Source organism: Typha angustifolia, chromosome 13 (genome assembly GCF_048772165.1).
Source record: "Typha angustifolia cultivar Huaian chromosome 13, ASM4877216v1, whole genome shotgun sequence".
Taxonomy (NCBI): domain Eukaryota; kingdom Viridiplantae; phylum Streptophyta; class Magnoliopsida; order Poales; family Typhaceae; genus Typha; species Typha angustifolia.
Genome location: NC_133251.1, coordinates 4,710,053 through 4,953,452, shown reverse-complemented (window position 1 = coordinate 4,953,452; position 243,400 = coordinate 4,710,053). Strand labels below are relative to the sequence as shown.

Genomic DNA, 243,400 nt, shown 5'->3' with positions numbered 1-243,400 from the left:
CCTCCATCAAAGGCACAGAGCAAGGGAAAAGGACAACAGGGTTAATTAATTATATACAAAGTATAGATTCCAACTTTTATATATATATTTTTAACACTACAATACATAGAAGATATCACTTAGTCTAACCACATTTATGAGAGGTTCATGCACTGGAACACCTTTTGCTCATATATCTCTGATGATATTTAACTATTGGTTTTATTTTTCTACACAAGGACTTGCTTTGCTTATTATGCTTTGAGAGTATATATGATTAAGTGGATCTTGGCAGGCTTCTAGATGAAGGATGCAACCTGATAGAATAAATTAACCAAGAAAATATTTCAAGATCTCCAGGTCCAAGAGGGACCATGCATGGACAACTTGGAAAGAAGAGATTCAACCATCCATCTAGATGGCAGTGATGTTTCCCAGATGTTCTAATACTAGTGATGTGTGTGCTTACCTAGTTCTGGACCAATTTGGTCAGCTGGTCAATATCATGAGTCATCAAATGGCATCTTTAATCCTGAATTATTTTTCTTGAACTCATGGAATATAGAGATCTTTGACTCATTCAAGGTCTTGTCTTTCAAGTTGTTGTAGATCCTTGAATTATTGCCAATTTTAGATAAGCCTTCTCATTTACATTTCTCTCACTATACTAACTTTCTCGATTGTGTAAAACCACTAAATATCTTATCTTGTAGTTATTCGTGATCGTCACGCGATCAATGTTAGATGCTCTAAGAACTATTTTACTCTAATTTTTTTAAAAAAGATTAAGAATAAGATAGTCATTCGACGGAGGTATTTAAAAATTAGTATCAGTTCAAGGAGTTTAAATATAATCAATGCTTTAATTTATAAAAAAGCATAAGATTTAGAACTTATTTATTTGGCACTGTTTCTTAAAACAGTGGGAAGAAAGTGAGAGAATCTTACAGGTACAGTGTTTCATCATCTACCAGTGAAGCAAGAATTATTATCAAGAAGAAATCAATTAAGGAGAAGTGAAGAACACCTTCACACCTTCTTAGAAAGCATGAGTGTTACTACTCTCCAAGACAAATGTAAGAATTAAGCAAAAGAGAAAGGAGACAAGTAGACAGACACCAACTAGTGAATTGACCAAAAAAATATCCCCAGTTGAAGAGCATCTCATCTAGTCACCATATCTGAATCAAAAATATATCAACCTCTGAAAGAAATAGTACTAGTAAACATAAACTACATTCTGCATAATCCAACACATTCAGGCATATTATTCACAACTACTTTGTATTTAGGAGAGGTTTTGTTAATCCTTTTATCCATGGCCAAGACCAACAAACCAAGGTTTTAAGTGTTGATAGGAAGGCACCACCTAAGAGGAGTTCTTCCAGTTCCACCTTTCCCCTAGGTTTAATTATTAGTTCTAATTAGATATCTAATGATGTTCCTATGAACAATGTCTTATTCTTTTAGGTAGTATATCTCTTGGGAATCTGACAGTCCAACTTAAAACATATCAAGATATAGGTGTTTCTTTTTATTGATTCATAGATTTACATTCTAGGTTATGTGATAATCTGAAGCAACTAGTGAAAACCACCATAGTAATAAAATGCTAATCTTGAGAGTGATTTGCTCACTGATGGGAGAAGTATACACAGAACTCTTAAACTATTGCTAATCTAATCTCCTGAATGGATTATTGTGTTCTTTAGTTTTTAGTTTAATTTTTTCGCTAAGGAAATCTTAATTGGCTATCACATAATTAAATTTATATGTTCATATATTATTTTTTAATAAAATAATTCAATGAATAGCTTTGTTTTGTTTTACCCTTCTCGATTAGGCTTAAATTCACTTTATTTCATTATAATTATTTTCAAACTCAAACTATTAATTTTTTCATCGTATTTAATCGGCCTAAGTGTCGAATTTAAAAATACTCATAAGAAATAAAGTTGCGGATAATTGGATAAAATTTTTCAACACATTTAAAATAATATTAACTATATATTATACAATAAAATATATATATATATTTATCATATTTTTATTATTTTACCTCTAATGAGTCAAGTATAATAAGAATATAAAATAATTTCATTTTAAATATAACTACAAAGAGATAAAAGTAACGCAAATAAAATTATAGACGAGCAAAATAAATTTAAGCATAAAATATAGTTTCCAAAAATAAAAATGTTTGAGCAAGAATCCATGAGGCTAGATATAATTATTTCAAAAGATTATATGAAAATAGGTAAATTCCAGATTAAAGTGTAATAAACCCTTTCTTTTTCCCTATTTCTCATGGTATCCATTCTCTTGTTTAATGCCTAATGATATATTTACTATTAACAGATTAAGCTTTTATTTGACACATTATGAAATTATTGATGAACAGTTTAGTTGTTCTTCCAGTCAGTCAAAACGCACACTCTCTATCATTCCAAGTGGAAACTTGGAAAAGTTTCCAAACTATAAAGCAAAGTATTAATCTACAGAGAAAGATGTGCGAAACTTTCAGGCTTACACTCAGAAGCCACCATTATCGCCGTTTCCGGATTACACCTCAAGATAATTTTTAACAAAAAGCTGCTTCCTTTGTCGAGATCTTCACAAGAAAAGAGGCTCAAAGATTGGGTCTTTGGAGGATCACGCCGCCTCCAAAAGATGTCGGTTTTCCGGACATTTATGCTGAAATCCTTTTGACTTTTGGTGAAAGGCGAGCGACCCAATTCGAGCTTTCACCGTAATCTTCCCCTTTTTTCAATCAAGGGTCGGTGGTTCTGTTTTTTTACTTGGTTCGTTGTTAGCTTCCTGTTGGCCTTCTTTTGTTTGAGTTTTGTACGTAAGTTCTTGGTTCTTTGACTTCCTTTACGGTGGTGGGATTTGGGTTTCCTGGAGTTGCGGGAGTTGTGTTTCTTGGCTTCTGGGTGGTTGGAAGTTCTTCGCCTTTGAGCTTTGGCTCCTTGTCCGAGATGCCAAAATTGGATTTTGTTTTTCTTTCCTTCAGCGTTTTGGTGCTCTCAGGATTTTAAGAGCCTAGGGTTTGCTTGGCGTTGTTTGTTCTATCTTCTCGTACTAATCTTTATCCTCTCTCATCTTTTGGCATTCTTCTAGGTGTCTGAGCTTAGTTGTACTCCTCCGAGGTATCAAAACTGGATTTTTGCTTCAGGTTTACTGGATGTTTTGGCTTCTGAGAGTTGGATTTCAATCCAAGTTGTAGTGTTTGTTCTCCACTCATTCTAATCTCTACTTTTGAGCTAAATCTTCCATCTTTTTGGAATTATATAGGTCTTTTGCTCCTTGTCCGTTTCATGGAGTTCTCCAATTCCCAATCTTCCATGGCCGAGCCTGCAAAGCTTAGCAACAAAATCTCTGAAGGATTCATCGGCTATCTTGATGTGTTCATCCACCAAGCCCGCGGCATTTACAACATCTGCATCTATCACAAGCAAGATGTGTATGCGAAGCTCTGTCTCACCACTGACCCCGAAGCCGCCGTCTCGACCCAAATCATCAATTGTGCTGGGAGGAACCCGGTGTTCAACGAGAATATCCGCCTCAACGTTCGAACCCTCGACTCGTCCCTCAGATGCGAGATATGGATGCTCAGCAGGGTGAAGAACTACCTTGGGGACCAGCTGCTTGGACTTAGTCTCGTGCCACTGCCGGACGTTGTGGTCGCCAGTGGGAACAAGTTGGCGCTGGAATACTCCCTCTCGTCGACTGATCTTTTCCATTCTCCGGCCGGTTTCGTTCAGCTGTCCTTGTCCTATGTGGGTTCGTTGCCAGCCGTACCTATGGTCCCTGCGAAAGCTATGCCAGATTTGGAGAATGAGAATGAGGATTCAATTCCTACTGTGTATGAGAAGATTGAATTCCCTGATTTGAAAGTAGACAATGAGAATCAGCTCATGGTTTCTGAGTATTTCCGGATACCATGCGCCAGAATGGATACCCAGTGCTCACAGAGCCTGATCACTATGGAGAATGATAGCTGCCCTGATGATAATGATGATGCAGGAGTTCATGTCGTCGATTGCTTGTCGAAAGATAATGGAATTGATGCTGTTGAAGGTTTAGGAAATGAGACCCCTTTAAGTAGTGCTCCAATTACAGACACTCCAGTTGCAGCATCTCCAGGCCAAACAGATAAAAGCCCAGTAGTCACAGAGAGTGTGGTCATCAAACCTGTTGTCGGCGTCGACACCATCAAATCAGAGGAGATTGTTGATATGTACATGAAGAGCATGCAGCAGTTTACAGAGTCTCTCGCGAAAATGAAACTTCCTATGGATAGTGAGAATGGATACACAGCTACTGAGAATGTCAATTCGAGTTCTCAGAAGAAGCTGCGGCTGTCGAAGGAGAGTAGCCCTAGAATTTTCTATGGAAGCAGGGCATTCTTCTAAATATCAGCTCCAACTTTCCTCCCCCCCCCCCCCCCTGCTGGTGAGGTTTACTTGGTAGAGGATGGCTTGTGTTGATCCTGATCATGATCTTGCTCCTATCACTTCTTTTACTACATGGATCTAATACTGAGTTGTAAATATTATCCACATCAACTTATGAATCTTATCTCATGGAATTGCACTTCCAATTTCAATCTCTCTTTTGATTTTTTTTTGATGAGAGGGTATTTGAGTATTCCACATACCAGCTATTGTATGTCTGGCTGTTGCATCACTTTGCTTTAATGAACTCTCATGATATATACAATATCTTCTGTTTCTTTTTTAATGTTGTTGTCCTGCATTTCATTTTAGATATGCATTAGCTTTGTCATGTTGCTGACTGATCATGAAAAGCTTGTCAATTCTTTCAGGATATTTAGGATTATAAGAGTGTCAATATATAAGAGTTTGGAAAATTTTCATGGTCATCTTGCTTGATGATTTGGGTGAGTTTCTTCCAGTTGGAGAATTCAAATTCATTGTTAAGAGTTGCAGAGTGAAACAGTTTGTTATATATTGTTGTTTTATATCCATTGCAATTTCCTATATGTGTGTTTACATTATCCTCTTAACTCAGACTGTTTTATATGACAGAGTTCTTCAACTAGTATGTGAAGTGATAACAGGAAGCACATTTCCTCTAGAGTTTTTGACCAAAATAACCTCATTTTTTTAATTTCTTACCGAGATAGACTACCGTTAAATTTATTTATCAAATGGGGTCTAATTCACAGTAGCCATAATAAAAACGCTGAACTGATCAGCATTTTTAATCAGTTCAGTATTTTTATTGCAAGATATTTTTTAACCAAAATAGCCTCGTTTTTTAAATTTACCGAGATAGACTACCCGTAAATTTATTTATCAAATGGGGTCTAATTCACCTTAGCTATAATATAAACGCTGAATTAATCAGCGTTTTTAATCAGTTCAATATTTTTATCGTCAAATAAATTTGTTTCCTAAATTGATGAAAAACTAAGTTAAAGTGATTTATATACATAAAACACTGAACAAATTAGCGTTTAAAGACCAGATAAAAACGGTGAATTGGGGCTTCAGTAAATTAAATCTCATTTGATAAATAAGTTTGATAATAGTCTATTTTGGTAAAAAAAAAGTTTTGGAAGAGGGCTAGTTTGGTCAAAAACTCTTTCATCTACTGAACTAAAAGCTTGTGCATGTCATGCTTAGTAGCTGGACAGTGATCCAGGAGTTATTTTATTTTTTAATTATTTAAGTCTACACACAACATTTAATATTATACCTGGCTGCTAGATGAGTTATGAACTTATTTACATACCCCTCAAGGAATCGCTGCCGGAGATAGCAATTTTGTAATTTTTAGTACCATTAGTGAATTAAAACTTTAATAGAGAAATCACTGAGAAAGTGATTTATATTCAATAAAATTACTAACTAAGACGTTGATTATTATACGCATGTACAAATCATCTTACAAGCATTCCTCGCTCGCGAGCATAAATCAATCAAAATAAAATTATCTAATCTACAAGAACAAAATATTTGCTATATGCTTAACTTAGAATAGTGAAAAAAAACTCAGGATATTGTGGATGATGTTTGACTAAATTTGGCGAGATAAAGTTTCTTTTTTTTTTTCTGGATTTTTTTTTTTGTTGCATGTATTTATGTATACACTACTCTAAACTTGATATTTATATGTATATCTTAAAAATACTTCTTGGGTTTTATATGTTTTTCTTTTTTAATCCATTTCAGGGTGAAAATACAAAAATGCCCTTAAATTTTTGTTGTATACATTACTCTCAATTAGGAGCATCTTTGTAATTCCATCTACTAAATTAAAAAAGTAACTATTCTAGAGGACCCATGCAAAAGCAATGGTTTTTAAGGGTACGTGTGTAAATATGAAATTGAGAAGGGCATAAACACAAATATGGAGGAGCTTTTGAGGGGTATACCTGCAAAAAGAATCCTTAATATGAAAACAAAAAAGAATAATAAAATTGTATTAAAAATTGGTGAGATTTTAAACCTAAATAGAGAAGTACTGACATTAAAATAAATCTGAGTGGAATTCCTCAAGGGAAAATTAGTAATTCTTGCTTGATATTATAACAATTTAGAGGTATAAAATGAGAGGAGAGAGAGAGGAATAGATACTACTATTCTAGTATTGAGATAAATAATTATTTACTTACTATACTAGCATAAAGAGGCTTATCTCAGAATAAGCCTTATTCATATTCCATTCATTCTTATTCCACACAAGTGACTAAGAAGAGAGCAGCAAAAGAGAAGACATGGGATTTGCAGGAGTGGCCCTTTTGATAGGATTTCAATTCCCTTCCTCTGCTTTATGTAAGCAAAAGGCCATGGAGAGAGAATGTCACCACATGAAATCATGCATCATACAGCTAGACAAGTGAGTTAATTAACAAAAGGAAAGGATTAGGAAATATAATGGAATCAGAATGTACAGGTGTTAGTGACAGCATACAAAGTTAACCCCCTCTTTTTCTCTTTTCCTTTTATTTTTATTTATTTTTTTTCTCTTTCTTTCTTTTTTATTTTGCAGGGTGGGGAAGCCCTTATAAATATTCAATAAGAATATGAAATGGGAATGCAGAATGCAGCCATAATTTAGGCAATTTAGAGAAATAAACATAGTCTAGAAATGAATTAGAATTGATTGGTAAAATTGTTCTTGAGGACCAAAGAAGGCATCCCCTGGAAGTTTCACTAATAAATCATCATCTCTTGTACATAGCAGTAAAACAATAAAAAGAGAAACATGAACCTCCTGATAGTAGCGACTAGCGAGCATAATGCTAGATATCTAGCAGTTTTATGTATAAAAAGAGTCAGTCTATATGGCGTACTGCCGACATACATCGGAAGGACCTCTGAATATATCCCGCAATCTGATTTCACATCTCAATCAAAACCCAATAGACAAAACCCAAATTCAGTAAGAAAAGGTGAACCTAAAGATTCTCAAACGTTACACAAAATTGCATATGTAAGATTTTTTTTTTTTTTTAAATTTTATACCATCTGCCTGGTTAGCTCTAAACAATCAACTGAACTGTACTTATAATGCGGTATCTGACCTTTGCAATTATGCACCTCATTCACTGGATTCTTCGCATATCATGAACCCTGTAATGAAAGAACGATTTCGTTGGCAGCAAGACCTGAGCAAGCAAAGAAGAAGACTGAGTATAAGACATCTCATACCTTTTATAGACACTTTGAACAAAAGATAAAACACTAATCCGTAAATACAAGATGAGATCTCGAGTCTCGAGATACTTATATAAAATCTTCATTTCATCACCATACAATCAAATATAACGTACAAAATTTGCCAATGCAATCTTGATATATTTCTATAAATGCTTCCTGGACAAAACATTGCCAATGCAGTCGCAGAAGGGTCTTGCAGCAATCCATTGATACATATTCTCAAAGCCTAATAGTGTTCTTATAGGACAGCTAAAGGTCGGAAGCTACCAAAATTATGGGGTCCTCTAGCATCTAGATGGTTTCTTTCCAGTGGCCAATTGCTCTTAGTAACCTACAAGTGTTCTTGGGGCCCTTTCATCTATTATTGGTAAAAGGTTAGTCAATGGTGACAAATTGACAATGATGATGAAGATGGTCCATGGTACGCTGATCCATCATAATTTTCTTGCATCAGTAACTGCAACCTAACAGAATGTGTATGATACAGTAACACAGGGATATGCCTGCCTTAATGACAGTATTGAAGGATTACTTACAAACCATGTCATCTTAGCACGAAATAACATATTTGTGGCAGTATGATGCGTATCACTATGGTGTTGTCTGGACAAGAATAATTTGGTCTCAGGAGCACCTTTAAAGTTTCGGTGTTCCAAACGAAATTACAAAACAAAGGATTTAACTAGAAAAAAGTATAAATTGAGGACAAAACACAAGAATCATATGACAGAAATTAAGAAGTCAAGAACAATCTACTCCTGGAATGTGCTCCATAGAAGGGGTAGTCTTAATTCTATTTCATCATCATTTAAGCCTTTTCTAAGCAGATATAAGTTACATGGAAAATAAAGAACAACTGACCATTTCCCATCAGAATGGTGCTTGGGCTTCAATGTCTAGGACATATCTAAAGAACCAAAAAATGAAATCCAACAGAACAATTACTAGAAGGAGAAGTCGACTAAAGAAAGGAACCACTTGATCTGATAAACATTTTAAATTTGAGGTTAAACAATAAAAAGACGAATTAAGACATAATAAATTCAAATAAGTTCAGTTCATCGAGATGGTTCACATACAAACCTATAGTATCTCACAAGATTAGATAAGAGGAGAGATTGTTTTGAAACCTAAGGCAAAAAAAAAAATGGCTGGTACATGTAACATCAGCCACTATCTATTGATACATTTATAAGTCAAATGTATCTATCAACCATAGCATGCCCTATTAAAAGAATCAAAGCAGGATGTATTGGTTCAGTATAACTTCGTCGACTGTTTCTGGTTTTTGTGGCTGTCGCATGCAATTCAATATTTAACATCATGCCAAACTATTTTTGGTGTTGCTATTCACATAAGAAGCATAGAGCAGAAGTGATGGTGGATTTCATCAGGAAGAATTTTATTGGACATACTACAAGTCATTTGGCATAGGCTCTTCTTTTGATTATTTTTGGTAGTACTTCCAAATCATTCTTGCTAAACATTATCTTTCATTTTATTTCATAAATGTAGTCATTTATATATTATAAACGTGCTTGTATGAAAACTCCACCATGTAATGAAATGTGTGGTTCATTGCAGACTAAATTTGACGTGCCAATGTTTGCCACTACGCTCTGGATATAGTTTGAGGCTGGTTATTGGTCAGTAAGAGGCATGAGGAACACAATCCTTGGAATAGGGAGTCATAAATTAGGGACTGATTTCAAGAACATACTAATAGGACAAAATCTTCCAAATTTATTTTAGATAAAGAAAATTTAACTACAAAAAGGTAAAAGGGCAATGTTTGAATATGAATCTCCAAGGAAGTACATTGATGAGTCATCAGAACAAATCCATACTCAACAGGCTTGAAAGGACACTTGAATATTATTAGAATTTAAACTGCTAGTTCCAACTTTTAAGAATAATTAAAACCAGTTATACATTTATTTCTAAAGGCCAACCCCAAATAGTTGGGGTGTTTGTCTATAAAAGCTGACCCCAACTGGTTTGGACTAAAGGCCTTGTCATTGTTTTAATGTTTGTTTGTAAAGTTATCAACTGCAATGCCATTGAATCCAAGTCACCTATCAAAACTATAAAAACCAAATGATGATCTTATTAAGGTCCACTACATTAAGAGTAGAAATAAATTAGTCAAATGATCGACTACATTATGACAAGGCTAAAGATTACTAAAATCAGCTATTCACTGCATCATTTTTTTCAGATTCTTTTTCTGGAAGTGTATCTCTTAAATCCAATGAAAATTCTATCAACTGATTAATAATCAATCTTTTCAGCCATTTAAATTTTAAAATCCTGTTCTGGTAAATATAAATCAAAACAAGAAATAGACAGTACGATAGTTGTTCAAAAGCTATTTCTCTTTTAACATTTTAGGGGATTTTGTTTCTTATACCCTGACTTCATATAGCACATGTTTGAATGCCTCAGCTACCATTCAACATGTAATGGAGCCTTTTCAAACATCTAGTCCAACAACTAATTGACCAACAATCTGTTTAAAATACTAAGTGTCACTTGTAGATCAACTTCTACTCCTTCATTATGCTAGTTATAACAATAGTCCCTCACCAGAAAATGTCATGATTTATACGAAATAGCGTATATCCTAAAAATCTATGTTTTTTCCACAATCAATATCAGCTTTCTTTCAAGATTTAACTTTACCCATGAAAACTGGGCTGATCTGCAACATAAGTCAAAAGATATAACAAAAAAGAATAACCCCAATATCCACGGTGAAAGGTATACAAACAGGGAACCATATATAATGGAGGAAAAGAGACAAAAGGAAACAAGAACTTTAACCAAGAAGCAGTTGTACATAAATAGATACCTATATCTAAACTAAAGTAGTAAACATCCATCATTTGATTAACAAAAACAGTCTCATAAGAAATGAATTTCAAATCTTCTGTTACTATTCAGTTTAAAATGATACTGAGAATCTGAGACGTTCATTCAATAGAAGAAAGATATCGTATTGAGTAACTAAACTATGGAAAGAAGTCTGTCACCTGTATCATTATGCATAGTTGACAAGTTAACATCACAGGTTACAGATAGTCAGACATATTACAATGCTTTGCTTATGATGTAAATACTGGCTCATAACAAAAAGAACAATATAAAAAAAAAAAAGGCCATTCTTTAAAGTTGAAGGAACCTCTTACCCCCGTTTGCTTGGCTATTAGTAGCATTATAGCGCGCAAGATAACTTTCTGAACCATTTGGTATGAGATCTGAATCTGCATTGCCCAGCCCATAAGAAAATGGCCCATCAAGCTCAGAAGAGGCAGATTTCCACGCCGTGTGGCCATATATTGAGTTACTACCAAATGAATCTGCATAGTTTCCTTCATTTACATTTCTAGATACAGTAAAAGAAGTATTCACAGTACTAACCCCACTGTTCCTTCCATAACTATTGGCATGCAGACCAAAGTTTTTATTCTCAGGGTCATTACCCAGATACCTGCTAGCATAGCCTGAACCACTGCCCATGCCATGAGCAGAACTAGGAGAAGAAAGACCTCCCCAGTTCACAATTTCATTACCAAATACACCTAGGCTTCCACTTCCAGATGGCATGAAGGCATTAGAACTTGCAATGTTGGTAGCATAGTTAAGACTACCATTGCCCCATATATTACGAGCTAATGAACTAAATACGGAACCAGCATTGTCATTAACCCCACCATAGCCAGTATTAGTATTATATCTACTTGAACTCCCATTGTAATACGGGCTCTGTTGCCGTCCGTAAGAGAGGCTATTACTGAAAGTTGAAGTTCCGCCAAAGCTGTGGTTCACCCCAGGCTCAAAATTCGTACCATTTCCATAGTTTAGACCAACAGGAGGGTAACCATTACGTCCACCAGCTAGCAGCCCAAATCTGCCATCCACCCTTGTTCCATAGCCACCTATAGGGCTTGGAGTGTACCCTTGAGTGTATCCATTAAGAAAGCTATTGAACCTAGCATATGGACTGTTATGTTCCCCGATAGGTGACCGCATGTTGGGTCCAGGGGACATTTCCTTCGGAACAGCCCTCTTGACCTCAACCATCTTACCATTCAGCTCATGGAAAGTCTTAAGCAAAGCCTTATCTACAGCATCCTCTGAATCATACGTGATAAAACCAAAGCCCCTCGGTCTCTGTGTATTGTGATCATACATCACAACAACATCAATGATAGTACCAAACTGATCGAAGTACTTCTTGAAGTCGGCTTCTGTTACAGTAGATGCCAGGCCTCCCACAAATATCTTTCTGGTTCGGCCAGGACTAGGAGAACCATGGTTACTACTGGTGTTCTTGTTAAGGGTGTGTTGGCCATCCCTAGGAACAGCTTTCTTAGCCTCCACCTGAGAAATTAATCAACCAGTGAGTTGATTTTTTTCCCAAATAACCATTCAATATTCAGAATTCTTTTACAATTGCAACTTTTTGATGGATCATATGTTCAATAATGCTTAAGACAGATGGAAGCACAAATCTAGCAATATGTTATAACAGCCAGATATATCAGTAAGAAAAAGGCAAACCAATTACCAAGCGCCCGTCAATCATGTGCTTCTCGACAACTACTCTCTCTGCAACAGTTGGATCAGCAAATACAATGAAACCAAAACCACGGGCTCGCCCAGTGCTTCGATCTTTCATGATTACAGCTTCCATCACCTCCCCAAAGCTTCCAAAGTACTCCCGCAGTCGGTCTTCATTGGTTTCCCAGGAAATTCCCCCAATAAAGAGCTTGCCATTATCGGACTCCATTCTCTTTTCTGCAATGCCGAAATTAACTTCACCATCAACACAGCAATCCAGTAACAGAATTCAAATGATAACAAAGAAAGCAAACCAAATCCACTTATCCTTTTGAATAAATCAGCACAATTGGCACTGATATCCATCAGATCCAATCTAAAAGAACAAAATCACATTGAAGAACCAAGACCCACGAAACAAAATTCGATTTTTTTTATCATCGCATGCATCACAAGATCTATCAGAGGGAAAGAGCAAAAGAACCCGATAGAATCCGTTCGCAAACCACACAAATCAGCTACAATCCAGAGAAGGAAAAAAGAAAACCATATATACGAAATGGGCTCATCTGAAACCAATCAAAGAACCTCTTTCGATCCTTCTCAGATCGACCAGAGCAAAGCCCAATTCTCGAAGCGCCGATAAGATTGCCAAAGAACAAAATTTGGAATCCAACAGCTCGCGAATCGAGGTAAATAAAAGGAGGCGGGGCTTACCTTCCAATCTGAGACGCTTCGTCTAGAGATCGAAGGAATCCTCTTTCTCTATCTAAGATCTAAGAGTCGGCATCGGACGAAGAGAAGGACTCGTCATATGCCCTCCTCTCCTCTCTCCTCTTTCTCTCTCTCTCTCTCTCCTTTCTCTCTTTACCATATATATATGATATATATATATATATATATATATATATATATATATATATATGTGTATATTTATATACTAATATATATAAATATACCTCTTTCCCGGTTACCTTTTCCTTTCTATTTCTTTCTTTCCTCCAATTCCGTTCGATTAACAAAGAAACCATTGAGACTAACATATATATATATATATATATCTAACAAGAGGAGAGAGGAGATCCTTAATGGACATGAGAGGTGGTAGAGAAGGTTAGAACATGAAATATAATTATGTTCTAACGTAAATCCAAACATGTTTTAATTACAGTTCTTTTTTCACTGTGTATACGGGCATAGATCTTGAACAATGAGTTTTCGCTCAATTTTGATCAGCATTATTGTCAAACTAATTAAATATAAAAAAATTAAATATACTACTCATCTCTATTAAAAAGAAGAGGTATAAATTTGACCATTTAGTATATAATTAGTCTTATATCTGTTTCAAATAAATATGTTAGCAGCTTTAATCTACATTTAAGATCTATATCTAGAATTCTGCACCTTTTCTTAAATTAAAATAAAAAGAAATCTCTTTAGAGATGAATTAATTAGTTGAAGTAAGCAACCACCTAAGTGGTAGACCCATGGTGGTACCACCACTGCCATCCCTTGAGCTGAGAAGGTGTTTCTTTTCCAGGAATATAAAAGCTATTGGTGGTCCAATGTGTGCATAAGAGATGTGCCAATGGATTGACCTCAGTTGGATATAAAAGCTATCTGCTGTGTAATTTGCAAAAGATCTTAAGTTGAAGACAAATTACTAATCACTTATCAAATTGGAATAGACATATTTTAGTTTAAACCTTCTTGTACTAATGTAATAGATAAACAGTTACTTAATTTAATATTTTTATGTTTATATTTTTGTTTTCTTTCTCTCTTCTCTCTCTTTTTCCTCGCCCATTTATTATAATATAGTTTAGTCATTTATCAAAGTATCATTTCAGTTCTATGTCTAATCTAGTATAATTATTATGCACTATACTAGAATATAATTAGACGGTATAATCTCTTACGGATAATTAGAATATTTTTAAAAGATATTTGTACTAAATATTCTTAAGTTTGACTTTTGATTATTTCTTGGTATGTATGTTCTTGAAAATTCTTTCATTTTTGTGTATATAATTCTAAATTTTGTATTGATGGATAACTAGCAAAACAAGAACACCTTCTAGTTTTTAAAATGTGGTTCATTTATTTTTATTTTGAGAGGCATCCATAGGAAACTAAGTTTCTAAAGAAATACACACCAATATTTTTTTTTAAAAAAAAGAAGAAGGATTTATAACACACATGACCTTTTTTTTCTAAACTGATTTATTCTCATTGGTTATTCACCTTATTTGCTCTAATTTTTGGAAATAAAATTTAGAGTTGTGCTTGTACTTAATTCACTAAATCAAATGATCTATTCTTATTCTTACTGGACTGTTGAATGTCAAAGGATTTGTTGTAACTTTTTTATGGGCTTAATAATTTTGTTATCTTCCTTTTGGTTGGACTCGGTGAAGAATCTTTTGCAATCGGAGATATTGAATATCAATAAATCTCATCATCTTAGTATGTTAAAAGATAGCCGTTGGTATGCCTCGACGGTTTTACCCCTCCCTTCTCTAGGAGGTTGTCATCTTTTTTCTCTTTTCTCTCGTCATCTCTCTATTTTCACTATGCATTATTTTAGCGGTATCTTATCTTATTATCGTCTAATCTCAAAAATGTGACGTCGATTTCATCATCGTTGTCATTTGCACCTAGCTTGCTCTCGAGCTCGTCTTCTCCAACTTCACATCATGCTCCAACTTTTTCTCTTTTATCACCTATAATCTTCTCTCCTGGATCATTAATCTTATGTCTCGTCTGCCACAATCGTAAAGGCCTATCTATGCACCTCCTTCGTTGGCTCTCTTTGCTGCATTATCTCTCTACTACCATGGCTATGTTTTCATTTACACGCACATGTATGTGTATGTGCTATAAATGTGCTTATATATATGCTGTATATGTGGATGTAAATGTTGGGTCCACACCGCCACCCTTTCCATCCTCTTTGACTCCATTGAATCTTAACCTTAGTAAGTCTGCATTCATACCATGGCTAGTTTCGTTATAGAGCTTTCGGTCTTCAAAAGCTCTTGTTGTGCCCATTTGTAGTATAAGCTTCCAAAACCGTGCTACCTCCTCCATTTTCTTATTGTGCATAAGCTGATCTATTCTTTAGCCAAGTATATTTAATTTGTCACCATATCTCCTCTTTCTTCTCATATATCACATTATATTTGATGATGAATTAAAGCTAATAAAATGATCCGGTCTACTAGACTTGTAAATTGTAGCCATTTTTTATATGCTTTATTTTTCGCGGCACATTTTTATCAGTTCATCGTGGAAAACCTTCAAAATATTCCTTTTTTTTAATTATTCGTTAAACTTTTTATATTAAAAATAAATGCATCATGCAATCAAATTTAGGTCCTCCAGGTCTAATTTTTTATTTTTTATTTTTAAGTTTACACTTAGGTGCACTTAGAAATAAAAATAGTTAGGGAATTTTTTTTTTTAGTTTAATTATCCTACCATTTTTATTCTACGTCTACTATCCAACGGTCTCGTGTCCTGACCGTTCGATTATAAACCAACGGTAGTAACAACCCTCTCCATCTTAATATAAATACCGACGTCCTCGTCGCCGCCCTCCGTCATTTGCTTCGGCGGAGCCCGCGCTTCTGCCTCTAGGGTTAGGATTTCCTCCGTCGCTGGTCTCTTCTTCTCCCTTTTAGGGTTTAGTATCCCCTCTTGGGATTTCGTCTCTTCCTCGTCCTCCTTTAGGGTTAGGGTTTCCTTGCTCGTCCCACTGCAATGGCGACGGCAGAGATCGTGGCGGCCGTCGAATCCATCCACGCGAAGAAAGATGATCTGCGGAGGGCGTTCGATGCTGTCTCGTCCTTCTCCTCCTCCCTCGCTTCCTTCACCCTCAAGTGGAAAGACCTGGAGGACCACTTCGCCTCGATCGAGAAATCCATCGCGGACCGCCTCAAGGAGCTTGAATGCAAGTCCACGATGGCCGGTTTGGATCCGCCGGAAGAAAAAGTCGACGCCGTGGCCGGTTTGGATCCCCCGGCGGCCAAAGTTGACTCCTTGGCCGGGTCCGAGCTCAGATCCCTCTGCGCCGCGATGGATGCGAAGGGATTGAGATTGTATGTGGTTGAGAACCGTAAGGATCTCGCCGCGATCACAAACGAGCTCGATGTTGCTATTGGATCTGCTCCCGATCCGGCTAAGCTTGTGCTTGATGCCATGGATGGGTTCTACGATTCAAAATCCGAGGGGAAGAAGGATGGCGAGGTGCAGGTGATCAGGAGGACTTGCCTCACTCTTTTGGAAAGGCTACAATTTTTGTCTACTGAGATTGAACCATTGGTTCGGGATGAGGCGAAGAAGCTCGCACTGGAGTGGAAAGGGAAGGCTTCGAATCGTGGGGAAAACCAAGTTGAGGTTTTATCTTTCTTGCAGCTCTTGGTTTCTTTTAGGTTGGTGTCGGAATTTAAGGTGGACGAGGTGTTCAATCTCTTTGTTTCTGTGTGTCGAAAAAAGCAAGCGGTTAATATCTTTAGAGGCCTTGGCCTCGTGGAGAATATGCCCGGTAAGAATGGGAATTAATACCTTCCATATTATGCAGGTTATGGGGAAGTTATTATAACTCATTAAGTTTTCTCTGCTGATCTTAGTTTCTCTTTATACAATTTATTTTTTCTTGCAATGTGGTGAGCTTGCTTTAAGATGGTTACAAAGGAGCGTGTGGAATGTACAGATGTTCTGTCGGTGCAGGGCAGCCGATCAAACGGTTGTTTTAGGACTGAGGATGTAATTTTAGCTCTGTGTTTTGTTCTTTTTTGACGAGTTCCATATGATTTTATCCGTTGTCATAGAAGATCGCTTCCCTGGCACTTTTAGTTGAAATTACCCAAGCTTTCTTTGACGTATTATGAGATACTTAGGTATTGAATAGTTGTCCGTCATTTTGATTAAGTGTGGTAAGTGGTTTATATTCATGTCCATCCTTGGCCATTTTAGTCTCTTTTTTCCCCATTCTATTAACTTGTGAATTACAGCTGTGGCATTCCTTTCTTTACCGTTGGTTTTGCTTTATATGCGTTGAAACCTTGTGGGTATTTGGCTCTTGATTAGTTCTGCCAGCAGAACTAGTGATGCTGCATTGAGAACTTCCTTAGAAATCGTTTTTTATCTTTATAATTTTAAGTTCGTTTGGAAAGCAGAACTTCCCATGCTGGTTTATGTGGTTCCTTGGTGTACCAAAACCTTTCTGTTGAGCCTTCTCCCTTTTTCACATTGTACATTATGCTTGTCAACCTTTTCACTATCTGTATTTTGTACCATATTTTTTGTTGTGCTCACTAGCTATTTTGGTGGCATTACAATATCAAAATACACGCAAATTGTTACCTGGCCTCTTTTTCCCTGATCAATTGTTCCTGTTTTTCTTGGGCCATATCTTTGTTAAGCATGTTGAAGAAGCACAGTATTCACGTTGATATTCCTGGTATAAGATATGCTATCACACTATTTTTTGTACCATGTTTCTGTTTTCAATTTTCTGTCAAACCTGTAGTTTTTAAGTACCATTGAGTGTTCCAAAATGGTAGCTATCTTGATGTCCTCTTTTGGGTGCTTTAGGATGAGAAACAGTTAAATATCATACAAGGGATCCAAGAGGGTGTACTTCTTAAGTATGGATATCTCTTGTCATTTCCTCCTTCCTTTCTTCCCTCATTCCTTTTTAGCTGGGCCTGAGGTTGGTGAATGTAAGATTCAAATTCATGGATCCGTACCCACAAGCAGCTATTGTGATTTCTGTTGATAATAAAGCATCGTTTGGAACTGAAGTTCTTGTGTCCATGCTGTTGTTCTTCAATAATCCCTTATTTAGTGTATACACTCTTGCCTTTTGTTGCGTTGCTTGTCAACTGTTTCTATATATCCTTTTACTTGTTTATGGACATTTTTATGCCTCCTTTATGCTGATTTTTACATTTAGGTAGCATCATGACACCCATAAGAATTTGTTACTTGTGACAGATTTTGTTCAGAAAATGCAAAGTAAGGGTAAACAACTTGATGCAGTAAAATTTATCCATTCTCTTAATTTGCTGGATAAATATCCTCCAGTTCCTCTGCTGAAAAACTACTTGAAGGTGACTAGAAAGGCTGCTCAGGAAGTGCGTAAGAAAGGAATCAATTCTCGTCAGTCTCAGGTAATTTTAGTACTCTATGACCTCTTTTTAGGATCTGCAACTATGCTCTTGAAACCCCACTTTGTTTGTTATTTGCCACAGAATGAGGCAATTGCAAAAGAGATCACTGCTCTTAGAGCGGTGATTAACACTATCAAGGAGTACAAGCTTGAATCGCAGTATTCAAGTGAGAATCTTCAGAAGCGTATTACACAATTGGAGCAAGAGAAGACAAACAAGAGCCGAACTGCAACAGGAAATTCTGTTGCCTCTAACTCAAGTTCTCAGAATCTTCAGCAGCAGTCCAAGAAGCGACCTATGCGAACTGCAACAGTTGCTTCTGTTGCTTCGCATTTGAGTCCTCGGAATCTTCAGCAGCAGCAGGCCAACAAGCGTCTTAGGCCGTCAACAACTTTAACACCTACTGCTGCTTCTGACATTCCTCCCCCGATTGTTGGGAATAAGGCTCTATTTGGTCTGACTAATCAATCTCCATACATGGGTTTGATTGGATCTTATGGCCTTGCTTCTACTAGAACTATCTATGATCATGCTGCTTCAAGTCAATCTGGTCTCCCTCTTGGAGTTCATGGAAACCTCTCACCAAGGCATCATCTCTACACTTCAGAGCCCTTTGTGGACTCTCGTCTGTACAATAGTTCAGGAAGATATGTTAATTACTCCCTCCATGGCATGACAGCTCGTTTTCCCCCGTCTTATCCATAGAATTTTACACTGATATATTTTTCTAATCTATCACTGGTTAAGGTGAGACAAGATAACGATATGTGGTTTATTTTCACTGACTACAGTCACAGTACCAAGCTATTTAGATGTATATATGGAGCTTCCAGATGTTAAACTACTCATGTCATCATCAGTCTCTCTGTTATTTTATGCTTTTCATATGCAACTTCTTTTGCATCTTTTACCTGTAAGGAAAGCACTTGTAAGTAAATGATGTTCAATATACATTTCATAGACAGTTCTTAATTTATCAGTCAGCTATAACTTTGTTTCTTCTGTTAGATTATGTCAACCTGTATTTGTTGGTGGATATCTAATTGAGAAACTTAATATAGTGTTAATCATTCTTGTTCTCATAAATGATATCTAATAGAGAAACTTAATATAGTGTTAGTCATTCCTATTCTCATAAATGATGATTAAGCATACTTTCTGGCTGCCAAGTTTCTCTGTCTCTCAAAACGAAGGTATCTCAAACATTTGGATTGAATTAGATTCCCTTTTGCTGATCAAGTCAATGGGCTCGTCATTATTGCTCTAACTTGTAATTTCCAAAATTGTAAAGTTACACATATCTATAAAGAAGTCAATCATGTTGCTGATTGTCTTGCAAACTGTGATAGGTTCTTAGGTTATGAGTGTATTTGAGGTGGAGTTTTCCTTCCGAGCTGCTACAGTTTTTGGTCTATGATTTTAACAGAGCTTTTTGTAATTGTGGTAGTAATTTACTAATCTACAAAATCTTCTTAGCTTTCTTTTTTTCAGTTCTTTGTTATCCCCTTGTTATCATCTTTTGTATTAAGTTCGGCATGACATTACAGTTTCCTTGTCGCACCTGTGGTGTGCAATATGGGATAAGTCCCTTTATCATAGTTCTGTAATGGCAAGGAAAAAGTTGCCCCCTTGTTAACTTGTTTCTTGAGTTTGTCTTCCAACCAAACAGTAGAAATTTGGTAAGGATATGGTGTTCCCTTATTCACTGATAAAAAGATACACCCACCCATTTTAGATCCACTCTTTTCTTTCATTCAACCAAACAAGGCCTCAAGGTCTTATTGATAGGCCTTAAGGGGCCTTGGTACACAAATAGCAGGGGAAGACATTCTTTGGAAGCTCTATTTGCATTCCTCTATATCAAGGTCAAAGTTCAGTATCTTGCAGTTGTTATGTTCATACTTCAATAAAATTTTGTGCAGATTACTCAACTTCTCACAAAATTACTGACCCGATGTAGCAATTAATAAGTCACACAACCTCTTGTTAAGGCTATCAGATGATTCGTCTGCAAAACAGTCTAAAAAATGCAAGGTGCAGATAAAGGCATCTGTTTGTGGTGATATAGTTGTGCTTCTGAATTTATTACTCATATTTAGTAGGTAAGCTAGAAATATGAGGTACTAGTAGTATTTCTTTAGTGATTAGAAACTGCCAGATTATTGGACACAGCTGTGTCAGATTGGATTGTGTTTGATCAACTTCGCAAGGTTATATTGTTGCTTTTTCTCTTGCAAATCTGAAATACAAGGGACCACAGTAGTAAAGCACTGTGTACTCTACTGCTTATCAATGTTTTATTGTACTGATTTTGTGACCTGAAAGCATTATACTCCAACATTTGTTGGTTCCTTTCTGCTTTATTTTGGTAGATTTGTTGGCATCTCTTCTTAAGAAGAACAATATAGTAGATAGTAATTCCAGTTTTGTTGTCGAAATTGGCATTTATGGTACTGTCTGTTGGATTGCTATACTTTGTTGACTTGTGAAATGGCATATATGATTCTCAAAATTAATGTTGATGCAGCCAATCTGGCAAATTGCAAGTTACTGATTATGAGTGGAGGAGTACCAAAAGAATGACTCCATCAAATGCGCTATCTAAATTCTATTCTCATGTATTTGATGTGAGATCACTTGTAGCTTGACTGTAATATATGTCAACTCCCACAGGAAGTATGAGTAGCTAAGATTCTTTCTGTGTTAACCGATGCCATTACTGGGTGATGTATGTGTAAATGCTAATCATATTGTTTCTTATATGAAGTTAGAGATATCTTTGGCCTACTCCAATTCAGGAACTTTTGGGCAATCATCTGAGTGCTGTTTGAGTCAGGTAGGTCTATATATTCATAGAAAGAAGGGTAGTGCTTTGTTCTGGTGGATTCTTGTTTTGTTTTAATGTGAAAGATGAAGAGGTGTTGTGTATTACCCCATGCTTTTCTTCTTCTTTGTTCTTTTGTGTCAGAAGAGAGTAGTCTTAATTCACAACAGAAGAGAAGGTTCAAACAGAAGTGGCACCAATTACAACCAATTGAAACTAGAAAGACATAAGCTAAAATCTGGATGTTAAGTAGCTTTATAATAATTATCAGAAACAAAGAAAGTTTTAAAATAACTCATTTGTTGATCACCTAAATGCTAATGTCAATCAGATTATCAAATGGTTTTACTTTAAAAGATGATTCATTTTGTTGTAAAATGACACAAAACAATACAGAAAAGACAAAGCTACTTCTAGAGATATTATTCATCCAACATGCTGAGTCAAATATACTTTGTTAATTCTAAGCAGTGGATTTGTCACAATAGTAAACCCTTGTGTTTATTGTAAATTTCCACTTAATAGTTAGTTTCCTTTGAATTTTCTTTTTCCAACACACATTGTCTGTGTGAATAATGTTAGGAAAACTTGCTTCCATTTCGACAAACATGATAAGAAAGAAAGAAAGAAAGAAAGAAAGAAAGAAAGAAAGAAAGGTCCATATGTTAGGAAAGCAACATCATTATATTGATTTCTTATTTGCCCAATCTACAGGACAGAAACAAATGATGAACAGATAAAAATAGCAGAGTAACAGGGTTCAGATACAAAAGATCACTTAAAACAACTGAATCATAACATAACACCATGATAGAACTACAACCGCAAATTTCCTTTGATCCTAAGTTTGCCTTCTATTGTCCAGCTTGGACAAGTGCTTTATCACATTTCTTGCATGTCGATCCAACAAAAGAGTCTTAGGAAGATGTCTGATGCGCGAAGCCAATCGATCGTAGAGATGCTGGTGCTGTTTGTAGGAAAAGAAAACAAAGATTCGTTACATAAGTAAACTTGAATGCAAGAAGAAGAAGAAGAATTCAAGTTAGTAACCTGTAGGTTACAACGTTCCAGTGCTGTTTGAATTACATAATTTCCATATGCATCTCTTATAATCATGTTGAGTTCTTCATCTTCCAACTCTACCAGGTTCCAAAAGAGTATGACACCCGCCGACGATTGAAGGCATTTTTGCACAACATAGCTTGCAAATCTATGCGTCGATAGCGTTTCGAGATTTTTCGCGACTTGCTCACAGATCATTCTAGTAGCATTTGGCTCCTCAAGAGCAACAACACACTGAATGACATAATTCCTACAAACATGAGCAGAAACTATTAGCTATATCATCCTTGTATCTCAGAGCTACTAGCAAACCAGCATTACTAAATTTTGCCTGCTCAAATTTACCCGCATGTGTCCTGTGAAAATCTAGTTGTATGCTTCACTACTTCCTTCAGTATCTCCTCTCTCTGCAGACCTTTGGAGAAATTTATACACAGCTCCAGAGAAAAGCAACCTTTGTTCTCTGATGTTGCTAACTCACTGCAATACCTCACAGCAGCCTCAAACAGAAACTATTACCCAAAAGGAAAAAAATCATCACTAGTAGATATATATATATATATAAATATACTATCTTTTGTCTAGAAATCTATGGGATGAGGTGAAAATTTTACCATATTCTGCGCATAGGTGAGGCGATTGAGACAGTAATCCACCAGAGATGAGGCAGTTGCATGGATCATTAGATCCAAGATCCTGAAACTGAGAGCGGCGGTGAGATGATGGATTAACCCATTCTGTTTCTTGACCGCCTCAATCAGCTTCTTGATGGAGGCAACGCTGCAGAGAAAGGAAGAGATTAAACACGCAACATGATCAGGTTTCTAGCAAAGGTGAAGCAAATTGATTGAATGATTGTTTCAATCATCATTAAGCATTACCCACAACTCTTTCTAGCCACGTAATGCAGTCGCATAGGATTGAGGGCCAGCGTGAAGACGATGAGGCGGTGCTCGTCGTAGCCGCAGACGTGCAGTAGCTTGTCGAAGAGACGAGATCCAGATGTATCTTCCATGATCAGAATCAGTGAAGGGAGTATTCCAGCCAATATGCTCCTCCGAAAATCCTCATCTCCTTCATCCAAAAGGCTGCAGAGGTGTTTCGAGTCGTCTTCCGAGGTTGCTAACGCGAGGGTCATCCCCCCGCCAAGGACCGCCGCCCGTATCCTCTCCTTGGACACCGCATCGCGGGCCTCCGTCGTCGAATTCTCTGTGGATCTCATTTGACGTATGATAGCTCTCTGTGCTTCAATTGTTGCTCTTCGCATGATCTCGGGGCTATAATTACCATAGGAAATAGGATGGGTAGCGTGGAAGGCAAAGCCATTGTTGAAGCCACCACGACCGTGATCGCTACTGCTCGCTTCTAGACGGCAACTAGTGCTTTTAAGAGTCGGCGGTACCAGGGAAGTCGACATGCCGGGATCGCCACCGGCAATTCCGAAGTCGTTCAACAAGGCATTGAGGCACTCAAGGGCGCTCCTTTCGCCAACGGAACTGCTAGAGGCGGCAAGCGAGGCGCTTCCGAGCAGTCCCCCGGTGCTGGGAGAAGCCGAACTCGATTGCCGGATGGATTGCTGAATCGTAGGAGTAGTCGTGGGCGGGACCAGGGGAGTGGACGACGACGCATTGGGATGGTTGAAGCCAGGCGGAGGACCAGAAAGCCGGTTCCTTCCGTGAAGCAAACCGCTAGGTCTAGGAAGTAAGAAGCCATCGGTAGAGCCCGGGACGGCCGGACTCGATGGCTCGATGGGTTGCCGCGGCGCGGAGGGCGGAGTTGGGGCCACGGGAGTAGAGGGATTGGAATCGTCGTCGGAAGAGGAGAGAATGCGAACCCCGTCACTGCAGAAGGAAAGATCTTTGGGCGGTGCGGGAGTTGGGGTTCTGGAGGAGTCGTTCTCCATGGCTATCGAAAGCTCGATTGGGGAGAGAGAGAAGAGGAGAAGAGGAGAAGAGGAGAAGAGCGGGAGTAGAAGAGCGTCGATTTGTTTATATATAGAGGAAGGAAGGAGACTGTGTACGAGTAGGAATAGGACTCAGATTTTATATCTTTTAGCTTTTTAGGTTTTCTTTTTCGTTTTAGTTTAGTAGACCAGGATCGAGTAGCCGAGTAGGACTAGGATACGATTTTTATTTATTTATTTATTTATTTATTTATTTATTTATTTATATTACGGATCCGAGATAACGACCAGGTTTTGTCCGATTAAGAGTTCATGCGACCGTTTTCTTTTTTAAACTTTTATTCTTCTTTCTCTTCTCACAAATTTTAGTAAGATTAAGATTGGGAGTCCTTTTGTTTTTAATACTAAATAATAAGATTAAGGAGTTTATGTTTGTTTAATAATTCCCGCCAAATATTAGTGGGTTAGAAATTAGAATTAGGGGTGGTAATTTATGATCCGAATTTGGTATTTTATGTGTGAAATTAAAAAGAAATCTTTAAAAATAAGATAATTAAACTTTAATTATTGCATATTAAAACACCCAACTATATAAAACCTCTTAGATGTCTCTTTTCTTAACTATGTATGTATTTTTCATTAATGAGATATCACATGGTTGACGGTGATTAATTCTTAATTCAAAAGGAGAGAGAAGTTGAGGATGAAATTATTATTTAATGTTTTTTTCTTTTTGATTCTCTATGTTGTCAAATGGGTCGAAGATATTGTATAGTTAAAATGTCAATAATTATACTTACGAAGAAATTCAAAATTTCTTTCTCAATTTGACTATTTCGCCCTTTCAATTGTTACTTAATGTTTTTTTTTTCATAATATTCCTATAATACCTCCATGGTTTCAGAAGAGAAACAAATCTATTTTTAAGTCTCATCCTCATCTTCTCCAACAAATCAATTGTTGAACACTTTTTTTTCAACAAGCCAATGATAAGAAGAAACAATGAGATAGTTATGGGTGTAAACGAGGTGAGCTTTAGTGAGTCAGCTTAAGTTCAAGCTCGACTCAAAATTAATTTTAAGTCCTCCAAAAATGTTTAGGCTTGGCCCAATTCAACTCAAGCCAAGCTACACCAAGCTTGAGTTGAGCCCAAGCCGAGCCTAAGCTTGATTATAGGAGGAGGAGGAGGAGGAAGAAAAATATGACTAATGGAAGAGAAGGAGGTTGAAGGAAAAGGAGGAGGTGACAACTTGCTGAGATCAAAAAAGGAGGCGGTTGACAGAGAGGAAAAGCCGACTGTGGCTTGTTGATGGAGAACGAGGTTGACACTAACACTGATAGAAGAGGAGGGCGACACCAACAAGTATGTTGGGAGATTTTTATTAGATTTTAGGTTATGGTGAGATAGAGATAAGATAATAATAGTCATTGAATCAAAAATCTAATGATTATAAATATATTTATATAAGCCGAGCCTAAGTAAGCTAACTCTAATTTAGGCTCTACTTGAAATTCAAATCGAGTCTTAAAATAAAACTCAGACTTTATTTAGCTCAAGCTAAATTGAACTAAGCCTAAGCCGAGCTCATGCCGCTCACTTATTTTGACACCCCTTTGAGACAGCCATTGCTTCCGTCGGCGCCAAACCTCATCTGACAAGTCAAACATAACAAGCAACAAATTATCCAACGAGGTCGATCTATCAAACAAACTCATTCTACGACAACATTACTATTGAAAACTTTGTACCAATTCTACTAACATTACATACAACATTGCATTACGGCACGAGGTTATTATAGGAAACACACGATGAGATTTCATATGAATCAATCAAACGAGCAAAATATATTACCCTGAACCTATTAAGTGTTGTTGAATAATTTATCCTAATTAACAATTTTCTTTTTCTTTTTTTGACTTGCAATCCGTTTAGCTTTGTACTCCCATTTAAGATCTACTAGTACATGCCCAATCTGTACTCACATTCCATTTCCCTAAACATCGCCCCACTTGTAGCAAATGTACTATAAAGTCCCTAATCTTCTGAGTAACCTTTTAAGAAGCGAGAAATTAAATGATACGTCAACCAAGACGCTTTCTTATCCGCAGATGGCAATTGTATAGAAATCAGCATCCAACCGTACATTACGTTATTTTACTCCTCGTTCGGTGAGCTTTCGAACCAACTATATATATTTTTATAAAAATATAGATCTAATTCACTTACTGTAATCGTAACAAAAATATTAAATTAATTAATATTTTTAAAAATACTAATCAGTTTAGTATTTTTATCCATAGATAACTTTTTTTATAACTGTTGAAAAATTAAATAAAAAAAAAAAAATATATATATATATATATATATATATATATAAAATACTGACCTAATCATTAATCATGACATCTTCTTTAGTCCTCGCACATCCCAACTATCGGATGTCGGTGGATGGATACAAAGGGGATTATTTGACATAGAATAGTATACTATTAGATCTTCACTGTATAAAACCTCCAAAATACCTTTTTAATTTTTTTTTCATTAAAAAAAATAGTATGCGACTGCCACATGATTCAAATTTTGGCTTTCTAAAGAATATTTTACTTTTATTTTAGAAGAAAAAAAGAAAAAGAAAATTAGAAAGTATGATAACTATTTAATATTTTCTACTACTAATATCGTCAGTGGGCGCCAGATAATAGATAGGGTCATAAAAATAATAAATAAGTGGTCTATGTAAAAATAAGCTATAGTTAAGTCCAAGAGTAATTAACCCTAAATATAGAACAATACTAAACTCCCATGAATTCAACCAGTCCTGATATAAAGCAAGGAGATCAGCCAACTTGAAGGATAAAAGAAAACCACGCTGAAAACTAAAAGCACTTTAAACAAAAGAGAGCCTGTTACCGAAGGAAAGGCACCAAGAAAACAACAAAGTAAAGCTAGCAAGTTATACTCACTGCTAATGGCAGTCTTTTGATTCTAATACAACATGGTGTAGTTCCGAAGCTTTTGCATGTCAAGGATCAAATTCTCATCCATCTGACGGGATTTAAGCATCAAGTGAAGTTCCACTGGAGTAAAACATGGTAGCACGAGCAAAGTGCAGACAACTTATATGACCAGGAGTCAATTAAGAGTTAATAGTATATTTACTAGGTTGATCATGAATGCTGATCTGAAGATAGTAACCTAGTCAATGCCATTGTAAGATCTCATGTTTAATAACACAACAAATGTTTCTACCACTACACAGTATGCACACTTCCGGTTTTCATGTCTGGCAACCTTCGTGCTATTCACCAGCCTTCTTTCAACATCCTAGCTTTCTCTAAGATGTACATCCCTTCTTTGTACTTCTGGTCTTCTTCGTACGCTTTCTCCTGAGTGGAAAAAGATAAATCTAAGCTTTGAGAGAAGAAAGGAGATGCTTCTTATAGAAGTACATGGTGCAAGGTAAGGTTAAAAGGACTACCAAGATAGAGCAATCAATTTCCAGAGCATACAGTAGTAAAACAACAGGAACAACTTGAGAAGCTACATTTTAGACAGAACACAAAATAGAGAGAGAGAAGATGCAAAGACGAAAATGACAGGTTGAAGAAGCCTGTATATATCAAGAATCAATAGTCTTGCATCTTCCTTTCCTATTTCTTCAACTATTACATGAAAATCCTTCATATATTCAATTCATCCTCAATGAATCTGCTGAAGAAAAAAAAAAAACCATAAAAGAGCACGGATATTTGCCAGGAATTTTATTTTCAAGATTGAACTAAGTCGAGCTTGATTTAATCACACAAGTCGAATTAAGTTTGTAAATCAAGCATACAACTGCCACCTCCTTCAAACTTAATGGCGTATATATTATGAATTTCAAGCTAATTTAGAGCCAGCTTACTTGTTATTTGTCTCTTAGCCTCTTCAATTTGTTATTTGTCTATGAAGCAAAATCAAGGAAATGAAGGGTTTTTTTTTCTTTCCAAAATTAGATAGATAAAGAGCAACTTCTCAAGTTTTATCCAGTCAAACAATAGGAAAGGGCAGTTGTGGATCTAAATTAGCTTGAAAAAAAAACCCTTCATTTCCTTGATTTTGCTTCATAGACAAATAGCAAATTGAAGAGGCTAAGAGCATGGAAAAACAAGGGAGAATGGTAATAGAGAAGACAACCATAGGGGAGGAATTTGATCAACCAAAGAAGCTAGACGGACCCAAAAAAAACAAGGACTTGGGTTTCAGTGAGGGATGAAAAACCAGTTGTGGATCAAGTTTTTGGTTGTTAAGAATTAAGAACTAACAAATTCGGTAGTGGCCTAATACCCACTGACACATGAACAAAGTGCTAAACCAATCACATGAACAAAGTTCTAAGTTACAGCAGTAAAAATCAAATGAAGATGATGATTAGGTACATATCTCACTTAGTAGTGGCCTCATACCCACCGACACATCACGTGAAGTAGAGGAGATAGCTCCATCTTGGAGGAAAGCATCTTTTCATTAATTGATAATAACATAGAGTAACACTGATGGGAACTGACCGTTATTTAAACCTTGGAATAATACCTTTTGATCAAAATGCTTTCACATGAGAAATAACATTAAAATCATGGCCAAACCAGTTCAAACTCCAGTGATTTTGAACTCAGACAAGTCCTGATAAACTGACGAAACCTAATGCAATCATTCTAGACTCAATTAGAGTAAAATCCAAACAGAAATCAACCACAACTGACTCAATTTGTGAGATGGACTAAAAAATGCCTCTAGAACATAAGAATTGCTTGTTGGTTCTTTTGCTCGTGCATCAAAAAAGGCATGCTGCCTCAAGATTGGGAAAACAACATCATGATAATTACACATCAAAATCCTTAATTCATCCTTTGAAAAGGTAACATATCCAATTCTTGAAGATATAGATACATGAATTCTTCAATCTCATTATTTTCATTGAGCACTTTCACAAATATTATCTCATTAAAGGTATGGGAGATCCATCTTAGTAGATGATATTACAAACTGCTTACAAAGTGAACAACAACATAGAAGTACAATTCAGAAATGCTAACTACAGTTCAGCATACAATTATAACAAATACTCTGTCAACAAGAAACATAAAGATTAACTATAAGAGTGACGATGTAACATTTCATCTTATATTCAGTCTCAAGAGTTCAAAGGGTTTGTTCTATTTTAATGCTCTTTTCAAATTGCTTTCATAGAATATATTAATAAAGCATGAGTAATTTTCATAACTATTGCCACTGTATGAGCACACAAAGCATGAAAAAAGAAAAGCGCTGAAAATAGGACCATCAAAAAGAAGAATCAGAATTCTGACTTACGTATCTCCAGCCAAGAATTTGTTGGCAGTAGCTGCAGTATATGTCATTTACTGTGTGTAGCCCAGTCAAAAGATGGCGATCCTCATTAGGGCCCAAGGAAATATTCACCCTGTATGGATTGTAGAAAAAAGGAGTCAGAGAAAAAGTCAAAAGAGACCAAATGGAGAACTACTGCAGAACCAAGAGACATAAACAAACTTTTGCATCATAGAATGATATATGATATATAAGCTGTAAAACTGTATTGGAAGAGGAAATTAAAAAATCAGCTCATTCAGAAAGTCATGAACTTGACTAAAAGAAAGGAAGAAACATTATTTCCCAGAAAAAGAAGGGAATAAAACATTGTGCTGAAGATCATTCTCTTACATTTTCCCTGCAGGAAATAATTTGAGCTGCAATTCACTTTGGCTCTCTTTAGCTTATTTTTCCCAATTATACATCATAACTTTTAACTGATATGTGCAATATCACACCCAAACAGAAGATTAAAAATAGCCTAGCTAAAAAACAGATCAATATACACACTAAGGGACAGAACTAAGATAAATTAAAACTTCTATGTTAGCAGACAAGAAAATATGTAGATCTTATCAAAGACCAACTTTTTGACTACAATAATGTCACAAAAAGTATATCTAATATAACCAAGAGGTGAGGGACAGAATTATTTGTACATGACCCAAAATTTTGCATCCTAAGGCTGTCTATTGAAATGCCAATAGGGTAAATTTCCATAAATAATGTTTATATACTTCTGCAAACCTGGGTGGAATCCACATGCTTTAACTTGCAAGCACTCCTTTGAAACACAAAATAAATTTTGTGAATACTTAGACGAATGCCATAGTGCACATTAAAAGCCTAAGCTGAAGGGGATCTAGAAGGCTTGGTGAAAGAAGAATACTAATGAGAGTGTCAGGACAGACTGAGATAAATAGACATCAGTTTTTTTTCTGGACTAAATAATTTGCTGGCAAGGAATAGGAGGATTTGGGGATCACAAGCAGCTAGAGAATTGGATTACATTTTTCAGTCAATTAAACCATTTTTTTGTGCTGGACAGCATTTCAGGAGTGTGGCACCAAGAAGAAAATGAGGATGCCGATTTTGGACTGGGTTGGAAATGTCAAGAGCTAATGATTTTCACACATCATTAACTAATAAATCTGTATCATATTAGAAATAATAGATCTTCATTGGCATAGGAGAATAATAACAAGTTCTTAAAAATGTGAAGTACAACTAAAAATGTCAAGTAGCTTCAATCACGTCAATAAGAAATTAACGAGCAGACAAACAATATAAAGAAAAAGTAGAAGGAATTTGTAAATCACCAAATGAAAAACTTAAAGGTTGTCTTCATGGGATAGCCGCTGCTTTTGCCAGCAGCAGAAACAAATTGTAGGTGTAACAGAATAATATTAAGTGGCTTTCGTAATTATACTGCAAAACAGTAAAGCCAAAAATGAATCCCAAATTATCATCTAGCGTTTATTAGTAAGCATTTACCTCATTAAAGATCCATAAAAACCTATATGTACTAAGAACATCCGAAGGATCATCCATTAAATGTGTATCTAGGAAAAAAGAAACTGGTTATCTCAAGCATCACTTTCCTCGAATCCATCAGGCACCAATATAGAGTCAAACCGTTCTGCCAGCATGAACAAATGAATTCCCATCTTTACAAGACTAATCAATCATCTACCAGTTTATTCATCAACGATCATAAGATAAAAATCCGAAATATCCATAACTAAGTTCGGGTATCTAAACCAATAATTAACAGAAAAGGTAAAAAAACCTCATCAACAACACCAGTTACCAATCAACATAGAAACACGAAGACATCAATCATCCCAGCGCATTAACAAGAAAGAGAAGAGGGGACTCACGCGCTCTTGAAGAGATAAGCTCGTCCATACCGTCCGTGGAAGTCCTTCGACACAATGGCGTCGTGCGAGGCCGAATCCACCTTGCAGCGCCGGCACTTGAACACCTTCGGACCGGGAAGCGACTCCACAAAGAGCAACCCCATGGGAACACCACCACCGCCCCGAAAACCAAATCCTAACCCTCACCTAACCACGGATCCGTTCCCCCACCGTCCACGCTAAGATCGCCACCAATAGCACCAAAGGGACCTCGATCGGAACGGAAGAGGTGGAATTTCTCGACTAATTGAGGTCGGATGAGAGAGATCGGATCGAATTGGAAGCGAATTGGGATGGAGACGAGCGGTGAGGGAGAATCTTCAAGAGACTTCAACGCTATATCTCTAGTTTCTACTTCTTGGTTTATAAAAGAAAATGAGAAAGAAAGGGCGCGTATATATAGCAGGGCGGAGGGTTCTCTATAGTTACCGCCGGTGATTACAAGGCAGTTGCGTCTCGGGTAGTTATTGCTTTGGGTAAATACAAATACCATGGACAAAGTTTATATATATATATATATATATATTTATTTATAAGGAAGTGTTGTATTTGGATTATTTGTATAAAAAAGTTATAAGTTGGCTAACAGAGAGAGAAGAGAAATTAGGCTTTTTTAATGACATAGTTTGATACCTAGTTGAATGATTGTATGAGAATGCTTGTGTTATCTATTCAGATATTTAAAATCACTTTTAATTATTTTTGTGGTAATGAATATCTTCTTAAATAATTTTTAAATTTTTTTTTTAAGTAACAAATATGAGCTCTTGTGCATATTTATGCACATTTTTTTTTAATAAATTATGTATATTTTATTATAAAAATATATGTATTTAGAATATAATTTTAAAAGTCCAATCTTGCAATTACTAAAACCCAAAAACTTTTATCTGCAAATAGCCCAATTATAGTAAGCACAACTTACATTAGTGGCACAAAAAATATAGTAATTGGGTCAAAAAACAAAAGCCCATTCCAGAGCACTATCTTATACTTTTATTTTGGCTTCAAGCCATCCCTTATTCTTCTTTAAAAAAAATATCCTACATTTTATTTAAGGTGACATTTTTAAATTTTCTAAGTTACCCTAGTCAATGCTCATAATTTTAACTCATATATGATGCTTATAATTTTAATTTTTCATACTAACTTTCATATATATATATATATATAAATTTTAAATTATAAGTATCCCAATAAATATATTTTGATAATTTGAGAAGAATAATTATTTAATTTGTGACATAGTAACAATTGGGTGTGATGATAGTAAAAACCTTTAATCTAGAATCTACCTCTAAAGAAAGACATATTCCTTGCACAAGTAGAAAAAGAAGATGATCCAAGATCTCCATTTGAGTCCATACAAGACCTAACACTTTCACCTACCAATGTGTTCACAACTCACAAGAAATGGCTGTGAAAGGGTGTGGCATCAGTGCTCATTGGATCCACATACGTAGTAATGTATGGCACCTACCACTCTTGGGAGAAGAAACTGCATTATTATTATTATTATTAAGTGTTGTGCAAGTTGTGTTTGATTTATGATATATATTATTGGTTTATTATCTAAAATTCTATTGTTTCTTAATAAATTGGATATTTAATATGATATCAGAGCTAGTTTTTTTATAGATTTAAGAGAATTTTATAAATCACACATTGTATTTACATATTCTATGATTCAAACTATCTTGATTTTATAACTCGACCCTTTTTTTATATAATTTTTATTTAACATCCTAATGTTATTTTGACTGACTGATATTAACCAAATTATTGAAGTACCCTCACATATTTCTATCCGCTATCGTTTTCCCTCAACCACCTTCTTCCCTAGTCACAGTCACCACATTTTCCTCCTGCTTCCTCTTTTTTCTTCTTCTCTTCTTTTTCTTCCCCTCTTCCACAAGAATAATTTGAGTATTTCATAAAATATTTGGTATATTATAATATATTTTTTTGTTATCGTTCATGTTAATCTAGAGTGTTAAATAAAAATTATAGAAAAAAAGAGTCGAATTATAAAATTCTCAAAGATAGTGTTTAAATACAGTGTGTGAATCATAAAGTAGATAAAATATACGGTATGATTTATAAAAGTTTCCTGAATTTAAATTAAATAGATTGAGAGTTTTATTCATGTTTATAACATTCTGGCATGCTTACGACTCGATAAATTATTTATGATTCAAATAAATTAGTTTATAATCTAAATAAATTCACTTATAACTGAAATAAATATGATTAATAATCCATATAAACTCAAATAACATGTATAACCAGATAATCCAGTTATGATTTTTGTAACTCTTTCAATAGATATATCTTGTTTGTATCGACTTAACCTGATCTAACAAGATTGTAATCTCTGGTCATCGATATCACTTCGGTTAGCTTTCACTATTGCTCCAGGAGATTAGTCTTTTGATTTGAGACTAAGATGTCTTATCATAGCCTTTTTCTTTAAATGTTATTCGATTACTAAAGAGTGAAAAGATATCAATCACTTTCAAGAACTTATCAACTTTATTACCTATCAAAAATAGATTCACTATATTTTTCACTTTTGTTCTTAAGATGATCTCCATGAGAAGCTCTATATTTAAAGTTCATATAGGCTTTAAATATAGAGTTAAGAGCCGACGCACTTTAATATACTGGACTTTATATTTTATTATTTAATTAATATAATATATATATATTTATATATTATATTTTAAATTATTCAATAAGTCATCTTAATATTATTATTTTTTAATAAAAAATATATGGTTAAAAAACTCTCATCGATATCTTTATAATAAGACTAATATTCAATAGTTTTAGAAATAATTTTAAATTATTATTTTTTAATTAAAAACATCAAAATTATATTATACAAAATAAAAATAAAGTATTTAAAATAACTATAATAATTTAATATTAGATTTATTTTAAAGATCTCTATAAGAGCATTTTAATAGTACTATTTTTGTTAAAAATTAATTAACAAAACTAATTATATATTCAATTTAATTAATTAAATTATTTATTAAAAGATACTTACGGAATTTAAATTTTCAGTTTAAGCTTTTGTATGAATTTAAAAGATACTGACGGAATTTAAATATTATAGAGTTAGATTCTAAATTTTTAAATAGGACTTTAAATTTGAAGCTCTACTGTAGGTGGCTCTAAATTTGCAGCGCCATTTAAAGCCTGATTGGAGCTTCATCTGGCTTCAAATTTAGAGCCGTGAAGTCGAGATGCTCTAAAAACAATGTCACCAAAGATATTCTAGCAATCAATGGCATTTAAAAGCGATCCATATCATTCTCCACTTATAAAGTAATGGCTCATATCATTACGGTGTAGGGGTCCATCAACCTCTCTTTCAGTGAGTTAAGCTTTGTCAAGTCGAGTGTACTCTCTCTGTCTCTCCATTGAAGTAGAATCTCGTCTTCAGAGAGAGAGAGAGAGAGAGAGAGAGAGAGAGAGAGGCAGGGCTGCAAATTACGCCGTGAAGGAGCTTTGATGAGTTCGAATCGCTTTAATTTTTAAGGTTGAGGTTCTCTCTCTTGCGATCCGGAGACGGTGCTTTTTGTAATTTGTAAAATTGGATGGCGATCTCGTGGTTTTAAATTTGGGGTTTTGATGCGAAATGTATTGGAATTTGGGCAATTTGTAGGGTTTCTTCGCGCGGAGGAGGGAGATGACTAAGGGCCGGTCGCCGGAGCCATTGGATTTCTTCATCTGGACCGTCGAGGTATGCTTCTCTGTTCTTGCTCTTTTTCTCAGTTCGTTAGATCTTGTTCTCATGGATTCCCAGAGTTGGAATTAGGAAGAAAGGTTTCTCATTTCTTACATCTTATATTGATTTTGTGCATTATTAGTTGCCAAAGGTATTACCTTTTCTCTTTTTTTTCTCTCTCTCTAGTTTGTAATCGATTCTGGGTCATTGACGATCCATTTACAACAAAAGAAAGGGAAACGAAAACATAGATTTATAAACTTAGATATTCTATTTCTTCTTTGCTTGTTCGACATGGTAACTGTGTTGAGTTTTCCTTGATTTGGTGTCTTTTTATAGAATTACATAGAAATGGGGCACATAATGAGCTCTTAAAACTTTTTTATTCATTTTTGTGGCATGTGTACTTGGCTTTCTGGTCTTTCCTCTTTCTTTGACTTTTATTTGTTGTTGGTCAATTGGATATGACAATCAATAGGCGAGCTAAGTCAATATATAAGTGAAACCAGAACACTTGGAAGTTGTCCATGAAGTTTGCTTTGTACAAGAGATGAAATTAGATAGGAAAAAAAATTTACAAAGGAGAGAAGAAGATATATCAAAGGTTAAGACTCATTAACATATAACAATCTGTGGTCAAGATGTATATGTTGATCTTGTTATAGATAACTAGTTGACCCAAAAGATTGAGCTGTTAGATAAAGGATCCAATGCATATCATGTCTTTAACACACCACCTCACGTGCAGTATCTATTGCTGCACATGAGCATATGATAGATAATAGTGTTAGTTCTTTTTATTGGCAATTCGTGAGCAAAACAATTATGTATGTCTAGAGCAATAACGTAAAAGTCATTGGTACAAATCTTGAAGGAGATTTTAAATAGATGCATTAAGAAAAGGCTGGATCATTTATGGAAAACTTGGAAGGAATTTATTTGAAAAACTTCCACTGAGAGGTCTCTTGTAGATAAATCCTAGGAGTTTCATTGAGAAAGAGGAGAAATTAGTTTTGTCCAAGATATAATTTATTATCGGAGTCACAACGTAAAGATCTTGAAGGTTCTATAACTGCTTATATATTTGTATCAATATCTTGAGGGAGTACTAAGACGCGGGTGTGGGTTAAAGCGAAGTTAGTCACCTAATGCACTGGGAGTGGTTCATTGTGAGATATAGCGAGCGAGAATAACTTCAGTCATTAGCCGTGGATGTAGAGCGGTAGGATGAGTTGTAAGTATATTTTATAGTGCATTGGTTTTGATCCATGGATAGGATCCATGTGGTTTTTTACCCTCAGTTGAAAGGAGTTATTCTATGTAAAAAACTATTGTATGTGTTTGTGTGATGGTGTTTATATTTAGTTTATAATCGTCTTCCATTGAATTTGATTAGATTGGCTTGTGAAATCTCATGTCGTAGATTCCATCTCGTCCCTAATTTTTTTCAAATATGATATGCGGCCCACCATACCGCAATACTAGGAGTTAGGTAATAAAAGCAAGCTAACGATGTTTAAACTCATGACTTCTTAGAAAAACTTACTCTAATACTATATTAGATAACTAGTTGACCTAGAAATTTAAGTTGTGAGGGATCAACAATGTATATCTATGTCTTTAACAACTCCAAATTTTCCATGAAGAGAAATAGCTATTAGTTACATCTAACACACATATATGCTTTCAAACTTCTAACTAACTCTCAAAAGTAGCTGGGTGAGAGAGAAATAAAGGAGATATGTCATGCAAAAGATGCACAAGGCAACGATCGAAGATGATTGTTTGGGCATGATATTGTGCTTATAATTAGTGATACCTCATGACACTACACCTTTTTCATATATTGATAAGCATAGATTTATGTGTGACAACAATTCATAGTTCTCTTCACAATTTTAATCTATAAATTGATTGATAGTGTTGTACTCTATAGGGAGGCAGATGCTGAAAAATACTATGATTACTACACCATTGTCTCACAAACTAAGTTTTGCTTTGTTAAATTGATCAATGGAATGAACTATTTCAATCATGTACTAAACTAGTAAGTAGGTAACCTCCTTTTGCTTAAATATGTTTCGAACATTATCTTGTTTCATGCTGGTAATTTTAATAATCAAATGGATAATACATCAGTTTCAATCCAACTGGAGCGATTCGTTGAGATTATGTGACAGACTATTAATGGATAGATCAACTTGCAGCTCCTGCTTTAGAACTTAATGTTCACTATTTTGTCAGTCCTGAAATCTTGAGTTTTGGTCAATAATGCATGTTCCCTCATGTTCACTCCTAATTAGTGTGAAGATCTTATTGACTACCCTGAGGCACACTCATCTAGTGTCGCGCTACACTGTTTTCAGTTCATGATGCTTAGCTCATTGCCTTCAATATTTTCTCTTTTCAAAGTAGTTTCCTGACAATTATAAGCATTCATTGTGATGATGCAGTCATGTCATAAAATATTTGAAGAATTTAGAGATGCTGCGACTTGATGTCAGATTTAAAATAAGGTACACTGTTTTTTTTTCGACTTGTTTTGGCCAGATAAAATATCTCTTTTTCAGGATGTTGGGTTGTGGTTGGAAGAGATAAATCTTGGTAGCTACCGGCAAGTATTTGAAGAGAATGGTGTCAATGGGGAGTATCTAGAAAGTTTATCTATGTTTACCACGGAGCAGATTCTGCGGTTTATTAGGCGATGCCACATGAAGTGGGGGGATTTTATCACACTCTGCAAAGAGTTGCGGCGCATCAAAGGTTCTACTCTTTTCACTGCCTAACCTCTTGCAGTGACTGCATGACAGCATTTATATTTGAACATAAGTGTGTTCATTATGCTTTTGCATCTACGATCTTTTTATTCAACGTTTTATGGGTAGGCTGTACTAAGGAATTTAAATATCTTCTGTTATTTGACTTTTGAGTCATCCTTATATGTTTCTGCCATATGAACTTTCAGATAAGTCAACAGTACAACACGACCCTTTTCATCCAACAGATACTAGATTAATTCAACTTCTGATGATGCATGTGGTTACTATAGCTGGAGTACAGTTCCATGCACTTTTGCTATTTCCATTTTGCATTAAATTGCTAGGACTACACAATATATGCACCAAAGAAGTCCTCATGGAAGTACACCTGAATGTAAAAGAAATAAGGAAACAATGAGAGCAAGAGAGAGAGGAACCATGACAACTCAGGCATTTATACAAGCAGAGATGCTGGTCTAAGATTTGATATATTTCTTCGATCTCATTTTCAAACTAGAATATATGCAAATAACATGAACAATTTAGGATTTGGTTTTTCTTCAACCATAATTCAAGGGAGAACTAGACCAGGGTTCTACAGCTTCATCATAATTGGCAACTCCTCAACCCATTCTTATTGTATGGGAGAGTTAGAAAAAATGATTATTTCACTGATGAACTGTGGTTACATGTCTCCAACGCTCCCGTTTAATACAGAACACAAGTATGTCTGAAAGAGAGCAAATCCTTCAACTTTACAAGAATATTTGTTCAATTCATTGAAACATGCCTTCTATGTTTATGAATCATATGATTACTGTAAACTTCTTTTCTTTTTTGTATCTACATGCAGTTGCATGCCTGAAAGGAGAGCAAGAAGTTCGTATGCCATGGTGGGCGCCGTCGTGTCTCTCTGTGGTGTTTGCGAGGGTGGCTAAGCAGAACCGACATTCTCGCATCGTCTCTTTGAAGCTGGAACCCTGAGTTTCCATGTCAAATATGCGGTAGCAACCTCCGCAGAGTTGACCCACATCCTTCTGTTTCTTCTCTCTTCTTCTTTGTTTAAAAGCATTTTGCTTCTTGAAGTACCAGATGCTTATTTCTCTCTGTGTTTTGTTAATGTATGTTCTACTATATATATATATATATATATATATATGCCTTTCAAGTATTCACTTATCCACTATATTTGTTGGTTTATTTTTGCATACATAGGTCACAGAGTTGGTTTATTTCTTGTTTTATTTTTATTTATTTATTTTTTGAGAGAGAGGTGAAGAACACCTACTATAAGAAAATTTCGGAATATCAACAATATAACCCATCACTACTTTAGAATATATTTCTCGTGTAATATATAAACTTTTCTACTTTTACGGTGAAATATAGGAATTTTTGAACAAAATATTATTACAGTAAAAAAAAATATAATGCTGTTCAAACTAGTACTGTAGTCGTTGTCTCAGATAGCGATTTTTAGCTATTTTATTAAAATGATATATATAAAAATAATGATGAAATTTTTTTTATTGTCTAAGATAATAATTTTTAGTGTAATAAAAACAACTAAAAATCGCCTAAAAAAACTCGAAATATAGCACCATCTATTGGTTGGTGTAGAGTTGGCCAATAAGAGTTATTCTAAAATACTTCATTTTTTTTTTCATTAAAAAGAAAAATTATTAAAAATACCCACCATTTTCGTTTATTTATTATTAAACCGTGCATTTTGTTTCTAATGTCCTAGAAGACACTCACTTGTTACTTTTAAGTTTTAATACTAAGAAATTAAAATACTCAAAATAGATCTCATTTGAATTCAAAATCTAGCTCTTTATTTATTTTTTTGATCTTAATCTAAAATAATTTATCCAAGGATATTAATGTTAATTTACATTTGTAGTTATTCTAACTCAGCTATATGATAACTTTTAAAACAAAATTAAGGGCATAATGTTTTTTAGGCATTTAAATATCATAAGGTAGGGTGCGAATGATAATAAAAACAAATGATGGGGTATTTTTAATAATTTTCCAAACTTCTATTTTCTAGATTGCGACGATTATGAAATTAATATTAATATTATTGTTTTTAATTCAGCAATAATCATCTTGAAAAAAAAGATCTTTTGGTAATATATTTTTAGAGTAAGATGTAAATAAATTAAGAACTAGATTTTAAATTCTAATGAAGACTATTTAGATATTTTAAATATTTTATTTTATAAAATGATAGAATATTCTCTAATTCGTTAACTATTGGTAGGAAAAAATTAACTCAAAATATTTTTAAAATATTAAAAGTAATATACAGCGTTAAATAATAAATATCCATACATTAGAATGTGAAAAAAATAATAAAAAGAAACTTAATTATTTCATCCAAACCCTTTCAATCTTAGGGCTTATTCATAGTGAAATGGTCCTTTCAGTTTCGGATCGGATTTTATCGCGAGATCCGGATCCATACCCGCACGAATAACGAGGCCTCTGGTTTCCAGAAGCTTCATCTTAGCCCTCAACCCTCTCTCTATAAGCAGCAGCACAGTGGGCCAAATCTCCATTTTTATATAGCAGAACAAAACCTTCTCTAAAACCCTCGCGTCTCCTCCTCCTCCTCTCTCTCCTCCGCCTCCAACGTAGAGCTTTATAGGAGCGCAGTAAAGAAAAGAAAATGCTAGGGGCTTCGACGAGGCGATCGGTCTCCGCCGCCGCGAGACTTCGCGCCTTTGCTCCTCTCCTTTCCTCCAGCTCGTCTGTCTCCCCCAGCTCGGTATTGACGAGAACTACCTCGCCTCTTGATTCCTGAAATTTGTTGTTTTTCTTTCGATCTCTGTGGTGTTTATGTGGATTGGTTTTGTCCGTTTCGGTTTTCATTTGGTCGAAAGGCGACAGTTTTTTTGCTCCTTGAGTATTTTTCTTCTTCTTTGATCGGTTCGGTTGGAAAAGAGCTGCTGTTTTAGTCATAGGATGGGAGGATTTGTTCATGTTTTTGGTTGGGTTTTCGTAGTTTGGATTGTTTCCTACTGTTCTTTTATTTTCGCAAAGTGCGTGAGCAGTTATTGTATCTGGAATACTCGTGTTGGAAATACGATGGTGGATTAGTTTGGTGAAGCATAACTGTTTGTTGATGAGTTATGTTGTGAATTGTGATAGATACTATTATCTATTATTATTAATATGCTAATAGCTCATCCAATATTTAGGCATGTCACGAAGTTTCGTATGATAAGGTGTAATTTATATGTGCTGATCATCATATCATCTCAGGTACCTGATTTAGAGCACGGACTTCCTCAGTTTCAAAGAAGATCATTTTCCATGTTTTCAGTGCCTAAATGTCCTGAGCATGATCATAAGACACATATAAAGCTGAGAGACAGCACTTTTATTAGCAGGCGGCATGAGTCAACTGCAGCCGCAGTTGATACATCTGACCCACAAGGTCAGAAGTTTGAGTACCAGGCAGAGGTATATCTTCCACATGAAAACTCACGTTTTCTGCGCTGTTTCTGTGATGCATAAACCTCCACAAACTTAAGCGTTCTTAATCTTTGCATTATATTATGGTTATGTATCTTTTGACAGGTTAGTCGCCTCATGGACCTGATAGTTCATAGCTTATATAGCAATAAAGAAGTATTTCTCAGGGAGCTTGTTAGGTGAGTGACTTTTAACTTGGACTTAAATTTAATATTCCTTTTTGTGCTTCTTCATTTTCTTTCCTCTTTTATTATATAGATGCTTACACTTGTAGGCAATCTATAAGTTGCTAGCTTCTTGTAACAAATCATGTGAGAATACATGAACCTCTATAATAAGTGTCCTATTCTATTCGTGTTAACCCACTTATACTAAAGTCAAACTAAACAAAAAATAGAGCTGATAATGGGGTTTTTTTTTATATTTTGTTTTGTTTTGGTACCTTTGTTTATATATGATGTTTGTGCAAGGCGATTGTAGAGCCTTTGGGGTCTCTTTTAATAATCATAAACTTAAGATGAATTATTTCAGCATTTACTCTAGGAAATAATCATCTGTTAATCTTTTGTAGCAATGCAAGTGATGCACTTGACAAGCTGCGGTTTCTGAGTGTTACTGAACCTCAACTTCAGAAGGAAGCTGTTGATCTTGATATCCGCATCCAGGCTGATAAAGACAATGGCATAATTACAATTACGTAAGTGTTCTTGTTAGTTGGAATCATGTGGGAACTTTGTTTTCTCTTACCATGAGCTAGAAATGGTTATTCTATCAGCTCATGTTACTTGTATCTTTGTTTTCTCCAGTGATACTGGGATTGGTATGACCAGACAAGAACTTGTTGACTCACTTGGAACTATTGCACACAGTGGTACAGCCAAGTTTCTGAAGGCACTTAAGGTATGATACATCTGTGGTGTTGATCTATTCCTGCATTCATCTTGGCTTTTCCATAAAGTCTGTATCTGTAACAACAGGAAAGTCAGGAAGCTGGTACTGACAGCAATTTGATTGGGCAATTTGGTGTGGGATTTTATTCAGCATTCCTTGTTTCTGATAAGGTATGATCTTAATCCTCAGTTGTATTTTGTCATTTAAACTATGAGATTCCATCATTACCATAAGCCTGATTTTTTCGTAGCTTACCTTCTCTCAGAATGAATGCTTTTCTTCTTTTAATAAATGGTGCTCCTTGTGTCCGACAGGTTGTCGTATCCACAAAGAGCCCTAAATCTGAGAAGCAATATGTTTGGGAAGGAGAAGCTGGTTCTAGTTCTTTTACTATCAGAGAGGAGACAGACCCAGAGAAACTCCTTCCTAGAGGAACTCGACTTTCTTTGTATCTTAAGGTTCTTATCTACTTAACCTATTACTTCTAATTAGTTGAAAATATATTTGAATATTTTTTATACTCGCATATGTTTTTCTCCTTAGCGTGAGGACAAGGATTTTGCTCATCCTGAAAGGATACAAAAACTGGTGAAGAACTACTCACAGTTTATATCTTTCCCAATTTACACATGGCAAGAGAAAGGCTATACTAAAGAGGTAAATGTTGATTAGTAGGTGTTGTGCTAAATCTTAATGTTATATTTTCATTCTAATTCTTGCAAATATCATCCTGAAAGTCTCCTGATTACAGGATATAGGTTGAATTGTTTACTATATACAACCATACATATGCTCTCATGCTCTCTCCTTTTGGTTTTGTCTCTTTCTTCTCCTTATTAGGTGGAAGTTGATGAGGAGCCAACTCAAGCTAAGGAGGGAGATGATGACTCCAAAATTGAGGTAACTGAGAAAGAACTGGTCATGCTTCTCTTTGACCATCTTTATTTTCCCTGATAGATGGCTCTTTCTAACGGACATCTGATTTTGCTGCTTGAACTGACCTTACTACAGAAGAAAAAAAAGACTAAAACTGTTGTAGAGAGGTACTGGGACTGGGAGCTCACAAATGAAACACAACCTATATGGGTGAGTGCTGATTGTATGTCTGTCGGCAAGCATTTCCTTTTGCTAAAATCAGCAAGCATGTATTCTTAATGCTGTACTGTGCAGCTTCGGAATCCTAAAGATGTCAAAACTGAGGATTACAATGAGTTCTACAAGAAGACTTTTAATGAGTACTTGGATCCTCTGGCTTCATCACACTTCACAACAGAGGTAAATATGTTTCCTCATCTGTTGGTAGTCAGAACTCAGAAGCTTCCGATTAGTAAGCCACTTAAGCTTTTGCATACCATGTGGATGTTTTGTTCAAGTTACAATTACATAACAAACTGTTTTTGACTGTTGTTTTTGGTAACCTGCATGTGGTCTAACACAGATCTAGCAGGATTTCATTTTGTGCATACTTTAGCCGCTTATGATCTATGCTTGTTGGTTGATATCTATTCCTGTCACTTTGTATAGTCAAATAGTGACTGTCTTGAAATAGAGGGTAGCTTGGTATTTTCCATTATATGCTTGAAATATATGTATTACTGTTATGTTAAAGACTTAAATTATAGAACCCGGAGTTTGGGACAATATCTTAATGACCAGTACAGATGTAAATGTGTTAACAGTCTTGATAAAGAGAATGTAGTTTGGAATTCGCAGTTAAATAAATGATATTTGTATTTTCTGGCATATTGAAGTAATACTTCATTGGGAGTTTAGGACAACATACATAAACAACAAGATTTATTTTGTGAATCTTGTGTTTTCTTTCTGGAATTGCGTAAATTCTTGAAAGCATGACAAATTAGTACTCCATATGCATCACAATTTTACATAATACTCGGTAAGTTGGTAGGCTTGGATGTATGATTGTATGACAAGCGCTATGATATGTCACACGTGCCTGTCAGTTGGCATAGATCTAGTCAATAGTATATTTGCACCACATTCAGTTATTCTATGTTCACATTTGCAGCCACCAATATGCAACATCTGATAATTGACAGACTGATGGCGTTACATTGAAAATTGAGCCTTTTCAAATTGTATGCAGGGTGAGGTGGAGTTCAGGTCCATTCTTTTTGTCCCTGCGATGAAAAAGGATGATATAGTGGATAGAAAGACCAAGAATATTAGGCTTTATGTCAAACGCGTTTTTATATCTGATGACTTTGATGGGGAGCTGGTATGGTGATATTCAGCATTATGTGATGTATCACTTCTCTTGTTCATCGTAAAAAATTTGATCATATTTTTACTATGGTTATCTAGTTCCCGAGATACTTGAGCTTTGTGAAGGGTGTTGTGGATTCGAATGACCTTCCTTTGAATGTGTCTCGTGAGATCCTCCAAGAAAGTCGAATTGTAAGTATGTTTTAGTTTTGTTGAATAGATGTTTCTCTTTTATTGGTAAAATATGTTTCTTTTGTGCATGCGGTGAATTGCCTTATCTAGGTTCCTTGCATTACTTCTTGCAGGTGCGCATAATGAGGAAGAGGTTGGTTCGCAAAGCCTTTGATATGATATTGGGCATTTCTCTCAGTGAGAACAGAGATGTAAGCTGTTACTTTTCTTTCACTTCAAATAAGCTATAAGCTTTCCCCCCTTAAGGGCTGCAATCTCTGTGTTCCTTCTCTAGTTATTTGTATGTCTTGCACCATGAGATATATCTAACTGTGCCACCTAGCTTCTTATGCTTATTCTTGCAATATTTTGGTTTATTTGTAGGATTATGATAAGTTCTGGGAGAACTTCGGCAAATTTCTCAAACTAGGCTGCATGGAAGATCAGGCAAACCATAAGCGAATTGCACCTCTACTTCGTTTCTTTTCTTCTCAAAGTGAGGAAGAGTTAATAAGCTTAGATGAGTATGTTGAGAACATGAAACCGGAACAGAAGGATATCTACTACATTGCAGCAGACAGCCTGACTAGCGCAAAAAATGCTCCTTTCCTGGAGAGATGTCTCGAAAAGGATTTTGAGGTATAGATTCCACAAACTATTGATTTTAGTTCCAGTAACCAGCATTGTCAATTATTACTATATTTAGGAATATCCAGCATCTGTCTTAAATGAAGTGCTCTTGCACTTGCTTTTTATTTATTACAGGTGCTACTTTTAGTTGATCCAATGGATGAAGTGGCTATCCAAAATCTGAAGTCCTATAAGGAAAAGAACTTTGTTGATATTAGCAAAGAAGATTTAGACCTAGGTAAGTTACCATTTCTCTTCAGTCACTGCATCTTTTTGGGGCTGAATGTTGATACTTGCTGGCATTTAGTATATCTGCCATCTTCTATGTCATCTATGTTGGTAAAATTTATCACCATTTCTCTTCAGTCAGTATGTCTTTCTGGGGCTGGATGTTGATACTTGTTGACATTTAGTATTTCTGCCATCTTCTATGTCATCTATGTTTGTGGTAAAATTTCATGGTATTGCTTGTATTTGTGAAAAGAAGGGAATAAATTGATAAATCTGCTCAATCTACTTGAACTGTACTGGTGATTTTGACTATCTATGGGTGAAAATCTCTTCTTTTTCTTTCTGTTTGATTATTTGTTTGGCCTTGAAATAGGTTATACAATAGGCATTTTCTGTCTACTTTGTACATTTTTGTTCTTTATATCCGATATCAATGTTTTTTTCTCAGGTGATAAAAATGAGGAGAGGGAGAAGGAAGTAAAACAGGAATTTGCCCAGACTTGCGACTGGATCAAGAAGAGGTTGGGAGATAAAGTTGCTCGTGTGGAGATCTCTAGTCGCCTTAGTACCTCACCCTGTGTTCTTGTTTCGGGGAAGTTTGGATGGTCTGCCAATATGGAGAGGTTGGTCTCTTCTGATGAAGTTTTTACAACGACATATTTACCTTGATTCATGGTGTCATGCTATTCGTCTTCAGGCTGATGAAGGCACAAACTATGGGAGATGTTTCCAGCTTGGAGTTCATGCGGTCAAGGAGAGTATTTGAAATTAATCCAGATCATCAAATAATCAAGAACTTGAATGTGAGCCTTTTACTTAAAGATATCTGATGTGTTGATGTTCATGGCAATCTGTAGCCTTTTACTTAAAGATATCTGATGCGTTGATGTCATGGCAATCTGTACAGTGGAAAAGTCAATTCAGTTAGAGGGGTATAACAAGAAAAACTTGATATGATAATCTATCTAGGTTGTCTAAATTCTATACTTTTCAATTTCATAGTATAATAGTCACAAATTAGAATGGCAGAATTGCACTTGTGAGATATTTCTGAATCCTTTTGAGGAATTGTGTAGTTGTATATGCTTAGTTTCCCTTGCTTCCTTGCAATCCGGTGGTTTTGGGTAGGTGGAGTAAAGTTGTACTCTGAGCTCTGAAGTTGCTTGTGTTGTTCTCTTGCTAATGCAGGCCGCGTGCAGAACTTGCCCTGATGATTCAGAGGCCCTAAGGGCTGTTGATCTTCTATTTGAAACAGCTCTGATTTCCAGCGGCTTCACTGTGAGTACAAATTCATCTCTGTATTGCATATTTGCAGATTTGTATGTTTACTCATCTTAAAATGCATTTTGCATCTCTCTGTTTCTCAAAATTTCTTGCCCCATCTGATCTGCCAATGTATGCTACCGTGTTCCTTGCTTTTGAACTCTGTTGATTACATACTATTCTAGGTCGGTTATCTGGATGTGTTGTTTGACCTCATAATATTCTATCCCTTAGGTATAGTTAGTTCTTCTGGTTGGTATGCTAACTGGTAAAGCCTGACCTGGAATTAGTCGTATGAATATCAACTATATTGTAAAAACTTCATGCCTGGAAATCAAACAGTAAGAAGTGTTTCCTACTTTATTACTGGATCATATCATTTTAATCTTAAAAGTCATACTAGTAATCTTCGGTTTAAGTATGTGATGGAATTCCAGTTAAACCCGAATTTTTTTTATCATTTATATAAATCTTTTCACCTCTCAGTTACCTCCAATGTGTTAGACTTATTTTCTTGTGCTATTGCACAGCCTGATAATCCAAGAGAGCTCAGTGGGAAGATATATGAGATGATGGGAACAGCATTTTCTGGGAAATGGGCGGCTCCGGCTGCTGAGGTGCAACATGTTCAACAACCAAGCCAGACTGCTGAATCCCAAAGCTCCGAAGCATTCGAAGCCGAAGTTGTCGAACCAATTGAAGCTGGTCACCAGAAATGAGATCACTATTTCTCTGATTTCCTTCCAGAAGCTTTTGCCAGCTTTCTTGATTTCACTCTCTGGATGAGAGGAGTTTTTCCGAGTGGTATATAGTCAAATAGAATGGAGATTTAGGTAGGCAATAAACATTGAAGTGGTGGTCTCAAAGTTGATGTTGTAGTCTTATTACTGTCACATTTGAGACTTGTGATTAACACATACCCTTTTAATTGAACTAGGAGAGATAATGCAGTGATGACTTGCAGTATCAACAGAGTTAATTATGGAATTGCATTATTTACATTGCTATTACTATCTACTGAAGCAGGCATAATGGAGGTGCTCTCTCAAAAGAGATCCTACCTCAGAGAAAATCTACTTACAATGTAGAAGGCCTATGGGAGAACTCATCTGTTTCTATCACTAGACCAAGATATATGATCGCAGATTTTCGTCTTCAAAAGATATCACGAGTTCATAAATTTGATATTGTGCTAAGCTGCAAAGATGTTAACAGTTTATGGTTATACATAGCTTATATATAATATGATGAAAGATGACTTCTGCGTACGTAATGGAGAACAGAGCTTTGTTTTTCTTCTTACTTACTATTGACCTTTTTATAAAGGCTTAGTGGCATCAGAGGTCCAAGTTGCCAAGTGCCGTGTTTGACACTGTCTACCTAATTAAGACTAACAAACTTGATCTCTAACGTACTGAAAATTTAGTGGGAAGTTGCTACTTAGTTTTCAACTTAATTTGTTTTCGAGCTTGTTTAATTATTATTATTATTATATTATTATTATTTGGGCAAGTAAAATTTTTATGGGTCAAGTAGTTGACCTCTTGTAATTTGAACGAAAATTACTCTCTTTGAACTTTCTCTATATTTTTGACTGAGTCGTGGCTGTTAAGTTTATTTTTGAATTTAAAAATTATTGCTAATTTAAGTATAAATTATTAATTTTCTTTTTCTTAACTTTTATTTTGTGTCACTCAACCACTGGGAACTTCTTTCCGAAGATAAGCTTTGTTTAAATTTTAAATAAAAAATATATTTAACCGAATTTTTATAGTTTGAATTAGTCGGTCTCGAATAAAATTTAAATAATAAACGAAAGGTCTTCTCTCCATCATGTGACTGGTCAACGCGGTAATGCCACCGGGAAGCGCCGGTCGCCCACGCACTGCTCTCTCTTTTCCCACGCCTCGTGGTCTTTTCTCGTGTGGTCGTCAAAGGGGTGGACTTCGCCGTCTATTCTTCGAAAGGGGGAAGAGAGAGAGAGAGAGAGAGAGAGAGAGAGAGAGAGGAGAGAGAAGGGATAGGGCAAAAGGAAAGAACCCTAGTCCTCCTTTTCTTGCTCTTAGATCCACTTCTTCTCGATTAGCCTTCCTTCCTTCGCACCTCGCATTCGTCGCGGTCGATTTCTCTCAGGTGAGCGATCTAACCTCAGATACTCTTGAAATCTTTCCTCGATTCCATCTTGGATTGCTCCAAGTTTAGGGTTTTGTATCATGGGGCTTATGGGGTCTGAGCTGCGAATCGATTAATTGGAATACTAGTTTTTGAGAAGATCAGTTGACGAGTGTGGTCTTGTTATAATTTTCTCTGGATTAGGGTTCTAGAGTCTGAAGGTGGGGAAATCATGATTTACTTCTGTTGCAACATACAACATGCGAATTTGATTCCATAGGCTGGAGCAATCTATTCCTATTATGCAAAACAATAGTTTTTCTGTGATTTTGGCATGGTTCCTGTATCGTTGAATACTAGAAAAATAAAATATAATTTTCTTCTCAGAGTTGCTTCTGTGATGGTTTAACTCTTTGGTCTTTACAGATTAGGGCATCGAGATGGGTACTTCATCAGGTGCAAATTTCCACCAGCAAACACCTCAGGCAATGTTGCCGCCTCGCCAGCATCCTAGGCCTGTGGGGCTCCAGACCTCCCTTTCTCTTGCTTCATCAGATGCTGGTGGGGACCCTGATGTCCAAGAGCCCGGGTCTAATTCTGACCAAGGGAACGACTCCGCCACGGAGAGCGCCAGCTCTCGTGAGACCTGGCCCATTGAGACCAATAGGATCGATGCAAATGTGGCTAAGGTTGAGAAGGAAAAGGAAGTAGAAAATGGAGTTCCTGAACCACAAGTCATTCGCAGAGTATCTAGTGCAGATAAGTTATCCCTTCGTGAAGTTGCTCGAGAGCGGGTCGAGGTAATTGCTGACAGAATGAAGGTTATGCCGGATGAGCTCCTGGAAGATCTTAAGAATGAGCTTAGGGTGATTCTTGAGGGCACAGGAGGATCTCACCATATAGAGGAGTTCTTGTATCTTCAGAAGCTTGTGCAAGGCAGAGCTGAGTTGACAGCCAATGTTCTTGCCATGGCTCACCGAGTGCAGCTGGAGATCCTTGTTGCAATCAAAATGGGAATTCAAGCTTTCTTGCACCCAAGTGTCAGCATTCCACAGAGTCGCCTCATTGAGGTGTTCTTGTACAAGAGGTGTAGAAACATTGTTTGCCAAAATTCCCTGCCTGCTGATGAGTGTGGGTGTGATATTTGTACTAGTAGGAATGGTTTCTGTAACCTCTGCATGTGTGTGATATGTAGCAAATTTGATTTTGAGGTCAACACTTGTCGTTGGATTGGATGTGATTTGTGCTCCCACTGGACTCACACTGACTGTGCGATCCGTATTGGCCAAATTGGGACAGGACAGTCTGTTAAGAATGGTCTGGGCCACACTGAGATGCTTTTTAGGTGCCAAGCTTGCCAAAGGACGTCCGAGCTGCTTGGGTGGGTTAAGGATGTCTTTCAACAATGTGCTCCCGGATGGGACAGGGATACTCTGATAAGGGAACTCGAATTTGTAAGTAAGATCTTTCGTTTGAGTGAGGACCCTAAAGGAAGGCAATTATTTTGGAAATGTGGTGATCTGATTGATAAAATGAAGACTGGTGTTGCTGAGTCTATGGCATGCAGAATGCTCCTATTGTTTCTCCAAGGTATGACTACTCTCATGCAGTAGCTATGAACACTATGCAAGCCTAAATGTCAATAGCAAAGTATTTTCAGTAAAAACGTGATTAATTCTATTGTAAATTTCATGCATATGTTTTTGGCCGTTTTCTGTTTTTGAGCTTTGTTGTTATCTTTAGTCAAAGTAGGCATATAATGTTTATGAACTCTACTGCACTTCCTTTTTGTATGTGAAAGGCATTCAACAGTCTACATATACTCAGGTGAAATATGATAATTTAATCTTGAAACATCACCTACATAACTATGAATGCATTAATACCAATGACTACATATTTCTTGAGGGAAACCTTGATTTTTGAAATCTACTATAAATTTCATGCATTCATTTTGCATTACCCAGATTTCAAACAAGCTCCTTATGGTTCTTCATAGATTGCCTAGGTTCATATTTTCCAACCACCGATACTGATTCTTCCAAGCTTTAGAAGTGAAAAATGGGGAGGTCTCATAGGACAAGAAAGAAACATTTAATGAAGACCATCATAAAATCTTCCACCTTTTTTTTTGCTCGCTTTCATCAATGTCTTTTAGGAACAATCAATTCAGCTTACATGTTGAATGTACTGCAGTACCGGTTATAGAGGCAATATCAGTTAGATCTTATCTATAGATTGGTATCACACATGTAGCAAAAAGAACACTACAATGATTTGGTATTGAGGTAGTAAAGTAACTATAGCCAAAATAAATAGGTATGGACGTCGTGGCTAGAAGTTGCTTGCTCTCAACATGTTGAATTTGACTTTGCATTCCGTACTTCCTTTGTTACTGTATTTGTAAACTGGTACTACCTTTTTCTCTTCTTTTTTTCCTCTTGTTTACATTTATTATAAGTGGGTCTATAACTTTTTATTTGCTTCCATTATACTTTGTTTTCAGTATGTTGAAAGTAACCTGCACGTCCCTGTATGCTTATTTGGAAATACAATGCTTTTGTGGGTCTCTCATACACACTAAGCATGATGAATATATGAAGACATTGGAAGTAGAAATCATAGTTTTATTCTTATAGTTTTGGTTGTGAGGACAGTGTCGTAATTACCTTTCTTAAAAATGAAGAAGAGTATAGGAACTAGGAAGCTGCATACTCTTATAGTATAAGGAAACCTAATTTCATCCTTAATTCTATTCCATTTTCCGTTCAGTTTATTTTTTTACTCAGTAGTGAGTTTATTGTCGTTCTGGAGGTTCTTGGTGGATATGTGGGCATTCTTACACATAGTTGATAAGGTTGTTTCATTGTTTGCTTGACCGAAACCAGCACTATATGGTGCAAAATTGCAAGTTTTTTACAGGTCTAAGTTTGCACACCAAACAATGTACCCAAAATAAATGAGATACAAATTTATTTATCTCACTATTCGAGTTTTGGTCCATGTGAATGCCATGTAAGATAATATATGCATATCTATAAAAATCGTCGCCCAAGTTAGAGATTTATTTAATATAAATTGTTTTTTTTTATGTGAGTGATTTTGGGTACTCATAGATAGTAAAACATTTCGAGTTTAGAGACCGTCGAATGGTTAAGCAATTTCTATAGCAATCCTCTAATTTCTATATTGATTTTTTATTGAATAAAATCATTAATTGGAATTCTTCTTGGCATACCTACATGGCATCCACGTGGACTAGAAGTCACCTACTCTGGTAAATAAGGGTACAATGTTGTTTGCATGCAGACTTACAATGTTCAAAACCTAATTGCTGTATGTACCAAGGCTCTCTTAAAATTGAAGATGAAGACATACCCAAATTTGTTTGTTTGGAAGCTAGACCAATAATGGTGTCCATGGCGATATTTCACTTGGGTTATGGAGCGTCTCTTCTAAGATGCAACACTCTATACTAGTGAGATCAAGCAAATAAAATTTGTTATGACATTATCCTTGTAGGTCTCATCATTAGGTCAGTCAAAATATTGAAGCTTCTCCCTGCATAAAAAGCACACCCATTTTAAAGTAAATTAGTCACTGAACTAGGCAATTTACTTCTTTTTTTTTTTGAAATTAGCATCTAAAGATAAGCTTATGGAGGATCCAATACTCAAGTTGTTGGATGTGACTTGCGTCACTAATGTGTTACCAAATTTTGTGCTCATAAGGACGGTGGTTTGGGATTGTAATTGGACAATGATTAAGATATGAGACTTGAGCTTTAAGTGGCATCAAGTAAGTTTAGAAGAGTCAAAGAATATTGGTATTCTTATGTCTCCCTAAAAGGTATGAGAAGTCGAATGCCTATGCTGATGATTCTTTATATGTTTTATATGTTGTTTTCTTTTGAAAAAAATGGCCATAAGAAACCCGCTGTAAGTGATTGTGGAACTCCTTACGTCATGCATTCATGCCCATTTATTGATATTGATTTTTGAGTCATCTTAGATGTTGCTGAGTTCATGATTCCTGATAATTATTTTTACATTTTTTCTTGATGCTCAAGTTTAATGACTATAAACTAGATTCTTTCTTTTTATTACCTTTCTATTGTTTTTAATTACGATACTGGCTCTTGCCATTATATCCACCTGCTCTAGGCATTAGGTTTCCATCCACTTGTCTACAGCTTGTGCTTTTTCTGAATCTTTAGTTATACATATGATGTCCAGTTTTTGCATGTGGAGCAATTAACACTATGATATCTCAGCTTATAACACCAATATATAGGTCTCTATTTGTTCATACAAGTTAGGTCCTATCTCCTATGTAGTATAATTTGTTGAAAGAATTTTTGCAAGTTTTTAGGTTACAAATCGCCATTGTATGTCATTATTTAGAGTTATTATCTGCATTACATCTCTTTATGTCAAATAAATTATTCTTAGAGAATCTAGAGCAAATGGTTTGTTTATTCCTTTGCTGATGTGACTTTGCTATTAGGTATATTGTGATAATAATGTTAAAATAGAGAGAGGGGCCCAACTATTTTGCATTTCCATTTTGTTGTGTCTTTAGCATTAATCTTACTATTTTAAGAATATTTTAATATTTATGGCATTAGGAAATTTTGATTAGTGGTTATATTGAACTACATATGATGCTTAATATAGTGTGTGTATATATATATATTTTATAAACTTAGGGACGACTCAAACTTTTGATTTTTTTTTTTGCCAAGAGTGCCCATAAACAAAATCCTTTTCTTGGATGCTATATGCATTCTAAGGTGCATCCAATATTGCTCGATTCGAAAATCCGATTTAAACTAGAATTTCAAACTAATTGAATATCAGGAAGTTGAGGGTTTCGGCTGAATTGGATTAGTGTTGATGCATTCTTTTATGTAGTATTTGTAGTTAATAGGAGAACAGAGGAGCTGGTGCTTTTAGTAAGGCTGAATCGTAATAACTGGTTCTGGTGGTACTTTATTAAATGGTGAATCTAGTTTCTGCAGACTGCCATGCTTGTTTTGTAGCAAGATAGAACAAAATAAGTCATCTATGGGATTTATTGTCCAGATACTTTGTTAAACACTGAATCAAATTTCAACAGAGTTCCATACTTGTTCTGTGGCAAGATAAACAATGGTAGTCAACTATGGGATTTATTGGCCTGATTCTTCTTAGAATTTTAAAGTTCTGTGATATTAGAGGATGTGACAGCCATCGGACTAAACAAATCACCATATTGCAATGTAGGAGACAATTCAGGTGGATATGGTTACACACAGAGAAATTAAGGTAGAACAGTGACTGATTACTGGGGCAGCAGGAGTTTGATAACTTGTTTTATTGTACCTCTATAACTACAAATAAATGAGGAACAAACTCCTGAAGTATCATTTTACATAAAATGAGAAATCTTACCGAGTGTTTCTTTCATATATTTAAAGTGGGTTTCTCTTTTTCATACTAAGAAAGGCATTTGCATGACCATCCGTCAAAATAGGAATTCCGCAATATTTTCTTCACTGCACAATTTTGAAATGACTTGTAAATAAATCCCTAGATTAGAATAAGATCTCCTATACTGTTGTCAGATCAATAAAATGTTATAGAATTAATTGGGAGACACTTTCTTTTTTATCTGTAGAAATTGTGCACCCTTTCAAGTTTGGATAGCATCCTTGTTTGATGAATAAGAAATTCTAATTTTCAGTTATCTTAGATCATATTCTTCGGTTGTTTTTGTCAGCCCACTATTTTCAAATGGTTAATCTTGTGCAGGGGATACAAACTTTCAACCCTTGGTTGCAGCATGTAATATGCCTGATTATGTTCACTTGGATGCTACGTTCAAGTAGACAAAAACTGTACACCCTGAGTGTATTTTTCTAGCTGTATATTGTTCGGAACCAAAAAATGTTTTGAGCAGCTTAATTCTTTGCCAAATGATTCTTATCTTATACCATAGTTTATCCTTATTTGAGTTCACTGGTACATTGATTATAGGAGTAGCCTTAGGATTCAAAGGTTCACCTCTCTTCTTCCACAACTCTACCAATAGACATATCGATAATACTTTGTTCTCCTTCTACAGAACTTGAGATAGATTCTCCAAAGAACTCTGAAAATGAAGAGTCTGGGAGACTGATTGCCCCACAGGAGGCCTGCAACCGAATTGCTGAGGTGGTCCAAGAAGCTGTCAGAAAGATGGAGATGGTGGCTGAGGAGAAAATGCGTATGTTCAAACGAGCTCGCCTTGCTTTGGAGGCTTGCGACCGTGAGCTAGAGGAGAAAGCCAGAGAAGTAGCAGAGGTGAAGTTGGAGAGGCAAATGAAGAAACAACAGGTAGAGGAGTTGGAGAGCATCGTGCGGCTTAAGCAGGCTGAGGCCGAGATGTTCCAACTGAAGGCCAACGAGGCCAGGCAGGAGGCAGAGAGGCTTCAGAGTATTGCCCTTGCCAAATCCGAGAAGGCTGAGCAGGATTATGCTAGTATGTATCTCAAGCGTCGTCTGGAGGAAGCAGAAGCGGAGAAGCAGTATCTTTTCGAGAAGATAAAGCTTCAGGAAAGCCAACGGCCTCCTCAGGCAAGCAGCAGTGGAGGCAATGACCCCTCGCAAATGTTGAACAAAATCCAAGATTTGCTGAAGAATGTTCGTAACGCACCCCCTAAATCTGAAGGTCAGCTATTAAAATGAAGGCTTCTTCTAGGTCCTGTGATTAGAGGTATTAATGCTACTGTTTCTATGTTGTAAATTACTATTAAACTGTTCTGGCTATCTGCTGAGTGCTGGTTAAATGTTAGTTTGAGCAACTCTTTGAGCTGATCATGTTTGCTGTATTTAATACATCAACTATGAACTTCCTCATTCCTTCAAATGGGGCTCACTTTGTCCTATGCTGGTTCTTGTTATTTTGATTCTCCTGTCTTGTATGGTTAGGGTCTCTGATTTCTCTGATTTCCATGTTTAATATTTAGAATTTTCCAGTTGCGCATTTGGTTTCCAGAATCTATCTCTTCCCAATTTTTAGTTTGCCCAGTTTTTGGTTCCAACAATTTTGGGAACCGTCTATATGCGCTAAGCTAAGTTTTTCTTATGTATTAGTTCTTTCGACCTTGACCTTGAATATGAATAAAATTCATTTCTATGTATTGGTGTACGATGTCAAATATTTTCCCTATATTTTCCATTCCTTATTCTATATATTTGTAGTAAAACTGCTCATCACCTAGCAAAGAAACACATCCAATTGTGCATTTATGCTTACATTAAGTTGTTTATTATCTTGTATTCATCAAGAATTAGCATTTCAGTTTGTATCTTTTAGAAAAGAAGAGTGAAGGTAAATATTTCAAGCTCAGAGTCAAGCTAAGAATTATTATACAAGGTCTACCAAGGAGAGATTTGCACAAAACCTTACTCTCATATCTGAATAGAATGGTTTCATAAAATATAATATAAATTTAAGATTGATATTCCTTTTAGTTTTGGGTGAAGACCAGGAAGGGTTCCAGCCCAATATCAGAGAAGCTCAAGCAGGCATAACTGTGAACTATTTACATATATAATATTTGATGTTCTACTGCTTGATGCATTCTATATTGGAATAAGAACAGATCCAATCCTAAGATTTGTTTAACCACAGTGGCAATACTCTAAAAAGTCTTCACCTTGGAATCATCCCAATAACTTTAGTTTGATTCAATTGCATGGCATGATGAAGCATGTGATCAGCTGTGATCCGTTGACATCCTTTGCCCCTCCGCCCCCCTCTCTCTCTTTCTCTCTCTCTCTCTCTCTCTCTCAAGGTCTCCAATGATTGGCTTGTTGAGGAGCCCACAAAAGTAATTGGTGACTACTCCATCATATGCCTTCCCCCAACCCTATGATTAGTTCTATATCACTAGCTATGTTAGGCATTGGCTTTCTCTTTTTCATAATTGAAGGTGCTCACAAACTATATATGGTCCACCACATTGTACATTACTATATCTCATGCATTACAAACTCTTTTTAGTTCTTCTTCTCAATACATATATAGGTTGAATAACTAACCAACTCTTATAAGAAACAAACGACAATAGATTTAAATTATGCGCATATAACGCTCTAGAAAAATAATTCTCTACATATCAAATCCTAATGTCTACCGTAGGGGTTGATTCAAACTCAGTTACCTCTGTAACGGACTGATAATATTTAATATATTGTAATTAGACAAGGTTGGAGTGTAAATTTGGAAACCTAACATGTTGTTAGGAAACCTAACCTTTATCCATGCAATTCATGCTTGTAGATCAATTACATGTAGGGCCTTGGTGAAAATGATATCATTGTAGGGCCACCTATTTGACATGCATTTGTGGCCACACACCTAAACTCCACTTTTATTGTAGACTTGTTGACTTCATGGAGTGTGAAATAGAGCCCAAATGCTAAAGATGATAAGTATGCTCACCAAACATTGTATCTAAGTAAGTTGAGTTCTAAACTTATCTATAAGAATAGGTGATTTTAACTCTATATAGATGTCAATTGAGATAATTTGTGCACTTAATATAAAAAATGTTGTTTGAGTTAGTGAGTTTTTTTAAATATTAATCCTTTTTCTATGAGTGATTTTGGGTACATGTAAATACCAAAAGATAAATGTATATAAATCACTGAGTGAGGATTTTGTTAAATAAAATTGTTATCTAAAAAGAAAACAATATTAATGGGTGTGTTTATATGATATCCATCTGGAATAGAAGTTACTTAATCTTGTAAATAAATTTGGAACTCATTTACTTGGTACAATATTTGGTGAATTTTTTTTTATATAGACACTAGCATCTCTATTTTTGAATTCTCTAGGTGACTCTTGTGGTACAAAATAAAAGTTTAAATGATTAAAATATTTTAAAATCTAAATTAGTAATAATTTTGAATTAAAAAATATAATAATTATAACTTCAGTTAATAGTGCATAGAGACATAGTGATATATAAACTAAAGTACGAGAGATTAAATTATAGTTAATCCTTAAATTTTTAACGGCAATTTATGAAAAAATATCTGTTCTTTTGCTTTTATTATCATTCACATACCGTATCGGTATTTATCATTCTAATTTATATATTTTATTTTTATTGCTTCAAAAATATAGAATAATAGCCAGATAGATATACACAGGATTGGGTTTTAATGATAATAAAAATCCAAAGGTAGTTTTCCTAAAATTTTTAATTCATCCTAATAATATTGATGGCAGGAAATTCCTGCAGTCAGCTCTGTAGAAGATCCGCTTCTATATATTTCCATCGTGGCCTCCTGTTCATAGTTTTTTTTAAAAGAAATTATTATTTTATAACTTCGTCCCTATAATCCAAAATAATTTGCCATATAGATAAGTTCAAAGTAACTACACATGCTTAATGACTTTAATACCCTTAGATGAATTTTTAAATAAATGGAAAACTAAATTTGAAAGTTAAACATAGGATATTTTAGGTATTGTAATTTTTTTTAATTTCAAAATTAATAGAAAATTCTCCGTTCCGTAGCCGGTGTTAGAATAATATTAACCCAGGCATTGAAAGCAAAATGTAAGGGTTAAATAATAAATATTCGTATGCCGGCATATAAATAATAATAAAAGTAAAATACACGATACTTTTAATCAATTATATATAGAGACAGTCTCTTTTCAAAACTTTATTTAAAAGAATAGATTTGAATAAATTTGCCGTCTAAGAATCTATCTCTACTCATGAATAGCTACCATACTTCTTCTTTAGAATCTTTATTTTGGGTTCAGACTCCCGCCTTCTCAATCAGGTAGGTCTTGGCAAGCCATTGGATGCATGCAAAGCATCAATCACATACATCTAATAGCTTTGATTACACATGCTACCATACTTGTTTATACCTAACAACTTTAGTATTTATATTCAAGTGCGAATCAGAACTGTCAGATATGCATGATTAATGCGTTGATATGCATTTGAAGGCTGTCAGATTAACCCACGGACAAAAATTTGTGCTCCTTTATTTTATAAACATGTGTGTAGAAAAAATTTTATGATAAAGATTAAATCGCTTTGAGTACGGGGATTGATTGGGAGACAAAATGAGCCAAAATGTATGACTTCAACTAGTTGGATGTTAATCTATTCCTCCACTAGATTTAAAATAGGGTTAAATCACCATTGATGACTCTATGGGTGTTGCCTCTAGTAGTAATTTAATCATCGATTAGGCATTAAGTGGGTGGGTGAAATGATTAGCATTAATAAAAAAAATTAGCTCCTATGAGTTGTTCTATGACATCTAGGTTTCGTGGATCTAAAGAAAAAACATAAATTTGGAACCTTACGGCTTTTCTTTCTTCTTTTTTCATAAAATAAATTAGGCTAGTAGGTCACAAGGCCCACAACAAGCCAACCTCTCCTTTCATTGGATTAGGATTCAGTGCGGATAGATTTCATGCAACTCAATCTGGGTGTATTATCTAATAAAAATAACGCATCGATCATACACATTCAGTGGCTTCAGTAATACTCGCTCAAATCTTACAGCCTCTCTGTATTTATTTTTAGGCATAATCAAAGCCTTAATCACATGAAGCCTAATGTGTAACTAATCCTATTGGTGAAATCTTTTACGAGGCATTGCATTATTAACGGTTCTCTCTCTAATAAATAGAAAAAAGAAAAAGAAAAATAAAATTTTAAATATGAATAAAAGGCCAAAAAAGAAAGGAAAAGAAAAGAACAATACCTTTATTGGTGTTGCCGAAATTAAGTCACCATGATGCTCATTAGATTCAAACCGCCAGTCTTGCAATAAAATAGTGAGAAATCATCTGGAAAAATTTTAAATTAAAATTAGAGAAATCATATCATCTTAGAATCTATGAATAGCTCTTGAAAAATTATTAGAACAATTTCTCACCTAATTTGCTTAATCTCTACAATTATTGCTGGAATTCATCCTTTAATGATTATGGTATATGGGGAATTGATCTTATTTTGAGCTGAATCATAATTCTCTTATTACATTACATGGAGAATACATTTTCAAATCATAAATCTTGAGTTAGTCTATAATTAAATATCTTCGATACCTTAAATTTATATCACTCATGAATATATAGAAAATATTGTTTTTAATCTATTATAATTCCATTGTTTCATTTCTTATTTCTTGTCGTAGTTTTTGCCCTAGATGATTTGTATGCATGTCTTCAGAAGTCATTAGCGGATAGTATAACCCTAGAAAAGAGTTCGACTCTTTGGCCAGCCTATAAATAATCTGTCAAACTTAAAAATTTATCAAAAAGAGAAAAAAAAAATAATGTGTGAAGAGTTTATCCAAAGAAGCAATCATATCTTAAGTTAGATGCATTTTTTTGGCTAAAAGTTAAATGAATCAATAATCATCATCTTTTCTTTTAAAGAAAAAAAAAATCTAAGATGATGATCAATAATTACATGATCTAGCAACTAAGTTTTGACAGCCTACATGCAAAACAAAGAGGCGAGTGGTAGGATTAGCCAAAATTGTGGAAAATGATTGATGGTAAGAGATAGCGATGCTATCATTTAACACATCATGTACGTTAAATAAGAACTTAATTAACTTTGGAAATCCAATTAAATACTATTCGATAAAGGTGGGGTTAATCTACTTTTGAAAACCTCATACTATACTTTGTTCACTTCCTAACATGTTAATTTTGTATTTTTCACAAGAATCTCTCCTTCCTAAATTCGAGATTTAAAGCTGTCTCCTTGCATAATCATACTTAGGTCATTCGTACAACTATGTTTATGTTTGTTCATTTGTACTAAACATTAACAATGTTTGTATAATAATAATAATGATGATGATGATAATGGATGATTACACTTAGATAATTATTGCCGATTTTCACATTAATTCTAGTATTAATTTTTAGTGGTGGCATATAGGGGCATAATTGAGGCGAACTTGATTGAGCTAATTCATGATCATGTTACGGTTTGACCATAATTAAGTCTGAGCGAGGAGCGCGGGAACGACGAGTTCAAGGCTGCAGTTTACAATAAGGACCCTACATTTTCATTTATTTATATTTTTTATTAGTGTTTAGTAAATCAATTGTACCGATCAGATCTAAGGGTCTAACCCGTATTTTACATTTGATTGTTAGGAGCTGGTTGAACCTGAGCTTATCAAGCAAGAATCAATCGAGTCGACTCTAATAACAGTGTCAAGTCAAGTCAGTCAATTAAGTCGATAACTCGATTAGGATAGTCAACTATAAGAGATGTAGCATGCACTCTATTGGATTACAATTAGATGAATGGATTAATTTCTTATGTTAAGAGAAGTTGCTAATTAGCTTCCACCAACCCTAGCTCAACCCGACCACAGATCAACACCACTATCATCGAGCGCTACCACCACCCTTTCACCTCCATACATGGCCACTCTCTCAAGCTGATTGAAAGCCATCATTGTGCAAGTATACATAAAGGCTGCACCTCCAGGATCAAACTATTATATTTTGATATCAAAGCCAACATTCCTCAGCTAAATAGCCCATATGCAAAGCATGTTTGCACATGCCACATAGGGGAATACTTGGCCAGGAGGGAGCCTCCTACCAATGGCACATTGCCATCAGTGAATGCTCCATCGCAAGAGGAGACCACTTTGACATTGGAAACATACCAATTGTCAATGTGGATTGCTGCTATGGCGAAAGAAATGAGAAGGATGAGAGCTCCTAGAGCATACCATGCAATAGATGATGACCCTCGTTGTAGGGAGCTTGGGACAACAAACGGCAGCGTTTGCGCTATCCATTGCGCTGTCGTAAGGAGTTGTGGCTGCAAATGTGGCTGCGTCACAGGAGGAGCACACCCCCTACGGCGGGTCCCAATCCACCCCCTAGGGCACGATGCCCAAGGATCCACACCATTCGATCCTAGCTCATCCAATGGACCAAGGGTGGCTCCTAAAACTCTAGCACCTAGCATGGCTCACGTTCACACTGAACAAACTAAGCCATGGGTCCAACCAATGGTACCCCGGGTCATATGTGAGCTAATCATGCCTCAACCAGACTTGGAGGCTGAGATGGAAGAGATGTGGATTAGTGAGCTTTAAGCCACAACCTTGGATTGATCTAGCTAGGCCTAGGTTTGGGTTCATACCAGTAAAGGAGCAACCTCGAAAACCTAACCAGCGGGGACCTAACCCACCAATGGGATTATGGAGTCATCAAGGGTGTAGACCACATGAATCACACTGAAACTAGGCACTAGGGAATCGAGATAAGAGAATGGTCCAAGGGATTCAAACCCAAACCATGAGAGTCGAGTTCCTCAAGTACTCAGGAGGAGATCTATTGAATTGGTTGCATCAAGTGGAGCAGTTCTTCAACATATTCAGCTAGCCTCCGTCCACCTCAAATAGTCAGCAAGTTGCTAGTTTCGGACAGCAAATCGTGCTAGGCCATTCGCGGGATGGGCTGACTTCACTATAGCTATGTATTCGGTTCGGTTCACCAAATACGAGGACTTTTAGGAGACCATATCATAGGTCTATCAGCGGACCACGGTTGGATTGACTCGCAGCTTTGCAACATGTTCATCAGTGGACTCAAGTCCGATGCTTGAGCGGAGGTGAAGGCCATGAAATTGTTAACCCTTCTTGTGTGCTGCCATAATGGAGGAGAAGCTCAAGCATCTCTAAGGGTTGTATTGAAGCCTTGGCTCGGCTTTAGTAGGAAGAGCCACCCGTACAAGTGCCTTAGCTAGGGCAATGATACTCTTGGCAAGCCCTGAGCTAGGCTTCCTATCAAGACACAACATATTTCCCTTGCACCACTTTGGGCGCCCTTGACTAAGAGGAAAGATCTATGAGGAGTGAACTTTTGAGGCTCACCACGATGAAGGTGACCGATTGTAGGGCCGAGGACCTTTCTTTTTTATTGAGACGAGCGCTTTACGTTCGGTTACAAGTGTAAAAAGCAGCCTCGACTATCATGCTCCTTGAGGCAGATGAGGACAAGGAGGAGGAATCTTAGAATGGAGGAGGAGGAATCTTGGAATGAAGGAGGAGGAGACATGAAGCAAGCCATCAACCTTCCCCTTACATGCATGCTTGGGCTCGAGCACTTTACTTACCCTTTGGTTGGGAGGCCAGGTCGAGGAGGCTTGGGTTGAGATCCTGATTGACTCAGGCATCACTCACAATTTTATTAAGTTGAGATTAGTGTAACAGCTAGAACTAACCGCGAGATCAATGATTGGATTCAATGTGGTGATCGAAGATAGAAAGATTTTACGAGCAGACGAGAAATGTGAAACGATCATGATTCAGATCCAAGGCCATAAGTTTGAGCTTGACTTCTACCCAGTCACACTCTAGGAGGCAGACCTGGTACTTGGAGTCCAATGGATGCAAAAACTCGACCCAATCAATATAACTTTGGGGCACTATGGATGAAATTTGAGTCTGAAGGCAAAATGGTTTGACTTGAAGTCATGGACTAGTGAATCCAAGCCACCCCAAGACCTAAGCAGCCTACCTCGAGCTGGTTAATTAAGGACTTGGACGTATGTGGCCATGCACCTAAGAGAACTTGCTTAGGTCTGGACCGGATACATCAGATTGCATGTGGAGGAGGTTCAATTCAAGTGTGGGAGGGAGGAGCCGAATCGCTTAGCACCAAATAAGTGGATGTAGCCTAACCATCCCAAGGTCGACCTAGATGGGAATAGAACTACCACACTTAATCGAGCTAAAGGAGCCACAATTGGAACTCAAGTGGCACCACAAGCGCACGGGTTGAACCCAGACGCGAAGCACAAAGAGATGACCATGACAAGAATCCGAAAGTAAGGGTTCGAGTTTGACTTCGGCACGACCCAACCCAATTGAGATAGATGGAGAGACGGTGGTGATTTGGGAAGGGCAAGAGACTCTAGCTCGCAGGAGAAGAAATTCTCTTATAAAAGAGAATCCTCTCGCTCACAAATCGACGGAGGAAGAGAGAGATTGACGTCGGAGCACGACCTCTTTTCCTAGCTCAACTTACAAACTCATACCTTGGTAGTAGGTGAGTCAAGTTGGGCTAAGGATCCAATCTTCGGTGGGAAGGTGCCATGGCTGACAGCCTTCAATGGGATTCCATAACTAGAGAAAATCAGAAAGGGACAAGCATTGGGAACTAGCGACTTTTCCCAACTTGAGTTACTAACCACACCTATCAGAAAGTTGGTAGCTAAAGCTAGGAATCATTAGTCATTAGCACTAAGGGACCAAAAAGAACTATGCGTAAGGAACCAAGTGGCTATACCAATTTGAATTACCAACCACGCTTACGGGAAAGTTGATAATTCAAACCAAGATAGACAATCAGTTGGCGATGCTCAACCCGGCGATCGTCGAGGAAGATGAGACATAGACCAGAGACTTCTCTTCGGCAACACCTTGAGGACAAGGTGAAGGAAGTGTGGTAGATTGTTACGATCTGACTATGATCAAACTAAGCAAGGAGTGCAAAAAAATGGGTTTATGACTGCGGTTTACAATAAGGATTCTGCATTTCATTTATTTATATTTTTGCTTAGTGTTTAGTAAGTCAATTGTAACCAATCAGACCTAAAAGTCTAACTCGTATTTTTCATTTGATTGTTAAGAGCTAATTGGACCCGAGCTCATTGGGCAAGGGTCAACCAAGTCAAATTTAATAATTGAGTCGAGTCAAGTTAGTCAATGAAGTTTGTAATTTGATTATGATAGCTACGTATAAGAAATGTGGCATGCAATTTATTAGATCACAATTGGTGAATGTATAATGTTCTTGCATTAGGAGTAGTTGCTAATTAGCTTCTACAAACCCTAGCTCAACCCAACCACCAACTGCCACCACCGTCATTGAGCTCTACCACCACCCTTCCACCTCCATGAGTGGGCACCCTCTCGAGCCAACCGAGAGACATCACCATGGAAGTATTCGTAACGATTGCACCTTCGGGATCGGACTGTTATACATCAAGCTTGACTCAAAATTTTTTTCGAGCATATTTTAAAAATCAAGCTCAACTCACTTGAGCCGAGTGGTCCACTTGATTTTTCTAACTAGGTCGTCAGGAGGCAAGAGATAGTAGATAGCTGGAGTTAAATGTAGTAAAAAATAAACAACAGAGGATGAGGTAAGTATGAAGATTAAAAATAGTTATCAATGCTATTTGGTGGAACCAATCATATGTGAAGAGAGAGAGAGAGAGATAGAAATCCTACATTTTTCTTTCCTGAAGATTTTTTTTTTTTTTTGAAGGCTCCTGACCAACAGTGTGCGCTGCATATACATAGTGAACAAAGACCAGGAGAGAGTTTTTGGACCACTGGAAATAGTAAAACACCAATTACTCTTTCAGTCTTTGCCAGAGAAAAAATAGCAGCAGCTCTTACCACTGTTAATATGCTTTACATCCATGAGCTATAACCTCTAGCTCTAACTATTTAATGCGTCTCCTGTCCACTCTTTTTTTTTTTTTTGGTGGCTGTCCTCTGAAAAGAAACACATTGCAGAGAGAGAGAGAGAGAGAGAGAGAGAGAGAGTAGAACAGTGTATGTCCCTACTTGAGCTCTCTCTGCTTTCCATTTTGTTTTAATTCCAAATTATGTTTGCCATTAAACAATCCATTTATCCCTGAGAATGGCCAATTGTGAGGTCCCTTTCAACTCTAACAAAGCAAAAGGGGGGGACTGTGAGAGTAAAAAGAAAGGAGAAAAAAAAGACAACAATAGAAGCAAACAAATAACATTTTATCACTTGGGGACTCCTACTCTTCCCAATTTTCCACCACACTCTCTCTCTCTGTCTCTGTCTCTGTCTCTCTCTCTCTCTCTCTTCTCTCTCTCTCTCTCTCTCTCTCTCTCTCTCTCTCTCTCTCTCAAACACCCTGCAAACAGATGTGTTGTTGTGTTTTACTTTCTCACACTTGTTAGAAAGTGCTGGAAATGGTGGTGTTGTCAATACTTCCAACCTTTAACTCTTTTACTCAAAACTTTTTATCAGTAGCCTTCCTTACCAACACCCACCAGAGATGATGAGATAATGATATCTGCTGCACCCGATATCAAATGCTCCATACCAACCCACATCTTGGACGAGAGAGAGAAAGAGAGAGAGAAGCTTTGTTTTTTATTTTTATTTTTATTTTTATTTTATTTTTCTTTTCTTTTTTTGTTCCCTTTTGCCGGTCATCAGTGATTCCAGCTCAGATTGAGAAAGAAACCAAGCTGGGTCTCTCTGGGATTTCCTTATACTATTGAAGTTTTGTATTAGATTGGAGTTTAAAAGGCATAAGCTTGATTGTTTAGGGGCTGGGCACGGATACGGGGAGGAGTTAGTTGAAGTAGAGGAGGAGAAAGAGGAGGGGGGCTGTCCTCCCTGTGATGAAATCCCTGCGATCTCTGTGCTTCTCTCAAGTGGGTTCTCGAAAAAGGTACGGTTTTGATTAGTTCTTGGGCTGGTGACAGTGGAAAGAGGGGACGAAAGAGTAGGAGATATGGTGGGTAACCCAAAGAAGAGTGGAAGAACAAGTGCCTTCTGATATCCCATTTGATGATTTCTAATTTGGATTACGGAAACAGCCAATTGGGTCTCTCTCAAGATCTCTTCTTGCATCTTCTAGTGCCCTCAGGTTTTGGTCTCTTGGTGTCTTTGGTGTTTGATGAAATCTCTGGGCATTGCGGGCCTTCTCTGCAGACTTCGTCAAGCCTTTCTGAAACTATTAAGGTGGGTTTTGCTTAGGATGGCTCGAAATGGGATCTTGAGTTCTTCCAGTGATGGGTCAAGAGTTGCGCAATGCGATGGTTGTCGAAGGTGGAAGGGCAGGCTTATGCTTCTGTGTATCTTGGGTGGTGTTCTCGCATCCATTTGGTTATTCTCAGGTTTTAGGGAGTGCCAATCTTGGGTTAGGAAAGAGAAGGTTAGAGATTTGTGGGAAGAGAGAGCTCAAGTACTGCTAGAACAGTTCAATCTGAGCAAGGACCAACTTCAGGCTTTGGGGTGGCTTTTGTCATCATCAGAGGTGCTGCTCTCTTATGATATCTTTAGTATCTTTGCATTTAAGGATTTGATTTATGCTATTAAATCTATAATGGCTATTTCTCTGATTCGATCTGGTTTGGTGCTTTTCGTTTTGAATTAATATGCAATAGTTTGGTGCTAATGATCTTATTTTTGTTCTTTTCCTTCTTTTATGTTATGTTTGACACACGTAGTGCAGATCTACCAATAGGACTGTTTATATGCATGACCACTTGGTCTTTCCTTTAGCTCTTTATTGGTTTGTGGGTCAATGACTTCTAGAAAAGTTGAAACTTCAGATACTGCAATTTAGTTCTGCGTGAGAATGCAGATTTGCTTGACAAGAAGGAAGCTTTCAGTCTTGGACCTAAGGTCAAAGCATGAAGTGCAAATGGTGTAAATAAGGAATATTTATACCATGATATATTGCAAATTAACTTGCATTTGCATCTGAGTAGCACATTGTATGCAATAACAACTATTTAATGCTTGGAGCAGAGTCGTCGTACATTTACTTGCATTTGCATCTGAGTAGCACTGTTCTAAGGACTTGAGAAAAATAAATCGTAAAATAACCTTTTGAAGTTGAATTAGAAAATGTTATCAAGCACATGTGAAATTGATCCATTTCATATATATGGAAGGGAGCATCATAGATATATCCTTCAACAGGTGTGCGCTTAAATTAGATATAGAAAGATATATTGCTCATGGTAAGAATAACTTGAGTTGAGACAGCTTCTATTTATCATGATCTTTTATTATGATACGATAGTTAAGGCTTTGGCTAACTTATCTTATCCATTCAGACAGTATCTGCATATATATAGTTATTTCAGTACAATAACAACTATTTAATGCTTGGAGCAGAGTCGTTGTGCATTCCTTGGTTACACAATGTGCTTTACCAAGTGTTCAGAAGTACTGTTCATCTCAATCATTGGTGAGACTTGAACAGAGAACTCCTTTTATGCCATGTTAAATTACCTATTTGTCACTAATGTTATTTTGAATAAAAGTAGTAATAAACATTCATTGGTTCAGCCACTTTATACTCTTGAATATTGATGCGTGCAACTTGGAGTGTGAGCTGTAACAACTTCTAGCTTAATTTCTACTATAAGCATATAATTTAATTTGTTAAATCTTATAGAAGCTTCATTGTTTCTTAGAAAAATTGAGTGCCCCTTTCTAGTTGTCTATTCAAACATCAGTCTATTCTTCTACGATGCAGAGAGTACCTTCTGCATGTATCGAGACTTCTGTATCTGTGCGTGGCAGAGAAATTTGTGGTGGCCTCTCGAGTGTCCTCAAAGCAATATGTTCTGAGGGGAATCAATCCGGTGGTGAGCAGGATTGGGTGAGGAATAATGCAGTTCTTCAAGGTCATTGTCCAGTTCAAGATAAGTGCATTCAATTGAAGCCTATAGATGCATCTCCTCAGAATAAATATATGCCAGATACAATTCAGCAAGATATCAGATCTTCCTCCATGAAAAAAGATCTAATGCATGTAAAGGTCAGTATATCAGGCCTCTCAGATCTTTACATTTTTGCTTCTTACTTTTTCAATAATGTTTTAATAGTCCTTTGTTTCTACTTTCTTTCCAAAACATATGCACAGGAAGCAACATACTCTTTTCTGTCCATATTCACAGTGCATTGGCCTGTGAATATATCCTGGGGCCGTAGTCAAACCTTTGGGGATTATATTTGGTTAGAAATTGTGTTTCTTGACTGATGACATGCACATTTATCTTTCTTTTTATTGTGTAGGAATGTGAAAATATGTCACAAGCAGGAAAATCTGTAAACAGTTTGAAAAAGTATCAAGAACAAGTCTGGGAGATTCCATTAGGGATACTTTGGTGGATCTTGCTGGGAATGTTTGTATTTTTTAAAGGTTTCAGCATTGGTAGATTGTGGAAATCCTCAAACCAACAAACTCATCAAACAAAGCACTTGCCACCACCGAATTCGAAGAGTGGTGGAAAATGGAGGAAGAAAATCCTACTTTTGGGGGTTTTACTTGGGATCTTGGTGTCAATATGGATATTCTTGAGCATGAAAGCAGATATTATTGCAAGGAGAAAAGAGACAATTGCTAACATGTGCGATGAGAGAGCTAGGATGCTACAGGATCAGTTTAATGTCAGCATGAATCATGTACATGCTTTGGCTATCCTGGTCTCAACTTTTCACCATATGAAGAATCCTTCTGCCATTGATCAGGTAGTACTGCATGCATTTTTATCTCATATTTGTACATGTAATGTTATCAACACAGAGTCACAAATATTTGGATGCAGCATGATCAAAGCATGAGTATTATTCAAACATTTTTCACATATCTTACAGTTTTACTAGCTCTAAAGCGTTAATTATTTGAATCTAGGTAAGAATTAAAAATTTTCATATCACCCCATTTCAACTCAGCTATGTGTTATGCATGCTGTAGCATATTAGAGTGTGTGTGATCAGCAAAAGTTCTAATTATAGAATTAAGCTGGCCATGAAATTCATTGTCTTTACAGTTAGTTTAGAGTCTTCAGACAGCCTTCATTTTGCAACTTCTCAACAAATATATTCTTAATGCGATTAGAGTTTTGCTACTTTCCATACAAGATTGCTGTTGAAGACCAGTATAACATTTCCTTAAGATAAATTCAAGATTTTCTTGTATGTTATGGTAGAGAGCATGTTAATGTTATGATGACGGAACCATATCAAATGTCACATTTAGTTTTGGTGAATTGAAGGATATAAAGTTAGCATAACTTTCCTATACTGTTCTGGCAGAAAACATTTGCAGAATACACAGCAAGAACAGCATTTGAAAGGCCATTGACAAGTGGTGTTGCCTATGCTTTGAAAGTACTACACTCACAGAGAGAGCAATTTGAGCAGCAGCATGGATGGAAGATAAAAAAGATGGAGACTGAGGACCATTCACCCGTTCAAGACGATTACAATTCTGAAATGCTTGATCCATCACCTGTTCAAGATGAATACGCACCAGTTATATTCTCCCAGGAAACTGTATCTCACATTGTTTCCGTAGATATGATGTCTGGGAAGGTGAAATAATATATCTGAACCTTTCTCATTCAAGTGATAAGCTAGTTCCCTACTCAAAAACATCTTTAAAATTATGTGATTGTGATTTTGTTCGTTGAGACTAAACTATATCTTCATTGCGTATAGAACATGTATGCTCTTTTCGTGATGCTGCTTTACAGAACAAGGGTTATCTCATATAACTAGTCAGTCTAAATTAATTGCCACCAATTCTTCTGTCACAAATTGACTGAGTTCCCTAGTAATCTATGTTGAATATCGTCATTTTTTATTCTCGCCTCTTTCCTTATTAAGAACTGAGCTTGCATGGAACATTTTCAAATAAAGTTACTTTGTAAGAAAATAAGTTTATATGTTTGTGAATAAACTGCAAACTACTAGAACTTTGTTTTGTTAAGTTAAATGCTGGGTCAGAGAAAAATGTCTATTTCACAAGGAAATTTTTGTTACTATACAAGAAAAATGTCTTTCATTATTTGAAAGTTCTTTTCCATCTCTTAAGGAACTAAGCCTTCCAACATCCACAGAAAATAACTCTCACAAAAGTAAACAAATCATTCATAGAAGAGGCTTGAGATTCAAGCATAATCTGAAAATTGAAAACTATGACTTATATAATTATTCTTAAAAGCTAAGTCAAGTCCAGCCCATCTAAACTGTTATTCTATGACTGGTGGTCAGATGTATGTTGGCATCATTTTATAAACTCATAGCTGTTACAGTGTTACTTTTCCCAAGAGTTTACATTTTTAACACTTCTTCATCAACCTAACCTGTTTGACCCATCTTTCTTAGCTTTGCTAAAATATAAAATCCTTCTCAGCGACCTGGAATGAGCTCGACTTAGCATGAAATAGAAACACTTCTTTATTGGAGTTGGATATATGTTGATATGATCAGGATATAATGGGTGATTTGTTAAGGAAATGATTAAGGCGTGAATGATTGCCCATAGAGAGATTCTAGGAATAATCGAGGTGCTTCAGATATCAACTTGCAAAAGTGAGAAGTCCTTAGTGGAACAGACACATACTAGTTTGAAAAGATCACTACAATCTGGTGTTAGTGTGCCCTAGTGAGTTATATGCGCATTGTTAGTAGGTAATTTTTGTGTTGAAGTTGCTTAATTTGCTTTGCTTTGCTTATCTAATGATTCTAAACATGCATGAATGCCCAATTTTTATGCGTTGAGCAGAATCCAGATATTAACTACATGTTCTATTTATCCATACTCAGGAAGATCGCGATAACATATTACGAGCTCGATCAACAGGAAAAGGGGTTCTAACCTCCCCTTTTAATCTTTTGAAATCCAATCACCTTGGCGTGGTGCTGACATTTGCTGTATATAACTCTGACTTTCCAATTGCTACACCAGAAGAACGGATTGAAGCTACAATAGGGTAATTAACTTTCATTAATGCACTGCCAGGTGCATCTTCTTTTTCTATCCTTACGGAGTAATATTCTTCTCATCTTTAACTTTCAACTGTCGCTTGGACAGATATCTTGGTGCATCATTTGATGTCCCATCTTTGGTGGAGAAACTCCTGCAGCAGCTTGCTAGCAAACAAACAATAGTTGTCAATGTATATGACACCACTAATTCTTCCGCTCCTATTAGAATGTATGGCCCTGAGGCCACCAACTCCAGCTACCTGCATATTAGTAATGTGGATTTTGGGGATCCAATGCGTAAACATGAAATGCATTGCAGGTAAGCAGTTTCACCACAAGCCTATAAAGAACAGTAATTTGAGAGTGTTTTCCTAATCTGGAATTGTTCGCCACGATTCAGATTCAAACATGAACCCTCTCTACCATGGGCAGCAATTACAACATCACTAGGGGTTGCAGTGATTGTATTGCTTGTAAGCCACATATTTTATGCAGCTCTAAACCGCATTGAGAAGGTGGAAGATGATTACCATAAAATGAGAGAACTAAAAGTGCGAGCAGAAGCTGCTGATGTAGCAAAATCACAGGTTCTCTCTCTCATCCCATTGGGAATTATATACACATGTTCATGATTTTTTTAGGTCTAACTGTTATGGCAGTTCTTTTTCTCATTTCCTACTTCAAGATCTAAAATATACAATTCATGAAAAAACTATGCGGCATATGTTTCCCTCCTTTTTCTTCCTATCCTGATTTGGTTTGTATCTTTATTCTGTAAATATGCACTTGTGTTGTTTTAGTTAATGTTTCCCTAACTAATTTGTTGCTATTGTCAAATGTAGTTTCTGGCAACAGTATCCCATGAAATCAGAACTCCAATGAATGGTGTCTTAGGTTTGTGAAATGTTTGGATCATTTTATTGAGTCTGCATATTATCAGTTAAACAGAGTTACTTTTCCATATTTTTCTATAGAACCTGAATGTATGCTTTTGTTTTGCCAACCAGGTATGTTGCAGATGCTAATGGACACAGAGCTTGATGCAACTCAGCAAGATTTTGCAATGACCGCTCAAGCAAGTGGAAAGGCTCTGATAACTCTGATAAATGAGGTCCTTGATCAGGCTAAGATAGAATCAGGAAGGCTTGAGTTAGAGGCTGTACCTTTTGATGTTCGTGATGTTCTGGACAACGTGCTTTCTCTGTTCTCTGACAAGGCACAGGTCAAAGGCATAGAGGTGATAACCAATTTGAACATTCGAATTCCTTGATTTTCATTTTACACTGATAATTTTTCTGATACATTGTTTACTGTTTGCATCTATTCCTTTTCTGGGGATAGTTGGCTGTATATGTATCCGATCAAGTTCCAGATGTTCTAGTTGGGGATCCAGGGCGACTCCGGCAGATCATCACAAATCTTGTTGGAAATTCGGTGAAGGTCTGTTTGATTAGCATAATTGTGCTCATTTTTCAGACTGAGCAGTGCATGTAAAAATTACTTGTTTAGCACTACAATCCAAGAAAATATTCGTTCCTATTAGTATATAACTTCATAGTTCATTTTGCTTCACAAAATTGCAGTTCACAGAAGAAGGACATATTTATATCTCAGTCCATCTGGTTGAGGAAATGAAGAGATCATTTAATATCAACAACCGGGTATCAAATGAAACCTCGGAGGTACCTAAGAATAGCGCAGATACGTCATATAATACACTTAGCGGGTTTCAAGTCATAGATAGATGGAAAAGTTTGGAAAATTTCAGGATGTTCAAGTCTTCAACTGAAGACAGTAATGCAGTTAACTTACTGGTGACAGTTGAAGATACTGGTGTAGGTATTCCTGAAGATGCTCAAAGGCGTATTTTCACACCTTTTATGCAAGCTGATAGTTCTACTTCCAGGAAATATGGTGGAACTGGTATAGGCTTGAGTATAAGCAAATGCTTGGTGGACCTAATGAGAGGGGAAATTGGTTTTGTGAGCAGATCTGGAATTGGTAGTACATTTTCTTTCACTGCTACCTTCACAGCAGGAAGAAAGAACACAGGGGATATTAAAAGGTGTCATTCTGATCCACAAGTCTCAGATTTTCAAGGAATGAGAGCGCTAATTATTGATGGGAGAAGCATTCGTGCTGAGGTTACAAAGTATCATCTGCAAAGATTAGGAGTGCAAGCTGACATCGCCATTAACCCAGAAACGGCACTTACTGCTATACTGGAAGCATGCTCTCCAAGGTATTCTTTCTCAGAACCAATTTTACAGAACAATCAACAAACTAAAATTATGTTTGTTAATATATCATTTTTAAAGTCCAATTACCTGATTTATGCTGCTTGTTAATGGTTGTTGTATCTCTGATAAAAGTTGGTCATATGAAGTTTTATCCATTTTCCTTTGTCTTCTGATAAAAGTCAGTCATATGAAGTTTTATTCGTTTGCCTTTGTCTTCCTAAGATTGTATAAGGCTGCATTGCCACATAAATGGTAAAATGTTTTGTGCTTTCATCTTCCTCTAACTATTTAGCTGCCAAATGTTCCCCTGCTATAGAACTTTGCTTTTGAGGTAAAAGATAACATGACGTTGCAATTTGTATGAATCAGGACTTTCAAATAAAACAACACCAAAATCAACCTAAGCTAATCCATGAGAGCCCAATGGTTTGCAGATAATACCACGCTCTGAATCTGTATTGACTTCTGGGACCATTTTGTTAATCCTCATTTATTTTACTTTGCTATGCTCCTTGCCCAGTGGGACGAGAAAATTGGACATGGTGCTTGTTGACAAAGAAGCTTGGGGTGAGGGGTCAGGTCTTGCATTTCCCTGCCTGCTTGTAGATGTACGACAAAGTGGTACAATTAAACCTCACCAAAGCAACCCAAAGATGTTTCTATTGGCAACTTCTCTAGGCCCTTCTGAAGTAGATGATTCGAAATCAGTGGGATATACTGATAGCATAAGAAAACCCCTTCGTCTTAGTATGATGGCTGCTTGCTTTCGGAAAGCTCTTGGCATAGGAAGTACGAGGCAGCAGGTTAAGGGACAGCCTGTAGCACTTCGAACCCTTCTAAGAGGAAGACAGATTTTAGTTGTTGATGATAATGCTGTCAACCGTAAAGTTGCTGCTGGTGCTTTGAAGAAATTTGGAGCAATAGTTACTTGTGCGGATTGCGGAAAGGATGCAATTGCAATGCTCCAGCCTCCTCACAAGTTTGATGCATGCTTTATGGACGTTCAAATGCCCGAGATGGATGGGTACTCTTCTTTTCCTTCCACACTTTTCAGATAGTTTCAGTACCTGCATTCCGTTGCACAAATATTTTTACACTTTGAGTGAATGGTATGATTCAGTTATTTCTTTTGTGGACCTGAGTGACATGTCCTGTCAACTTCTGTGGACTTTTCTCTTTTTCTGCTCCTGCAATTTAAAGTTTATGGCTATTTGCTGAAAGAATCACTTCAGCCAGGCACCTTCTTGAAAAGAAGATTGACGGATAAGCCCCACATATCTTATTAGCTAAGCTTATCAGATCACAATTAGAGTAATCTACTATTGTCATAATTGTATGCTGCTCTGTATTATCTATCCAAAGTATATCCAATTAGTTTTTCTTAAATTCTCCTCATTCGTAAGTACAATTTTGCAGCTTTGAGGCCACAAGGCAAATCCGTTGTATAGAGAGTAAAATCAATGAGAGGATCAAGACAGGGGACGCAACAGCTGAAATGTATGGGCATGTGGCCCATTGGCACATACCAGTACTAGCTATGACAGCTGATGTAATTCAGGCAACGCATGAAGAATGTTTACGGTGCGGCATGGATGATTATGTGTCAAAGCCATTTGAAGAAGAGAAGCTCTATTCTGCGGTGGCACATTTCTTTGAGTCCGATATGGCTGATTCAGGGCTATAGGAGATTAGCTTGAGAGGAATGGTTTTGGTTCTCTGCTGGGGCATGTAGACAGCAATGCAGGTTCGGGGAATTGACAAGAGAATGCTGCACCGCTGGAGCAGTGGAGCTACACAGCAGCATGGCATCTGAAAATTGGTTAAATTCCTATTGGTTACGTGATAATCTGGTAAGTCAATCATGCATCTATTTTCTCTTGATAACTTAATACACTTGAGTTGCAACCTGCAAGGGCACATGCTCTCTTAGATAGTAAACTTGAGACTGCTTGAGCTTTTGTTTCAGTAGGGAGAGGGGAGATGAGATGACTTCTTTCCTATATAAGACTTGTTCTTCACACTTTTGGCTTCTGGTATAGATGCTATGTCTTTGTATCCTAGGTAGCTAAGGACCTAATCAGTCTTCTAGAAGTCATACCATCATTAAGCTATAGGTGGATTAGTCAATGAAGGTCCACAGAAAGATTTACACCGGTGCAATCTTTAACACAGGACCATATGATCATCCGCATTTAACCATCTAACTTGTCGATAGCACTATCATCTATATGTTTTCTTGACCCGCCCACTCATCCATGAAATAGATAGAAACACTAATAGAGTATATCTCATCCTTATGAGGTAAGTTTATTGGATAATGCTGTTTGCTAATTCCTTTCTGAACCTTAATAATAAAATCTAAGGCATCAAAGAATCAAAAGGAAGAATTCTTTGACCCAATCTAATATAGATATAGATGACCAGAAAAATACTTGAAATCAAAGAAATTGTGGTGGCAAGCGCTTATATCTTTGAACTTCGAATACAATACATTAAAAGCCATAGTGCAGTTACTGCAGTAATGCAGTATAAATTATACACTGGAGACTACTGCTTTCTTTAGAACTCCAATCAACCTTTGTTTCATAATGGCAGTGTACCATGCCAATAACAATAAAAGTTACTACATTAACCTTACTAACTATGCCCCATATTACATTTATATACAGGTACATATGGTCTACTTTGTATAGGAGATCCAGCTGAGATGAACGGTACCTCAAACGGGGCAGTCGCCATCATGTTGTATGATTAATGTGAAGAGGTAAGAAACTATGTTTATTCATTCATATGTTTGAAGTGTGCACTGGAGATAAGTGTAGGGTCTGCAACATACTTGATTTGTCTGAGAGTTGTATATAGACGTGCGAGTTGTAGTTTTCTCCTCGGTATGAAAATGGACTAGGACTTTTCAGATTGTACCCTAAGGTGGACTCTTTTTCAGTTCTATTTGTTGGTGTGCTATGATATTTCTATTCTTTATCTATTGATATTGTAATAGTCCATGAAAATTCTTCTATTGTGACAACTTATATGTACAAATAACTTTGAACATTTTGTCGAAAATATAATTACATTACAGGGCTCTCTATTTGAGCATTTTGATTATAAATACAAGTGTAGTCCCCTAATTACTACACTCTTTCATCATCCAATTTCTCTTTTTCTCAGTGACCTATTGCTGCTACCAATGCTGAAATATATGAGGTTGCATCAATGTAATTATGGCATGCATCTTTCATTTGGACATATGCTGCTATCAGCCACTCTCCAAGTTTGGTTGTGGCAGCTCTTGGGTAATGTCTCTTTCTGAATTGAAGCAAAATATAGGTGATTGATGTGATTTTTCTTTTCCCCTTTGGCTTTTAAGAAAAAAGAACCACTGTTACATGCAATTGTGAATTAATATTTTCTAGTATAAGTGGTAACACACCAACTAAAATAAACATCCATGGTACTAATCATTCACAGAGAGACATGAAGTGAAAGATAAATCATCTTATTTTCCATCTATAATTTTCGTATCACACCCTCGGTTACCTAAACAATAATATTTATTCATTTAACTTCTAAATACTCTTGCCTAAAGTACTGTTACAAAATCCAAACTCTTTTAACAATATTTTTCGTTATTTAGAATAGTCCAAGGTTGGAATATATATATATATATATATATATATATATATATATATATATATAAATCTTTATATCGGGAACATAAATTCTAAACTTTGGAATCTCTTTCTTATAAATGCCAAGATCATCATAACGAGTATTGAATGTGGAGTGTTGAGGCGTGTGAACTGGGATAAATAATACTTCGATTCCCTTCCAATATCCTCGTGTTCATCTCTCCACCTTACAAGGGGATGCAAAAATATAACTAGCCTTCTTTCCCTTTATATATACTTGGGTACCATCTCTGGACTCTAGGTGTGTTCTTATCTATTGGAAGTGATAATGGTGAGAGTCCCAAGGAGTGATCAACCATGGAGTCCATGGTGGTTGAACAAGTAACATACATGGCCAATTGGCCATGCATGGTAATCTTACACAACTCATGCTTATTTATTAGAATGGGCCACAACATATAGGTGAGTTTTTGACCACTTCTTAATATTTCTTTTACAATTTGATCATTATTGATTCACTTTTTTAAGAGTTTACTTACCTGTCCAACCTGAAGTTATTAAAAAGAAAAGCAGTGACAAACAAAGAGCTCAATCTATGCATGCTTCATGTTATAAAAGAGCATAGTTATGTAACTTGAGAGCCAGAATGAATAACTCTAATAAATAAACACCCAACTCTTGCACTAAAATAGAGATAAGGATCCATATATATAGCTTCTGATGCTCAGTTTGAGCACATGAAATGATTATTTTATTTTGTGAGAAAGAGAGGCATAGGTGTCATGAATCTTAAGATACCCAAAGTCAAAAAATATTAGCGTTAAACAACTTGATCTGGAGAGACATATTTTGATATATAAAAGTATAATTTTCTTTTTCTTCTTTCTCCTCTCTTGCTGCTGCTGTCTTTTGACCACCATATAAATTCCTATCTTTTGATCCAAGATCACTGCATCTCCATGGCATATGTCAATGAATCCAGACCACTGTGGCCATGTTGCCATATTACACCCACCCATGGGGACTCCCATCTGTAATAAATAACAAGGACATAAATGCTCCCCCACTCCTTCCTTGGTTCTAGCACAGACTGCACAGTCCCATAGACAAAGAAAAGTTCATAGTAACTCTCTCTTAGGACAAGGGTTCTTCAATGCCCCCCACCTAGCCTCACTCTTTAATGCCTAGTGTTTTTGGCAGAGAAAAAACCATGAGTTTTTGTCCAAATCACCACTCTTCCAAATTTAATAAACTGAAGTAGATTACATCCCCAAGCTTAATAGTAAAAAGGATCTATTTCGCTATACATATATAAAGTCTCTAATTAAATTACCATTTCATGTGTGACCCAAAAAAAAACAATATTAAGACAGACTTAACTGTTTCGTCTTAAAAATTCTAAATAAATCTCTGAATAAGATTAGTATTTTATGTCGTAAATTTAAGGATATACATATTGAACTTGTCGGTGTGGTCTATTTTTTTAGAAAATAAATTGTTGAGAGGAACCTCTGCATGTCACCTCCCCAGGCTTATATAAGAAGGGAGTTAGTTAATTGTCCATTGTGTGTTCTCTCTCTTTTTTTTCTTCTTCTTCTTCTTCTTTTTGTCTTTCTTTTTGGGTAGATTGAGATGAGGCCAGGAGTTGGGGTTAGCCCAGGGAATGTGGCTGTGTACTATGGGGTTGGGAATTTGGGGGCAGTGGAGAGGAAGGTGAAGGTGGTTGAAGTGGTGCTAAGATGCCTTATCTTTGGGCTTGGAGTGCTCTCTGCTGCTCTGGTGGCCTCTGATACCCAAGTCAGGACATTCTTCACCTTGGAGAAGAAGGCCAAGTTCACATCCATGAAGTCCCTGGTGTAAGCTAGCTTGATCTCCTTTTAACCTCTTTTTCTTTTTTTCTTCTTCTTCTTCTTCTTCTTCTCCCCCTTTTATCTTGAGAGAGTTTGGTGCTGCTTTTAATTGTTTTCTGTTTTGCTCTGAGTTTAAGAACTTTTATTAATGGACATAAAAGATTTGGTTAAACTTGCAGGTTTCTGGTGACTGCAAATGGGATAGTTGCAGGTTATAGTCTGGTGCAGGGGGTGAGGTGTGTGATGAGCTTGATGAGAGGGAGTGTGCTCTTCAACAAGCCCTTGGCTTGGGCCATCTTCTCTTGTGATCAGGTATCTCAACTTTTTGTAGGAATAATGGCATGCATGATGGCAACATGACTTCTCTATTCTCTACAACAATTAAAAAGTATAGGGTGTAAACACAACAAAATACTTGAAAAAAGGTAGAGTGTTAAATACAAATATCCCATAAATGAATGTTTGCAGCACTATGACAGCATAGAAAAATGCCAACTTCTTGCTTATGGCATGGTTGTAGACTTGCAAGTGTGTAGCTTTCCAGAGTTCTGTATAGCAGTATAGATAGAGACTGTCTAATGGGGCTATAGGATCTGGTATCAGGGACTAATAGCAGATAAATCCAAGCAAGTTGGACTTTTGAATCCAGGAATCAAACAAACTTAATAAAAAGATGGCTTAGCCAGATAATTCCAAAGTTAGGCAGGCTTTTATCATAGCATAACAACATTGGTCCACAACTATAAGTTTCCACTGGCCTATATTAGCAGTTGCACTGTCTTTTTGGATCTTTGCCTTTGGTGCTGCTAATGCTATGTCCAGCTGCAGCCTGCATTTGTAAACAGAAAGTAAAATTAATCCTCCGAGGCATCATAAGCTTCTGTGTTTGGAGATGTATGAAAAAGGTTTTGATAATTTATGTATACATAGCAAGGTGCTACAGTTTGTTGGAAAAATTAGTCAATCTCTACAAGCTTTTCTTTGGCTGGAAGCACATGGTCTTTGCCTAGTTATTGTCTAATGTCTTTATGGTGTAGGTAATGCACTCAATTGCTAGCTTTTACAAAAGACATAAGCATTTATTTCTTGCAGAGTTAACTTACAGCTATTATGGATAGGGTTAAAAATATATTTTACTATCTCTCTGGTCTGTCTGGCCACTAGGAAATTTTATCCATGCATAAATCCACATAAAAGCCAAATTCCTTCCTTCTATTAATTTTTAAGTACATCTGTGCAATTTTAGTCTGGGATAGTCACTATACTAGCTTATACTACTTAGTACTTACTCATCAAGAAGACCCCTGATTTGTCTACTATCCATGCTTTCTTTATCATGCCAACTTACCTGGGATTTTTGTTCACTTATGGTGCTTCTTTTAGGTAATGGCATATTTAACGCTCGCAGCAGTGGCAGCGGCGCTACAGTCAGCGATGATCGGAAAGTTTGGCCAGCCTGAGCTGCAATGGATGAAGATATGCAATCTCTATGGCAAGTATTGTACTCAAGTTGGCGAGGGCATTGCCAGTGCCATGGTGGCTAGCTTTTGCATGGTAACTCTCTCTTGTGTGTCTGCCTTCAACCTCTTTCGCTTGTATGGGAGTAACAAAGGTAAATGTAATGGAAGTTGGTAAATATAGCATGTCACCAAAACTTAGGCTGCTAAGGCCTTCTTGAGTAAATCTGGGCATTGTAAATGTTCATCATGTGAAAATAAATGTAGTGACATATTTGTGCTATTTTGTGGGGCCAAAGAAGGTACTGGAGCTGAAGTGTTTTAGTGGTAGGTTACGATTTGAGCTACAGTCTTAAATATTGTGATGTTGCCTGTTAACTAATAGAAATAAATATGATGACCCAAGTTATACTGGTGTGTATTTTGTATGAAGAATAAATACGAGATGCAGTATAGCTATATTGAGTCATCATATCTATATTAATGAACCCTAACTAGATATATACCCATACCAGTGCATCAAGCATCAATCTTAATTTCACACCTGCAAGCTTAAGCATTTTTGTCAACAATTATTGGAATATATACCAATGAATTTGGAATCAATATATTTTGCTTTTGAGTTAAGAACTTAATATATTTAGTTTTAACTGCTCCCAAATGTGTAGCTCAAGATCATTAATTTTAACCCCCACAATATTACTATGAACTGTAACATATTAAGCTTCTTTCTATTGTTCATTCCTGGAGCAACTAGTGAAAGATCTTCAAAGCAAATGATTTCAGTTGTTTCAGAAACTTGTAAGTCTGCTGATTAAAATTTATAAGGGTAAGTCGAACAGGGATGAAACTATATAGCATGCAAACAACCACAAATTATAGTTGTTTTATAATTGGTTTTTTGCCTGAGAAATGGTATGAGAAGATTTAATATGCAACTTTGATGATATTCCCATGGTGCTAATTATAACTAATTGTTCTCTTTGAGGCATAATTACCAAATTAAGGCTCATTCCTGCATGGATATGCAAATGATAGCACTATAATTTTCAATTAAGCTGTCAACTACTAATCCGAATCTTAATACATGTAAATAACCGACTCAATTAGCTTACTAGGATATATATTACAAGAAAATTCAGAACCATAAGCATCCATCATCAATCCAGGAAAACAATCTGAACCAGTAAAGATACGCTGACCATGTGTAGTTGACTTGCTTTTGCACTGCAAAACTGACAGTTTCTGCAGTCATTTTAAACCACCATCGCTTTCATGAACCTGATAGAGCAAGGTTTAAAGATTTTTACAGGAAAATTTTGAGAAAAGTTCGCCAAAGTATTAAAAGAAGTTCAATGGTCAATATGAGGATATATTAGCCTAGGATAGATTGGATGTATGCATTAATGAAATAAACAAGGACTGCGAAGGTGAAGAATACCGTAATTTTGGTGCTTCTTAGAGAAATCATAAATGGCCTTCACAACAGCACCATAGTTCACAGATTTCAGGGAGCCCATATGCCTGGCAAAAGAGGACATTCATGAACCAATAGTTTCCAAATATTAATGCCTTTAAGGATGATAAATAGAGCAAGGACCCAAAAACAGAATCCTATGATCTTTCCCATTTGAAATATGCATGTGCATGTGCTTTGTTTATATCATCATAAAAGCAAAATGAGCGGAAATTAGACCTCGAAGTTAAAAGCTTAAACTCATCGTTCCAATGATCAGAGGATTCAACTAATCAAAAGATCGGATGTTGAGCAATCCAGATTAGGTGTAAGCTGGCTAGAACTATCAACAGGGTTGTCCCAGCCTCACTGCTACACCATATTTTAACACAAATGACTAATCTCTCAGCTATGTACATATGCATCTTTGTCATAGTTTCCATTGTGTTATATTGCATTTTTAGGGTTACTACCTAAACACCAACATGCATCATCCAGCAATTGTCACCGGACACCATGATGCCTTACTATAAAAAAAATAAAGTAGAAGTACAAGATTCAAGTTGTGAATCCACGGGTATTAAGAGTTTTAAATATAGTTCCACCTTCCATATATCCACAATTCCACATCATGGAAGCAGAATAATCAAATAAAAGTTCATCAAATGGAGAAGTGATACTTAGATATGACGCACAGCCTCTTTTAGTTATAAAAGGCATTCTTTTAAAGCATATCACAAACATTGCATGATGTAAGAACCTCATCAGACATTATTAAAGGAACCTTATCAGACTTTAAATGTGACAGTAATGCAAAACCTTGTCAGACATTATATGTAATAGTAACACTCACTATTTACGTACAGAACTTATCAGACATTATATCAAAGTACTTTCTCTCGTTTAAATTTTCTGGGTAGTCGCCTCAATAGTTTACAACTGAAGTTAGTGCTTGATGTTATCTTCTCAAACCATGAATTGACATGTTAGCTGCCATTGCTGACACATGCAGAGTGCAGAATGGTGACTTGCCCACACATGCCAATAGATACCGATAAACAAGAGGTTTTGTAATGGACTATGTGACTTGCTGATATTACTGACATGTGCATTCTAATGATCTAAGTATCTAACAATGAAGAGATCAAGCAATGACTCTATGGATTTCTGATTTTACTATTTAGTATTTACAACATAAATAAAGAGCAAACTTTTCAGTACACAAAAGTAGAAGGAATCATTGTTGCGAGTTATGAGAAAAAATATTTCCTGCAAGGCTGCCAACAGTTCAAAACTCCAAATTCTCAAGTTTCTACTCTAGGTGGAACTATTTTCCGTTCATGCACCTTACAAAACCCTGATCTTCAAAAACTCAATCTACTCAATTTAATTTACAAAAGTACAACTACAACACCATGTTGAGAAAAAAAAAATCACCCAGCATTCCATCTGGTATTTTGCTTGCCACATCTAATATAGGTTATTTTTCAATAATGATTAACGATTCTAAGATATGCATCAAGAATGAAGTAACACGTGTGTGATAGAATACTTGGGGATCAAAACTCCAAATTTCTAATCATCCCTATATCTCATGATATCTTTTGAGGTCCTAAAGGTTCCTTGTAATTTCCATAAAAGAGATACCTACACAATCTCTGTATACCGTAATCTCCATGCTGGAAATCCTAAATGACATCTGGCAGGTCCATACACAAGAAGTAGATCAGGCTCTGGTCCGCCACAACCTGAACAGAAATAATGTTTAAGCACCTCACAAGCGAATAAATTTCTCTTCTGGCTAAGATCTAAGATGCATAAAGAAGAATCAGAATAGACAATCGACTACATATAACTTGCGTCAACAAAAAGAAAACGCACCTACAGCTTTTAGAGCATTAGCCATGTCGGCTTCTGTAAAAACTGGCTTTACTTTATTACAGCCTTCCAAACCATCTCTAATACAAGTTGAGCAAAGGAAGCTAGCTGCTTTAGCAATTCCTTCTTTACCATCAGATAAATCAAGCAACTCTAACGTCATTCCTTTGAAATGGCAAAGTGAAGTCCCGTTTGGATTAAAATCCTAAATTTTGCAACAAATGATATGCCAATTGATCAATATAACTACACATGTGGGTTGCATAGAGATTATCAGTCTTATTAATAGATTCATCATACAGTGAACGAAAATCCAGAAATCTCATTTTGTAACTTACAATGGATTTTCTTGTACCTGAATCTGCCAAGTTCTTCAGATCATTTTCAACTGAATCTTTCAGCACACCTACAACATTAATACAACAGTGATGGCAGCTCCGACATCTAAAAAGTCCTATTATGGCAAGACCTTCACTATAAAAGCCAAAATATATAACAACATTCATATCCATACATTATATTAAGTGCTGGAGTTTTTTGGAGTCTACAGTTTAGCTTGAGACTAATTGGGCATGTTTCATTCAAGACTTCAAGTTTTGCTGAATTGAAGAAATATCAAAAGACAAACATAGACAGTACCGTTCTGGCTATGCACATTAGAAAGGAAATATTGGTTAGTTACCTTCCACGTCGTAAAGGGCAACATATTTCACTCCAATAGCTGATAACCAGCACAGAAGCTGCTTGATCTTTTTAGCATTCTTAGCTTCTTCACTATCTACTACAACAGCCAAATGTCTGAGCCTATTAAACTGGAGATTTTGATACTTTTGCAGCAACCCAGATGAAATGAAGTAGCATTCTAGCTGTTGAATCACAAATGACCAAATATGGACAAAATTGACTACCAGATGGAGTAGAAACCATAACACTCCGAGGATAGACTTCAAAATTAAAGATGATTGGAACCACTGCACATTCCAGAGGAAACAAAAGGAACCAACTTCATAATCCTCTCAAAAAGGAAAAAAAAAAAACTTTTTTGGATGAAAAGAGTGACAAAGAAAATTATTTGCATATGAACAAGAATACAATAAGAAAAGAATTATATAAGTTCCATTAAAAGGAAAGAGATATGACTTACATGCAGGAGTTGGATGAAAATTTCATCGACCCAATTCATATTTCTGCGAAAAAAGAAAAAGACAAACAATTTAATTTCCCCAATCTAAAATTGGAGAAGTATAAATGGGTCTTGCACTTTAGAACATCGCACAAGGTCTGCATCAATTAGGTGGCCCAAAAATCACTTTTTTCCACAAAGAATATCTCAAACATAAAGATTGAAAACTAAAGAACAAGAAGATGGGTATGAGTAGATTACCGTCGTTCGTTGAGAGGTGTTCCGGGATATGGAACCACGCCGGCATGAGAGGAGGAACGCTCTCCTCGAACTCCTGGATGGCTGTGGGTTGTGGAGAACTAAGCGGGTCGGGTTCAAACTAGGCTGAGCCCGATAATATTGTAGCTACTATTGGGCTGAAGCGGTCACAAAGCCCAATTAGATATGGATTTTTTTATGCTATATATTTAAGTGTTTTTATGATTACTACCCCTATCTTCGAGCTATTTATAATTCGACCCCACTTTTCATATAACGCCCACACGAAATCACCTTCTAACGTAACATCATACTAACTTAAATGATTAAAATGCCATTAATTTGGATTTTTCCAATGGTTGGGTAGCATTCATTTGAAAACTAATAAGATTGCTAACATATATATATATTAAGATAAACATATAAATAATACTACTACTCACACAAATCTTAGCTATTAATAGAGACTGCCATGAGATAAGAGAAGATACTATCCATCATATCATCTCGTATAAGTGTTTAGGGGGGATGACATTACTCTAAACATATATTGCATGCTTATTTCCAAGTGCATGCAGCACGAATATTTCAGATGCCACGTCAACCTTACGTACGTATCATGCATGCACTCACTCTTCCATTCTAGCAAATAGTTACTTCTCCTGATATATGGCTAGAAATTAAAGTGTCCACCTTAATTTCTTGGCACATAACAAAAGACACGTACAAATGCATACCCATAACTTGCCCAGGGCTTATCTAAGAACCTCCGATTCCATTCTCATGGCCTGGGCTTTATCCCTATCAACATCAACAGTAAAACAAGAGAGCTTTGTTTTGATTTTGATCAGGAATCAGCATATATATATATATATATATAGAGTTGTAACTCAGATTGATAATGACTATAGTTCTACGAGTTACGAGACATGGAATATCCTTTGAGGTGAGTATTATCTTTGCACTTTTAGGATATATTTATACCATGCATGCATTTAGGGCAACTTGTGCTTCTTTAGCATGCAATGCCATGAAGTGGATTGATCCATTTTTCTTGTGTTGTCCTTGACACAACTAGCTAGCTAGTTGCATGATGTGTGTATATATATGCATGGTGATATGTCAAGAGGTTAATGGTGGACCAAAAGCATTAGTTGGAGTCCATGTCCATGAGTGTGACTTCCACTGACGGCCGCCCATCCTAGCTAGGCATAGATCAGGATCTTCTGTTCTTCTATCTTCTATAGTACTTGGCTTTTGATCAGTGGATATCGATCTTTTTCGCAGCTAGATTCCTTGTTTGACTTTATTCTAGAGCATGCTGGATTCCATGGATTTAATTTGGTTGTTGTCATTATTGGATTCTTTTCACGTACATGTAGTTGATATGTGATCTCAACAGTGGTAGTGATTGGTATGCAATGTGGCATTTGAATTAATGAACCAAGTGTGCATCTGGGTCCAATTCTTAGAAGATGACTTTAGAACTATGATATAGATGTTACGATATGTAATCAAAATTTATAGGAGCTAATGGCGTCTGAGTTATAGGTAAGGAAAGGTCCTGGAAAATTCTTTGATGGTCATAACCTATGAGTAAAGGAAATTAATTGTGATTATATATCATCTTGCTTGAAGCAAGCATACCAACATTTCTTGCTTCATTAAGTTATTATATTCTAAAATATTTAAATAAATTTTGCAAGGTTCGTATGCTCTAATATATATATATATATATATATATATATATATATATATATATATATATATATATATATTCTATATTTTTTTGGCCCTGATAGTCTAAAGTATTTTAATGAGTCTAGATTTAGTATAATCGAGCTTTTATTATTATGATCTGAATACCACTCAATAAATTCATTTATAACTCAAGTGATCTATATAAAGTCAAATAACTTATAAATCTCATCTAAATCTAATTTATTTAATTTATTTTAATAGATGGATCGTATTCATATTAACTAAGTTTGATATAAGTGAATCTAACCCAATTGCCCACCTCTATGTTAAAGTGACATCAACTTCAAAACTAATGCCCACGTTTGGGAATTAATTGTTACATAACTCATTATTTCAGATGCATTGGCAGGCAAAATTTAAGATTAAATAGAGGTTTAATTAATTAATTAATTAATTAATTAATAGCTCTCAGCATTCCAAAAATATAAAATGAATGAATAAATAAAACTGCCTTGCAAATTCCATATTGAAATCATCATCATACAATCCACAAAGCACACAAATGATCATTAATAACTGCTCATTAATTACTGTATAATACAAAGCATTACACTACCTAAAGAAAGAAACTAAAAGCTTATTACTATTAGGGTTAACTACGCTCAATATCCGAACGATCACTAATTTTTACATACACTTCTAAATTATTTTTTTCCTACCACATAGACCCTTGAATCAAAGGATTTATGTAGACATAAAAAAAAAAGTTCAGAATGTGTATGTAAAAATCGACGGTGATAATTTAAGAAGAGTGAGTGTAATTATCCCTTACTACTATATCAAGCTAATTCTAGATGTATAATATTATATCTAGAGCTCAGAAGGTAGATTCTTAGTCTTTGAACTCCATTGGCAGGAAATATCCTCTGCAATCTTGTGGGCATCCATTGAAGCCCCCATGAGTCCTCTTCTAGTGAAGCCAGTGGCATACAACCCATTCTTCCCTTTCCAGCCATTGGGGAATGGATTCTTGGGGAATCCATCACTCTCGTTGAACAAATCTCCATCCTTCCAAGAGAAAAATAAGAAGAATATTTAATTAGAGACAAAGTAGATTGAGTAGTGCATGGCAACTTCACATTCATATCCACTTTCGAATAGGAATATAGTTTTTGTGTACAGTTTTACTAAATAAGAAAGAAGATTAATACAAATATGTTAATAAAATATATATCATAACGCATTGCATTTGGAATTAAAGGTAAGTAAGAACTATGCAAAATAAGATACAAATACGGATCCGAGTTGGATTGCGGACTTAGTACCTATACATTGAAGCAATATAAATAGTATTTCATATACCCTAATTTACGTACCTAGGATACTATTAGGTTAGGTCCCAATCATGCAGTGGACCATCTACGTTATGGGCCAGCACGTACCTAAAACTGAGACCAATCAAAGTGACCTGATCCGTCTGGTTCATCCCTAACCACACAATCACTGCCATTTTGGGTAGTCAGAATTAGGTGTCTCCTTTCCCATTCGCATGCATGGGCCCCATCATCCCTATGCATGCACTGTGATTACTAACACTTATTTCATCTACTTAGTTCATTTTACAGTCTTGTATGAACGTTGGTAACTTATATATACAATATCACACTTGAAAATGAGAAGATATGCATGCATTTATTAGTATATGTATCCTTGTCACAACCCATGCTTAGGCTTTAATAATTTAAAATAGACATGTGTTGTTTTTATTTTATTTTATTCTACGAGCCGTCTGAAAGAAACGGAGCAAGGATGGATATCATATAATTAAGTTATATATGCAACATACCTTGAGCCATGAAGGTACGTTGCTTCTATATCCAGTTGCAAAGATGACAGAGTCGAACTCCTCCTGTTTACCATCCACAAACTCTACTCCTTCCTCAGTGAACTTATTCACACCAGGGACTACCTACAGATCCATATACATCACAAAAGTTAGCTTAGAGTTAGCTCAACATGAGTATAAATAAACATAGCATATAAGAGATCAGGATGGGAAAGGAAAGCAGCACTGATAGGGACCTTGATTTGGCCACTTTTGATCTTGGCAAGAGTTCCAATGTCCAGGACTGGGGTCTTCCCAGTCGTCATCTTAAGCTGCAGAGGTCCAATCTTGGGTCTTCTTAGCCCATACTTCGCAGTGTCTCCTAGCAGTAGCCTTGCACATAAGAGGAGGAAGCCATCAACTAGACTCAAAGGAAGCCATTTGAGCAAACACGTTGAGAGGCCAAACGTTGACCAGCCAAATATCTCCCTTGGCAAGATGTGCAACTGCATGCCACAATATATCAATGAGAAAGCCAAGTTTTTGGTTCAAGTTTACAAGAAGAATAACATTAAATTAAGGAGAATATTTTAGATTGCTTGATAGATGCCACTTACAAAAGGCTTAAGTTGATAAAGAACAATAGATTTAAAGTTATTTATCTTACTTCACCTCGTGCCTTGACTCGAGGTTTTATATTATAATTTCTAAGTCTTTGGAAGGTTCTTTCAAAGATACAACATCACCACATCACTAAGTAGCTAGGAAATAGCAACTTAGGAGGTCAAGAGAAGGTTACTTTGATAGCTAAGCAGTACTCGGTTCTCCCTTTTGAAAGTGACTAGTTGTAACCAGTGAAAAAGTAAGTTTGTTTCTTGATGGATTGAAATCCAATCCACTCGTAAGAAATTAATTAGTGCACAAACTTGTAGGAGAAGAATAAGACAATTGGAAAGCGAATTCTATTTTTCAAGTATATATGTTGGAATAAAGAGAAACGGAATCATAATAAAGAACGATGTATGTATAAGCACATGAGCATCAGCATCGATCTTACCTTATCTCTTACTACCAGAGAAGCTTGTGCATCATTGTTACAAAGATCCAAGCTGACCTCCATGCCTGAATTCCCACAGCCCACTACCAAAACCTTCTCCTCTTTGAAGTCATCTCCCCTCTTGTAACAACTAGTATGCAAGACTCTACCATGGAACTCCGGCATCCCTGCAAACTCCGGCAGTATGGCCTCCGCATTCTCCCCGGTTGCAACTATAAGCCATTGGCTTATGAACTCCAATTCGTTGGCCCTTACGCGCCAAAACCCGATGCTAGGATCGTAGGCCGCAGACTCGACATTCATGCCAAACAAAGGCTCAATTGCGAAGTAGTTTGCATAGGCCTCTAAGTAGCTGATGAACTGCTGCTTGGTCGGATACGTCGGGAAGTCTTGTGGGAAAGGCATGAGAGGAAGCTGGCAGAATTGCCTGGGGAGGTGAAGCTTTAGGCGCTCGTAAGTCCTGAGCTTCCATGATGAGGCTAAGCAGTAGTCCTTCTCAAGTATCAGAGAAGGAACTCCTCGCTCTTTCAGGCAGGCAGCGGTCGCGAGGCCGGAAGGCCCCGCTCCGACGATTAGAGGCCCTGGAATCCATACCTGCTTTTGTTTAGGATTCATGGACAATCCATCGAGCATAAGTTCCAGGATGGTAGGCGAGTCTTGCTCCTCAAACTGCAGCTGAGCTTTTCTTTGTGCAACAGTCATAAGACGCTCATGAGTTGGAAGACGACCAGCAAGTTTTAATGAGGTAGACGTCGGATGTTAATTCTTTTGTATGAATCTGAGATATAAGCAAAGCATACAAAAAATATGGAGATTAAAAATTTTCGATATTGAGCAGAGTTGAATTTGGACGGAATTGCATCATAAAAGCTAGAGAGATATGAGAGTATTTATCACCTTACTGTAGCTTCTCTTGCCAAAGCAATACAGATGATATGTGGTTGTTTAGTTAGCATGACAGTAGATCCCTGGCCATATAAATAGTAGAAATTTAAGCTTGAGGACTGTTCAAATGCCTTCTTTTAATGTGGTGAAGGAGACGTTATGGAAAGAGAATTTGACTTCTTTATTTATTTATTTATTTATTTTTCGTTGCTATTAAAGCTGGATAAAAACAAGGATGAGGAATATTAAAGCCAAGAGATTGAGATCGGATTGGGAGGGGCAGGCTTCTTCTGCAACACTGAGAGATAAGAGTAGCTGGATCACATTCAGATAAAGTTCACTGCTATTTGCTCATGAGTATATACTGGATACTAATGCATGGACAGCAATGTACCAGAAGCATACAAAAAGAATCAACTTGGTATGTCAAAGAGGGCTCCACTCTGGAAAAACTTTCAGCATGGTAATGCAATTGCTATCAGCTTTTCATGTGGATTTCTTTTTCCTTCTAAGCCTTTGCATTAGATACTCCTGCTTGATTAATGGAATATTTAGGGGCTCAATTCTCCTTGGATATTTCCCGTACTGGAATATGAGGTAAACCTATGAAGCGTAGAATCTCCAACATCTAATCAGTTGGGCTCCTTTTTGGGTTAGCTAGTTGTATTTTTTTCCTTCCCCAGGATATATCTCAATATGCCATGGTCCAAGTTTGATGACAAGGAGAATGGTGGGGCCTCACTTCCTCCCCTACATGAATTCCCATCCGTTCTTCTATAACCATTACTGGAAGTTGACATCTTTGTCACTTCCTTGAGAGAGATAGAGAGATAGAGAGAGAGAGATGGGGGTAATATCTTCCAAATTCTGTTGGTCAGAAAATTGAGAAGTACTATTAGACATTATCTTCTAAATTTTTTAGTTTTTTGAGCAAAATTAAGAGGTGGGCAAATTCCCTTTTCATAAATGATTACAGTAGTAGAAGATAGGAGATGTGATGTAAACTATGAGCAGCCAAGCTTTGGGCCCATGCTAGGGCTCTATTTTGCAAATGTAACCACAAGGGCTACACTAAAACTTAGTGTGGTGTCCTCTAGGATTAGCAAGATGAGTCTTCATCATAGGCTAAATTATGTGCATGTCCATGACCTTAGAAATGATCTCTGTGTGGTGTTATGTCTCCCTCTATGCGAGTATGTTTTACAAATATTCTACAAACAAAATGATGTGGCAACTTATTAATCATATGTATTGACGTATACGATGATGCCAGATCTATAGTGTAATATTTTGCAAACTATTTGTGGATAAGATTTTATTCGGGTAGAAGGAGAAGAATTTACCCTAATTTTCTTCACAAATGTGTGAACCGTCTAGTAAGTTAAAAAGGAATATGATTCTTGGTGGTCCAATTCCTAAGTGCCTTAGAGAGCATAGGTGGAGTGCAATAGATTTTGGATGGATGCAATTGAACTCTTTTGAATCTGACATGCAAGACTTAAGTCCACATGGAATAAAAATAAATATTTCGATAATAGAATCTCGAGATATTATGATTGGTTTAAGTAGATAATATGCGTGAAAAAGATGTGTCTAATTCAGCACTAATAAAAATATGATCAGATAGTTAAAGAGACTTATGTTGTATAAATATTTATAGGTTTGAATTTAGAAGTCATATCCAAGATATTTGTAACCATGTTGATGTGAAGTTGTCTATTTTGATTTATGAACTGTAACGTAGCAATGTTAGATCCTATCTTGACAGCAGAGATTTGCATTTCATGTGCATCATGCTTTGTGCATATAGACAGGATTCATATCAGTGCCTAAGCTGCATGTCACAAAAGCAAAGAAAAGGATATTGTACTTAATATATCTGAAAACATTCTTCTGATCCTGCATACTCTTCCTAGCTATCTATCTATTGGCAATAGAAAATACTTTAATACCCAATCCTAATCTAACAACAAGTGATAATCTATTTTCATACTCGGTACCGGTTCTAACACAATCTAATATAGAGTCTAAAGGCATATTAGTCTTTTTATTATGTGTTCAAATTTGTAATTATGTAAAAAAGAAGAAGTATGTTTTCTACTCGCGGGATGTGTAAGTTATATGGTTTCTCTACAAAATCTCTCTCTTTAAATTTATCTTATGCTCTTAATGTGACGGACTCTAATTATGATCAATCTAATTATTTGTAGTCATAGTTATGTTGTTTGACGATATAATTCAAAGTCATAAAATTTGAGCCAATAATAGTATTACACTAAATTAGAACTTATATATTATAGAATAGAATACGCGTGAATCGAATCGGGTAGAGTCGGCATGCACGAGTGAGTTGATCTAACAAAGTTTTCTTTACCCTAAATCATAAGTATTGCTTGGAGCCCAAAGACTAAGTTATATATCTTACATAGTATAATTCATAGAAACGGTGTATTTTAGATATTTGAGTACTATAACGATTGCCTTTAAGTAGTTTTTCACGAGATTACTTGTATATTTACTCAATTTACTTACAAATTATATAATATTCTAAAAGTGTAATTTATGATGTCTATTATCATCCACGTGTATATATATATAGATGCACATATATTCTTCATAAGATGGCGGCAATATTTAGATATGTATTCTTATAAGATTATGATTATTTTTACCAAATTTATTAAGTAATTTTCTCAATATAATACAATTAAGATATTAACATACTCTTTAGTTATTTCAGTGATCTTTACACCCAGTGTTACATTTACAACTTCCAAACTTTTCATATTGAACTTGCTAATCAACGTATTCTTGTTAGCTTTGAAAACATTAATATATATTACTATATATTATAATTAGATCATCGGCATAAAGGTATACAATAACATTATCCAAATCATCTTTTACATAAATACACTTATCACACTTATTAACGCAAAAAATCGTTTGACATTATTAAATTCTTTATATCATTGTTTATATGCATGTTTAAGTCTGCAGAAAGACTTAATTAGTTTGCACATCTTTCCTTCTTCTTGGGGCCTATAAACCTTTCTTATTTATTCCATATAGATTTCTCCATTTTTAACTCACCATTCAAATGAAAGAATGCCATTTTCAATTTTTTTTTCATATATTTTTTAAACTATATAAATAAGTTTATTTTTATTCCACCAGGGGATCGGAGATGAAAGTTGAACTCGATGTGTGGATATTCACACAAAGATTAAAACTTTAATAACTAATATAAAATCTATTATCCTATATTTATCTCATCTTCCTTCACGAGCTAATTAATCATCACCTGCGACAGAATCCGGACGAACGAACGAGAGACTCAAAAGCTACAGACCGCGATGGAGAATTCTGCCCAGAGAAGATTAGAATCCATCGCTCGCCATCTCCTTCTCCCTCACGTCCCCACCCGAAACCTTCGTCGAGTACGTAAAAGGCACATCATCCCCCCCAATTTGCTTCAAATATTTGATCCCCATCCTATCTTACCCCGTGTCCTCTCGCTTAATCTGTTCCCAGAATCCCCTCAGCGCCGCGGAGCCGTCTCCTGTCATCATTGGTGGGATGGTCTTGGACATCCACGCCATGCCTTACGCGCACCCGAGTCCCGGAACGACGACTCCTGGAAAAGTACTAGCTCAGGCTTTTGATTGAGTTGAAGGCTTCGCTTTTGATTGCATTTGGGTATCTGGGCTTGCGACTTTGTGGGGCTTAGTTGAGGATTAAATTTGGGATTGTGGTAAATAGTACAACTTTGTGATAGGATGTGAAGTAGAAAGATAGATGGAGTCGAAAAGGTGATTCCTTTTTTTTTTTTGCTTTAGGTCTGAATAAGGTTTTGAGAACCTGAAGCGGTAGATAGATGGAGTCGAAAAGGTGATTCCTTTTTTTTTGCTTTAGGTCTGAATAAGGTTTTGAGAACCTGAAGCGGTAGATAGATGGGTGGTCAAGGGGCCACTTGAGTTCTAGGTTAAAAAATAAACAAATAAAAATATAATTGTTGAAGAATAGTCAAAATTGATCAAATAACTTATTACATTCTATTAAGAACCATTAGAGGCCTTCAGAATCCAGATATGGGAAATTCATTATTGATGGTGAGCAGTTTTAAGTGTAAAGATATTTAAAATGTTTGTATGAAGACAAATTCTGAAATCACAAGAGATAGTTAACTGGGAAAATGATATGAATGCAATGGTGCGCTAGGTGCATTTCAACAAAAATCACATAGTTTAAGTTGGACTCTTCACTGCCAGGTTATGTTGATATGGCTTGTATTTTAATTGAGTTTCACTGCACTTTGCTAGTTATAGGAAGGAAGGTCCTGCAGTTACACATAATTATATTGAAAGTTTTCTGTTAAGATCTTCCATCTATCTCTCCATAGAGTACAATGTAGTTGCCATGATCTTGTGTTAAATCAACATTACTGTTTATAAGAAGGGAATTCCCTCATGCTCTTTGTCTAACCTTCCTGTATATAAAATTGAACCTACAATCATTTATTTTTACCCTAAGATAGTCAAAGTATCAGGACTTAAGAATACTAGCCATAAAGTTGTTTGTCTGTCTACTGGTTTAATGCAGGCATTTATTTATATGAGAGAGGAGAAGGAAATGACTAATTAAATCTGTGCTAAACAGGAAGTTGCTTGAAAGATTTTTCCTGCACTAGATTGTTATACTTTTATACTTTCTTGTTGCTTGGTATTCCCTTATATTTCATCAATCTTTGCTCATCGAATGCTATTTTTCATTATAGACTGATTCTATTTTTAATATTTCTAATGCTCACAATTTGCTTGCTTTGGCAAAAAATGATGTCTAGCATTCTCAAGAACAGGATCCAAAACTCTATTTTAAGATTTAATATGTTAAATCTTCAGGTTCAATATGTAAGTGGAGGAGTAGCAAGGAATGTCGCTGAGTGCATTTCAAAGCTTGGAAGTAAACCTTTTATGATTAGCATTGTTGGACAAGACATGGCAGGTGAATAATTTTACTGTTATGAATGCATTATCTAGTGACTTCATAGTGAAAAGTGAATTTTCTTTTCTTTGCAAATGAAGGAGATTTACTCTTGAGATATTGGAAATCTGCTGGACTTTCTACAGAAGGTAATTACAAGGTCACCTAGTCTTCGCTCTTTCTAGTCCTATTTTTCTCTAACTATTACAAAATGTATCATAGGTTTGCCAAAAGTAAAAAATGCAGAACATCATTTTCATTGTTATTTTCCTTTTACTGATAAATTTCAACTGTGGAAGTCTTTGGGCCACTTAGTCAGGTGATTGTATCAAGCCTTCTCTCTCATCATTAGAATATTCTGATCATGTACTATTTTCTTGCATCTCTGACTGCCCCTGCTTTCAGATTTCCATTTTTCAGAATGGTTGTTGGTTACGTTTCCATAAGCATTGTGACCCTTTTGGTGGATAAAAAATTACCTAATTTTAGAGCTACTGCCTATCTTCCTGAGCTTTTGAAGCTTCGATGAAATTGGTAGGGCTTTCTGCATGCAAAGTAGTGTTACAAGGTTTCGTTGCAAACCCTGCACTTGAACCTTTTGTTCACCGGTTACTAGACATACGGAGATTGTTGAAGTATAACTATTCCATTTTATAAAGTTCTCTAGTTCCTTCTCTGCTTCATAACCAAAAGCTGATTGTGCTCATTTGGCTGGTGAAGAGAACTAGCACAATCCTTGTATGACAGCCCATTACTTTTACTGGTCTATAGCTGTCCCTCAATTTGCAGGAAAAAAAAGCTATAAATGATGATTCTAGGTACGCAAGCTATGAAGCAAGAATACGGGATACAGGAATATGGAGATATGAATTCGGGGGATAGGACAAATTCTTAAAAGTAGGGTACGAATACAACATGGATATGCCAAATGAATAAATAAATAAATGATATATTTTTAATTTATTGTCAACTAACATAAAATATGGTAAAAAATGATTACATCCCAAAAAAGATAAATAAATGAAATAAAACTACATGTTTTGTATCTACATGCCTAAAACTTTAGAATAATATTATAACAGAAACTGATATTAAACTTAAAAATGTTAGTAAAATATTGAAACCTAATTCAACTATTCATCTATAACGAATTTGGATCTTTAAATGGCTTTGAAGTTATTTGCTTAATTCATTATCAAATAAACAAAGCTTTAAAGTATCATGAAGGATTGGATAATCATATATACATATAAAGTATATGTGTTATATAGCATTTGTTAGTACAAAAAAAAAAAAGATTGGATGATCAAGAAATGTATCGGAGCCATATCTTGCCATATCGAAAAATTAAAATTAATATTTTCTAAGTGTATCTGATATGTATTAGACGATATCGAGGTCCGACATATCACATACCGGTAGGGAGGAGTAAATGAAGTATCCGTGCTTCATAGTGTGCAAGATAAAAGATAGAGCTTCTCTTTATTTGGAATTACTAAATAATAATGGCTAGGCATTGTCTTTTCCACAATTCAAATTGCAGTAATTTCCAGACGAGACAAATATTAATTTGTTACAAGAATTTCAAAGGTGTATGTACTACAGTGATGGACAATTATACTACGCTTTATCTACCATTCTGGTAACCTACTGGAACAATAAGAGATGACTATAAGATATCAGAATGAACACATGCTGCAAACTAAAACTGGCTTTAGTCTTTACAGATGATCTCCTTACAACATTGTGAAAAACTGTTCAAGTGTAGCAAAACTAACTCAACAAGGTTTATGAAGCACATTGTTTTGTTTTGAGTCTTTTGGCATTCTTTCAATGAGTTAAATTTCATTCAACCTTCTGTCTTTATTTATTTCTGAGAAGATAAAATTATTACCTACAACAGATTTTGTCATTCACACCCATCTATAGACTCTATACTCATCCTAGATCTACAAAATTTTTAAGGGTTGCTCGTTTGTTAGTTAGTGTACTTGCTTATACTATGATATCAGATATAAAGGAGAAGACACTTCTATATGCTTTACCCTCTGTCTTTCATATACCTCCGAGTTGCAGTTTGGCTGACCTTTTCACACCCTTTCACAAACATTTTGAGTTTCACTTTAGCTGATCTATTTCACAACCTTTCATCGTCTATGTTGCAAATGAGTCATTTTCCTGTTCTTTACCATTTTATCCTCCTTTTGCATTGCATACGAGTTGCCTATGTTATTCTTTTCTTGGTCCATACTGTTCCTATCAATTTGACTTCTGAACTATTAGTGCATTTCTTTTTGGGTCATTTATATGTAGGAATCCTGCAGTTGCCTGGTGCCACAACACCTGTTGTATCGAATGTATTTGATTGCAGTGGAGAGTTGGCTGCAGCTGTTGCAAGTGTTGAGGCAGTTGTAAGATGCTTTTATTTTTCATTTGCAAGACCAAAGAACATATTAACGAGGGCAGAATTGTAATAAATTAGGATTTTGGAGTATGTACTCCATATTTTCAACTTTTAGTTTTTAATCTGAAAAAATAATTGCCTTTGTCCAGGAAACATATCTGAATCCTGAATGGATATGTCGATTTCAGCATAATATATGTACGGCACCAGTCTTGATGGTCGATGCAAATTTATCTCCTCAATCACTTCAAATTTCTTGTCAAGGTATGTTCTTTTGTCTTCATTTACTTTTGATTTTTGAGCTAAATATCATCTGATTGTTAGTCTTCTTTACTGTTTAGTTGAAATCATCTAAAATTCTAAGGAGCTGACGTCCTAAGATTTTTGTTTTGTTGTCATTCTTCATGCATCTCTTTCTGTAGCCAATTTCTAGGTACCAATCGGTGTGGCATGGTCATGTATATGTAAGTCTGCTGAACTCCTAATCCAAGGAGAAGCAGTATGGTAATTTTGGTGTTACTGTTGATGCAAGGATTAGTCCCTTTTTATTCCTTTTAATGAGTCATTGACATTAGTCCCTTCAGTCATGATAAAAAACTCATTTAAGAGTCGCATGACTTAATCGCAATAAAATAATCAATTATTATGCTAGAAAGGTTATTCCGTTGGCTGGTTATATATTTATATCCAGTCAGAATTTCTTGGATTTTGATGTCCCTTGTTTCTGACGTCTGCAATTGCAATTGATCTGATGGTTTGAATTGACGGAACATGAAATCAGTCCGAAAGCACCATGGAGAGCAGCAAAAGTCCGCAGACTGCCTAAACACCAATGAGTAAAATCCCTTGTGTTTCCGGGCCCCATAGTAGCAACCAATAATATGCTAAACTGTTCTCAGGAGTGGAAAACTGCAGCTTCATTATTATGATATTGAAGTCTCATCATCTGTTCTTTGATAGTTTTGTTCTTTCTATAAGAGAAGGCAACCAATTTATTATGACTTTCACTAACAAGGCCACTTTCTCATTTGATCCTAGCATATCTAACAGCCCAAATAGTAAATTTCTTATACATTTATAGAATTCTAATAATTTTTTGGATACATTTTCCAGTAGCTGCAGGGTCTGGAATCCCAGTGTGGTTTGAACCTGTCTCTGTGACGAAGTCTACAAGAATTGCCTCTGTCATAGATTATGTGAGTGCTGCATATCAATTATATGTGTTTACATACAATACTACATTTTTTGTTATTTACAGAGCAAAATGCACTATTGAAAGAGAATTTTACAAAACAATATAATCTCTTTGGAAAGAGTTGTTGGTTTGGGGGAATGTAAAGGGATATATCAACGTCTATTTGTCATGTTGTTGATGCTCTGGCAATTGTGCTTTTTTGCTTCATAAATATAATTTTTTATGAGTTAATCAAGTTATGACTGATTCCTTCTTACTCAGATAACTTGTGCTTCCCCAAATGAAAATGAACTAGTCGCTATGGCAAATGCTTTGTTACCACAGAAAGAATTTGAATTTATTCGGAGTGAAGCCACAAAAGGTGTCAGCCATTCTGTGGAATATTTATTCCAGATGCTTAAGCCGTCCATTTACTTTTTGCTCCAGAAAGGCATCAAATTGCTTCTTGTCACGCTTGGCTCAGATGGAGTATTTTTGTGTTGTAGAGAGGGGTTAAGTTTCATGAAAGATCATTTGAAGAGGACGACGACCGGTTTCACCGGGCAATTACATGAACTTTTGAAAGAAGCATGTCCAATAGAGCAGTGTATCAGTTCCATTGAGACTGGACAAAAATCCTTTAGATCTTGTGCTTTCCATTTTCCTGCACTTCCTGCATCAGTTGTGAGCCTTACAGGGGCAGGTGACTGCTTGGTTGGCGGAATCCTTGCTTCAGTTTCTTCTGGTTTGGATGTGATGCAGAGTGTAGCAGTGGGTATAGCTGTTGCTAAAGCAGCAGTTGAGGCTAAAACAAATGTACCAACCAAATTTTGCTCAACAAATGTTGCAGGTATGAATGTAAAATCCTAGTAGACTTCTTTTGGGCTTTTGCAAGATGTGGAGCATGAGTTTTCTTTGTGAAGCATGTATTCAAACTTGTCGATTGATACTAAAACAAGTCAGAGATTTGCTTCCTAGCCTTGTACTAATTAATCTCAGTTCCCTTTGAAATGTTTTTCTCATCCTAGCTTTCTTCATGACCATTTCATTTCCAAGGCTAACCATGTAAAAGAATATTCATATTCTGTTTGCAGATGATGCAAAGAGAATACTGTCAGCTGCCCGACCTCTTTGGCTTGAATGAAGAATGCGATCATGTGTGCACAATTATCATTGACCTTTCGCAGCACTTTGTTTTCATCAGCATGAAGATAATCTTAGTGGTGTGTCATAGATATCAGTTTGAACTCTTTATTCTTCATTACTTCCAGTTCATTTTTCATTCTCTACATATTTGGCTCTTGTTGTTCTTCCTGTTGACAGAGTTTCTTATCATTTCAGGGAAGGGATCCTCCATCATTGCACATTCCATACCCCTCACCAAATCAATGCCTTCAGCCAAGCCTTCTTCGAAATATGTTATGATGACTCCCCCTTTTTCACAAATGACAAAGGCAGACTAAGAAGGAGGTGGAAACTGACGGTGAAGCACAGCTCGAAGATCATTAACCAACGGAAAAAGCGCATCTACTTTATCCTTAACTTGTTGAAAATTGCTTTCAAAAAACTAGATTTCTGATCAATAGTCGCATCCCCATCTTCTAACTCCTCATCAACATCCAGTCTCATCTCACACTAACATCCTTCTGATGCTTTCTTGATGCATGAGTTTTATTGTGACTTGAAGTAGAATAATCTAAAGGTCTCAAGAACTCCTATGTCCTATGTAGGCTCAGAAGGCCACTGGCACACTTTTTATTGCAGAGAACTGTGATATTAAAATCCCAAGGAAAAGCCCTCTACAGTAGTTATAGTCAATGCAACAGACTCAATACATTGAAAAATGACTAATGGAAAATCAACAGGAACACTGAATGAGGTATGTCATTTTCGATGTATTAAATTTTCTTAGTACATTGAACAAGCATATTAGGTTTATATGCGGTACTTGCCAGACAATGAATCATATTCTTTTCCCACACTGCCTGTGGACTAACAATAGTATATATGTAACCTCAACAATTCCTGAATGGCTTATAGGGGGAGAATGTATATATACCCGGGTGCTGTGCTAGATGAAAGTGAGCAGCAATGATATCAACATTTATTTTCAGCTGGACCCTACGATCATTAAGGGTACAAGAAATATGTGCATTAGAATGAAACTCCCATATCATCTCAACATAGGTTGTCCCACATAAAACTTTCATACTATACTAGCTTTCCTAATATTGCTGAGGTTATTCATACTATGATTCGTTGTGGGATTTTGTCAAACAAGTATTGCATATTGACAAGAGTGTTCCTATTGATTTTCCATTAGTTACTTTCAGTGTATTAATTTGCTTTGTCTATGACTGTTATAAAGAGCTTCCCCTTTGGGGCTTTTGTATCACAATTCTGTGTAATGTAGGGTGTGCCAATGGATCCTTCTAAGCCTACTCAGTAGGATGTTGGTCCAAGTGTTAACAAGACTGCAAATATTGATAAGTTAGAGGAGAGGCTGCAATTACTGAGCATGAATCTAGTTCTTTGAAAGCGGATATTCAGCAAGTTGAGCATAAAGTAGATGTGTTTTCTCTAGTGGTACATGCTTTCTCTTGTACTTGACATCAAATGTATTTGATGCTTATCTTGTTTAGGTTCTATGATAGTGATTGCTTATGTTTCATTTCATGCCTTAATTATGATACATATATGAGATGCTCTCTTTGCAGTATTTATATGCCTACAATTATGATGATGATGGTGTGTTTAATTGTTTCCTTATTACTCTTGAGATGCCACATAGCTCATCACATTTTCTGGTTGTTTATATTTCTTTCCACATATGTGTTTCATGTGGTATGCAGTGTCTGTATCTTTTTCTTTTCAGAATGTAAAAAGAAAATGTTGAGTTCTATACCATGCTAGATAGCAGATACTGTATTTTAGATATTTGTAATAGGTTGTAGAATTTTGTCATAAAACTGCCAAATGTTAGATTATTAGATTTCTTTTTGTATTGGCAATTCATGTACAAATCCTTGGTAGGTGTATTTGGAATGTTTTATATGAAAATGACTATAGAAGGCTTGCATTAATACTTAAAACAAGGGCTGATATGATAGTGCATTCAAATGGCTTCACAGAATCTGAGGGGATTTAGAAAAGCCTCAATTGCATTGACTGATTTTACTTAAAAAGTATAATATGAGAAAAAAGAAAATTTGCAATGTGGAAAGGAGGGTCATTTGCATTTGCAGCAAAAAATCTTTTAATTTTCTAATTAATCCCTCTCTTATTATTAAATTATAATTTTAGATTTTTTTACTGATTTAGCCTTAATAAATTCTAAAAGGACTGTCGTATTATAAAAAATGTTAAGTATCGCTTATCTAATTTATACGTATTGTTTATACGAAATGTGTGCTCTAATTTTTAACAATACGTGTATTGAGAGTAAAAAAAAAGAGTTATATATCACTTATATAATTTATATGCATCAACATTACATATTATCTATGTAATATATACGTATCACTATATAAAATATACACTGTAATGCATTATTTATGTAATTTATATAATCACTAATACGCTCTAATTTTTAATAATATACGTATCGAGATTAAATAATGTGCGTATCGTTAGATTCGGTATTAATCTAAATCAATAAAAAAAATATCTGAATTTATAATTAAATAATAGAGAGATCTATTTGTCCACTAGAAAACAGAAAGATTTTTTTTTGCTGCAGATCGTCCATGGAACTTGTAAACAAAGAGACATTCGGATCCCCTCTAAAAACTGCCGCACCCGAATCCGCAACCCTGAGGCATCGCATAAACCCTCGTCTTCTACATCTTTCTTCGTCTTCCGAATTCCAATCGCCGTCTCCATCCTTTCCCCTTCCCTGCTCTTTCGATGCTTGACATCAACATCTTCCGCGCGGAGAAGGGCTTCGACCCCGAACTCATCCGCGAATCGCAGCGCCGCCGCTTCGCCTCCGTCGAAGTCGTTGACGACATCATCCGCCTCGACAAAGAATGGCGCCAACGTATTAGAAATCTAACCCCTATCGCCGTCTCTTTCCGATCTTTTATTCTAGTTCGAAATCTATAGGATTTGTCTCTTTCCAGGCCAATTCGAGCTCGAGTCGTTACGCAAGGAGTTCAATCGCATAAACAAGGAAGTCGCCCGCCTCAAGATGGTGAGATTTCACTTTCTCACGGCATCGTTGCTGACCATTAGGGCTAAAAATCTGTTTTTTTTTTTCCCATTTTGTGGTGTAGTTGAAGGAAGACGCCAGTGAATTGATACGGAGCACGGAGGAGAATAAGAAGAAGACGGCGGCTAAGGAGGCCGAGGTGCAGGAGGCGAAGGCAGCGGTAGATTTGCTGCTTGAAGGCATCGGGAATCTCGTGCATGATTCGGTTCCAGTTAGCAATGATGAGGTCTGTCTTGATTTGTGGAGTTTGTTATTTTCCTTCAGAATTTCTGTATTTTGTGGTGAAATTGGTTGTTGATTTTCGTTGTTTGCTTAGGTGAATAATGAGGTGATTCGGACATGGGGGGAGAGACGGATGGAGGGGAAACTCAGAAACCACGTGGATCTTGTTAAGCTCCTAGATATCGCAGATCTAGAGAAAGGTATGCTTGAATTGTTTGGTGAACTCTTTCAACTGAATTATAGTTGTAAATACATGTTATTTTCACTTACACTATCACTCGCAATCCCATTTAATGTTTTCTTACTATGAAATGCTCAAGGGCATTTATTAATTAGATCAATTAAGAATCTTAAATCTAGTTAATTTCTATTTATTAATTATTCTTTTATCAATGTTGTGAAAAGTGCCCATGGTATGCGAGCGGTCACTTAGCCACTTGGCGCTTATAAGGTATGCTGGTGCATATGCAAACGCATATGTGGTCTAGCAAAAAAATATTAAAAATAATTTATATATAATTTACCTATCAAGTACATTGAATATTTTAGCATAATAAGCTAATAAATAGATAAAAATGCGATGTAATGGAAAATCATCTTCATAATATTTTATTCACTAAGGATGCTAATTCTTAATCATAATATTTTCTCAATATGTGGGTGCATAAGCATTGCTCAGTCCTCATGCGGTTTGATTGCATGTGGATCGGGTAAATGCATATGTGGGGCAGTTAACCAACCGCCTATGCGGTCACTTTTCCAAATATGGAGCATTTCATAGATTTAGTTCTTTTACTTGTAATAATTAACTTCGGTTATGCTGTGTTGGATGTACATTTTTTAGTTGTTATATGAGCAACTGGTGCAGTGCTATGGCTTTGGAATATGTAGGTGCTGATGTAGCTGGTGGGAGAGGCTACTATTTGAAGGGTGAGGGTGTCCTCCTAAATATGGCGCTAATTAACTTCGGGCTGGCATTTCTGAGAAAAAGAAACTACAAACCAATTCAGACCCCATTCTTTATGAGAAAAGACATTATGGCCAAATGCGCTCAGTTGGCACAGTTTGATGAAGAACTTTACAAGGTAACTACAGAAGGCTTTTTTTTAATATTTCCTGCTGTGCAAGTGCTTTATTATTTTCTAGTTTTAACTTCTGTATGCAATTTTCCCTATATAAATTCATACGAGATAAATGTATTTCTCGCTGTGATATGCTAAAGTATGATTTATTTACTGGACAAGTACTTAGATCTTCTGCCCTGAAGGTTTAAATAAAGTTGCTTGATAAGTTCCGATTTAGGAATTGAATAACAAAGGAACTTTAGCAGCATTCTCCATGCCATTAGCAGTTTGACATTCAGTTTTGAGTTGAATTGGATTTCAATAAAGAATACAGAAAGTTACCTTTTCGTTTTTTTTTTTGGGTGCATTTTCTATGTATAGTGCTTGAATCTTGTTTAGTGTTATTTCTGAACCTTAAGTTTGAACAAAGAGCATGCAAATTATGCAGTTGGTATTTGAAATCCTTGCTTTTAGATATTTGTGCAATTGTGGTGACAAGAGGTATGATATATAACTTTAAACAGGGAATCAGCTAATGGACGGCAAATCAGTTTTCTTAAAGTTAGCAGTACTTATTATTTGTATTCTAATCTTGCCATTATGTGACTGTTTCTCACTATGATTTTGTAGATTGAAACAATAATCTTTATCTTTTTAGAGTCATAATTTTTTGAAACTAGTAAAATATTTTATCTCCTTTGTTTGGTTTCCTTCTTACCAAGACAAATAAACTATTTATACATGAAAACTTGTGGAGATGAGTTCTTTGGATGAAAATCCAAGTCTATTACTTAGTAATTCTGCCATTGTAGCTTTTCTCTCTTTGTTCCTCGTGCTCTCATTTGCCTACAACGTGGCAAAGATCTGAAGATACCACCTATTCATTCATCTTCCATCTCCCAAATGGATTTTCCTTATTAGTAATTTTCTGTCATTTCTTAACGTTTCTTGAATTGAGCTCCTTTTGCATTTGCTCGAGTGGAAGTCAGAATAACATTCTTGCTTGTTTGCTTACCAGGACTTTCAGCTTGATTCCTTTTTAAGCATCAATTTTTAACTCTAATTTACCAGCCTTTTCCTGAAAAGAAAATTACAGTTATCTCTAAAACTAGTTTAAGTTGCAAATCATGGCTTTTGACTATCCGCACGCGCCATTGTAAATTCTAACATTTCTAGTGGAATTAAAGCAAAAGTAAAAAAATAATTCTAAAATCTTGAAAGATGCTCTATTACATGGAAATGTTATCTATAAATTGTGCATTTGGTAGCTTTTAGTAATTTGTTAGCGCAACCATGGCAATCGCACTTCAAAAGCTTGTTTGTTGTTGAAGCACTATCAGATGATTAGGCCAATAGAATCTGTCAAAGACCCCGACCTTCACAAATTGCAAGCTGAAGAACTGGTTGCATATAAAACTGGTTACATGGATCCAGTAGGATTTTATTCTTGTTTTTCATAAGGAATACAAAAATTTGATATTTTCAAAGCCATGAAATGTTGTTTCAAATACTCAGAAGAGTCTGTTTACTAACAATATTTTGTTCCAAACTTGAAGTTACCATGAAATGTTGTTTCAAATACTCGGAAGAATCTGTTTACTAACAATATTTTGTTCCAAACTCGAAGTCAAGGTGTCCTTAAGCATATTACTGTGCTCGGATGCTGAGTTGTGTTTAGAGGAAAGGCCTCATAGCAAGAAGAGCCATCCAACTTTGTCTGATTCAACCTTCAGAACCTAGTTTGGGCCTAAAAGGATTATTTAATGTTTTTGAAAGCTTCATTTTGTTCTGCATTTAACAATTTATCACAGTGTTTTGAAAATCGGAAAAGGTGGCCGCCATGGTGGGGCGGTGCATCGGCCGCCCCGCCATTCGGTATAGTGCTCGCATAAGGCGGGCTGCCGCCTTGGCGAGTCGCCTGAGCGCCAAAAGGCACTAGGTGGGCCGTTCACCCGATAAGGCGGAATGGCGGTTCGGCCCACCAATCAGCCTTATCGGGTTACAAACGGGTATAGGGTTGGGTTATTATCCACTAAAATAACTAACGCATTAACCTTAATATAAAAACTCTCTTCTCTCTCTCTCTCTCTCTCTCTCTCTCTCTCTCTCTCTCTCTCTCTCTCTCTCTCTCTCGTTGCTCTCCTTTCTCGAGTCTCGGCAGAGAAATTAGAAACTCTAAAGGGCATAAACCTCCGATCCTCTTCAGCTCTCCCGTCCATGACCGCCAACAACGAGCTCCAAGGTAGCTAAAGCGGCGGCTAGTGGTATCGTGCAGCAACAGCAAGAAGCGGACGAGTTGGCAGAGAGCGAGAAGTGGACGGCGAGAAGCGAAAGAGGTACGATCCTCTTTCCCTCTCTCTTTCACTCTCTCCCTCTCTCACACTCTCTTTCTCTCTCTCTCTCTCTCACTCCCCCCTTCACAATCTCACTCTCAATCGAGCAGATCGAATATCTTTTTTTTAAAATCTGTTTTAATCAGTTAATCAGTTATGATAGGCAATTAGACAAAATGACAAGTCAAAAGTCGACTAAGTTAATTATCTGTTGAAGAATAAATGCTTATGAAGTTGTAAATTAGTAATTATCTATTAATCACTTAATCCGTTGAAATGTTTTAATTTGTTAAATGTTAATCACTTAGTAATTAGTCTATTAGTTTGTTTGTCAGTAATTACTGTATGTAATGTATATTATATATGTTTATTTATTATTATTATTTTTTTATATTAAAAATGCTAAACCGCTTTGTCACCCGCCTTCCGCCTAGGCGCTAGGCGGTGGGGTGACCGCCCACCACCCACGGCCGCCTTTCAAAACATTGATTTATCATGTAGATGTATTATAAACTTGTAATTAACTGCCTTTGAAAGATATGTCAATCAGTCTTTGGCTGATTAGAGGGGAGTACAATTCTATAATGGCTTTCCAGATTACAAAAATGATTATTATTTATTTTTATTTTCTGGGTTTTGTTTGTGGGGTGAGTGGGTGGGTGGGGTGGGAATGGGCTTAAATCAACAGGTGTTTGGCACAAGCTGCACAATTCTAGTTTTAAAAAAAAAGTGTTTATGATCATCTATAACTAGGTGGTCTGAGGGTTCCATAAAAAGTTATTGAATCACTATGTGGTGAAGCTATATCCTTATATGCCTTTCACATGTGTACTCCAACTGACAGGAGTATTGGTGAACCTATGTGGATTTTTTTTCTAAAATTCTTGCTTATTAACTGTCATAAGATCTTTTCCTACGTGCAGTGAGAATGAATAACATATAGTATATTTGATTGCGAGCTGTCATTGTGGAAATGTTGTTACAAACATTCTGCTCATATTTTTACAGGTAACAGGTGAGGGAGATGACAAATATCTCATTGCGACTGCTGAACAACCATTATGTGCTTATCATCTAAATGATCGAATATATCCATCAGACTTACCAATAAGGTATGGATAATTTTGACTAAACTTTGCATTTTACTATCCTGAAAGTAAAGAAACTGTAGAGTTTAGACTGATTAGTGTATGATGGTAAACATGTGATTTATTAGATATGCTGGATACTCAACCTGCTTCCGGAAAGAAGCTGGTTCACATGGTCGAGACACTCTGGGCATTTTCAGGGTACATCAATTTGAAAAGATAGAGCAGTTCTGCATTACCAGTCCAAATGATAATGACTCTTGGGAGATGCATGAAGAAATGATAAAAAATTCTGAAGATTTTTATAAGGAGGTGATCTTTCCTGAAAGCTTCTTTTTGTGTTATATTTTTCATGTATAGAATATGACTCCTGAAGCTTGGCCATTTTTATAGGGATATATTAAAAGCTTTACTGGTTTTTGATTTTGCAGCTCAATATTCCCTATCAAGTTGTAGCTATAGTATCAGGTGCTTTGAATGATGCAGCAGCCAAGAAATATGACTTAGAAGGATGGTTTCCTGCATCAAAGACCTACAGAGAACTGGTCTCCTGTTCAAATTGCACGGACTTCCAGTCAAGGAGTTTAGGGATTGGATTTGGCCAGAAGAAGGCAAGGAATTCAACCTTTTGTTTGATTCTTCTTCACAAAGATTATTTTTTTGGTCATACAATCTCTATTTCAGACATTCCGAATGCAGCTAGCATTTTGTCTTTACGATCAGATAATGCAATTGGAAATGCTAATTTGAAGTTTTCTTGTGTGATGACTTCTCACAGAATGATGAACAAGCAAAGCAGTTTGTGCATATGTTGAACTCAACCTTAACAGCTACAGAAAGGACCATCTGTTGTATTCTCGAAAACAATCAGAGGGAAGATGGAGTTGATATTCCCAAAGCATTGCAGCCCTACATGGGTGGGATAGAATTTATCCCTTTCAAGGCAATTCCCGAAGCCAAACCTAAGAAGTCCAAAGCAAAGGTTTGTTCCCTTACTACCTTTGCATTTAGGGTGGCCAGTATGATAAGAGTAAACTGATGACACTTCTTTGCTGAGCAGGGAAATACTGGTTCTTAAGCAGGAACATTGGTGTGCCCAATTGCAACCCTGATTTCTATCTGATCAATGGGAGGAATATTTTGCCATTTATCTATTTCTCTACCATTTGTAATGATAATTTAAGAATTTTGAGATTGAGAAGTTGAATGTCTTTTTCATAGAATGGAGATTTGAAGATCAAACTGAAATGTGTAACGAAAAACCATTTTGTCGATTATCATGGTACTTAACAAAAGGGTTTGGTTGAGATTGCAGCATTTAGCTATATTGTCAAGCTAGCTTCTATGTTCTACTGTTCTACAGCCTACTTTATTTTTGAATCCTTTATGAAATTCTTGTGTTTAGAGAAAAAGAAAAACACTACTTGGTAATATAGATGAGTTTTCAAAATATTGGGACAAAAGGTGCTTTCTATGTCGCCTTCTACCTCTTTCTCATCTACTTTGTAATAGAGTCAATTTCACCCTAAACTTAGAAGTTAAGGGTTTACTTGTAGAAGTTTCTGTGGAGGTAGTGTGTGCATGATTTAGGTAAGTTTTAATCCATTTTTCTTTTCTTTTTTTTGTTCCTTGGCAAGACTAGTTTGATCTATTTCTTAACAACTAGTTATTCAACCTATGATTAGTTAGGCTTATGATATATCAAAAAGAATCATGGGTAGGGGTGAAAACGGGTCGGATTAAGTCCGACCCGCTATCCGATCCGGATTCGGATACGGATACGGATAACTATTTCCAAAAATATCCGGATACGGATACGGATAGCCTTTTAGAAAAAAAATCCGGATACGGATACGGGTTTAGTTGATTTTATCGGATACGGATTCGGATAACGGATATCCGTTTACCCGCTAAATAAATACCCAACTAAAGTTACTAAACCCTACCTCTATCTCTCATCTACTCACCATGTCCCCCAAATCTCTATCGCCCTCACTACTAGCCCTCACGGCCTCACCGGTTCACCCATTTTCACCGCCTCCCTCCTCCGACCCTCCCTCGTCGACCTCGGCTCTCCTCCACCGGCCTCACTCCACGGGTCCTTGATCCATCGCCATCACCGCCCTCACCGCTCGTTGCTTCCATCTAAAATCAGCCCACCGCCCTCACCACCTCACCATCTTCCCCAAATCTCCATCGCCGACACCCATGGCAACGCACGCATCTCCGACTTCTCCCTCCTCTCTCTCCTCTCTCTCCTCTCACCTCCTTCCCTAAAACAGGACAACCAAATGCACGATATCTATAACTTCGGAATCATCCTGCTAGAAATCCTGACTGGGGAATCCTCGGAGGATGGCAAAGAATATTTGCCCAAGTGGGTGCAGACTTTAAGGGTCAGAGAAGACTGGACGTCAGAGGTGTTTGACATGGAGATGCTGGGCGGTGGTAAAGAGGTAGAGGATGAGATGGTGGCTTTGTTGCAGGTGTCCTTGCTCTGTGTTGCTCATGAGCCTAAGGATAGGCCAAGAATGGCTATTGTGCATAAGATGGTTGAGGATATCAGGGAAAGGGGGATTAGAAGTGGTGGATCTCAGTCTTTTGAGTCCTCCTCCTCTTTATCCGAAGATGCCATTGCTTGCGAGATTAAGTTCATCAAGAGATGCTGAGATTAAATTCTAAAGCCCAGAGTTTTTGTGGGCTGAAACTTGGGGCTCGATCTGAACTTTGCTAGCCAAGTATTAACTTTCTCTTTGATTTGGCAAATGTCAGCTGGGCCAGGACCTTACTTAGGTTCGTCGTGGATTAGGTTATATTTCCCTAGATTTACATAATCTTTTGAATCAATCTATAACTTTTCAAAATTAGTTTCCCAAGTCCCCATCTTAACTCTTAGTAGTAAATTACCACAAAGGAGATCAAACGTTACATTCAACCCCGATCTGGCCATACGTTATTGCTTTTATGGTTGACAAAGTTAGAATCTCATTATTGTTGTTGTAATTTTTTTATCAAGGTTTAGATCATTAGTTTATGCACATTATGTTTGTTTAAAGTCTATAATTTCTTTTGTTTTTCCTTTTTGCACTGTTACTATCTTTTTGCCAAATACTTTAAGTTTTGTTCAAATTGTATTTGAATGATTTTAGACTTGATTGATATTCGTAGTAAGTTCATATTAATTGTTTAAAATTTGATACGTATCTGTTTAAGATCCGAAAATTTATCCGAACACTATCCGATCCGTATCCGAAAACTATCCGATACGTATCTTAGGATATGGTTTTAATTTTTGCTATCCGTCAAATATCCGTATCCGAATCCGTATCCGGATAAAAAATATGGATCCGGATATGGATTGAGCACTATCCGATCCGTTTTCACCCCTATTCATGGGTCAGCTAAAGGATTAAGCTCAATCAATCAATGACAAATTTAAGATGTTAAAAAATTTAGTAATAATTGTGATATTTAAAAGCGTTAAATATATTTTATAAGTTTTAAGTTAGTTTCTATACTTATTGCTAAATTAAGATGATTAGTTTTTCAGTTAAATATAACTAAGTATCATGACTATTTTTATAATTCTGTTATATTATATTAAAATCTGTAAATTTTTTTAACAAACACAAGAGGGATATTTTAATTATCTTAATAATATTTAGTTAAGTTTAATAAAAATACTAATAATTTTATTTTAGTGAGAAGTGTGAGTATTGGATTGAGATATTTTAAAGTACAGAAGATAAAAGTAATTTTTGACATAAAGGAGAGTAAAATATATTTATATAACCGAAAACTCCAAATATGCTATGATTTGGGAACCGGTTAGATATGACTGTCGCGGGCCCGGCCATTATCACATCAAGCATCCGCCGCTGTTTCTCGTTACGATAACCCCGCGGAGATAAATAATATTGCTCCGCTCATCGTACCTTGAACTGGAGCGCTCTCCTTCCTCTTGGTTTCTCGATTTCCCTTCCTCTTGTTCTCCGATCGCCAAATCGAGACGCGAAGGAGAAGAACGCACGCGATGGCGGATCCGCTCGATGCTCTCCGATCTCTGATGGCGGCTCACTCCCCTCCCCTCGACGCCCTCGTCGTCCCCTCCGAAGACAACCACCAGGTCGGCTCTTTGGTCTTTTTCTGTTGGAACCTCGATTCTTTTCCCCGTCTGCTTCCGCTCGAATTTGCTCTGATCGATTCGGACATTTGGATGTGTGATGGAACCTTTTATTATAAAAATGGAGCCCCTAGGGTTCACCGATTCAGAGTTGGATGGTTTTGTTTTGGATATTGGATTCTTTGATCCCTTCCGTTTCTAAATTGTTTGAAATGATGTTTCCTGCTTTCATCAATGCCATTGTTTCGATGCTTCTCTAGAGGAATTCGTTATGGTCATTCAGAATTCGATCCCGTTTGAATGCTATTTTTGGGTTTCGAATGAGCCTTCGATTCTTGACTGCTAATGTTGATTGGCAGAGCGAATATGTCTCCGATAGGGACAAAAGGCGGCAGTTTGTTTCGGGGTTCACTGGAAGTGCTGGTGAGGTTATTTACTTTTTTCTTTCCTTTTTCATTTAGGAGATTGTTTGTTTTGAATACGAAGCACCCTAGTATCAATCAGATTTGTTCCTTCTCGTTTTCCTTTGGGTTTTGATTCTTTTAAGGTATTGGAAATATTAGAAAAAGTAAATTTGATTGTAAATAATAATTAAATAAAAGCGATAAGTGACCCTAGATAAGAATAAATAGGAATTTAAAAGTAATCAAGATATAAGAAAATGTAGTGGGAGATGCCTGCCCTGGAGAGGTGCAAATGTGCTCCCTTAACAAGATGTTCTTGTGTAGTGAATAATTAAATAATTTTCTCTTGCATGCTACCCCTATATAGCCAATTTCTTTTTGTTCAATTGGAGATTTGATACCATATTACCACTTGAGTTTTAGCATCAATGGTTAGTTGGTCTTGTTGCATTCTCAAATTAGAAGAAGGATACCTGATGAAAGAATATCTGGAAATGTTTCAAGATGCTCAGGGATTGTCTTTTATAACTCTGTAATGATTTCTCTCATCAAACCATCTCCTAGCAAGAAGTAGTCATGGTATATGTTGACTGACATGGATGAATTGCACACTGTATGTTTGTTGAACTCCATGATTAACCACACAAAACCAGCATAGGATAACATACAACAAATGAACAAAAGATTGAGATAGCTTTTCTTATCAGTATACATTATGCATTAGCATATTAATTGTTCACTGACAAAGGTTGGCATGATTTGCATGCTTTATTAAGAAACTGTAGTCCTCTGCAAAATTTTATAAAAGTTTGCTATCAGTTATTAGTGCACTCAGGGAACCTTTTCTCTGGATTTATTGGGAATCTGATTAAGGTTTTTCACTGTAGTAAGATTTTTTTTTATCCACTCGAAAACTGGGTCAAATATGGTATGGCAACTTGACAACAGAATTACCCAGTTTTCTAGTTTTTCAAAAGAATACCCATGGGAATAATTCCATGCCCTCTTCCACAATGTTCACACAACCTTTCACCAAAAATAGGTTTAGAGATTAGTACAATATTCTAAAAGATCTCGGGTCAAAAGATAAAATTGTCCCACCAATAATCACCCTAAAATTATAGGTGTAGCATGTATATTCAAGACAGGCTTTCAGTTGTTGATCATGACATGTAGAATGTCTAAAAATAAGATATTAGTACTAATGCCAATTATAATAATCCATCACATGATAATTCACTCTTTTCATTTAGAATACTATTTGTACAACTTATACATAAATCTATATATTAGGTAAGACATACATGCTAAATCATGCATGAGATGCTTTTAGAAAGAAGCTCTACCACTCATCTCCAGTCCATGTCAAGTTAACTCCTTCCAGAAAAAGGGAAAGAAGATACCTCCTATGTCATGGGCGACATTCCCAGTGCCCTATACAAAATATCTACGAGATATGGTGGCCAGAGTTATCCGAGAAATTTTACAAGACTGGGATTTAAACTACTCTATTGCATGGTTAGTTTTTAAAGATATTAGTTACTGAAAATCAAATTTCATTGCAAAAATAGAGAATATATTCAGAATGTCCTAACGGATGTTTATACTTTTTTTAAGTTGTTGGAATTAAGGATTAGTTCATGAGAATTGGTGCAACATTTTTTCTTGTTTCATTATCATTGCACACTATGTTTTCTTTCATGTTTAATATTTAGTGTTTTAGGCTAACATGTAACCTTGGATACCTATAACTTTGCACGATACATTAGGTTTGGCTCTTATAACTCTGAGCGAGGCATTATTGTGGACGGATGGGCGATATTTCCTGCAGGCAGCAAAACAACTTAGCGATCGGTGGAAACTCATGCGAATAGGAGAAGACCCCGCAGTTGAAAAATGGGTAGATGATGTGAGCAATCATTATATTTTATGAATCAATTATTTGTTTCTCCTAGAGTATGCATTGTAAGGTGTTGCTAATTTTGTACTTCTCAATGACTGCCTTTTACTTCTCATTTCTCAAATTGCTGAAAGAGAACTGCAACCTATTTTGTCCTCTTAGAAATGGATTCCCAGGCCTCTTCCTTTGCTAGTAAAATGCATTCATACTGCTTAAAATTTGATCAAAGAAAGGGAAGTGCTAAAGATATTGATAATATATTCTAAATTGCTGAATGTGATTCAACTCCTGTTTACCCTTCTTTCTGAAATTTAAGGTTTGTATGAAGGGAAGAAATGTTTTATACATATCTTTCCAAGGAGTTCCTTTGTTCCTCTCCTTTTTTCCTTATTGTTGATTGAGAACCAACCTTAATTGCTCTAGGTAGATGTGAAAATTCTAACTGAATAAAATTAATTTACTTTATCCCTTTTTTTTTTTGGAAGAAATTTAGCAGAAACAAGCTGAAAGAGAACATAATACTGACCTTTCCGCGGGGCCTCACCTGTGTCTCTTGTTATTGATAAAATGATAAGGTAATGCTCCATGGTAGAACAACAGTTCACCTGGGCTCTGATGTTATTTGTAGTTTTTTGTTATGATGTTATTTATAGTTGGTATGAGCCACATGTTACAACATGTAAGTTGGATGGGTCCCTCTATTTGGCATTTTCACTATTCGTCTTTGTCGAGAAAGGATTCATTCTTATTAGTTATTTAAATGTAATTTATAGTAGAAATATTAATTTTGAGAGTTCTAAGTGAATGCATGGTATTTGATGATTATGCCGTCAGAATCTCCCAAGTGATGCTATTGTTGGAATCGATCCTTGGTGTGTATCTGTAAATACTGCTCAGAGATGGGAGCAGGCTTTTTCAAAGAAAAACCAGAAACTATTTCAGCTGACTGCTAATTTGGTTGATGAAGTATGGAAAGACCGTCCTTTAGAAGATATACATCCTGTAAATGTGCATCCATTGGAGTTTGCAGGACGTAGTGTTGCCGAGAAATTAAAGGATCTGAGAGAAGCCTTACTACATGAAAATGCTTCTGGTATTGTCATTGCTGCTCTTGATGAGGTATCCTCTCTTTCTCCCCCCATTGTACTTGTTGTATGTTGTCCATGTCTTGTTAGTTTCTTTGACTGCATTTACCTCTTTTGTGAAACTTTTTTATTTGCAGAATACTGGTACTTTAATATTTCATTCTTGTGTGTCATTATTAGGTTGCTTGGTTGTACAATGTGCGAGGGAGTGATGTATCTTACAATCCAGTAATTCATGCTTATGCTATAGTAACAACAAACTCAGCTTTCTTCTATGTGGATAAGAGAAAGGTTTCTTCTGAGGTAAGTGTGCAACTGAGTTAATTGTTATAGTTATTTCTAGCTTAATAACTTAGTCCCTCAAAAGTTTTGCTAAAAATCATGACCATCTAGTTATTTTCACAAAATTAATTATGTCTGTTTACTTTTAACAGTGTCTATGAGAATCTGGGTTCTAATTTTGTCATTTGCCTTTTCCTTTTTTATGAATTTTTACTAATGTAGGTGGAATACTACATGGCTGAGAATGGAATTGAAATCCGGGACTACAGCATTGTTGACTCAGATGTAAGCTTGCTTGCATCTGGGCAACTAAGATGTTTATCGTCTTGTAGCAAAACTCACACGGAAGCCCCTGTAGCTGAAATTAGTGGTAAAGATGTGTCTGAATCCGTTGAGAATCCGACTGAACAAACAAACCTTAACCGAATATGGATAGACCCAAGCTCTTGCTGCCTTGCCTTGTACTCAAAGCTATCTGTTGATCAGGTTTTTATGCAGCAATCACCTTTGGCCCTTGCAAAAGCTCTTAAGGTAAATGCTGGTTTTTGTGCTGCTTTATACTTTTCTTTCCTAAAAAATGTATTATCAGCATAAATAAGTATGAACCCCACACGTGCGCGCGTGCACACACACACACACACATACACACACACACACACACACACACACACACACATATATATATATATATATATATATATATATATATATATCCAATTCATATTTTGCAATTCATGTTCCCAACCAGGTAGTTGTAAAACTTGATTTGGATTTATCCGAAAATGATTACCTAGGTCTAATCGTTTTGTCTGTTGAGATTGGATTTTCAGAAAGTTGTTTCTAAGTTGGAGAACTTTACGGGTTTTAGTTTCTCTCAAAGCCCATAAGTGAGAATTGCTGTGCACTTTTCTTGTCAGTTCCTGTGTTACATTAGAAAACCCAGATTCTTCTTTTCTTACCGTTCTAACTGCCATCAAAGCTGCCCCATTGGCTACTTTACGTTGGGAATTATCTATCTCTGAGTTCGATAAGGAACCTTTGTTTCTATGTTTGATGTGAAGAGTATGACTTGGTTCTTCTCTCTGTTTTACTCAAATGATAGCTAATAGCAATTCAATAGGGGTTGAGGGTTCTGATGTCAGGCATATCATATGAGTGTTTAGATAGCTCTTTATTGTTCTCATTCACATAGAAATCTTTTCTGGTGGGATTTTAGGTGAGGAAGGAAAATTGTGCCACCTTCCTATTTGTTAAATGGCTACAGTGTATGCCTACATTGCCAGATGTAAATTATTTACAGGTAAATTCTATTGTTTGTAATGGCTTATGGTCCACTTTCATCTTTCATGACTTAGTGTCAACTGATCTGCTAGTGGCATATTAAGTTATCAAATATCTTAATGTACACTTATTTTTGGTATTTATAGTGTTTTCATTTCATGATCTACACTTATTTTTTATATCAAGTTAAAACTAACACTTCATAGGTAATTTGGGTTTATTCCAATATTTTAACCTGATCTTCACTAATATGGAATTTTGATCTCTTAACTGGCTGATATTAGAAATTCATTTATGTTATTGATATAGAATCCCTGTGAGCTGGATGGCTTAAGGAAGGCACATATTCGAGATGGTGCTGCTGTTGTGCAATATCTTGTTTGGCTGGATAATCAGGTTAGCTGGATTTACCTGCCTTGTTGTTTTTTCTTTTTGTTCATTATTGGAACAATTTCAGCCAGCATTTCCCTTTAGTGAGCCCTGATTTGTTTTAAGAGGCCATAGTGAGCATATTGTTCATTTGTAGATATGAGAATATCATGCAATTGAGTGGTTTTAAGTTTTAAATAAAGATTTTTATGTTGCTTGATATTACCACTTATCAGGAGTTCGTCCCTTTTTTCAATTTGTTTATTATTTAGGTTTGCTTTTAAAATCAATTTAGGTTTAATATTCTGCCTTCTACCTTAGGAGTTAGGCCTGTGGTTCTTCCTTCTATTTTGATTTCATCTAGCCCAAATTCTTCCATCCTTCTTTCTGGCCTTTCCTTTCTACTTCGCTCCCATTTTTCCTCTTCTTCCTCTAATCCCTGTTTTCTTTCCTTTTGTTCTGGACTGCCACTGTGATTAAACAGCTTTATCACTGTCCATTGGCTCTTAAATGCAAAAAGTATGCTAGGTCTATCAGTTGTGTAATGCAAATATTTTCACATCATAAAGCTTTAATTCCTGAATGGAGATGTGGTCTTTCTTTAAATCATTATTGTCTTCATCTTTTCTGTCAAGAAAAAATTATTTGCAGGGCACTAGAGTGGTGCCTATCCTACCACACAGGGGTGGCACTCTTCAACATTAAGTTCTTTCCCCATGGTTGATTATATCTGCTTTAAAATGATTCATTTGACACTGTAATCTAAATATTGACTACAAATGAAATATTGTCTTTTCATATATAAAAGCAAATAAATCGTAACAAGTTACAATTCAATTTAAGGTAAAAAAGATGTTCCCCATTGGCATGTAATTACGTTTTGGTTTCAAGTATAATAAGTTACAGATGGAACGAGAAGCTATAGTAGTACTTCTTGTATCTCATTTCATGTTTGGTCTTAATCATATTGCCGTGAATACAATGTTTGTTGTTCACATATTTGATAAGAACACATGCAAAGGATAACATAGTTATATGACTGCAAAGGTACTGGGGCTCCAAGCTATCTGTATCATACTCACCTTGAATATTTGAATGTAGTAGCTTTGTGTTAAAGAAGTCATCAAGAATTGTGCCAGGATCAAGGTGTCATGATTTGTGACACTTACTCATGACAGCAGGTCACCAGCATGAGAATTGCTGAGTGGTATAGGTTTTGCCACTCCCCATAGGGTGTTATTCATGCTAGGAAGGGTAGGGCATGTGTATATATATAATGAGGACGCAATGGATAGGGGGAAGGAGATTGGCTGTTAGTATGCTTATTCTATATGAGGGAGGAAGAATGTATACTTACCACTTGGTGGTTTTGAATGACTCAGCCCAAAATGTTTTTCTTATCCTTTCAACTCAATGGATTTAAGTGATGAGTTTTGGATTGAGTTTCCATTTAACCTGATTGGAATTGGAATCCTATAAATTAAATAGGTTATAATCAAAGGAAAATTACACTAAGACCTCTTGAATTATTTGTCATTTTCATATGCATCCTCTTATCTTTTTTTAGTACATATTGGCCCCATTAACTATAGAAAATCTCTCATCTCCCTGATAATATTAATGGAAAATGTCAAATGATTATTTTACTCTTGACTTTACTCTTTTTCTTTCCTCTATAGTAAGGGTAAAAAGGTCCCTAGAGAGCCTAACATTAATCATGAGACACTCACATGTTATTTTTTTAACCAAAAAAAAAAATCTAATGGATAACTAATGGAAAGGGCATTTTAGAGGATTTTCATAACTTAAGAGGTCGATGTGTCACAAAAAGTAAATAAGGGAGTCTATGTTGAAATGAGCAAAAGTTCAAGGGGTCTAAGGTGTAATTGTCCCTGTATTTAATTTGCTAAATAAGAATCACAAAACCTCATTTAAAAAACCCTATTAATCATTGTCCTTCTCTCATCACTCATGAGGATGGCAGTAACATGGCAGCAACATCCTTCAAACAGGTGGATGCCAGATCCTGGAGTTTGCATGTTGATGGTTGTGTGATAATTGGAGGAATTGGAGGTGAATAGAACTTAGCAAAAGTAGATGAGCCTACAAGCTATGTAGAATGTACTGTGGGGAAGTCATCGGCATGAGATATGCTGCCATGCATGTCTAATGTTGGGCAGCATGTAAAAATCTTGCCATTTATTGAGCATAATATGGTTGTAGGCTTCTAGGGTTGTTGGACTGGAGTGGTTCAGAACTGGGATCAGCTATGGCCTCTTACGAAATGTGCATCATAGCTGTCATATTGATATGATGGTAGAGATCATGCTGAGTTTTTCTGATATGCCTATTATCTATCACCTAATATTATCTATGTTTTCTTGCTAGCTCCCAGTCCAAGAAAACCATAAGGAAGTGATCTACTTCAGTACTATTGAGTATATATTACAATAGATAGTGTACTAGTGCTTGAATTCTTGCTGATTTTAATTGAACATGAGTTAACTTTTGATAGTATACTAGTGCTTGAACTCTTGCTGATTCTAATTGAATATGGCTTAATTAATTCAATTTTTCTTTTCATTTCCCTTTGTTGCTTTTGCAGATGCAAAATCTGTATGGAGCTTCCGGTTATTTTAATGAGCCAGAGGTTTCTCACAAGAGAAAATTTTCGTAAGATAACATCCGTGAATTATGTTTTTTTTTTCTAAGAATATCATGAGTTTGGATATCATCTTATAAGTATAACCTGTGCTTTTTTTGTCATCTTATTAGTTTCCTTTTAGTTCATCATATTGATCATTCAATATGGTGACATAATTATGAAAGCAATGCAGAACACATAAGATCTACTGTTGTGTTTTATTTGATGATGCCTTCTGACAAGAGCTTCATGATATATATGATTAAGGTACTAGATGGCTTGCAATAGAATCTTAATCTAATTCAAGATTCTGCAACATATCAGATAACTGGTGTGCTTAGGGAGCAGTCAAAATTTTGTTAGATTTTAGTTAGAGTATTATTGGAGTATAGAGGAAGCGGAAGAATGTGATAGTTAGGTTCTCAATTTGTTAGATCTGAATCCACGGTTATGAGGTTACTGTTGATATATTCTCTTTTTAAATGTGGCATTCTTCTTTTCTCCACAACTATTTTATAGCAAGCTTCGGGTATGCCTATTGCAGATAATGACATATTCATTGTCCTAAAAGAGTTTAATTTGTTGTACATGCATATGTAACTTTTCAAAATTTGACATCAAGGATTGTTGCGCCTATGGCACATCTTATTCCGAATTGATGATGAGTAGACTGTGGTGGGCTGACAGAGACACCCTGTGCCAAATATTTATGCCTCATGAACATGATTTGCGCCTGTAGGCACACCCCTTGTAGGTGTGGTAATCAGATCGGATTAGAGGGATTAGTGTCGGATCAAGAACATAGTAATACACTTGGCAAAACAACTCGGGCACCTTTTTAATAAAAGAGTTGGATTCTTGATCATGAATATGACCCTGTGATTACACGGTTACACAACTTGTTTGACCTGTATAACATGCATATTACCTTGTAATAATTTTGTATTCAGATATATTAAGTCAGATACAATCCAAACATGACACAAGTATGATTACATATGACATAAAGATGATCCGTCTAACTCATATGGGATGAACCAGATTGATAATAAAAAATTTAAGCATCACTTGTTTAATGTTCATGTTAGACAGGTCAACCTGTCATTACAAACATGTGTATGTTAAACAGTAAACTTCAACCTGTGTAAAGGCTTCGTACAAGTTGGGTCTGCCAAGGTGTAAGGCAATCCATGCTTGTGATAGTTGTTTAAAAGACATACATACATACACTATACATTAATTGGAGATAATTTAGTTTTAGAATGCTGATCGAGGGCATGCCGAGCTGTAAGACAATTAGGGCTGTCAAAATAATCGAGCAGGCTCGAGCTCGGCTCGATAATGCTCGATCAAGCTCGGCTTGAAAATAGGCTGAGTTGAGCTTGATCATTAAAACTAGGCTCGAAATTAAATTCAAGCCAAGCTTGATCCCAAGCCAACTCGATCGAGTCGACTCGATAAGGCTCAAATATATATATATAAAATATGAGTAATATCAAACTAATATGAACCATCAAATCAAAACCCTTTTACCCATTCAGAATTTCAGCTATTATTTTTTTTACTTGTAATTTATATTTTGATTGCTTGTAGTTTTCTAACCCATTTATCTTTATTGCTTGTAATTTATATTTTTGATAATATTTATATCTTTATAGCTGAATTAGGTTTTATTTTAAGCTTGATTTAAGCCTAAATTAATTCAAGCTTGCTCAGGCTCGAAAATAGCTTGAAATTGCTAATTGAGCAGCTCGTTTAAGCTCGAAATTGGCTCGAGTTCAAAATTGGTTCAAATTGAAATTATTTCAATTCAAGCTTGATTACAAAGATAGGCATGAAATTAATTTCAATCCAAGCTTGATTAGAGCCAGGCTCGATCAAGCTCGGCTCGGTTACACTCCTAAAGACAATCCATGCTTGTCATAGTTGTTTAAAATCCAAATGATTATTACATATACTATAGAATAATTGGAAATAATTACTCTTAGACTTTCCATCACTTTTCAGAATTTCCAAGATGGAGATAATATCATGTGTCAGACTATGCCCTCACATATTCATCCAATTTCCTAGAATTATGATGAATTTGAAGTTCTATTTAGACTCTTAATTTCATTGTTCAATTGTGCTCATAGGCAAACAAATTTATATCAATAAGAACTTGATAATAAGGCACACACTATCTAATATGTAGATTCTAGACATGGCCAGCCAAGCCGAGAATAGGCCAGACTGGGCAATCCCTTTGTTATCCATATCGTGCAAGGTTTTGAGTCAGCATAGGTTTTGGTTAGGTGCATTTTGCTAGCCTGTTACCATCTACTGGCCCGATCAGAATTTGCACTCAGTCGAGCTCTTTTTGAACAGGTCGTTTGGGCTAGGTTTGTAGTGTAGCTTAGCAAGCTGGTTTACCAATGCAAACTGGCAAGCTGGGTCTGCGGTGAAGGGATGCCAAGCGGTTTGGCACACCCATCTCTTCTTGCCTTAATGTTGATAGTGGTGTTTGCCAATGGCAGAAGTGGTGCCTTGGGTAAGTAATAAATTTGACTTCCACAAGGAGGAGGCTCTTTATAGATGGGATGGGAAGGAAGGGTAATTGGGGGAGGGTTTTTTGTGGGAGCAGTAGATGTAGATAGGAGGTGAGGTGCATGATCATAAAAGGTAAGAGAACAAAATTACGTACGTGGGAAAGGAAGATAATGGGAGGTCGCCTTTTGGAGTAGAAAGAAAGGCTTTGTGGGTCGGGTAAATATGTAGGAGGTGGGTTTTTGAAGGCATGGAGGAGGTGCGTTTGTGATGGAGGAAGAAGATAGAAGGTGACTTCAAAGATTCCTATGGTGTAGGCTAGTTGGCGGACTTGACGGGCTAGGAAGCAACTGTGTGTAAGGTTCATGTTCACAGGCTAGGCTGTGTGAGCAAGAGACTAGACCATGTCACTTATTATGCTCTCAAGCTTGGGCCATGCTTAGCCTTGTCTAAGTCGGGTGGGCACATGCTGGACTTCGGCAGGGTGGGCTTTTGGATCACCTCTAGTAGTTTCAGACCAAGGATAGGCAAGCTTATTAATGTAAATAGAAACTATAATAGAACATGAATATAATTTTACATAGCAACGTGGCGGTGCCGATCGGCACTTTATGTGGTGGCGGCATATCGACACATGGCACAAGGGGTGCCGCACAATACCCCTCCAAATAACTTTACCGCTCGTCGTAGACCAGCCATCACCGCTCCTCGCCGACGCCATCGTCGTTGTTCGCCGTCGTCTTACCACCGTCTCGTCGCCCTCGAGTTGCCAATTACACGTGGTGGAATGCCCTAGACTGAGGAGGAAGGAGAAGCGGATTGGGTGAAATAAAAACTTAAGTTGCGGATCCAGTGATTGGTGATTCGGGGGCGACGAGACGGCGGTGAACGACGACGACGAGGTCGGTGAGGAGCGGCGACGACTTGTCTATGGCAAGCGGCGAAGGGTGAAGGTGAGTAGTCTTCCTCATCTTTTTCTCTCTTTTACGGCACGGCTAACAAGTGCCTCGCCCGGTGCCATGCTATGCGGCTGTGTTGTGCCGGTCGGTGGTCGGCACGACAGATGCCTATGGCACGGCCATCCATGTTATATAGTAATGCAATTCAAAATTTTGAACAAATGTTAGAGAAATTGTGTCAAAATGTAGGCCAAATGGATTCAGCAGTATAGATAACAAAAGCAGTAAATAATCATAAAATTTTCTATTAAGATATAAGCAAGATTAGATCTTATTCAGTTTAAAATTAATAAACCAGCAAGTTTGAAATTTATAACAGAAGATATGGCCAAAGAGAACTGTATATTGATCACCAAACTTAGGTTAATCAAACGTTGGCTAAAGATAGGTTGGCTCTCACCTGATGTGAAGGATAGTGTATTAAGCCACCAATAGTCCTCATTATATTGTTGAAAATAGCTCAAGACAATAACAAATATATGGAAAGGAAGCAAAGTGATAAGGTAGGGTGGATCATGGGGTGTTTTGTAGAGAAGAGGTAAATTTGGAAACCCATGAATATTGTTAAAGGAAGTCACAAGTAAAATGAAGAGTAGATGAGAGTTTTATATGAAGAAGACAAGTTTCTGATGCCTTCTAAAGATGATCCTCCATTAGGGGTAGCATGGGGTTTATAAAGAGGAGGGGTGACCAAATGTCTGTTTTTTGGAGGTTCAAAGGTTGAGAAGTTAAGGAGTTAAAGGAGCTATGTTGGAAAGTCCAAAAGTTGAGAAGTTAAGAAGCTAATTTGGAAAGTCTAAAATTGAGAAAAAGGTGTAGTTTTCTAGAGGACTCTTATCGATCCAGTGGCCAAACAAAATGGTGCGAACATCCCTCGCACATTAAGCTAATATTAAGATTGTTCGAATAGAGCAAGTAGTCTAATTGGAAGTCAATGTCACATCACATAGAGACTCAAATACACTTGAAAAAAAAAAGATCATATATAAATGGGCATATTATAAGTCAGGTAATCAAAGCAAGTCAATGTGAATTAGACTTTTCAAGAATGCACATTATTTGGTTCAGTTATCACCTTAAACCCGGTTCCAGTGTATATTAGCCCCACTAGAGTACCTTGATGCGGTTAAAGCTTTCCAATTCTCTATGCAAGATTCATCTTCTTTAGTCATACACGTCATCTCACTTTTACCACATGTCTTCTTACTAGAGGCAACCTATTCTTTATGATTGTCGGCAATTCATATAGCAAAATGATGTCAAAGCTGGTACAATAATTCTGTTCAGATGAATATGCACTAATCAGATTTCTCTTCACCCTCTTTCTGCCTTTTTATCTTTCCGTATTCTTTTTCCTTCTTTCTTCCCATATAATGGTATACAGCATCGATGCTTTTTTCTGCATGTGACCTTTTCTATTTAGATCTTTTATCTCTTTCTGTCTGCATGCTGAAGGTAAATGTATTCCTGCATATCTAATTTTCTTCTCATACTTAAACTGTACTCATTTTTGCTTTGACTATATAAAAGTGCTTTGATTAAAGAGTGCTAATATTTTGACCTTGTTAAATCTTTTGAGCTATTTTTTAAGAAATATAGGTATCTTAGTAGGGAAATACAGTCCTTTTCTATCTCTTATGCTTAAGCATAAATTCTGAAATTTGACTTATTCTCTTCCTTTTTCTTTTGTGTCCATTTACTGTACATATTGTTTAAAGTTTTGAGCTAATCATGTTGATTTGTAATGGTAAATCTGCAGGACTTCTATGAAGCTTACAGAGGTATCTGTGAGTGATAAATTGGAGGGTTTTCGTGCAAAGCAAGAGGTATTTTGATTCTTAGGTGGATTTGTTAGATTTTAACATGTATAATCTTTATATCTTGATTATAAATCTTTCAATCTTAACAATGTACTGCACCTAGTAGTTTCACAGTAACAATGTACTGCACCCCCTGCATGCTATTGCCATGCATTGGCACATTTTGCCGTCTTTGACACGACAATTCTCAATTTGTCGTAAATGACAAATTGATATATACTAAAGTCTACATTAGAGTCTTCTTTCCTTAGATAATGTTGTAAATGACCTATTTTCTTAAAAAACATAATAATCAACTAACATGATTCAACACCTATGATGATTGAATGCAATCATTAATTGACAATAATTCAATATTTGAAAGTTAAAACTAATACCTAGTTGAACGTAGTTAGTTAAAACCAAAACCTAATTGAAGGTAGTTAATTTGATATGTTCCTATATCAATTTTGACCCAATATGAGTGAATTTAACATATTAATTTTAAAAATTTAATGGAAAAAATTTTGGGTGAAATCTAATTATGCTGAAAATTTATCTAAGAATTATAAAATTTAGATTCAAATCAACTTACGTTGAGTTAATCTAACATGTTATACTTATTTTGACTCAATTTGAATAAATTTAACATATTAACTTTAGATTTTTTTTTTTAATTTTGAGGGAAATCAAATTTTATCTTTGATTTCTACATTTTAAAGATTATTTTTCATAAATCTAGGTAGATCTTTACAAATAATAGGTCTAGCAAAAATGCCAAAACTAAGCTAGATCTTTCATTTGTACTCTCCAATTTTTTAAAAAATAAAATAAGTCTCATGCTGTCCGGCACGGGTCTGCACATGGCTGTGCCGGTTTGGCATGCACCCGTGCCAAAGCTTGGCATGACCATCCTTGGTTCTTACCTCTCTCTCTCTCATGTTGTTTGTTTGATCTTCTATTGTTGCCTTTTCACAGAAATTGTCTTTGATTAATATAAGTTAGCTAGTAGCTAGTAGTTCATTATTTCATATATGAATATGGTTTTGGGAACCATGCTTATGTTTTCATTTTTTTTCCTATTGAGTTTTTGATATCCCCCAAATTCGAACAAAATGAAATAAACTGTCTCCCTAAGATGATGTGCATGTTAGGCAAGCTGAGAATGGAACTTCTTGAATTGCAAACTGTTTTGTTGTTGTGGCTTGCTATTATGCTACTACTTACTTAATAATCAGAAACAGAGTACTCTTCTAGTTAAGTATATCATTAATGAAAATGTGTTTCCCGAAATTCCATTTCCGTTCTGATGTATGCTAGTTGTTGGTAATCCATATGGATGTCTTGTTTGCAGCATTTCAAAGGCTTGAGTTTCCCTACCATTTCATCAGTTGGTCCAAATGCAGCAATAATTCACTATTCACCAGATGCAAGCTCATGCGCTGAACTTGATGCCGATAAAATCTACTTATTTGATTCAGGGGCACAGGTTAGTTTAGTACTCATTTTCTTACCTTGCTGTATCTGTTTCTTTTCATGTTCTTGATATTCCGCTCATTAGCTAACATTGCATTCTTCAAAAGTATTTAGATGGCACGACAGATATAACTAGGACTGTGCATTTTGGCAGACCGTCAGCACATGAGAAATCATGCTATACTGCTGTAAGTTCTCTCTCTATTGTCCTCATCTATGAGTCGAACAGTTTACGAGTTTAAGTTTGATAAATTTAGGAATCTATATGCATTGCATAATGAAAGGTCAGGTTATACATCATCATTAGATATCTAGATTCACTTCAATTTGTTAAGAATTTAATGACTTAATTATAAGGGGAAGGGGGTATGCACGTAGTGAACCTTTTGTGTCCAAGTTCTTTTTATTAAATACTCAGGAGACTCAAGGCAGCATTTAGAATAGGATGCAGTTTCTGATGTCTGCGGATCTGGTTCTCATATATGTCTATGTATTAGTTCTGCTTGTTGTTTAAAGTTTAAACAATGTTAATCTATGTGCTGTCTTTAGGAATTTTTGGTTACAATGATATTGGAAAACAAGATGTAAGTATGGAATGGTAGGAAAAATGCATTACAATTCCAGTGATTGTCCTTGTACAATTCTAGCAAAGAAATTTTTTTTTAACCTCCCTTTAGTGAGTATCTGGAATTTATAAAGCTCAATTACCTTAAGTCAATTTAATTGTACGGCAAGAAATGCTTAAGTTACCATCTATATTATCGTCATGGATTGCCATATCGATCGACATGTGTCAATATGTATCGTGACCACGGATGGCCCTGTCACTTGTAGTGGCACGCACTTGGCATGGGGTGTGCCACTGGCACACCCCCATTGCCGAGTCGTGTCAATCCAGCATGGCTATGTGTCGTTCGGCACGGCCCTTTTTTTAATTTTTTTTTCTATTTTTGTTGATCATCATCAAATCAATTTTAGTTCCTGTGCATGTTCAATAATAATATCATATCATAGGAGAATTGTAAAATTCTTATTTGTATGAATATTATGTGAGATATTAAAAGTAATAATATTAGTCGATGAGTTTTGAAGATTATCGACAGTATTTAGTGTAACATTCTCATATTATTTTTATGCCGGCAAGTGAAGTATTTGATTCTTCTAGTATGCTACGTTTAATTAGATATTAGTTTAATTATTGAACTATTATCAATTAATATTATCTGTTGAATGTTATGATGTATTCAATTATGTTATAGAATATTCAATTTTAAAGTGTTCAGTCATTAGTATTAGATTTAATGAATATATTCAATCATTTAATATGTTGAATAATATTTAATTTAACTGTTGTTTTATCTTTAATAACATAGGTCATTTACAAAAATAATCTAAAGATAAAATACTATATTGTAAATTTTAATACATATATTTAAATAAAAATCCAAGGATTGACATGCCAAAGACCTAAAAATATTTAAATAATTTAAATGAATTATTAAAAATATTATAAATACGTGCTAGTGGTATACAGAATCGCTCTACTAGCATGTAGTGGCGTGCCACTAGCATGGCGGAGCGTGCCACTCGACGCATGCCATAGATAGTGGCACGGCATGGCACGTGCCACTAGCATGATAATAGTTGATTGTGGTAGTAAATTATAGGCACCGATATGAGGGGAGTATTTCAATGCTTCTTCATGATGTGTGCCATTGGAACTAAGCATATCATAGTTTAAGGAAATCTAATTTGAGTTTCTTTTTTATTGGTATCTTTGTAAGTTTGTGTTTGATGTATATAAATTTCACTTTAATTTTTAAAAATCGAAGGAAAAATGTGGTTTTCCCCAAGTTATTTGCCTCAACAAAGAGGATCCTGAAAAAGTATGGAAAATCATAGTAATTGCATATGTTACACTAATATATAGTGTTGAAAGAGTTTAATTTAGACTCAAACTTATTTAAGGGCCTAGAAAGGTTTAGAGATTATTTTTTGACATATCAAGAGTATTCAGTGTACCACCAGCTCACCAGTTTGGCACAAATGTGCCAATGGTACATACTTTGCTGAGCAACGTCGGAAAGCCCCATGCCATTGCCACGACAATCCTTGGTTATCGTATTTATTATTTTGTTTTTTCTTTCATCAATTACAGCTCTTTGAAACAACCTCTCTGGCAATAGGATTGAGGTCATGTATGTCCTACCGTCCTGAGAGCTTGCATTGTCAAGAGCCTTGTGCACTAGGATGACTCTTTAACTTAACTTTCATTAATCTAATTTCTAGCGATTTATTGTTGATTAAAATAGGTCCTGAAAGGCCATATTGCATTGGATAGTGCCAGATTTCCTAATGGGACAACAGGTAAGGCAGTTTGAAGGCCTTTTACTAGCGTATTTACTTAACTCAAGTTACTAAGAATATCTCTTATTCCAGGGCATGCTCTTGATATTCTTGCTCGGACTCCACTATGGAAGGATGGTCTTGATTATCGTCATGGTACGGGCCATGGAGTTGGATCTTACCTAAATGTACATGAAGGTCAGATCTTAGTCATACACATATAACTCTTGCAGCTCTACATCAATACATGCAATCTCTGCAATCTCTAACTCGGAAATTTATGTTTATCAGGCCCTCATCTTATTAGTTTTAGACCTCATGCTCGAAATGTGGCATTACAGGCATCAATGACTGTGACAAATGGTGAGTATCATCAATGTCACCATGGCATTTTGGTTAGAGTTTATAATTAAGAAGTATAGTTTTTGTTTGATCTTGAGCTTTCATAGAATCAATATATTACTTTTTTTTCACTGAGAGAAATGATCACATGTATGTACTCTCTCCAAGATGTTACACCATATGACCTTTGGCTTTCCTTCATTTTCTTTTTATTGCTTTTCTTTGGTAAAACATACATTCAGAAGGAATTGATTGCTTATATTTGTACATATTTCAGTTTCTTAATCAGGTTTCTTGTTCAATTTTCAAATCCTTTTTTTGCAGCATAAATTCCATTAGTTTCTCTATGATTGTCTTTAACAGAAAATTAAGGACTGTAATGTATTAACTTTGAACCGTATGTTATTAGCTGTTTTCTCGATTTATAGTTTGATCAACCTTGACTTCTAGATGGCTTCTTAGACACCTCCTTATTAGTGCCTTGGCACTTGGAGTTTCTTGTCCATGATTCAAATTAGGCTCTAGGATCCTACAGTATTAGACCTAGATGAAAACTAATTGTTGAAGTATCTTTAACAACTTAAGATGCTAATGACAAAAGAAATTAGGATTAGACGCCATCATGCCAATGGAAGAATCTATCAGTTGAGGCTTTTCTTTGCTGATCTATACTTTGTATGACGTAAAAGCTGCTGATCTCTATGCTATAGTTGAGGGTCTATGGTTAGAGCAGAGAGTGTAAAAGATTGAGTTGAGTAGAGTGTTTAGTGTAAGCCCACCTTGTCAGTACTTTCAACTGAGGTCATAATTAGTTCTTAGCCTTGTCTGATTTTATTTTATTTTTGGGTAAAAAGGAAAATATGTTACCTCAAAAAAAGGGTGAAAATCCATCAGGTATCCTGCAGAAGTGCAGATACCCAGTGTGTCACTATACAAAATATCTAACAACACAGAGTGGGCAGCCTTATCTGATCTTTGAGTTGTGACATTGATGCTGTACATTAATGTACCATTGTTACAATTAGCTGAAGTTCGAATTTGGTGCTTTTTGAGACATTGGGCATTAGTGATTCTCAGTTTATAATGAAGGAGGGATGTTAGACACTACATTTTTGCTGCTGGTGTAAATTATCATGTATCTATAATTTGAAGGACTAAATTCCATAAATGCCGTACTAAAATTCCTTCCAGATTACTAGTGTATGTTGAGGATGTCTAATCTTTGTTTTTCATTTCTCTGCAGAACCTGGTTACTATGAAGATGGGAGCTTTGGTATAAGGTTGGAGAATGTCCTTATAGTAAATGAAGCTAATACTAAATTCAATTTTGGTGAAAAGGGCTATTTAGCGTTTGAGCACATAACATGGGTATGTTGGAATGATGTTTATATAGTTTCTTGTTTCTACTGCCATGATTACAACCTGTGAAATTTTGGTCTTGAGATGCTAGCTTGTTTGATAGGAAACAACGATGAGCAGTTTAGCCTCAAAATGTTTAACTCAGATCTCAAGCTTTCAGCATAGTTGGGCCTTCTTAACTTTGTTTTTCCAAGGTCTAGGAAGATATGAGGGCAAGAAAATCCAGCTAGATGATCTCTTTTACCAGTTGTAGATTAGTTAAATGAGCACCAGCGAAGGCTACATATGAACAAATATTTCTCTAATTAGAGGTAGCTTTTGAAACTTATGAAGTTTTTATGTCGCCACCAGATTCAACCTTGTGCATTAAGCAAACACGAGCAGTATAGAGCGTGAAGTTGTGATTGAGTCTATTTTTGCTCTCTTAAAAGCTGCAGAGTATAAGAAGATTTTGCCTCTTATTTTTTGTTTCATCTCTTACCAACCTCTTCTCTCTCCTGCTGGTATTTTATGATATGCAGGCCCCATACCAAAAGAAACTGATGGATTTGGTCTTGTTGAACCCGGAAGAGATTGAATGGATAAATGCTTATCATTCGGACTGCAGAAAAATCTTAGCACCATTCTTAGATGAGCAGGAGATGGAATGGCTGAATAAAGCCACTGAACCCATTAGTATAAGCGCTTAAGCTGCTTGGAACTCTCGGTGGCTTCCTAACTTGCCGAGGTATATTGCAAGTCGTAATGTAGCCCCTTATTTCATAAATTTCCTTTGATGTGTAACGTTCTTAGAAATAGTTATTAATGTATTATTCTACGACATTTTAGACACGGATAAAATTAAGCACTTGCTGTTTTATCTTCTTTCAAGAAAAGATATTCTAACGTTTATTAAGTTTCTCATTCATTAGCTGCCACAACGGCGATACGTTGTATAGAGAATTGACTCTTGAATTCTGGCAAGTTGCCAAGTAGGAAATCTTGATTGAATAATTGTCAAGCTCCACAAATGTTCCAACTTTATCTTTGTCCATTTTTCATAAAATTCTTGCTCCTTTTGTCCAATAGCTCAGATAAGAGGGGGTTGGTTCCTCTATTTCATTTTTTATCCATGGATTGTTAATCTCTCAGGCTGTATTTCTGCTACTGCTCGAGACCTTGACTAGCCAAATTGCTTAAGAACATCTGGGATGTAGTTTGGACCATAATTATCATAATCGAATCGGACATTGACCCGATTAGAGGTCAAGTTATTGGGTTACTGTTTAACCAGCTGATCACCTGATCGGAATACTAGTTTATTTAGCATTTTTTTAAGTAATTAAATAACATATCTATAGTTCTAAAGGATTCCATTTTTAGTGGAAATGTATGTAGACTAGTTCAAAATAATTCTAAAAACTAAAAGATATCTATAGAAGCAATGCAATTGTATTTCTTCCATTATGTAGCTATTTTTAATTAATAATTATGTTTTAAGTACATCCAATCAGATGATTTGTGTGAAATCATATCGTAATTACACTTTTAATATTTAAAAATATAATAATTTAGTTTAGGATTAAATTACTCTTAGGGTAAATAATAGAATAATTGAACATTAATGACAACTAGGTAATTTTTTTTTACTGAATTGGCTTGGTCGTCGGTTCACACAAGTCTGCTCATCTAGTCTGATTTGATTCTGATAACTATAAACTAAATATTATTGGCGGGATATAACACTGTCGGATTTGCCTCCTCTTACGACGACCATCTATTTATCTTATGCTTTATAATCTGAATAATCTTACTCAGTTCTTAATCTTAGAAAAAAGAATAATTTAGAAATGAGTGTTATCTCAAAATAGAAAGAAGAATATTGTGTGCTAAATATAATGAAGATGAAAGCAAGAACTGCAATCATGTTGCAATTCCTAAAATTCATAAGTAGTTTTGCTTTATGTGTTGGAAAAGCATTCACATAGCCTGTGATCAACCTTCTGTACCACAGATCAGCTCAGGGTTGTTTAGTTTCATAATGTTTGAAAAACTATATTTACACATATATAGAGTGCAATATCAAAATCAACTTCTTAATTTATGAATCTCGATCAAGATGTATCCTTTTCAAGTGCCATGTTACGATTCTATATATATATTTCTCTCTCTGTGTGTGTATATATATATATGCAGCATGTTGATATTGAAACACATATACCCTTGACCTTTGATGAGAAGGAAAAAGGAGAGAAGATTCACAGTTTCTTTTGCTTACAATAATATCTAATTTAACACTATAGACACAACATCTTGAGATGCAGGACTATCACTGGTTTGTTGAAGTTTGGTATAATTTTCTGAAACAATGGCATAAGTGTGTTTCTCATTGAATGCATTTTGCAAGCATCATCAAAGTTGCAGTGGTCTTTGTCTCAGATGCAGTGTGATCTAAATGAAGCATCTCAATCTTTTCTTCTTTTATGGAGGAACTACACAGCTGAGAGTGAGTGGAAACCCATGTTCCTTGTGACAGATTGATGACAATGTGTGAGAGCTGTGGGGGGCCCTCAAACGCTTCCAAACGTTTCCAAGCATATTAGATTTGAATCAGAGGATGATAGAATAGACACAGGAGCAGGCTTGGAGGACTCATCAGACATGACATGAGCTGATATGAAACTGCCCTCCTAAATTTGGATCTTTTTTTTTTTTAAAAATGATTTGATATAAAGATCTAGATATCCTCCTATATACTCTTTTATTGTCATTAAAAAATACTCTATTATTGAAAACTAAACCACTAATAGGAAATTCAAAATTTATTAGTTAAGTTACATGTTTCCTCTTGCAAGTGCTTTGAAAAGCCGCAGTTTGAATTGAATCTCTCAATAAATATTGAGATTGATATTTGATAAATCTTCTATCCGAGTATTATATATGTATAGCTAAACTCGGTATGACCTATTTCTTCAAAGATTCATCAACCTAGTATATATAGAAGATGCTTAAGTCCTTTGTCTAACATATAGTCTAAAAACTCGTGATCAATAAGGAAAAGCCTCGATTATATATAGAAGAAAGAAAGAAAGAAAATAAAGATGAACTCTCATGTTTGAGTATTATTAGGTGTGAAAGGAGTAGAACATGGAATAGAGAATTAAAGTGGAAAGAATTCATGTTAAGCTGATACCTAATGCCTTATTAAATTTTGGGTTAGGTATGAGTTTCCAAATGAATGTAAAAACTCCTGGTTTCATTTTGAGTTGCACTCTCTTACACTTAATTTGAGAACCTTAGATTTGATATTTAGTAGATATTCTTTTCACCCAGCATTATATTACCATCTTTATTTAACCAAATAAATAAACAAATTATTCTAGCGATTAGAAAACCTTCTTCTATGGCGTGTGCCAAATCTTTGAGTGGATGTTAGGTATAAATTTCCATAACCTAAGATTATAAACTTTGAGTGCATGCATTGAAAGCTATCAGATAGATGAGCTGGTGTAGCATTGAAGTGTGTTTGACCCTGGCTGAACAGTGACACATGCAAGAGTTGTGAAGAATTAAAATCACTCATCAACCCTATGCCGAACCTATTTATTATGTCTCTCCGCCGCATTACATTACAGTAGTAGTAGGAGCATATCCATTCATAGTAAGAGATCACGGTTCGAGCGTTTATAAGTATAAATGTCTTTACGAAAGAAATTAAACTATATTGTATTCGCTACGGTTCGCAATTTATCTCATTTATGATCCATTTTAGGAGTGCTATCTTATATTCTAATTTACGACGGTATTCAATTTATTTGAATTTTTCTTTTCCTCTTAAGCATGAATATGATCGATCTTGTGTAACCTTTTGATTGCAGATTATTAGTTCCTTAGCAAATGATGCCAATCTAAATTTTATTGCAATTTTTAGTTACTCATCTGTGTAATTAGAATTATGTAAATTTATAATTTACACTCTATATTTTATATTTTATTGTTATTAGCACTCTATTATGGAGGTATTTATCATTGGGCATGCCTGTATTTTAAACTTTTATTGCCTATAAAAACCTAATTTAAGTAGAATTAATATTAACTTATGCAGAAGTTATTAGGCACATATATAATGTTTGTGAGACAATAAAAGTTAATAGGAGGTGATGAATAATAAAATACTCATCATTGTTATAAAAAAGATTAGATAAAAATAGAATCAGGCTTCCCTTAGTCTTTGCTTAGCATATCATATTATATTTTAGTTGGTAGATTGACTATGGAAATCAAAATTAGTATATATGTTGATGAATTAGTGGATTCTAATAGCTAACTATATTTCCTAAGAATAATGTATTAGTATATTGTATAGATTGTAGGTATTAATTTTTACTTCCTTCTCTAATTATTGTTCTTTTTATTTGTTTATTTTTTTAACATCTTGAATTCTAGGTGTGGCCTAGCACTTGGTCACAATATGACCCCTTGTAAGCCCATCTAACTAATAATAATAATAATAATAATAAATTATAGTGTTTTTATAAATTTCTCTTAAAATTAATCAAATAATTTGCTACAATATTATTGTCTTAGATTATTATTTTTATCATTAAGAACTCATGGAAATAGATTAGACCAAAGACTAGCCCTCTCTTAATATAGAAATACTGGAGCTCTATAATAGATTAGGTAATGGGTTAACTGACTAAATCGAGTCATAAATAGACCCTCTAAGCTTAGCCAAAGCATCAAGTTGTCGCCGAGCCATTGCTCTAGATTAAATGATGGTAAATTATTGCTCCAAGCTAACGTGCTGCTGAGCCGCTTTTTCAAGTCAATGCATGGTTGTCTTCGGATCGAATCTAAATGCAAAATATTTCTTTTTATTTTCTTATCCCCAACATTTTGTACATAGGTGATCACATTAATTATTTATTTCTTCAATCTATCATGTTATGTGTGATCAAGGGGCTTTTGCAATAACAAATATTACTGTATATCGTGTATATAAATTAGAGTGCATTTTATTATAATATAATATATATTTAATTGTAGAAAATATATACACTTAATTTTATACACTAAATTAAAAAATTAAATATAATTAATTTGTAAAAGCTTGTGTGACTCACCCATGTCATTGAGTTTTTTTACCAAAGCATTAGAAATTTTTTTTCTTTGCCATAGTTCAATATTATTTGAAATGATATTAAAATTTATATATTAGTATTTATTTGGGAAGTAGATACTGAATTAGATTAGAAAAAAAATAATAATTTTATATTCAGTTACTGAACAAGGTTAGAAGTTTTCAAACCAGTTCAGATATCTCTCTCAAAACAAACAGGGGCTTAGAAATTTTGGCGCGTAAAATATTACTGTCTTTGATACCAATTCTTAATAAATTTATTAATTTTATAATATAAAAAAAAAGAAAACTCATCTTTTGTAAATAACTCAACTCTCATAAAAAGAGTCAAATTGATGGCTCTCTTAGAAAAGAGATGAATACTATATTTCTTTACAATATAAATCACTTTCCATCAAAGAGAATTATTCATTAAATAATTTAGTTTTCATTATATTGAAAGACTGATAAATTTATTAGGAATTATTATCCCAGATAATAATTTTTCATATGGTTCAATAAAAATGTTAAACTAATTAGTATTTTAATAATTCTAACCAGTTCAACATTTTTATCACTAGACTAAAAAATTAAGTTAAATAATCTATATACATAAGATACTGAACTGTTTAACGTTTTAAGACTAGACAAAAACGCTAGACTGATCGATAATTTTTCTTAGGGATAAGACGCTGATTAATTTAGCATTTTTGTTAGGGCTACCGCAAAATAAACCTTGAGGAATAATTTATTCTTATTATAAAAAAAAATTAGATCATGACTACTAGTTTGGTCAAAAACTCCATGAGATGCTCTCATTTTCTTGTATCCTTTTTATCTCAGCTTAGGTCGCATGTGACTTTCTTAGGGTTCCTCCTATCCAACGGCCAAAATGCTTTCCCGCGTCATCCGACGGACTACGATCTCCCCATCCAGCGATGGACGGCTAGGATTCTCTTCCAGTGGCGGGAAAACTGCAATTGGGAATCCGGCCGTAGATATTTTTTTCTTTCGGTACACGGGAACCGACGACGTGGCCTCCGCTAACGGCGTTCTATTGTAAACGGGGCTCCTTCCGTGTTTTCTTTCCTTTTTTGCCCTCTTCTTAAACAACAAAGAAAGAACATTCCCTTTTTAAGTTACGTCACAATATTAATTATAATCCTTTTGGATAAATAATTATAGTATTAATTTTTAACGATGGTAAATTAGTTTAATTCCCCCCAATTAGAAGAGAGGGGGTGGGGAATGCAAAAGGGTGACCTACAGGGGCATTTCCGTCATTTAAGCCATAACGCCTCCGCCCTTCCCGTAACCGCTATCCTGTGCTAGGAATCAAGGACACGCGTCCTCATCTCATTCGCGCTTCACGGCTCTCCGGGATTCGCAGCAGCACAGCGAAACACGAAATAAAGAAAACGATAATAAATTGAGTAGAGATAGAGATAGGGAGAGAGAAAATACACTCCAGTCTCGTTTCTTCTCTCTCTCTCTCTCTCTCTCTCTCTCTCTCTCTCTCTCTCTCAAAATAATTCAAGTCTCTTCCCATTTCCCCCAATTTTCCAACCTGAATTCGCCCAAATTCTGCGAAATTTCTCTTCCCCAATGCACAATCTCCGAGCTTTACGCGTCGTACGTTCACCATAGCCCCCAAAATTTCCCAAATTTTCCTGATAAAATTCGGATTACTTTGGTGGTAGAGTGGAATAGCAATGCTGGAAGACGTGGATAGGGGAATGAATGGCGGATTCGTGCAGGTGCATCAGAGCTGCTGGGAGAGCAGCGAGGAGGAGCTCTCGGTTCTCCCCCGGCATACCAAAGTGGTAGTCACTGGCAACAATCGCACTAAATCAGTACTTGTTGGCCTGCAAGGAGTCGTCAAGAAAGCCGTTGGGCTCGGTGGATGGCATTGGCTGGTAATTGGTTTAGTTTGATTGCTGAAATGAGGCTCCTTTAGATGCTTTTGGGGGTTGGCTGAGTGTAATTTGAATTGGGTTTGTACTTTTCGTTGAATGATTGTGGCAACGTTTGAGTTTTAAGTCGTTTAGATTCTTTTCTATGGTTAATTGGACATCGGTAAGTTAGGCTTTGGAGTGTATGGTTTCTTAGTTGGGTTTCTTGTTCCTTTAACGGTAATTTGTTTGACAGATTGGATCTTAATAAATGTGCTCATTTCTTGCTTTAGTTTCTGAATTTTGTCGCTGCACTTTGATGAATTTTGAATTGGGTAGCTGAAATTTTAGGCGTTTCTAGTTCTTTTGACGTTTTAGGGTTTTCTGCATTTATGAACTTCATAGATCAAATTGCATTTTTTATTGCATTTTTGGGTTTCTGCATGTGAGATTATTTTCGAAATTCGTGTGATCCAAGTGAATTTCAGGGTTGATAGTGATCGAAGTGATTTCTGGTCGAAAATTTTATGATGTGTTTTTATCAATATAGTCTAGCTTCGGTTTTGTTGCATTTCTGGCTTAATTTTCTTTACATAAATGCAATTAAAATTTTCGTTCAACTTCTGTAAATTGTACATTAGTTCTTCATGCATTTTTGTTTCTTATGTGCATTACTCTAAATTGCCTTCTGATGATTGTTCAACAAATAAAGCTATTATCTGGCTGCACCATTTAATTTTATTTTTTATATCTAGGGTGTTAGTGCATGTCCTGGTAGTTTAATGTTTTTGGCCAATTAGTGTTTTGATTTTCCTTTTGATGGCTTTATGTATATCCTTTGTCTTCTCATTCTGCAAAGATAGTTGACAACAGTGATCATTGCACTTCAGAATGCTGTGCAGAATTTTTTTCAAAATACTGTCTTATATAATTATTGCTAATTGTTAGGTGTCTTTCCCTTGTACGGAATCTTTGCTTCTGATGGGCTTGGTCTGTACGCAATTTGCGCTCCCTTTCCATGATTTTTGTGGATCTATTTTGCTTTTGAACAGTGCTTACAAGCATTCTATATTTAGTGATGATGTGGCATCATCCTGTGCAGTGATTATTCTTTCTTCACCTGGTAATCAATGCACAGAATGATGTCACACTATCATTTTTTCTAGAATATTTGTGAGCAAGGCATTTTTATTTACTTTAATAAGCTTAGTTCTTTCTGAATCCGCGAGCTGTTTTATTTGAATAATTATTTATTGATACTCAAAAGCATTCATTAGGTGCAATGAACATGTATGATTTTTCATATTAGGGTGGATCATCTGAATGTAATTCATTTGCAAGATCTGTCATTTATGCTTGTGCATTTAATGGTACTTGGCAACCCACTGAAATAAATTTATTACACTACAGCTTGTTTGAATATGTAGTTTGTCGCATGCAAATGGTATAAGATGGTCGTTCTGTGAGAGGAAGGACCTTTGTTGTCCTGTGCATAATGGACTGCTGGAAATATTATTTTGGTTAAGCTGATAGTGTCACTTGCTTACAATAGCTTCAGGTGGGACAGCCACTTCTGTGAGTTTAACTAATTGAATCTGAAGCTTATCCAATCTAACATTGTGATAATGTAGGCCAATTAGTTGCAATAATTGAGGTGCTCAAATGTAATGAACTTTAACCAAATATGAGATCTGAAAAATTATGCGAGTCTTGTGTTAGATAAAATAGGTTTAGATTAGAAGTATGAAGTTTTAAAATCTTCCTTAATATTGCATAAAAACTTAAGCCTAATTTTTATTTGGTATGATATCTTTAAACTTGATCTAATTTATTCTTGTCAATTATAATGTTCAGTTGTATATCTTTTGAAGTATCATCACTTCATGTTTGATTTTTATTGGATCTATTATCTATCAATTGTAATGATGTTTCCTATTATTTCTGTTGATTTAATTACCTTTTCACAATGGTTATTGGTTGGCTAGGTTTTCTTTTGGATGTTGTATATTTTGTCCTTTATTCCACTATATCTAATTTATCTGGTTTTCTGCGTAAATCTTTTTCCTCACTGAAATGTGATCATATCTGTAGGAGGTAGTGTGATGGTCTTGTCATTAGTAAACCAATTTTTCTCTTATTGTATTTGTGAATTTTCAGGTTCTTACGAATGGCATAGAAGTGAAGCTGCAAAGGAATGCTCTTAGCGTAATCGAAGCCCCTACTGGTAATGAGGATGATGAAGAGCTTGAATGTGAAAATATGCATTGGAATGGATCAAATCTGGGCGAGTATTCAACTTGGGCATCTGTATTCATTACCATATCATCGTTTCAAAGTTGTTCCATTGTTGTTTCACATCATTATCCATTGTTTCACATCATTAAGAAACAGATCGACATACATGTTAGAGCTAATCATGAAAAGAAGAATAAGTTAAATAATTATTTGGTAAAAGTCCATGCTTTATTTGGTAAAACTCCATGATTTATATCTGGTAATTTGTTGTTATGCATACATATAGAGAAATCAGAGCTTTTCATATTCTGGGAATGAAAGCTTAAGAAAAGTCATATCTTGTGAGGATTAGGATCTGGATGTTTGGTTCTTTTAGATAATTCGCTAGTGTAATTTTAATTATCCGGGACAAGTGCACATGCATGATCATTACAATTTACGAGTTCAATTTTTCTCATAGTAGATCTCTGCTAGTTTCAGATATCAGTTCATCTTTCATCATTTTGCGTCTTTATTGACCCTTTGCTTTATTGAATTCTTCCAGCATCAGAGGACATACAATCAGACAGGCCATACAAGTCCAGGAGCAGGCAGCATAAAGGATCTGCCCACAAATCTTTGAGTCGGTCCCAATCTTGTGATTCGCACTCTAAGGGCTTAGTTTCCTCACCAAGTAGTACAATGGTATGTCCCTCGATAACAGCCTTTCATTGCACACAGTCCCAAGTAACAGTTCGCAGTTTGGTTCCTTCTACCTGACAGAACATGTGCCAGGTGCTGGAAGGAGACTCTCTAGATAGTTGTCCTGTTCCTTCTTCTGTTCTTGTTCTGATTCAACTTGTGTTCTTTTCAAGCCCTTTACTCTTGGCTCATCTCATTGAAGCATTTGCAGTTTTTTCATGATTATTTTCTTGGTGCAGAAAGTTGACCTTAGCAAGCTAGAAACTACAGCATTATGGAGATATTGGCATCATTTCAACCTTGTAAGTTCTAAATTTACACCCTTATATGCCAAACACTGTAAAATAAAAAAGATCATAGTCCTTCCATGTATATTGATTGGCTGACATATTTCCTTAAGTTTACCTCATTCTCATTCTTTTCTTTCCTCTGGAGCAGAATGGTAGTCCAAACCCATCTAAGGAGCAGCTCATTGATGCTGTTCAGAGGCACTTCATGTCTCAGGTTGCTTGTTTGTTTGCGGTTAGTTGATTTGTCATAATTTCTTTTCCTTGTAGAGAAATTTGACTTGGATTCTACTATGCCCAATTGCTTGTCTGTTCATTCTGAAGCAATTGGATGAGTTGCAGGTCATTGTGGGGTTTGTGCAGGCTGCCAAGAGACTCAAGACAATTTGCAATTGACTTAAGAAGGCGATCGCATTTCTAAACTAACTATATCTAGTTATTCTATGTAACATATGTAACACCAGAATTTGGTTGCTGCAACCAACTTGAGTAACGAGGATTTTCACATTCAGAGTAATGTAGATATATGTACTAGTTAAGACCAATGCCATTATGGCCTCTATAAATTGCCATTTATGTATTGCTGTCTAACTATCAGAACTTTGCAGAGTAGCAGCTCATAAGCATTACAACCTATGTTTGTTGATTTGCCTGGTTGTGTAGTTAGGGGTTTGGAAATTACTTGCTCTAGGCTGCTATCTGGTGACTATTGTGCAACTAAAAGCAGCCAGTTTTGCATTGTTATTTTTCAACCATATAGCCATAGGAGGTAATTTCAATTTGCAAATGCGTCAAATAAGCTGAAATAAGAAGCTCCTAAAATATAGGTAGTGAGAGGGAAAAAAATAACCCAGAAGTTGTGATGCTTAGCAGAACTTATGCAGAAATAATGTAGTGCTTCAATATCCAAATGTATTCATCTAACACTTATCTATGTCTCTCCATTTGAGATACACAAGTCCTGCAAGATAGTGAGTATATGCCCCTGCAATCACCAGCAGATGGAAGAGCTGATGGCTGTGGCCGACTACATCGAACCTCCCCGGCACCCACCGCTCTGGTATCCTTGCGGCGTAAACCACCACGCCAAGCCCATAAAAGGTACCCATCAGAAACTCGTACCTATCAAGGTATAATATACATTATGAGTCTGTTTTTTAATAGCTTAAGCTTTTAGGTAAGATAATTATTTAAATAATACCCGGTCGACATGATCACCTCCGGTCGATGGTTGAACGAAACTAACTTGTGCATCACCGGTACTAAACCTGAAACTCCCATGCAGAAAAAGAGTGTAGCCCTAACCAGGCGAAAATTAGCAGTCTGGAGAGCAGGCACAAGCAACACTGACACAGTAGCCACGCCAAATGTGGTGATGAAGGTCATGTAGAGGTGACAGTAGAAGGGTTGGCACAGGAAGGAGTAGTAGACTAAGGGATAGAAGGATGTGACGATGAGTGCCGAGATGCCGGCGTAGTCGAGCCGGAGCATGACGTAGGCCGTTTGCTTAGAATGGCAAAGTATAAGGTGGCAGATGCTGCTGGTGAGGAGGCAAAACATTGCTCCAAACAAGAAGGCAAAGAATGGCCAGCGAGTTATTGGATTCATTAGATGTGGAGTCTGTGGGATGGTAGTCTGTGGGATGATAGAGTTGGCAATGTCATCCTTGATGGTAGTCTGTGGGATGAGTAGTGTGTAAGATTTCATAGCAACCAACACGGCAAAGAGTTCATGATATATATATATATATATATATATACATAGTACATAATATTCTTGTTTGTCTACTTTAATTGGCTCTTATATATCATGAGTTTATATAAGTTGGAGCTAGTTTATGCTTAATTTGTTCTTGCACTTCTTGCTCATTTGAAAAAGTTTTTGCTACCCAATTGAAAGGAGTTACTTTTTTTTTGTGATTTACTCATTAGATCTACTGTTAATGTTACTAATCTTGCATCTCAACAATTTATGTATACTTTATTTACAGATCAAAATTCACTTTAAGCACAGGATATTCTGGTAAATCTCTATATATCAGTAAAAGTAGGGTACAAAAATTAGTATTTTTGTCTCACAAGTAATTTGGAACACATCAATATATCATCCAAACTAGCATCATGAACAAAAAAAAAAGAATAAAAGAGTGTTGAAACTACCAGGATGCATGGATTACTGAGGTTATTGGCATGAAAGTATCTCTTAGGATGACCTAATTCATCAGGTGAAGATGTTGTTAAAAGACATGCAAAGAGCCCTTCTGTCAAGTTGGTTCCAACCACTTGACCCAAGTAGTACTTTTGCATTGAAGAAGAAGTACTCATCTCTCTTTGTACCACCATGGCAGTGATTATAGCAAGTGATAAAAAGATCAAGAATCCAATCAAATGCCTGAAACAAATTAAACCAATTGTATTTTTTTCAAGGATAACCAAATTAATGAGAGAAAAACTAAAACTAAAAATCTTACGTCCAAATATTAAGAGTCTCATTGTGGATGGAGAAGATGCTAAGGATAGTCTCCTTCAAAGGCCACTCACATCTATAGTAGCCTAAGATGAACTCATTATCCTTCAAATAGTCTGGTAATGAATCATATCCAACAAGCTCACACTTAGTCTTTTTGCATGCTCTGTTCTTCATCTCCTCCTCCTCCTTGAGGAATCCCTTGCTCACAACTGAGCTCCTAATGATGGCACTCGTCTTCTCTTCCATGGATCTCTCTCTCTCTCTTCCAAAAACTATAACTTGCTCCAAAGAGACTCACAATATTACTCCTACTAAAGGCACCCAACAATAGAAGAACAATGAATGGTGGAGAAGATATATAAAGCAATCACGTCTGTTGATGACGGGAAGATATCAAGAGAAGAAAGAAAGGAATTGGAACCTTTGAGGTAATATTCGTATTTGGTAGCTATAGGTTGCTCAAATGCTGACAGAGAAAAGTTATTTATTGGTAGCTTTCATCTTGAATGGAAGGGGGCCCATTGAGATTTCCATCTTCCACACTGTGTTGCTCTCTTGTATACAATCCAAAGTCTTTTGACTTGAAAGGGAGAGTATGGCATAGACTTTGGCACTGCTGTTGCTACCTAATTAGAACACAAAATTGAATCAACTTACTAAGGAGTTGGAACATAACAACTAAATTAATCATCTTAATTAGGATATGTTTCTTGTTGGAGATCACTAAAACGAGAGATTAGACACGTGCGGGACAAGTTAATTATAAAGCATTCAGAAATTAACTTATGTTTTAAGTTATAGGGAGTAGGTGTCAAGAGAGACAAAGTGTCCAAATTATATTAGAAGAAGAGTAAGCATAATGAAGTCAAAAGGGTATTCAAAGGGTTTTACGCCAAAGTTGGCCATTGTTACTTGGCATTGCTCTAGTTTCTTCTATGCTCCTGATTCCTGAAGGTAAAAATTCCAGTAGGCTTTGGTTCACTCTCTTTGTGACGGCATACATTAGCAAAGACTGACTTGTTCACTTGTTGAATAAGATTATTATTGATATACTTTATGTATATCGATATAATTTATTCTAGAGTTTAATTATATACTAATATAGCGGGTAATAATTACACTTAATAGGATATAAAGTTGAAATGATAATTTAACCAATAACTGAAATACCTTTTATAACGAACGAATGAACAAGAGAAAGAGAGAAGAGGAAGAAGAGACGATAGTTGATTAAACAATATTTTTTTAATGGTAGCAAAAATACTCAAAGCTTGGCAAGGGAGGCAGAGTAATCGGTAAAAGATAAAATTATTAAATGGAAGCGGAGAGGAGAGAGAAATATGTATTACTATATTAATATAGACATAAATAGTTGTTTATTTGTTATACGAGAATAAGTTTATTCTCATTCTATAAGTGAATGAGAATTGAGTATGTTTAAAGCTTGAGGTGTAGTTTCAAGTCTCAACAATAGAGGATATAAACTTGACTCACCACAAGAAGACAATAATAACGGCCATTTGTATATAATCACTGAAACATCATCTTAGGGATCATTTACATATAATACAAAATCATTTCAATTAATACGAGAAATTAGATTAATCCTTTTCCTAACTCCCCTTTTGTCTTCGGATGTGAAAAACTGAACCAACAATGTATATCATACTTTAACAATCACCTGCATTTATCCATCTTAGCTCATTGATAACCTTTATAATTTTCTCAGTGGTGGTTATATTTCCATGTCACTCAAGTTCATAGATAGTCTGCAAAACTGTGATGTTGGTGGGCATTGCTATGCTAGGTTCTTTGTGTAGGTGGTATGATGCCATGATGGTGTATTTATGCATGGATGTGTCATGACCTAATCTGAATGATCATTTGTAGGGAGTGAATAGGGTTGGTTTGGTTGGGTGTCTATTCTCATGTTGAAGAGGTGGTAATGTAGAAGAGATGAGTCTCAGACAATATATGAGTATGACTTGATCCCAATCATAATTGTTGTTGTTGTTGATGATGATTTTTATTCATAATTTACTTATATTTAATATTATTTTTCCCTTTTTTTCTTCTTTTTTCTTACGTGAAAAGATGCAATTAAGGTAGATAGTTAATACAACAACGATACTAACAACTTGTGCTAAATGCATTGCACCTGATTAATCCTATCTAAATGTACTTATCCAAAATGATGAGAGACACTATTTATTAATCTATTTATCTATCTATCCATCTCAGCCAACCAACTACAACAACAACAACAAAAATATGTTCATAAAAGACATTTTTTAATCATTAAGTAGAATTTCTTTGTGTGACAAAGATTACATTCTTATTTTAAAAAAAAAATTAGGAGAAAAAAAAAAAAAGAAATCCCACTGTATGCATTGTTAAGAGATGTCTCTTTTATAATCCAACAGAATTAACTAATGGGACGTATCATATAAAAAGGAAAGAAAGAGAGAAGAGAGTAAAGAGTAAATATATTACTAACCAGGATGATGCCAATGGCTAACCGTATGATGGATTGTCCGATTTGATTAATACCTGTAATGAAATCTTTTTTGGTGATTGATAGTGGCACAAAAGTTTCATGCATACCATTCAAAAGTTTCTTAATCTATACTTGAAAATTTAGTATTCACATGCTTACCTACACCTACACTACACCAACACCAGTACACCACTCATGTCCCATTATGTCAAACATTTTATGATATTTGAAAGCAGATGAATCATTGAAGCTTGTACACTTCCTACATTTCCAATATATAGAAATAGTCTTATAGAGAAGAATTCATAACAAAAATAATAATACACATCCTACGTTTCCAATATAGATAGTATAATAGAGAAGAAGTAGTCACAAAAACAATAACCATCATCGGTAGTTCCTTCACTTGCGGAGTATAGATGTGGGCATTTCTCTTCAGCACGATAGATAAAGCTTGGGCAATCCGTGAGGCTTTGAAGGAACAAGGGCATCCAATACTTATGAATGGATCCAATCTTAGCTGCTGGTCAACATTTTGAATGGAATCAACAGTGTACCATGGGATATAGATACCATTGTAGATGACATCCAAACTCTTACTAAACACTTCTAAATATGTAAAGTTACACATGTTTAAAGAGAAGCTAATTAAGCTATTGATTGACTGGCTAACTCGAATAGACAAATAGAATTCGGTTATACCTGGGAGGGATCCTTTTTTAAGGAGCTTATGCGTCTTGATCTTTGATGCAACTAGAGCCTTCTATAACTGAACTGGTTAATCTATAAAATATTTTCCTTTCCAAAACAAACAAACAAAAAATGTATTTCACATTGGCATTCAAATTAGTAGCAAGCATCTTCTTTAACAAAAATAATAACTAATCATTTACCCGACTTTGAATAGCTTGTAATAATTGATATTATTTCATTCAAAGTTCAGAAAGAAGAACAAATCAGTTCAAACTACAATCTATCAGCAACAAACAAGTAAGAGCAGATCCTTATGACCATATGGTTGGAGAAAACTTTCTTCAGAATTACTCTTGCTGGAAGAGATGTCCTCAGTGACCCCTGTTGCGCAGACAAAGAAATATAACAATTAGTCAAGAACCTGAATTGTACTGTTCAAATTAGAAAGAAGCATTGATCCAATTAGGAAGAGAATTGTAAAGCATAACATGTATTCATCAATGTCCGAGATTCAGTTTGCGACCGTATCATGAATATAATTTATACACCACTTCCATAAGTAATAGCATCATGGCATTTTACGAAGTCTTTAAGTTGGACAGACAATCAGAAATTATTGGGTCATTATTTCAGAAAGTATCCCATGAGGCCAATTTTATGAGCTAAAACCATTATCTATAATCTAAACTTGCATGTATCAAAGATAACTTTTACCCTGCTTGCACCTACAAAGATTGAAAATTTATTGCTTCCCAGTAAAATTGATGCCATCAATCTTGTAAAGATAACTTTGGTTTCTGACCACAATTATCAGCCCTATACAGTAAAACTTAAATCAATCATCAATTTCTGATCTTTTCTTTTATACAATTATTAAAGTTTCAAATTGCTGACTCAGAGATGTCACTCTGACAGCAAGGCTTGCCCCTTGCATTTAAAAGGTAGTGTGTTTACGTCTTAAGAATAACCTCTTCAAAAAATGAGTGTAAGGTTGTGTATATCCTCCCTATGTACTCTTCTATTACTATTGACTTAAACTCCATTCAATTACTCCTAACATCCTCATCATAACGTATGTCAAAATAAACAAATCTTGCAAAACTGAATTGGAAACCTTGCATTCCCCAAAGGCCAAAACATGATGATGAATATAAAGCTACTGACACTTAATATATTAAGAACTCATACTATTTTGCTTTCTAAATTTTGGGCTATTTGGACTACTATTGAGATAGAAAGGCTAAACACACAAAATATCCACCTTAAAATCACAAAGAGAACGACCTTGAAGGTCTTCATTTCCTACAACATTCTTGGTTGCAAGATTAGACATCAACATTCAAGCCATCTAACAAGTCACTGAAGGGGGAACCTGAAGCTTATGGCTACCTCCTCTATATGGATCTGAGAATCAAAGCCAAGTAGAAGATTACAAGCTAATGAAGAGTCAAGAACTGGAATGTGAGAGATGAGCAGAGGAAAGGGGATATTTCTAATATGGTGTTGTCCCACATAGAGGTAGCACAAGATGGAAACTGGAAAGGAACGGTGTAGGTTGATAACTACTTCTTCTCATGTATACTTGGGTGCTCACAATTAGAATTTCATGGTTTTGAAAACAGTCAAGTTAAAATTTTAGAAATCACAATTACAAGGATAGTATCAAAGGTGAAGACAATAAGCACAGAGAGAGGAATGCCCATTCAAATAGTACGGTAAGTGCTCCAAAGAAATACTCCTTTCGTAGGAGTAGTAATCTACGGCACCTAGTAATGACGTCTCAAAGGTAATTAAACTAATAGGGAAAATCTCCAGAAAAAGTATAAACACATTACAATCCCAAGTTCTGGAATTTTATATATAATATCTAAGTTGCCATAGGTGGATTATACTCAGAATAACTCCTCCAATAAAGGTTATCTTTATCTTTCCTAAGTTTCCTTAGCTGATAATGGTTTATTCAAATCAAAGAAGCTGATTTGACTCAAACTTAGGTTGGTTATTGCACAAAGCAATTCAACTCCAAGTAACTAACCCTAGTAGGGTACCCATTCGTAAAAAAATTAGTAAACAACAGCAGGATCACCTCCCATTGCAGAAATTTCCTAAACCCAAGATAAGAAAATTATTGCCATTCTCTTCTGTGTACAAGAAAGTTTAACAGGTTTGTCTCAGGCTGCAGAAGCAAAAACTACAATGCTTAAGGTAGATAGCTCACTCTACCAACTGACGTCAGAGGATTCCACAATGATGTTTGTCTCAGCTCAAATCTAAATTAGAAAGACTTAATCTATAAATTAGCAAATTACATGCAGAAAATAAACCCAAAACCTAGGGAGTGATATGCACACACACAAAAAATAAAAACTTTTTTCTTTCCCTTTTCTTCCCTTCTCCTCGATCACGATTAGGATTTAAGCGTATGTAAGGGAGGGGAGAGAGGACCTGATCTTTTTGACGAGGATGGTGCGGAGCTTGCGGGCGAGCTCCTGGGAGCGGATGCGGAGCTGGAGGTTCTTGCGGGCGAGGACCCGCTTCTCGGAGTTCTTCACGTGGTGCTCCACCTGCCGTCGGATCAGCCGCTCCATGCCGCTCGAGGTGATCTTGCGCTCCATGATCCCCAGCGCCTGCTCCAGGTTCCCGTTCCTAACCCGAACCCGTATCCACCGCTCCCACCGCATCTGCTGCGGCGGCGCCGGCGACCTTTCCGCCGCCGCTGCGGGGATCCACGGCTCCGATCGCCGGAGCAAGGACGAGAGCCGCGTCGCCACCCGATTCATCGCAGCCTTTTCGAACAGCGGAAGACGGGCAGGGCAAAGGCGAACTTATCAGTATATTTGATTGAGGTCTCGGGCATCTTATCGGGCTATAAGACCCGACCCGATAATGTCGAATCCGATAAGTCTTATATGACTAAATATGGAATTTCCGGTAATAGATAATTCAAATTAATTAGTTCTATACTGTGAGATTCCAAGATTCCTTTTATTCATCGAAGCACAATCCCCTTTTAACTATTTTGATTTATTCTTTTTATAATGGAATGCTTTTATAAAATTAAATCTCACTGAGATCCTAGTGAGTTTAGATTAATGAATAATATTTTATTATTTCTTGATCATTAGTAGAGGTAAAATGTTCTTCTTCTTTTTTCTTGAGAAAAGTGGGATAGCATGTAAAACTTTGATATAAACCAACTTGTATAGTACTTTGTATAGATGGCCGTACCGATCAACATGCAACGTGCAGGTCGACACTTGCCATGTCAACGGCATACTGGCATGTGGCACGAGGAGTGCCAGAGAGGTTTCCTCCTAATAGTTTCGTCATCAACCTCGTCGTCGAGCTTACCGTCGCCAATGGCCTTCGCCATTGTCGCTCACCGCAACTTAAGTTTTAATTGATAAATCCCCCCTCTCTCTCTCACACTCTCTCAATCTCGATCTCTTTCTTCCCCTCTCTCGGGCCAGGGCACCCGACGCAAGCTTAGGCGATGACGAAGACAAGCGGCAACGGCGACGGCCAAGGTGTGTTATATTTTTCTCTCCTTTTCTTACGGCATGGCTTTTGCCGGGAGAAAGAAATAAATGAATTTAGCTGATTGCACTTCATATCCATTCAAAGCACACAAATCTCATTGAAGAACATTCATCACAACTTTTTTTTTCCTTTTTTCTTTTTCTTTTCTAGTCCACACATCAAACTTGAACAACCATTATTGTTCTTGAGGAAATAACAAGAAGGCATACATTTAGATATCTAGAAAATTAATCAATCAAGACTCTGACACTACTTCTGCAGTTGCTGCTCTCTCCCTTATATTCTTCTCTTGATCATTCTCAAGCTTGCTCAAGTTTCCTTTCTCCTTAATCAACTGGATGTGGTGGTGCTTGCAGTAGAGCTTTCCCTCATGTGCAATGTAGTTTGAAGGGCTTATAACACATCCTCCATAGGTGCATTTGAAGCAGCTCTTATGATATGCAGTTCCATTGACAGTAACCTTTCAAGATAGACATACAAATTATCAAACAGAGATGAATGGATTGAAAACTGGTAGGTAAAAAAAAGAAAAAGATTCAAATATCGAATTCTACCCTTTCGATTGGATACACTGTCTTATTGCAACCAAAGCATTTCTCTCTGGTGCCACCGAATGCGACTGAAACTTTGTTCGCATTCTGTTGATTAAACATTTACTGTCAGTAATTAGATACTAGAATCACAAATAATATCAGAATGAAAAATTGCATGGTTTCTTTATCTGCTGCATACCTCATTATCAACATGCTTTTCTGGTTTGACAACCTTAGGAGTTCCTGAAATAATACAGGAGAAGAGATTGCTAAAGAACACCCAGAAATATGTAGTTCATGTTGGTAGATTTAAGTATGAAACTACTCATAATACCTTCAAAGCTCTTGTCCAAGCTTCCAGTCCTCTTGAAAATTTGATCATAGTGAGGCCTGCAGTATAATACTCCCTCAAAGGAATTGTAGTTTCCAAGCTGCAGTAGAAAATAGTCAAGTAATGGTGCATGTCAATGTACTTTTTATAATGTCTTATGAAGATTTTGCCTATCTTTTTCCAGTTAGTTTTCTTGAAGGACTACGTTAATAAGATTTAAAGACTTAGTACCTGATTATTGCACAATTCGATTCGACATTCTCTAAAAATTTGCGGTACTTTTGTAGACACAAACATGAATTTGAATCAAACAAGTGAAGGTTTTATATTTTATTTGACTGATAGTAATGGTAATATTCAAACTCAATACAAAATCAAGTCTCTATACTTGTATTGCAAATTTGATATCAATCATGCAAACACTTGTACTTCATTTTTCACTATGTATCAATCATATTCAGAAACCTTAGCCAAAGGACTAACACAAGACATACATATGTCACTTGCTTCAGAGATAGGAAAAAGGATAACAGAGAAGGCTAGTTACATACCTTCAGAGTCCCTCTGCAATGGTGGCATCTGAAGCAGGCCTTATGATACACTCTGTTATCGGCCGTCAGCTTGTCGACGAGATACACCGTCTTCTCGCACGCCATGCACTTCGTCAACGTCCCCTGGAATGCCATTCTCCTCTTCTCCTTCTTCTCTATCTATGTTTACACTATGTGGGTCTCTATATAATACACATTAGGAGAGCACAAAGGCAGAGAGAAAGCTCTGTTCTTTTGTTTTGCTTTATTCTTACAGCTCCTCTGCATGATGTGTTTGTCCCCACTGCTTTCTTTGCTTGGGACTTTGCAAAGGCCCCAAAGGACACAAGACAGCTAAATTTTTTTTAGAAGACAGCAAATGAGGGGAGGACAGGAAGGTAGAGAGAGGATGAAAGGAGGTAGCACGCATTAAAGATATGATATATATTGTTGGTCCGTTACCTAATTGTTCGAACTTTTATTGGGGTTAAATTTCTGGAGCTCACACTTCAATAACCCAATTTTAGTTGAGAACTCTCAATGTTGTTAATCGGTTATCTGATGTATGGGGTGTAGAAAAAGTGTTAGTTGTAGGATGTTGCTGAGGGATGAAGCAAATGTCCTGCAGCAAGTGGAAGAGAGTGAGGAGAGGGAGAGAGAGAGAGAGAGAGAGAGAGGGAAAGAGGGAATGATGGTTGGTAGGGAGAGAAATAAATAATATGTATGAGAAAGAGAAAGAAAAACTATAATGGAATGAGTTGTTAAGCTTAAGCTTAAGCTAAATTAACAAAGGTTGCTTTCTAATCTGGTGGGAATAATCATCTCCAGCTAAAGCTGCAGTGAGTTCTGGAGTGATTGGTAGCCAAAAACAGAGAGAAGTAGCTGGCTTCAGGATCTCATCATAGTCAGATTTAATTAGATCGGGTTGGGAGTGAACATCTATTGGAGCTCAGATGAACATAAAATTTAAGTAGTTAAATTATGTAAATAGAAGTGATGGATTATTGAATTTGAATTCGATTTAAGTTTGACATAATTTAATAATAAATAAACCTAAATCCAACAAATTAAATAGATATTTGATCCAATCTTTACACATATCAGAGTGAATTCGATTCAATTATTGTCCTAAGGAAGAAGTTGTCTCAAATTATGAGTGTGAACTAATTACTTTATTTAAATAATAATTATCACCTTCTCATATATTATATTTATATACTCTATAAATACCCATAACATTTATATATTATAATTCTAGGATCTATTGGTAGTGGCACTATTATTATATTCTGGTTGGATGAAGAGAATAGAAGAGAAAAAAAAAGAGAAATAAAGTAAGAGAAAAGAAATACTTGCCATTAAAATATTTTAAAATATTATAATTGTCACTAAAATCATTGTCTTCTTTGGTTAAACTAACTAATTATAATTAAAACTAAATTTAGATTCAAAGAGATAATATTATAGTACAATTGATTCTTTTTTATGCTAGACAAAAATCATTTATAAATATATTATAATATTTTTATTAAAAATGATACTTTAGTTATTTATATATTTTTATTAATTTTAATGATAATCTATTAGAAATATTTATTAAAAACTAACTATAGTAGCAAATAATAATTTCAAAAGAGTCAAAAAATTTTATGACTTGATATTATAATAAAAATTATGATATTTTGAAAGTTTTCAGCTATAATTTGTGTAAAAAAATCTTTAAAATATCTAATTACATGGCATATCACGTACGATTGTCTCGAATTTTGATCGTGTATTTACGAGCAACTTTTGAATTAAGTTTTTCAGATTACAGGGATTCGATTAAACTTCAGTTCGACCTACCATCCACAGACGGACGACAAAACCGATGTGGTTAATCAAGGCATTGAGCTGTCTTAATTTATCTCTTAAATATAAATTAAGTGCATCTATAATTTAATTATATTTTATGTTTTAATTATATAACATAATTATTTTTTAAAATAATTTTATGTCAAAATTTATATTTAATTACTAAGCTATGAACAAATATATTTATTAAAATATAAATTTTGCTTAAAAAATGTGTATAATTTTATCGCACATTTTTACTTATTTAAGAGCTTGTGTATAACTTTTTATGTGATTTATTTAATATAAAGTTTGACTAAAATATAGATAGTTTAAAACTCTAAGAGGGCAGTCATTTCACGTGCCCAACACGTGAACGGTTCAAGCAACAATCGGATCTTCCAATCCTTATCGGATCGGATTGTCTCAATAATAAGAAAAATCCGAACTATAAAGACGCTGCGTAGGGTTAAAGACTCGTGCCCTTCTCCTTCCCTGCTTACCTTACCCCTCTCCAAAACCCTAAACAGGCGGAGCGCAGCCATGGCAGTCGGGTGAGATTTCGCATCTCCTTCTTCTTCCCTCTCTCTAAAATTCTTCTTCTGATATCTCTGTCTTCCTTTGCGCTCCGTTTCAGGAAGAACAAGAGGATCTCGAAGGGCAAGAAAGGAGGAAAGAAGAAGACGTGAGTTGAACAAAAAGAACACAAAAGATCCTCCCTTTTTTTTTTCTCTCTCTCTCTTTCTTTTAAATCTTTTTTCTTGATTACTTCTCGTTTTGATCTGGTTTGGTTTCTTCTATAGGGTCGATCCGTTCTCGAAGAAGGACTGGTATGACATCAAGGCCCCGTCTCTATTCAACGTTAGGAACGTGGGGAAAACCCTAGTGTCGAGGACTCAAGGCACAAAGGTTAGAGCTTTTATTCTTTTTGTTTTCGTCCTTCATGAAGAAAAACGAATTTACTGAATTTAGTTTAAATCAACGGTTCATAGATGATAGCTGTACTGCTTCATACAGTTTTAGATCAAGATTTTTGTTCCAGTAGAGTTGATTTGTTCCAAAAGTGGGTAGAAGTGTTACTCTGATTTGTTATCTTCACACGGGATTGTGGTAGCGAAATGAGGTATATAACTGCTTGTGTTTTATATATAATAATTATGCAGAATGCATGAAATTTTCACCTTGTTGTAACTTGTGGATCTTATATTAAGAAATGGGATGAAGAACTGGAGATGCTACCTTATCGATTGGTTGGTCTTATCATTTTTTCATTTTTCGTTTTATTCATTTTTTGTCTTAACCCAAAAGGTAAATATAAACCAATTGGTAAATTATTGTACTTGAGGCTGAGAGTTGGATGGTTTAGAATTGATTTATATATTTCACTAAGATATGGCTCTTTTACTTCCCCGTACACCTGGTTCAGGGTAATATAGGGAAGGAATAGGATTAGTGATGGAACTTTAATTATTATCTTTTTAATCATGATCTTAACTGTGGACAATTTCAACTTTGTTTATCCTTTAAAGTACTGCTATTCGGTGATATAATTTCCTTTGCCTTTTGGAATAGTATTAATGAAAACGTGAGCTTATACATCACACCTACCATGTGGGTCTATATGCTTACTTTCTCCTGGAAGTTTCAGAATTTTAGTCCCTTTTCATGTTTAAACTGCAACCACTGATGCTTTCCCATTGCTGCTTAAATCTTTCATATGCTTGCTGAAAATTTGTTTTACTCTAGAAATTTAAAATTTAGATTATTGATGCCTTGGTGTTATTGGTGAGGAAGTGGCAGATTGTTATGCTTATCATATAAGTGTCAATTACACTAGCCGGTAGTAGATTGTTATGCTTCTCTCTCGCTACTTCCTAATCTCTCCTGATTTTGCTATTGGAAGTTAGCAGCATATCTCATCTTTGGACCTGACTTGCTGCTAATTTTAAACTGTTCCATTTCAGATTGCATCTGAGGGTCTCAAACATAGGGTTTTTGAGGCTTCCTTAGCTGATCTCCAGAATGATGAAGACCAGGCTTATAGAAAGATCCGGCTTCGTGCAGAAGATGTGCAAGGAAAGAATGTTCTGACAAACTTCTGGGTATGCCATATCTTTGACAGGCCATTACTTAATTGGTTTCATCTATCCCCTTTTAACCCTTTTCCCTTTCAGGGCATGGATTTTACAACTGACAAGCTTAGGTCCTTGGTGAGGAAGTGGCAGACTCTAATTGAGGCACATGTTGATGTGAAAACTACTGACAGTTATACTCTGCGAATGTTCTGTATTGCCTTTACTAAGAGACGGCCTAATCAGGTTAAGCGTACTTGCTATGCACAGTCTAGCCAGATTAGACAGGTAAGTCAGTTTCATTTTGTATTGAATTAATCTTTATGCATTATTATTTATTAAATTTTTTTTTTATTTCTATACAGATTCGCCGTAAGATGAGAGAGATTATGATAAACCAAGCCACATCCTGTGATCTGAAGGACTTGGTACAGAAGTTCATTCCTGAGGTCATAGGAAAGGAGATTGAGAAAGCAACATCTAGCATTTACCCTCTTCAAAATGTGTTTATCCGCAAAGTCAAAATCCTGAAGGCCCCTAAATTTGATTTGGGAAAGCTCATGGAGGTGTGTACTCCGTCAATCCCCAGCATTCATGATCAACTACAAAATATTCTATTCTAACTCTGTATTATTCTTCTTGAGTGAAATACGGTGCATTTTGACCTGCAATTAGGTAAGCATAACGAGATAAAAGAGCATCAGCAATTTTCTTATTTCTTTATGGTGTTTGCATTTCAGGTCCATGGTGACTACAAGGAGGATGTGGGTGTTAAAGTGGATAGACCTGAAGATGTTCCAATGGAAGGTGAACAAGAAGTTGTTGGAGCCTAGAAGATGGCCATTGTCAAAATTTTCAAGAAATCTCTGTTTGTTTGAGAACACACTTGCTTTCCGGTTTATTTTTTATCACATGAACTTCCATCAGTTTTGGTAGCTTATTACTTGTTGCTCTTTAAATCTCTGTGGAGTTGAGATTGTCATTGTTCTTAACTTATATTTGAATACAAGAATAGATGTGGGTTCCTAAGAGCAGTCCCTGCTATCAACTATTTTTGATTGATTTGTTATGCTATTTATGTTTTGGATCTTTGGCCAACTAATTGGCACTAGTACGCACTTTCTGGGTGGACTGATGGAAAGTGGTTAAGCTCTTTCTTGTAAAGATGGCATGAAGCTAAAAGGAAAGGTGGTTGCCATTTTCCATGGTAAGCAAATAAATGGGGAGGTGAGTGTTGTTTTATTATTGTATCAAATTACTCGTCCATTCATGCCTCTAATATTATAAACCTAATTCCAAACATATCCAGACTTTGGGATTTGGCATGCGTGACTGGCCGGAATATTTCTCCATTGAAAAGCTAATATTACTTGGTTAATTTAGCTCCCATGGTTGTCTCACTGAGTCATGGGTCTGATTCCTTCTACAAGCATTATAATTGATATTTAATATATGTGCATAATTTAAACTCGTTGCAATCAGTCCTATATATAAAGAATGGCAAATACAAGAGGCTTGATAGTGAGAAATACATTGAATTTGTTCTTCTCCCAGTCAAACATAAGAAATCACTAGTAATTTAGGAATGCATTCCAGAAGAGACTCAAACAAATCATATGAATGCTTGATCGTAGTAAGGTAATACAGTGAATCTTTTCTCGTCTTAATCAAGCATATGATATCAGTGACAATTTAAGAGTGCATTCCAGCAGAGGTTTAAAACAAATCATATGAATTAGTTATAAGATAAGCGAAGATCTGATACCATCTACATTTATGTACCTAAGAAGGTGAAGTGGAAGTACAACTCATTAGATGAGAGATCACCCCATAGTGAGGCATTACAATAATATGTGCTAGGGTATAAAATCTAGAAGAATAATTTTGTAGTTCTTGACCAAAGTATGTACATCCAACTCTGAACAAGATACTTAGTAGCCACCCAAAAGATGCAACTGTATATCTTACCTTCAAATACTTTGCTATCTTGCCTATTTATGAGCAAAACAGTCGGCAGCTTTCACGCTTTCTTACATGATTGCAAAATTCTCAAACAATGTTCTGCAAAGGGGATGACTGCCTGAGCTCATGAGCTGCCTGAAAACAATCTGCAGCTTGACGAATTGATCCTTCCATTTTTGAGATGATTCCAAGATTTAACCAAGCATCATGATTTGTGGGCTCCAATCGGAGGGCATTCATCAATAAACTTCTAGCAATGGACAATGATTTTCCACCTAGAATTCTTAGAACTGCTGCCATGGAAACCATGCTTGGCACATAGTCAGGTTCGATTGACAATGAGAATGAGAAGGCTATTAGTGCCTCTTGATGCAATGATTGAGCTTCCAATATCAAACCTGCAGATATCAGTTATGTAAGAGGGTTTTCAAGAATTATATAATATTAAGCAAGAGGAGATGCGCTAATTCGCAAAATTAATAGTAGAAAAGAGTATCGAGACCACTCTAATCTTCAACAACCTGCTATTAGGATCTTTATGATGAGACTTAATCATTGAATGAACACAGTGTATCATTCTAATTCCGCTTAATACCTTGATAGAGGTTCATGATGCAGTTTTACACGATTTTTATAGTTGCACCAGCATTACATATTGAAAATTTCTCCTCTAACACCAAATATTAATCTCAATGTCTCATATAATAACTCATCCTACATGCTATCATCAAGAACAAATGTTTGCATACAAATGGAGAAAGGAGATAAATTAAAAAGAGAAATAAAAAGAGTTCATCAATCAATAATATTTCTCCAAAATAGTGTAATCTAAAAAGCTTCATCAATGTCAAACTCTCCATAGATATTTACCTGTCACATGCCAACTCTTTTGCGAGAAAAAATTAATAGACTTGGCCTTCTCCAAGCAGATATTTGAATCAGCCCATGATCTATGCTTCATGTAAATAGTTGCCAACTCCAACCATACTTCCATCTCTAGATTTCTGCCTTCTTTAACCTGCTATAAACAACTATGTTCAAGCTACAGAGATCAAGAAGCACAGAAACATTAACTCATTTTGTCATTATAACTACAAGAAGGGCAACCACACCTCATGAGGAGTCCATGTGTGAAGTTCCTTCTGAGCGTGAACCATGGCAAGCAAAATTCTGTAGGTATCTATCGCACTCTTGGATTGTCCCTGAGAAAAAATAAGTTGTGCTTTTAACCGTAGAAAGTCCAACTGTTCTGCATTTGCAGTCTCATCCATTGCAAGATCCACTATTGATTCAGCCTCTTTAAAGTTCTGCTCGGCAGATACAACAAGAGCTAATAGCTTCCATGCATTTACTGAACTTCCAGCTACCATGCCCAGATAAGTGGTTACATTCTCTACAGCTGCAATAAGATTTCTTTGAATTGCATTCTCCCTCCCAAGGCTATATATCACCTCAGGATTATATTTTTCAATTGTAGCAGCATATTGCAGCGACCTCAACGCATCATTTTGTAATCTTTGCCTTTCCAAATCAGAGATGCAAGATCTGGCACAATATCCATAACAGACACCAAGCAAGTGGCTGGCTATACCAACAACATGATTTTCTTTATTATCAACAGATTCTATTACTTTCAATGCAAATTTTGTCCCTTCAAATGCATTCCTTGGATTTCGGCAACATAACTTGGCTCCCAACAAGAGTGATGGAAGATGGGGTTTGTGCTTCTGCTCTGATTGACCCACAGCTTTCCGCAAAATGTTAATTGCATCATCATCCATACCTGCAGCACTATAACAAAGTGACAGAATATACCATCTCTCAACTCTGCTATAGATACCTGGCAAAATCTGTTCAACATGACTTGCCAAGACTTTACCTTGACCAGATAATGAGAGTGCAAACATTAGATGGTTCATAATATCAGGATCCCAATTTATCTCCTCAAGTGCTACCTTTCTCATGAGAATAAGAAATAGTAGAATTGCTTCCTCTATGTTACTTGCAGGAATAGAGAAGCCCAGTTGCCGATATTGAGGAGGCAGAGCAACTTCAATGCCACTATACAATAAATTCACTGCTAAGTCCTTCTGTAAGGTGGCACATCTTTTAGAATCTAAGTTCCATGGTTTTACAAGAGCTCTGCGATATGCAGCAATAGCCTCCTCAAGAAAACCAGCCTGCATCCAAATCCTTGGAAGCAATTCTAGAGCTTTATGGAACATCTCCATCAGCTTACACTCATTTCCAATACCCTCAGGTACACCAAGAGGCCATGCAGATTCAACAATATCTACAATAGTCTGACACTCCATCGCGGCATCTATCATGTAGAAATACCAGTCAATGATGTACCAAGATAAGTATGTAAGCAAGCTCTTCAAGTGGCAGCATCACTTCAGAATGTGTTAAATTGCACAGGAAGGAAGCAAAAAAACAAAAGAATAGTAAAGCATCGAGTATGTAAAAACTTGACTTTCACCTTCCTAAAGGCTGTTAGTTGGGTTTGTTTGTTCCAAAACATAAATAAGTGCATATAAGTCATTACATAACAAAGTTAGAACATAAGATTGCTGTTGGATCTCAGTTAAGATTACGAAAACTCATTTTCTTGTTTATGTACCAGTGATGTCATAGAACAATCTCAATAATACAATAGGGTTAGATTTGTTCAATATATATGTATGTATTTTATATATGTGGCAGGGGTTTTATCTGGAAGATGGTGTAGAATATTAAAAACTTGAGGAGTTGTTAGATTTAGGTGATATAAAGGTTAATGCCATTAGTAAAAATGTCAAAATGGAATATTATATTGAAGGACTGTAGAATAGTGTAGTCTGCAGTTGAATTACTATCTTGCAGATTCAACCAAGTAATTTTATGTTAAACAGAATTTTGCAGTTAGATCAATGGTCTTGACTGGAATGAAATAGTTTAAATGGTTTGAGATGGTTCTGTAGATTACAGAAGTTCTAACATATGAACAAAGAAATTGTAAAGTCTGGAGTTAGTAACAGATCAAGTGTGGGATATTAGAAAGTATTCAGGGCCAACTATATCAATAATAGAATCAGAATGTGTGATGTCAACAAATTAACTACAAGAATTGGTCTAGGATGGATTAAGCATAGATAGCTTGCAGTGGAAATGATACATGAGTGGTTGTTGATTTTTAGTGATTCTTATATACCTAGGAAATCAAAAGATACAGATTAAAGATGCAGGAAAACTCAGAGAAGCAGAAGAAGACAGTATTAAGAACAGTATAACCACCAAAATCACCAAAAATATTTTTCTAAGTTCTGACAGGTTGTATTCTAGTTGGCTAAAAGAATCCTTCTCCATGTTCCCTACGCAATGTCAAGTCTTTTATTAAATTAATATTGTGCCATTTCTCACTAATTCAGTTCAAATCGTTCTTTAGTCTTCTCCCTAGTGTAACACCTCGCATTTTGCTCCAGTCACTCCTCGTTATTTCCCTCTTAGGTGTCTTGTTGACAAATCTAGATTATCTTGAAAAATCAATTCCAATTGATTCCATTCATCTCCATATTGTTGCAAAACTTGGACACTGGTAGTTGCTAAATTTGAATATCTTGGTTGTTAAATGAGCTGTTCTGCTGGTCTGAGCAGTACCTAAGGTTAGAGTTATGAGTTTCACTGAATTAAGAAGCCCAGAAAGGTAACACATAATCAGCATTCAAGTAAAATATGATTTCACTGCTCACATATATCCAAGTCTAAAAGAACAAAAGTGCAAAATGCAAGTGGAATCATTCTTATTAATGTAAAATCAATGTTTAATTACCTTTAGCTCGACCAAGTCCCTCCAAGGACTTTGATTTTAGCAATATTGCTTCTAGAAGCAGGCTAACTGAATGCATCGACATAGCATTTATCGGCAAGTTTTCTCCTTTTGAACGAGTCTTTCTAGACCTAGATCTTTCAGCAATAGCTCTTATCATCCTAGGCCTCAATACTCGTACATCAATAGCCTGAAACACTTGCAATGCTGCATCAAAATTTCCTCTCTGATACTCCAGTCGACCTAGCAATGCCCGGGCCTCCTGCCAATAAATAATACACAACCAAATCAAAGCTAGCAAAAGCACATAGAAATAGAATGAATTCCCAAAGGTAGAAGATAATAAAAGAAAATAACCTCATAATTCAATGAAAGAGTCTCCTTTAAAGCTGATTCAACATCATCCACTTGACTATCATCAAATTTTGAATCCCAATCCCCTGTTCTTGAAGACAGGCCATTTAAAGAGAAATCCCTCGTAGCAAGTGATTCCGGTGATGGGGGCATCTCTTCAAATTGGAACTGTTCTCCACTGCAAGTGCACAACATTCTTACAAGGATATTTACCACAACGTAGATTAGCTCATTCAGTGATCATCTGGAGTGATCCCTCTCATCCTTGATAAACTTATCTGCCGACATTGCCGCTGAGACATACTAAAGAACATCAGCTCTATCTTATCCTTTTCCAGAGTTTCAGAAATCCGTTTGAATATCCCTGTAATTGATCACAGGACTGGAGCCATTACCAACTCAGAGCAACCTGATCAGAAAAGGTGGACTTCAATAACTGCAAATAGATACATCGAAATTAACGAGCAAAGCATCTGAATGCAAACAATCATATGCCCACAAAGTCTCAACAGTTCGAAAATGAAGACTTCGTCCCAAAGGATTAAAATTTTGATAGCAAAAATGATCACTAAAACCCGAGATCCAGAATAGGAAAACATCCTAAAATTAAATCCACGAGGAACAAACCAAGCACAGTAGCAACACTCTGTTCTTTCCCCTTTTACCAATAATTGAACTCCACTTGTCAATAACCATCAAACAGCCAATAAAACGAAAAAGAACCTATACAAACCCCTTCTAATACCAATTTCTTATCAAAACCATCTACAGCAAAAGAGTAGCTAAAAAAAAAACCTCAACTCGACGAAAACTAGAGCAGAAAAGATCGAATATCCCGAAGCACCCACTTACAGAACCTGCAGGAAATTTCCAACAAACGAGCGAGCGGTCGTATCACGAAAGGCCACAGACGCAATACATCAAACAGTTGAGCGGCACCAGAGTACACCCAAGCGCCAGACCGAACCAGGCTGGAAGGGTCACCAATGCCAATGACTTCGTACACACTCGAAAGCAATCAAACAAAGCAATTCCCCAGACAATGCGGGAGCAAAGAGAGCAAAAAAAGGACAAGATAATGACACGAGGAACACATAGCACCAAAACATCCGAGACCACCCGACCTCGCCCCCACCCCCAAAAAAAGAACACTTTAGCAGAGAGGGATCTCTAGATTTCCTCTACTCCAAGTAGGAATCATCGTCCATGCAAAGTGCCATCTGGGTAGTTCTTCAAATGCAATAATAAATTCCTCTCTCCCCGTATCATCTTTCAAAGAAGTAATTTTTTCTTCTTCTTCTTCTTCTTCTTCTTCTTCTTTTTTACATTTTAATCCCTGTGTAGTATGATTATTACGACTTTGGATTCCCGGAGTAATTAAAAAACTGGTGGCATGTGATGCTTCGGTTTTGCTTTTGACCGGAGTTATAGGCCCTTTGGCGCCTAATGTACTAGAGGGGGAGCGGATCACGTGCAGCATGGATCGGAGGAATCTGATACGGTTGGTAGGAATTCTGTGAGCCAACTGTAGGACTGCCAAGTGGTGTGCAGGCGTAGCAGGTTCCTGCATTTGAGGGGTGTAAAGGATCAGATTAAGGACCTAACCCCCGTGATTCCGAATTCAAATGGCAATAGATGCTAGATTTGACGTTGTTGGGTGACTACACGGAGTGTGTGATTCTGTGTACAGTTGACTAAAATTACTCCCCTCCTTATTTTTAGGATTTTTTTTTTTAAATACTAAAATGGGTCTGCATAAAATATTACTTATTTAAAATAGTCTATTAGCAAATGGGTGTTTATATAAATCCAACAGTTTAACGATTTACATATAAAAAATACTCAATGTTTAACGGATATAATAAGTACACTACTTAGGAACCGCTAAAATTATTCATCGAGTTTTGTCGATGATATATACCTTTGTTAATAAATTTGATTGGACATGTTTTGTTGCTAAATAGTTATGATGATTTATGTGTTCGTATCAGCTGAACATTATAATGGTTTATATATGAAGAGTACTCAATATTTAACGGATAGAGTAAATACACTACGTAGGAATCACTAAAATTGTTCATCGGGTTTTATTGTTGATATGTATCTTTTGTAACGGGACATGTTTTATTGTTAAACAGTTGTGACGATTTTTATGTTCGTATAAGCCGAACAGTTTAATGGTTTACATATGAAGACACACTATATAAGAACCGCTAAAATTGTTCATCGGATTTTGCCGCTGAATTGTACATTTTGTAATAAATTTGATGGAACATATTTTATTACTAAACAGTTATCACAATTCTGTGTTCGTATAAACTGAACGATTTATATATAAAAAGTATACTTCGTAGAAAGATAGAATCTTCTTGTTCTTCGGGTTTCACTATACACCATTTGTAATAAGTTTGATGAATAGATTGAAACACCTTCTTATTTTTGTGAGATGATATATTAGTTCAAGTTAAGAGATTGGAAGTTTAAAATCTATACGAGAATGAATTAAGCTAAATACACTGAAGTTGGCTCAGACTGATCCAATTATCTAAACCTAATTATCAAAGGAGAAGAAGGGTAGACTGTGTTGTTCAGTCTATACTACAAACTACAAAGAAACAGATTATAGATAAATCAAATCTAAAATTCAAAAAGTAAATAAGCTTTGGCAATCAAAGTTTAAACTTATTATTATCTAACTAAATATCGATAGTGAGTTGGTGGCATGTGTAATTCAAACTTTGGTGGGTCCAATCCACGAGGATGATGTGAGTGAATGTCAGACACTCCAGTGGGAGATCCAAAGCCACATCCTCCTTTATATTCTGCTCAGGACTTCCTTACGGTAAGAGTACTGGCAGCCCTTCATTGGTTTCAAAATAGCACAGCCTTTATTAGTGTAAAGAGGAAAAAAAAAACTTTAATTAATACCGTGCGAAAGGTTATAAGATCGACTCCAATCCTAAATAAAGGAGCTTGACAGTGTGACAACTTAAAACAGGTCTCGATGACATTATAGTTCAGAGCAATTGTTCGATAACTTATATAACTTAAAACTTAGACTATGTAATTTACTATATTAATTAAAATTTAATATATGAAGAGAGTTGATTATTTATCCAATCTATATCTACCATTCAAGCTCATGTATGACTAAAAAAATCAAAAAAAATCTGTCATATATTTTTTAGTTCGAAGCAATTGTTTAATAATGTGCATAATTTAAAATCTAGACTATGCAATTTACTACGTTAGCTAAAACTTAATATATAGAGAGAGATATCATTTATCCGATCTATGTCTACCATTCAAGCTCGTGAATGATTAAAAAAAATCTAGAAAAGTTCTTAAAAAAATAAATAAATCTGCCATATATTCTTACCATTTTATCTACCAAGTTCTCTTTTCACCAGCCTAACCTCCACATTATTATTATTGGCCTAGAGAATTGATGAATTATTTAGCTATTTCACTTTTAAATTAAAAAAGAAAACGCTAAACAATTTAACGTTTTACTAAAATAGAAAAGTACTTTATATTGTTCAGCTAAATACTCTGTACGTGAACCACTTAGCTATTCAGTATCTTTATTTTTGGCGAGTTGTAACATAAGAGCCGGTCAAAACAGATCTATGTTGATAATAACTTTGATGAGTAGATCAAAATAATAAATAGTTTTCTTTATAGAGCTCCAGTTTGGTCATCAACTCACCAAAAGAAAGGACCATATATTTCAAATAGGTATGCAAATTTCCACAACAAGCTTTATGCAATTTCAGACCACAATTTGCACAAATTCGAATTATATTTTATCTAATATGTGTATGTGTGTGTGTGTGTGTATATATATAATGGTAAACCAGAGTATCAGTAATAACATTACATAGAGCTCCACAGTAGCAATTAAATATTTCAAAACTCCCTTCATATACTTGTATGTCATAGCAGACTCTGCAAAGCTATCTATTTAGCTGAGCTAACTCAATGAAGGCATTCACAACATCTCTTCTTCTGATTGCACTACTACACTTTCAGACTGACTTGAGAAAAATGAAGCAAGTAAATTTACACACATGAATAGTGCATTTGATATTTACAATTTATCTTTAGATAGATTACACAACCAAATTTAACAGAGTAATTTGCACATTTTTTAAAGGACATTTTCACACCTTTGGCAAGCACAATTGACAAACATATATACCTCCACAATTTGCACACTATTTCCACAAGTTGAACTACACAATATCAGAGTATTCAGGATATTTGCTTTTGCATTCAACAAGTGTACATAGAACACACAAACTTCTTGTGGTTTGCACAACTTCAGATATGCACAAAACATGTCACTTCTCAGACTATATAACAAATTGCAAATATAAATAGGGATCAGTTTGCTACTTTGGTTCATTGCCAACTGCAGCAGATAGATGTTTATGGAAGTGAATATATGACTAATGGATGATCAAGTACTTCTATTAACTACATCAAATTGAAGTCTTCAGTATCATTTGATTAAAGAAGTGTTGATGTAAAACATTCTGTAGGATATAACCCTCAGCAACATCTAGATAAGAAGTTGAAATCAAGGACCAAGTGGCACAAGAATACTTAGGTTAAGATGTACTTGGATAAGCTCTTACATCCTTTTATCATCGACCAGTTATCATGTACATGCAGATAAACTTGCACTGTAAGTAGAACAATCATCAAGATCATTGATCACCAACAAATAGAAGTGCTGGGAGAGGTCAAGTCAGTAAAATCCACATGCCAACTCTGCAAGATAGAGTCTACTGTGACTGCTACTAACAGTCAACAAGCAAGCATCTTAATGAAAAATGGAATTACATATCTATGAGATGTCAGAATCTTCAAAAAATTCCAGCAGACAGTAAAATGGCCAAAATTTCCACCAAAATCGAGCAGTCTTCCACAGTATTTTTTTTAAAAAAATCAACAGATATTTGTATATGGAACAACTTTATTGCCGATTAACTTCTCAACCAAACTGAAATATTCAAGTTCAACCTCTATTGGTGTGTGGTCAAGGCTTGAGAGCAAGGGCCAAACCAAACTTCGGAGACCTATCCAAGGCCTTGGTGTCAAATTCACCAGAGATGGTGAGAATAGATTTGGGCTTAATCTCATGTTGAAGAAGAGCTGCAAGCTTCCCAGAGTCATTAAGCCTCGTCTTCACAGTTGTTTGCGGATCAACTGCGTATAAACCACCAACTGTAAAGGTGTTCTCCTTAGTTGAGAACTTTCTAATTATCTCTGCCACTGCAGACGTCTTCTGCTTCTCATCAAAATGATACACATATGAGGCTCTGAGAGTGTCTCCTTTATCCGCCCTATTGGAAATCATTATATAGGTAAGACTCTCTTAAGGTTTCTTTTTTTCCTGCTAAGTATAGGATAACAGACAACTTACAGAATGATAGAAGCATTATAATCTGGATTGGTCAGCCCAATTCCAGCACTATACTTAGTAAAACTTCCCAAGGCTGTGTCAAAACCTGCTTCTGCACCAAAAACAATGCCATGGGCACCGAGAGTCGCAGAAAGATCAACAACAGGGGATGGCTTCAGGCCCACTAGTGAGGCAAAACTTCCATGGTCATGAAAATATTGCACCTCTATCTGGCAAAAGGAAACATGTTTATATATCTCACGATCAGAAGTTTCATGATTACAAATTGAGACACAAAAGTGTTGATACCTTTCCAGAGTTGTAATCAGGCAGCTTGAGAGAAGCAATAGTTTTCGTAGATGGCAGAATCTCTGTTATGGTGAGAGTAGTGGAGATCTGACATATCGTAACACAATAACCTGTTAAGACTATCTAGAAGCCTACTTCAAAAGAAGTAGGACAGAACCAACGATCAAAAAACATACATTTGAATCCGTATCAACTTTGACATCAACAAGGGTGTTCTTGTACTTGTATTGTGAACAAATGTCAAGAGAATAAAGTCCCCCTTTCTTCAAGGCAGCAGAAGTGAGGCCCTGAAATAAATCAAGCATATATTCTTGTCACTTCCCCTTTGATATCCATGTGATGAAAACATGCTGAATCTGCTAGCTTAAAAATTGTAGCAAAAAAACTCCTAAACAAGTATATCTACTAAAACCAAATGTAGAGCCTCAGCTAATAAGGTAAATATTGCACCTTTTTCTTTATTAGTGATACTCATGGGCTATTTCCAAAAAATTGGCACTCAGTCAATCCCTAATATCTGGTTAAATGTATGAATTGTCGTGCCTATTAGCATGGTTGGCACTGGTCAATAAGTATTGTGCCAATAATTCAGCACCCATATGGAGATAGCATCTCGATACTCTCTCATGGCCAAATTGGCTACCCATGCTGATGCGTGTTGCTAGAACCTAGTCATATATCACTTTAAACAAATCTAATTTGAGATCTTTTTCAATCTCTTCTGATACCTCTTTTCACTGTGGTGCTTGATTTATATAGGTTACACTTCAAATTTTAGAAATCAAAGGAAAATTTTTATTTTCCAAAAGTTATTAGCCCCAACTTAGAAGATTCAAGAAAATTTGAGAAAAATAATGAGATTAGAATCTAATTACATATGTACACTAATTTTTAGAGTTGAAGGACTTTATATTAGCCCTAAAACCTATTTTAAGGCCCTAGAATGATTTAAAGATTATTCTTTTGATATGTCAAGCCTATTCGGTGTGTCAAAAGCGCACTAGCTCGCCATGACATATGCCAAGGATACGTACCATGCCGAGCCAAGGTCGACAGACCTTGTGCCTTTAGCACAACAGTCCTTTGTTAAATGTATTGGAACGAGTAGGCAAGACTCCAGATAAAAAGCATGAATAATGTGATGCTATTGTCATTATCTTATAGTGCACACAAGTGGTTAAGTTGAACAAAAGAGTAAGTTCAGAGTTTAACTTCACTATATCCATAGTAATTCCATAAGCACAAATTGCATAATCATTAAATTGAATACTTCTCGTTTTGCACCAAAAGACGAATTTCTCCAATTAATTCAATTTACTTATATTTACTAAACTTATACAAATATGAAGCATCAAATAACTGCCACTTTACACTACCCTAATCGTTTTGACATTAGCAAGAAATTATAAATCAGTATGTCATGCAATATAAATAATCAAATATAACTGCCATGCATATTTAGGAGACAGACATCCTAATATCAGTAACGAGTTTGCACAGATAATCACACTCTGTAAACTCAGATAATTTAGGTACGTGTTTACAATCAAATAAAGCTAAAGAAAAGTTGAATGAGATTTTAGGGCCAAAGAAAGATGAGAGAAAAAAGTTTTATACTGGCAGAATATCCATGAGAAGTTTATCAAGAAAAATGATGAATATACAACTCACAAGAATTGTGGTTTTCAGATATGCTATTACATTTTCAAATCAACATGTGGAAGGTGGAATGTTTTAATTAAGCAGGAAAAGAAACTCCAAAGGGACTAACTAACTTACATGGTATATCTAGACAATTGTACAACTGTCATTACGGTTTCTGGAAGGATATACTAACATGGTGTCGAGGGGAATGCATGACATGGATTTCAGTAGCAAAATATTACATAAGTCAAATATTTGTCATTAGATTCCATTGAAACATCTAATACAAAACTAAAGAATAGAAAAAATTATGGAAATGTATTGGATACATATTTCTTATTGGATTTCATATTTCACGAAAGAATCAAGGGAATGTACAATTCCAGAGGTTATGGCAGAATCAGTGTCTCATTAAACTTTCAGTTATAACACTTAACCCCCTTGCATACTGACATAACTGCAACTGGGTGACAGATGTTACTTTTAAATTTTTACAAAAAGGCAAAGTTACCATTCCTATTAGCTTGGTTTTTTTTTTGTTTGTAGAAGTACACAACCGTAAAACTTCTTTCACCCTTAGTCACCCTCATTTGTAAATATCGTCATTGCTAGCATATCAAATTACATAGAACAAAGACAACAATTAAAACTTTGACAAGTTTTGGCGGGACTTATTATCATGGTTATCTTTCGGATGGAAATGAGTTCAGGGCGTATCACAAAGTGCACGGAAAGACAGTCAACAACCTCCACCAAGGTCAGAAAACAAGAAATATAGGAAAGAAGATTGTACATCAGGCTATCAAAACAATCCAAATTAAGCTTTGTTTGAGCTCAATTCCATAGTAAGCTACATCAAGCTCAGTTAGAATTAAACACACTAAAGCTTTAGTTTGCACTAATATGATTGAAATTTATCTAAAGCAAACCATGACAAAACCTTGAGACTCGGCTCAAAGGCTCACAACATACACTGATACACATATGCACACACAACTCACCACACAGACTAATAACCCTACATGATGATCAAGAAAGAGAGAAAGATAAAATTAAACTACATTTTCACATTGATACACATATGCACACACAACTCACCACACAGACTAATAACCCTACATGATGATCAAGAAAGAGAGAAAGATAAAATTAAACTACATTTTCACATTCTCAATCCTTCATAAATTTTAAGGCTACTTTCTGCACACTTCAATAAATCAAAGCGATGGTTCAAGCTTCATTGCTACTTTAATTCAAACTTGAACTGGTACTTAAGCCCATTAAAGAAAAATAAAATGAAGAAACATACATATATTCAATCTTGAGATCAAGATTAAGGCAAGTGTTTCAAAACCAATTTGACTTGGATTGAATGACCAAACTTGAATATAGAACCTAGCCTCAGAGCAAGTTTGATCAGACCGAAGCTTGGTGAAGCTGAATCCAGCTGCACCTCCGTTACTTTGCCATAGAAAGTAAATGAATAAACAGCCATATAGGAACACAACGCTCAAGATCAAACAGCAACATACATACTTTCAAAGAAAGAGCATGTATTACCAAATTCAAGTATATTTCATTTGCAAAAACATAACGTGCTGAACCAAACTTCATGATTGGGACAAAATGTTGACTACAAAAAAAAAAAAATGTTCCAATAAAGTTGCTACAAACCAAAAATAGAACCAATAGCGACAGTATTGCAGAGGGCTTCACAAGTTGAAGAAAGCACCCATACATACTATATAATCAAAGCCAAAACCCAGTAAAATGAGATCTGATCACTCATCCAACCGCACTCCCGCCCCACCCCAAACATCTGTCGATCTAAAAACAGAACCATCCCACTCAATTACAAGAAGTACATCAATCAAAATCTCTACAACACAGCAGAAGTAAACAAAAGATCCAGGCTTACCAATCCGGAGGCACTCGAGGTCGAGACGGTTAATTTCTGGTCATAGCTATAGTCCTTTGTGAGCAGATCTAGATCACAAACAACAACAAAACGAAAAAAATCAGAAAAAAGAAGAAGAAGAAGAAGAAGAGAGGATAAAAATCACAAAAAAGAGGGGGAAACGAGCTAAGACTAGGGTAATCGAACCTACCTTTGGCCTTCTTCCCAATGTCGGAGAAGAGCCCCGGTCCCTTCATGCTTGTAGAGAGAGCGCGAGAGCGAGAGAGAGAGGAGATGGAATTAGGGATTTGAAACGAGGGACGAGAGAGAGAGAGAGAGGAACGAATGCCTCGTGAAAGGGGTGGTAGGATTCCAGGGGAGGGGGGAAGAATCCAATTTTTCTACAAAATATTTGCGACCGTTGGATTGGAATCAGGGTGTAATGTGCCACCGTGGACGGCTAGATCTGCGATGCGACCACCTTAGAATTTAATTACAGGGTTATGTTTGGTAATCAAGATTAGAAGGAAGCTATTAAGCAGAGGCTATTGGTCACATTTTGACATAGAGAAGAATAAGATAATTTTAAAGACAAGGATTGTATTTGTAGCCCTTGCAATGGGACATGCGAGTTGAATTTAAGAAATCCTATATATATAAAATATAAAATTGGGCATTTAATTTTATTATGGTTGATGAATTTTAAGTAACTATAGATGAAAATGATCTTAATACCATTAAATGTTTTCTAATTTAAAGATGAAAATAAATCGATACCTAAATTTTTTAAGTCTAATGAATATAAGGATTAAATTATTAACATCGATGGATGATAGTAGATGATAAAGGTAGAGTTTTTGGATCAATTTCTTTAAATTTAAAATATTACCTACCCCTGAGGACAAATATCCCTCTCTAAGAGTAGTCTTTCTCTCACAACATATTTAAAAGTTCATTAAGAGATTCACATAATAAAAATAATTTCTACATTTTGCACATATGGTATGTACAAGCAATCACACACTCCAACATCATTTCTTTTTTTATTAATGCTTGAACAAGTGAAACAATTTGGCTTTTTAAAAGGCAGAGAGAGAAGATCAAAGGCTGGTGAGGGCTGCAGGGTTCAATGAGGGAGATCAAAGGCCAAGTAAAACTTCCAGCCATCAATCCAACAGTAAGAACACTAATAAAATCTCTTCAATAATTAGCTTTTACAATGCCAAAAGGGATCCAATTTTTACAATATGATCATCTTCATTCTTGAGAGTTGGACTCGTATTGGCTTCATTAAATATATCATGCTTTCATTTCTTTACCTGAACACCACCATTTTATTTTTGATACCAGATAATAACTTTCATTCATTCCAAGTCAAAGCTACAGTTCAGACCGAAAGGTGAATCAGCCCATTCTTCACTAATACATTCTTTGTTTAGCAAGACTGGCTAGAGTATGGGCCTTTATGCTATTTAGCCCTACTCGTAAAGCACACCCGACACAAAGGGTGATAGGAAATCCACCTAGTGAACAATTGGCCATATAGACCAATGTAAATTATCCAAGTTGATCTTCTTCCACTGTACCGGTTAGCAAACCGATCCCTTCCTCTCATGCCTCTACTACCCAAATGCTCCGAACGAACTCTACTTCTTTGAACAAACCCTTCATTTCACCTACCATTCCTTTCATCTTCTTTTTTTACAGTCTCTCAGGTCTATCTCATCCACGAGAATAGTAGGCATCCCTTTCATCCCTTCTTGCAGCACTTGGTATAGTTGCTCATGTTTGGACAATTCAATCATGATTTAGTCTCAACAAAATAATCACAGGTAAAAATAATAACTCATGCATTGAACAAGAAGTGAAACCTGAAAGTAAAATCTAAGTCCATTATCGTTTATATTAGTACCTCCTTTTGCAAGATCAATCTCCACCTCTTGAGTAGCAAGAGATTTCTCAGCTGGAACATCTTGTAGCTACATATTATGCTTCTGAAACTGACCATATGTGTTATTAATTTCTAGATAATGATTGCTGAAGAATTTTCTCTCCATTTCAGGTTTTTCATCTCTACTTTCTCCCCTGGAACTACAGATAAGAGAATCAATAAAAGGTAATCAATGTTACATGTTATATAGCCCAGCCAATAAGGTAATCGATTTGAAACTTTACATGCTGGTGTTCTGCTACACATGTAATGAAGCTTTATATGACAGACATGCCTTCAAATCCATATGCCAGTCAGGAAAAAAAATTGTGCTAAACACTAAAAGTTCATAATATTACATGGTAGGGTTTGAATTGTTATCTGGAGATTTGATATCATTACATGTGACATGAACTTACCATTGTCATAGAACATGAACTTACATCTAGGCTAGTATATTGTATTAAATAAATAGTTATTTTCTTCTCTATAATAATCAGTAAACAATCATTCTAATATATCCATGATTAGTTTCAACAAAATGTTTGACCATATATAATAAAAGAGAAAATTCTAAGATAATAAAAGAGGCATCAACAATCATTTGGTTGTTAGAAACTTTGGCATCCTTCAAATTGATAGATAGCAATTCATCATCAGGGACTCAAAAGTGTTATTGGTAAGTGATCATATCACTAACCTAAAATTAATTCAACATTCATCAGAAAAGGAAAAAATTGACCTCACTTGAAGCAACAAATTGAAGTCTCTCTCTATCCGTGGGCATATTTTTCTAATATCTCAACAATGAGACATTTTAATAGCATACCTAATTGTCAATCAAACTACCAAAAACTTCATGAGAATATAAATCTGAGACAAGGCTACAACTTTTATTACTTAGAGAATTGATTGAAAGTCCATATGCGATTATAGATAAAAGAGAGAGACGAAGAGTTAGAGATTAGTACCTCGACTGCTACTTGGATCTCGAATGGAGGCATTTGCCATGAGAATTGTGGCTCACTCTTCGAGACGTCGCTTCCTATTCCCTCTCCTTCGTAAGCACAAGGAGGAACTCGTTAGGGTTCTGTCATAAGATAATGCTCATGTTAATTTCTTCCAACCTCAACGCACGTGTACATATGTGTGGCACGTGCGTTAGGAATTGAATCACATAATATTTTTTGGGAAATTTATCAATTATATTTTTCTATTGATAAAAATAAATGTATTTATATTTGATCCTAGCATTTTGAATTTAATCATCAATTCTGAGCTAAATTTAACCTGCCAATAATTTACAGAGTATATAATATTCTATTAATTTAAAATTATAAGATATAAATATCTAAATTATTTCTCATTTCTCTCTCATTCTTTTTCCCTTGTAAGGCTTTATTTGTGTCCCTCTGATGTGAAGCGGGTCGGATTGGATAACATTATGAAGACATTGGGCTTAATTGATTGAGTCTTTATATCTTATCTACTTATATAATTTAATTAGACTCCTAATATGTTAGAATTTGTTTAGGTAGCTAAATTCAATTTTATATAGTTTTAAAAAAATAGTTAGCAGATATTTATCTAATATCCAATGTTATAAAACTAGTTGGATAAACTCATAGACGTCGTGGCCTAGAATTTTCATATTCAATTCTAAGCTAAATTTTCACAAATGTCGCACCCTACATGGAACGGTCTCATCTTACTTTTAATCTCCCCCATCCATCGATCCTTTTAGTCCCGTAAGGCTAGCCAACTTCTCTCTCTTTATCAATCTACGTCATCTTAGTTATTCTCCAATTCACAATACTACGCAAAATATATTCTAACCTTGAGCTACTATTTGATCGATATTTTAAGATATAATCGGCCACACCTTGAGATTTTAGATTCGTTAGAAATCGCTCTTAAAGAGTGACAACATATCTAAATTTTAAGAGAATTTGACGAGCAAATTTAACTACATCACCCTCGAAAGTTCTGGTTTTAATATTTATCTAAAAATTATCATAAATCGGATCAAGCTGATTCATATCACTCTCTCCTTCATCTCAGTCTTTCTTCATCAGCACCGCACGTTTACTCTTCGTTCCTCTTTCCTTTCTTCTTCCTATAGCTTCCTCTTCTTTCCTCAGCCAAAGAAAGAGAGAGAGAGAGACTCTCTCTTAATTTCCACGGTGGTGCAGCACTATTTTTTTTAGAGTATATGCTCAAAAATTCCAATAACTAATGCTTGGAGTTGGGGCACCTTAAAATGTGCCACGAAAATGATTTTGATGAATATACCAACATAGGAGAAGAATGGAGGGAATTAAATATATACAGATGACATTCCATTCCAAAGTATGTAAAGAGAGCTTCTTCATTCATGAATTTGGCCATGGCTTATTTAAATATATCTAATATCTGAATAGAAGAAAATACGAATAAGAGAATGCATACCACTCCTATCAATATCAACCTCTGATCCTAGTTATTAATAACATTTTTATGAATTTCTTTTTGGAATCATAGTCTATAAGTAATTCAAATTAGTTCTCACAGTAGAAGCATCCCATTGAGTGCACCCTCGAGAGTTTGTTCATTGTAGTGTCACTGTCGCTAAAGGAAGTGATGGGTTCTCTCAAATGCCACCACTCAATGATTTGAATTGCTCTTTTATGGCATCTTACTAGGTGAGGTTAAAATGTGAGAAAGTAATAGAAGATAGTCCCTTAATTGAGCTGGAGAAATCATTAATTATGTATCTCTTTTCAAGCCAACAAATGGCAGGACTACCTGTTAATGAAAAAGAGAAAAAAAATCCAAAAACTTTTTCAACAAAGGTCAGAGGTGCAGCCAGGAAAATGATGAACTCATACTAGTTTCTTCACTTGTATACAATCTAAAGGGCAGCAGCATCAGACACACCAGAAACTCATTGTCCCAGTTGGCCATTCAGCAGAGTTTATAGATATATATAATCTTCTGACCTGTCAAAATCTTGTTATGGCATTGTTTTTCTTGGATTTAGTAGTAGATTTGTTTTGTTTATGTTCTGCATCTGTTCTTGTTGGCCAATGTTTTATTTTACAACCATCTAGATTCCATGTATTAGTTTCAAGTCTACCACTGTTTGTTCTTTCCTTCTCTTTTGCTGTTCTGCCAGTTTAGCCAGCCCAGGAAGATAGGTACCACTCACTACTAAAGATGATAGTACACCATGAAGAAGCAGTAGTTTACTTGTCTTTTCTTACCAAACTATGTCTCAACTATGTCTCAGGCCTGTCATTGGTACAGCAGTAAGAATCTCTTCAGGGGATCATACAAGAACATTATCCAGAGCCCACAGCTGATTAGAGATCAGAATATGGTGGCAGATAAAGATAGGTTACCAGATTCCTGCTCATTGATTATTTACTTACAAGTGACCCTTCCTTACTGAAGCAAGTTAAAAGTAAAATTTGAAAGGAAAAATAAAAATAAAATAGATGTTCCTTGCCATGCTGCACTAGTCAATAGATCTCATCAAGAAAATCAGCAAGTAGTAGGAGGAGCAAGGGAGAGAGATTATCTTTTACCTGCTCTTTTATATACTTTTCAATTTGGTGCAGTGAAATGAGCTACTTGGCCTACTGGTTTTAGCTTTTCATTTTACAAGTTAAAAGCACCAGTTGACTGGGGTGATTTTAAGTGACCATTGGCTTACTACTGCATCTCTTCAATTGTTGGTGAGAATCCAAGTCTATTCTGGAAACATCACAGTGTAAGTCAATGCAATTCAAGTTGACAGTAAACAATGTTTATTGCCACTAAAACAACTATTGTTATTCCAAACAGAAGAGTTTGCTTCTGGTTTGTTACACAATATATATCAACAATGAGAGACAACTGCCATCTATTTCAAAAGATTCAAGCAAATTTGGTTACAAGTCAACAAACCTTACACACTTTCAGCTAGACTACAATGCAGCAGAATTGCATTTGAACACAAGCAGCACATACACTTCAATTGGTTACAATGGGCCCAGGAAAGCAACAAGCCTATCCACACCACACATTAGGAAGAACAAATAGAAAAGGAAGAATTAAAAATAGATACTAGGTAAGTATCCATGAATAAATCACAAGGGTTATGGACTAATTAATACCTTCTAGTTCTATTCACAAGAATCACTCTCTTCTCTTACCTCTGGGTAGTGATCTTCTTCTAGCTTTATTACCTCAACCAGCATTCGAATTTTCACCTAAGAGCTGTATCTAATTAGAGAATCAAAACCATGTGCCACAGACAACTAAAAGAACAAGTGCTGGGGCCCACTGATTTCCATCTAAAAGTTCATGCAAGTTCTACTAAGCCTCCGGCCATTGCGACCTTCTCCTCTACTTCCAGTCCTTGCGTAAGAGGTTCATTGTTAGCAGCAGAAGAGCTATTGATAGTCGCATAACCAGCCGCTGATAGACTAGGGGAAGCCAAATACATTGAAGGTTTAAACTTCTTCTTGTTTGCTTCCTGGATCATCAAAGTGTAGCAGGACAACACATGCTCCTGGCACAATAAAGTAACACAGAATTTACTCATCACCTACCCAAATGTTAGAATAATAACAACTAAAATGCCAGAAGCTTAAGACTTACAGTGTCTAATGGTTCACATAATGAGATTACACTGATCTTAGACTCCACCAAATTCTGCATTAATTTTTCACTGGAGGCAGCTAGAATTGCCGCCACTGCAATGATTGAAGGCCGGAAATCGACTAGATTCATCACTGCATACATTAAACAACAAAAAAAAGCAACATTAAATGATCCTTTTTTTTCCCTCGCAACCAATTCGAAAAACTAACTGAATCATATGAAAGTTCAACCGCCAACCTCCAATAGCTACAGAAATGAATTCCATAGCTTTCCTGATCAACTCCTTTGAACCGTGCTCCTGAAACTTGGATGCAAGATAGCCCAGATATGCGAATGGAGTGACCAAGCTCATCCTCCAGTCCAACGTGTTCAAAACAAGGAGCTCCATCCGCTGTATGGCCTCATTGGTGAACTCATACTCTTCTAACGGGAACTCTGAGAGCGCCGGAGCCTTCCATTCTTCCATCTTCGCCGCCAATGAAAGGCAAGCAATGGATAGCAGTTGAATTGCCCAAGCATTTTTTCTCTAACCCATCACAATCAAATATATCAATAAGAGAATCCAAAACCCAACTTTAAGCAAGTAACCAAAAGAAATTAGTCGGCATTACATCGATCACCCTATGTGCAAGGAACCGATCGAGGTAAGCGGCCGCCATGTACGCCGTCTTCAACCCGAAGCCAAAATAGCCCTTTGCCTGCACCAAGATGCAAACTTGAACACATTAAAATGCATGAATTAGAGAATGGAAGAAACCCAATCGAGTCAAATACCCACTTGGAGAATCCATCGAACAGCATCTTTCCGAGAGGAAACGAGCCAGCTATCGAGGGATAGGTGGTGGGTTTTGCTCTCAAAGCTGCTCTCTTTCGAGACGAGCAGCTCGACGAACTCATCATCCGAGTTGCAAACCTCGATCATACCGATGTCATCTACTTCCTCCTCATAGAGATGGCCTTCGTCTTCTTCGCAGATGAGATTGGGGAGGGGAAACGAGTAATGGGTATCCGTCATTGCAGTACAAAGATGTTATCTTTCGGTCTTGTTCTAGAGATCGGTACGAGTGGAATAGAGGAAGGATGAGTCCATCTCCCGGGGGATTTGTAACCGCCGGATTTGAACCCAAAATGAAAAGGTTAAGTGAGGGGAGAAGAAATCCAGGGAGTGGATTCTGGCGATGTTTGCTCGATCCAGCGGTTAGAGAGAGAGAGAGAGAGAGAGAGAGAGAGAGAGAGAGATCTAGTGAAGGCTCGTCATGTGGAGAATGAGCTGTTCTGCTCCAATAAAGAGGGAGAGTTAAAAAGAAAAAAAAAAAAAAGGGTTTATTTACATCTTTCACCCCTAAAATATAAGTCAGTATCACTTTAACCCTTAAGAGAACATAAAAAAAGTGTGCAAATATACCCCTAAATTATTAAATATATAACTAAGTTCCCTTCGGCAATATTTTATTAACAATTCTCTTTAATATTTTTTAAGAGTTAAATATATTTTACCTCTTAATATACTTACGCTTAAAATTATTTTACATATATGCTTTAAAAAATTTGAAATTGTTAGTTTTTCTATCTAAAACAAAATAGAGCGAATTCAGTCTGTCATTCAATTTTTGAAATTCTTTAAGACCATTTTATTAATTTGGATAGAAAAACTAACTAACCGTCACATTTTAGTCATAAATAAAGAGACTGGTTTTGAAATACTGTGAGGTAAAATAATTTTAGGCGTAAGTATAAAAATTAAAATATATTTAATCTTTTCTTTTCTAAATATTAGAGTCTAAATCGATGATATCTAATTCCTTCGTAACTCACTTCTAACTTATAGAAAAGGAAAATATAAACACATTTTTATACGTCTAATTAGTTACTCAATTTTTACTATTCCTTACTAATGCAGTCTTCCTAGTAGCAGAGAATGGAATATTGAACCTTTCACCCTAACTTTATATCTTCTTTATATCTTCTTTTTATAATTGTACTAAATATATAGAAAGTCACGTGAAAGCAAGACTTGCATAAAATGATAGTCACTTTGTGTCAATAATTGCAGAAAATTATAGCCGCTAAATTATTAAAATATATCGCTAAGTTTTATTTTATTCGGCCCAACTATTATGTCATAAGTTAACAATGAAATTATTCAAAGTGTCTATCGATTTATATAGAAGATAAACTGTTGAATAGTTCAGTGATTTCACTATTTATATAATGCTAAACAGTTTAACGATTTACATATAAAGTACTTAATGTTTAAAGATATAGTATACATTTTTTTAGTAAAATATAAATTGTTCAGCGATTTTACTGTTTATTAGATATTGAATAATTTAGTGATTCATATATAGATTACTTAATGATTAATAGATAGAATACTCGGCGTACTACATGAAAAAGATAGAGTGTTTTTTTTTCCTTTTAATAAAACACTAAATTATTTAACATTTTATGAATAGTAAAATTATTGAATAATTTAGCGATTAATCTACTATATAAATTGTTGAATAATTTAGTGGTTTCATTAATGACTTATATATGACAATTGAGTTGACCAAAATGAGCCAAATTTGGTAATAAATTAAGTGCAAATGGTAAAAAAAAATTCTACCAAGTTAGGCACATTTTAGTCGAAAACTCAAGATTAGTGATACTAAATAAGTCAGTAAGCCAATAGGATTGACCTCGATAACTACCACTTAAGTCAATTGATAGGTTGAATTAAGAATTAACTCCAAAGGAGAAATGGGAATGAGATCCTCCCATTAGCCAATAAGGTTCAAAATCATACACATGTGATTTATTGAATTATATTTGGATTGAGAAGTAGATCCAGAATGACTAATAAATTTAGCTCAAATTAATATCTCACATTCACTTATTTACTTTATGCACAACTTGATGGATGATAATTATCACTGAGTACAAGAAGAGATTTTTCAAAACCACAAAATGAGATGTGCCCACATTCTGACCCACAAACCTTCTGTTTATTATAAGCCTCCATTTGATCCACAATCCAAAATTACAGTAACTCATGATATATAATTAAAGTAGGATTATTTAAATTATTTTTGCTATATAGCTTTAACATTTATGGTTTCAATTTAGGGTTACTAACTTACTATTGTGATTCTGTTTCACTCTTTTAACCATTTCCTACAGTCACTTAGTGATTGGGAAATTGAATGCATATAATTCTATAGTCAATGCACATATTACTATTCATTGGAGCACACACTGGAGCCTATTACTGTTAATTGAAAAATAAAATATAATTAAATTGCAAAAGGCCCAATAGTCATTTGCTCCAAAAGAAAAAAGAAAAGGAACCCAGATCTCTTAACCCTAGATGAAATCTAAAATGAGTGTATGATTAAACTCATTGGCAGGGTTCTTCCAGTTTGATAAATGAAATCTACTAGCCCAAGATGAGATTCCTGAACAGGCAGTGGTTTGACCATAAAAAGAAACACTTTCAGTTCAATCTAGCAGAGATATTAAACTCAATGCACGAGATACTTTCCCATTATTATCAATTAATAATGCAAATGTTGCAGATGTAATAATTTATCACCAAGAGTTCCATTCCCATATTCTGATGGGAATTTAAAAAGGTCATATCAAGAGCTAATAAATTAATACATGATCTAATCATTGGAAATCCAAAATCATACGGGAAATTCTTCTCTATTTTTTAACCACACAACTTGTGGATGACTATGAGATACATTTGTTCCTTCTGCACATAAAATGGATCAGCTGCTTTCCAAACTAGCAGCAGCATGATGTTATGTATATTTTCTCACAGGTGGTAATTTACAGTTCTCGCTATGCAATTCCCTCTATCAAACTACAAGCTTTTAATAGCCACTTAATCCTGAAAAATGCTTCTTCATCGCTCTATCTTTTCTAAAATGATTTCCACCAGGACCACCACCTCTTCTTCCTCCCCTGCCCCGAGAGTTTGAGTTTCCCCTGCCAAAAGTTTCTGCAGCATTGGGGACCTGGTTATCCTGCTCCTCTGCATCAACAAGCTTCTTAACAGCACCGAGAGGGAGATTTCCACCACGACCAAGACCGTGAATTAAATCTTTCTGAGCTTGATTTACCACAGCTGCTTCTTGAGCATTAGATACACCAACTGAACCAGAAACCTTGTAGCTGTAGTTCTTCCCATCCTTGACATAAAACTGTGGCCTTTTCTGTGAACTCCATCTAGAATTAGAAGCGCCGGATGCGCTATCAAACGCTGACCCTGAAGACTTTTCTGCAGAAGAGCTTGTCTTATCATTAAAGTTCTCTGCCTCTTCGTAGCCTGATTCCACGACGCTCAAACCCAGATCATCAAATGAATCATCATATTCGTCTTCATATTCATACTCCACTGCGAGGACGGTAGACCTTACTGCATCCTTAGCTGTTCTTGAGTCCAGAACTGCTGAGTTGGGCAACTCTTCGTTCGACTTCCTTGTGTATCGTCCATATGATGATGATACAGAAGAAGATGGAGGATTTTCATATCTTTCCTGCACCTTCAAATCTGCTTTAGCAGGTACATCAAGGCTTGAAGATGCATAGTCAGGTAAAACTCCTTTGCCTTTGTCATTCCTATTATTTGGTGCTGTCTTTGGCAGTGGAATCTGCTCTAAAGAAGTATCTAAAGACAAGAGATCTTCATGGAGGGTTCCATCCAATATCCTTTGTATCACTTCTTCAGGATTCTGGTTATAGACTTCAAGACAAGCTGAAAGGAATCCTTTTCCATAATCAGGGAAGAGATCCTTTATTTGACTAATTTTAGACTCAACAATTGCAGCTTCCTCATCTGTCTGGACTTCATTATTATGTGCAGAGATATGCACAGGTTCCTTATTCCAGGACTTCAAAGGAGCAGGTGCTGCAATCTGAGACAAGTATTGAAACTGCTCCTCATCCATACAAATCCATCCTGTAAAAGAGCAGGAAAACTCATGAATTTTACATTTAAAGTACCTTAGTAGAGTTAAAGATAATTCAATATCATTCATTTACAATATATAGCAGTTTGATGGAATTGAAACCACACGAGCAGATCCTACAAGAGAAGGAAAAGCACAAATATCCATGAATCATTATGTTATGATAAAGGTCATAGAAAAACTTCTGACCAATTACTAAAAAAAATGTAATCGGCTGAGAAATATTCTTGGAGATCATGCTGAATGAATTCCATAATTCCATGAAGAATTTTCTCTAGTTAAAGTATTAGGGATATTTCAATGTATTAAATTGAGCAAGTTATGATTTATGAGAACTTATATTTGTCCTACTATACAATAAAAAGTTGAGGTCCTTGAGGACACTTAATGAAACAGAAAACAAATGCTTGTGTGTAAGTGTGCAACTATTTTATGAGGTACATGAAGTTCAATGCTCCCAAAATTCTATTTTATGAGGTGGTATTTCAGTAGAATTCATTTCCACTACCAACCTTACATCACAATGTAAATTCCCACTACTATCATAGGCAAGTCCTGTTACTGATCTAAACTTGAGTAAAAAGGCACTTACCATTACTACGAAGACTGACAATTCGCCTCATTATTCCAAACTCCTTTTCAAGATTCTGAAGAAATGTCCCATTATCAAGGTTCTCCTGAAAAGTGTAAGTAGCTTCTTTATTCATATCTTTGAACGTCTGAACTAAGATGTCTCCCCTTATAACAGGATCATCAACTTTAGCCGGAAACATCTTTGTAGTAGCAAGGAGGAGACTGTCTTCAGTGAGTTGGTCATTTAAATAGCAATAATCCAGTAATTGCCAACCAAAGCTAAGTACTCTTCTTGACAACAATTTTATACTGAGAACTATATCTGGAAGCATTTCACCAGATAAATTCTGAGATTCACTATCCGATACATGGGAAATAACTGCAAATCCTCGATGCAATGATGGCAATAACGAGTCATGCAATCTTGCCAGGGTGTTCAGTAGCTCCTCAATTCCATAACTGCAATGAAGCAGAATGTGGCAACAATAAGGACCACCAGAGATGAAACATTAAGAAAGATGTCTAATTTTCTGATAGACAGTTTACCTCATTACAAATGAATCAGAGAACAATAAAGCTGCAGATTTATATGCAGCAACAAAGGCATCTAATGTAACAACTGCATCATTTATGAAGTCCATCACCTGAAAGGAAAATCGAACTAGATTCAGAACTTAGCAAACTAGAAAGATCGATAACTATATATCTGATTCATCGTCCTGGATAAGAATGACTTGCCTCTAAAAAATCACGGTGAAGTTGACCATATCCATGATGGTCATGTTCAACTGAAGAAGTTATTACCTGTAAGAAATTTGTACGCAATAGTTTTGATGTATGTCATAAATGTGGTAATAATATAAACACCAAATACATTTTCATGCTTTAAGGGTGATATTCAAGGGTCAAATATGCAACTACATGCTCTTGCAATATACTCAAGTTTCAGATTTGCACACTTTGCAACCTTCAGATGTTAAATATATTACACATGCATACATGTACATGGACAAACACATATATGCATGCAAGCACGGAACATGATCGAGCACACCTTCAAAAGGGCATGTTCAAACAAGCAAGAGGATGCAGTGCACATGAATGCACCCACAGAAATCTAAGAAGACTAAAGTTAAAACATTCACATTGGGGAAGAAAGAAACCCTAAAAATAGAAAAGAACCACCACCACCAACAACAAAAAAAGATAGCTCCAAGCCTATTGGTATAGAAATTGAAATTCACTTGCATCTCCCTCAATTAACCTAAGGACCTCAACTTCTCGTGCACACTCTTAATAACATCACACATTTTCTCGGTACTCATTTCTTCTAGAAAATCCATCATATTAGTGCCCTAGAGAATGTATCGTAGGATTCATTATAGGGCACTGTAAATTAATAAATATCATAACCTATTCTCTTGAAGGTACAAAATAAGTATCCTAGAAGCATCAAAGGATTCAAAGCTGCAAACTTACATCTTTTATTTTTAAATGTCAGATATTTATTAGAATATCTCAGGCATACGATAAAAATCTAACTAGCAACATATCCAATAGTTGATACAATAGCCAATGAAAAATATTCTTCTAGACTTTGACATAATGTCTCCACATGGAATGTCGAAACCACCATACACTGTTTTCCATTATGTAATGCACAATATTAGCTACCACAGACTTGCTTAAATGTGAACAAATTCTTATTTGATCCTCCTGGGTAATTGTAGTCATTCATCTCAACCCCTTTCATTTTCTAACTCCTATCTGTGCATGACATTCTAGCAAGTAAATGATGGCTAGTCCTACTAATATCATATATAACTTCTTCCAATTGTGCCTATATTTTAGCCATCACATAATCAAGAGCTCTAAATTCACAATACCATTCCGACTTTCAAGCTTCAAAAGAATTAGTTTTTGACAATACGAGTATAAACACATTTTCAATGTGACTTCAGCTGTTACAATTATAAGATAATGTGCCATATGTGCAGCGAAGTTTTCAATGCTCAATGAGCAACAAGACAAAAGCAAACATACAGACTAGCTTGTGAGCCAAACAAATGAAAGGGTAGCAGGATTAGCATGCTCAGCTCAGCCATCAATGAGAAAAAAAAAAGCCACATAATTTAGGTCTTTCTCTATCAGCTATCAACTCCCTTCTACTAATTGTGAATATTAATTTCTTCTTTAAGGACCAGGTTATAATTCGACAACCATATATGGTTGTTGAATTCTATACTAATTACTAAATGTTATCTAGACTTAAGCTATCATAATCCATGCTACGACCATAAATTATATGGCATAGTTAAATTTCTACTAGTCATCTTTTGTTCCTTGAATTGAGAGTTACAGCAATATGAGGAGTTTAGATGAAAGGCTTTACTTTTTGGTTGATTATGGTCAGTTCTACATTTCTAACAGGCAATATGATCTGAGGCTATTTTCCTTTTCAATTTTTCCAAGATGATATAAGAGTCCACAAGGTGAAGAATTGTCTTCCTTTTCAGTTTGTCAAGATAAGGTAATAGCAAGCCCATATTCTAGTACAATTGACTATGTGGAACAAGGATTGCCATGCCGACTGGCATGGGGTGTGCCTAGGGGTGAAAACGAATCTTATTAACTCCGACCCGACCCGCTATCCGACCCGACTCGGATCGGATTCGGATAAAAAAATTTCTATCCGACTCGGATTCGGATTCGGATACGGATAGAATTTTTGAAAAAAATTCGGATACGGATTCGGATACGGGTCGGATAAATTTTTCGGATTCGGATACGGATATCGGATATCCGTTTACCCGCATATTTTTTTAAATGATTTACAGTTTTTATAGTTTGCTTATTTAAATAGTAAGTATTAATATTATTAATAATAATACATTATATATTATTTATAGAGATTAATTTCTCTAATTTTATATATTTGACATAAAAAAATTATTTATTGTAAAACTCTTATTAATTTTATGTTAATTATATTTAAATAAAATATTATAATTATTTTAAATTTAATCAATATCCGTTTAAGATCCGATCCTTTATCCGAAAATTATCCGTATCCGTTTAGTTAGGATATGGTTTTAAATTTTGCTATCCGTCCAATATCCGTATCCGAATCCGTATTCGAACTAAAAATACGGATCCGGATATGGGTTGAGCACTATCCGATCCGTATCCGATCCGTTTTCACCCCTAGGTGTGCCAGTCAGCACATGTCATACTGGCATAGTACCCGCACATGACAAAAGAGGTGTCGCATGGCACCCAGCAAAAAGGACCAATAGGAGACGAGGAAGACGATCCGCAAGTAAGGTTATTTACCGTGTCGTGGAAGCCTCCACTGCCAACAACACTTTCCTCATCATCGTCGCGCTCCCCATCTTCTGTCTCTTTTCCTCACTTGTGCTCTAGATCCACTTTGAGGATCCTTTTATCTCTCCACCCATTTTGATCGTCTTCTCGGATCTCCACCTACTAAGGCACAGATGAGGAGAGAGGATGGAGACCGCGAGGGAAATGATGATTGCCTTCTCCCTCTCTCTCTCTCATGGGTCCAATGGTAGAGCATCTTTTCTTGTGGCATGATAGGGAAGTGCCACGACACGTGCCGTCCCATGCTTGTAATTCTATAAAGATTTTAAAACTAATCTTTGAAACTTTGATGATCGGCAAGTGTTGTTGTCTAATCTTTGATGTGGAATAAGCAAAAATATGTGCATACTACATAGCATGCAACCTTTGAAACTAAAATGATCTCCTTGAAAATTTCCTAAAGTTTTAAGAGACAACCTCTAAAGATGAGCGGCAGCGATCATGCATTGTGTGGACAATGTTTAGAAAATGGGAAACCACTGAGCTAGCATCATTGACAAGCTTTGGCTGTGCTTTTACAGCATTCAAAACCTAGAGAAAACAACAAAATAAAGTGATGAGTTGAAGATACTACCAAATTCATGTAGCATATAAATCATAACAGGTGAAAAACCTAAAGTAAACAAAATCAGTTTCCAAATAAAACAATTGTCATAGTTGTAAAAAAAATAACCTAGAAGTGTATCACTAACTACGATCTGAAATCAATCATCAATTACAGCTCAATGATAAGAGTATAATATTATCAGTAACTTGTTAAATAATGATGTAATTAGACTGCCTAATGGACCTAGAAATTGCTCTTTCGAGCTACTTACAAAATCATTTCGAAATAATTTTTCAGGAGAGCTTTAAAAGAGAAATATATATTTGTTTACTGTCATTTTTATGTTACCTTACATACTAGTTTTCAAGAAAATAATAGCACTTAGTAGCTTCATTTCATTTACCTTGTACTTAGACCAATTCAATAACTACAATTTTGTTAGTAAATTGTGAGTTCCTAGTATAATTAAAGTATCATACAGAAGTACAGGACCGGTGTAGGTCTTTGAAAACGGATCACAAATTGTAGGCCTAGAGCTTCAGATGACCTATGAAGCAAAACAAATTTCATCGAAGAGAGTTCTTAATAGGGGAAATGCAATTTACACCCCTATGGTTAGACCAAAAATTAGAGTTTTCTCTCAACTTTTGTTTGTCACTTAACTCTTTTACAGTTCTAATTTATTTGCAGCTGCTTGACAAACATTAATTTTTAATATAAAATGCAAAAGTGCCCTTTTTGTTTTACAACTTATTAGAAAAATAATTTTCTTGTAAAAATCTTGTCTTATGCTTCTTTCATCTCAATTTTTCTAACACTGCAAATATTTAAAAAAGAGATAACATAAAGGGAAAATTGGTCGAAAGATAAATAATTTTAACAAAAAATTACCTTCCCAGTTAGTTTTGATAGAAAAACTAATGGTTTCACATATATTAGAACTACAAGAGGGCTTAATGACACAACTAAAAGTTAGGGAGGCACTTTAAAATTTACCCACCTACAAGGAAGTAAAATACATTTTTCCTATCTCTAATAACACGCAAGTGTATGTCAATCAGACCATGCTAGACGACTATATTTGACGTAATAGTATGACTTGCTTCTTTTATATGTCAATTAGACCATGCTAGACAACTATATTTGACGTAATAGTATGACTTGCTTCTTTTATCCAAGAGGTCAGGGGACAGGGATTCAAATATTGGAAAGAGCCTCTTCAAAAATAAGGATAAGCTGCAAAAATCTACCCTGCCTAGACCCTAGCCTTGTTCACTGGGTTCATGCATCCTTTTAGGTGCATCAATCCATGTTCTTGGGTATACCTAACCGATTGCAATTCTTTTCTTTCCTTCACTATTTTCTAAAAGTGCGACCAAATCAGGGCAATTTAATTAATTAGATGGAGCAGTGTTCAATGAAAAAATTGAAACATCAAAACGATTCATATATCATAGTGATTCTAAAAGCTATAAGTTAACTGTGAATTTCAAATCTAAAGTTGGAACAAAAAATGTGATTCTTTCTCTTTAATTTATCTCTCTTTTTGTTGAAGTGGCATTCAAGAATTTCCTTGTTATGCAAGAATAAGATAGAATCTATTCTCTTTCCCTTTCTTTCCTTTTCTCTAAGAAGAATTTAAATGGCCTTTTAATTCTTATAATCCTATCCATTTAATACTTTTATCTTGTCTATAACACAAGAAGATATAATAAAGAACTAATGTGGCACTTCTAATTGGCTTATCTGTCTTCTTCAATTGCTGATGTCCTTTGGTCTAGCTGCTAAATAATGTTAAACCAAGCAAACAGGTAGCTGAAACTAGAACTTCAAAAGTAATTTTATCCTTTCCATGTGCATGCATTACTTTGAAGTATCATTGAATAGAAATGTGAAAGTAACCAAAGAATAAAGTAAAGATTGGTAATCCTTACCAATGACCTAATCAGCTCTCCATTGTCGTTCTCATAGATGGCACAAATATCCAACAACTTTGGCAAGTCAAGCAACTTCTTCTCCTGCAACAGGGCTACAAAACGACCGAGTGAAAAACTACATATCTACAACCACTTTCAGCAGATACTACAGCGGAAACTCTAAATTACACCTGTATGCTCTTTTACACTAAGTGAATCAGCCGAAGCCGCACCAGGATCCTTATTGGAAGATCTACACAACAACAAAAAGAACATGTGATAACTTTACCATGCAAGTCTAGTTAACAACACTAAGGCACCTAAGTCCATCTCACATGCGATAGAGGACCATAAAAACACGCCGGCAGAGCTCGAGTTCCCCAACCACAACACCAGCAACGATACCCCTTGCCCCACGGTGGGGGAAGTCATACCATCTGTGCCGAAACTGCAAGTAACTATCCAAGAACTCATTGAGTGAATGGTTCCTTGCCACTGGAAAAAGAAAAATATTAGTCGTCATTTCTTCTCCAGAATAACTAAGAGTAGTAATGCGTCTTCTCATATCACGACCTACATTTTGGTTTACTGGGATTTTTTATACATGTGAAAATCGGCTCCTCCTTTCTCATTATACCAGCATAAAAAAAACCACAACGATAATTCTTCAAGATTCAATCTATATCATCTTCTTGAGTAAATGCCCTCTATGTGGTTTAATAGAATATATAGTAAATATTCCTTCTTAGCTGGAAGTGATTGTGTTGCAAATATATCTAACAAGAAGTCAATGTGCAATTACATTAAAGATATGAGGTTTTCAGTAGGAAAAATAGTTCAGGTAATTCGGAACGTCATTCAAATTGACACTGATAAGTAGAATTCCCTATCTGGCAGGGAATAGAACTATAAACATCGCATTGTGAAGCACGTCTTAGAGTACCTAAGACTACACTTCAGGAGTTGACGTGCAAAAACCCCATAGGGTAGTAAAGAAAAGAACAGAGATTGGGGTTTCCTATGGTTTCAGATCGAACCTTCTCTCCAGAAATCTCTCGGCCGCAGGCTGAGGAGGTTGGAAAGCTCGTCATTGAGCAAATCGACGACGGCTTGGGACTCGACAGCGTCCAAGCCGCCGGATTCGGCGCCGAGGCCGGAGGCGACGGCCTCGTCCTGGGGGAGGTAGCTGACGAAGAATCTAAATCTGGCGCCGACTTGAGATGGCTTGGATCGAGAGGAGGAGGTGGACGATGCCCTAAGAGAGGTCGTCAGAGAAGGAGAAGGAGAAGGCTTGGACTCGATTCTTGGGTTGGAGATAGAGGGATTGGATTTGGGGATGTAACGTTGCCTCTGGCTGCGATTGGACGAGGAGGGTTTTGGAGCGTGAGATCGCTGGGTTGGAGTAGACGACGACATGGGAGAGATTGGGAGAGGAGAGAGGAGAGAGGAGAGAGGAGGTCTCAGGTTTTGGGAAGTTTTATTTGATGGCTTATTGGATCTGAACGGAACCCGATAAAAGAGTTGGATATGGATCTTAAAAAATCGGATCCATAATGGGTTTTTTTTTTGCATGTATACCTTTCTAAAATCTCTTATTTATTTATTTATTTATAAAACATATATCTCTTTGGAACCTTTGTTTTTCCATAAATACCAAAGAAAATAAACCAACAGTTAAATTTTTGGTCAATCTTAATGTAGTAGAAGAACAAAACTATCCTTATTCTTTCTTGCATACACTGCTCTCAAATAAGAGCATCTTTGTTATTTCATCTATTATTATACATAGCACAAAAGTGGAGAGTTCCTCAATGATTGGGTAAATAAGCATTCATGAGATATATTTATTTATCTGGTTCATAATGGATAAATCTCAACTCAGACATGATCCAAATCAACAAAGCTTAAAAACTCTTTACAATGATATACTTACAAAACTCTCTCTCAGAAATCCTCCAAGTTGGTCACTTCCTCCTATTAGAATTCCAACTAATTCGATTAGTAGCATACACCTACAATGGTCGTGCCATTAGCACGGCACGTGTTGCAGCACTTGCCGATTATATCGTAAGAGAAAGAGAAAAAAATGTAAGGGATACTCATCTTCACCCTCACCTTCATTTTTACCGTCGCTAAAGCTTGCCTCGGGTGCCCTAGCTCGAGGAAGAAGGAAGAGAGAGAGAGAAAAAAAAAAGGTTATCAGTTAAAAACTTAAATTGTGAATCCGGAGGAGTGTCGTACGGTACCCCTCGTGCCACGTGCCAGTATGCCGCCGGCACACCTCGTGCCGATCGACATAGCCATCATAACAGAGACCTTAATCAATTCACATTTTATAAGACATGACCAAAAATAGATAATCTCAAACATAACATAAACCGAATTTTTGCTGATGGTTAAAAGAGGCTCATATTATATGATCTTCTTTTCGAATTCAAATCACAGTGGCATGTAATGATGCCATAAAGTTCCACTCCACTCTTTCTCTCTCAAAAAACTAAAAGTCACAAGCATCAAGCCCCTCTGTCAAGTATCAATGATCATGGTCATTTGATCTATCAAGATTCCTGTGATGATTGACTTGCATCTGCTTCAGACTTCTGCTCTCTTTTATTTTCCTGCAAGAAAGATTCAGGATTATTGGACTAACAGCATGAACAATAAGAAATTGACAAGAAGGATTTGGCAAAAATTTCATTAATGAATTAGTTCTTGTAAGAACTATAACAGGTTTAGAACCTTGAGAATTGACAAGATGCTTCACTTTATATTTTGAAATTTAAATAGGCTTTCAGTCTGCATTATTAATATAAATTAGGTCTCATTTTAGTCAGGATTATGTTAGTGGCAGTAATATTCAGCACAGAGTAACAAGATATTGCCCTAAAGTAATGCTTGAAGAACATCACTTAAATTTTAATGAGAATTGAAAAGGAAATGGAAAAGAAGCATCTTCTTCTTCTTTTTTTGCATAAAGAACAATTTAGCATCTCTTACTTCCACCTTCATATGAAAAGAGTAACTCCAATAATTATACCCAATTACCAAATGATTATGTTGGGTAAAGTTACAGTACTAGGAAAGGAGCTTCCAAATTGCAAAGCTTTAAGTTTTAACCTGAAATTTGTGTGGCTCATGGGTCATTGCACTATATGCTTCCTCATGGACATTTGCATCAAGAAATAGTATTTGAACATTTCAGCTGAATGTCTTGCTTCCATTTTCACAGAGAACCTGATCCAAATAATAATAATAATAAAAGAGTGCATGTCATCAATCCAAAATTTCTGAACAGTTTAGCTTCAGGGTTTAATGCAATAGTCATATAGATTGTAAAGACTGTTCTTGTTCTTTAAGGTCAAAACAAGGAACCAAATATGTTGGAGATTTATCTATGGATTTTGAAAGGTCTTTGTTAAAATTACAGTGTCAGGAAGTCTAGTCATGCATTACCTCTCCCAGACTCCAGTAGCTGCTCCATTTGCTGCTGGTAGCTAGAGTGTAAAGCAAAACAGAACATAAGTGGCTTGAGAGCATAGCACCTGACATGAGTTCTTGAATTTATGGATGACAGTCTTGAGGAACTAGATGTGTCTGTCAACAAGAATGAACTAAGTAAGAATATTCAAAATTCACAACAAAAGCACTTGGTTCATAAGATCTCACTTCATAATCCAATTCCTTCCACAATTACGAGTAAAACTTCTCTTCGCTGGTTAGCAACTGAACGAGACACCGCGTTGACATAATTTCCTTACAAAGAGCTTGCATGCGGATCGAGAGCATGCGCAATTGGTAAAACTGTACTCCAACAAGTCAACAAGGACAAGGTAACAAGGTTTCTTCTGATCTTAGTTTCTAGTAAAGCAGCACAAAACACCATTTATCCTATAAATTTCTAGGTGAATTCAGCAAGTCTTTCTGCACACCCACCTTCAAATAAATGACTATTCTTTTACTTCAAACGTAGAGAGATAGATAATTAGACAGTTAGATCCATCATGATCAAAAACAGGTTAGGTTCTCCTATCACCAATATGAGTAAATAACCCAGAACAAGCTGGACCAAACTTTGTAAGCATATTGACAAACACCTTGAGGGCATACACATGGCTCCGCATTCCCCTTGGATTCAAACAAGATAAATAGAAACTTTAAACGCTTTGCATCGGATATTCGGACGATTTCAGGAAAAGAATAAGAATCAGGTGATAAAATTTCACGCAAAGAAACAAAGCAATAATAGAGATTAACGAACCTGTAAGGCTTTGAATCAGGCAAAGAAAATTTGAACACAGAGCAAGTCTGGGGTTCTAACATTTGTATCTATTGAGGGAATTTTCAGTTCACACCTTATATTAGACTGCAAGATGGATTCTGGGTAGATTGCGTAAAATCATCAACTATATATAAATAAATAGTATATGGACAAGAAGATTGAAAGAAAAATGAGGAAGAGTCTCTTAGTTTTAGTAATTGGTTAAATAAAATAAATCCAATGTGAAGTTGGTGATGTCTTTTTATAATTAGAATCCTAATCCTTTTCCGTGATGTTTCTTGTATGAACTCAAGAAGATTAAGCTTTACTTTTGGATTCCTTATTATAGGGTGTGAAAGTGAAATGGATTTCTTTTTATGAACTGAAGGAAAAGCTCATACTTTTCATCTTGGATAAAAAGATGATAGGATTTTCTTTCTTCTTCTATTTTTTTGTATCAAATATCAAAACTATTGTTGCTAATCTTGTATTAGGTTCCAAAATTGTACATAAATTTGAGTAAACTTTGCAGCAGTGGATAGTATTTCCAAGGTAATAGTTACAACTTACAACAACAGAGGAAATATAAAAGTCTATATCTCCTTGTATCAACTTTGGCATTCAACTCTACAACCTTGAGAATAGCTTAGTGCTGGAGAGATCTTGCAAGCAATATGTGTATGAATCTGATCAAAATTGTCCTTGTGCTCACTATATATATATGTATCTCATAGTTGCCTTATTAAGAAGAAGAATTGAATGAACTAAACAAAAAAGAGTATGAAACTGTGAACAGATATAATTCCAAAACCATCCTTTTGCATCGAATGTGACCGTAGAATTCCATTTCAATCTTCGTTATTATGGTGGAGAAATCTTTAGATCAAGTCCGACGTTAAACCCGTTGTAAGCGATAGGAGCATACATCCACAGGTCATCTGAGCTCAAGAGCTGCACAATATCATTGTTTTGCAGGCAAAGTTATTACTTGTGAAGTATTTTCAGTGATTGAAAATAAGAAGGCCAATGTAATTTAAATTATAATTCTATCATAGCATTAGCATGGAGCAAACTTTAGTATATGCTTACCTTTATTTGGACCTGCAAGAATTTAACATACTGAACAGCTTCTTCAAGCATTGTGCTTATGTCTACCTGCAATAAATATATCCATTAGACTCTTTATCTATCCTTATTTTTATCGGCGAAAAGTCTATATAGGACAACATAATAGATCATTTCAGCAGCAAATTGGAGATATGGTCCTCTTGAAACTCACTTTTGTTCCGTTAGGAACCAGGTTCTGAAGTACTTTTAATCTCTCATTGATTCTTTCTCTTCTCTTCTGGTAGAAGCATTGCAAGTAGCAATAGAATCAGAACTCTGAAATTATGAGCAATAAAAGAAATTTGGTTGTTGCAAATTTAAATACTTGCCCTTGCATAAAGGCTTTGTGGATCAGTTGCCGAACCGCGATCAGCTCTTGTTTTCCCTTTCAGATCAGCAGATCTTTTGGATGTAGACCTTGCATTGCTTCCCTCATTAAGATCTTGTGATGCACTTGAATCATCTTCTGAGCTATAGTGACTGGAGCTCAGTCCATTAACATCTGCATTGCTGTCTTCTTCATTTCCTGCACTAATACTCCTCTTCTGCTGCGCCTTCTTAGATTTTGAATTCTTAGCTCTCTTTGGTGCCTAATATTAATCACATTGATTGGAATTGTAAGACAATGAGGTATAGAATTCTAGCAGTAGAATGTAGCTAAATGGAAGTTCATACATACCGAAAGCAAAGCCCGCGTCTTCTTTCTAGGAATTGCTAGGGAAATATCATCCTTGGCTTTCATCATTTGCTTATCATCATCTTCATCATCTGTATGAAACATTCTCTTGGTTCGTAAATTAGCAGGACTTTCGTCTTGAATTGATGAAATAGTAATTTGCTCCTCCGAAGCGCAATAATCAGATGGTGTAAGATTGATGTCATCCAAATAATGGCCTTCATAGTTTGGAGTTGAGACGAGAAAATTACTAGTACTATTGCTACTAGTAGCACCAGAATTAGCCTGATGCCAATAAATTGAGCTATTGTTAGCATCAGTAGATCGAAAACTAGAAGCAGCATCATGATTAGGCCAAAACATCGATCGCATTGCAGCACTCGGTTCGTGTTCTTGCTCGTTCGAGAAGTATTGCGATCCAAGCAACTGTGCCATCATCTCAGATTCTTCATCGGGCACTGCTATGTCGAAAGAACTCCAACTCCCTTCAGAGGCAGCTCCTTTGTGCTCCATTAGACCTTCTGATGGAAAATAAAACAGGCAATGCCAGAAATACAAGAAGACTGTCGCATAGTATAGGATTAAATATGCAGCTGTACCGAAGAATTTAACGCGTATAAATTCGGATACTTCACCTTTCAAACAAACTTGCAAATTGTCAATTGCCTGATACAGCTCAGCATAAGTGCTGAACTTGGTGACCCTGGAATTAAAAATCAGAGTTCTTCACGTCACGAATACGAGATCAGTTATATGAAAATTTCTGGTCATTGAATTTAGAAGTACAATTGAATGATTAGAAGTTATGAGCTGATGATTAAGATAGGAGAGGAAAAGGATTAATGGAGGGAAGGGAGAGTGTGTGTGAGTGAGAGGTGCAACTGGCAATTGGTAGAACGTGGGGAGTGGTGTTTGCTGATGTATTTAATGATCAAAGTAGAGAATTTTTTGTTGAAGGGAATAAAGAATGGAAGAGGAAGAATATTAGATAGTGATCGTGGGGAGGTGTTCTTAAACGTAATAGAATTCTCTTTCTCTTTGTTTAATCCTTGTATCCCATGGAGACTGCACACATAAACTAATGTTCCTCAAATTCTTGGCCTAGAACTTACTCAGTTCTCTGACAAAGGGGACTTTATATATGTGTGAATTGATCTTGGAAAAGTATTTTAAGAGATTTGGTGGTAGTTCACAGATAATGAAGGTTTATTCCATATATTTTTTTTCGAAAAGAAAAACATAGTAACAGGTGAAAATATTTATATAACTTGTGAGCCCTCATCAAATGGTTTAAGTTTTTGTGCTGAATTGGATTCTAAGATTTGCGTTAAGTTATCTTTCACTAACATTTAGAAGTTTCGATTGCGACCGGTAGAACTAAGCTCTGAGATTGGCGTGCAAGCTCGATTACACTGGACGGAGAAATTAACTCAAATTTTCAGATTTTTCTTTTTGTTCTCTGCAATTACACACATTTAACTAAGAAGGGAATAATAGATACTCTAAAATTCTTATTCAAGAGCAGTGAGAAATGGTTGGAATATATGAAGAAGAAGAAGAAGAAGAAGAATAGCCAAATTGCAAATATTTTCCAGGAATAAAGACAATAAGACAACAAGAATGATGGTGATATACTATAATCCACCTCCAAGAAAGAAAAAGATTATTCATGATTTTGCACTCTCCAACTATTAAATTAGTTGTTGGATGTGACAAATTAGGGAATCAATAGTTGTTGAAGAACTCAAGTAGAGTAATTGCTAAACTGAAGAGTACTGCAGCAGACATGTATAGTTCATGAAATGCTTCAAAAATGTTAACAATAACAATAGATTAAGAGAAATTATAATTTACTCCTTTGTGGTTTGGCCCAATTTTAATTTATCCCTTTGTATTTCAAACTTGCAATTGTTAGTCTACCGATTCTTTGAGACGTAAAAAAATTGAATTACTCTAAAAAAAATACAGTCTTATTTGAAGATGCTAGAAGAGTTTGATCGTTTTATAATTTATTCATGGCGAAGAATACTGAGGCTAATAAAACAACATTTTTTTAGATGAAAATCTAACGGTTGTAATTTGGTATGGACTATTGAGAGAGAAAACGAGGGTTATTCCTAATTAAAAGATTAATTATACTCCGATCTCTTGAACTATCATTCTTTTTCACATGCCTCTCAACCTTATTTTGGGGGCACATACTCCCCTAAATTAAAAATTATCTCAAATATACAAGCAATTATATAATATGTTTACCTTTATATTTTAGAAGAAAGAGAAGAGAGAAATCTCAGTCTACTAAAACATTCGTTACCTTCTCAAGAGCAAGAGGGGGTAATATGTCTTTTATCTTTTCAACTTTTCCATCTACGACATCAAGAGAGTTGAGATATCTTCAATAATTCGAGGGGTCTATATATTACAAAAGAAAGAAGAAGTTTATGAATAATACATAGAAAATGACGATAGTTTAGTAGGGATCAACGTAGATTACATAGGGTTATGTGCTTATAATTGAAATACAAGACGGTAGGTTAAAATCAAGCTAAACTATAAGATGTAAAGTATAATTTTGTTGAAGAATGAAGTATTTCCTCAAGTTGTTCTTGGGGGAACAAAAGAGCACTAAAAAAACTCCATTGTTTGCTAAGTTGGTAGAACAAAAAAGAATGCAGTGAGACATCAAACATGGCTTTGGAGAATGAAAGATATATAAACAAAAATTGCTTCTTAATTCAAAGCAATTGTATTAAAAGATTTGTCTCTAATCTCCTGACCGTTGTGTTTATACGTGCCTATATGAAAGATAAGATTCTCTTTTTTATTTTATTTTTTTCATTCATTTTTATTTTCTTAGGGCTGATTACAAAAATGAGAGCACCAACGGGTGGTGGAGAAGGATTCTTTGCAGCCATGGACGTAGAGTATTCTTTACAGCTCATTATTTGTCAACTCACTCTTGGCCGCCAGAAAAATTACAACGTTGTTCCACTTGCCAAGTATTATGGTTGCAGGAAACTCCTGAAACCAGGGCTACAGAGGAGCAAAATTAATGTGACTGCTTGCACTGTGGAGGATATATATATATATATATATATATATTGGTTTCTATTTATTTGATTAATAAATTAGAGTTTATAGACTAAGTGAATCGAATAATAAGAGCCAATTATTTGTGTTATATTAGAATCATATTATGATATTATTATAGACTCATTTGGGCATTTGTTGCATCTCATTTTTTTTTTTAATGAGCTTAAATGTTAGATATTGACCGGACAAATGACCAATTTTCCCTAGATACAGAGGTACTTAGGCCACACCAAACTTTTAGCTGCATAATCTAGGTTTTAAGCTATATGCGTCGCCGAATAATTGCTCCAAATCAAACACTGTCGAGGCTTGCTCCAAACCATCGTGCTGCCGAATTGCTCTTTCAACTAACCACACAGCCGAGTTATCAACTAAATCAAGCCAAATCACTAAATTACCAAATAATTTCTCTACAAAATTATTTGGAGTTGAAGACAAACCCATGACCTCTTTGGTCATGAGAAAGATACATAAGCTAGAGTTTGATAGAATATTAGGTAGATTAGATTGAGACCAAAATATATTGATTTATTCTATCCTCAGAAATACCAAAACAAGAGACATAAAAAATGAAAAATAGATTTAAGTTGGAGACACCCTAATTAGACCCTTCTCAAGACCTATTTAGACTAATATGAATATACTATGCATTAAGAAAACCTAGATTATAAGCTCGTTTAGATTGGCTGGTAAGATAGTCATCTTAATGCTGGTAACTTTGTTTACTCGAAACATCAAATGATATAATAAGATATTAAAAATTTGCTATTGGGATTCTTTAAAGTTTAAATAGAGGTTCCACTACTTATCATGACCAGATTTCTTTTTTCTTAATTCCACTCCGTTTGGGTGAATACAATAAAATTTCAGGGCATGAAATGATAGACAAGTCCACATAGGGTGTAAAATATGATAAAAATAAAATGTGAAGTAAAGTAATATTTCCCTAAAATTAATCATGGGAAGGAAGATATAAATAATTGTAAGTATACAAATTACCACTTTGAAGGTTATTTATAATGGATTGGATATTTGCATTCTGTATTCCTCCTGAATTCAAAGGAAAATAGATATAATTTCAAGTTTTCCTTTTACCTTTTTGTATGAATCAGAGGTTACAAAGATGGCATTTATTTAACTGGGACTTAAAAATGTGTTTCATTATTGGTATTCCTGTGGTTGGTTTTAGAGTTCCATGATCTTATTCCAGAAACTATTTAACCTGGCTCATGAATGAGAGTTTCTAAAAAGCTTTCATGTTTCGGATCATACTCAGAGTAAAAGATGTTCCAGTTTCATTTGCTAATCTCTTTATGCAAGACATCAGATTTCTCACACATTGACCTGGGGATCTATGATACATCCACAAATATAGATCTTTGTGTATATGTAATTAAAACAGTCTGACCATGGCAAATGAACAGGGTGTAACAAAAAAGAAAAAGAAAAAGAAAAGAACAAAAGCATTGTGGCAACTAATTATACATAGCTATCTTTTACAAATCTAAGACCCTGGGGTGACAAAATAACCCTCTGTAAATTATGGGGTTACTCAATCTATTTTTTGAACAAAAGCACTTGATGAAATATTGGAGAAGTCGCCACAACCAACATTTGGAACCACTTATTGCAATTTTGTGAGATTTGATCTTGGAGACCTGGATCCATCTATTTCCTTCCACTGTTCATCAAAGCAGTCTCCCAGTTTGTGTTTCTTACCTGCAGATATAGGATAACAAGGGTAAGATAGCAAATTGGGAACACACCCAAATTATACTGACAAGGAGGCATATGTGTTATTCAAACAAGCTACATAAGATTGGTCGGTCTCTTAGCATATGCTAATTGAAAAATAAATTCAGAACACTACAGAAATATTGACAAATCATGAGAGAGTCAACAGTTACATATGAAGTAGAGGTAGCTTATACCATAGAAATGCCTCTCAAATCAATGAGGGTCTTTTTTAGTTGTTGCTGTCGAAGTGTAACATTTTCAGGTTGAATCTGGTGATCTTTTTTCCTATTTGGAATCGGAAAGGATAGATATAGAACAGAATTTCCAAACTCATCTAGATTGGCAAAATCCATATCCCACTATAAATAATCATGTTTGCCCTTGAGATGATGAACATTCATTACGTAGTAAATGTAATCTCAAATAGGAGTTGCTAAAAGAAATATTGGAAGGAATACCATCTACAGGATGCTCCACTACCAGATAACGCATTGACTTTCTTAAAAGAACATTATCAACTCTGCTGGTCATTTAAGATTGCGCAGTCCAGCTGTGAAGACATGGAAGTAGTGGTTGACCATATATCTTCCAAAGGCATCTGATGAATTATGCAATTGGTAGGGTTGATATGATCTTGCTACCTCTTCCCAAGGATTATTATTGACCAAATCGAGCAATATGCATCAAAATGAGCACATACTTCGAATAAAGTGAGGATATATCATATATGGTGTTTTAGACATTCAACTACTAAATAAAACATACTATTCACGCACAATCTAGCTTGACAATTTTCTCAATTAAAGGCCTACAGTCCTACACAAAAGTAAATTAATATGAAACAGAAAACTAATGATCCCACCTCCACCACAAATAGAGCACAAAACATGCTACAAAAGAAAAAGTGAGTCAAAAACAGTTATATTATAGTTGGCCGTTTTTATTCAACTCTATCACAAGCAAAATTACTTAGCAAGGCTCCAATACAATACAATCATTTATGTCAAGGTAAGAGCACTATGTAACATATCCATTTTTCAGTAAACAAGCAATTCTCAGTCTCACTTTGTTAGGAACCAAGAGTCCCCAAACGGAGATCTACAAAACAGGCCAAAGACAATGGTTGACAGAAAAATGGGCATAAATCGATCACTAATTTATAAAGTTAAGTCTATTTTAGCTTATTCAACCACTGAGATCATCTGACGAGGCCTACAAGAAAAGCAGCACTTATGAAACAAAAAGCGTGGTTCATATATAATTTATGCAACAAAAGAGACCAGCGTTCTTTGATTAAGCAGACTCAATCCCTCCAACAACGGTAAAGCACATTAGAGGATGCACGATGACAGACCAAAAACTATCAAGATCACAACACCAGGGTACATAATGTCTAAGATGAAGCAAGGAAATGGAGGCTAGCTACCAGTTAATATGGTTCATTACTTCATTAGTGCTACCAACCAAATGAACTAGCAAAGAATTAAAAAAAATCCTCTGTATTGAACCAAGAACATCCCATGAGCCAGAATCAATGATTTCCTAACAGTAAGAATATTGCCAGGACAAAAGTTTAAGGGCTAAAATAGTCACATAAGCATCTCCTGCGATCAACATTTAGCAAGACCTCTCCGAAAATGAATGATTAGTCCATGTACCAAAGCCTCAAGAAATTCTTGAAATGAAGGAAAAGATAAAAGTACAATTATGAAGCTACATCACATGGAACCAATAATGTAACTAAGAACAGACAGTACCTACTGAGGCTCATCTTCTAAAACATTTTCGCCAAGACTGCGTTGTGCCAAACGATAATACAGGATTCCCATTGTTGCCATACATGCCCTGGACTCACACACATATTTCCACAATGAGATAGTTTGAACGAACTTCCTCATTACCATAAGAAACGAAGATAAGTATAGAGTAAACAGAATTATAATTAAGCAAGACCCCCAATAGAGCATTGTGATTACAAACTGCATCTAGTTCAACCCAATCAGAACAAGAATACGGTGCCAGTTAAATTAATAGTTCCAATTGTTCGATAATAATATGTAGTCATAATACCACAGAACGCACTTAGGACCTTTGTCCTAGATCTTAAAATTAATAAGAGAGCATAATCATGAAGCTCTTTTTGGTTACATATTTACCATATCTGCAAGTATCCTATGCATATTTTAACCTTTAGAATCAAGCGAAACTTAAAATATTAGATAAAGAGAATATGACTGGATATCTCCATGAAATTGTTTGTGTCTGACCATCTAAATAGTTGGTAACTTAGTACCAAATACGAAAACTAAGATTCCTCCTTTCAGTGTGTTATTGGAATCACTAGAGTAGCCCAATTGAAGTGGCTAAAAAATAGATCTCCTAGTGGTCAAAGCAGTCAGGAAAAGAACAGGAACGAATGAGAAAAGTATCTAGAAATATTACATGATCGCCATAGTGAGTAAGATTTTCCTCGGGTCCATCCTTGTTGATCTTTGATGTCGCAAACGGCCTTCCGAAACATCATTTGTAGTGTCTTTGCGAGGTGGTGCTGTCACTGGTAGAGTAGGCAATGCGCTAGACCAGAAAGGCAGCAACATCCTCAGAAATTTGTGACGAAGGGAACCTGATATTGGATTTAAACTTTCAGGACAAGATTTCATGAAGCCTAAATGAAACTGATTGTTTGCAGTAAAATAAAGAATGCAACCAACATGCTTGCCACTATGAAGTACAGTTATCAATGCAATTAATATCAATCATTCTCCTAATTTTGTAATAAAGTTGAACAAAATCATTGACTGTCACTATTTTATAAGAACCACTGAACTGCCTAATCTACAATATCAAGTGAATAACAACTTCTTAACTGCACATGTTTGATTTCTTTTCACCAGTTCACAGAAATATTGTGTGCAAGTATTTCTGAACTACAACATGGATCCCTTGAAAGAAATCCAGCAGGGGCTTGCATAAAACTACCATCACAGCAACACATGCATGCAACTATCACGTTAAGAGACTGTTAAGGTCATACTCATACATTAAAGGATATTACACAAGTTCTCTTTCACCATAGAAGATAGGCTAACTTTATCCTCTTAGAACAACCCCTATTGCATAGAAGTAGCAATGGTATGACACTATAACCCACAAACCAAGATACAACAAATTCAGGAACTCGTAAGTTCTAACAAACCCTACTGACTAACCTTACATGGAAATATTCAAAAGAAAAAAAAAAACACTAAAGGATCACCTTCAGAAATGAAACTCCTGGGAAAGTTATTAATCACCATTCAGCATTTCTTCTATATTACAAGTGTACTAACTTTTTACAAAATAAAATAAAAAACATGAAAAAGTAGAAGTCATTATAGCATGTAGGTGACTTTTTTCCTTTACATGAAACAACACTATTTGGTTCGTCACCCTCGTACATACAAGATAAACAATCAGTTTGGATTTCCACAACTCTCTGAAGCTCTATGAACTAACTGCCGAAGAATACAGCATTTTTTCTTTTTAAAATTATAAATCATTATCATGAACCTATCCTAGGCAAATTATTATAATCTTGCTCCTCCATTCTAAGAATAAAAATATGGTCACTCAACACAACTCAGTGTTGGCTTTGCGTGTCATGACATGACAAGGCACCCATTTAATGGACATCAAAATGACAGATATACCTTAAAGAAATGAAACTCCACACATTCTGTGGCCAATGAATCAGAGACCTCTCTATATATCCAGAGTGGAAGGAATTTGAGAGTTTATACTCAAGTAAACTAATGAAGACTATGATGAACTTATTTATTATTGGGTTCCTAACAGTATGTCCATACTAAAAATCACCTTTAAATTGATAGTGATGAGAACAAAAGAAAAAGATAAAAGATCCAGCACAAAAGATATACAGGAAATAACTTTAACCTCTGCTGTGATGTCCTGAGGTTTTGCAAAAGCCATACTGAGCCTAGAAGAGAAAGTATAAAATGGTGCAAAGAGGGAACAGTAAAAATTTATTATTTCTACTCACCCCTTTTCGTATACTTTTTAGTGTTCCCATCTTCATCATCAGCATAATATGAAGTTTCAGAATTCTGTCTCTCAACAGAGTAAATACCCTTTCGTGTTGTAGCACCAGGCTGCATGATGTTACATCCATAATCCGTGGACATAAGAAAGATGAGTATTCTCATTTAAAAGAATATCTTAAAGAGGGTAGGTTACTTGCTCAGATATCACTTACGCCAACAGGACTGGAGCTTTTGATGAAGTTGGGTTCTTGATCTGGCATGAATTGGCTTCCTATGGGATTGGAACCAGCTATTTCAATAATCTCTGGTTCAGAAGAACCAGGACCAATAGTAGACGAGTATACACCATCCAAATATCTATCCTTGGCAAGAGAAGATGGTGGTGAGCTTGAATCTTTGATAGAGTCAAATGAATTTGCACCATTTAGTTCTCTATCTTCAACACCAGGTACACGCATAAGTGGGTCTGAAGCAAAAGCAGGGGGAGGTTTACGGCTATCAACTGTAGGAATTGTAACAAGATGATTTCCAAACACATTTTTCTCCAAGCCAGTCTGCAATACATCAGAAAGCACTAAGCATATGCTAACTTCAAGCTTTCTTGACTAAAGTAAAATTAAAGATGCACTGCAACTTTAAGCACCAAATTTCAAGAGGTCCGTTTCTTGTATTTATCATTATTAAGCCATTTGCATAATTTGCAGGATTTTATCAGAGGCAGGCTCGAAAATAGCTAGAGATATGTTACATGGAAAACAAATAAATATACTATCATGAAGATAAGAGATCAAAGAGGCACCTAAAAGGGACATTAGCAAGAACTAAAAAACTATAAGATCATATCATACAACTTGACCTAACAATATGGTATAGAACTCTCAGACATGAGAAAAACAAAAAAGAACAGACCAACATATGCCCTAACAATTGAGAGCAGACCTACACTTACTAATTAAACTATCAAAGAATGTCAGGAAGCTGACATATAGCTCAACAAGTTGCCCTCAGCTGAGTAGCCAGTCATGACTTAAAATAAACAAAAAGCACCAATGGTAAACATAACTCTAGAAAAATAAATAAACACTATCTTTGCAACTGCTAAAGCTAGAATTATGAACCCTAAACTGAGAAGATAATGATAGAACAAATATTTGAATAAAGTTGTCAACAAGAAATCTAAATGAAGTATATCAAGATGTAAACTAAAAGATAAATATAGTCATCCATATGTGAGGATTAGAGGTAGCAAAATTTGACCTAACCGGATAACTCGACACAATAACCCGGCTCTTAATCGGGTTCGGGTCATAAACGGGTTAACCTACCTAAACTGTTTAATAATCGGGTCGTGTTCGGATTTATACTACTGACCTGTTTTAACCCGTTTAAGTATACGAGTTGAGTTAGGTCAACCCGCTAACTTGCCAACCCATTATATATATATATATATATATAACAAAAAAAAACTAAAACCCCTAACTACACCTATCCTAATTCACTCTCCACTCTCCACTCTCCACTCCTCACCAGCAGCCTCATCTAAAGGGGGAAAAATATCGCCCGCCTCCACCTGCAGCCTGTCACGATGGCGTGATGCCTCCACTTACCACCTACCCCAAGCATCTTCGTCTCCGTTCTTCTCCACCTTCGTCTACCGCCTAACGCGGTACTTCCTTCTGTGCCTTTGTCTACCGTCTGCTACATTATAGAAGAGAGAGAAGAGAGAAGAGAGAGAAGAGATGGGGAGGAGAAGGCGGGCAATGCCGCGATCGCCCGGTCGGAGGACACGCCATGCTACCGTCGTTATATAGGGGGAGGGACTCTCCTCCACGACGTCCACCGTTAGTTCCAACGCCGCACCACCGATTCCCACACCAGCGTCGCCTCTTCCACCTCTTTGACCGGCAATCGCAACCCAAAGGAATTAGAGCCTGACAAAGAGGAGAGCAGGGAGGACCAACTCTTAATCGTTGAGTACTTGGATCTAGTCAGCCTCACATCGATCCGTGTTCCCAAGCGAAAGATGGCTCCAATCGACGCTCACAAAAAGTCGAATGTCATTGATTTAATTGTTTTTATGCCATTGGTTTTGTTTCCTAAGATGATCTGTGTTTTGATTTTTTTTTATTCGGTGGTTTCGGGATTATTTTCTTGAACTACTGCATGTAAACCCCAATGCCATCAATCATTCTTATGTAAGAGAACAACAAATTGCACAACTCTGGTTTGTAGCCTTGACGGTTTGCATGAGGCGAGCAAGAAGATGAAGACCTCAAGGGATGATTTTGAGGCAAATGTGTGAGCTGTGCAAGTTCTTGGTTGAATGTTGATTATTTGTTCTTGCTTTGGGATGCTAGATCTTCACTGAGAGTGTTCTTATGCAGTTTATTTTTTTGTTTCTAGGTAACTTTTAGAAGAAGACTGGTTCTTTTTTTTTACTTGTCGTTGATCTTAGATTGAGAGGAAAAGGGGATGGGCCTAGAGCTACAGATATCTACGACAGAGATGAGTTTCGTGTCGTGTATAATACACTATTTATATAGAATGAATTAAATATTGAATTTTATATATGTTAATATTATTATATTATTCATGTCGTGTTAAACGAGTTAGATGGTCATGTTAACACAACCCGTTTATTAAACGGGTTAGACGGGTTATGTTAACCCGATCCGTTTATTAAACGGATTAGATAGGTCATGTCGTGTTACCCATTTAATAATCCGGTCGTGTTCGTGTTTACGAAATACAACCCGCTTATTAATCGGATCATGTTCTTGTTAGAATAAAATTGACCCGACCCAAATCCACTTAACCCAACTCGATTGCCACCCCTAGTGAGGATTTGTCACCGACAAGGAGAAAGGTACTTTAGTTGAGGATCAGCACATTAATGGGTAGAGAAAGAAAATAAAAGCCAATAGCAATCAAAGTCTCCTCGTAAAGTTTGAGTTATGGTAACCAGACGTATTGTAGGATGTAAGAGAACAAAAACAAAAAAACACTAGCAAATATAGTGTAAGGGCCAAGGCAATTTTGGGCCTAACCTGGATAATTGATTCCTTGAGTTTTGAATGAAGGCAAGATCCTGTATCTTTAATGCTTGTAGGAGGCCATATCTGCAGCATAACAACACTATTTAATATCCAACAAACTAATGCATAATTACTAGGTAAGTGTTTCAAAGCACCAAAGTTGTGTGGATCACTAAGTCACTCATAAAAGAAATAAATGAATGTTATAAAAAATTTAACTGAGATTTCACTAGAAGACCTATATCTCTAATATCTGTAATGTACAGTTATGGTTTATCCTTAACATTTGTCACTTTCTTCAATATTTCTTTTAGTTTTGCTATTACTTCTCCCATGCATAAAAGTCCCACTGAAAGAAATATTAATTCTTCTCTTACTCAAGAAAGAAAGAAAAGAAAATGACAGCACTATGATAGGAGAACTTAAAATTTTACTATAATCTAGTATTTACCTGCATACAGAAAATAAAATCAAATATAAAGAGGCCTTTTTTTATAGTATCTTCGTTTTTCTCTTTGGGCTTCTCTTACTGAGTCTTACCGGAGTTGAACATGCAGGACAAACATATCCAGCTGGTGCGGTCTGAACTGGGAAGCTTTGAATATGTGACACCAAGCAATTTGTATGCATGAGATCTGAAAAGGAGCCAAACAGATTATGCCTTAACATATTGTAAGTTGAGGTGAAATAACATTTTGAAGAATAAAACATAAATAATATATCACATACGCAAGCAACCCAATCGAGTGGTTTGATCACTTCCAGCTTCTAGCGTGCAATTGCATGAAGAGCATGTAGGAGGCCAGTCATACTCTCCATCAACCACCCATTCAGAGTATTTTTTAACCTAAAGATAGAAAATATGAGTGTGATATTCACATCAATAAATAAAAATTTAACTTTACCAGTATCAGATGAGTAGATGTATTTAGACAATAGCAACCACACAAGTACTTTCATGTAATTGTAGAAGCTGATTTATGTAGATATGTATAACAGCGCTATATAAATGATACGCAGAAAATGACTTCATCAAGTCTTTCAAAAGCAAGTAAAATATCAAGTAAATCATAATATATCTCGTTATCAATATGAATTGGCCAAATCCAAACCACTCCATGAAAGATGTCAATGAGGTAATGCCTATACTCAGGTGCAAAAGAAAGATGTCACCAAAATCTATCTAGAATAGCTGTGATTTGATTGCTAGGAACTACCATATAGAGTTCCATCATAATGATGTTTTTTTGCTGTTCCTCTTATATGGAATTATCATGTTATTTTGTCTCATATATTATTCCTCCTTTTCTGAAACTATCCAAAAGATTTAGCCAAATATCTTTTTTTTCAATATTTTTCTATTAACTGAATGCTACATACCAAAGTGCTCTATGACAGTCAGTCATACCTTATGAAAGAAAAGAAAGAACACATGAAGGTCCAAGGTCCACTAGAATTATCAGTTTCATATACAGAGAGCAAGGATAATTATATTTATATATCCATTATAACAATTCAAAGCAGGAAATGTGCAGTTAGTACTTAGTTAAGAGATCTTTCATTCCAGGATTTTCTTTAATGTGATAGATAAAGGCTCATAAGCTCTCTTTTCAAGATGTAAACAAGGGATTCCTTATGCTACGACATTCCTTATATTTTCTCTAAATAAGAGAAATTGTAAACAAATAATCTGTGTTTGCATATAACCACTTTACAGGACACCTTTCTATTTCAAAATGAAAGTACTTTTCATTGAATCAAGATATGCCAAAGAAGAAGAGAAAAGCCAAAGTTTCCTTTTGAATGTAGTAAAACAAAAGCTAAGAAGGTTACCACGCAGATTTGGTGCTCCGGGAAACAGATGCATTCCCCACATACGGGGACCTTGTGGACAAAGCAATAAAGCCTGGTTGCCTGCAATCCATAAATTCAACTAATATCATTCATCATCAAAGTTATTGGCCATTAGAGAACCCTTGAACTGATTGTAAATTGATAATTGATATCAATTAAATAATATTAACCGCCCAGATAAAAAAGAATGCTATATTCACTTAGTGAGGCCTGATTCAACAAAATCGACTCCAAGCCTTCCAAGAGCAAGATTTGCATCTCTACTTCTCTCGCTCACAAAATATACCTTTGCAATTGACTCAATCAAGCAAATTATAAAAATAAGTTCCTGAAACACTGATCGATCTCAGGACTCCATTACGAGGTAAGTGAATCCAAACCTAGTTGTCGCTATCAGAAAGAGCTTCCGGATCATACAAAGAATCGATCAAATGCGATCACAAGAATCCACACCAAAGAAAACCATCAAACCAACACTAAATATCAATACAGTGATCAGTTTATTGAACCATCCGAGATCTCTCGTCCTCCCAATTCCCAATCAAAAAACAAATTACGAGAAAAGATCCATTAGAAAGATTCCTGCTACTGGGGAAAAAATTACCTTGCGGCATTTGCAGACAACCATCGCAACGAGGAATCTCCTAAAATTTGGCTACGAATTGAGGCCTAATATAATCGAGACGACATCGGAGATTTGCGCACCTCAAGAGATCTGACGAGAAGAGAGAGAGAGAGAGAGAGAGCTAAGGAACCGGTGTTTGTAGACGAAGTTAGAGAGAGGCATGCACTTTATAGCCGTCCGTTATCCTATCGACGGCTGAGGATCGACGGTTGATGTCATATCGGCATTGATGGATTCGGGTCTACCTATTTCCCCGATCCGATCACGATGCATGATACCTTTCGCTCATTTTGAGGGGCAAATAGTGAAAATGCAGTGTCCAAACATCAAAATTAGCTAAACTTTAGGGTTCCATTTGAAAATTCCGTAGATCCTTCCACACTTCTACCTTAATAAAATTTTCCACAGAAAATTTAAATATATAGGAAATATCCAGGTAATTTATGAATAATATTATACTCATCTTCTATCCATTATTTAAGAGAAAAATAAATTTATTAGGGAAATTATCATACCCAAACAAGTCAGTAAGAGCAGGGGCAAAACATAAAATCATAAAGTAAGAGGACACAATCACAAAAGTGAACAAAAAAATGGATATAGAATACTTTTTCCTCCCCACTCTTTTTTAAATTTCATCCAAGATTTTTGAACCCCAGTCGTCGCCCCCGGCGCCCGCTCTTCTCTCCCCCAAAACCTCTTCTAATATATATATATAATAGATAGCAGATCTCTTTATCTTCTCTCTTCTATCTCCTACTATTAGCTTCCAAATTTGAATCCTTCTTCTCTCGTCTTCTCCTCCTCCTGCTCTTCCAAAACCCTAACCCTCGCAATTCCCGATCTCGTGCCGCCATGAGCGCCGCCGTTGCTCCCAGCAGCGGGAAAGAGCTGTCAAACCCCCCCTCCGATGGCATCTCCAACCTCCGCTTCTCCAACCACAGCGATCACCTCCTCGTCTCCTCGTGGGATAAGGTACGTCTGCTCCTCCGATCTCGTCGACAATCTCCTGATCCTTGAAACCCTAACGAGATTTACTCGATCTACGTTTGGATTAGACCGTTCGGCTCTATGATGCGGGCGCTAATGTCCTTAAAGGGGAGTTCGTCCATGGAGGGCCTGTTCTTGATTGCTGCTTCCACGATGATTCTTCTGGATTTAGTGCGTGTGGCGATAACACAGTGCGGAGGTAATAAGAGTTGACTGGGATAATCTCATTAGAGAACCTACCTTTCTGCAATACAACGGTCCGCATGTATTTCTATCTAGAATTCACGTGAATATTCAGTTTCTTGACATTTGCATCTGTTCCCCTCTTGTGGTGCAAGCCCCTATTTTTAACTTACATATGAGAAAATATTTACTTCTAACTTGAATACTTGATCTTGCTTCTTGAATTTCAGGAAGCACCATATTTCCCATTTTATAACTTTTGGAGCTGTCTTTTAGAATTGTTATACTTCCTAGTTCTGATTCAACTTCTCCTTTGCGATCAATTCTTCATGATAAAAGTTGCTTTGGACGAAAAGTGGGCAGCAGTTTTGCCAACAGAGCTTTGAAGTTTGGATCCAAATTGAGTCGTATAACCATTTTTTTTTATCATGAATTGACCTTATTAATTGCCAAGTATGTTTCTCCTGATTGCAGGTACGTCTTTAGTTCTGGAAAGGAGGATACTTTGGGACGACATGATGGTCCTGTTCGTTGTGTAGAGTACTCTTATGCTGCAGGTAGCTAAGCCCATATTATTACTTAGTATATCAGAAAGAAGAATTACATAGTAAATAAGAAGGAAAAGTAACAAGAGTCAGTCTATTATAGTTTTAAGCCATACTTCTTTCCATAATAGAAGGGAAATTTATCTTTTTCTTCTTTGTAAAATCATATAGAAGTTTTCTCTCCTGTAGTTATCGCTAGCATAATTTTTAAGCTTGTGTTGTAAAATTCTCTACAGATTTATATTTAATACAGACCATTTGGCCTGTTGCTTTTCTTATAACTGAGTAAATACTATAGATAATGTTTGGATTTGTCATACGTATCAATTTGTCCTTCCTTAGCAATTATATTGTTTTGGTTGTGTATACTTTTCAGGCCAGGTAATCACAGGAAGTTGGGACAAGACACTGAAATGCTGGGACCCTAGAGGTGCTAGTGGACCAGATCGCACACTTGTTGGAACGTACCCACAGCCTGAACGAGTATACTCTCTTTCTCTAGTCGGTCATCGTTTAGTTGTTGCAACAGCAGGAAGGCATGTGAATGTCTATGACTTGCGAAATATGTCCCAACCTGAACAACGGAGGGAGTCTTCTCTGAAATATCAAACAAGATGTGTTCGTTGTTATCCCAATGGGACAGGTAAGTGCCTCTGTGACTGGAATATCTGATGCACCTCTAGAGACAAGTTTGAGTCCATTCCAAATGGACGGATATACTTATTAATCATGGTTCCTTTTCTTTTGCTTTTTTTTTTTTTCCTTTTAAGAGTACTTGGATTCTAAAGAGATGGATGTAGCATACCTGTATCTCATTACATTGCATTAGGTGTTCTTTATGTGTGATACAAAATTTTCCAAAAATTATTATTTTTAAGTTATATAATTGATTCTTTGGATTGTTATAAGATTGCACAAGTTACATGTAAATATGTAATATAGTAGCTTCAAACATTTTCATTTGTGAGTTGTAGAAGCATTGCTTTTGTTTTACCTGATACTATTATTGCTGTAATATTGATAGTAATATTTGGTGATTTGTTCTACAGGTCATGGTCCTAAACTTGGCAAATTGAAATGTTGCATAGCATAGGAAGTATGCAGTCCAGAAGTGATATTGCTAATATAGATGTAACAATATTAAAGCAATGGGACAATCTAGTATTCAATGTAAAAACCAATTAATTTTCAACCCTATCAGGCTAGTAGTTTTGTCCTGTCAGCAAATAATAATCCCTACTTATAAACATTTAAATTCCAGAATGTGGGGATAAATTGTATGGCAAATAACAGCTCTGATCTAAAGCATCAGAAATCAATGATTATGATACAAAAGAATAAACAAAGTGTTTTGGACGACAAGTCAAGTAGTAAAAATGTAGGGCCTCAAACTTTTTTACTTTTGTTGGAGTGGGAGAAAGACAGAAAGGGAGTCAATAGGGTTTTTTCATTTATTTTTTTGAAATTATTGAAGGAAGTACAATCAACAATCTACTGGTCTGTAGGAGCAAGGATATAAAAGATGATTTTTCTTCACCTTCCTAATTAACCTTTGAACTAATGCTGACGAAGAAAAAGAAGATGGTTTATCAGGTAATAGCAGCAGCTAATTTTGTTAATGTATATTAAATCAAACCAATGGTGCAAGGCTGTAGTTGGGTAGATATGCAAGTGTTTTGTATGCACCATATGCTGCTTTATCAAGTATAATGAAGAACTTAGAAGATTTGAGGCTTTTCCAATATATTCATGTTTTTGCCCTTTCATTTGGTGTGGGGGGGGGGGGGGGGGGGGGGGGAATGATGTTCTGGTTGAACATCTATAAAACCTCATACAAAATAAAATGATCACCAGATTCATGCTTAACGGACTCTCTCTTTTACTTTATATGTTTATACTCTGTTTTACTTTGGATGTTTATACTTTGGGCGTCCAGTCGATCCATTGCTCTAATCTCAAGATATATTGTGACATGTACTGTTGTTTGTTTCAGGTTTTGCTCTTAGTTCTGTGGAAGGACGTGTTGCCATGGAGTTCTTTGATTTATCTGAGGCTGGTCAAGCTAAGAAGTATGTTGTTTCTTTTCCTGTATATTAGAATATCATGAAAAAGTTATTGGCATACCCATGTTGTAAGACTAACACCGATTAAATGAAAGATACAGCCTATACTCAAAATTTGTGTTCTTCAATAATGTGCTAGCAAGCTTTTGAAAATGACAATAAGCTGTTAACCTGATGTAGTACAGATTCCTGGTTGTTTGAACATCTCATGACAATGCCTAATTTGCTTAATAGAGGAGACACTATCCCTCAATTGAGAGAGTATATGGTAATATGCTGATCTTTAGGTGATGCACTAATTTTGTATACATGATTGTGTCAGCATGTTCTAAGTTTGCCAGTGAGCATGCCATCCTATGATAATCCCTGGTTTATGGCATTAATAACATGCATCTAAATTTTGGCAATTGGACTGACTTTTCTTGAGAATAACTACCATGGAACAGCCATTAGTTCTGACATAGTGCTGTATAATTAAAAGAAAAGGCTGTGATTGCTCCATTTAACTCTTCTAAAGATCATATTATCTTGTAATTTAGATATTATCTTAGATTAATCAAATATATAAAGGATTACTGCAGTATGCCACTGTACTTGTACACAGCCAGTCTAACAGATTTTCAACCACATTAAAAGTTTAACTAGTGTTTGCCATAAATTCAATCAAAGTACACTTGCCGTTTATATAAACCTTGGATGAAAGTCATTGTGTATACGTACTTTTGGAAATATTCATATTTTATCTTTTTAAGAAAAACTAAAATTTTTAAAGCATTCTTTCTTTCTAGTCAGCAAGTTGTGAAACCAAATGATAGAACAAGCAAGGATGTGCATTCTGGTTGACCTAGCAAACTTCATAACACTTTGGTAGGCAATAATGTTAGTGTTCTGTATTCATTTGCTTTCTGTCTGATTCTTTATCTAGGTATGCCTTCAAGTGCCATCGGAAATCTGAGGCTGGGAGGGACACTGTTTATCCAGTCAATGAAATTGCGTTCCATCCCATGTAACTCCACTCCTTTCTCTGTCTATTATCTCTCTTTCATCTGGTCATTTAAAACCATGTGTGACACATTTCAAGAAAATGTGCATTGCAGCTATGGTACATTTGCAACTGGTGGATGCGATGGATATGTGAATGTATGGGATGGCAACAATAAGAAAAGATTATATCAGGTAAGAAGTCTCATTCATTGAAAGTGCTTTCAGATGCCAACATCCATAAGCTGTTAATGCTTGCCATTATCTTCCTTTTCTTTTTCTCTCTCCTTTAACAGTATTCGAGGTACCCAACAAGCATTGCAGCATTATCTTTCAGCAGAGATGGGCGCCTTCTTGCTGTGGCTTCCAGTTATACATATGAAGAGGGAGATATACCGTGAGATTCTTATGATCCCAGTTATTTCTTTTGAGTTCCTTATCATGTTTAATAACCCTAACTACTAGTCCCTATGCATCTTGCAGCCATGAGCCTGATGCAATTTTCGTGCGAAATGTCAATGAGGTAGAGGTCAAGCCAAAGCCTAAAGCATTACCAACTCCTCCATGAACCAATCTTAATGGAGGCACAAAGAAAGTGTAGAATCTATATAACATACGTTAGGGATCATGTGAATTATTATGACCACTCATTATTGGCGTCCTCTTTTCTTAACCCTCTTATGTTGCTTGAGGATTAGTAGATATCATCCATCTGTGTCATGTGAATATGTCATCCCTGAAATCCCTCCTTCACGTCAGGCCTGGCTCAGGTAAACTTCAGATAGTTGTGCCTGTATCCTGTGGACTGTGTATCCCGCAGTTTGAGTTGGAGAGGATCAGCTACAATGATGACATGGCAATTGATTTGGATCTCTCAAATTGTATTCCCTGTAGTAAAAGTTGAAAGTACTACCAAATGTCTATTATATTCTATGGCCATGGCCTCTTATGTTTTCTTTTGATTAGATGTGTGATCAATGCATTGGCATGCATCTAATAGCTGTCCAAAATGATATGCACAAACCAGCTCATGCCAAAATTGAGTTCTAATACTCTATTATCAAACCTATTAAACTTTGGTAATTCATATCCACAGATACCACAGAATAATAAGCTTCCAAAGTCATGAGTCATGGCCACTCTTTGTCATACCAGGGAAACCAAACAACACAGTTCCTAAAAGAAACGCCAGTCTGAAAACTAGAAAACAAGAAAAAATTGTAAATGATTGCAGAAATATGATGCCAATAAGTTCAACATGAAATCATGGAAAATTGGAACTATTTAGTCCATTACATAATTGATACTACATAATAATAGACTACTAGGTGAACTATAATAAAACATTGCAGAAAGACGAAACTACTCCGAAGTGGTGGCAGATACATCTCATATATCCCTGCAGGCCAGCAGTTCAGTGATGCCCTTAACGGTACTGTAGAAAAAACAATAAATATATGGAAGTCAATACTAGTGCAGAGCTGCAGTATATCACTGAAAAGCTAATAATATATATATAACAAAACATCTTTAAAAGTTAAAAGCATCATTTAGAGTGATTAAGTTTTGCCATGTTGCAACTCGGTGATAATTTTTAAGTCTTAAAGAACCACTCTGGCGAATGTGGGCTAGGGCTGTGCATATATATCTTGTGCACTGTGCACTAACACATTTCTTTATATATGTCAACATCTGCAAAATATTATATATACTATAGAAAAATTTCATCTCTCACCAAAGTTGTCCAGCAGCGCTTAGCAGAAAAATAATTCAAGTATCAGAGAGCTGTTTGATAAGATAGTTTTTTTTTCTAGAAAAGTAAGCTACCTCTGGCCCTGTCACCTACATGCAAATGAGGGCAAAGGAAAAGGAACCTATGCAATTCATCCACTTTGAATCTAAATCTAACAAGCATCCTAAGCCATTGTACCCTTGGCTAATTATGGATATGAGGAAAAATAATCTGGTGTCAGCAGCCTCATCACAAATAGTCGCCCTAGCATGAATGATGGTACCAGACTTCCGAGAAACCTTGTGAGTGATGGATCTCCAGTCTCCACAACCAGCATATGAGTAGATAAAACCAATGGGCATCAATACATGAAAAGAGAATGAGAAAAACTAAGACGGACTGAAAGACTAACACCATCTCAAAGGAGGCAGCAATCTGATAAATAGGTAGGAAAACTATTTGATGGAGAGCAGCCGTGTAAGAAGCGCAGAAGGCACAGGCTGATTGGGGCTTAGTGGCACTGGTGCACAAGTATGTCAATTTGAAACATTTAAGGATTTGGTCAAACAATTTGAAGGTATTGTAAAGGATTCAGTCAAACAATTTTGAGGAGCTTGCTTGTGGATGTAAGGATAAGATCACAGCTAAAAATTAGGAAAAAGAAAAGTACCCGACATAGATTAAAAATAAACAAGCTGCCCACAAACTTTCTTGAGTTTCTCCTATATAGAATCCAACAAAAATACAAAATTCTAGTACTAGTTTAATCTGCATCATAAGTGATAAATGATATTGCAAAAGATAAAGAATGATAATTTAAGGTAACATAACATGCATCAAATAGGCGGCTTTTATAGCTGTAGATTATTCTATTTTGTTATAACAATCCTATTGTCTAAGTCTCAAAGAGGAAAACATGATCTCCATAAAAAAAATATAACTAACTATAACAAATATTCACCTTAATAAAACCAATTTCCTTGGCATTGCTTCGGAAGCACTGCCGGCAACACATAAGCCCGTACTTCCGGATCAGCGCATGCGGGTTCCCGCAAACCCTACTGTCAAAAGAGAAATAAAGACATGAGATCTGCAAGCAATCAACAGCGGTCACAAAATGAAATCACGCGTTTATCTCAATAAGAGACATCGACCATAATCTCACAACTAAGCAAACCAGTTGAAGTGAAGACATGATCACACGGCAGCAATATCAATATAAGCAAGAAAGGAACGATAGATTAACATGGCATCATTTACAGCACAAACCTAATATGAACACAAAAAAAACGAGATTTTTACAAAAGACCTCCACTAGGAACACTACACTATACGACGCACTTCAAATGCCAACACGCTGGACGCATCATATCTTAGCAACTCTGATTAGATTCTCTGCCATTACTGAAACTATAATGGTCGAAACATGAAATAGAATAAAAAGGAAATAGATTTAATTATTTGGAAAAGATCGGAGAGAAGGCGAAGGTGGAATCACATACCAAACTCGAGAGCCAGGGCCATAGTTCTTAGGATGTGAGTTCCAGACATTTGAATGCCCCATCTCTCTCTCTCTCTCTCTCTACTCCGGCTGCGATCGGGAGAAAGGAAACCCTAGCGTCGGATAATTGAGAGAATTAGGGATTGCGGCGCGCGAAAGGAACTCTAGTTAGGGTTTTCTCGATGACCCTCTCGGTTATTATAATGGATTCGGAGACGCTATCCGCATCCGAAAAGATACCCAGTCGAGTACGGATTCGACTCCGATAATAACTCAAATATCGATTGTAGTAAAAAATAAAATAAAATAAAATAAAAAAGCTCAAATATCGATAAAAGATTGAGAAAATGTGTCACGTCTTAATTATATTGTTAAATGAATATCCCAAAGTTAATAAAAAATATATATATTAACGAAAAATATCCCAATCTATTAAGTGTTTCGAAATTGTAACAGGCGAAATTAATTTATTTATTCTATAAATAATTATAATTCCACTTTTTATAAAATTCATTTATTCTAAGATTAAATCCCTAAGGTATTAAAAATCTTATGGTTTGAGTAAATATAAATGACATTATAATGGTTAGATGATGATTTCAATCTTATATTAGAGAGGTACAAAAGGTCATTTTGTTTTAAAATTTGAAGAATAGAATTTAATGGAGGAAGAAAAATAATCATACCATTTTAATATTCATTATGGTAGAAAACTTCTCTTTAAATAAATATTTTGTTCTTTTAAATTTGGATTGAAAAAATTAATAGTTCTATATTAAAAGCTTATGAATAATTTAATCTTAAGGCAAAACTATAGGGTTATTTTATTATTTATCATGTTTTATGTTTAAACACTCAATATGATATAATGGTAGAATTTTTTGTACTTAGGTCATAAAGCACATAGGCTAATTATAAATTAGCTCAACAGTATATAGATTAAACAATGTTCTCCTAAGAAATATATTAGTTTGAACAATAAGATCAAACACTCCCAAGAAATAAAATCACTATGAGCTTAGTGAATGAAAGAGACTATGAGAAAAAAAGAAAGGTCTAAAGCATACAGGTATATAAACAAATGCAGATGTGCATATCAACTCATCTTAGTTTCTATCCTAAAGAGAGAGAGAAAAAAACACTATATTTCTCTTATTTCCCATTTTCTCTCTTCTCTTATATTCTCTCCGTACAAATGAGGCGGAAAACATGTCGATCTACATATCAACTCTAATATTTATGAGAGAATCGAATCCATAACTTCTTTCATGAATATGTGAGACTCAACATAAATCACTACCTTAACCTTAGGTTAGACATAGTCGCTAGTTGAGAAACTAAGAAACAGATAATAAATGTGGATTCGTTTTAAATAGTATAAAGACTTTTATTTTTAAAATAATAGATGGAATATTTATTCTAATATCATATTAGCTCACCGGTTACTCAAAAAAAGCTAGTAGATAAACGTGGTATTTATACTTTTAGATTAAATATATTTTTAACTCCTACGTACTTATGCCCAAAATTGCTCTGCCACTGTATACTTTAAAAAGTCTCGAATCAGTTCTTATACTTATGACTAAAGTGAAACTATTAGTTCTTTTGTTAAACCAGTCTTTATTATGTTTGTTAAAAAATATAAATTTTGAAATAATATAGCTAAATTATTAAAATAGTCATGGAACTCGATTAAATTTAATAGAAAAATTAGTAGTCTCACTTTGATTATAAATGCATAGAGTGATTTAAATTTTTTAAATTACATACAGTAAAATAATTCTGAGCATAAATACTATATTTTATACTATTAATTTCTTCTTCGCCTAAGATAGTTTAGATATAGACTTAGAATCCATTTTGTTAAACCCTGGTATTCGAACTCGAGTCGCCCATTAATGGCGAACGGGAGCGGCTCTTCGTTTCAATCGGTAACAGAATCCAACCCTCGTTTCTGCCTTCTTCCTCTCTACATCCAACATATAGAGTCTATATCTCTTTGACGCTTCTCAGGTGGAGGACTTTGAGGATTCCTATGGAGCCGAATCGGGTTGGGTGGAAGCTCGAACGTCCTGCGACCATCTCCCTTCCTTGTGCCCCGACCTCACCCATATCCCTCATTCCAATTCCCCTTGCTCTAGGTTAGCTTTTTATCCTTATCTAATCCTAGTTTCTAGATATCCTTGCCCTCCTTTGAAAAGCAAATCAAAGATGGAATTTTGAGTCGAGATTCGCTGATTTCAGGTCAAAAGATTAGATTTTGATGGTTAGGGCATCTTGTGTTCTTTGAATTTTACGCATAATCTGTAAATCTGTGTTACAGGAAAGGATTAGTAAATATGGATTATAATCCATTATGCATGAATCAGGTATTGGAGAGAGGAAATCGGAGAAGAATTAAGATGGAATAGAAATTGGTATTTATTTTGGAGACAGTTGATGGTGGAAAGTAGAGTCTTCCATGGTCTTCTTTTTTTGTTTAATATAGTACAGAGGGTGATGAAGAACAATTTCATGGCATATGAATTAGAATTGGGACCATCTTCAAAAGAAGCACTTCGACATCAGGCTATGGACCTGTTGGAGAAGTTCAGATTAGTAAAATTAGGATATTTTGGTTTGCAGATGGATCTTTAAGAGGCAAAACTTGAGGATCATATATGTTCTGCAGCACCATTAGTTGTGGATCAACATCTCATGAATAAACTTTAGAGAATATTGTGCAACTATAGAGAGAGAAGTGGAAAATTTTCTTTAACTTCATATGTTCATATGCACTTGCTCAAGAATTTCCGCTTTCCTTGCTAAAGAGTAATATTTTGTGAAAGTTGAGGTCATCACAATCTTATACACTTCCCATGAAAAAAAAAATTATACATAATATAGGGTATGCATCTCTATGGGTTAACTCTTCTACTTTCTTACAATTTGGGAAGTATCACATTCTCTGTTAGGTATGTTTCCATTAATCAATGTCCCTTTCTCGCATGAGCTGCCTTTCTCTGCTTATATAATTAATTAAATTTCTAGTGGTTCCTGATCTGTTTGTTGGATTATGTTTACCTTATCGTTCTTTTTTCTATCATAAGAACTTGATTAATATCTAGATAGTTATGTCTGTTATATTTCATTCTGGACAGGAACAAAAAGAATAATGTTGTGTGACTGATGTGCCATGTAAATAATTTTCATTGTATTCTTGGTCTTACATTTTGAGATATAAATAGACTATCTGGTCAAGAAAAGTTTACTCTTGGAAGGCTATACTGTTAAGTTTATCAAGCTCTATTTTTGTTATCATCTTTGACCGTTGGCGTTAAAAGAAGTGAACTATATATTTCTACTCAAGCGAACACTTAAGTCTACAATAACAATCACGATCAAGAAAGTATTTGCATGCTAGACTTGACACTGACTCTTCAAAGGTCTATCATGCTTCCAAAATTGCTCTACATTTCAGATGCCAGAACCCTACTGAGAACTGGCTATGTTTGAGCTGCAAAGATGTCCTATGCAGCCGATTTGTCAACAAACATATGCTCAATCATCATCAAGAAACTGGGCACTGTATTTCTCTCAGCTTCAGGTACAACTGCTTGGATTCTTTTCTATGCTATTCTTCTTTTTAAAACAATATCGTTATCTTTCCTTACACCTTTCTGTTAATAAAACTGTTGACAGTGATTTGTCGGTCTGGTGTTTCGCATGCGAATCATATCTAGATGTTCAGATGATTCAACAATTGCAACCAGTGTATGAAATTGCTCACCTCTTGAAGTTTGGACAGAGGCCACCGTTTAGGTCTGTCGGTGACCTGCCGTCCTGTTGTCCTCAAAATGCGGGTTCCTCAGCAAGCTCCTAAGTTTTTGTATATCATCCAGGAGTGACTGGATCCTGTCTATGATTAATACTCTTTAATCTAACGACGAGAACAATGCTTAAATACTTCTGTGACCTCTGATTTCAGCTTGAACAATAGACCTAAACAAGATGCTTAAGGGAAGCCTTTTACAATTTAGTGTATTGTAGGAAATATTTGCAAATTGAGTTCATTCTCTTTACTCTCTGTCTTTCTAAACTGAGAAATGCCAGAGGTGACACTAGAATTATCAACTTGGGCTTGCGTTGTTGGGCCCCAACCGACAAGCTCATCTAACTTTTGGAATACTTTTTTGAGAGGATTCTTCTTCTTTAACTCTTTTTCCTCCAAAAGTTAGATGAGCTTGTTGATTGGGGCCAAATTTTTAGAAACTTTGCATATGAAGTACAGTTTGAATCCTATATTTCACTATTTCTGAATGACATTTTTCTGTCTTTTAAGATAAGATGAGGAAAGAACATTCTGATGTTAAATTCTTGGACAGGACTTGTCCATGGTCTTGAATTGATATAGTTCGAATCATAGATTAACATGTAACAGAACATTCCCTAAATATAGGGTCTTATATTAAAAAAAATTCTCTAAACCCTAAACATCTTCACCTCTGAGATACTATAAAAGGTAAATCATACTTAATTAATGCCATATAATTATATTAACTTTTTAGTATTTGTACTGTTAGGCTAGGTTAGTCATGTTGAAGAATCCCATGGGTTTCTTGCCATTGTAGTAAATCTTTTTATGTACTCATAGTGCCTAATTATCAAATTTAAGCATAATCCTATGCCTAAGTCAAGAGATCAAATCCTATTCTTTCAAACTAAAATATTTTGAGTGTCAGTGTCATTGTAATCTCCCTGAGAAACTTCATCAAGTTGCAAAATGTCAAGGCAGTGTCAGCATCATCTCCAAGTTCCTCCTTATCTCTTGATGGTGATTTACTCAATTCCAATATATTATTCCTCATAACAAGGAACCAAAGATCACCTCACTCTAAACTTAATTATAAATTAAAATAGTTCTGCAATAATTATATTTGATTAGATATAAAGTTAAAGTAAAAAATATAACAAAAGACTTTTTGCTTTTGTCTTTATAAATTTATAAAAATATTTTGATGTGACATAAAGTGGCTATATAGTAACATCTATATTTACCATCATACAGTAAATTGGCATTCTCTTATATATATATATATATATATATATATATATATATATATATGTATATTTGAATAAAAAATAAGATAGATGGATGGTAAGAAAAAAGGAGACTGGTGAAAAAATTGAGCAAAGACTTTTCTGTATAAAATAATGCAGGTGGGTGATAAAAGAGAGAGAAGAGATAATTTTTAAAAATCTAAAACCAAAGAAGACAAAATACTTTTGAAAACTACCCTTTGGCCATCTCTTCAATGTACCAAATGATGCAATTCCCCTCATCTGATTCCTTCTTCTGATAAGGACTAAAGATAGAGTTGGACCCACAAAGCCTACAAAAGTTGCCACTTGACTTTGTGAACCCCTCACCACCTGATACACACTGCAGAGCACCACTACTTGTTCCTGTTCCTCATGGTTGATGGAGATAATTTATTTTCAGCCAAATCTGACTTCCATTTCTTCATGAGGACAAAGAAAAGGCACAAGGAATGTGAAGTTTCTCAACTTGTTGGAAGAAAAGCTTAGTAGTGATTAATTCTATAATGAATTAGGATCAGTTCATTAGCACAATATTATTTACATTACCAAAGTTTGTCTACAAGCTCAACTGAATCAATTAAAAACATAAATAACTACAAGTAAAACCTCTTGAACTGTTGCTCATTGTCATATAGACCCTCTTACTTGTATTGTATGACATGTTAACTGTTTGTATTATAAAAAACCTCTGAAATGCTTTTATTGTTAGTTATCCCTGAGATTTTTATGTTGAAAAATGATGTTAGTGTTATCTAATCAATTTTAGACCTTCAAAACACTATTTTACCCTTCTTTTAGAGAAAGAAAAAAGAAATGAAAGTTCAGAGTAAAGCAAACATTGGATTGTGCTTTTAAAAAAAAGAAAAGGCTAGCATAGTAATTACTGTTCTAATTTTTTAATACCAGTAGAAGAGAATTAATACTAGTATAAACTATTTTAATATTTAGTTCAATATTAGTATAATAAGTAACAATTATATTTAATGTGACATAAAATTAATATTAAAATATGAGAGAATAATAAATTTATATTGGAAATTTGGATGTTTTATACCAAATGATAAAAATATTCTTAATTAGATGTAAAGTAGTAGTAGTAGTAATATATATTTATCTAAACTTATAAAACTTTTTGTTATCATAATTGCAGACTTAAAATACTTTGTATACTGGCACTATAAGAAAATAACTATGCACTGCAAGATAACGCGGGATTATAAGTCCACACCTAGAAGAAATAACTTCGCACTCTATGTGAAATAATCATATACTATAATGAAATAAGAATGCACGTCAGGATAATGTGGAGTTATAAGTCTGCACCGTGAAGAAATAACCCAACACTTTATGTAAAACAATCATGTACTACAAGAAAATAAGGAGACGATGTAGGGTAATACAGAGTTATAAGTCTGCAATCCGAAAAGTAATCATGCACTCTATGTAAAATAATCATGTACTAAAAAAATAGTCATACATTGTGAGGGTAATACGGGGTTATAAGTCCGTACTACGGAGAAATAACCCCATACTCTATGTAAAATAACCACACTATAGAGTAATGCGTGGTTTAAGTATGCACAACGGAGTAATGCGTAGTTTAAGCATGCACTACGGAGAAATAATCTCGTACTCTATAAAATAACCGTGCACTATTGTATAATGCGAGGGCTCGCACTGTGAAAAAAAGAAAGCAGACTTAATATTTTTATTTTTCTTATTGCGGAATTTACTAGTTCAAAATAAAGATGAAATCTCAATGGTATGTGAAATAAATAATATTTAAAAGAAGAGATAGAGGAGAGAGAAGTCATCTCAATTGTAGCTAAGATGATCGGCATTTAAGAGAATAGATAAATGAAAAAGAGGAAGAATCTCAATTATAACCGAAGCGATGTGTAGTTAACTGTTATCCGATCCAGGGGCAAAATAATACTTATGAGTTATTATTAGTTACTAGAATAAAGTAAGTTATTATTTAGTTACTATACCATAATAAAGAGGTTTATTCTAGAATTAAGCTATTCCCATTCGAAAAGTAACGAGGGCTTGATGTTTTTCATTAACACCACCAAGGAAGTGAGAGATTTTACATAATTTAGATGGTCAATTTATACCAAAATAAAAAGATGAGAGTTTAGAGCATCTTAGTGTAATTATGTCTTTGAAGAAAACCTTTCTTATCCTAATCCTTTTGATCAAGTACCATATGAAAAATACTTTAGGTATGCCTTTCTACCAAAAAAGATGCGAGAGCACACCACATGATTAGTTAATGTTAACCCAAAAGTTGGACTTTTAAGAGACAAGCATGGGTGCATCAATAACAACCATAATAGCTTAATATAAAAGATCAATGCCTCTCTAATCTTCTCCCATATCACTTGCAGATAAAAATATGCTGTAACACATGGATGACAAATCTAGCAAATAAATTATAGACATGATGAGCTGCATGAGACACATGTTATGGGATGAGTCTAAATTCATGGTATCCTCCAAAGTCAAGATAATATACAGTGCGATCCATTAAGATTGGTTGGGACTATCAACCATTATCAGAAATAGACTCAAAAATAAGAGAGAATTAAGCAGAACATAAAAGTAAAGATGATGAACAAACTAAGAACTAAATATATTTATAAGTATGTTGAATACCATGCAAGAGTTTAGTTCCACGTTAGAAGATACTAACAGAAAACTCTCACCTAATAGCTTAAGCTTTTATAGTAGCTTATGTCTTTACATTCACATGCGAGAGCTTAAGCTTTCCTGCAAAGTTTAATCCAGAGCAAATAAGGAGCAATAGAGAGAATTTGTATGCATATACAGAGTTTGTGTGACAGAGAGTTCTAAAATAGGACCACATGTAACACCATCAATCATTGGAATAAAGAGAAACAAATGGATCTTATAAACCTTTTTCAGAATACTAATAACATCACTTTCTCAACATAAAAGAAAAAAAACAAATACTAATAACATCATAAAGTGGCCACATAGGAGGACTCACTACTCTCCCACAATATATATACACCTTTATAACAGTTCATCATAAGAATATATAAACATGCACATATATGAATATATAATATCAGAGACAACTGGCAATGATCATATAAATCCAGAGAAGATATAGTATATTAATATTGCAACATTAGCTGTCTGTTTCATGACTCTGAAATAGTGCTCCATAATTCTTTTTAAGTGATTATATAATCAAGTGGGCCTTCTTTAATTAGTATTGTCCTTTCTTGGCACTGTCTGAAGAATCTTTCACTAACTGAACTGCATTAGGCAAGGAACTGGATTTGTTTGGCAAGCTACCCATCAAGATATTCTTGTGACAGTATGTGAAGAATATCTTAAATTCTTATTCTGCTACATAGAACTTTGTTGCTTTTCCCATATAGAGCTTGGCCTAAGTGTGGATCTCTCTCAGGAGAGAGCAACTCCTCAAAGTTGCAGCTCTAGCTTCTGATTTCTCATAGCATAGAACTCATCTTAGAATCTCTCCCCAGGTGAGTAAAAGTTATAGATCTTCTCTTTATTCCTTTCCTGAGTAATCTTTCAGAATTTTCTCTATGTTTTGCTCTCTAATGTGCCATGAGAGCTTTTACCGAAAACTTCAGCTCATAAGCATGTACTCATGAACTGTGAAAACTGCAGCATGAGGAAGTAGGTTTCCTTAAAATTACATGGAGATCCATGGGTAATATGAAATCATTTGTCCAAGTCAACCATGTCTTATAGCTTGTTAACAGAGTTTGTTGTGGTTGATTCTACCCATGAACGTATTCTGACACCAAAGATCCCCATTTAAGATGTCTCTTACTATGTGTAATCCAAAATTATTCTCTTCGGGAACTGCTTGCTTAGACTTCTGACTATCTCCATAAATTTGCTGTCAGCAGACAAACTTGCTAATTTTTTACATCTGATTTATTGTTTTAGATCAACCAATAGTTCCTGCATCTTTCCCCAGATCATAAATGATGAGATCTTTCTATATCAAAAAATTTTAGCAAGTGAAGAGTATCATGGCACATACCAGCCAACCTGATATCTAGTATAATCTTTTGTATCAAAAATTTCTAGTTATGATGTCAAGGGAAGATGTTTGATGTAGGCATCCATTCTCCACCATAAATTGGTCTTTTAACTCATCCAGACTATACTATCATCATTGTCATTTGTTCACTATACCAGTATTGATCATATATCAATGACCTATAATCTGAATACATGATGCAGGTTAAGGGACCAAAGGAGGTAAAAGAATCTTATGGACATCAAAAATACACATAAGAAGAGGTAGATGAATGCGATCAAGTGAATATTTCCTCTATTCCAGTATACAATATAACATCGACTGCAGATCAATCTGGATTGATTTAAGAAAAAATGGAGAGATATCTAAACTACAACAAGGAATACATGAAGATGGGAATGTTAAAGCATGAAGAAACATTCCGTCAGCAGGTAAGTATCAGAGATGTTTCATCATGTCTAAGTTGCTCAAAATTCTGGTAATTTTTTGCATGCTAACTTTAGGTGCAGGAACTCCACCGTCTTTACCGCGTTCAGAGGCTACTAATGAGTGATATGTTGAATGGCAAGAGGCAGCAGGCATCTACAAACACCGAAACCAACGTTGGAACATGGAATGCAGAGAATGATACAGTTTTGAATCAACCATGTTATAATTACTCAGACAAGAGGAGGCCTCATGGGAGACTTGATCTTGAACTCCCAGCAGAAAAGTGTATTGGAAAAGATGATAGAGTAGATGAAGAGAATGAATTAAAGCTAACACTAGCAACTGGAAGCAGCATAATTCAAAAGAGGAAGCAAGAGACTTCATTTAGTTCAGAATCTGGAACAAGCTTTTCTTCATCTTCAACTGAATCAGGTGGTCTCAAGTTGCACAGCTTTGATATTAATGAGGGCATGACACAAGATGGACTAAAACATCCTCCTTGGCTCCACCAAAGTTTAAGTATGAACATGACATGATAAAGTTCTTGGATAGGAGGTATGCCAAGTTGTGCGGATCAATTTGGCACAAGTCTTTATATATAAAAGACTACAAATTAAATGTCAAATATTTAGAAAAATATTTAGCATTTCTTTAGCGACTTACAGTTTTGGAATTCTAAATCTCAGTCTCGAGAAGAAAATTAGAACTTACTTTCTCTCTCTATCTTGGGATTAGTGTTTCCAAATGCACATTCAATTGGCTAAAAAGGGGTTAAAACTTTAACAAACTTTAATGTAAAGTCTGTAGCCTAACTATCTCTCTCTCTCTTTTTTCTCCTCTTTCTCTATATGTAAGAACTTTGAAAAATATTTTAACATTACTTACAGGGGATTAAAAAGGCACCATTCACACAGAGACAGACAAAAGGAGTAAATCTTCTCTTAAAAAACAGGGCAAAAGCCCTAATACTTACAACGAGAGGAGGAAGAAAAGGAGTCAAAACATATACGGGAGTCCGAGGGGTTCTCCTGAATAGGCATTGTATCTTCTCAATTATACTTTTCCATCAGGATCAACTTATTGCTGACAAATCTGTAAATCTGACTCTAGAACAAACTTCTCATTATTATGTTCAAATATTGCAGCAATGTGTAGGCTCCAAAGGCTTCTTAGACATGAAGACCTGAACAGAGTTGCACATTCTCCCTAATAAATATAACTGGACCAAGCCCACTTCTTATCCAAAATATAAAAAAAATGTCTATTCAGGAAAAAGAAAATATTAGTGAAATTTCTGCAATCTCATGAATTGCCGCTAGTGATTCCATTAAAACAATAAAGATAAAACAAATAAGAGTAATAAAGAGTAAATCTAAGCAGTAAGAACAACTTCAATTATTTCATAGTGTTTGACATATTTTAAACTGGTTTTAGACCCCATTAGTCATCACAAATATTCTTATCAGGTTAGCTGGTTCCTTTCACTGACCAAGTGACTGGTGTTAGTCTTCAACCATAATCATAAGATATATCAACTATCAAGAATCATCACTTCCTTCTATTTATCCTCCAGACAGCTCTTTTGAGTTACCTCTAAGATCCTTAGAGTCAAAAGCAAAAGCAAGCATCATTGATAATAACAAAAAAGAAGAGGCACTAGTGCACTTATAAACTTCTAAATGGAGCTACTTTATTTGCAATCAATCAACAGGAAAGATGATGAAGATAACTGTATCAGCTTAAGTTTAAGTTTCATTATGGCCTTATATTGAAATACCTTGCCAGTCAGATATTTATTTCAAGAAAGAACATGTCGTACTCCATAAACATAAAGCAGGAATTCATCAACTGGTTCCTCATTGCTCATTTGATTTTGATAGAACTTGATAGGGTAGTCCAAACAATAAAGGTGCTTAGATTCTTGAGAATTTATAAAATGAAAAACAGATACTATTGTGACATTCTTGACCTGTAGAAAAATTCAACTTCTCCAGAAAATGAATACAAAGTCAAGTCAATGCTGCTACTTGTATTGTTAGAGGTCACTTGGTTGATAATTTGGTCACATGAAGCCATTGAGTTGTGCTCCTTCCAGCACTTGGTTTCTGTAAAGCTGCCATGTATGCGATTCAAATGGTGGGGCGATTATTCAGTCCAATGGAGTCAATCATCATCTGTGATCTTTTCCAGACTTGGTTTTGCTAAGCTTGCCATGTAGGTGATGTAAATGGTCCAAAGAAATGAGAATGAATTGCTCACTAGTGGCTGGAAGGAAAATTTGTCTTAACCAATAGTAATAAGTGTTAAAATTGATAAAGGCAGATCACTCGATATTGAAAAGAACATCAGATTTTACCTGTAGACGGATGGGAATAAATTTGAAAGTGACAAAGTCACACACAGGCCAGTACATAAGCCCACTTTTCAGTGCCGGTATCAAATCCCTCTTCAATCTGGCAATGATTTCAGCAATTGTTTCACCTAATGTTGATACCAAATAAGAAACTAATGCGTGCAAAAAAAGAAAAAGCAATATATATATATATATATTGCTGACATATTAAAGCGCATAATTGCCATTTGGAAAAGCCAATAAGAGGAGCTTATCAATGCATAAATTTTGTTCAACCTAGAAAAATCTAGGGGTTTCTATCCGGCCTCTCATTTTCTATAGTGGATAAGTAGAGGCAATAAACCAAACGTCTCCAACAATTCTCCTTTTCACAATTTTCTATATTCGGAATTTGATGGAAAAAGAACTTTTTCAACTTTATCCAAAGTAGTCATTGGATACACCTCAATTAAACATAATATTGGATACACTTAAGCACCAATAAAATCCCACCTAATTAATCTTTCTTCCCCCTTCTATATGGTGAGCAAACAGAGTGCAAAATTTCACATACATCTACTGATTCTACATAGTATAATCACTTTTTATGATAGTTCAACAAAAATTACACAACGGCTTAGCAAATGAAAGGCAAAAGAATCTGACATATTCTATGGTGCAAATTTTTCAAGACTCAATATAAAAGCATAACCCAAATCATCAATTTCATAAATGCACTAAAAAGATGCAACTTGTTGAGTCCACATATTTTCTTATGAAATCCTATATCACTAAAAACCAAACCAATTGTTCACCAGCACTTCCATGTATTGGCTATTTGTTGCTAAATACCAACGAGTGTACTCATGTAGTCAGTGAAGAACATAGAACAACTAGACCATTGTTTTCCCTTACGTTCTTCTTTGCATGGTAACGTTATTTGCAATAACAGTGATTAGCTCAAAAGCTACATAACTTTTATGAGCAAAATCAAAGATTCTACAAAATTGAAAGACTTGAATGTAAATAGGTAATATAGCAAGTTCCAGAAAACCCAAAATTTTAGATGCAATTCTGTGTAGAAATAGCACACTCAACTGTTAGGCCATTAGCTTGTTTTCCTCTGTTAGGGAAAATAACGGGAAGAGGGGGCTGAATGTTTAGCATGTTCATTTTCTCTACTGAAAATAGTTTTATTCATATAGATACAGCTAGCTGCCCCTAAAGACTTGTGTAAAAGCTTGTCTGTTGTAAAAGTTGTTCATGCTAAATGCAAAATTCTAATAGAGTTAACCGTGTGAAACTATCAGTATGACATTATTATTTTCTCTAATTAGTTCATGTGAAGTCTCAGTCTGCTTATGTTGCAGTGCAGGAAACAGATATTACCTTGAACTGCTGCATTTAGTGAGAAGAAAACTATGTTAATTATAGGCCCATAAACAGCTTGCCCAAGAAACATCTTCTTAAAGGTAGTGATTACATCCCGTTTTGGAAGAATTTTCGACACAAAATTAAACCATAGATGCAATGAAGGTCCTGAAATCAGCATCCCATAACCAGCCATACGCAGTGTTCTTATTAAATCAAGAGGATCATCAGGCCCAAATGTGATCATCTGATAAGAAATATACCATAGTCAGAGAGGAGAAAGTTCATGTGGAGAAACACCAGTTTTTAATATTTTCAGTTCAAAAGAAATAGGGAAGTGCGGACCATGCATCAAATTTCTATTTCTAGCTAAATGGCATTCACTGTAAGTATAACTTAGACTTAATTTGCTATTTGAGCACTTTTGCATATGCAGCATCTTCACAACAGAGAAATCACTACTCAGACTTGTTGAAATTCAGCTTAGATACTGAAAGTCATACCAGTATGTAATTTCCTGATCTATATATAGTCCATTTGATAGTCAGCAGATCCAGATTTAGTACAAATCTGTACCAGATATTGGACCAGGTCAAATAGAAACAAACTCAACTAATTTAATGTGCAAAGTTTCTATCTTTGCAATATACATGTACAACTACATCAAATTATACTATCTGATAAAATTCATAAGAATGAAGAAATGTAGTAGAATAAAACTGAAAGATATCCCTGTAGAAAGAAGCCAAAAGTAAGACAAACATAAAAGAAACTCTAAGGGATATAATTAGTAAACAAAAAAATATACATGAAAAGATATTATAGCCTTGAACAAGAATATTATATACATGCATACATATATATATATATATATATATATATATATATATATATATATATGAACTCTCTAGAAAGATAGATAGGCACATGTGCTTATGTCTTTGTATTGTCTATGTCCCAAAAACATCAGAGCTTCAAAAATCCATTTATAATTGGATATTGTGATTACAGACCACCTCCAATCCATTTAATAAACAAATAGAACTTCTTTTTTTAATCCATCAGATGATTTATTATTGATAATCCAGATCCTACTACACCCACAGCAGTAAAATATTTCACATTCTGACAAGAACAACTCCGAAGAAGATCAAGCATTGTCTGATTCCACTACAATTACAAATGCATCTGGCATATAACTAAGAAGAAATCCTCTAGAAATACCAACCTAATGAAGTTGACTTGGTTCTATGATATCGAGTCTTGCAATCTAAAATACCAACCTCCAATCCTCCCAAAGAAATCCTCAAATTGCTCAGATAAAGATAATCGAAAGTATAATCAACATTGATGGAAAATAAAACAGGTGTACATTCATTATTTTTCTGCATTAATTCAGCATAACTATTTGTTGGCCATCTATGATCCAGCTTGATCCAGGACAAAATAATATTCTTATACAAGTCAATAGCATCGAATTGGCAATTCAGATTTCTCTTTCTAGGTATATAAAAGGGTCAGATTTGGTCCAAGCAAGATACAAACATGAGTCCAATAAGACAAACAATTTCGAATTCACTTTCTGGCGCTAATAACAATGGCGTACCCTACATGATGGATACAACCTTATCCCAGCCTCAGCATTCGTAAGCTACATGGAGAATATATAAAATAAGATGGTGATATACGGTTTACGGAATGCAATAGATGAAGTATCAACAAACAAACGCGGCGTAATCCATACCTATTCAATTAAACCCTAACACAAGTAGCAGACTCAGAAACCACCGTTCCAATTGCCTAGGAAGTCCAATTCCCCGATAAAAATCCAACATTTACAAGAAAGACGGGATTTATAACAATAGAACGAACCTGGCACGAGACATCTGCAGCCGTAAAGATGGCCCCGGCGGTGAGGCTCTTGGTGAGCACGGGCCGCGATTCGATCATGCGGAGGTACCACCCGACGAGCCCATTCCTGGTACTAGAAGTAGTAGTAGTAGAAGAAGAAGAAGAAGAAGAAGAACAAATCGAAGAGGAGTAAATGGATGAGGAGGAGGGGTTCTTGGACTTTGAGGAGAGGAGATGGGATCGGATGTAGGTTTCTTGGTACGGCGGGAAGGGATTGGAAAGGCGAGCGCGAAGGGAATGGTGGAGGAGGAGAGCTCGCGCTCTCTCGCCGCCGCCCCTCATGGCTCGTCTTAATTCTCTGTTCTTTCTTTGCTTCTCTCCCTCTATCTACGCTCTATGAGGACGTGAAGTGGAGGGGAATATCGGTTTGGATATTGGATTCGGATCGTTCTCACGTAGATCCGGAATTGATGTCCTTTCTTATACTTAGAAAATATAAATCATGGCTCAATTTATCTCTATATTGTTATATATTCATCTAAATATATGTTCATGTATCATTATAGCATATAATATTATGAAAAATACTATGCATTTTATTATAAGAGTATTTATATTTTTATCAAGCATCCTGCCGATCAAGATGGGGACCCTTTTATATTTTCAACGTGCAAATAGGGGACTTTTGAGGGGCATAAACGCAAAAGATCCAGTAAAAACCCACATAGAAACCCTAAACCCGTATCCGTTCGGATTCGGGCGGGTTGAGTGCGCATCCAAACTCTCTCTTGCTATTCCCCTGGGAATTGGGTTTAGTGGTGGAGTCGGCCTCACCTCTCCTCCTCTTCCTCTCCTGGAACTTCTTCCCCTTCTCTCTCACAACCAGGTAAAGATTTCTCCTGGAACTTCTCGTAATCTTTGATCTCTTCGCGTCAGCTTGGTGGTGTTAGTGGTTGCTTATGTCGCCCACCATTGCCATCGTATGTTCTCCACTTCGTCCTTCGATTTCAGTTCTTTTCTTTTTATGTTCCATCTATCTGAAGGGGGTGAAAAAAGTGTTTCTTTTCCTAAATCGACAAGTTTTACGGAATCTTTTGAATTGTTATCGATGCGGAAAATGTGAGATAAATTGGAGAACAGTGTTTGCTTTGCTGGTCAAGTTACTACTTTGTGGTAGAAGCAATTGGTTTAGTAGTTCCAATTTATTTGCATTTCATCTCTGTTGCAAAGTTGTTTAAATTCTTTTCTGTTGTGCAGAGTCGATTTTATTTACCTTCTTCCATTGTATGTTTTGACCCTTGGGATGGCATTGAGAGGTGTTTGGCAACTTCAAAAGCTGGTAGTAAGCTATTGTGACTGGGGAGGAAGCAGCAGGGGAATCAGGTATATCTTCTATACTTTCTAAGTAAACGGACTTACAAATCATGAATGTCTATCCATCCAGGAAGAATTGCTTCTTAAAATTTATATATAATCTTAATTTTTGAAGGGCAATCAAATTTTTATGTGTTTGAGCTGTACTTTCATTATAAATAAGTTGGTATACATGTCAAAACAGCTGATTAAACATCCATGTACTTGTCAGATTTTAATGAATGGTATCATTAATTGAATCACACACTCAGCTGCGGAGGTGATATGTAGAAGGCATAGTAAAAGGCGTTGCTGGAGGTTACAGTAGTCACCTTAGTATTTTTCTGACATTGTTCCCATTATCATTATCTCACGAGAACTAACTGAAAATCCTATTTTTAAAAAAACAATTGTCTTTTGGGATTTTGTAAATATTCACCTACATTTTACTTTCTGGAGGAAAGAAAACTCCTCCTTTGGATTCATTCAATGATCAAATCAATTTTTTGGGTTATTTGCAAAAAGATCCATCCATTCTGTCCATACGGATGGTCTATATATTCAATTATTTTTTACTTTATACTCTCCCATTTTCCCAGTTTACAAATTTAACCACTTGAAAGGGAATTAATTGAGCTATGCTTAATGGTTTCTTCATCCTCAACTCTCGTCTCTCATCTCAAGTCATCATATGTTGTGAGGTATGGTTACTTGGCTTTTATACACTAACACTGGCTCTTAGTAGCCAAGATTTTGAATGGGATGTCTAAAGATAATATAGCTCTTATGACTCACTGAATGAAGTGCCAAAGTTAAAATTGTCCTAGTCTAGGTAACCAGATTTAATAATTAACCTGTAGTTATCTTCCTTACCTATACCTGATTACTGCATGTAGTTTAGCAGGTCTGACTTATAAATGTCATCCTTTTGCTCTTCACTCAATTGAGGATGTTTACATTGTTGGATCTACTTCTCTCTCTCTCTCTCTTGCAAACTAAAGTAAATAGTACTATTGTGTTAGTGTAAGATTGAACGCGAAGAGTCATGAACCGTGGTGATTTTCTTTAGATTACGCCAATTTCACTACGACAGTATATGTTAGTAACATAAATATCATTCTGATTGTTCTAAGGATGATCCATTATTCAGGCTTCAGAAAAAAAAAATATATGGGCCACAAATTACAACAACGGTGTGTGATGTTGAATCAAGTAAACCTTATTCTGCAACTTGTTGATCACATGGTGGTAAAAATATTGATTTGCTTATTCTTATGATTCTCCATTAACTATGACAATGAACTTCAGAACTGTGAAACACACTAACAATAGATCAATGATCTTACAAAGTTCTTGTCTAATTTCACCAATTTATAGACACTACAATAGCTTGTATGCAGTGCATGCTGTAGTAAGCAGTTAAGTGATGTTTGTGGCTTCATGCTTCTTATTGTGTATGACTTGCTATAAACTATATAAGGGTTATGGCTAATATCTTGTATAAAAAATGAACATTCTATAGATACTTAGATGCTTACAGCTTATATAACAGGGCTTTCATGGAAACTCATGTACCAGCATATAAGGCAAAGAATCTACAGCTAGAGGTTGTTGCAGAACTCATTCGGGGTCAGCATCCTCACTTAAAGGGCTTTTACAGTAAGATCTCTTTCTTTGTTCCTTTCATATATTATAGGGTTATAGCTTGGAAAGCTTATCATTTAAGCACTTGTTTTCTTGCAAAACCTTTAATGACTTAAGAAGGCTGCGGTTCTTGTTTAAGAATCCTCCACTAGCTGCTTAGTAGTTGTTACTAATCAGTGTCAAGTCGAATTTCACAACTCAGGACATTTTTGAAGGTGAATATGACTTAGTTTTTCAATTACTATCTGACTAATTTACTGGGTGGATATTGACTGCAGACAGCAAATTTTGGAAACCTTGGTTTATGAAGGAAATAAGACAAGCAAAATTGCTGGTAGATTGTTCTCATGCTAAACAAATTTTTTATCACGTTCATATATTGGCTGCTTTGAGATAACTCCATTAATTTGTAATCTTACAAATGTTGAGCTTGTGAAATTGATATTCTTCACCCATAAAAATAGAAGACCAGAAAATATTTCTATCTGTTGAATTGTTTTTTGTGCTTTCCATTCTGTTTCAGCCTTTCAGGCTTTGCATGTCAATATTTTGTCGTTCAGTTAGCTAATATGAACTTTTAATTCTTTGTTGCTTGCAATAAAGGGAATGGAAGCATTATCACTTCTATTATTGTTTGATCAAGATGAGATTTTTTTTCTCAATTGCAGAAAATCATAACGAGCGGGTGGTCTGCGTGAAGAACTTAACACCAGAAGACATACTTTTGCATGCAACCAGGCTAAGCAATGCTCTGGGAAGGAAGGTAGTGAAGCTGAGGACAAGGCATGTCACTAAACACCCTCGTGCCCAAGGGACATGGACAACTGCACTCAAGTTCTGAATGTGCTGTCAGATATCCATTCCGACAAACTGTTCACTGAAACAGAAGCACAAGGTTCCCGCAGACACTTCTTTTTCAAGCCTTAGCCTCATCTGCTGTACTCTAACCATTGCAGCAGCTAACTGAACCTCCTCAGGTGCTCACCTCATGATACTTTGCTATCTTCAACCTGCTTTGCGGAATCGGCTGGCTGACCTTTCTGAGCTATTCTTTGGTGCTTTGGGCTCACGGTTATGCGATTGTAATGAACTTATTGGTTAACTGTAACAAGCTTTGGGGAGCTTAAATGATGACAGAATGCAAGATTTGGAATCCTCTTACCCAAATCTAGTTGGATTGTTATTATCGCGCATATGTTGAGGCAAACAGCAAGCTTATTTTGCTTTCATCTTTGATTAAAGCTCTGGTGTTGGGAGAGCTATGAAAACAATCGAACCCCAAATTTTGGGCCTGCTTATATTTTTTTTTTATTTCTTGAGTTTAACCCAGCTTGAGTGGAATTGAAGCTGATTGCTAATATTCCGAAACATGAAACATCTCTGCAGGGTGTTGTGTGAGATGATCATGTGGAAATAATATTCTCTCTTACTTTACCAGCTAAAGAAAAGGAAACTGGGTGACTCAACATTCAACTCTCATGTCTTCGAATCTTATGCACAAATACTCTAAAAGACAAAAGAAAAAGGGAAAAATCCAACCAACTTGGTTGGCAATCCAATTAAATCAATAACCTCTTCTTTGCACTCTAAGCCAAAAAACATAACTATTATAAAAGATCTTACCACAGACCAAAAGAACCGACTCAAGTACAATTCCACATACACTAACTTGTGATAGGCTTTGTCAGAGAATAAGATAGTGATTAGTGGCAGGGGTGTAATCGAGCCAAACATTGCTCCACTTGGCTTGAGATTAGTTTAAGCCAAGGCTAAAGATCAAGCTTGAATTTATTAATTTCAATTCCCAGCCTATATTCAAACTGTTTAATAAGCAAATCCAAGCCTATTTCAAATAATTATTAAATTGAATGTTACTTATTATTATTATTATTATATATATATATATAGTTATTTACTAGAGCAATGATTCCATACTAACCAATTAGTTATTGAAAATAAGTTTCATCCTCTGATAAATTAAATTAAAGGGTTACATATGTGACTTGATTAATTGATAAAAAAAATAGAATTTAAGTATTTTCTTATTATTTATTCTTATAATTGTTTCCTTAATAATAATAGGACCGTCAACTTCTACCAATTTATTATTATTTTATTTTTTATAAAAAATGGATAGCTAAGAGAGAAATAAAATATTACTAATTTATCCTTATAATTTAGAAAAGTGACCGGTACTTCCGGTTAATTTTATTGGTATCATTTAATTTCAACCGTTCAATTAGGAGAAAGAAATTAATAGTTCTTATCGAATTATTTAGCTATTTACTAAGCTTTCGAGCCGAGCTCGAGCCAGCTAGATTAGTTTGACCGCCCTAGAAATTAGAGTGATACGATGAGAATAATATCCGCGAGTGCTATCCATTCCTAACAGGCTGACAAATCCAAGATGAGAGAGCTTGACATTATTTGGATGCCTTCCATCGATGGAAGTTGTCACCCTCGTTTACTATGAGGGAAAGGAAAAAAGCAATCCAAATGCTGCTTTAAGTGTGCACCGTAGGTGTAGAGATTGTTACTGGGAACGAGGTTTCAGAGCATCTATGCTCATTTCAACAAGAGAATTTGATTCCCTGCCATCTCTTCCTACTGAAATAGATGCCTGGGATGTTAAAATTATACTCTAATCCAGCTTATGGTTCCAATTACTAAATGATTTCTTTAGTGTGATAAGGTGTCAGAGGGGCAATGTTGGTCTTCTATCTACTAATTTAAGCTTTTCGGTTAACTGGTTATCTAGCATAATCGCTAGCAGCGATGCATTAAGCATCGAGGCTTTAAATTCAAATCTCACAAATTCTCTTTATAACCTTTACTTACATTTGTTAAGGTACATTGTTAATGCATTACTAAACTAATTTAAGATTTTGGATTAACTTGTAATCTAACAAGTGAATCTTAGAGCTGGCTCATGCTATATATTAGGGGTTGGCCAGGACATAACAATCCTATTCCTACCTGACGCAAGAACAACTACAAGTTGATACATCTCAAGGCTACAATCAAAGTGCTTTTTGGACTTCAATAATGAATAGAAGAGTGCTGGGGAAATCAACTACACTGTTGGGGTATATATATTAATCATCTTATGTCTTCTTCTCCTTCCAATAAACTTTAGTCTGCATAATTGTTATAACTTCGCATCTCTATGTCTCCATGAATACTGCACAGAGGAGGGAGAAAGAAGCAGAGCTTGAACCACAGTTACCAAGAGTTCATCCATGGCAAGGATCAAATTGATGAAGTGAAGAGGAGCCATGGGAGAGTGGCAAACTCCACTCCATGGGTACCTCATCCAAGGACAGGGATCTACTACCCCAAGGGCCATGAATGGGTGATGGAAGATGTACCAATTGGTGCTTCCTCTTTTCCACAAGCCTACTGGCTTAGAAACTCTGAAGTGGTGGAGAAGCCAAGCTCAAATGTCTCACATAGTGATGTCTTTGATCACCCATTCCTCAATAACTAAGTCTATATTATATAAATATATATATATATATATATACATACATATAGTGCAGTAGCTAGAGCCTTTGTATAAGGACATAAAGTGGGTTCACCATGAGATAAATAAATAAGCAGAGAGAAGTTTGTGAAAGTTTATTGAGTCTATTTCTAGGTTGCATTAATTTGTTTCACTTCAAAAGGTCCCCAGGTGATCTCCAAAATCTTCCATGGTGCATAAAGATGGATTCTTCTTACCTTTGTAGTTATCATTAAAGGTTTGCAATCATGGGAACTAGGTGCATGCCATCATCAAGGCAGTGGTTTTCTCATTCAGGCACTCTATAGGAGGAAGCTAATTAAAGGCCAAAGCCTACAGTCTAAAGCCTCATATATATGTAAGTCACTCTTTTCTTTTCCTCTCTTCTCTCTCTTTTGATTTATAGTCATTCTTAAGCTGCTTGCGATCGCATAGATAGATGTGATGCGTAAGATGAAGCGTATTTAGGTCTTATATTCGAGAGAGGGTTGATGTAGGTTATAGAGTATGATCGTGATATGGCACAGATGATGGAGCTCGTTAACCTGCTTTCTTTAGTTCATACTTTTGATCAACTGGAACTTAACACTGCTTTCAATGTGTAAAGCTTGATTCCCTCACACAAACAAAGGGAGATAACTGAAGAGCAGCTAGACAAGAAGTAAAACCCTAATTGGCATGATTCTCATGCACTAGAAAAGATGAGACAAACCTCCTTTGCATGAGGGGTGCCATTTTCTTTCATTTCATTAAACAACTCAAAATCTTTTTCCCAGACTCACATTACCTCCCACTGAGTAAATGGTAAAAGAAATGACTACTAACTAGTTACTGGTCATCAATGAGATTGACTGCCCTGAATACAGGAATAACAGAGATAAATAAACAATGGCTGTAACCTGAGTGAAAATAAAAATAAAAATACAATGATGCTTCAGACTCCCATGCCTCTTAGCTGTAACAATGATGTTTCACATGCCCCTGGTCCAACCTAATTGCAGGAGGAGGGGAAGAGGACTTGGGCTGGTACTTTGGTCAATAAAGGTAAAAATATAAGGCCCTGCACAGATGCCAACACTTCCCCCCCTCTCTCCCTCCTTCCTACACTCTCTCAGCTTCTGGTCCCCCACCTCCAGGAAGATGCTACAATGTCACCCAAAAGACCAAAAAGAAAAACAAAGAGAAACTATTGATCAAATTGATGCAAAGATTTTGAAAGATAGCAAACACAAGGGTGGAGTTCTTCTAGCATTTATAATAGGGAAGTATAACATAGGAAAATAAGACAAGGAGAGAAGAAAGCACTCTCCTTTATACACCCCTAAAACCAACCAATCCATCTACCAGTATCTCATCTTCTTCTCTGCTTTCAGAGTATGACAAGGGGCTCTGTCCCCCCCTCTCTACTAACAACCTACATTACATACTGAGAGTAGTCAGTTAATTAGATTGACAGACTTGTATGAACAAGTTACCATTGCGGCAATTTATCAAACATTTAGACTTCAACCCTCCATATGATCTTATTACTGTCGGCGGAATCCTGTGGCTTCTCCACCGCCGCAACCCTCGCCCGGTGGATCGCCCCGGCCTTCGCCCGGTCGCCGTGAGGCAGCTCGGAGGTCTCGCTGATCGACCCGCACCTTATGTCGGCGGGAGGGATGAAGCAATCCATGGATAGGCCAGGGACGTTGAAGGCCACCTCCTCGATGGTCCAGGCCTCCTCCATCCGCGTCTTGGTGTGGCTCATGGCCATTTCCCCGAACCGGAAGAGGGTCACCACGGAGCGGCCGGCGTGGGCGATCATGACCCCTTCGACCGGGCGGTAATCGTCGAGGAAGGAGTTGATGGTGGTCTCCCAGTAGACGGCGTCGCCCCCGGCGTTGGATTGGATGCGGGTGAGGTGGGAGTCCTCGATGTGGACGAGCAGCCCCGTGCGCTGGCTGAAGTAGCCGAAGAGCACGTGGCGGATGATCTCGGCGGGGCCCTCGCTGCGAGATTTGAGCGTTTGGGGGTCGGCGGAGAGCTTGAGGATGAAGCAATCCTCGCCATTGACCTTCTTCTCCCCGATGCAGCGCGCGTTGGCGAACATGCTTGCGGTGGTCAATGGATCGAGACCCTGGACGAATAGTTGGAAAAAGTTGGTCAAATCTAACGGCAGTTCTCAAGCAATCCAATGGTATTAGTAACGGCGGAAGGATTTGGGATATACCTGGAGAGCGCGGCGGAGGGGTCGAACGGGGCCCTTGGCGGCGTGAGTGCCGAGCCAGGGGGTGTGGCGCCACACGAGCTTGCCGTTGGAGCCGGCGTGGACCTTGCTGCCGCCGACGGCGAGCTCGACGTACCACTTGTCGGGGGCCATCTGCCAGAGGACGAAGCCGCCGGACTCGACGGAGCGGGAGGAGCCGCGGTTCTTGACGACCTTCGTCGCCGTCTCGAACTCGGAGGCCACCATCCTCACCTTGCCCATGGCGTAGGCGTTGCGGATCGAGCTCTGCAACTTAAGGCCACCCGAAGCCGCCGTGTACTGCTGCAGGATGTACTGCGCCGACGAGGTCTCCTACCAACATTTAACCAAAGATCTTGAGAAAAGAATGGCTGGATCGTACGCAGTTCAAATACCGAAATATCAATGTGCACAACGAATGAATGCATCAAAATCGAAACTTGCATCTAAATCATAGCCAGGTCCAGTTGAATCATGGGGTAATGTACGTAGAGAAACATCCAATGTGGAACACAAAATGCATAAAAATCACATCTTTAACAATCAGAGAAACATCGAGAGGGGTAAAATAATACATCAAAATCGCATCTTGAACGAACCAACAAAAGATCTTGACGACAAAGGAGCTTAAAAAAAAGGAGAAATGGATCTCACAATGGGGGTATCCTTGATGCTTAGATGAGGAAGTGGATCCCCGTGGCACACGTGAATGGGGGCCAGGGGAGCCCCCATGACCCCAAGCAAGAGGCGGAGATCGGAGCGGCGGCAAGACGACGAGGCGCCGCCGTCGCCAGCACCGGACACGGACGGCGCGCGTGAGAGCTGCCCACGGACCCAGTGGCCCCATCCTTCCTTCCGGCCGTCCCCGGCGACCCATCGGCCGTCCCCTCCGGCGTCCGGGTCGGGCCCCTCCATGAGCGGCGCCAACGCTTCCCCAAGAGGACGAAGGCTCCCGGATCTCGAGATCAACGCCTCCTGGATGTTGGCTAGAGACTGGTTCCTACCATGGCTACCCTTCCGCCGCCGCGGGAGGCGGAAAGACTCGTTCTTTGCCGGGCTCTTCGCCCTCGACCTCGCCGGAGACAACCCTCTTATGACCTCCTCCTTTAACGCCGAGAAGAACCCCTGCTTCTTCTCCATACCCAAGTGAGCAAGACCACGCAGCTCTAATGGCAACTGAGGACAGTAGAGACGAAGAATGGCAACTCCTTCAAAGCTTAGAAAAGCTCACGGAGTGGTCTGATATGAACTTTACTCAAATGGGCTTAGATGGAATTTTCTTAGTAGCTCCGCAGACAGGGGGAATGCAGGGGAGGGACTAATTTGTAATTTTTTCTTCTCTAGGGTGGTTGGATAGAAGAATGGAAGATAGGAGAGAGAGAGAGAGAGAGAGAGAGAGAGAGAGAGAGAGAGAGAGAGAGAGAGAGATCTCAGAGACCAAAACTGAGCACTGGGTGTGTGTGTGTGTGAGGGGATGGTGGGAAGTGGGAACACAAAAAAGAACAAAGGAAAAGGTAGCAAAGGAGACCGTTTTAGAGAGATGTTGTTGGGATGGGGATATTAATAATTTATTACTAAAGCGAGGGTGTTAATGAGAAAAAAGTAATAGAGAATGGAACAGATTAGATACGACAAGCGCCTCTCCCGGAGAATTTTTTTTCTTTTTCTTTTTTTTTTTTTCCTCCTTTTCCTTTTCTCCCCCTTCTTATAAGAGGCAGCGCGGAGTTGCGTACTAACACCTCCCAGTGGAGCTAACCCATCTTCACCACGTAACGGAGCAGGAGATTCCTACTTTGTACTCCCACTGTGCTCGGCTGTGATCTTACCTG

At 35.9% G+C, this 243,400-nt stretch overlaps 33 protein-coding genes and 2 long non-coding RNA genes across 68 annotated transcripts; 16 read left to right on the top strand and 19 right to left on the bottom strand.

The window, feature by feature from the left end:
- The first annotated feature begins 2,454 nt into the window (after positions 1-2,454).
- LOC140774775 (uncharacterized) lies at positions 2,455-4,590 on the top strand. 10 transcript variants are annotated; one of them, XM_073117889.1, is made up of 3 exons: positions 2,455-2,728; positions 3,100-3,128; positions 3,274-4,590. In XM_073117889.1, the coding sequence occupies exon 3, from the start codon at positions 3,297-3,299 to the stop codon at positions 4,392-4,394; it is 1,098 nt and encodes a 365-aa protein (XP_072973990.1). In that variant the 5' UTR covers positions 2,455-2,728; positions 3,100-3,128; positions 3,274-3,296; the 3' UTR covers positions 4,395-4,590. The 10 variants fall into 10 exon arrangements, with proteins under 10 accessions (XP_072973990.1, XP_072973988.1, XP_072973984.1 ...); XM_073117887.1 differs by having other exon boundaries at positions 3,100-3,154; XM_073117883.1 differs by having other exon boundaries at positions 2,455-2,755.
- A 2,517-nt stretch (positions 4,591-7,107) lies between these two features.
- On the bottom strand, positions 7,108-13,085 carry LOC140774484 (uncharacterized). 2 transcript variants are annotated; one of them, XM_073117496.1, is made up of 5 exons: positions 12,951-13,085; positions 12,241-12,470; positions 10,859-12,053; positions 7,535-7,618; positions 7,108-7,345 (listed from the first exon to the last, which is right to left on the bottom strand). In XM_073117496.1, the coding sequence occupies exons 2-4, from the start codon at positions 12,460-12,462 to the stop codon at positions 7,575-7,577; spliced, it is 1,461 nt and encodes a 486-aa protein (XP_072973597.1). In that variant the 5' UTR covers positions 12,463-12,470; positions 12,951-13,085; the 3' UTR covers positions 7,108-7,345; positions 7,535-7,574. The 2 variants fall into 2 exon arrangements, with proteins under 2 accessions (XP_072973597.1, XP_072973596.1); XM_073117495.1 differs by lacking the exon at positions 7,108-7,345 and having other exon boundaries at positions 7,374-7,618.
- Positions 13,086-15,847: 2,762 nt separating this feature from the next.
- LOC140773417 (truncated FRIGIDA-like protein 1) lies at positions 15,848-19,391 on the top strand. The gene is made up of 3 exons (XM_073115956.1): positions 15,848-16,782; positions 18,237-18,412; positions 18,494-19,391. The coding sequence occupies exons 1-3, from the start codon at positions 15,999-16,001 to the stop codon at positions 19,115-19,117; spliced, it is 1,584 nt and encodes a 527-aa protein (XP_072972057.1). The 5' UTR covers positions 15,848-15,998; the 3' UTR covers positions 19,118-19,391.
- Positions 19,392-22,001: 2,610 nt separating this feature from the next.
- On the bottom strand, positions 22,002-24,219 carry LOC140772798 (uncharacterized). Its single transcript, XM_073114990.1, has 5 exons — positions 23,180-24,219; positions 22,913-23,078; positions 22,644-22,810; positions 22,287-22,548; positions 22,002-22,203 (listed from the first exon to the last, which is right to left on the bottom strand). The coding sequence occupies exons 1-5, from the start codon at positions 24,199-24,201 to the stop codon at positions 22,078-22,080; spliced, it is 1,743 nt and encodes a 580-aa protein (XP_072971091.1). The 5' UTR covers positions 24,202-24,219; the 3' UTR covers positions 22,002-22,077.
- A 2,892-nt stretch (positions 24,220-27,111) lies between these two features.
- On the bottom strand, positions 27,112-31,855 carry LOC140772851 (putative yippee-like protein Os10g0369500). The gene is made up of 3 exons (XM_073115071.1): positions 31,456-31,855; positions 29,558-29,666; positions 27,112-27,591 (listed from the first exon to the last, which is right to left on the bottom strand). The coding sequence occupies exons 1-3, from the start codon at positions 31,596-31,598 to the stop codon at positions 27,508-27,510; spliced, it is 336 nt and encodes a 111-aa protein (XP_072971172.1). The 5' UTR covers positions 31,599-31,855; the 3' UTR covers positions 27,112-27,507.
- A 2,906-nt stretch (positions 31,856-34,761) lies between these two features.
- Positions 34,762-39,142, top strand: LOC140772795 (uncharacterized). 2 transcript variants are annotated; one of them, XM_073114986.1, is made up of 4 exons: positions 34,795-35,041; positions 35,168-35,245; positions 37,801-37,993; positions 38,843-39,142. In XM_073114986.1, the coding sequence occupies exons 2-4, from the start codon at positions 35,192-35,194 to the stop codon at positions 38,971-38,973; spliced, it is 378 nt and encodes a 125-aa protein (XP_072971087.1). In that variant the 5' UTR covers positions 34,795-35,041; positions 35,168-35,191; the 3' UTR covers positions 38,974-39,142. The 2 variants fall into 2 exon arrangements, 1 of the variants encoding a protein (XP_072971087.1); XR_012106345.1 differs by lacking the exon at positions 38,843-39,142 and having other exon boundaries at positions 34,762-35,041; positions 37,684-37,877.
- A 1,405-nt stretch (positions 39,143-40,547) lies between these two features.
- On the top strand, positions 40,548-47,854 carry LOC140774276 (heat shock protein 90-6, mitochondrial). Its single transcript, XM_073117198.1, has 20 exons — positions 40,548-40,762; positions 41,260-41,460; positions 41,578-41,651; positions 42,044-42,169; positions 42,279-42,372; positions 42,450-42,533; positions 42,678-42,821; positions 42,907-43,020; positions 43,204-43,263; positions 43,375-43,449; positions 43,534-43,638; positions 44,471-44,602; positions 44,689-44,781; positions 44,895-44,972; positions 45,145-45,399; positions 45,526-45,628; positions 46,070-46,244; positions 46,319-46,424; positions 46,810-46,899; positions 47,415-47,854. The coding sequence occupies exons 1-20, from the start codon at positions 40,664-40,666 to the stop codon at positions 47,601-47,603; spliced, it is 2,397 nt and encodes a 798-aa protein (XP_072973299.1). The 5' UTR covers positions 40,548-40,663; the 3' UTR covers positions 47,604-47,854.
- Positions 47,855-48,859: 1,005 nt separating this feature from the next.
- LOC140773348 (OBERON-like protein) lies at positions 48,860-55,903 on the top strand. The gene is made up of 3 exons (XM_073115848.1): positions 48,860-49,017; positions 49,423-50,586; positions 55,102-55,903. The coding sequence occupies exons 2-3, from the start codon at positions 49,437-49,439 to the stop codon at positions 55,701-55,703; spliced, it is 1,752 nt and encodes a 583-aa protein (XP_072971949.1). The 5' UTR covers positions 48,860-49,017; positions 49,423-49,436; the 3' UTR covers positions 55,704-55,903.
- Positions 55,904-65,943: 10,040 nt separating this feature from the next.
- Positions 65,944-76,856, top strand: LOC140773239 (probable histidine kinase 5). 2 transcript variants are annotated; one of them, XM_073115718.1, is made up of 15 exons: positions 66,947-67,087; positions 67,957-68,029; positions 68,321-68,605; positions 68,863-69,318; positions 69,886-70,164; positions 71,401-71,567; positions 71,669-71,881; positions 71,963-72,149; positions 72,405-72,456; positions 72,570-72,799; positions 72,904-73,002; positions 73,146-73,804; positions 74,323-74,826; positions 75,219-75,652; positions 76,472-76,856. In XM_073115718.1, exons 3-14 carry the CDS (start codon positions 68,540-68,542, stop codon positions 75,484-75,486), a joined length of 3,180 nt encoding a protein of 1,059 aa, XP_072971819.1. In that variant the 5' UTR covers positions 66,947-67,087; positions 67,957-68,029; positions 68,321-68,539; the 3' UTR covers positions 75,487-75,652; positions 76,472-76,856. The 2 variants fall into 2 exon arrangements, with proteins under 2 accessions (XP_072971818.1, XP_072971819.1); XM_073115717.1 differs by lacking the exon at positions 67,957-68,029 and having other exon boundaries at positions 65,944-67,087.
- A 2,153-nt stretch (positions 76,857-79,009) lies between these two features.
- Positions 79,010-81,616, top strand: LOC140773716 (CASP-like protein 2B1). Its single transcript, XM_073116420.1, has 3 exons — positions 79,010-79,290; positions 79,464-79,596; positions 80,668-81,616. Exons 1-3 carry the CDS (start codon positions 79,067-79,069, stop codon positions 80,917-80,919), a joined length of 609 nt encoding a protein of 202 aa, XP_072972521.1. The 5' UTR covers positions 79,010-79,066; the 3' UTR covers positions 80,920-81,616.
- Positions 81,617-81,763: 147 nt separating this feature from the next.
- Positions 81,764-85,595, bottom strand: LOC140773715 (uncharacterized). 7 transcript variants are annotated; one of them, XR_012106511.1, is made up of 8 exons: positions 85,460-85,595; positions 85,220-85,262; positions 84,758-85,046; positions 84,414-84,481; positions 84,079-84,280; positions 83,845-83,945; positions 82,183-82,265; positions 81,764-82,022 (listed from the first exon to the last, which is right to left on the bottom strand). XR_012106511.1 is itself a non-coding variant. In XM_073116416.1 (8 exons), the coding sequence occupies exons 2-8, from the start codon at positions 85,256-85,258 to the stop codon at positions 82,015-82,017; spliced, it is 786 nt and encodes a 261-aa protein (XP_072972517.1). In that variant the 5' UTR covers positions 85,259-85,262; positions 85,460-85,595; the 3' UTR covers positions 81,764-82,014. The 7 variants fall into 7 exon arrangements, 3 of the variants coding, with proteins under 3 accessions (XP_072972517.1, XP_072972518.1, XP_072972519.1); XR_012106513.1 differs by having other exon boundaries at positions 84,083-84,280; XR_012106512.1 differs by having other exon boundaries at positions 83,849-83,945; positions 84,083-84,280.
- A 2,098-nt stretch (positions 85,596-87,693) lies between these two features.
- On the bottom strand, positions 87,694-91,074 carry LOC140773712 (indole-3-pyruvate monooxygenase YUCCA1-like). The gene is made up of 5 exons (XM_073116414.1): positions 90,937-91,074; positions 90,040-90,817; positions 89,240-89,488; positions 89,004-89,126; positions 87,694-88,225 (listed from the first exon to the last, which is right to left on the bottom strand). Exons 2-5 carry the CDS (start codon positions 90,739-90,741, stop codon positions 88,028-88,030), a joined length of 1,272 nt encoding a protein of 423 aa, XP_072972515.1. The 5' UTR covers positions 90,742-90,817; positions 90,937-91,074; the 3' UTR covers positions 87,694-88,027.
- A 3,038-nt stretch (positions 91,075-94,112) lies between these two features.
- On the top strand, positions 94,113-103,206 carry LOC140773713 (pseudouridine kinase). The gene is made up of 10 exons (XM_073116415.1): positions 94,113-94,364; positions 94,459-94,569; positions 95,826-95,928; positions 96,009-96,056; positions 98,221-98,318; positions 98,461-98,575; positions 99,425-99,507; positions 99,768-100,335; positions 100,580-100,708; positions 100,827-103,206. The coding sequence occupies exons 1-9, from the start codon at positions 94,281-94,283 to the stop codon at positions 100,627-100,629; spliced, it is 1,260 nt and encodes a 419-aa protein (XP_072972516.1). The 5' UTR covers positions 94,113-94,280; the 3' UTR covers positions 100,630-100,708; positions 100,827-103,206.
- A 47-nt stretch (positions 103,207-103,253) lies between these two features.
- On the top strand, positions 103,254-109,745 carry LOC140773711 (serine--tRNA ligase). Its single transcript, XM_073116413.1, has 10 exons — positions 103,254-103,524; positions 103,607-103,677; positions 103,760-103,921; positions 104,012-104,117; positions 104,809-105,002; positions 108,323-108,426; positions 108,531-108,714; positions 108,834-109,013; positions 109,181-109,384; positions 109,463-109,745. The coding sequence occupies exons 1-10, from the start codon at positions 103,392-103,394 to the stop codon at positions 109,478-109,480; spliced, it is 1,356 nt and encodes a 451-aa protein (XP_072972514.1). The 5' UTR covers positions 103,254-103,391; the 3' UTR covers positions 109,481-109,745.
- Positions 109,746-112,285: 2,540 nt separating this feature from the next.
- On the top strand, positions 112,286-133,963 carry LOC140773648 (aminopeptidase P1). 3 transcript variants are annotated; one of them, XM_073116324.1, is made up of 17 exons: positions 112,286-112,528; positions 112,885-112,948; positions 114,699-114,838; positions 115,664-115,948; positions 116,095-116,217; positions 116,419-116,727; positions 117,787-117,873; positions 120,452-120,519; positions 125,735-125,801; positions 127,129-127,263; positions 127,358-127,438; positions 129,563-129,617; positions 129,690-129,794; positions 129,888-129,959; positions 131,182-131,306; positions 131,819-132,024; positions 133,813-133,963. In XM_073116324.1, exons 1-16 carry the CDS (start codon positions 112,436-112,438, stop codon positions 131,984-131,986), a joined length of 1,977 nt encoding a protein of 658 aa, XP_072972425.1. In that variant the 5' UTR covers positions 112,286-112,435; the 3' UTR covers positions 131,987-132,024; positions 133,813-133,963. The 3 variants fall into 3 exon arrangements, with proteins under 3 accessions (XP_072972425.1, XP_072972424.1, XP_072972423.1); XM_073116323.1 differs by having other exon boundaries at positions 133,716-133,866; XM_073116322.1 differs by lacking the exon at positions 133,813-133,963 and having other exon boundaries at positions 112,287-112,528; positions 131,819-132,128.
- Positions 133,964-137,885: 3,922 nt separating this feature from the next.
- LOC140774708 (uncharacterized) lies at positions 137,886-141,957 on the top strand. Its single transcript, XM_073117796.1, has 6 exons — positions 137,886-138,314; positions 140,448-140,574; positions 141,070-141,209; positions 141,446-141,508; positions 141,645-141,710; positions 141,818-141,957. The coding sequence occupies exons 1-6, from the start codon at positions 138,111-138,113 to the stop codon at positions 141,887-141,889; spliced, it is 672 nt and encodes a 223-aa protein (XP_072973897.1). The 5' UTR covers positions 137,886-138,110; the 3' UTR covers positions 141,890-141,957.
- Positions 141,958-142,413: 456 nt separating this feature from the next.
- On the bottom strand, positions 142,414-147,138 carry LOC140774706 (heptahelical transmembrane protein 4-like). Its single transcript, XM_073117795.1, has 6 exons — positions 146,460-147,138; positions 144,384-144,588; positions 143,964-144,273; positions 143,653-143,884; positions 142,695-143,170; positions 142,414-142,615 (listed from the first exon to the last, which is right to left on the bottom strand). Exons 3-6 carry the CDS (start codon positions 144,206-144,208, stop codon positions 142,414-142,416), a joined length of 1,155 nt encoding a protein of 384 aa, XP_072973896.1. The 5' UTR covers positions 144,209-144,273; positions 144,384-144,588; positions 146,460-147,138.
- Positions 147,139-147,305: 167 nt separating this feature from the next.
- Positions 147,306-149,970, bottom strand: LOC140774709 (uncharacterized). The gene is made up of 2 exons (XM_073117797.1): positions 149,598-149,970; positions 147,306-147,533 (listed from the first exon to the last, which is right to left on the bottom strand). Exons 1-2 carry the CDS (start codon positions 149,930-149,932, stop codon positions 147,524-147,526), a joined length of 345 nt encoding a protein of 114 aa, XP_072973898.1. The 5' UTR covers positions 149,933-149,970; the 3' UTR covers positions 147,306-147,523.
- Positions 149,971-150,785: 815 nt separating this feature from the next.
- Positions 150,786-152,363, bottom strand: LOC140774417 (LIM domain-containing protein WLIM1-like). The gene is made up of 5 exons (XM_073117412.1): positions 152,108-152,363; positions 151,560-151,656; positions 151,425-151,468; positions 151,247-151,330; positions 150,786-151,152 (listed from the first exon to the last, which is right to left on the bottom strand). Exons 1-5 carry the CDS (start codon positions 152,240-152,242, stop codon positions 150,928-150,930), a joined length of 585 nt encoding a protein of 194 aa, XP_072973513.1. The 5' UTR covers positions 152,243-152,363; the 3' UTR covers positions 150,786-150,927.
- Positions 152,364-154,374: 2,011 nt separating this feature from the next.
- Positions 154,375-157,020, top strand: LOC140773726 (small ribosomal subunit protein eS1y-like). Its single transcript, XM_073116433.1, has 7 exons — positions 154,375-154,473; positions 154,557-154,604; positions 154,723-154,828; positions 155,884-156,021; positions 156,094-156,279; positions 156,357-156,557; positions 156,732-157,020. Exons 1-7 carry the CDS (start codon positions 154,463-154,465, stop codon positions 156,822-156,824), a joined length of 783 nt encoding a protein of 260 aa, XP_072972534.1. The 5' UTR covers positions 154,375-154,462; the 3' UTR covers positions 156,825-157,020.
- Positions 157,021-157,643: 623 nt separating this feature from the next.
- LOC140774582 (protein NPGR1) lies at positions 157,644-163,492 on the bottom strand. 6 transcript variants are annotated; one of them, XM_073117630.1, is made up of 6 exons: positions 162,911-163,492; positions 162,119-162,524; positions 161,765-162,023; positions 159,066-160,276; positions 158,824-158,971; positions 157,644-158,351 (listed from the first exon to the last, which is right to left on the bottom strand). In XM_073117630.1, the coding sequence occupies exons 2-6, from the start codon at positions 162,308-162,310 to the stop codon at positions 158,041-158,043; spliced, it is 2,121 nt and encodes a 706-aa protein (XP_072973731.1). In that variant the 5' UTR covers positions 162,311-162,524; positions 162,911-163,492; the 3' UTR covers positions 157,644-158,040. The 6 variants fall into 6 exon arrangements, with proteins under 6 accessions (XP_072973731.1, XP_072973732.1, XP_072973728.1 ...); XM_073117631.1 differs by having other exon boundaries at positions 162,964-163,492; XM_073117627.1 differs by having other exon boundaries at positions 162,968-163,492.
- Positions 163,493-166,899: 3,407 nt separating this feature from the next.
- Positions 166,900-171,754, bottom strand: LOC140774444 (mitochondrial outer membrane protein porin 5-like). Its single transcript, XM_073117449.1, has 6 exons — positions 171,587-171,754; positions 171,397-171,464; positions 168,011-168,121; positions 167,835-167,921; positions 167,547-167,755; positions 166,900-167,466 (listed from the first exon to the last, which is right to left on the bottom strand). Exons 1-6 carry the CDS (start codon positions 171,630-171,632, stop codon positions 167,160-167,162), a joined length of 828 nt encoding a protein of 275 aa, XP_072973550.1. The 5' UTR covers positions 171,633-171,754; the 3' UTR covers positions 166,900-167,159.
- Positions 171,755-172,707: 953 nt separating this feature from the next.
- Positions 172,708-174,404, bottom strand: LOC140774445 (uncharacterized). Its single transcript, XR_012106596.1, has 2 exons — positions 174,277-174,404; positions 172,708-173,466 (listed from the first exon to the last, which is right to left on the bottom strand). It is a non-coding gene; the product is annotated as an uncharacterized lncRNA (long non-coding RNA).
- A 2,705-nt stretch (positions 174,405-177,109) lies between these two features.
- LOC140774247 (cyclin-D5-3-like) lies at positions 177,110-179,181 on the bottom strand. The gene is made up of 5 exons (XM_073117162.1): positions 178,710-179,181; positions 178,543-178,629; positions 178,169-178,457; positions 177,929-178,062; positions 177,110-177,839 (listed from the first exon to the last, which is right to left on the bottom strand). Exons 1-5 carry the CDS (start codon positions 178,944-178,946, stop codon positions 177,630-177,632), a joined length of 957 nt encoding a protein of 318 aa, XP_072973263.1. The 5' UTR covers positions 178,947-179,181; the 3' UTR covers positions 177,110-177,629.
- A 2,421-nt stretch (positions 179,182-181,602) lies between these two features.
- Positions 181,603-190,767, bottom strand: LOC140773171 (uncharacterized). The gene is made up of 9 exons (XM_073115600.1): positions 190,347-190,767; positions 189,645-189,804; positions 189,501-189,562; positions 189,328-189,422; positions 187,264-187,377; positions 184,201-184,266; positions 184,009-184,106; positions 183,482-183,921; positions 181,603-182,879 (listed from the first exon to the last, which is right to left on the bottom strand). Exons 1-9 carry the CDS (start codon positions 190,723-190,725, stop codon positions 181,792-181,794), a joined length of 2,502 nt encoding a protein of 833 aa, XP_072971701.1. The 5' UTR covers positions 190,726-190,767; the 3' UTR covers positions 181,603-181,791.
- Positions 190,768-191,710: 943 nt separating this feature from the next.
- LOC140774602 (uncharacterized) lies at positions 191,711-193,878 on the bottom strand. Its single transcript, XR_012106621.1, has 3 exons — positions 192,763-193,878; positions 192,427-192,543; positions 191,711-191,927 (listed from the first exon to the last, which is right to left on the bottom strand). It is a non-coding gene; the product is annotated as an uncharacterized lncRNA (long non-coding RNA).
- Positions 193,879-194,428: 550 nt separating this feature from the next.
- LOC140772794 (uncharacterized) lies at positions 194,429-195,863 on the bottom strand. Its single transcript, XM_073114985.1, has 5 exons — positions 195,354-195,863; positions 195,004-195,264; positions 194,847-194,912; positions 194,657-194,722; positions 194,429-194,518 (listed from the first exon to the last, which is right to left on the bottom strand). Exons 1-5 carry the CDS (start codon positions 195,861-195,863, stop codon positions 194,429-194,431), a joined length of 993 nt encoding a protein of 330 aa, XP_072971086.1.
- Positions 195,864-199,788: 3,925 nt separating this feature from the next.
- Positions 199,789-209,855, bottom strand: LOC140775056 (uncharacterized). 2 transcript variants are annotated; one of them, XM_073118296.1, is made up of 10 exons: positions 209,714-209,855; positions 209,089-209,169; positions 207,985-208,102; positions 207,796-207,890; positions 207,268-207,339; positions 204,433-204,774; positions 204,220-204,328; positions 202,623-202,803; positions 201,938-202,025; positions 199,789-200,162 (listed from the first exon to the last, which is right to left on the bottom strand). In XM_073118296.1, exons 1-9 carry the CDS (start codon positions 209,735-209,737, stop codon positions 201,938-201,940), a joined length of 1,110 nt encoding a protein of 369 aa, XP_072974397.1. In that variant the 5' UTR covers positions 209,738-209,855; the 3' UTR covers positions 199,789-200,162. The 2 variants fall into 2 exon arrangements, with proteins under 2 accessions (XP_072974397.1, XP_072974398.1); XM_073118297.1 differs by having other exon boundaries at positions 201,942-202,025.
- A 530-nt stretch (positions 209,856-210,385) lies between these two features.
- On the top strand, positions 210,386-215,459 carry LOC140774677 (mitotic checkpoint protein BUB3.1). The gene is made up of 9 exons (XM_073117763.1): positions 210,386-210,709; positions 210,793-210,923; positions 211,382-211,464; positions 211,829-212,095; positions 213,446-213,521; positions 214,441-214,521; positions 214,613-214,691; positions 214,793-214,893; positions 214,980-215,459. The coding sequence occupies exons 1-9, from the start codon at positions 210,590-210,592 to the stop codon at positions 215,062-215,064; spliced, it is 1,023 nt and encodes a 340-aa protein (XP_072973864.1). The 5' UTR covers positions 210,386-210,589; the 3' UTR covers positions 215,065-215,459.
- A 231-nt stretch (positions 215,460-215,690) lies between these two features.
- LOC140774678 (small ribosomal subunit protein uS14) lies at positions 215,691-217,907 on the bottom strand. The gene is made up of 3 exons (XM_073117764.1): positions 217,731-217,907; positions 217,190-217,289; positions 215,691-215,931 (listed from the first exon to the last, which is right to left on the bottom strand). The coding sequence occupies exons 1-3, from the start codon at positions 217,790-217,792 to the stop codon at positions 215,923-215,925; spliced, it is 171 nt and encodes a 56-aa protein (XP_072973865.1). The 5' UTR covers positions 217,793-217,907; the 3' UTR covers positions 215,691-215,922.
- A 1,662-nt stretch (positions 217,908-219,569) lies between these two features.
- LOC140773972 (uncharacterized) lies at positions 219,570-221,765 on the top strand. The gene is made up of 4 exons (XM_073116773.1): positions 219,570-219,660; positions 219,743-219,870; positions 221,190-221,315; positions 221,411-221,765. The coding sequence occupies exons 1-4, from the start codon at positions 219,628-219,630 to the stop codon at positions 221,589-221,591; spliced, it is 468 nt and encodes a 155-aa protein (XP_072972874.1). The 5' UTR covers positions 219,570-219,627; the 3' UTR covers positions 221,592-221,765.
- Positions 221,766-226,116: 4,351 nt separating this feature from the next.
- On the top strand, positions 226,117-228,305 carry LOC140774746 (uncharacterized). Of its 3 annotated transcripts, XM_073117845.1 has the most exons (4): positions 226,117-226,332; positions 227,066-227,293; positions 227,366-227,846; positions 228,179-228,305. In XM_073117845.1, the coding sequence occupies exons 2-3, from the start codon at positions 227,216-227,218 to the stop codon at positions 227,825-227,827; spliced, it is 540 nt and encodes a 179-aa protein (XP_072973946.1). In that variant the 5' UTR covers positions 226,117-226,332; positions 227,066-227,215; the 3' UTR covers positions 227,828-227,846; positions 228,179-228,305. The 3 variants fall into 3 exon arrangements, with proteins under 3 accessions (XP_072973946.1, XP_072973947.1, XP_072973945.1); XM_073117846.1 differs by lacking the exon at positions 228,179-228,305 and having other exon boundaries at positions 227,372-228,109; XM_073117844.1 differs by lacking the exon at positions 228,179-228,305 and having other exon boundaries at positions 227,366-228,109.
- An 817-nt stretch (positions 228,306-229,122) lies between these two features.
- On the bottom strand, positions 229,123-233,223 carry LOC140774745 (uncharacterized). Of its 3 annotated transcripts, XM_073117843.1 has the most exons (5): positions 232,867-232,995; positions 231,498-231,564; positions 231,013-231,241; positions 229,648-229,772; positions 229,123-229,556 (listed from the first exon to the last, which is right to left on the bottom strand). In XM_073117843.1, exons 1-5 carry the CDS (start codon positions 232,878-232,880, stop codon positions 229,455-229,457), a joined length of 537 nt encoding a protein of 178 aa, XP_072973944.1. In that variant the 5' UTR covers positions 232,881-232,995; the 3' UTR covers positions 229,123-229,454. The 3 variants fall into 3 exon arrangements, with proteins under 3 accessions (XP_072973944.1, XP_072973943.1, XP_072973941.1); XM_073117842.1 differs by lacking the exon at positions 231,498-231,564 and having other exon boundaries at positions 229,131-229,573; positions 232,867-233,223; XM_073117840.1 differs by lacking the exon at positions 231,498-231,564 and having other exon boundaries at positions 229,140-229,556; positions 232,867-233,223.
- Positions 233,224-233,626: 403 nt separating this feature from the next.
- Positions 233,627-237,259, top strand: LOC140774204 (large ribosomal subunit protein mL43-like). 4 transcript variants are annotated; one of them, XR_012106567.1, is made up of 5 exons: positions 233,661-233,825; positions 234,103-234,228; positions 235,739-235,857; positions 236,511-236,737; positions 236,820-237,259. XR_012106567.1 is itself a non-coding variant. In XM_073117101.1 (4 exons), exons 2-4 carry the CDS (start codon positions 234,149-234,151, stop codon positions 236,681-236,683), a joined length of 372 nt encoding a protein of 123 aa, XP_072973202.1. In that variant the 5' UTR covers positions 233,627-233,731; positions 234,103-234,148; the 3' UTR covers positions 236,684-237,259. The 4 variants fall into 4 exon arrangements, 3 of the variants coding, with proteins under 3 accessions (XP_072973202.1, XP_072973201.1, XP_072973203.1); XM_073117101.1 differs by having other exon boundaries at positions 233,627-233,731; positions 236,511-237,259; XM_073117100.1 differs by having other exon boundaries at positions 233,662-233,825; positions 236,511-237,259.
- Positions 237,260-240,564: 3,305 nt separating this feature from the next.
- Positions 240,565-243,121, bottom strand: LOC140775076 (uncharacterized). The gene is made up of 3 exons (XM_073118325.1): positions 242,226-243,121; positions 241,557-241,904; positions 240,565-241,463 (listed from the first exon to the last, which is right to left on the bottom strand). Exons 1-3 carry the CDS (start codon positions 242,709-242,711, stop codon positions 240,843-240,845), a joined length of 1,455 nt encoding a protein of 484 aa, XP_072974426.1. The 5' UTR covers positions 242,712-243,121; the 3' UTR covers positions 240,565-240,842.
- Between the last annotated feature and the right edge of the window lie 279 nt (positions 243,122-243,400).

Excerpts from the sequence above, each read along its gene's own strand:
- LOC140774775 (XM_073117888.1), top strand. The coding sequence starts at position 3,297 with ATGGAGTTCTCCAATTCCCAATCTTCCATGGCCGAGCCTGCAAAGCTT.
- LOC140774484 (XM_073117496.1), bottom strand. The coding sequence starts at position 12,462 with ATGGAGTCCGATAATGGCAAGCTCTTTATTGGGGGAATTTCCTGGGAA. Across the intron at positions 12,054-12,240 it reads ACATGATTGACGGGCGCTTG|GTGGAGGCTAAGAAAGCTGT; the intron begins GTAATTGGTTTG and ends TTAATTTCTCAG. Across the intron at positions 7,619-10,858 it reads TAATAGCCAAGCAAACGGGG|GTCTTGCTGCCAACGAAATC; the intron begins GTAAGAGGTTCC and ends TTGCTTGCTCAG.
- LOC140773417 (XM_073115956.1), top strand. The coding sequence starts at position 15,999 with ATGGCGACGGCAGAGATCGTGGCGGCCGTCGAATCCATCCACGCGAAG. Across the intron at positions 16,783-18,236 it reads CCTCGTGGAGAATATGCCCG|ATTTTGTTCAGAAAATGCAA; the intron begins GTAAGAATGGGA and ends TACTTGTGACAG. Across the intron at positions 18,413-18,493 it reads TCAATTCTCGTCAGTCTCAG|AATGAGGCAATTGCAAAAGA; the intron begins GTAATTTTAGTA and ends TATTTGCCACAG.
- LOC140772798 (XM_073114990.1), bottom strand. The coding sequence starts at position 24,201 with ATGGAGAACGACTCCTCCAGAACCCCAACTCCCGCACCGCCCAAAGAT. Across the intron at positions 22,549-22,643 it reads TTTTCACAGGACACATGCGG|GAATTATGTCATTCAGTGTG; the intron begins GTAAATTTGAGC and ends TCATGTTTGTAG. Across the intron at positions 22,204-22,286 it reads TGGAACGTTGTAACCTACAG|CACCAGCATCTCTACGATCG; the intron begins GTTACTAACTTG and ends TCCTACAAACAG.
- LOC140772851 (XM_073115071.1), bottom strand. The coding sequence starts at position 31,598 with ATGGGGTTGCTCTTTGTGGAGTCGCTTCCCGGTCCGAAGGTGTTCAAG. Across the intron at positions 29,667-31,455 it reads GCTTATCTCTTCAAGAGCGC|GGTGAATATTTCCTTGGGCC; the intron begins GTGAGTCCCCTC and ends CAATCCATACAG. Across the intron at positions 27,592-29,557 it reads AAATTCTTGGCTGGAGATAC|GAGAAAGCGTACGAAGAAGA; the intron begins GTAAGTCAGAAT and ends TTTTCCACTCAG.
- LOC140772795 (XM_073114986.1), top strand. The coding sequence starts at position 35,192 with ATGACTAAGGGCCGGTCGCCGGAGCCATTGGATTTCTTCATCTGGACC. Across the intron at positions 35,246-37,800 it reads TCTTCATCTGGACCGTCGAG|GATGTTGGGTTGTGGTTGGA; the intron begins GTATGCTTCTCT and ends TCTCTTTTTCAG. Across the intron at positions 37,994-38,842 it reads AGAGTTGCGGCGCATCAAAG|TTGCATGCCTGAAAGGAGAG; the intron begins GTTCTACTCTTT and ends ATCTACATGCAG.
- LOC140774276 (XM_073117198.1), top strand. The coding sequence starts at position 40,664 with ATGCTAGGGGCTTCGACGAGGCGATCGGTCTCCGCCGCCGCGAGACTT. Across the intron at positions 43,264-43,374 it reads ATGATGACTCCAAAATTGAG|AAGAAAAAAAAGACTAAAAC; the intron begins GTAACTGAGAAA and ends ACCTTACTACAG. Across the intron at positions 45,400-45,525 it reads GTCTCGAAAAGGATTTTGAG|GTGCTACTTTTAGTTGATCC; the intron begins GTATAGATTCCA and ends TATTTATTACAG.
- LOC140773348 (XM_073115848.1), top strand. The coding sequence starts at position 49,437 with ATGGGTACTTCATCAGGTGCAAATTTCCACCAGCAAACACCTCAGGCA. Across the intron at positions 50,587-55,101 it reads GCTCCTATTGTTTCTCCAAG|AACTTGAGATAGATTCTCCA; the intron begins GTATGACTACTC and ends CTCCTTCTACAG.
- LOC140773239 (XM_073115717.1), top strand. The coding sequence starts at position 66,728 with ATGAAATCTCTGGGCATTGCGGGCCTTCTCTGCAGACTTCGTCAAGCC. Across the intron at positions 68,606-68,862 it reads AAGATCTAATGCATGTAAAG|GAATGTGAAAATATGTCACA; the intron begins GTCAGTATATCA and ends TTTATTGTGTAG. Across the intron at positions 69,319-69,885 it reads ATCCTTCTGCCATTGATCAG|AAAACATTTGCAGAATACAC; the intron begins GTAGTACTGCAT and ends CTGTTCTGGCAG.
- LOC140773716 (XM_073116420.1), top strand. The coding sequence starts at position 79,067 with ATGAGGCCAGGAGTTGGGGTTAGCCCAGGGAATGTGGCTGTGTACTAT. Across the intron at positions 79,291-79,463 it reads ACATCCATGAAGTCCCTGGT|GTTTCTGGTGACTGCAAATG; the intron begins GTAAGCTAGCTT and ends TTAAACTTGCAG. Across the intron at positions 79,597-80,667 it reads CCATCTTCTCTTGTGATCAG|GTAATGGCATATTTAACGCT; the intron begins GTATCTCAACTT and ends TGCTTCTTTTAG.
- LOC140773715 (XM_073116416.1), bottom strand. The coding sequence starts at position 85,258 with ATGAATTGGGTCGATGAAATTTTCATCCAACTCCTGCAT. Across the intron at positions 85,047-85,219 it reads TTTTCATCCAACTCCTGCAT|TGGTTCCAATCATCTTTAAT; the intron begins GTAAGTCATATC and ends TGGAATGTGCAG. Across the intron at positions 84,281-84,413 it reads CAGGTACAAGAAAATCCATT|GATTTTAATCCAAACGGGAC; the intron begins GTAAGTTACAAA and ends TGCAAAATTTAG.
- LOC140773712 (XM_073116414.1), bottom strand. The coding sequence starts at position 90,741 with ATGACTGTTGCACAAAGAAAAGCTCAGCTGCAGTTTGAGGAGCAAGAC. Across the intron at positions 89,489-90,039 it reads CTCTGGTAGTAAGAGATAAG|TTGCACATCTTGCCAAGGGA; the intron begins GTAAGATCGATG and ends TGTGGCATGCAG. Across the intron at positions 89,127-89,239 it reads TCAAAAGTGGCCAAATCAAG|GTAGTCCCTGGTGTGAATAA; the intron begins GTCCCTATCAGT and ends ATGGATCTGTAG.
- LOC140773713 (XM_073116415.1), top strand. The coding sequence starts at position 94,281 with ATGGAGAATTCTGCCCAGAGAAGATTAGAATCCATCGCTCGCCATCTC. Across the intron at positions 94,570-95,825 it reads GAACGACGACTCCTGGAAAA|GTTCAATATGTAAGTGGAGG; the intron begins GTACTAGCTCAG and ends TTAAATCTTCAG. Across the intron at positions 98,576-99,424 it reads ACTTCAAATTTCTTGTCAAG|TAGCTGCAGGGTCTGGAATC; the intron begins GTATGTTCTTTT and ends TACATTTTCCAG.
- LOC140773711 (XM_073116413.1), top strand. The coding sequence starts at position 103,392 with ATGCTTGACATCAACATCTTCCGCGCGGAGAAGGGCTTCGACCCCGAA. Across the intron at positions 103,678-103,759 it reads AAGTCGCCCGCCTCAAGATG|TTGAAGGAAGACGCCAGTGA; the intron begins GTGAGATTTCAC and ends TTTGTGGTGTAG. Across the intron at positions 105,003-108,322 it reads TTGATGAAGAACTTTACAAG|GTAACAGGTGAGGGAGATGA; the intron begins GTAACTACAGAA and ends ATATTTTTACAG.
- LOC140773648 (XM_073116324.1), top strand. The coding sequence starts at position 112,436 with ATGGCGGATCCGCTCGATGCTCTCCGATCTCTGATGGCGGCTCACTCC. Across the intron at positions 114,839-115,663 it reads TTGAAAAATGGGTAGATGAT|AATCTCCCAAGTGATGCTAT; the intron begins GTGAGCAATCAT and ends TTATGCCGTCAG. Across the intron at positions 125,802-127,128 it reads GTTTTCGTGCAAAGCAAGAG|CATTTCAAAGGCTTGAGTTT; the intron begins GTATTTTGATTC and ends TCTTGTTTGCAG.
- LOC140774708 (XM_073117796.1), top strand. The coding sequence starts at position 138,111 with ATGCTGGAAGACGTGGATAGGGGAATGAATGGCGGATTCGTGCAGGTG. Across the intron at positions 141,210-141,445 it reads CCTCACCAAGTAGTACAATG|AAAGTTGACCTTAGCAAGCT; the intron begins GTATGTCCCTCG and ends TTCTTGGTGCAG. Across the intron at positions 141,509-141,644 it reads ATTGGCATCATTTCAACCTT|AATGGTAGTCCAAACCCATC; the intron begins GTAAGTTCTAAA and ends CCTCTGGAGCAG.
- LOC140774706 (XM_073117795.1), bottom strand. The coding sequence starts at position 144,208 with ATGGAAGAGAAGACGAGTGCCATCATTAGGAGCTCAGTTGTGAGCAAG. Across the intron at positions 143,885-143,963 it reads GAGACTCTTAATATTTGGAC|GCATTTGATTGGATTCTTGA; the intron begins GTAAGATTTTTA and ends AATTTGTTTCAG. Across the intron at positions 143,171-143,652 it reads TCAGTAATCCATGCATCCTG|ACTACCATCAAGGATGACAT; the intron begins GTAGTTTCAACA and ends CTCATCCCACAG.
- LOC140774709 (XM_073117797.1), bottom strand. The coding sequence starts at position 149,932 with ATGAATCGGGTGGCGACGCGGCTCTCGTCCTTGCTCCGGCGATCGGAG.
- LOC140774417 (XM_073117412.1), bottom strand. The coding sequence starts at position 152,242 with ATGGCATTCCAGGGGACGTTGACGAAGTGCATGGCGTGCGAGAAGACG. Across the intron at positions 151,331-151,424 it reads AAAAGCATGTTGATAATGAG|AATGCGAACAAAGTTTCAGT; the intron begins GTATGCAGCAGA and ends TTTAATCAACAG. Across the intron at positions 151,153-151,246 it reads CAGTGTATCCAATCGAAAGG|GTTACTGTCAATGGAACTGC; the intron begins GTAGAATTCGAT and ends CTATCTTGAAAG.
- LOC140773726 (XM_073116433.1), top strand. Across the intron at positions 156,022-156,093 it reads ATGTTCTGACAAACTTCTGG|GGCATGGATTTTACAACTGA; the intron begins GTATGCCATATC and ends TTTCCCTTTCAG. Across the intron at positions 156,280-156,356 it reads AGTCTAGCCAGATTAGACAG|ATTCGCCGTAAGATGAGAGA; the intron begins GTAAGTCAGTTT and ends ATTTCTATACAG.
- LOC140774582 (XM_073117630.1), bottom strand. The coding sequence starts at position 162,310 with ATGTTGTGCACTTGCAGTGGAGAACAGTTCCAATTTGAAGAGATGCCC. Across the intron at positions 162,024-162,118 it reads CTCTTTCATTGAATTATGAG|GAGGCCCGGGCATTGCTAGG; the intron begins GTTATTTTCTTT and ends ATTTATTGGCAG. Across the intron at positions 158,972-159,065 it reads ACACATGGACTCCTCATGAG|GTTAAAGAAGGCAGAAATCT; the intron begins GTGTGGTTGCCC and ends TGTTTATAGCAG.
- LOC140774444 (XM_073117449.1), bottom strand. The coding sequence starts at position 171,632 with ATGAAGGGACCGGGGCTCTTCTCCGACATTGGGAAGAAGGCCAAAG. Across the intron at positions 168,122-171,396 it reads CCTCGAGTGCCTCCGGATTG|GGCCTCACTTCTGCTGCCTT; the intron begins GTAAGCCTGGAT and ends GATTTATTTCAG. Across the intron at positions 167,756-167,834 it reads CTGATTACAACTCTGGAAAG|ATAGAGGTGCAATATTTTCA; the intron begins GTATCAACACTT and ends TCCTTTTGCCAG.
- LOC140774247 (XM_073117162.1), bottom strand. The coding sequence starts at position 178,946 with ATGACGGATACCCATTACTCGTTTCCCCTCCCCAATCTCATCTGCGAA. Across the intron at positions 178,458-178,542 it reads TTGCACATAGGGTGATCGAT|AGAAAAAATGCTTGGGCAAT; the intron begins GTAATGCCGACT and ends GTGATGGGTTAG. Across the intron at positions 178,063-178,168 it reads CATTTCTGTAGCTATTGGAG|TGATGAATCTAGTCGATTTC; the intron begins GTTGGCGGTTGA and ends TAATGTATGCAG.
- LOC140773171 (XM_073115600.1), bottom strand. The coding sequence starts at position 190,725 with ATGTCGTCGTCTACTCCAACCCAGCGATCTCACGCTCCAAAACCCTCC. Across the intron at positions 184,107-184,200 it reads TTCACCGTGATTTTTTAGAG|GTGATGGACTTCATAAATGA; the intron begins GCAAGTCATTCT and ends TTTTCCTTTCAG. Across the intron at positions 183,922-184,008 it reads TCTGATTCATTTGTAATGAG|TTATGGAATTGAGGAGCTAC; the intron begins GTAAACTGTCTA and ends GCTTCATTGCAG.
- LOC140772794 (XM_073114985.1), bottom strand. The coding sequence starts at position 195,863 with ATGGAGCACAAAGGAGCTGCCTCTGAAGGGAGTTGGAGTTCTTTCGAC. Across the intron at positions 195,265-195,353 it reads AGACGCGGGCTTTGCTTTCG|GCACCAAAGAGAGCTAAGAA; the intron begins GTATGTATGAAC and ends GATTAATATTAG. Across the intron at positions 194,723-194,846 it reads TGGTTCCTAACGGAACAAAA|GTAGACATAAGCACAATGCT; the intron begins GTGAGTTTCAAG and ends TATTTATTGCAG.
- LOC140775056 (XM_073118296.1), bottom strand. The coding sequence starts at position 209,737 with ATGGTTGTCTGCAAATGCCGCAAG. Across the intron at positions 207,891-207,984 it reads CACTCGATTGGGTTGCTTGC|ATCTCATGCATACAAATTGC; the intron begins GTATGTGATATA and ends GCTCCTTTTCAG. Across the intron at positions 204,329-204,432 it reads AAAGCTCCAGTCCTGTTGGC|CCTGGTGCTACAACACGAAA; the intron begins GTAAGTGATATC and ends AACATCATGCAG.
- LOC140774677 (XM_073117763.1), top strand. The coding sequence starts at position 210,590 with ATGAGCGCCGCCGTTGCTCCCAGCAGCGGGAAAGAGCTGTCAAACCCC. Across the intron at positions 210,710-210,792 it reads TCGTCTCCTCGTGGGATAAG|ACCGTTCGGCTCTATGATGC; the intron begins GTACGTCTGCTC and ends CGTTTGGATTAG. Across the intron at positions 214,894-214,979 it reads TATGAAGAGGGAGATATACC|CCATGAGCCTGATGCAATTT; the intron begins GTGAGATTCTTA and ends TGCATCTTGCAG.
- LOC140774678 (XM_073117764.1), bottom strand. The coding sequence starts at position 217,792 with ATGGGGCATTCAAATGTCTGGAACTCACATCCTAAGAACTATGGCCCT. Across the intron at positions 217,290-217,730 it reads GGCCCTGGCTCTCGAGTTTG|TAGGGTTTGCGGGAACCCGC; the intron begins GTATGTGATTCC and ends CTCTTTTGACAG.
- LOC140773972 (XM_073116773.1), top strand. The coding sequence starts at position 219,628 with ATGGCGAACGGGAGCGGCTCTTCGTTTCAATCG. Across the intron at positions 219,871-221,189 it reads TCCAATTCCCCTTGCTCTAG|ATGCCAGAACCCTACTGAGA; the intron begins GTTAGCTTTTTA and ends TCTACATTTCAG. Across the intron at positions 221,316-221,410 it reads TGTATTTCTCTCAGCTTCAG|TGATTTGTCGGTCTGGTGTT; the intron begins GTACAACTGCTT and ends AACTGTTGACAG.
- LOC140774746 (XM_073117845.1), top strand. The coding sequence starts at position 227,216 with ATGGAGAGATATCTAAACTACAACAAGGAATACATGAAGATGGGAATG. Across the intron at positions 227,294-227,365 it reads AAGAAACATTCCGTCAGCAG|GTGCAGGAACTCCACCGTCT; the intron begins GTAAGTATCAGA and ends TGCTAACTTTAG.
- LOC140774745 (XM_073117840.1), bottom strand. The coding sequence starts at position 233,187 with ATGAGGGGCGGCGGCGAGAGAGCGCGAGCTCTCCTCCTCCACCATTCC. Across the intron at positions 231,242-232,866 it reads CTGCAGATGTCTCGTGCCAG|ATGATCACATTTGGGCCTGA; the intron begins GTTCGTTCTATT and ends ATTTCTTATCAG. Across the intron at positions 229,773-231,012 it reads ACTAAATGCAGCAGTTCAAG|GTGAAACAATTGCTGAAATC; the intron begins GTAATATCTGTT and ends TATCAACATTAG.
- LOC140774204 (XM_073117101.1), top strand. The coding sequence starts at position 234,149 with ATGGCATTGAGAGGTGTTTGGCAACTTCAAAAGCTGGTAGTAAGCTAT. Across the intron at positions 234,229-235,738 it reads GGAAGCAGCAGGGGAATCAG|CTTATATAACAGGGCTTTCA; the intron begins GTATATCTTCTA and ends AGATGCTTACAG. Across the intron at positions 235,858-236,510 it reads TCACTTAAAGGGCTTTTACA|AAAATCATAACGAGCGGGTG; the intron begins GTAAGATCTCTT and ends TCTCAATTGCAG.
- LOC140775076 (XM_073118325.1), bottom strand. The coding sequence starts at position 242,711 with ATGGAGAAGAAGCAGGGGTTCTTCTCGGCGTTAAAGGAGGAGGTCATA. Across the intron at positions 241,905-242,225 it reads GCATCAAGGATACCCCCATT|GAGACCTCGTCGGCGCAGTA; the intron begins GTGAGATCCATT and ends AAATGTTGGTAG. Across the intron at positions 241,464-241,556 it reads CCCTCCGCCGCGCTCTCCAG|GGTCTCGATCCATTGACCAC; the intron begins GTATATCCCAAA and ends CTATTCGTCCAG.